This window comes from Malus domestica, chromosome 05, assembly GCF_042453785.1.
Source record: "Malus domestica chromosome 05, GDT2T_hap1".
Taxonomy (NCBI): Eukaryota; Viridiplantae; Streptophyta; class Magnoliopsida; order Rosales; family Rosaceae; genus Malus; species Malus domestica.
Genome location: NC_091665.1, coordinates 38,257,152 through 38,506,146, shown reverse-complemented (window position 1 = coordinate 38,506,146; position 248,995 = coordinate 38,257,152). Strand labels below are relative to the sequence as shown.

At 36.6% G+C, this 248,995-nt stretch overlaps 12 protein-coding genes, 9 long non-coding RNA genes and 3 pseudogenes across 39 annotated transcripts; 16 read left to right on the top strand and 8 right to left on the bottom strand.

Annotated features, from left to right (window-relative positions):
- Positions 1-9,959: 9,959 nt before the first annotated feature.
- Positions 9,960-12,542, top strand: LOC103446068 (patatin-like protein 6). The gene is made up of 2 exons (XM_029103001.2): positions 9,960-11,234; positions 11,926-12,542. Exons 1-2 carry the CDS (start codon positions 10,284-10,286, stop codon positions 12,304-12,306), a joined length of 1,332 nt encoding a protein of 443 aa, XP_028958834.1. The 5' UTR covers positions 9,960-10,283; the 3' UTR covers positions 12,307-12,542.
- A 1,167-nt stretch (positions 12,543-13,709) lies between these two features.
- On the top strand, positions 13,710-58,449 carry LOC103427118 (probable LRR receptor-like serine/threonine-protein kinase At1g56130). Its single transcript, XM_070821395.1, has 27 exons — positions 13,710-13,975; positions 14,405-14,468; positions 49,470-49,638; positions 49,955-50,141; positions 50,296-50,367; positions 50,492-50,563; positions 50,793-50,864; positions 50,991-51,062; positions 51,180-51,251; positions 51,357-51,428; positions 51,519-51,590; positions 51,674-51,748; positions 51,855-51,926; positions 52,008-52,079; positions 52,263-52,328; positions 52,684-52,746; positions 52,935-52,979; positions 53,085-53,146; positions 53,383-53,768; positions 54,785-54,980; positions 55,080-55,244; positions 55,366-55,484; positions 55,624-55,834; positions 55,946-56,177; positions 56,326-56,476; positions 56,566-56,993; positions 58,285-58,449. The coding sequence occupies exons 1-27, from the start codon at positions 13,926-13,928 to the stop codon at positions 58,304-58,306; spliced, it is 3,339 nt and encodes a 1,112-aa protein (XP_070677496.1). The 5' UTR covers positions 13,710-13,925; the 3' UTR covers positions 58,307-58,449.
- Positions 16,742-17,565, top strand: LOC114825256 (uncharacterized). Its single transcript, XR_003773905.2, has 3 exons — positions 16,742-16,974; positions 17,277-17,337; positions 17,439-17,565. It is a non-coding gene; the product is annotated as an uncharacterized lncRNA (long non-coding RNA).
- On the bottom strand, positions 18,207-23,596 carry LOC139195783 (uncharacterized). The gene is made up of 5 exons (XR_011580751.1): positions 20,565-23,596; positions 20,322-20,481; positions 20,148-20,216; positions 19,391-19,449; positions 18,207-18,448 (listed from the first exon to the last, which is right to left on the bottom strand). It is a non-coding gene; the product is annotated as an uncharacterized lncRNA (long non-coding RNA).
- Positions 23,871-27,107, bottom strand: LOC114822625 (uncharacterized). Its single transcript, XR_011580752.1, has 5 exons — positions 26,890-27,107; positions 26,647-26,806; positions 26,473-26,541; positions 25,716-25,774; positions 23,871-24,773 (listed from the first exon to the last, which is right to left on the bottom strand). It is a non-coding gene; the product is annotated as an uncharacterized lncRNA (long non-coding RNA).
- Positions 58,450-63,710: 5,261 nt separating the features above from the next.
- Positions 63,711-127,853, top strand: LOC103450662 (uncharacterized). Of its 3 annotated transcripts, none has more exons than XM_070821398.1 (5): positions 63,711-63,809; positions 93,595-93,675; positions 96,467-96,556; positions 126,776-126,829; positions 127,371-127,853. In XM_070821398.1, exons 1-5 carry the CDS (start codon positions 63,753-63,755, stop codon positions 127,632-127,634), a joined length of 546 nt encoding a protein of 181 aa, XP_070677499.1. In that variant the 5' UTR covers positions 63,711-63,752; the 3' UTR covers positions 127,635-127,853. The 3 variants fall into 3 exon arrangements, with proteins under 3 accessions (XP_070677499.1, XP_070677498.1, XP_070677497.1); XM_070821397.1 differs by lacking the exon at positions 63,711-63,809 and adding an exon at positions 92,954-93,158; XM_070821396.1 differs by lacking the exons at positions 63,711-63,809; positions 93,595-93,675; positions 96,467-96,556 and adding exons at positions 124,685-124,945; positions 125,377-125,457; positions 126,532-126,621.
- On the top strand, positions 79,445-86,408 carry LOC103451191 (probable LRR receptor-like serine/threonine-protein kinase At1g56130; annotated as a pseudogene).
- LOC103418758 (uncharacterized) lies at positions 90,389-91,448 on the bottom strand. Its single transcript, XR_526820.4, has 3 exons — positions 91,250-91,448; positions 91,131-91,151; positions 90,389-90,719 (listed from the first exon to the last, which is right to left on the bottom strand). It is a non-coding gene; the product is annotated as an uncharacterized lncRNA (long non-coding RNA).
- LOC103435213 (probable LRR receptor-like serine/threonine-protein kinase At1g56130) lies at positions 110,596-121,331 on the top strand (annotated as a pseudogene). Its single transcript, XR_011580750.1, has 25 exons — positions 110,596-110,768; positions 113,590-113,763; positions 114,107-114,293; positions 114,440-114,511; positions 114,636-114,707; positions 114,944-115,015; positions 115,142-115,213; positions 115,330-115,401; positions 115,507-115,578; positions 115,669-115,740; positions 115,824-115,895; positions 116,000-116,071; positions 116,166-116,237; positions 116,421-116,486; positions 116,689-116,752; positions 116,939-116,983; positions 117,090-117,151; positions 117,388-117,773; positions 118,976-119,171; positions 119,272-119,439; positions 119,561-119,679; positions 119,823-120,033; positions 120,135-120,366; positions 120,515-120,665; positions 120,755-121,331. The product of XR_011580750.1 is annotated as a probable LRR receptor-like serine/threonine-protein kinase At1g56130 (transcript).
- A 19-nt stretch (positions 127,854-127,872) lies between the features above and the next one.
- Positions 127,873-129,590, bottom strand: LOC103435215 (uncharacterized). The gene is made up of 2 exons (XM_008373605.4): positions 129,321-129,590; positions 127,873-128,587 (listed from the first exon to the last, which is right to left on the bottom strand). The coding sequence occupies exon 2, from the start codon at positions 128,512-128,514 to the stop codon at positions 128,032-128,034; it is 483 nt and encodes a 160-aa protein (XP_008371827.2). The 5' UTR covers positions 128,515-128,587; positions 129,321-129,590; the 3' UTR covers positions 127,873-128,031.
- Positions 129,591-130,963: 1,373 nt separating this feature from the next.
- On the top strand, positions 130,964-146,834 carry LOC103424618 (probable LRR receptor-like serine/threonine-protein kinase At1g56130). Of its 2 annotated transcripts, none has more exons than XM_029102993.2 (25): positions 130,964-131,128; positions 134,396-134,565; positions 134,894-135,080; positions 135,222-135,293; positions 135,613-135,684; positions 135,928-135,999; positions 136,125-136,196; positions 141,608-141,679; positions 141,785-141,856; positions 141,948-142,019; positions 142,104-142,175; positions 142,288-142,359; positions 142,453-142,524; positions 142,709-142,774; positions 142,925-142,987; positions 143,177-143,221; positions 143,326-143,384; positions 143,853-144,238; positions 144,371-144,566; positions 144,666-144,830; positions 144,951-145,069; positions 145,211-145,421; positions 145,533-145,764; positions 145,916-146,066; positions 146,155-146,834. In XM_029102993.2, exons 2-25 carry the CDS (start codon positions 134,454-134,456, stop codon positions 146,584-146,586), a joined length of 3,144 nt encoding a protein of 1,047 aa, XP_028958826.1. In that variant the 5' UTR covers positions 130,964-131,128; positions 134,396-134,453; the 3' UTR covers positions 146,587-146,834. The 2 variants fall into 2 exon arrangements, with proteins under 2 accessions (XP_028958826.1, XP_028958825.1); XM_029102992.2 differs by having other exon boundaries at positions 134,392-134,565.
- Positions 146,835-147,657: 823 nt separating this feature from the next.
- Positions 147,658-148,132, top strand: LOC103435217 (uncharacterized). Its single transcript, XM_008373607.4, has one exon. The coding sequence runs from the start codon at positions 147,789-147,791 to the stop codon at positions 148,002-148,004; it is 216 nt and encodes a 71-aa protein (XP_008371829.1). The 5' UTR covers positions 147,658-147,788; the 3' UTR covers positions 148,005-148,132.
- Positions 148,133-150,697: 2,565 nt separating this feature from the next.
- On the top strand, positions 150,698-151,568 carry LOC108173458 (uncharacterized). The gene is made up of 2 exons (XR_001790091.3): positions 150,698-150,837; positions 151,413-151,568. It is a non-coding gene; the product is annotated as an uncharacterized lncRNA (long non-coding RNA).
- Positions 151,569-155,995: 4,427 nt separating this feature from the next.
- LOC103435245 (uncharacterized) lies at positions 155,996-160,279 on the bottom strand. Of its 4 annotated transcripts, none has more exons than XM_070821402.1 (4): positions 160,053-160,279; positions 159,875-159,965; positions 159,151-159,213; positions 155,996-156,084 (listed from the first exon to the last, which is right to left on the bottom strand). In XM_070821402.1, the coding sequence occupies exons 1-4, from the start codon at positions 160,248-160,250 to the stop codon at positions 156,059-156,061; spliced, it is 378 nt and encodes a 125-aa protein (XP_070677503.1). In that variant the 5' UTR covers positions 160,251-160,279; the 3' UTR covers positions 155,996-156,058. The 4 variants fall into 4 exon arrangements, with proteins under 4 accessions (XP_070677503.1, XP_070677502.1, XP_070677501.1 ...); XM_070821401.1 differs by lacking the exon at positions 155,996-156,084 and adding an exon at positions 157,360-157,930; XM_070821400.1 differs by lacking the exon at positions 155,996-156,084 and adding an exon at positions 157,360-157,567.
- A 729-nt stretch (positions 160,280-161,008) lies between these two features.
- Positions 161,009-162,368, top strand: LOC108174865 (uncharacterized). Its single transcript, XR_001791694.3, has 2 exons — positions 161,009-161,370; positions 161,946-162,368. It is a non-coding gene; the product is annotated as an uncharacterized lncRNA (long non-coding RNA).
- Positions 162,369-163,312: 944 nt separating this feature from the next.
- LOC103435220 (uncharacterized) lies at positions 163,313-171,615 on the top strand. 4 transcript variants are annotated; one of them, XR_003773651.2, is made up of 7 exons: positions 163,313-163,513; positions 167,727-167,819; positions 168,632-168,693; positions 168,840-168,982; positions 170,891-170,935; positions 171,159-171,244; positions 171,366-171,615. It is a non-coding gene; the product is annotated as an uncharacterized lncRNA (long non-coding RNA). The 4 variants fall into 4 exon arrangements; XR_003773650.2 differs by lacking the exon at positions 163,313-163,513 and adding an exon at positions 167,175-167,436; XR_003773645.2 differs by lacking the exon at positions 163,313-163,513 and adding an exon at positions 167,178-167,436 and having other exon boundaries at positions 170,891-170,949.
- A 1,417-nt stretch (positions 171,616-173,032) lies between these two features.
- Positions 173,033-176,563, top strand: LOC139195782 (uncharacterized). The gene is made up of 4 exons (XR_011580749.1): positions 173,033-175,564; positions 175,657-175,944; positions 176,034-176,111; positions 176,259-176,563. It is a non-coding gene; the product is annotated as an uncharacterized lncRNA (long non-coding RNA).
- A 7,920-nt stretch (positions 176,564-184,483) lies between these two features.
- Positions 184,484-188,025, top strand: LOC108170918 (uncharacterized). Of its 6 annotated transcripts, none has more exons than XR_011580745.1 (10): positions 184,484-184,679; positions 184,843-184,905; positions 185,387-185,449; positions 185,660-186,278; positions 186,414-186,497; positions 186,931-186,998; positions 187,180-187,257; positions 187,372-187,436; positions 187,544-187,610; positions 187,899-188,025. It is a non-coding gene; the product is annotated as an uncharacterized lncRNA (long non-coding RNA). The 6 variants fall into 6 exon arrangements; XR_011580746.1 differs by having other exon boundaries at positions 187,544-187,596; positions 187,899-188,000; XR_011580747.1 differs by lacking the exon at positions 187,899-188,025 and having other exon boundaries at positions 187,185-187,257; positions 187,544-187,887.
- A 5,071-nt stretch (positions 188,026-193,096) lies between these two features.
- Positions 193,097-201,694, top strand: LOC103423608 (vacuolar sorting protein 3-like). Of its 3 annotated transcripts, none has more exons than XR_003773635.2 (15): positions 193,097-193,308; positions 193,788-194,966; positions 195,083-195,358; positions 195,907-196,103; positions 196,233-196,374; positions 197,213-197,485; positions 197,627-197,699; positions 198,181-198,229; positions 198,786-199,074; positions 199,289-199,344; positions 199,505-199,577; positions 199,741-199,852; positions 200,061-200,150; positions 200,367-200,537; positions 200,986-201,694. XR_003773635.2 is itself a non-coding variant. In XM_029102986.2 (15 exons), exons 2-15 carry the CDS (start codon positions 193,836-193,838, stop codon positions 201,076-201,078), a joined length of 3,021 nt encoding a protein of 1,006 aa, XP_028958819.1. In that variant the 5' UTR covers positions 193,097-193,308; positions 193,788-193,835; the 3' UTR covers positions 201,079-201,694. The 3 variants fall into 3 exon arrangements, 2 of the variants coding, with proteins under 2 accessions (XP_028958819.1, XP_028958821.1); XM_029102986.2 differs by having other exon boundaries at positions 199,505-199,573; XM_029102988.2 differs by lacking the exon at positions 195,083-195,358 and having other exon boundaries at positions 199,505-199,573.
- A 158-nt stretch (positions 201,695-201,852) lies between these two features.
- On the top strand, positions 201,853-203,026 carry LOC103423489 (photosystem I reaction center subunit III, chloroplastic-like). Its single transcript, XM_008361573.4, has one exon. The coding sequence runs from the start codon at positions 202,251-202,253 to the stop codon at positions 202,938-202,940; it is 690 nt and encodes a 229-aa protein (XP_008359795.2). The 5' UTR covers positions 201,853-202,250; the 3' UTR covers positions 202,941-203,026.
- Positions 203,027-203,805: 779 nt separating this feature from the next.
- LOC103423488 (LOB domain-containing protein 4-like) lies at positions 203,806-205,905 on the bottom strand. The gene is made up of 2 exons (XM_008361572.3): positions 205,491-205,905; positions 203,806-204,830 (listed from the first exon to the last, which is right to left on the bottom strand). The coding sequence occupies exons 1-2, from the start codon at positions 205,671-205,673 to the stop codon at positions 204,486-204,488; spliced, it is 528 nt and encodes a 175-aa protein (XP_008359794.2). The 5' UTR covers positions 205,674-205,905; the 3' UTR covers positions 203,806-204,485.
- Positions 205,906-229,164: 23,259 nt separating this feature from the next.
- LOC103423487 (uncharacterized) lies at positions 229,165-232,357 on the bottom strand. Of its 2 annotated transcripts, none has more exons than XM_008361570.4 (4): positions 232,111-232,357; positions 231,816-231,918; positions 230,256-230,427; positions 229,165-229,474 (listed from the first exon to the last, which is right to left on the bottom strand). In XM_008361570.4, exons 1-4 carry the CDS (start codon positions 232,180-232,182, stop codon positions 229,411-229,413), a joined length of 411 nt encoding a protein of 136 aa, XP_008359792.2. In that variant the 5' UTR covers positions 232,183-232,357; the 3' UTR covers positions 229,165-229,410. The 2 variants fall into 2 exon arrangements, with proteins under 2 accessions (XP_008359792.2, XP_008359793.2); XM_008361571.4 differs by having other exon boundaries at positions 229,165-229,471; positions 232,111-232,327.
- A 721-nt stretch (positions 232,358-233,078) lies between these two features.
- Positions 233,079-239,363, top strand: LOC103423607 (uncharacterized; annotated as a pseudogene).
- A 5,641-nt stretch (positions 239,364-245,004) lies between these two features.
- On the bottom strand, positions 245,005-246,554 carry LOC103423486 (transcription factor JUNGBRUNNEN 1-like). Its single transcript, XM_008361569.3, has 3 exons — positions 246,298-246,554; positions 245,814-246,103; positions 245,005-245,548 (listed from the first exon to the last, which is right to left on the bottom strand). Exons 1-3 carry the CDS (start codon positions 246,512-246,514, stop codon positions 245,153-245,155), a joined length of 903 nt encoding a protein of 300 aa, XP_008359791.2. The 5' UTR covers positions 246,515-246,554; the 3' UTR covers positions 245,005-245,152.
- Between the last annotated feature and the right edge of the window lie 2,441 nt (positions 246,555-248,995).

Here is a 248,995-nt window from a genome sequence, read left to right as displayed (position 1 = left end):
TGAAAATGGTGGTGATGCCATCATGTGTATATATGTGTGTCATGTGGAGCTCGCGGAAGGGGAGGGTGCAGCGAGGGAGAATGAGATAACTATGAGATAGAGAGAGATAGCTTTGAGAAAGAGAGAGAAGAGTGTTGACTCGAGGTGAAGAGAAGAGACAGTGAGTTTAGGGTGGTGCCACGTGGCAAACTGAAAGAGAAAGAGAATCTAAAAGGGAGGGTCTGGATTTGTTAAGGATAGGGGACTAAATTGCAACATTTCATAAATGTTTAAGGACAAAAAAAATGAAATTACCCAAAGTTTTGGGGGTGGGGTTTCACAGTGGTTCTGTATGGGATCCCAAACCAAACAATAATATGTTGAAATTCAATCACATATCCTAATCAAGATTCCAATCCAAAAGCAACATAATACAACTCACACTGACACACAAAAATCAAATCCAAATTTAAACTACCACAATTCCAATTGAAACTAATAAATAATGGACAGCCCAAATCGTTTCTAAACAATTCAATGGTGGCGATTAATTCTAACTATAATTAAAAAATATATATTAATATATAATTTTGGTTCGGTTCGGGATTCCCAAGAAATTGAATAAGCAGTCTCCAATCCCATACCAAATGGTTCAATATCGGTTCAGGATTCCGTTCCGAAATTTCAAGAATCTCGGTTTTGGACTTTTTCAGTTTAGGATCAGGATTTTTTCGATTTGGTTTGGAATTTTTGGAATTTTTTCCAGCCCTATGTAGAACAGATGATTGAAAGGATAGAAAAACAGTTGAACAGACAAAATGTTGGTAACAAGGTTCAAGCATTGCATATTTGGGCTCTGGTGTCCAATTTGGACATGTAACTTGTCGTTTCAAAGAGAAACCTGCAATTTTCTCTAATGGAAGGGAATTTTTGGCCCAAAACAAGATTTTAAGATTTAAGGACCTTTTTAGTATTTTGTTATTTGTTTAACTTGTTTCCTAACTGTAATGCTAGATAATTTAGGGTTAAGAGGTACTATGAGAACAAGTCCACCCCAAGGGGTAGGCCGGCTCAAAGCATAAATAATGGACGGGCACCCCCCAAAAATTCTCCACCGCAGCCTAATAGGCTGGCACCTAGCCCAAGTTAGGCCATAGGCCGGCCCAAAATGTACTGAGCAATTAGCTGGCCTCTGTGACATCAAGCTGGTGTCAGCATGACGTCACAGCTCCCTGAATTTTTTTTTGCGTCAGGCACGCGTTCCTAACAAGAAAAAGGTTGTGGGGCTCGTCGTTGCAGTCACGACAAAGGGGGCGGGGTAGACGCCACGTGGCTCGTTCTAGGCCATTGGATTTCCAACGGCTAGTTTTTTGGACTGTTGGATTTCCAACAGTAACAAAATTTTGAAAATAATATCCAACGGCTAGTGACGTGGCGATTTGTGGGCCATCTGATCCAGAGGTCAATAGTCCACGATTTTAGACCCAAAAAAAGGCACAACGGTCAGGATTCGTACCGTTGGCCACATGTCAACATATGGACTGTTGGATTTGAATCTTTTTCAAATCCAATGGTCCAGATTAATTAACTTAATTAAAATTAATAAAAATTATTAAAAATACAGAATTTTTTTTAAAAACATTTATAAATTTTTTTAAAAACATTTATAATTTTTTTTCTATAAATACCTAACCATCATCTTCCACAAAATAGTACTTTCAGATAATGACATGTGGCATGACAAGATTGGTTAAAAATCCTAATTAAAACTACATTTTATTTATTTATTATTTTATAAAAAATTAATAATATTTTAAATGAGCTGGATGCCTGTGCATTTTGTAAGGTGAAGATCGTTTATGCTAGTGCATTTTTTAGACTTTGTGACAACATATTTTTTAGGGGTGGATATGCTTTTGGCTAATTATTGTTCATTGGGTCTTATCACTGCTCAATGAGTGGATTAAATGGCTGGGTGCTGGCGCATTTTTTTAGGGGTGGAGTTACTCTAAGCAACCTCATGGTGATAGGGTTGTATTTTGTTTTTCATTCAATAATAAACTTTGAAACTTTTCTCAAGTTTTGATGAATTTTAGTTTGCTAATAGATTCTAACTTTGAAACTTTTCGTATCTGTCATGTGCGCTGATTCGCCTCTGTAGCAACGACAAGTGCTGAATCGACTCCATCATTCAATCTTAAACTGGGAAACCCAATTGAGATTGAGGGGGATGTTGAATTTATCATTCCAGCTCAACAATAGTTAGTTAAACAGTTGAGCATGTGGCTGCGTTGTTATAATTGTTATCGAATTAGTTAGTTAAATAGCTTAGGATGCAAGCTAGTCATGATGGCTATATAAATTGTATTCTCATAGTTGTAAAAATTAATTCAGTATCAATGTAATCAATCACTCCCTCTCTCTCTCTCTCTCTCTCTCTCTCTGCATTTCTTCGATCAATACATGCTCTTTTTGCATTTCTGTGTTTTTCTGCATTTCTGTTAATAAAGGGTACCGTGATCCAAAAAGTGTTTGAACTCTCTCAATAAGACAATCTAATATCCGATTATGAGAATACACTCTAACTAATGCACTAAGATTTCACATTATATAGGCATTATCATGCCTAACTAATATGCATTGTTATGAGAAAGTAATATGTGCAATTTTTTCCAACGGTGGGTTAAGGAGTGGGTTGGTGGTTTGAAAGAGGTGTACAGGGCTTAGGAAGTTGTGGTGGGTTGCACAAGTCCAGGGCAGTTATCTGCAATCTGCATCAAAAATCAAAGAAGAAAGTTTGGTCCCATCCAAATCACCAAACGAAGCCTTAAGTTAATTGATCAGCATACTGTCGGCTAGGAACCCCATACCAATTACCATACGTATTCCCCAGTGGTGTCCCTGCATATATCAAGTAGCTATGCATGCACTGCATGCAGCCATTGGTAATTTGGTAGACCCCAAACCCTGCCCCTTCGCTCACAAACAGGATCCCAATTCTCTCTTCTTCTTTCGTATTTCTTTTCTTTATTTCCAAACAAAAGAAAGCGTTACTCAATACAATCACTGAAGCAAATATCACCCACATTCGCCGAAACGCAAACACTGCTGCTCATCGCCTTGCAAAAGTCGGCCTATCTCTGATGCAAAGTTGTGAATGGATCGGTTCTCCACCTAGTATCATAATATTGGAAATTTGAGTCGTTTGAGTAGAAATTTCTTTGTCCCACATTGGCCATTCCCAAAAGTTTTCATCACTTTATAAGGTTTTGTCCTTTATAAAAAGTAATTGGAGTAATAGGCATTGGAGAATAAAATTGGGCTCACCCTTGGGGTTGGGCTTTGGGGTACACTAATTAATTGGTAATTAATATATAATTAATTTCAAATTTAATTAACTTAATTTTTATGAAAATACTCATCCTTGCGAACAGGATTAATCCCTCTATATATACAAACATTTAAAGTACAGAAAAACATAAATCTCCTTATAAATCCATAGCATTTTCCGGTGCTGGAATTCTAACTTGATCTTTGAATCTTGGTGAAGCAGATGTCCGTAGAACTACAAGCACTGAGTAGGGACGAAATTTCTGTTTCAAGGACATTGCAGTACACAAGCCTCGATCATCAATTTTTCTGTTTAAATTTATTTCGTTGTTCATACTCTATTCAATAATTTTTATATTTGCATTTATTGTTTATTATCATATATATAATTAAATCACAGATTATTGACATATATCCAACACATAACTGATATTATTGTTGAGGACTGCATGTAGTTCTATGTTTAGAGGTGGATCAACCTTTGTAATGCAGTTAATGATGAAATGAAATCTACTATAGTATTTTTTTTTTTTTTTAAATACAATTCTCTGTCATAGACGTATCAAATTCTTGGACGGGTTTTCAGAATAGAAATATACAAATTTCAGTAGCTTGTGACATGTTTTTGGACCTCTCCAAAGGTCCAAAACCAGCATCATACATATTTTACATTATTATCCTAATTAATAATTAAACCCAACTTTATGTAATCTATGCTTCAAGATTATCATACCATTATGTCATAATAGTACAACAATTAAACTAATTAAAATATTTAACCTCTGCTTCAAGATTATTCCACACCATCCACACCCTCCACACACTATCAGACAAATTGGACTATTTAAAATCATAAAACCCACATTGAAATCAAGCAGCGTTATTTAACTAACCCAAAATGATTAAAGTTGTAATTAAACACATGATTATGACACCAACAATCTCTTGTCGGGTGGCAATAAAGAAAAAGTCGGTCTTAAACAAATGATTAAAGTTGTAAGTAAATGAAAGTAGAGAAAAATATTGATCTAGCAAAGGGGACAAGGAAAAAAAATGCGTGGTGAACAACGTTCATCAAGACGTTTTTTTCTGATCGATTTCTTGGCCGAAATCTACTTCTACCAACCGGTTGATATGGCGGTGTCCCCACTTGGCTGGGCACAAAATATCGGCTGCGGATTTCGTTTGCAGTTTTTGCTGGGACAACCAATGGTAACTTAGGATGTTTATAATGTTTTATGCTCCATTCCAATTTTGGGCGTCGGTGGTGAGTAGTGTTGGTTGAGGAAGCCGTCACGAAAGTGAAGCATGTCAATAGATCCGCAGGGAAATAAATATGGGCCTCAATAAATCGCAAACCAGGCGGGTACCCTTTCAATTTTGTTGGCATGCATGACCATATGGTATCAAGGGACAATGAACTTGGAAAACTTGAACATAAAAAAAAAGGAAAAATAACGTGGAAGACTTAACAAAATTGGAATTGTTCTTTTACCGTGTAATCCATTTACAGGTTCTGTTGTGTGAGTATAATTAGATCAAATTTGTAAATTGTACAATTTTATGCGTTTGTAGATGTGTGCTGAAAAACTTTTATGTGTCTAGCTATATTTTTGCGCTAAAGTTTGTTTGTTATTATGGAGGCGTGATAAATAAGTTTGTGAAACTTAGTATCGAAACACATGTTTTCTTGTAAAAGATGGCGTTTCATAAAATGAAAGCTTGAGCAACCAAAACCTTCATACTTTTTTAGTAAAGGGTATACTACATTGAAGGATTCGAGAAATTAAGAGAAAACAACTCAATACATCAAATGACGTCATCTGTCACTAAATTAACGCAAATCAGATGTCACTTATTAAAGAGTCTTTCCCTTACTAGTCAAGTGGTAAGGTGCGACATTTTTTTATGAAGAAAACATACTTCAGAAAGTAGTTCAAGTTGCTTAGTGGATTAGAGTAAGAAACTGAAAATCTTGTTGGTTCAAATACAGTTCGCCAAATAATATGCCGATAATGAATATTACTAGATAAAAGAAATAGACACAATAAAATCTTAAAACCATCTCATGGGAGTTTTATTTTCTTCATTTTCTTTATTCCTTCCTTTGAAGGAAGGGGTTAGAATGAAATGCCTAGCTCTAGGAATCTTCATTTTGTTGTAAAATGTGAATTAGTCATGGTTAGATATATACCATGCTATATATAATAATAAAAAAGGGAACATCACTCATATTAAAATGGAGAAGACAAAAGTTTCTATCACATAAAGAAGAATAAAACGTTGGGACCTATCTTGCGGGAACTCGTGCACAATTATAATAACAAAAGAAAAAAGAACACTGTGTCGGCAGTTTGAATCAAAGAAGAGGGATTAGACTATTAGAAGCATCTTGGAGAAGAACCAACCATTGGTGCTGAACAAAACATATAGAAACTTTAATTAGGTCAAAAGAAAGCTGGTTCTAACTTCTAACCAATTGGTGGGATCATCACTTAATTAGCTAATTTATATTATCATCACTTAATTAATTTTTTTTTTTATGATTGGAGGTCCTTCCCTCCTCTCTATCTTGTTGACAACTTGACATCACATATAGGTATAGTCAAATGTGCCAACACCAAAATTATTGGGGTATTGAAGGAATCGAGATCTTCTCCGAATTATTTCTATTCAAATCTGCCGGATCGATCAATCTATCAATCAATTTCTTGTCCTAATGAAGCAGCTGCAGCCACAGATATTGAAGCATTTGACAATTTATTGGACAATGTCAATGAGGGTAAACGGTACGTACGTGTGACGCTTGATATATATAGACGATTAATCATGGGAGATTTCAATGAGGAGGGTGCTACTTGTTGCCTATTCACAAGTCCCAAGAAATTTCCGTACACAACTCAGCTGCAGGTTTGGGTTCGGGACCCGCCGGGACAACTGTAATTGGCAAGATGAACGCCATGCTGGCTACTATCTCATGACAATTGAATGTATCCAAATCTAAAGAGATACGCTCACTTATTGTGACGACTGCTCATGGATAGCTCAAATTAAAATTTTACGAGTATGTTTCATAATTCATTGAGTAGTCAATTTCATGCCTCAATCAACACTGTTCAACGGCGGATCTAGAAATTTGTTGAATGATTTTTATCTGATCTTATTAACCCGTATGTTGATCCACCGTCATTCGTAATGAATTACAATCATATTTGTCAAATTTCAATATAAGTACTAGAGCATGTATTAGAATGTTTGTCAGCATCGAGTGACACAGTATATGTGAACTCACAAACTTTGTCTGACAACATAATATATATCTCATAGTCATAGTTATCAGCCTAGCAAGAGGCCATTCGAGGCATGCATGAGAGATCTGTGAGATTTCTGGCAGAAAATGTCGGTCCATCCGTACATGCAGATCGAAGCTGGTGAAGAAAGAAAAAGAAATTAAATAATCATACGAACACACACATGTTATTAGGGCCTACAAGGATTTTCAGTTTCCATGGCTTATAACGATCACAAGATTTCACAGCCGGATAGTAATACTACTCTTGTGGGAGAGACTAGAGAGAGAGATGAAATTATGAATTAACTGGTGTACCTACGTACGTAGTACTTGATAAGTCAGGGGCTCCACTCGATATGGCTGTCTATCTATATTTATTTAAGTGGAAATTTGGATACTAGGAGACGATGACATTCACAAATCAAAATTTCAATGTGGATCGACCTGTCTGCAGCCAAAAACAAATATCTTTTGATTTACATTGGTGTGATCTATGGAAAAAGAAAAAAAGGGAAATGCTTTAGGGAATCATGAATTTGATGCATCTTTCCTACAAACGATGGACTCTTCACTAAAATCAAATAAGAATGTTTACATCATAAGCTAAAGTATTGAACAATCTTTCGTCCCTAATTACATAACAATGACGATGACCTCTTTGTTAGAGACACATCTAAAACAACCGAAAATGTACAACTCCATTGAACTTATATGGAGTGTAAAGAAACCCTAAACTCTAAACTTCAAAAGGTATCGTTGACCCTAAAAATTACAAAACCTACGTGGTGTGAAAGCTAAGTAAGTATGAGTTAACTAAGTCAGTTTTGTGAATGTGGGCGTGCCAACTTGCAACCAAACTCGGTTGGGCAAGTAGAATACATGTGGTGGTGGTGTCAAATGGGCTACTAACTTATGCACTGAAGCGATTATGACCGAGGAAATAACATGTCTCGGCCTTGGGTTATAAAACCTAAAAACAAGGTTACTATATCACTGGGAATTTCAATAACTGGGTTGGCTTTCACTATGCCAAACAAGGAGTAACTGGGTAACACCTCTCTTCCACGAAGCTGATGAGATGACCTATTGAGACGAGACAATTCTTTGTCCCCCGAGACTTTGATAGATAACCAAAACCAACTAGAAGCAATGTTCAACTAGTGCTGACAGGAGAATTAGGATAGTTATGGTTGTGAGAAGGGTTTCGCGCGTTTTGAGTTGTTTCTTGAGTTCAAGGGGCTCTCTATGTTGCAAATCCCCTTGTATTTATAGGGATAAATTATGTGCTGGTCAAGTCTAACGAATGACATAGTTCTTAATATATTCTGATTCTTGATGAGCATATTCTTTGAATATACACGGAATTATTCTCAATTGAAACTCTATCGCTACCAAGTATCGTCGTCTTCGACTAGAACTCTAAACCTAGGTTGATTCAACCTTTATCCGGAGACCATTTATGATCCTAAATATTTCTCTCATCCAATAGCATGGAATATATGGGCCGAGTGCGTTCAAAATCGAGTCCAAACAGGTATATTTGAAACTTTGAAGTCCATGGCGGTGAAGATCGAAATTTGAAAGAAACATGGCGCTTAGAATAGTAATGGTTACTGGCTACTATTTCCATAAGTAAAGGGGATAATGAGAAAGAAAGGGGATGAAGTTGAAGTTCCAATAAAGCAGTATTAATTTATCATCGGAAGTAGCTGAGTTATATCCCTCTAGTACTTCTCATCCCTTCCATAAACTGAACCCAGGATCTTCTATTTTCTGCTCTATCTGCCAGAGAGGTAAGATAGCAAGGTACTACGGACATTTTGGTATACATGGCATTATGATAGGATTGTTTTTCGGAGCAATTTTTTATCTTCTATTCCCCACTATTATTATTCAAACTTTTAAATTGCAGTAAAAGTAAAGATTTTACTGCAAAATAACACTTTTTAAAAGGAAATAATAACACTTTCTATTTCATAACTAACATACAATGAACACACAAAAAGATAAGAAAAATGAACGTTAGAAATGAACTATTATTTGAAGTCTGCTTACAATTCAGGAATTTTATAATTTTTTTCTCACCCAAACAAAAAGTACTATGAAGTTAAAAAAATGTGAAAATTACTAGCCATTATTCATCGAGAATGATTTTCACGACACGGACATCTTTATATCAATGGCACAAAAATATGTGTAAGTTTTTTTGTTCACATGATGTGTATTATTGACGTGAGACATCAAAATAATAATGTAACCGTATTATGTAAGTTAATTTTTCTCTCTTAAGAGTTAATCTATATTACTCATAGAGTGTCCTTTGAGTCAATAATTGAGAATAATTACCACTCAAAAATGCCAAAACCCTAAAGAATATTTTCTAGGGACACTTTGGATGCGGTCCCTAACTATCAATATTCTTTGACTAAAACCTTGTTGGTTTTCAATTTTTGATCGAAGTCCCTGAAATTAATGTGATAATTTATTTCTATGTAGGTTACTATACTTTTTAAATTAAAAGTTGAAATTTATAGTTGTTTATATTAATGCTATTTTAAATAAAAAAAATCCATAATTTGTGGATTAAAAATTGTTAAAATATAAATTATACTCTCCAATATATAAACATGGGTACATTCATCAAAATTAACCACAAAATGATTGTACCAAAATATGGGTACATTCTTCAAAATCACACAAAAAATAATGGAAATTAGGCTTAATAACATTAGTAAATTTCTTCGCTTTGAACTTGAATAGATTAGAAAAAACAAGAATAAGAGTGTACCCATAAAATTAGGCTTAATAACATTAATAACATTATCAAATCAAGAAAAAGAGTGTACCCATATAAGGTTAAAAATGGATTAGAAAAAAATTGATATATTTAATAATGGGTACATTTTAAGATTAAAAAAATTGAAAAATTACATGAATGGGTACATATAAGATTAAAAAAATTGAAAACCATTTTATAAAAAAAAATTAAGGGGTACAAACTTATTCTAATTATTATTTTTTATTTTAAAAATGTTTTGAATTGAAAATTAGTTAGGAGTTTAGTAAAGGTGTGAGTAGTAAAATTCTAAATCAATTATTAATTTTTATTTTAAAAACTATGTAACTAACATGTAAATTCATTATTACATTAATGCTAGGAACTTTGATCAAAATCTGAAAACTAATAAGGTTTCAGTCAATGAACATTAATAACTAATGACCGGATACTAATTTTTCCTATTCTCTACCCTCCAAACGTATTCAAAGTTTTTAAACAATTGTGGCGGTTTCGGAGCACCCTCCGTCCAACATACAGCTGCTGCATCTTTTCTTTCTCTTTTTTTCTCAATTAAAAAGTTCACTTGGTCGTATGGTAGCTAGGTACCTAAGAATGTTCCAAGATGGTCACAGAAAACATTCGACTCGATATTAAAAATATCACCCTCTCACTCCCACACATCCACAAATTCCCACACGTACCTCTTCAAATCCCACCACGCACCTATATAAACCCTCCCTACTCCCCTACCCATCTTCACCATCATCCACAACAAAACAAGTCTAATATTCTCGAAAAGCACTTACCACTCTAGCCAGTACTTTTCTTAGAAGCTATAAGCCAAAATCCTTACCTATATTTTCAGTACGAACGCTGGTCTTTTTTGGCATTAAATCTACAAAAATGGCGGCTCCCATGCTCAACGTTGACACAAACTTGCTCGACGTCGACAAGCTCTCCTACGAAATCTTCTCCGTTCTCGAGAACAACTTCCTCTTCGGAAACCCACCAAAACCAAAAGCCTTCGACCCCAACTCCGCCGATCTCTCCACTCCTCTCCACCACATGCATTCTAGCAAACAGTTTACCGGAAAAGTCAGAATTCTCACCATCGACGCCGCCGGAGCCACTGATGGCATCCTTGCCGCCAATGCTCTCTCCCACCTCGAGTCCTCTCTCCGCCGGAAATCCGGCAACCCCAACGCCGCCATCTCCGACTTCTTCGACGTCGTTTCCGGGTCAGGTGCCGGCGGCATCCTCGCCGCCCTCCTCTTCACTCGAGGTTTAAAGGAAGGGTCGACCCGACCCATGTTCACCGCCAAAGAAGCCCTCGACTTCCTTATCGAGAACCGCCGCAAGATCTTCAAACCATCTCCGGATGGGGTTCTCCGGCGGGTTTTCCGGCCGTCGATGGCTGAGAAGGAGAGGGAGAAACTCTTTCGGAAGACGTTCGGGGAGCAGCTGACTCTCAGGGACACGCTTAAGTCGGTGCTGATCCCCTGCTACGACATGTCGTCCTGCGCGCCGTTTTTGTTTTCGCGGGCGGACGCGGTGGAGATGGACGGCTACGATTTTAAGATGATGGACGTGTGCGCTGCCACGTCGGCTCAACCGGCCGTTGAGGTGAGGTCGGTGGACGGGAGAACAAAGCTCATGGCCGTTGATGGTAGTATCGCTATGAACAATCCGACGGCTGCAGCTATTACGCACGTGCTAAATAATAAGCAGGAATTTCCGTTCTGTAACGACGTTGAGGATCTCTTGGTCGTGTCTCTCGGAAATGGAGAGTCCGAGTTTGGAAATTTGTCGCCTTCTGGTTGCCTCAGAATCGCCGGTGAAGGAGCTTCAGACTTGGTAAGAATTCTGATTTTTTTTTTTTACTTTTAATTTGCATTGTAAATATGTTACCTATGATTTCATTTCGGATAATACTTGTGTTTTCCTTATTGGGAAACTTACTTATCCCTACATACAATTTACGTATCTTCATCCTACGAACATCATAATAAAAATAGGTTACTCTCTTTATTATTATCTAGAGATTATATCTGCAAAAAAATATTGTACGGACATAATAACTTTGAGTAGATTAAATTGTTAATTCATAAGAATAAAATCAGTAGAGATTAAACTCATACCAGAATGTATAAAAACACAAGTATTTTTTGTCATTGTGATAAAACGCCATTTGTAAAAGTGAAAGTTTTTCAATACAAGAAGCTTGACTTGTAGTCTTAACACTTTGCATGGTAAATTATTAGGGTTTTCTAAAGAACAAAATAATAATATGGTAAATGCTAGTTGTACCATGTGTACGGTGGTTGGGTGGCATGATAAAGTGCCACCTAATTATTGATAAAATATTTTTTTGTTTGTTAAAATAAACAGAGAGGCTCTCTTGTCCATTTGTGCGATATTTTTAATTTGGTGGTTAAAATCTTTTGGGTAAAATATTCTTAAAGCATATTTGGTGCTTAATTAATTTCAATTCTCTTTATGATTATGTAACCTAACTAATCATTATTTTTCTTTTTCTTAATTAAAGGTTGATCAAGCCGTTTCAATGGCTTTTGGACAATCCCGAGCAACCAATTATGTTCGCGTGCAAGCCAACGGCATCATATCTAAAATGCATGGAGGCCCCCAAAACTCCAACGGCAAAAATAAGAACAAGATAGACATGTTGGCCTTGACAGAGGAAATGTTGTCACAGAAAAATGTGGAGTCCATATTATTCCAAGGTAAAAAAATGGTGAAATGCACAAATGTGGAGAAGCTAGAAATGTTTTCCGGGGAGCTGATTAAGGAGCAAGAGAGGAGAAAAACTTGTATTCTTCCAACCGTGGCGTTGAAGCAGACTTCTTCGTTATCACCCAGCAGAACATCGTCTGCCACAACCTTATCTATGTCGTCGTCATGTAATTAGGGCTTGAGTTATGTACGTAATATATGTTAAGCATTCACAGCCGCTCATGATGTATATATAAGATTAAGTGTCTGAATCTGAGCTGAGCTGAGCTGAGTTGCTAATGAGTTGAACATTTTGATATTTTTTTTGTATGCTTATTTGCTAGATAATTATGTAATTACGTTTTATGATAGAAGGATGTTTGCAGTGTGTATAGTATGGAGATAAGAAGAACGGATTTTTTATAGTTTGTATGTTTGATTCTGCAGGAGCCAATTTATATAATACACATTTAATTAATTATTTGCAGTTGTACTTTAGCTTTGGCTTTTGGTAGTGGGTGTGTTGAGGGGATTAACTTAATTTAAATTTAAGGGCTTTTTTGGTCAATAAATTGAGCCTTATGGGCCAGTTGCATAATGATGAAGAAAAAGCAAAATTTTTGTTTATCACCTTAACTTTTATTCAAATTTCAATTTGTTACCTCAGGAACAAAAACAAACTCGAAATAGAGTGTTACATTTTCTCCTTTTGGATTCAAATAGGCGCTTTCCTTCCTAAAAGATTAGCAACAATTGAAATGATTTGGAGGACCCCCTAAAGTCAAAAGGAGAAAAATGTTGCGTATTTAAGGTTGATCGTGAAAGGGCTGAAACAACCTTATATAAGAGGGGAGTATTTTTTCTCACCACCATTTAGTGTGGTGTATGCTCACCACCCTATTTATCATCATTAGATGAGTTTGAATTTCGAGATTCGTGTAGTAGATAAACACAAATCTCGAAATTCAAACTCATCTAATGGTGATAAATAAGGTGGTGAGCATAGACCACACTAAATGGTGGTGAGCAAAAATGCACTCATATAAGAGGTATGTGCAAGGTAGGTGATTCAATGTAAATGAGTATTTTCGTTTGGTGGAGATTTTGAATGAATTCATGGTAGGGGCAAACTAAAACAAAACATTTATTTATTTATTTTTTTATTTTTTGAGTTTGGTACTGTCTTTCAGGTAACAAATTGAAACTTGGATAATAGTTAAGGTGGCAAATAAAAAAAATCTCTCGCTGTTTTCTTTAAACTAAGTTACTTTGCCTTGCCAATCAGTACTTCACTTGTAAGTAAAATACTGATTGGCAAGGCAATTCGTTACCAAATTAAGATGACCATTGTGTGGTTTAGCCAAACTCTCCCTCCCCTTAATGTAAAATATATCGTTATACTAAAAAAAAAAAAATCATCATATGTTTTTCGGATTGGGCTGAGTTTTCTGGTTCCCCGTTTAATTTGCCCTAGTATTTTGGGCCTCTTACTTGTAGTAGCCCTTTAGAGTTTGGGCTTATTATGTAATTACCTTTTTCAACAAAATAAAAAGTAGTAAAATAAAGAAACTAGAATCTTTGTTTTGAAAAATCAAAACCAAATGTGGACGGATTGGATTTGAACAAGAGAACAGTACGACCACTCCAATTCTAAAAAGGAAACCGAACTAGGTCGGTTCGTTTGGTCGCCGACATTACTGTCGATGTAAATTCTAGTTCCACGAAAACTGGAAACCGCAAGACCTAAAACTACATAAAATTCAAAAGAACCGAGAGTTTACAGAAGAAGGCGGCAAGCTGCAATGTCAACTGCGGATGGCGATGTCTCAGAAAGCCTATCAGATATCGACGACTCCGAGTCCGAGGTATGCAGATAATGCGGGCATTGCTTTCATATTCTTTTTTTCAATTTTCTGAATTGTTTTCGTCGAATGGTGTCTGCCCATTATCCTTAAGTTGATAAATTTAAGGATGGTGCCCAAAATATTCGATGATAATAAGAATTAATTTTGCATGCTACGTTGTTGGACTTTTATTTCATAGTTATTGTGAAAAGTTCCGTTCTTGGTTCATGACGGTCGACCACATTTTCCATGTCTGATAATTAAGGGGGGAAAATTTAATGAAAGATAAAAGCAGAGATCCTGAAAGTTACACCCACCTGCCCATCAGCGAACACTTCCATCATAGCCCACTCGGTAGTCCGTATCGTGATTTGGATTCGTATGTGATTGTTGCTTCTATTTTTCGTTTGTGAATTTCGATATGGAAGAACTCATGCTTCTGTTTTTTAGGTTGCTGGGTACCTTAACAGCAAGGAGGCGGCACGGAAAAGAAAAGAAAAAGAGTGAGCAACAAGTGAATAAAAATGAAAACAACTGTGAGAGAGAGAGAGAGAAGAGTGTTGTTTTGTAGTTTGTCATCTGTGATAAGAGGAGGAAGGGGGTGTTTGTGGGAAGTGAAGGTGTGATAATAGCCTACCGGAAGGGTAAGAACTGGAATAAAAGAAGGAAAATAAAGAGGTTTTGGAAGGTTGGGAGAGAGTTGAAAAGAAAGTGGTGAGAGCACTGAGAGGGAGTCGGTTAATGAGATAAAAAAAAGTGAGTTAGTGTGGGTAGAAGGGTTTTGAATCGGGATATTTTAGATGCGGTCCTTAATCCTTAATATTTTTTTATTAAAACTTTAATTGTATTTAAAATTTGATCAAGGTCCCTTGACTTTGTACACCTCATTATATTACTATTAATATTTATATTTTTATAGTTTTGACATTAATTGCTTGATATTTTATGAGATTTATAATCCTATAAATTTAAAATCTCTCATTATAATACTATTAGAAACGGTTATAATAAAAAAATTCAAACATTTTGACTGAATAAATGGATAAAAACTATTTAAAAATAAGAAATAATAAATGGTAAAAGAATGTATCCATAGTGTTAAAAAAATTGGTACATTTCACATATAACAAAGTGGTACACTAATAAAGAAGAATTGGTACATTAGAAATAAATTAGGGTACAGATAAAAGATTAAAAATTATGAATACAAATGAATTTTAAAAAATATAGGCGCTAAAAGAAATTAATACATGGATACAAAATAAAACTAAAAAGAAAATACAACAAATTTAAAAAAAAATGTTGCAAATTAAAAGTGGGTACAAACTAAAAATATAAGTATATGATACAAAGTTTAGGCATAAAACATAACCATACCATATGTAATTTTTCTATCATTGATTAAATATACAATGTCACATGACGGTATACACATGGGTACAAACATAAATAAAATTTTTAAAAATATGGGCACAAAAAGAAACTAATATATGGGTACAAATTAAAAATGAAAAGAAAATTGGTACAAATTAAAAAATATTTGCAAATTAAAAATAGGTACAAACTAAAAATAAAAATATATGATAAAAAATTTAGCCATAAATATAAATATACTAATTGTAACATTTTTTACATTAAAGGAATATATTTAAAAATAAAAATATTTTATTATTCAAATAATTAATGATGTTATTAATACCCAAGGACCTTAATCAAAAATTGAAAATAAATAGGATTTTAATCAATAAAGTAACAAAAAGAAGGATGTGAACCTAATTTTCCATTTTGAATCTGATCCACACTAAAAATAAAGAACATGAAAGGAGAAATACACGAAAGAGTTAAAATTGGAATAATGAAATTTTAAGGAGAACATCATGATGGTAAGATAATTTTTTACCTACTTCGCTTTAATTCTTACTCTTATCATTTTATTTGACGTGAATGATGCTTTGTGTGTTTGGATTGCTAAATGAATTATTATTTTACACTTTACATTTGCATGATTATAGCATGAGATATTGGCTTTGATATGTTGCTTCACATGTGCATAAGCATTCATGCAAAGCAAGACAAAGAGTTGAAAGATCTCATCTATAAATATCCAAGCTACTAGGTTCCCTCCAAAGACATATAATGCATATCTGATATCTCATCTAAAACATACATGCTCAAATACATCTCTACATGCTCATGCAACTCATGCATGGAACTACACGCGATTTGATTCTCCCTCTTTGACGAGGAAATATGTAGGCGATCATTTTTTAATTTAGTTACATCCTCCAAGCAATTCTCCTATTTATCGGTGTTCAAGAGATTCCAACAATTATTCGTATATCAACGGTTGTGCTCGAATTTGATTCCAACAGTAGGAATAGTAATGTGTTTCTACAATGTAAAATGTAATGCATGCCGTTTGTGTTTACCGCATGGTTTTGTTTACCAAAAAAATCCACATGGTTTTCAGATTGGGCTGAGTTTTTCTAGTTTCCTGGTTAATTTTCCCTACTATTTTGGGCCTAGCACTGTAGATTTTGGACTGTTATTCTGGAATTATCTTTTTTTCATTAAAATAAAAGAAAAATTAAAGAAAATAGCTTCATAATTTTGAATTTTAACCAAAAATCACCTACTAACTTTATTTAATGGTTTGGACAAACCCAACATTAAATCAGCCCAATTAAAACTGGCCCTAACAATGAGTTTCCGATTTTACCCTGCAACACCATCTTCCGTTTATTTAATCTGTTTCACTTGAGATGAAATAAAAGAAACTTTTGTACGGTTTCTACAAGTTTCTACAGATCTCATTTCATTTTCTCTATGCTATTTTCTCAATTTATAATTTTGATCTGATCGTCTACAATGAAGATGACCCCACCCTTGTGATCCATGAGGAAGTCAAGGCCAAGAAGAGTTCGAGAAGTTCGGAACACTCCCGACCAGTCTTCCACTGATAACTAGAAGTTTGAGCGAGTTCTGGCAATCATCAGAGATAGCTTAAAGATGGACTCGAGGTACCTGTAAATTTGGTTTTGAATTTGTGAAAAAGTATGGATTTGTTTTTCTCTATTTATTTTCTGCATATTTGGGGACTTCTAGGTGTGATTATGTTGACTATTTCTGGGCTTTTGCAATATTTTACTCATATCTTTTTCAAGTGATTTTTTAAGAATATGAAATGATTAAGTGTTTGGAGTTTTCTGGTTGCTTTTGATTTGTAGAACTTTTATTGTTTAAATTAATAAATGAATTATTTTTTAAATGTAAAGATTTGTTGGTTTGCAGTAGAATTGAACATTTGAATCTGTTTTCACAGCTTGCTGCAAGAGAAGATAAATATGCAAGTCAAATTTGCAATCAAGAACGATGTCACCGAAGTACCATTTTTCTTCATGAAACTTAAGCATTCAATTTTTATTTTGTTTTATATTTTGATTTGGCCTATGATGCACTGTCATTGTCCTCTTGATTCCTGCAGCTGATTGATATCTCAACAATATTTGTTGTGGATGGTTGCGTAGCACGAATTGCTGCCAAGCTAGAGTCAATGGAACTCTGCGCTAGTGTAAAAGGCAGGCATATTCTTTGCACTTTTCCCAAAGGATATTGATTTTGTTGTCCTTGTACGAAAGAAATCAATACTCAAGGTTCATACACATTTGATCTTGAATTTGTATATGCAGGAGTGAATATTGTATGATCAAGGTTTTTAATTTTCCTAGTTAAAAAAATAGTTATAAAACTCGTGTTTAGTCTTCAGAAATACTCAGTTTTTAGTTTCAGATATAGTTTAGTATTTGTGCTCAGTTTCAGAAATAGTGCAGTATCTGTGTTTAGTTTCGGAAATAGTTAGTGATCAATTTAAGAAATAATGATAGTACCAGTATTCAGTTTAAAAAATAGTGATAGTACTCATAGTCAATATTTAGAAATAGTAAGTGTTTAGTTTCAAAAACAGTGTAATACTCGTGTTTAGTTTAAAAATAGTTAGTGATCAGTTTAAAAAAAATGAAGTGTTATTGGCACTTCAAAATTCTCATTTTACATTTCTCACATATGTATTTTTCTTTCCTAATATAAAAAGTTTGGAGTATAGAATGAGATTTTTAGAGTGCTAATAACAATTTCCTTAAAAAATAATGATAGTATCATTACTTATAAATAGTGATAGTACCCGTGTTCAGTCTCATAAATAGTGAATGTTTAGTTTTAGAAATAGTGTAGTAGCTGTGTTTAGTTTCATAAATAGGTAGAAATTAGTTTCATAACTACTATAGTAACCATGTTCATTTTTTATAATAATGACACACCCCGTCCCGAAGGAGGGCATGCTGGCCGTCACGTGAGAGTGACGTAACCATTTGCACAGTACGGAAGCTTTAAGATACAATTTAAATTGATACACCCGAAGGTGAGTCCTAATTTTGTCCAATCTGTCAGAACACCGTCGAATTCCTCGTAGTCACCACACCTTTGTGATTCCTGAACCTGGAGGGGCGCAAAACCAAAATTGAGTGGGTCAGTAAAACAATTCTTTTCCAAATCCAAACATTTCTCAAAACGTTGTAACCCCTCTCCGTAAAACCTGTATACTTTCCCAGAAATGTAAAATATAAATATACATATATATTCTCAAAACTTCATTTTTACTATCTCAACATTATCTCTTTATCAATCATGCCATGCCATGTCATCTCAACATTTCTCATATTAATTATGCCATGCCACATCATCTCAACAGTAATAAGGTATGAATGCATCAACATAATCATATCAGGTGCAAGAAAGTAATCAACCGTAGGCCCTCTAATAGCCCTATACGGTTGAACCTAAAGCTCAAAATCTATCATTATCACTCTACCGGAGTCACCTCTGTGACCCGTCCGGCCTTCTGCACACAAGTTACGCTCTAGTGCTTCTCATAAATCATCTGTGCACATAATCTAAGGTCACCCACCAGCCGGAATCTCACTAACACTCTCGCGACTGGTCTGTCGTACCCACTCCGCGTGGACTGTACGACTAGCATCTACTTGGATCCAAGGCGAGCGTGCGATGCGGTGAATACTATAAGCACTAAACCATGGTGCAGGATTTGAGCTCAATATATATCATCATCATCATAACAGTAATTAAATACTCATCTGTGCGTCCACCGCACCATTTCATACATATGCATCATAAATCAATTCTTACCTGTGCGTCCACCGCACCAATTCATACATATGCATCATATATTAATTCATGCATGACATTTCAACTCACATTTCTATATACTTTTCATATCAATTCTATGCATGGTATTTCACTTCCCGTTTTTCCACATAACTCATATGCATTTCATTTTAAACATAATTTCATGCATTTTCAATTTCTGGGAAAACGTTAAGTATATATATATATATACGGAAAACAAAACTGCCCACTCACCTGGAGTTCGCCCTACAACTCCCTAGCACAATACGCCAAGGCGTCATGACGATCGGCGCCTAAAACAATAATCAATTCCAACCTCAGAATTCATATCGATAGAATATATAACTTATATAAAATACGTCACTACGTAGATTGATCCGGAAGATCCACCCCTCAGATTTTAAATCCATAACTTCCAGAGGTCCACATTATACCTCTAGGACAACATCCTAAAATTTCATTACCATCCAACGGTCGGATCTCCGTCAATTTCCAAAACTAAGTGACGGTTAACATTTTATATTATGGACTTACAATTCCAATTCCGGAAGATCCGTAACTCGGATTCCCAATCCGTAAGTTCCAATAATCCTCAAATATTACGTATTACAACGTATCAAAGTTTGGTGACGATCCAACGGTCGGATCATCAATTCACATTTTCACCTAAATGTGAAAACTATAAAACGTTATTTGAACACCTAACCAACAATCTTCAATAACTTTCTCATACGGTGTTCAATTTAGGTATATGAATATACCACAGTGATCTACTCGACGTCACGGACGTCGACATATTTTTAAAATAATTTTATTTTTATTTTTTATTTTTACTGTAGCACCTTCTTCTTCCTTGGGTCGCCGGACTGGTTTTTCCGGCGGCCGTTTTCTGGGCAGTTTTTCAAATTGCCATAACTTTGTCATTTCTCAACGAAATCAAGTGATTCAAAAACGAAAGTTGTAGCCCTTGAAGAGACAAAGAGAATGGTACCTTTCCCAACACCTAGTTAGCCGTAGTTTGGCCGGAAACTGCCTCGAAAGCCTCGGAGGTCGCCGGAAACTGGGTATTTTTCAAATGAGTATAACTTCTTCAATACTCAACGAAATTGAGTGAAACAAAAAGGAAAGTTGTAGTACTTGACGAGACGAAGAGATTGATACCTACCTCGACGCCTAACTCGCCGGGGATTCGTCGGAAAATGCCTCGAAAGCTCCGGCCAAACTTTGAACTTATCGATCTCCGTGTTCTTACGTCCAAAAACTTCCAACGAAGCACTCCGAGCTTCCTTGGAACCTCACTAAGCTCACTGTGAGCTTGGATTGTCCTAAAACAAAGTCAATTCGAAGATCATGAACAGTGCACTTTCACGGGGAGTTTAGAATCTAGGTTTTCCGAAGTAAAACTTACCTGAAATTGGTGTCTACGTGATCGTGGAGTCTCCAGGAGTTCGATGGTGGTCTTAACTCCGTCGTTGGTGGAAGTTTAAGGTTGTTTTGTGGTTGGTTTGTTCGAACGGAGAAGAAGAGTGACAGAGAGAGAGAGATTCGTGAGGGAGGAGAGAGAGAGACAGTATGCAGAAAATAGGGAGAGGATTGAGGGGTGTGGGGATCCCACGTGTCCAACTCAATCCAAATTGTTAAATTTTCGCCCCTTAGTCCCGTTTAAGGGCATTTTCGTCTTTTCATGTCCTCGGAATTAAAATTCCGGGACGGGCTGTGACAATCTTCCCTCCTTATAGAATTTCGTCCCCGAAATTCCAGCAACCAACTAAATCAACCATACTCCAACAATAGCTTCGGGTAAATCTTTCTCATCCGATTCTCTTTCTCCCACATACTTTTCTACTGAATGATTTCCTTCACAAAGCTTTTACTACTTACTCTGTCTTAATTCTCAGGACCTTCTTTTTCCAATCCAAAGTCGTCCTTGATTCCTTATCAAGTCGAATCCAATTTAATTCTCAATAGTTACACCAGAATCTCATGTGACGAATCTGCCACCTAGTGACAACGCATCGAATCATAAAATATGTTTTGCACCTTAACCAATTCTGAGGGCATCACAAGCTTGTAAGCAACTTCACCAACTTTTCGATAATCACTTAAGTCCGATTAACTTAGGATTTAACTTACCTTCTTTCTCTACCTTGGTTAATTCTTAAATTTCTTCGTCAAGCATTTAAGTTTCAAGTACGACCTTACCAAACAGGCCTAACTTGAAATTTAACAAGTATAACTTCTTCTCGATCTTCCATTCTTAATTTTTCTTCCGTTGGTTTTCAATCCACAAGATGATACTCTTGGCAAACGTGCCAGACATTAATCTTACTGTAGTCTTCTCACCAAGTGCTTCAGTTAGAACAAACTTTACGATCACCCTGATCGTACAATCATGTTCATTAAGCAATACAATTCACTTTCGCTGCCTCATATCAAAATCCTTCCAAGTAATGGATATTGAAGACTTTTTGGATTAGTAAAAATCTTGCATTCTTACCAAATATAATGCCTTCATAACTTCACAGCAAGAATGGTAATCATGATTTCTAAGTCACCCGTAGGGTAATTCATCTTATGAGATTCCATTTATCGTGAAACGTATGCAATCACCCTAACATTTGCATCAACATGCATCCAATACCATTCAAGAAACATCACTAAAAATTTATGATTACCACTATTCTCTGGGAATACCAAAATACGTGCATGAGTGAGGAAATACTTCAGTTGTTGAATCCTTTGCTCACAATTTCCTTCCCACTCATACATAACCTCTTTTCTCAACAGTCTCGTCAATGACAAAGCAATGACTGAAAAATCTTTCACAACCATCCAAGATAGCCTGGTAAGCTAAGAAATTCTGAATCTCAATTACAGCTCGTGGTTGTTCCAATTTCTCAATTTCTGCTATCTTTTAAGGATTCACTTGAATACCTTAAGAATATATAACAAATCTCAGAATGCCACCTGATTCGTCTAACTTTAGCATTTGCTACTTAGCATACAACCAACGTTCTCTCAATCTTTGGTTCACCGACTTAATACGTTTACATGCTCTGCTCTGGCTCAGAATATGCCAGAATATCTTCAATAAAAATGATATCAATCTATCAAGGCATTATTGGAATACTTCATCCATCAACTCATAAAACAGCATGAGTATCCACATAGCATCACCAAACTTCATAAGGACCATAACAAGTCCAGAAAACCATCTTATGATCAACGTCACTTATAATATTCAATTGGTAGTAACCAGATCTCAATTCAATCTTTGAATCTTCGCAATTACTTCTGAGCTGGTTAAATAAACATCAGTACATTACCATGGATAACGGTTCTTAATCGTTACCCGACTCCATTGTCTATAATCAATGAACAATCTCTAAGTCCATTTTCTTCCTCACCAACAAACTGGGGCTCCTCAAAAATGTTGTACTAGGTTGAATGAAACTTTTATCAACCAATTCTTTCAACTGAATTTCCAATTCCCTTAACTCATCCTGAACCAATCTTTAACATAGATTTATACCTGGCAACAAATCAATAGTGAACCTCATATCTCTGCCTGAAGGCAATCCAGGTATACTTTCAGGGAAGACATCAAGAAAAGTCTAACCCCTTTTTGACATTATTCACACTACTCCAAACAACATCATTTAGCACCACACGAGCTAATATTTTTGACAGCCTTTCGAAAACAATCTCTTTGCTCTCACAGCATAAATAACGGCCTGACTCAATCCACTTTGCATACTTACAAAAGTAATCTCTGGTCATCCAGATCGATGGAAAGTACTGGTTTCCCTTAACATTCCGTCTTGTCACAATTATAACCAACCAATCTAATGGAAATAATTTAACCGACACAATACATACTCTATTACTACTAAGCATTCTGAATAAGTACAATACTAACATAAAATAATCTACCGGTTTGCTTGCTTAACGAATCCACGAATGAGTTATTAATATTACGGTCTGCAGCCCGCAATACTGATAAATCATCGTTGTCTCGATAAGTAGGCAACCACTCTCAAAGATATAACATTACTATTTTGTTACTCAATGCAAAATACATACACTCGTCTCAACTACATTTATTTACTACTCTCTAGGTAATAACATACATAATAAGAAATATATCAGCCGAAGTCAACTAGAATGACCAATACGGCTGATTCAACTCTTATCTCAATAATACGTCGGCCGGATCCACTCCGCGTGGTCGGTACGGCCGAGCCTATAACTCACCAATTTCTCATGTGTCAATCGAATCCACTTCTCATGGTCTGTACGGCTGAACATATAACTCATCAAATCTCTCTGTACTCACGGTCAATCCGACCAAACTACTAAATCCATAACTCTGCTGAATCAACACTATGATGTCATAGAAACTGTTGGGTACAACTGATTCTAGGGACGATTCACAATTCTGTGTCCCCTCTGTTCACATAAACACATTCATTAATTTCATACCCAAAGTGTTAATTTTGTACCTGCTGCACAAAGTACATTTCCTTTACTCGAGACACCTTGTCTCAAATATCTGGGATTACCAGTATATCCATCACTTTTACTCTGACCAGCGACATTAAAACCTCAGCTGGAAGAATTAACTCTAGCTTCACTTCTTTCGAAGCTCTGAATCTTTCTATCTCCTTGATATGACGAATCATTAACTTTATCGTCTTCTTTTAATTCCCATTCATTTCTTATTCTTCTTTATTCTCGTTGATCATGTTCTCAGAGTCCTCAAGACTCAACAGCATCTCGTATATTCCTGGTAAGAAGTATAATGGATAGTGGTCACCCAAAATACCACTTCCCTTTTTGCCACCCAGCTTAAAACAACATAACACCTCCACCAATAACAACAATATCTGGATGGAACAAGGCAAGTCTGAAAACTTTCTATAATATCCCTCGATCATCACCTTCCTTGTCTCATATTTGTAAACTCTTGTTTACTACCATCGATAAATGCCGGAGGGATAAACTTTTCCTTAAACAAGTCCTTAAACAATTTTAAATCGGCTGTTCCTCCGGTGACAACAATTAATACTCCTGCTTCCATCAGGATACACGTTCATAACTCAAACCAGGTAGTCATCTCGACCCCTTGTCAGAAGGAAGATTCCTTTGACTTGCATAATCCGAAACATCTTTTCCAAATGGTTAAACCGTTACTTCGCTCCCTCAGGTTCATCATTTCTCTTAAGTGATTCAAATTCAACTCATAACCCATCTTAAAATGTCCCTTTTTATAATAGACTGAATCACCATAATAATAGTTTCCCCTAAACCGTTATATTAGGGAGACTAAATTCCTCTAACTAAGTGGCTTGCTACGAGGCGGTGTAGTTCTGACAGAATTCACTAGAACTTCTCAAAATGTCCAAGATTGCAACCATGCTCTGATACCAACTGACACACCCCGTCCCGAAGGAGGGCATGCTGGCCGTCACGTGAGAGTGACGTAACCATTTGCACAGTACGGAAGCTTTAAGATACAATTTAAATTGATACACCCGAAGGTGAGTCCTAATTTTGTCCAATCTGTCAGAACACCGTCGAATTCCTCGTAGTCACCACACCTTTGTGATTCCTGAACCTGGAGGGGCGCAAAACCAAAATTGAGTGGGTCAGTAAAACAATTCTTTTCCAAATCCAAACATTTCTCAAAACGTTGTAACCCCTCTCCGTAAAACCTGTATACTTTCCCAGAAATGTAAAATATAAATATACATATATATTCTCAAAACTTCATTTTTACTATCTCAACATTATCTCTTTATCAATCATGCCATGCCATGTCATCTCAACATTTCTCATATTAATTATGCCATGCCACATCATCTCAACAGTAATAAGGTATGAATGCATCAACATAATCATATCAGGTGCAAGAAAGTAATCAACCGTAGGCCCTCTAATAGCCCTATACGGTTGAACCTAAAGCTCAAAATCTATCATTATCACTCTACCGGAGTCACCTCTGTGACCCGTCCGGCCTTCTGCACACAAGTTACGCTCTAGTGCTTCTCATAAATCATCTGTGCACATAATCTAAGGTCACCCACCAGCCGGAATCTCACTAACACTCTCGCGACTGGTCTGTCGTACCCACTCCGCGTGGACTGTACGACTAGCATCTACTTGGATCCAAGGCGAGCGTGCGATGCGGTGAATACTATAAGCACTAAACCATGGTGCAGGATTTGAGCTCAATATATATCATCATCATCATAACAGTAATTAAATACTCATCTGTGCGTCCACCGCACCATTTCATACATATGCATCATAAATCAATTCTTACCTGTGCGTCCACCGCACCAATTCATACATATGCATCATATATTAATTCATGCATGACATTTCAACTCACATTTCTATATACTTTTCATATCAATTCTATGCATGGTATTTCACTTCCCGTTTTTCCACATAACTCATATGCATTTCATTTTAAACATAATTTCATGCATTTTCAATTTCTGGGAAAACGTTAAGTATATATATATATATACGGAAAACAAAACTGCCCACTCACCTGGAGTTCGCCCTACAACTCCCTAGCACAATACGCCAAGGCGTCATGACGATCGGCGCCTAAAACAATAATCAATTCCAACCTCAGAATTCATATCGATAGAATATATAACTTATATAAAATACGTCACTACGTAGATTGATCCGGAAGATCCACCCCTCAGATTTTAAATCCATAACTTCCAGAGGTCCACATTATACCTCTAGGACAACATCCTAAAATTTCATTACCATCCAACGGTCGGATCTCCGTCAATTTCCAAAACTAAGTGACGGTTAACATTTTATATTATGGACTTACAATTCCAATTCCGGAAGATCCGTAACTCGGATTCCCAATCCGTAAGTTCCAATAATCCTCAAATATTACGTATTACAACGTATCAAAGTTTGGTGACGATCCAACGGTCGGATCATCAATTCACATTTTCACCTAAATGTGAAAACTATAAAACGTTATTTGAACACCTAACCAACAATCTTCAATAACTTTCTCATACGGTGTTCAATTTAGGTATATGAATATACCACAGTGATCTACTCGACGTCACGGACGTCGACATATTTTTAAAATAATTTTATTTTTATTTTTTATTTTTACTGTAGCACCTTCTTCTTCCTTGGGTCGCCGGACTGGTTTTTCCGGCGGCCGTTTTCTGGGCAGTTTTTCAAATTGCCATAACTTTGTCATTTCTCAACGAAATCAAGTGATTCAAAAACGAAAGTTGTAGCCCTTGAAGAGACAAAGAGAATGGTACCTTTCCCAACACCTAGTTAGCCGTAGTTTGGCCGGAAACTGCCTCGAAAGCCTCGGAGGTCGCCGGAAACTGGGTATTTTTCAAATGAGTATAACTTCTTCAATACTCAACGAAATTGAGTGAAACAAAAAGGAAAGTTGTAGTACTTGACGAGACGAAGAGATTGATACCTACCTCGACGCCTAACTCGCCGGGGATTCGTCGGAAAATGCCTCGAAAGCTCCGGCCAAACTTTGAACTTATCGATCTCCGTGTTCTTACGTCCAAAAACTTCCAACGAAGCACTCCGAGCTTCCTTGGAACCTCACTAAGCTCACTGTGAGCTTGGATTGTCCTAAAACAAAGTCAATTCGAAGATCATGAACAGTGCACTTTCACGGGGAGTTTAGAATCTAGGTTTTCCGAAGTAAAACTTACCTGAAATTGGTGTCTACGTGATCGTGGAGTCTCCAGGAGTTCGATGGTGGTCTTAACTCCGTCGTTGGTGGAAGTTTAAGGTTGTTTTGTGGTTGGTTTGTTCGAACGGAGAAGAAGAGTGACAGAGAGAGAGAGATTCGTGAGGGAGGAGAGAGAGAGACAGTATGCAGAAAATAGGGAGAGGATTGAGGGGTGTGGGGATCCCACGTGTCCAACTCAATCCAAATTGTTAAATTTTCGCCCCTTAGTCCCGTTTAAGGGCATTTTCGTCTTTTCATGTCCTCGGAATTAAAATTCCGGGACGGGCTGTGACAAATAATCAGTTTAAAAATAGTGAGTGAGAGAGAGAGAGAGTGTGTGTGTGTGTGTTTAAGAAATAGTGAGTATTTAACTTATAAATAGCTTATATGAAATTTATAGTAATCTTACTTTGATTCTATAAATATTTCAATAAGCATTTAACACCATTTTGATTTTGAATCTTCCTCAGTCCAAATCCTACTTAATTCAATTCCCTTAATTTCTTATTAATTTATAAATTAGTAAATAAGCAATCATTCTTTCTCATTTTAGTTCCTCTATTTTCCTTGAAAGTTGAGACCAATCGAGATTTAATCAATTCAATTTTAATTATATATGATTGATGTTTTGCAAGAGGGAGCCTTCACAAAGGTTGGTTAGGAGAAGTCTCAGCAGTCGGTAGAGCCCCAGAAAGAGAAGGCACCGGAGGGGGATCATTCGGAGCGTCAGTACTGGACAGAACCCTAGAAGGAGGAGGCATCAGAGGTTGATCATTTGGAGCCTCATTACGCGGTACAGCCCCAGAAGACGAAGGCAATAAATGCCTTTGGAACAAACCCACAAATCTCTGATGATCAAGTAAAACCTGACCATCAGATTCCTTCATCTGGTCAAGCTTCCTCTTCATGTTTGTAGCATAGTCATGTGCGAGCCGGTGCAACTGTTTATTCTCATGCTTGAGCCCTCTAATCTCCTGTTTAAGACTCATCACTTCAGCCGCCAATGATTCAACTTGGCGGGTTCGAGCAAATAGGCGCTGGGCCATATTAGACACAGAACCTGCACACTGAACACTGAGAGCCAAAGAATCCTTAACAGCTAACTCATCAGACCGTTTGGAAAGTAGTATGTTATCTTTGGGAGTGAGAAGGTTCCTGGCCACCACCGCAGCGATCATATCATTCTTCATCACGGAATCCCCAACGGTAAGAGGACCAGTAGGGGAGACGAAGGATGGGCGCCATATGTTGTCTGGAGAAGGCGGGGCTGCCTCTTCAACAAGGTTCAAGTCAAAACGACGGTCGGAGGGGCCAGACATTTTCAAAGGTGTTGAAGAGGGAAGAGGTCGGACAAATCAAGATCTTAGAATTGCAAGAATGGAGCTTCTACTGGTGGAGATTCAAGTGTGCTTTGGAACTTAATGTCAGCCCCTATAAAAATCTGCACTCGACGGAGCTTCAGAAATCGAAGAGGCGCCTGCTCAGAAATCGAAGAGGCGTTTGCTTTCTCAAAAGCTGGGCTGCTTAAAGATCACGAAGGCCGATCTCAGAAATCGAAGAGGCGCTTGCTTTCTCAAAAACTGGGCTGCTCAGAGACCACGAGGGCCGATCTCAGCAATCGAAGGGGCACCTACTTTCCTACTTTTCCAGCCTTGTCAGCACCTGTCACACGCACACTCAGCTATGCGGAAATTATGGGTATTCTGTCGAAGACTTCTGGTGAAGTAGAAAGCACATGAGTCTTACTGTTGAATCACTCACTTCCCACACGCAAAAGTAGTTCATGGGTACCATAGATAACTTTGCCAAAGTTCTCTGCCAAAGTTGAGCACGTGAAGCTTGCAGCTCCCACTACATCGCTCTGACCAAGAAGGGTAAAAGAATAGCAAAGAAACAGCACTAACAAAGTTTAGACACATAAATTTTGAAGGTCTATCTACCATATTATTACCCACAAGGGTAAAGGAACAGTACCACTACTGGATAATTGGAAAGTCCCTGTGTGTCAACCTCTGTGCTTCGTGGCAAGGTAGACTAGCAAACATGCCCAACCTTTACTCACATTCGAGAAAACACTCCCAACAAGATTGCTTGCTCCAAAATCGAAGAAGCACCGTCCTCCGAATCTCGAGAGCCAGACTCCCAACATGACTATTTTCTCAAAAATCGAAGAGAGGGTAAAGGAATAGTACCATTGCTCTCCGAATCTCGAGAGCCAAACCCCAACATGATTGCTTTCTCAAAAATCGAAGAGACATCGTCTCCAAATCTCGAGAGCCAACATCAGCTTTCCAGATACCACAGACCACTTTTTCAAAGTGCTCTGACAGAGTTAAAACATGTGAAGCTGGCAGCTCCCACTACCGTGCTATGACCAAGCAGGGTAAAGGAATAGCATTACTACTGTTGTTAAGGAGACTCCTATATATGTCGACCTCCACCCCCAACGGACAGGCAGACTTGCAAAAATGCTCAACCCTTCCTCATATTTGAGAGGGCACTCCCAACGAAGCCTTTCGAAATATTCAGCTTTCTTTCCCCCCGATAATACCTCTGCAAACAAGCTATACTAGAGCAAGAATATCTCATATCATCAGGGTTAAAAGCAAGAGTATCCCATATCATGCTTTTTCCCTGTCTTTTCCTTTGGCCTTGTTCTTACCTGCAAGACAAGGAGAAAGAGAGCAATCAGTCAGCACTTGGAATCAAGCTTCCAGCCAGGAACTGACTGCCTGGAACTTACTTACTTGGCATTGCTCTCGAGTACTCATCTTCAACATCTTATGCTTCCAGGGAAGATACCGCATATGCCTGAGGCACAGATAGGGCAAGTGAGAAGGATACAAGGAAGCATGTAGAGCCAAGCGTAACAGCACACGTGCCGATACATCCATTACTCTGTCAAAGCAAAAGTATCCCACATCAGCAGGGTCGAACGTACTCTAGATTTGATGGACTTGTTTTGACCCTCAAATTCTTCAGTCGACCTTATACTCTGGAGGAAACCAGAAAACCCTCCAGCTCAGTTCAAGAATAAGCCTGTGGAAAGTTACTTCTTAAAAAGCAAAAGTATCCCATATCATCTCCTCTCATTTTTCTTCTCTTTATCCTTCATGCTGCCTGCAAGATAGGGAGAATGTGAACAATCAACCGGAGCTCTGATTGCTTACCTTGTCTGTCACCTCTTTCAGCAGATCCCCTAGCTTGGCGACTTGGGGGGCTCCTACTACATGGTTTGTATCGCGTTTGACCAAGCCTGAAACTACAAGTAAGCTTCAAGTGAAATTGATACATTACCTTGTGCATCTCCACCAGTTAAAGATACCACCCTTGGATGGAGGAAGAGTACTTCCAGAGAAGATGTCACATCTACCTATGAGACAGATAAGGCAAGTCAAGACGATACCACACTCCGATACTTAGAAGTTTCGTGATTACGAGATCATTCTCCCACAATATTTCCTAATGTCATTTGTACTAAATCATTCACCTGTACTCACTAAAGGAGAGCTTGAACCTATGTACTTGTGTAAACCCTTCACAATTAATGAGAACTCCTCTATTCCGTGGACGTAGCCAATCTGGGTGAACCACGTACATCTTGTGTTTGTTTTCCTATCTCTATCCATTTATATACTTATCCACACTAATGACCGGAGCAATTTAACGAAGATCACAAAAAGCGATCGTTTTCGCTACCTAGGATCTATCGTGCAAGAGAACGGAGAATTAGATGGAGATCTCAACCATAGAATACAAGCTGGATGGATGAAGTGTAAGAGTGCATCCGGCGTGTTGTGTGACCGTCGTAGGCCACTGAAGCTCAAGGGAAAATTTTATAGGACGGCAATAAGGCCAGCGCTGTTGTATGGCACAGAATGTTGGGCGATGAAGCATCAACACGTACACAAAATGGGTGTGGCGAAGATGAGGATGCTTCGTGGGATGTGTGGGCACACGAGAAAGGATAAGATTGGGAATGAGGATATCTGAGGTAAAGTAGGAGTAGTCGAAACTGAAGGAAAGATGAGAGAAAATCGGTTCCGGTGATTTGGACATGTGCAAAGAAGGCCTACTGATGCTCCGGTTCGAAGATGTGACTACAGGACAGAGGTTTAGGGCCGAAGGGGTAGATGAAGACCTAGGAAAACTTTGGAAGAGACTCTAAGAAAAGACTTAAGAGTACTTGGACCTAACGGAGAACATGACACAAAACCGAGCGCAATGACGTTCTAGGATTCATATAGCCGACCTCACTTAGTGGGAAAATATTTTGTTGTTGTTGTTGTTGTTGATGTTTTGCAAGTAAAAGAATTTATGGATATGACAAACAAATGAGGAAGATGTTGACTGGGCTCTAAATTTAATTAGTAAAAGATAGCATATTGAATGAGGAAGGAAGGAAGAACTTCTCACATCACATCACATGCATTCAAACCAAAAGCAGACACTAAAGAGACGAGATACAGAGGGAAGCAATTTGTGCCGTGCTAAAAAATTCCTGACAAACCTGAGGTACACGCCATACACTTTTCTCTCTCGGTTTCGATTTCGTTTTCGGGTTGTGTCGGAAATCGGGTTAAATGAAAGCATGTTTGAGTAAGAAGAAAAAAATGAGTGAAGTTGCTATTGCTTTCTATGGTGTGGAGAAATTTTTAATTGTGACGGGAATACAAGTGGTACACCACGTATTTTAATAGGAATTGTGAGAAATTTTATTTTTTAAGTTACTAATTTTTTAGTACACATATCCTACAATTTGTATAATGACATATGATGTAACACTTCGTGACCCAATTACACTAAAAATTCTCTCATATGATGTGTTTGAGAAATGGGAAAGATTGGTGCACTTTAAATTTAATATGCTATTTTGTGGTGGATATACTTACACATATATATGCCTAATTATAGTGCTAATAAATTAATAACAACCGAGTAATAATTGGGGATGAAGGTTCGAATTTTTAAGATTACAGAAGGCGGTGGGGCATGTGACACGTCTTATTGGCTGGGAAAAGAGAGTTAGGGGCTAAAACTCATGGACAAGCAGACACAGACACAACCAGACTAATATTTAATGGGAGTGTGGCCCCGACAAACCTTCACTCAGTTCAAACCTGGGAAAATTCAATTTTCTGATGGAATTGGACTGACGGAGTGGAGTTTCTGTCAGGGGTATTGGTTAGAATAAAAATTTTTGGTTTTGCATGTGGGCTTATTTCCTACCTATGAGGCTTTAATTTTAGTTTTTGTTAATTTGTATTTTTTCCTGTTTATTAAATTGCAAGTTTTTTATATTAAAGAAGATCATATGATGTTTTTTTTGTTAAAATAAACTTAGTTCAAACTCTTTTCATAAACTCTTTTTTTTTTAATGGTTATGTCTAAAACTGGACACATGTACTATTTCTGAAACTAAAAATGGATACTGCACTATTTCTTAAACAAACTATTTCTGAAACTAAATACGGATACTACAATATTTTTTAAAATAAATACTGACTATTTTTTAAAACTAAACACGGATACTATCACTATTTCTTAAACTGAGTACTAGTACTATCACTGTTTCTTAAACTGAACACCGACTATTTCTTAAACTGACTATTTATGAAACTGACACGGGTACTACACTATTTGTTAAACTCACTATTTATGAAACTGACATGGGTACTACACTATTTTTTAAACTGATTGACTATTTATGAAACTAACATAGATACTACACTATTTATTAAACTGATTGAAATTGCCTTTGTCACAGCCCGTCCCGGAGGTACCTTTGACGGGAACGTGAAATGATTGAATTGCCCTTAACGGGCACTAAGGTGTGTGTGTGATATGTTTTAGATATTCATATTTTTCCTAAACTATTGGAAATATTATTTAAGTTAGATAAGAATATTGAAAGGTTGGATTGTTGTTTGGTTAGGGAATTAGAAATGGATGGTGTGGATTGACTTTGGACCCCTACACCTTCACATTTCCTTCTCTTTATCCCGTGGCTCTCTCTCTCTCCTCCATCCCGACTCCCTCTCTCTCTCTACACACCCAAACGTACGGCCACACCCAAAAATCTCCAAAACTCGACGGATCGAGGCAACCAAGGTATGTATCTTCATCCTTGAGATGTGAGTCGTTTGGTACTAGTTTTAGGAAGTGAAACATTCAGAATCACGTGAAACCCGAACCTTCATTTTTGGTCACTGTTCATGCGAACGTAAAATGTTGTGTTTCAGGGAATTCTAAGCTTGTAGTGAGCTTCGTGAGGTCCCAAGGAAGCTCGGAGTGCTCCGTTGGAAGGATTTGGACGTCGGGATCACGAGGGTTAAGTTTGGCCAGTTTTGCTTGGATTTTTCCGGTGAGATTTAATTGTTTTTGAAGCTTAAAAGTAGTATATTGTGATTCTACATGTTGAGGGCTTTAAATTGATATATTATACGAAGAAAATGGTTGAGAAACGAAGGAGAACGAAACATTTGAAAATTCCCCAGTTTTCCTGCCACTGGAAAAACCAGTCTGGCGAACTCGCGAGGAAGAAGGTGCGCGTGGGCGCGCGTGGACCCGTGCCTTCCTTGGCGCATGGGAGCACGTGCTACAGTAAAAAATTATTTTAAAAATTTGTCGACGTCCGTGACGTCGAGTAGGTCAATGTGGTATATTCATATACCCAAATTGAGCACCGTATGAGAAGTTATTAAGGATTGTTGGTTAGGTGTTTAAATAACGTTTTATAGTTTTTGCATTTAGGTGAAAATGTGAATTGACGATCCGACCGTTGGATCATCACCAAACTTTGATACATTGTAATACGTAATATTTGAGGATTATAGGAACTTACGGATTGGGAATCCGATTTACGGATCTTCCGGAATTGAAGTTGTAAGTTCATAAAATAGAATGTAAACCGTCACTTAGTTTTGTTAATTGACGGAGATCCGACTGTTGGATGGTGATGAAATTTTAGGACGTTGTCCTAGAGATATATTGTGGACCTCTGGAAGTTATGGATTTAAAATCTGAGTGGCAGATCTTCCGGATCGATCTACGTAGTGACGTATTTTATATAAGTTATATATTCTATCGATATGAATTCTGAGGTTGGATTTGATTACTGTTCTAGGCGGCGATCGTCATGACGCCTTGATGTGTGGTGCTAGGGAGTTGTTGGACGAACTCCAGGTGAGTGGGCAGTTTTGATTTCGTATTACCTATATACAGTTATTTTTCCCAGAAAATACGTTTTTATGAAAGTTATGAATTTATTTGCCATGCATAAAATTATTGAGATATTTAGTTTGATTATTGATGCATATATATGTGAATTGACGCGGTGGACGCTCAGGTGAGTTTATTTATTATTCAGCTGAGTTATTTATATGAATTGCATTGAAAGTTCATAACCTGCACCTAGGTGATAGTGCTTATATTGTTATTCACCACACCGCACGCTCGTCTTGGATCCAAGTAGGTGGATGTCGTACAGACCATGTGAGGGTTCCGACATGCTAGTTGTACAGATCACTAGATGTGATTCCAACTAGTGGGTGACCTTAGTTATGCGCGCCGATGATTGATGAAAGAAGCACTAGAGCGTATTCATACACCTGTCATCGTACAAACTACTATATGTAGTTCCGAGTGACGTGCAGAGTTGAACCGTACAGGTCACCGAGGTGACTCCGGTTAGATTGGATGTTGAGCCTTAGAATCAGCCGTACATGACCATTGTAGGGTCTCTGGTTGATTTATTATTTCACCTGATTGTCATTGATGCATTTTGATTATATTTGGGCATGGCATATCATTTCTGAGATGTTATGATGATGGACATGAGCCGAGTCTTGATGTTGCGTATATATATATATTTATATACTATTTTTCTGGGAAAGTATACAGGTTTTACGGTGAGGGATTAGAATTGTTTTTGGCGAAAGATTTTTGAAAAAGCTTTGTTTTGCTGACCCACTCAATTTTGTTTTGCGCCCCTCCAGGTTCAAGTTAGCAGAGCTTTGGTGGCCACGAGGAACCCAACGGCGTTCTGACAGAATTCACAAAAGTAGGACTCACCCTCAGGGGTTTCCATTTAGTAATTGTATTTTAAAAGCTTCCGAACTGTGTAAATGGTTACGTCACTCTCACGTGACGGCCATCACACCCTCCTTCGGGACGGGGTGTGTCAGTTGGTATCAGAGCCTAGGTTGCAATTCTTGACATCTTGAGAAATTCCTAGTGTCTTCTGTCAGAACGATACTGCCTCGTAGCGAGCCACGTAGTTCGAATGAACCTAATTTCCCTGATATAGCAGTTTGGGGGGAAATTATTGCCATTATGATTCAGTCTATTATCTAAAGGAACCTTTGAGACTGGTTATAAGTTAAATTTGAATCCCTTTAAGGATATGAAGGACCTAAGGGAGCAGATTGATGGCTTAATCATTTGGGAAAAGGCGTTTCAGATTATGCAAGGTCAAGGGAATCTTCCTCCCGACAGGTGGGTCAAGATGACTACCTAGTTTTTGAGTGTTGAATCTGCATTCTGATGGAGATAGGGATGTTGTCCGATGATATCGGAAGGACAACTATTTGGAAGTTGTTTAAAGAATTGTTTAAGAAAAGTTCATTCCTCCGGCATATTGTGATGGTAGTAAGCAAGAATTTGCAAATGTGAGACAAAGAAAATGACGACGGATGAATATTATAGAAAGTTTACAGACTTGCCTTGTTTCCATTCGGATGTTGTTGTTAATCCGGTCGAGGTGTTATGTCGTTTTTAGCTGGATAATACGAAGAAGTAGCGTTCCTTGACGACCATTATCCAATTACTATTTACCAAGAATTTACGAGATGTTGTTGAAAATTGAGGACTCTGAGAGCATGATCAGCGAGAGTAAAGAAGAATAAGAAAAGAATGGTAATTAGAAGAAATACGATAAAGTTAAAGATCTGTCATATCAAGGACATCGAAATACTCAGAGCTTCAAAAGAAGTGAAGTTAGAACTAATTCTTCCAGCTTAGGTTTTAATGCCACTGGTCGGAGGTGAAGTGATAGATTTACTGGTGATCCCAGATCTTAAAGACAAGGTGACTCGAGTAAGGGAAATGTACCTTTGTGCCATAGGTACAATATTAGACACTTTGGAGAGTGTGGGAATCAGTGAATGTGTTCATGTGGACAGATGGGACATAGAGATATGAATGGTCCCTAGAATCAGTTATTACCCAGCAGTCTTCCCTGACACCACAATATCGATCCAGTAGGTTTATGGACTTAATAGTTTGGTCAGATGGGCCGTGAGTACAGGGATATCTAATGAGTTATAAGTCCAGCCGTGTAGGCCACAAGAGGTGGATCCGGCGAACATGTTATTTGGAAATTTGATGAGTAAGTTGTACAGGTCACTATAGTTGACTCCGACTTATGTGCTAGCATGGATGGTTGAGCTAGAGAATCAGCCGTACAGGTCATTCTAGCTGACTCCGGCTAATATATTTCTGATTATGGACGATGTTGCCAAAGAAAGTAATGTTGGAGCACGATCGAGGCGTATTTATGTACTTCTAAGGAAGAACAAGATGATAATAATACACCTTCAGGAATTGTTACTTACTTATCGAGACAACAGTGAGTTATTTGTATTGCGGGCTGCAGACCGTAACATTTATAACTTATTTGTTGGATTCGTTAAGCAAGTAAACAGGTAAGGCACTCTATGTTGATTTGGTTTATTCAGGATGCCTAACGATGGTGGAAGATATAGTTATGCCAATGAATCTTATTTCGTTGGACATCGAGGATTTGGATGTGAATTTAGGCACATATTAGCTACGTTATAATCATAACAAGATAGATTGCTACGGGAACCAGTTACCTTCCACCAATTTGGATGACTAGAGGTTACTTTTGTGGGTATGCAAAGTGGATTGAGTTAGACCGTTATTTATGCTGTGAGAGCAAAGAGATTGTTATCGAAAAGCTGCAAAGGATACTTAACTCATATGGTGCTAAATGATGTTGCTTCTAGTAGTTTGGGAGATGTAAAGGTGGTTAGACATTTTCTTGATGTTTTCCCTGAGGAATTACCTGGATTGCCGTTAGGCGGAGATATGGAGTTCACTACTGATTTGTCTCCAGGCACAAATTTTATGTTAAAGGTTGGTTCATGATGAGTTAAGGGAATTGAAAATTCGGTTATAGGAATTGGTTGACAAAGGTATCATTTAAAGTACATCACGTTGGGGGAGCACCAGTTTATTGGTGAGGAAGAAAATGGACATTAAGGCTATGTTTTAATTATAGGCAGTTGAATCGGGTAATGATCAAGAACTGTTATCCATTGTTGCGTATTGATGATTTGTTGATCAACTTAGAAGTCTGCGTATTTCCTAAGATCGACTTAAGGGCTGGTTGTTACCGATTGAAGAGTTAATGATAACGTTCCTAAAATTGTGTTCAGGACTCGTTACGGTCATTATGAGTTTTAGTGATGTTATTCGAATTGATGGATTCTTTTGTTGTTTTATGAGTTGATGGATGAAGTATTCCAGGAATGCATTGACAAGTTTGTTATTGTTTTCATTGACGATATTCTGGTATACTCTCAGCCTAGAGCAGAGCATGTTAGATATTTAAAGTTGATGTTACAAAGTTTGAGGGAACGTCGATTGTATGCTAAGTTTAGCAAATGCCAATGTTGGATGAACCAAGAAGCATTTATGAGATAAGTTATATTTGCTAAAGGTATTCAAGTGAATTTTTAAAAGGTAGCGGAAATTGAGAATTTGGAACAACCATGAACTGTGATTGAGATTCGAAGTTTTCTTAGTTTGGCAGGCTATCGTGGACGGTTCGTGAAAGATTTCCCAGTCATTGCTTTGCCACTGACGACATTGACGAGAACAGAGGTTAAGTTTGAGTGGATAATAATTGTGAGCAAAGGTTTCAACAGTTGAAGTATTTCCTCACTCATACACGTATTTTAGCACTCCCAGAAGATAACGGTAATTATGAGGTCTTTAGTGATACTTCTTTGGTTGGTCTTGGATAAGTGTTAATGCAGCAAGGTAGGGAGATTGCCTATGCTTCACGGCAATTGAAACTTTATGAAATGAATTACTATACTCACAATTTGGAGTTAATAGCTATCATCTTCACTTGGAAGTTTTGGAGACATTACTTTGATAGTGAAAAATGTAAGATTTTTATGAATCAAATGAGTCTCCAATGTCTGCTTACTCGAAGGTATTCTAATCTTAGGCAACGAAGGCAGATTGAGTTACTAAATAATTATGATTGCACGACCAGGGTGATCGTGAAATTGTTGCGACTGATGCACTTGGTAGGAAGGCTCCGGTGAGAATTAATGCTTTGTATGCTTGTTGTGTTTTCCCTTCTTGTGGATTTGGGACCCTGGAGTGAAACTTAAGGTAAAAGTTGAAAAGAAGCTTTATTGACTAATTTTCAGGTTAGACCAATTTTAGTTGATTGTATACTTGATGCCCAGAAATGCGACGAAGGAATTTAAGAATTGACCGAGGCAGAATTGGATGGTATGTTTATGCAAGAGAATGGGACATATGTGCCAAATTATGTGGAATTAAAGAAAGCAATTTTGACGATGTAAACTGTTAAGTTTTTTGGGTATGTTGGTTACTTGTAAGTTTTGGATAGCGTACAGGAAGCTTGGTTACCAAGTTATCTTATAGTACAACTTATCGCCCTCGAATAGATGGTTAATTAGAGAGCACTATCCAGACTTTGGAAGATATGCTAAGATCTTCAGTATTGCAGTTGGCGACGTTTAGATTATGCGGTTGGATTTGAGGGGAATTGCCTACATCTATAACGTTCGTTCGAGCATGGGTATGAAACCATTTGAGGCACTTTTTGGTAAAGATTGTAGTACACCTTTGTGTTGGTCAGAAGTTGTCAAAAGAGTTCTTGCGGGCCCTGAGGTTATGGATGAGTCTACTTGGAATGTTCGAGTGATTAATTTTAACTTGGAAAGCAGCCCAAGATCGCCAGAAAAGTTTAACAGACAGACATGCCACTGATCGAGTGTACAAGGTAAGTGATTGGGTATTTATGAAGTTATCATCGTGGCGAGGTGTTGTTCGATTTGGAAAGAAAGGTAAGCTGAGTCCTAGGTACACCGGACCTTATCAGATCACCGAGCGAGTTGGTGAAGATGTTTACAGGCTTGAATTACCGTCAGAGCTGTCCAGTGTACATAATGTGTTTCACGTTTCGGTGCTTCAACATTATGTTACAAATCCGTCGCATGTGATCCCTCTGCAACCCTTAGAGTTTAACCTAGATTTGTGTTACGAAGAGGAGCCGGTGACGATACTTGATTGGAAAGACAAGGTTCTAAGGAATAAGACAGTGAACTTGGTAAAAGTATTGTGGAGGAACCACTCCATGGAAAAAGCTACATGGGAGACAGAAGATCAAATGAGAGAGATGTACCCAAGGTTATTCTATGGGTATTAAATGGGTTATTTGGTTATGGGAATTTCGGGGACGAAATTCTATAAGGAGGGGAGATTGTCACAGCCCGTCCCGGAGGTACCTTTGACGGGAACGTGAAATGACTGAATTGCCCTTAACGGCACTAAGGTGTGTGTGTGATATGTTTTAGATATTCATATTTTTCCTAAACTATTGGAAATATTATTTAAGTTAGATAAGAATATTGAAAGGTTGGATTGTTGTTTGGTTAGGGAATTAGAAATGGATGGTGTGGATTGACTTTGGACCCCTACACCTTCACATTTCCTTCTCTCTATCCCGTGGCTCTCTCTCTCTCTCCTCCATCCCGACTCCCTCTCTCTCTCTACACACCCAAACGTACGGCCACACCCAAAAATCTCCAAAACTCGACGGATCGAGGCAACCAAGGTATGTATCTTCATCCTTGAGACGTGAGTCGTTTGGTACTAGTTTTAGGAAGTGAAACCTTCGGAATCACGTGAAACCCGAACCTTCATTTTTGGTCACTGTTCATGCGAACGTAAAATGTTGTGTTTCAGGGAATTCTAAGCTTGGAGTGAGCTTCGTGAGGTCCCAAGGAAGCTCGGAGTGCTTCGTTGGAAGGATTTAGACGTCGGGATCACGAGGGTTAAGTTTGGCCAGTTTTGCTTGAATTTTTCCGGTGAGATTTAATTGTTTTTGAAGCTTAAAAGTAGTATATTGTGATTCTACATGTTGAGGGCTTTAAATTGATATATTATACGAAGAAAATGGTTGAGAAACGAAGGAGAACGAAGCATTTGAAAATTCCCCAGTTTTCCTGCCACCGGAAAAACCAGTCTGGCGAACTCGCGAGGAAGAAGGTGCGCGTGGGCGCGCGTGGACCCGTGCCTTCCTTGGCGCATGGGAGCACGTGCTACAGTAAAAAATTATTTTAAAATTTTATCGACGTCCGTGACGTCGAGTAGGTCAATGTGGTATATTCATATACCCAAATTGAGCACCGTATGAGAAGTTATTAAGGATCGTTGGTTAGGTGTTTAAATAACGTTTTATAGTTTTTGCATTTAGGTGAAAATGTGAATTGACGATCCGACCGTTGGATCATCACCAAACTTTGATACGTTGTAATACGTAATATTTGAGGATTATAGGAACTTACGGATTGGGAATCCGATTTACGGATCTTTCGGAATTGAAGTTGTAAGTTCATAAAATAGAATGTAAACCGTCACTTAGTTTTGTTAATTGACGGAGATCCGACTGTTGGATGGTGATGAAATTTTAGGATGTTGTCCTAGAGATATATTGTGGACCTCTGGAAGTTATGGATTTAAAATCTGAGTGGCAGATCTTCCGGATCGATCTACGTAGTGACGTATTTTATATAAGTTATATATTCTATCGATATGAATGCTGAGGTTGGATTTGATTACTGTTCTAGGCGGCGATCGTCATGACGCCTTGATGTGTGGTGCTAGGGAGTTGTTGGACGAACTCCAGGTGAGTGGGCAGTTTTGATTTCGTATTACCTATATACAGTTATTTTTCCCAGAAAATACGTTTTTATGAAAGTTATGAATTTATTTGCCATGCATAAAATTATTGAGATATTTAGTTTGATTATTGATGCATATATATGTGAATTGACGCGGTGGACACTCAGGTGAGTTTATTTATTATTCAGCTGAGTTATTTATATGAATTGCATTGAAAGTTCATAACCTGCACCTAGGTGATAGTGCTTATATTGTTATTCACCACACCGCACGCTCGTCTTGGATCCAAGTAGATGGATGTCGTACAGACCATGTGAGGGTTCCAACATGCTAGTTGTACAGATCACTAGATGTGATTCCAACTAGTGGGTGACCTTAGTTATGCGCGCCGATGATTGATGAAAGAAGCACTAGAGCGTATTCATACACATGTCATCGTACAGACTACTATATGTAGTTCCGAGTGACGTGCAGAGTTGAACCGTACAGGTCACCGAGGTGACTCCGGTTAGATTGGATGTTGAGCCTTAGAATCAGCCGTACATGACCATTGTAGGGTCTCTGGTTGATTTATTATTTCACCTGATTGTCATTGATGCATTTTGATTATATTTGGGCATGGCATATCATTTCTGAGATGTTATGATGATGGACATGAGCCGAGTCTTGATGTTGCGTATATATATATGTTTATATACTATTTTTCTGGGAAAGTATACAGGTTTTACGGTGAGGGGTTAGAATTGTTTTTGGCGAAAGATTTTTGAAAAAGCTTTGTTTTGCTGACCCACTCAATTTTGTTTTGCGCCCCTCCAGGTTCAAGTTAGTAGAGCTTTGGTGGCCACGAGGAACCCAACGGCGTTCTGACAGAATTCACAAAAGTAGGACTCACCCTCGGGGGTTTCCATTTAGTAATTGTATTTTAAAAGCTTCCGAACTGTGTAAATGGTTACGTCACTCTCACGTGACGGCCAACACGCCCTCCTTCGGGACGGGGTGTGTCAGCCTTGCTCAAAAGAAGCCCATGAAGTTCATCAATGGTGGTGGAACCACGACGAAATTGGATTGCATTAATGAAATATTCATACTCAGAAGGCAAACCATGTAAAATCACAGAAATCAACTTAGAATCCTCGATTGGAGCTCCAACATTTGCAAGTGCATCTGCAATTTCTTCAATTTGTTGAAGATAGAGCGAAGTCGTAGAATCACCCTTTGTGATGCTACGAAGATGAGAATGAAGCTCGTGAATATACTATTACAATGCAGTTGCAAGTCGTGATTCCAATTTATACCATAGCTCACGGGCCGAATTGACTCCAACAGTGTACGGAATTAGAGCATCCAATAGGGTAGAATTAATCCAAATCAAGATATTCTGATCATTTTCAAACCAAGTAACATACTAAAGATTCAGAATAGAAGTTCGATTACCAGACGAGTCAAGAAGATATTTCGGCGGACCAGCCATCGTACCGTCAATGATTCCGATGAGATTGTACTGGCGAAATATAGGTGTGAACAGAGCATTCCAGGTGAGATAGTTCGTTGTTGTGAGCTTGATTGGAACCATAGATCCAATATCCTGGATCGTAATTGACGATGTTGCGGAGAAAATTGAAGAATTATGACAAGAATTCATCAGAGTTGGATGAAAGGGGGAAGCAGATTCAGAAGAAGGAGAACCAAGCATGGTGATTTCTAGGGTTTGAAGGTTCGAAATAGGGAGAAGCGGGAAGTGAAAGGAGAGGATCGAGTGTCTTAGGACTTAGGCGAGAGATACCATAATGAAGAAATTATTCTTTATTTCATCACACTAATAAAATTACACATTGATGTATATATACACTAGTGACTCACTAGCTTTAGCTAACTAGCTAATTACATTTTTATCCAACTAATCACTTACTAACTACAAACTACCATAACCATCTTATAACAACCTCTAATAAACTTAAATGTTGACAGTTTTACCCTCACTAAAGGGAACTTAGTTGCGCATCGGCTTGCTTGGTTGGGGATTACTAGTGCCCAAAAGGTAATGTGGTTTGAGGAGCCTCTGGATTTGATTCATGATATTTTTTTTGAGGAAGAATTGTAAGTTGTTTCGATTGTTAATTTGAGGATAGGTCTATTGTTGTGCGGGACACTCTTTTCCTTCAAACAGGTTAAAATCCCATGCAAGGTTTTTATCGAGACTCATTATGCACACTATCCTCAATTTGTATGAATTATGATTTGTTTAATGAATATCGTACCTTTGCTTCAAAATTCATTTTATCGTTGTATTTATACGCAAAATTATGAATGAAATATTATTCTTTTACCGGACAAACTTACAACATACATGAAATTTTAGCAATATTTTACACTAATTGTGAAAGTCCTGAGTTCGATACTTTGTAATCTGCGTGCTTACTTGAACGAGGCCACCGGTAGGTAGGGTACAATTTTCAATTAGCCTCTTTCAAGCCCGAAAGGGATGGATAATCATGGTTCGCCACTAGTTACCCATCTTTTTAGAAAGAAAAAAAAAACTAATCGAATAATGTGTCATGTGTTTTGTCAAACATAATAATGTGATTAGTTGTCACAATGACATCCTCGTTTAATGTCATATCAAAATCCATCTCCATAATTACAGTAATTGACCAGCAAGAATGTTAATCCATAAGTCAATCCCTTGATTTTTCAACTGGAAAAATATTAACAATCTAGGATCAAGAGACAAATATTTTGACACTATATTAGCTCTTGGATCTTTTTACATCTAATGGTCCCGAATGAAAGTTAAAACTAATATGACTCAAGATAAACTACTAAATGATGTGGCAATGACATGGAAATAAAGACTTTATTCAGTTAAAACATTTTAAGAAACAATATCAGGTTAGGGAAACGTAAACTTCCCAACCTCCATCTTCCTCTAAGCCCCTAAGCCATTGTTAACTAAGATGACAAGACTAAATCTACCATGTTGGATATATCAATCTTGATCGTTCCCTACGACCTAACCGACCATTTCATCATCTTCTTCTTTCTCTCTCCTCCCTTGAATCATCCTCAGTATCAATAGTGTATTTTCATGGGTTGTCTGCAGCTGCAGGTCATGGGAAGCAAGCATTACATAGTGGTTAAAGAAAAAGAGGGATTAAAAGATAGATTCAGAGAACTATTGCCTCATTATTAAAGAAGTCCTTTTTTTTTTCAATCAGTGAAGATGCCCTGATGATGCTTCTAAGCCCAGAAACAGAATCTTGATATCAGACTTTGATTGAGAAGAAAGCTTTTCAATGGCTTGTTAATTAACTTTCATCCAAGGCATTGTAGACCTCAAAAGAGATTCCATGTTTTTGTGTTATTAGGTCTCAAAGTCTGATAGTCTGTTTTCACGATTACAATTAGCTAGGGTTTTTTCCTTTTTAATTTTTTTAATTTTTAATTTTCCATATTTTAATTTTTTAAGTTTTCTTTTATTATTAATATTAGTTTTTTTTTTCTTTCAAATATCATTAATATTAGTTAAAATCCACATAAGCATCCATGCCATTTAATGAATAGATAAGATGACACACCCCGATCGAGATCAAGACATGCTGGCCGTCACGTGAGAGTGACGTAGCCAAGTGCACAATGCGGAAGCAATAATGATAAGAAATATATGAATAATTTAAAACCGAACTACTAGAGTGCACTACTAAATAGGAAGTGTTAGGAGTAAGATACAGACGTAAACACTCCTAATCAGAGTATAGAAAGTCTAGCTGCGGTCCAGTAGGACAAGTATTAGTTATATAGTACCATAAGATGCCCTACAAATATTTAGATATGTTAGAACCACCGAAGTCCTCAAAACCACGAACAGCAAGCTTACCTAGAACCTGGAGGGGCGCAAAACAGAAAACGTGAGTGGGCAAAAATAAATGTTTTACAAAACCATTTCATTTATCAACATATCTAACCCCTCGCAATAAAACATGTATAATTTTTTCCCAGAATCAAGATATAAGCATATACATAAATATATATGTAAATATATCACTTCAAATCATGCTTCACATAATCATAATTATATGTATGTCATGCTAAGATATAACAGAGTAAGCAGTTCATGTAAGGATAATTTCATAGAAATCTAACATGTTATCCGGAACCTCTGTGGTAGTCTGTATTGCTGAATTCATAGCTCAAAAGTCAATCTAGCCGGAGTCACTACAATGACCTATACGGCAATATACTGCACAAGAGTCGGAACCAAATGAAAAGGTATGTACGACAATAATGGGTGTAATATAATTATGCTTAATACTACTCTCACATAATAGCTGGGCGATAAATCACTAGTCACTTACGAGTCGGAACCATAAATAAGGTCTGTACGACAAGATTGTGCACCTAAATTGGATCCAATATGAGCATGTAGTGCGGGAGGTGACATAATAAACAGGCATGTGCCATATCTCTGGCTAATTCATAATCACCATAGGTGTAGTTTTATGAGCTTAACATTATTCAATCACATATCACATCATCGATGATTCACATAACTAAACATAACTTACTTGAGCTTACTTGAGCGTCTACAACACCACATTTATATATATAAAGCATTACATACCAATTCATATATGAATTATAAACTTATATGCATGGCATGTATGGCATACTAACATTTAAACACATATTTTTGGGAAAATATCTAGTATATAAATATATACTGAAAACCAAAAGCCCACTCACTGGTATGTCGAAGGGTCGTAGCCCCTGAGTCGCCCTTGGATACGTTCGTCCTTAAGATAAGTCTTACCTATATGTGAATTAACTATAAAAACGTTATTTTAGAGCATATAGACAAAACTAGCTAATAATTTCTCATACAATGCTCAATTTGGGTATATGAATATACCAACATGATCTACACAACTCCACGAACATCCCTATATTTTTAGAATATTTTTCTGACCTCTCACGCTCCTGCAAGGGTACAGCCCTACGCGCCCCCACTGGACATGCACACTAACGACGTCAGTCAACGCCTTCAGGAATATTCTGTTAAAACCTAACAGATTATGTTAAACTTAACCAACGCTATTGGAATATTCCGTCCGACTAACGGAATATTCTGTTTTCGTCTACCTGTGAACTCTAACGACTGTCGTTGTCGCTGGAAAACTGGGAAAACTTCTAACCTTCTATTCTCACTCATTTTTCAACCATTTTCTTCGAAATTTGAACCAAATGAAAGCTTAAAGTGAGAAGAATGACGTTATACATATTTGAAGCTTCAAAGATCACGAAATCATGTCGGGGAAGCTTCGAAATTCCGACCAAACTTGCAACTTATCGTTTCTCACGATCCAGACGTCCAAAATTTTCAAATGAACTACCCTGAGCCTCCTTAGGACCTCCTAAAGCTTCCTACAAGCTTGAAATCCCCTAAAAATTGAAGAATAAAAGTTGCATGAACAATGCATGGAAATTGGCTTTGTGGTTCTACGTGAAATCGAAGGTAGTCTTACCTAAATTTGGTACCTTTGAACTCGCGAGGACCTTAAGAACACAATGGTACCATTTTCTTCCTCGATCTGTGAGGTTTGAGAGGTCCTTGATGTTTGTCTGTACAAGAAGAAAGAGAGAGAGAGAGGGGGGAACAGGAAGGAGAGAGAGAAGGTAGGTGTGCGTGTGTGGTCCAAAAGCCACCAATCAAAACTAAGAAAAATCTTAGTTCTAATTGGGTCACCAATCCAAAACAATTTAACCCAATAATAACTCACACACATCATTTAACGTCCGAGGGCAATTCCATCGTTCCTCGTCATCGAGAATAAAGTAATACACATCTCCGGGACGGGCTGTGACATAAGAACCTTTGGATGTTATAAAATCTAAAGGCTACAAAGAAGTGTAAAATATTTGTAAAACGATTTGTCCCTTGATCTTATCCTATATATATATATATCTTCTTATATATAAAGCCAACAAGAGCCCATGAATAGTGTTTTTTAGTGTCACAAGCTTCACAAAAAATAATTGGACAAAAATGCCCCTCAAACAAAAAAAAGTCAAAAGCAACCCAACATAATGCATCAAATATAGCAGGGGTATTTTTGTCATTTTAATAGTATTTTTTTAATAATTAATTTTTGTACTTTTTTTAATAATTAGTACCTCACAATGAATTAGACAAAAATACCCCTCAAACAAAAAACTTCAAAAGCAACCCAAAATAACGCATCAATATGTAATTCAATTAGTTGTTCATTAAATATTATTTCCTCTATTTTTAAACACGTTCAAAACATCTTAAGAGGCGTGTAATGCCGGTTATAAAAAATGTCTTTCGCACGAGGATAATAATCTGATTCAATTAATTGTCTTTTTTTTTAACAAACGATATTATCTACACTAAGGGAGAGGGAGGTAGGCTTTGTGAGTTGTTTATTAAATATAATTTTCTCTATTTTGAATGTAAATTCAATTGAGACCAATTTTATTATGTGGATTCAGCTGCTTTAATTAGTTTACAAGGAGTTTTTTTCTAGCATGATCTAAAATTATTTATTTACTTCAAATGATGGTTAGTTTCAACACTAAAAGCAAGTCCACCGGAGGCCTAATGTGCCAGCACCCAGTCAAAAAACCAGGCTGGGGTTCAGTCAATCCACTCTAGCCCAGTAGATTGGCTGGCACCCAGCCTAAGCCAGTCCACAGACCGAGGCAAAATGTGCTAAGCTAGAGACCAGCCTACATGACGTCAGGCTAACGTCATGGTCATCAAATCGGTGAGATGAAAACGACCGCCTGAGCGTGCCCATTACCTCCGTCTCTCGGGGCAAGGTGTCAATTTCTTCCACAACCCAAAAACGCACAATTTGATACCAACAACAACAACAACAACAAATCCCAACACCCAAAACCCAAGATTTACATAATTTGTAGGAAAAATCACAGGGAAAAAAATAAAAAAGAAGAAAAAGGGATTGGAAGAAGAATATCGAAAAGGAAGGGCGTGAGAGAGAAAGAGAGAGCCTTAGCGAGAATGATTGGCCATGCAGTAGTTTGGAGCCAAATGATTCAAGTCGGGACCGAGGACGCGAAGATTCTCAATCTCAAAGATAACGACGGCGAAGACGACGAAATTGAAGAACAAGGATGCCGATATGGTGTGGGATTCCCAATCGATTTTGTGGCCAGAGGAGAAGGAATTGGGGTTGGATTGGGAGAGGGCTTGGCGGTGGAGGAGAAACCTGAAAAAACCAAACCCTACAAGGAAGCAGGAGGAATAGTTGATTTGATGATCGGATCGACAGAAATTAAAAATAAAAATATTATTTTTTATTATTTTATAAAATAATATTTTAATAAAATTGACTAGGCTATTTTTTTAGGAGTGGAGATGTCTTGGCCTATTACTATTCATTGAAGTCTATTACTGTTCAATGAATTGGATAAATGGGTTGAGTGCTGTTACAATGTCCTCAGGTGGACTTGCTCTAAAGCAGCACAATGTGTAATATTACAATATAAAATTCAACTATATGGCGTGCATGATGTCTAGTTTCAACACTAAAGCAGCACAATGTCCCTATTAATATACTATTCAACTAATGTGATCAAAGTCTTGGTCAACTAATATACTATTCAACTAATGTGATCAAAGTCTTGGTCAACTTCAGGTGGGAAATGAAAAAAGTGGTCCATTTGAGCAGGCAACTTGGACAAAATATATCATATATGTAGACATGGTCAATATATGACTAAAATTTAAAGATGCGTTTGTTGTACTGAATTATCTTAGATAGGATTAGTTTTAGGAATTAAGCTGGACTAGTTTAGTATAAACTAAGCGGAATTAATTTAATGAAGTGTTTGGTGCATTATCAGACTAATAAGTGGAACTCAATTATTATATTATTTAGTATATATCTATTGTTATTTTATGAGTACAGATCCTTTCCGAATCTATCACACCGGAGCCCGGAGATCAAGTGATCCCGACCCTCTAAATTTCATTCAACGGCTAAAAGAAGAGAAGCTTTTAAAAAGCACAAGAATTCCTGGCCGTTAGATGAAATTTCGAAGGTCGGAATCACTTGATCCTTGAGCTTCGGTGAGTTAGATCTGTTTCATTATTTTATTATTAATTTAATATATATATTAATTTTTTATTTTTGGATCAAAATATATTAATATTTTATTGTTACTTTCTTTTTCTAGTTTTTTCTGGAACCATCTTGCTGCTATAGCCTTCGTATATTTATCCGCCCGGAGTCTTGCTCTTCTTTTCTACCTGTTTTCTTCCTTTTTTTTTTTATTTCTTTCTCTGTACCACTGTCTTCCTCCTATTCATTTTTCTCCCGACTCACTTCAAATTACTCTAGCCTTCTTCTTTTTCTTCGAATTATGAAACGTTGTATTTATTTTGTTTCACCTGAAACGGCTTGGCGCGGGAGCTACGGGATAGCGGAGGGATCTGAAATCGTGGAGATTGTTTTTGGATTCTAAGTTCTTGAGGTCGAGATCGTTATCTTTGTTTTCTGGGTCTGATTTGAGTTCAATTGACGAAAATGGAGAAGTATTGGCCAGTCGGAATATAAGTGTGGCCGTTTAAGATCCCGCCGTCGAGGAGAGCAAGTTCTGCACATGTACAATATGAAGATGAAGTTGATGACGAGGATACTATTACTCTGCTTCCTCAGCTGCTTCTGGTTTCAGCTGTCCTTTGCTCAAAATGCTACCACTGATCCATCTGAAGGTTCTCTCCCTCTCTCCCCCTTACACATACGCACTTTGCCACATTTAAGTGTTTTTGACCAGGAACTGGGCTTTTTTCCCTCAACAAAATGACGTTTTAAGTGTTTTTCGACTATGAAATGAAGTTTCGAGGAACTTATTTGCAAAGCCTTTTTTCTTCCCACATACAAAACATCCAAATGAAGGGTAATTTTCCTTTGTAACAATGAATTTGTTCTCTCATTTGATTCGAAATAGTCTGGTAAGTGGTAACACAAGTCAAATTATGGTGTGATATACTCTAGTACACACAAGGACTGAATTAACTGAGAGTGCAGTGAGGGCGTTGAACTCAATATTTGAACAATGGGACACACAACCGGTGCCGGGGCTGTGGAATATCAGTGGAGAACCCTGCAGTGGATCTGCCATCAACGGCAACGACTTTGATAGCCCCGATAACAACCCAGCCATCGTTTGCGACTGTTCTTACAACAACAATGCTACATGCCACATCACCAAACTGTATGTTAAACTACTCTCTTTATGAACAAGATTTCTATGCCAATGCTGATTTTTCGCTAGCTGTAACTATATATATATATATATATTACTCAATAATTTGACTCTGCCACTCCATTTTATAAAGTTCTAAGTGTCCAATCTTTTTGCTTTCCAGGAGAGTGCAAGCTCTGTACAGACGAGGGGTGTTTCCAGAAGAACTTTTGGCTCTAAGATATCTCGCAGTTTTGTATGAATTTTTTCCAACTCCCTTCTCTGTTTTTGGTTCATCAAAATTATCAATTGGAAATTAACACTATGGTGATGTCATAAGATTAAGAGTTAATGATTACATTTCATTTCAATTTTTGTAGGAAAATCGATATGAATTATTTCAAAGGTCACCTACCGGCATTCATTGGCAAAATGTCTGCATTGATTGTATTGTAAGTCGTGGGAGAAAATTTGTTTAAGTACTCATACTTCTGATGACACTCGTCGCAATTTGTATACTTATTTTGAATTATCATAGTCTACAGATATGTTCTTTACCCCTTTTCTTTATTATTTACATCGTAATCTACACAAAACCATTATGTTTTTATTAAATAATGCAGTACTAGTTTCTTGTTATGTAATGGTGCTTATCTTTAGTTCAATGATATCTCCATTCAGGTCAATTGGCCACAATTCATTCTCTGGGCCCATCCCCAAGGAGATTGGAAACCTTAAGGAGCTAAATATGCTGTAAGCCATGAAAAATGAGAAAGCGTACAGTAAAATTTTGTGTCATAAACATTAGATACAGAACCTTCTATCACTCTTCAATAATTGCTTTCAAGTAATTGTTTGCCTGTTCAACATGACTTGCAGGGCCATCGGAACAAATAATTTTTCCGGAACACTCCCTCCAGAACTTGGTAATTTAGTCAAGCTACAGCAAATGTAAGTGGTTCGTTAAATCATCAAATTTGAATTACATGTTAGTTCCTTATGCATAAGAAAAAATTGCACCTTATCGTATAAAATGGGTATTAATCAGTTGCCTTATGATTTTCACAGTTACATGGACAGCTGTGGACTCAGTGGTGAAATTCCTTCAACATTTGCCAAGCTCACCAGTACGCAAGTCTTGTAAGAACGGCTCTTAAATTGTATTTTAGATTTGTTCATTTATCTAGTACTTTGAGATTGCTTTTCTTGGATGAGCTTATTATAAGTCAACTTTTTGAATTTTAGTTGGGTATCGGACAGTCCTTTCTCAGGAAAGATACCTGATTTCATAGGGAATTGGACACAACTCACTTCTTTGTAAGCTCAGAAAATTTTGATCTTATGCAGTTTATGAAAGCAGACCTGAGATGGATAATTTGTTCACAAGCTTCTTATATGTTTCTGTAGGCGATTTCAAGGGAACTCTTTCGAAGGCCCAATACCAACCAGCTTTTCTCAACTGACCTCATTGAAGTCTCTGTAAGTACAAATGTTTCATAAATTGTAATTCTCTCTCTTTCTCCGAAGACGGGATTTTAGTTATTTTGCATATAATGATGTAGGCAAATCAGTGATATATACCATGGGAGGAGCTCCTCTCTTGATTTCATAAAAAAAATGAAGAACTTGACTGATTTGTAAGTGAAGATTCTTGTTGATCCATATACTTTCATCCAACCTTTTCCTTTTGAATTTTGATATCTTACTCCATCTACTTTTTATCAAATTTTATGTGAATAACAGAAAACTACGAAACGCATTAATCACTGGTACCATCCCTTCTGATATTGGAGAATATCAAAGTCTTAAGATACTGTACGTACCAATAAACTTGAGTCCCAACGTTAGTTTTCTTTCATTCTGATTGCTCCTCTCAACTTATCTTTTGTGTTACAGGGATCTGAGTTTCAACAATTTGACAGGCCAACTCCCAAGTTCTTTGTTCAGCATGAGTTCTCTTACATCCTTGTAATCCCTGTCCTTATTATTATATTTTGCCTGCCTTATCATGCATAAGTTATCAAATCTTTAACATTCCCTACTTTGATTGAAGATCTGGACTAATCCTTCTAGATTTGTGCACATCTGACCTTTTTCTTGCTCATCTCTTTTTCTTTTCTGGGTGCCTTCTACGATAATCGAAATGGCCAGGTTTCTTGGAAACAATAGTCTGTCCGGACCTCTTCCAAGCCAAAAGAGCAATCGACTTCAGACTATGTAAGTCCTCGTTTCTTAAGGGGTGTGATATCCACACACCCCTTTTTACTTCTTCCACACCTTTTAAGTTTTATACTGTCGGATCGGATGAATTGAAGAAGAAGATCAACGGACATAAATTAACAAGGGGTGTGTGAGAAGTAAAAAGGGGTGTGTGGATATCACACCCCTTTCTTAAAAGTAGTCATGTAGAATGTACTGAGTCTACTGACACTGAAACCAGTACTTTGTACGTGTGTGTGCACGTGCATGTATGTATTTGTGCATTTTGTAAGCATTCTAATCCTTTATCTTACACAAGTTCTTATAACTTTCATGCATTTTGTGTCTTTTGAATCTATTTTGTTATTTGCAGAGACTTGTCTTACAATTTTTTATCAGGAAGCTTTCCCCAGTGGGTGACCACAATATCGCAACTGTACATTTCCTTTTATCTTTCCCCTTCATTTTACAGTTTAAATCCCCAGAATATGTTCAGACAAAAAATATGACTCTGATTTGTTCTCACAGTGCTACTTGCCTATTAAGTTTTGATCTTGTACATGGAATTTTCATTTGACCGAGATATATTTCTTCACATGTTGATTGATTAATGAATTTATGCAGGAACTTAGTGGTCAACAACTTCACATTTGACAAGTCAAACATAACGTGAGTTGAAGTTTCTGTTGCCGGTTTTTCGACAAGCAATACTATCACTACTCTTCCACTATATGTTCTATCTGGATAACTAATAATTGTTCTGTGTGTTTGCAGTACTCTTCCTGGATTGAATTGCCTCCAGAGAAATTTTCCATGCAATCGAGATACCCCACGATGTAATCTGCTTTTATGTCACCCAACAATTACTGTTTTAACGCAACCTCATGTTAGAGAAGGCATTGCTTCTCTAGTTATGTATGCATATGGATATAGATTGCAAGCATGTTCTCATAAGTTCAGTAATAAGCATAACTGGTCGGAAACATGTGACTGAAAAACATTACTATGAGTCTTCAATTTGAAGTTTCATTGCTAATCATGGGTAGATTCTGGTATTACATGAAACTTACAGATGCAAACTTCTCAATCAACTGTGGTGGACCGGAAATGAAGGGACGTGATGGCATATTGTATGATGCTGAAGACTCAGCTCTTGGTCCAGCAACATTCAATGTAACCAGTATAGAGAAATGGGCTGTCAGCAATGTCGGTATGTTTTCTGAAGGAGTGAACCGATCGTTTCTGGAAAATACCCCCGAACAAGTCACCGGAACAGATGTGACCCCGGAGCTCTTCCAGACTTCAAGATTGTCCCCAGGATCACTGAGATACTATGGCCTGGGTCTTGAGAATGGACCTTACACTGTAACATTGCACTTTGCAGAGACGGATTTTGAGAAGCGCATTCAGCAAACTTGGGAAAGTCTAGGACGGCGTGTATTTGATATCTATATTCAGGTAAGGCTGCTTATGGAAAAAAAAAAATCTAACTTATTTGAAGTAAGACTCGTTGGGCAGGTTTTCGATATTTTAAGCTAGCTTAACTAAAGACAATGATTTAGGGAAAAATTAGTATTTGGTCCCTAGTTAGTAATGTTTATTGATTGAGACCTTATTAGTTTTCAGATTTTAATTAAAGTTCCTAGCATTAATTTATTGATGAATTTGCATGTCAGTTACATAACTTTTCCAAATAAAAATTAATAATTGATTTAGGGTTTTAATACTCACACCCTTATTAAACTCCTAATTAATTTTCAATTCAAAACCTTTCCAAAATAAAAATTAAAAATTAAAATTAGAATAAGTTTGTACCCATTAATTTTTTAATCTTAAATGTACCCATTCATATATTTTTCAATTTTTTCTAATCTTAAATGTACTTATTCTTAATTATATCAATTTGTTATATATAAATGTACCATTTTTTAATATAAAAAATGTACCCCTTTTCATATAAAATCCATTAAATTTTCTTCTAATCCACTTTTTAAACTTATAAAGGGCACATTCTATTTTGTTGATTTGAAAATGTATCTATGTGTAGTTTAATGCAAGAAATTTAATATGTTAATAAGCCTAATATCATTTTATTTTATTTTTGAAAAATGTACCCATGTTTTGGTACAATAATTTTTTGTTTAGTTTTGATGAACCCATGCATGTATGTATGTGTACACACACACACAATATATTAGAGAGTATACTTTATCCTTTAATGTTTTTAATCCCATAAATTATGGTTTTCATTTAAAATCTCATTAATATAAACAACTACAAATATCAATTTTTAATTTAAAATATAATAACCTACGTAAAAATATATTATTACATTAATGTCAAAGACTTTAATAAAAAACTGAAAACTACCAAGGTTTTAGTCAGAGGACATTGGTAGTTAGGGACCGCATCCAAAGTCTCTCATGATTTAAAGGAGACTAGAAGTATTACCTAGCTCTTCATTTGGTTGCTAGGGTACCCGCAGGGAAGAGGACTTTGACATATCCAAGGAGGCACATGGGGTTAACGTAGGAATTAAGAAAATATTCAATGTTAGCGTGTCAGAGAATTATCTTGAAATTCATCTATTCTGGGCTGGTAAAGGGACTTGTTGCATACCTTTACCAGGTGATTACGGCCCACTAATAGCAGCCGTCCATGCTGCTTCAGGTATAATTGTGTTAACTATTAGAGATTTCCTATGAATGGTTTAAATGTATTTTTTTGTTGTTAATTGACACTGAAGAATGCGTCTGTTTTATCTCTCAGATTTTACACCAACAGTTTCTGGGCTTCCACCAACTACTCCAGGAAAGAAGAGCAGGACTGGGTTGATAGTTGGTATTGCAGTTCCTGTTGGAGTTGTGAGCTTGTTACTAATATTGGCGATTCTATATATGAGGAGGAAAACATCAGAAAAAGAGGACAACGAAGGTAAACGACCATATTATTAGTGGTATCCAATTCAGGTTCCTCTGCTCTGACATTAACACACACAAGTACGAATACTTTCACGAAAGTAGAACTTATGTCACACTGTTTCGTGAATGTGTAGATATTCTTGGATTAGGCCCTCGACCAAATACTTTCAGTTATGCTGAGTTGAGAGTTGCAACTGAAGATTTTAATCCTTCAAATAAGTTAGGAGAGGGAGGATATGGCCCTGTTTATAAGGTGAAATCCATATTACATCAGTATCATGTACTTGAAGTAATGACAATAGAAAGGGAGAGAGAGCGAGCAAGAGAAGAAAATAAAGCTTCTCTTTTCTTTCCTTTCATGTCACTAAATTGTGTTTCTGTGTACATTGTAGGGTACACTTTCTGATGGGAGAGTAGTGGCTGTGAAGCAACTTTCAGTAGCATCTCACCAAGGGCAGAGTCAATTTGTATCTGAAATTGCTACCATATCTGCTGTGCAACATAGGAATCTAGTGAAATTGTATGGATGCTGCATCGAAGGCAGCCAGCGCATTTTGGTTTATGAGTATCTTGAAAACAAGAGCCTTGATCAGGCACTTTTTGGTACAAACCTATCTACTTTTAGGTTGCATAGAAACAACATTGTCTGTAGTTTCAAGCACTCTAAAATTGTTAAGAAATGTTTTTGATTGGACGTGTTCACTAATATTTCAGGAACAAGTAACTTGCACCTTGACTGGCCTACTCGATTCAATATATTGTTAGGAACAGCAAGAGGACTTGCTTACCTTCATGAGGAGTCAAGGCCAAGGATTGTACATCGAGATGTCAAAGCGAGTAATATTTTGCTCGATGCAGAACTCTCCCCAAAAATATCAGATTTTGGACTGGCAAAGCTTTATGATGACAAAAAAACCCACATCAGCACCCGGGTTGCAGGGACAATGTAAGCCATCCTTTATTGTTTTTCCCGAGGATACATAGATTATGGCCACACACATTTATGCTTGCATGAAATTTTAACACACATGTTAATAATGCCTCTAATGATCTCAAGCAACATTGTGCAACCATTTGATTATCTTGCATTGCAGAGGCTATTTGGCACCAGAGTATGCATTGTTTGGACATTTGACAGAGAAGGCTGATGTGTTTGGTTTTGGAGTCGTTGTTTTGGAGATCCTCAGTGGGAGACCAAACTCTTACAATAACTTGGATCCAGAAAAGATTTATCTTCTTGAATGGGTAGGAATTGCATTCGCCTAGCTTCATTTAGGCATTGTTGTGAAAAACTTATTTATACTTTCCTTTGATCGTGGCATAATGTTTTTCAGGTATGGACTCTACATGAAAATGACCAAACTCTGGGGTTGGTGGATCCGAGATTGACAGAGTTTGATGAAACCGAAGCAACTAGATTGATAAGAGCAGCTCTCCTGTGCACGCAGGGATCACCGATGGCAAGGCCATCTATGTCACGCGTGGTTGCAATGCTCTCTGGAGACATTGACACAGGCACTGTCATGTCGAAACCAAGCTATTTGACAGATTATAATTTTAAAGATGTAACAACATTTTCAACAGGTAGATTTTTGGTGGAGGATGATACCTCATCAACTGCATCCAAGGATAGTAATGTTCGCCTCAACTATCAGCCGGGAGGCAGCAATGCAAGTGGTGCTGACACTCCCTGGATTGACCCTGCGCCTTCTCCTGTAAACGTCACTCAATCACTGCTCGCTGGCATTAGAAGAGAAGGAAGGTGATAAATATCAGGTCTACATGCTCCTTTTATCCCTTTGTGCACCCTTTCCTTTTATATAATACACATTTTAATAATTAATTGTAATTGTATTTTAGCTTTGGCTTTTGGTAGTGGGCAGGGGACTGGCTTGCCAGATTTGAATATATCTTAGCAAATGGATGTATATTCTACTTATTCATACAAAATGTTTATAGATATGTTCATGAACCACCACCATTGGATGGAGATCCCACCACTAAAATTTAAGAATATGTTCAGGAATTCATATAATTTAATAAGGCATTTTTGGGTCTATGATTTGAGCCTTGATGTTGATGGTCCAGTTGCAGACTAGGGAAGAAAAGGCAAATTTTTTATTTGTCACCTTAACTTTTATTTAAATTTCAATTTGTTACCTATTTTTTTAATAATTTATGAGGGGAGAATTCCGAACCAGGACATCTGTGTGGAAACTCAATAATCTATTCACTAGAATATTAAACCACATGCAATACAAAAACAAACTCAAAATTATAAGTATATTTGTTATAGAGTGTTAACTATTCAGGTCTAGCAACCATAACATTTTCTACTTTTGGATTCAAATATGGGCTTTCCTCCCAAAAAAATTAGGCAACAATTGAAATGATTTGGAGCCTAAGTTTTTAGGAGGGGAAAGTTCATGCTTGGAGTTAAAAGGTGAACAATGTCGTGTATGTTAAGGTTGATAGTGAAAGGACTAAAACAACTTTATACAAGAGGCATTTGCAAGTGTAATACTCCGTAATTTAAAAAGTGGGTATATATATAAGTGTCGAAGTACTTTTAATTTGTGTATTATGCTAAAGTTTGATATACCAAGTTCTTTTTTTCATTAGTTAACAAATACATATATGTTTCACTTTATTTGTAGATTGATTTGTTAGGCTTTGTATTTCTCATTTGCGTGCCACTAGCAACTAAATAGTGTGCTACTCTTTTGGTTTTAGTTTGAGGTGTGATTATAACCATGGGTTTTGGAGCTTTTAATTCACCATCCGGATATCCTACCAATTTGTAGAGTTACCATATGTTTTGTTCCAACCAGCTTACCATAAGATAAACTTTAACGTGGCCTTAGACATGCATCCAGACATGCATCCATCTTACATGATATTTTTTGTTCAGGATTAGCTCAACACATGTTGCTTTGTTATTGGAACACATATCATTATTAATGATTAGTTTAACACATGTTGTCTTGCTATTCGAACACATATTATGGCTAATAATTTGCACAATACTTGGTGTCTTTCTATTGGGACACTAGGGAGCTTTTATCCTCAAGTTAGATTGCACATGTTGTGAGAAGGAAGAACTCATATGATCCCTATAAAGGAAGGAGCAAGAACTAGAAGGACACGAGGAAAAAAAGGGAGAACACCACACCAACAAGAACACACTAGCAAAAGGAATGTTCTCTTTCTCAGACCATTCCTCTTTCATCATCCATTTCTTTTACCTTCTGTAAATGCTTTAAGTCATCTTTCATTGTATTTGTAAGTCTCTCATATCTAGTGAAATACAAATGAAAGCAAACCCCAGTGGATGTAGTCACTTTGACGAACGACTCCTATACTGTGTGTTTATGTGAATGTGTGTGTTATCAAGTTCTAGTGAAACACCATTATGCAACTCCATGAAGCACCACCAAATCTCCCTCTATTTTTCAATGAGAATCCGGAGAAAGAAATCACATACAAATCCCAAAAAATGCATAAGAGCTTACCCAACAAATCTCTACACCAAACTCATCATCATTTTCTTCTACTTATCAAGAGAAAGAATTTCAAGAACCAGAAATTCGTCATATCTGTTTTGCAGATCAAATTACCATTTTCTTTAGTTCAAATTAAAAAGCCTTCTTTAAGAAAGTTGTTCGTTAACTCGTTAAATACAACATATCCAAATATGAGATTCGAAACTACATTTTCTCTTACTCATATCAAAATACTTTCTTCATAGAAATTGTTCCTTATTCTCTCTACCTTAACATATCAAAGTCTCAGAACGATCTAACTGTCCATTCATTCCAGATAATCAAAATGCTATTACAGCCTTAAAAATCCGCAGAAAACCTTATAGTCATGTTTGGAGCTTAAAAATCCAACTTACTGTGATCAAACAAAAACATTTCCTTCACAAAAATTGTTCCTTATCATCTCTTCTATAATATCCAAAAAGCTCGACAACCTAATCTGTATGTTGGCCTATACATCAGTTTGAGCAGCTTATGTACGGTTGAGCAGGCCTTCTCAGCTAGCCTCTTTAGCCTACATCTCCATTTTATGTTGCTCACCAATTCTACTCTTGTTACATATGCAAATTTTCAGCTATATTAAAGGGTGGAAGAAAAGCATAAAAGAAGGAAAGAGAAAGAGAGGTGTCGAGGGAGTTGTGAGAGGCAAGGAAAAGAAAAAAAAAGAGTGAGAGCAACAAGTGAATAAAAATGAAAACAACTGAGAGAGAGAGAGAGAGAGAGAGAGGAGTTTGTGGGAAGAAGTGTTAGTATGTAAGTTGTTGTACTGATTAGTAAACATTACAAGATTGTTATGTGTGTCATGTCTCAGCTCATAGGCTGAGCTATTGTGTAAAATTGTGATGTGTTGATTAAGTCTCATAGGGCTTATCATTTGACAAGTGTCTTGATCTTAAGATAGGTTGTAATGGTTGGTTGAGATTGAATTGAGGTTATGATTCTCTCTCACTCATCTTTGTCGTCAGATATATGTCTCTTCGGGTTGTTATGCCCATAATGCAATACAATGATAGAAGTTGAAAGGCTATGCTCTGTGTGTGCTCTCTCTCTCTGATTTCATCTTCTAAATCTTACAATCTTTCTCTCAAATCCTGTTAGACTTAGTTATATTAGTTGTATTGCTGGATTCCAACATGGTATCAGAGCCCACGGTTGCGGGCCCGTGCAAGCCAACGAGCTTGTGTGTGCAAGCCAATGAGCTTGTCACCACCCGGAAGGAAACAAGTCTGAGCTCTTAATATAGAGATGACCGCTGAGTTCCATTGAAAACAAGTGGGCCCAACGTGAGCCGACCTCTGAGTTTCAATTACCGATGTGGATCTCCACGTGTGAACCACTAAATGAGGTTACACGTGAGGGGGAGTGTTAAAATTGTCCCACATCGGTGGGGTGAAGAAAACCAAAGGGGTTTAAATATTTGAAGGTGTTTGGTTCAGTTTGCTATTCTCTTATTCCAGGGAATCTAAGACACAAATTAGAAGAAACAAGTGTCATGGGTGTTTTCATTGGATATGGAACCTGTGAAAAGGGGTATAGAGTACTGAATCCCTTAACTCAAAAGGTCTTGTTGTCTAGAGATGTAATTTTTGATGAACATGGTAGATGGGATTGGGAGAAACACAAAGTCAAGGAAGTCTGTATTCCTTTATCTGCAATTGAGTCTTCAGAGGTGGATAAAATTGATGAGATGTCTGAATCTCATGAACAAGAAGGATCTGATGGGTCTCAAATTCAAGCTGGAAGTTCTACAGTTACTGCTATTGGTGAATCAAGTAGTTCACGGGTCTCTGCTCAGTATGATGATACTCCACTGAGGTATAGGAATTTGAGTGAGATCTATGAGAGATGTCACTTATGTATTGTTGAACCTGAATCCTTTGATGAAGTTGCACATGATGAAGCTTGGAAAAAGGCAATGAAGGATGAAATGAATATGATTGAAAAAAATCAGACATGGGAGTTGGTGAGAAGACCCTCAAATAAGCATGTGATTGGAGTGAAATGGGTGTATAAAACAAAGCTGAATTTGGATGGAACAGTTCAAAAGAACAAGGCTAGACTTGTTGCAAAAGGCTATGCACAAAAGCCTGGAATTGATTTTAATGAGACTTTTGCACCTGTTGCAAGATTAAACACAGTTAGAACTCTAATTGCACTGGCAGCAAAGAATAAATGGAAGTTATTTCAACTAGATGTGAAATCAGCTTTTCTGAATGGAGTATTAGAAGAGGAAGTATATGTTGAACAGCCAGATGGGTTTGTAGTGCAAGGAGAGGAAGAAAAGGTTTACAGATTACATAAAGCTTTGTATGGTCTAAAACAGGCACCTAGGGCCTGGTATGGTGAAATAGACTCATATCTTATGCTTTGTGGATTTAAGAAAAGTATCAGTGAGGCAACTCTGTACACCAAATACAAGGGAGACACAGAATTGATCATAGTATCCATCTATGTTGATGATATTATATATACTGGAAATTGTCAAGAGTTAATGGATGTTTTCAAAGCTGAGATGATGTCTAAGTATGAGATGACTGATCTTGGTCTCTTACACCATTTCCTTGGTATGGGGGTAATCCAAACTGAGGAGTGTATCTTCATTCATCAGAGAAATTATGCCTTATCTCTTCTGAAGAAGTTCGGACTACAGAATTGCAAATCAGTGAGTACTCCTTTGGTTCCAAGTGACAAACTGAGAAGAGAAGATGGAAGTGGAAATGCAGATGAAGCTCAGTATAGACAGATTGTAGGTAGTCTGTTGTATCTCACAGCAACTAGACCTGATATAATGTATGCTGCTTGTCTCTTAGCTCGGTTTATGCATTGTCCAACTAACAAGCACTATGGAACAGCAAAGAGAGTATTGAGATATGTTCAAGGAACCCTTGATTTTGGTTTGGAATACAAGAAAGGTGAAGGAACACTCTTAATGGGATACTGTGATAGTGACTGGAGTGGTTCAGAGGATGACATGAAAAGCACATCCGGGTATGCTTTTACTTTTGGAAATGGGATTTTCTCTTGGTCTTCAGTCAAGCAACAATGTGTTGCATTATCCACAGCCGAAGCAGAGTATATTAGTGCTTCTGAAGCAACAGCACAGGCTACTTGGTTGAGATTTGTCCTAGAGGATTTTGGTGAAATGCAAACGGTTGCAACACCAATGAATTGTGACAATACATCTGCCATAGCCATCACCAAGAATCCCATCTTTCATCAGAAGACCAAGCATATAAACCGAAGATATCACTTCATAAAGGAAGCATTACAGCAAGGAGTAATTGATTTGATTCACTGTCCTACAAAGGAGCAACTGGCAGATATCTTTACAAAAGCATTGGCAAGGGAGCAGTTCACTTACTTGAGAAATCTACTTGGAGTGAAATCAGTTCACAACTTAAAGGAGAGTGTTAGTATGTAAGTTGTTGTACTGATTAGTAAACATTACAAGATTGTTATGTGTGTCATGTCTCAGCTCATAGGCTGAGCTATTGTGTAAAATTGTGATGTGTTGATTAAGTCTCATAGGGCTTATCATTTGACAAGTGTCTTGATCTTAAGATAGGTTGTAATGGTTGGTTGAGATTGAATTGAGGTTATGATTCTCTCTCACTCATCTTTGTCGTCAGATATATGTCTCTTCGGGTTGTTATGCCCATAATGCAATACAATGATAGAAGTTGAAAGGCTATGCTCTGTGTGTGCTCTCTCTCTCTGATTTCATCTTCTAAATCTTACAATCTTTCTCTCAAATCCTGTTAGACTTAGTTATATTGCTGGATTCCAACAAGAAGGGGATGTTTGTGGGAAGTGAAGGTGTGAGAATAGCCCCTACCGGAAGGGAAAGAACTGGAAGAAAAGAAGGAAAATAAAGAGGTTTTGGAAGGTTGGGAGAGAGTTGAAAAGAAAGTGGTGAGAGGGAGTCGGTTAATGAGAAAAAAAATGTGGGTTGGTGTGGGTAAAGGGGTTTTGAAATAATGGAAGTTTGAGGACAACAAAATGCTAGGATAATCTTTTACCTACTTAGCTTTAATTCTTGCTGTTATCATTTTATTTAACGTGACTGACGCTTTATGTGTTTGGATTGCTGAATAAATTATTGTTTTACACTTTACATTTGCATGATTATAGCATGAGAATATTGGCTTTGATATGTTGCTTTATATATGCATAAGCATTTGACAAAGAGTTGAAAGATCTCATCTATAAATATCCAAGCTAGGGTTCCTTCCAAGGAGATATAACGCATATCTGATATCTCATCTAATGCATACATGCTCAAACACATCTCTACATGCTCATCCAACTCATGCATGGAATTACACGCAATTTGATTCTCCCTCTTTGACAAGGAGATATGTAGGCAATCATTTTTTAATTTAGTTACATCCCCCAAACAATTCTCCTATTTATCGGTGTTCAAGATATTCCAACGATTATTTGTATATCAACGATTGTGCGCGAATTTGGTCCCAACAGTAGGAATAGTAATGTGTTTCTACAATGTAAGATGTAATTCATGCCGTTTGTGTTTACCACACGGTTTTGTTTACCAAAAAAGAACCACATGATTTTTAGATTGGGCTGAGTATTTCTGGTTTCTTGATTAATTTTTCCTACTATTTTGGGGCTAGCCCTGTTGATTTTGGACTGTTAGTCTGTTATTACCTTTTTTTTCATTAAAAAAAAAAATTGAAACTAGAATCAAATCTAATGTCTAACATCTAACTTACACTTACTAACTCTATTGCTTGATTCAAAGAACCAAAACTGGTCTGATTTAATTTGATTTGAACAAAGAGAACAGCATGGTTGGGTTCCACCATTCCAATTCTAAAAGGGAAACTGAACTAGGTCGGTTCTTGTTTGTTCGCCGACATTCCTGTCGATTTAAATTCTAGTTCCACGAAAGCTGAATACCTAAAATTACATAAAATTCAAAAGAACCGAGAGTTTACAAAAGAAGGCGGCAAGCTGCAATGTCAACTGCGGATGGCGATGTCTCAGAAAGCCTCTCAGATATCGACGACTCCGAGGTATGCAGATAAAGCAGGCATTGCTTCTTATTATTTTTTTCAATTTTCTGAATTGTTTTCGTCGAATGGTGTCTGCCCGCCCATTCTCCATAAGTTGATGAATTTAAGGTAGGTGCTCAAATATTTCGATGATAATAACAATTTTTAGTTTGCATGCGACGTTGTTGGAATTTTATTTCATAGTTATTGTGAAAAGTTCAGTTCTTGGTTCATGACAATCGACCACATTTTCCATGTCTGATAATTAAGGGGATAAATTTAATCAAACACCTAAGCAGAGATCCTGAAGGTTACACCCACCTGCCCATCAGAGAACACTTCCATCATAGCCCACTCGGTAGCAGGGCCGGTCCAGAGATTTTTGAGGCCCGGGGCGACGTAAAAAAAAATGCCCTAATTTCATGTAAGAAAATTATTTATTTTCACACATAAGACATCGAAAAAATTATACTTAGAAAAACACTTCAAACTCAATAATTTAGAAACACAGAAAGACTAATTTATTTTGTATTGAGAGAGGGAAACAAAAAAACTGCGGGCTTACAAGTAAATAGATGATGAGTTTTGTTTTCCATTTGAACTTTGAATGTGTTTTTGAATAAATCGTGAGGTGTTTTTTTCTTATTTACTAAACTTGTCAATACTGGACTAAAAAATAATGATGTTTTCGAATCTTTAATTAATATGTATTATTAATGAATGGGTACTAAATTAAACATTTTGATGACACGTCATATAATTTGCAAATTTGGTCTACGTATTATTCTTTGTTGAAGATTAGACTTGAATTAAAACGAATATTTAAAAATAACAACCCACATAGCTACTAGATAGTAACTAAAAATAAATTACCAACCAAACAAAATTTTGTAAAAATTGAAAAGAATAAACATGCACATAGCATTTCGAACTTAGGACCACTTGTTAATTTTAAACAACAAAAATCATTGTTTCTAATTAAACTTTTTGATCCTTTAACCAAATTTTCTAAATTTATACTCTTATAAAAAAAATTTGTAAAAAAAGGAAAGTAAATAAGCACACATGGTGTTTTGAACCCAAGACCTCCTTATTATTTTCAAATGACAAACCACCACTTCTAGTTAAATTTATGTGTCTTTGAATCAAATTTTATAAATTTATACTCTTATAAAAACATATGTAAATACACCGCCCTAATAATTTTGGTGCCCCTAATTTTTTTGGGCCCTGGACGGTTGCCCCTCCTGCACTGGGCCTGGGCCGGCCCTGCTCGGTAGTCCGTATAGCGATTTGGATTCCCATGTGATTGTTGCTTCTATTTTTCGTTTGTGAATTTCGATATGGAAGAACTCATGCTTCTGTTTTTTAGGTTGCTGGGTACCTTAACAGCAAGGAGGTGGTGCGGTTTAAAAGATTCATTTGGGAAGTACTTAACAAGGACTACGATCAGGTAATGCCTATGCAAGTTTATAACTGAAATTTGCAACAAACCCTTTGTCTTCCAGACAATTAACTTGTTTTTAGTCCTAGTCTTTGAAACTATGGCTATTCTACGAAGAATACTTCTTTTCAGATCCTAGGCACATAAAACAACAAATTCTGAGTCCTTAAGCCCCACTAAATAGGCAATTTCAGTTATGATAGAGGACATGTCTTGGAACTGGTGTCTTGCTTTCACCTTTTATGCATTTCGTTGCAGTAAAATCATTCCTTTCAAAGTAGGACCTTCTAACCAAAACCTTGAATTTATTCATTATATTATGGGATATGGCTAGCTTAGCTATGTGGTTTATCCCAATATTTACTACATTTGAGTTTATCTTTGCATTTTTCTAGACTGTCATGTGTGCATTGTTCTCTAAAGTGTATGCTTGGAAGATTCATTCAGCTTATTCTGCATTCTTCGTCGTTTGTGCCTAAATTCTCAACTGTTATTGGAGTCTCACCTGCTTACAAATTAGTATTGGGTGATGGTTAACTTTTTTAATATTTTTAAATCTTATCTGCATGTGATTTATTTTTTAGTTTTTCCCTTTTGTTTTTCTGTCTTTGTTTTACTGCCAGCATTGAGCCTTACTTATCGATTTCTAATTTTCTACGTACAATGGATAAATTTGGCAGGGAAAGAGTAGAAAACGAGCCAGAAAAGCCAAGAAAGCTGCACCTGCAGAAAAAACCGCCAAACCCGCCGACAAGGAGTTGTCGACATCACACACAGCCAATTCTTCAGCTTCCCCTGCTTTAAGTAGACCTATTGAATATTATTGAATTCTTTAAACCCTAACAGCTGTAAAGCTGTGTTAGCTGTGTTTAGCTAGGGTTTAGTGAGCTGTGTTATTCCCTCTTCTGTGTAAAGCTTGTTAATAAGCTGTAAAGCATGTGTTAAGAGAGTGTGGAGGTCATCATACTCTCATGCTTGCTTAGCTGACTTGCTTAGCTGCCATTGTCCCCTACTCTCCTCTCTTTCCCGATTATTCCTCTATTTATGCTTAATCTTGTAAACTGTTTTGAGTCACTGAAATATACATTAAGGTTTTCTACATGGTATCAGAGCAGTGATCCCTCTTGGACCTGCTTCTGTGTTCTTCCGAAATCCTACCAAATTCAAACCAGTTAAAGCCATTATGGCAACATCATCAGAGAAAGTTTCAAAAAACGAAACTATGGATACCAACCCAATTCAACGTTTGAGCTCAGTGCTCCTAAACGAATTCAACTATCTGCCTTGGTCACGAGCTATTTCTCTCGCTCTTGGAGGACGTGGAAAGCTCCAGTTCATTCAAAAGGATGATATCATGCCCGAAACAACTTCACAAGATTATGCAGCATGGGTGTCCCAAGACCAACTTATCATGTCTTGGCTGTTGAATTCTATGGAACCAAAGATGGCTGAGATTTTCAGTTATTCAGTATCATCTCACCACCTTTGGATTTCTGTACGAGACATGTATGGAGATCTAAACAATGCTGCGCGAGTCTTCCAGCTGAAGAAAGATCTTACAGAATTACAACAGGGAAATCTCTCTTTTGTTCAACATCTTGGCAACTTGAAGGCCAAATGGAATGAATTGGATCTCTACAGACCTCATACCACGGACACAACCATTCTTTTAAAGCGTGCTGAAGAAGACAAAGTGTTCCAGTTGCTTGCCAGCATCGGACCAGAATATGAGGACCTTAAAAGTCATCTCCTGATGACACCTGAGCTTCCCACCTTCCAGATGGTCTGCAACGTTATTCAACGCGAAGAAATAAGGAAGAAGGTCATGAATGCAGTCGTTGTCGTTGGAGAATCAGATCCTAGGCCATCAGAAGCAAGAGCCTTCACCTCTTTCAGACCATACAAGGGAAAACGACCAGACTTAAAGTGTTCTCACTGTGTGAAAATAGGTCGTCCAGGCATTGGACACATAAAAGAAAAGTGCTGGATTCTTCATCCAGAACTTAAACCCAAGTTCAATGATGAGGGAAGAGCACCAAGAAACCAAATGAAGCCTGCCTACACTCCTCAAGGAAACCTTGTTTGCGACAATGTCTCAAAAAATGTGATGAACTCTTCTTCTAGTCCCATTACTCTCATAAATGAATTTGCTAACTTCTTGCAACAGAAACAAGGGACAACAAATCATGAAAATCCTGCAGCCATGCTCGGCAAGTTTGCTGGCTTCCTCGAACAGTCAAGCTCAGTGTCACAAAATGATGTGCCAGGTATTGTTGCAACTATTTCCACTGCATTGGATCTTAGTAGTAGCCGTGGTTTTTGGATAGTCGACTCAGGAGCTTCTGATCACATGACTAACGATGCATCTTTACTAAATGATTTTCAAAACTTCTCCACTCCTTCTTTTGTCTCCGTAGCTAATGGCACCAAAGTTAGTATAGTAGGCATAGGAAAACTCAAAATCTTCTCAAGTAAAAAGGAATCCCTTGTCATGCATGTCCCTTCCTTTCCTTTCAAGTTGCTGTCAGTAGGAAGAATAACACAATTGCTAAATTGTCTTGCAATTTTTTCCACTCACTGTGTGATTTTCCAGGACCGAGTTTCGAAGGAAACGATTGGTAAAGGTTTCTTCCTCAATGGACTGTACTATGTCAACTTCTCTTCAAGTTTTCCAAAAGGTTTCTACGTAAACTCAAACACAGTAAACAAGGAGCAGCTGTGGCACATGAGATTAGCTCATCCTTCTTCCCATGTTATGTCTTTTATTTTTCCTAGTTTCTGTAAAGAGATTTCAGATTGTGAAGTTTGTCAAAAATCTAAGTCCACCAGGTTACCCTTTCCCCATTCTCTCTCTAGAGCTACCAAAGTTTTTGAAATTGTCCATTCCGACATTTGGGGACCTGCAACCTTAGAGTCTTTTGATGGCTACAGATTCTTTATATCTTTCATTGATGATTTCTCTAGAACTACCTTTGTGTATTTACTTAAATTCAAGCACGAAGCTTTCCAGTGTTTCAAAAATTTTCATAACTTAGTTCAAAATCATTTTAACTCTAATATTGGCATCTTAAGGTCTGATAATGGCTCTGAGTATACTTCCAAAATCATGACAACTTACTTAAGTGAGCATGGAATCTTGCAACAAACTAGTTGTGTAGGAACACCACAACAAAATGGCATTTCAGAAAGGAAGAACCGAGATTTGCTTGAGAAAACACGATCACTAATGTTACAAGCAAACCTTCCAAAGAAGTTCTGGTCTCAAGCTATACAAACCGCTGCATACATCATAAATCGACTTCCTAGCAGAATCTTGAAGTTTAAATCTCCTTGTCAAATTCTCAAGGGGAGAGATATTGACATAAGTCATCTCCGTGTGTTTGGATGTGTGTGCTATGTGCATATTCAAACTATTCACCGAGATAAACTTGATCCAAGGGCTATCAAGTGTGCATTCGTAGGCTACTCAACTTCCCAAAAGGGATACAAATGCTATGATTCTAAAACCAGAAAGGTGTTTGTATCCAGGGATGTACGGTTTGATGAGACACACTTCTTCTTTCAGAAGCATGATGATGAACCTCAGGGGGAGCTCTCATATGAAGTGTTTCCCACTCCTCTCGTCCTTGATGATCCAAGACTGTCAACACCGCACAATGAAGCAATTGAGATAGAGCCAGCTCATGAAAATATAGAAGCAAATAATGAAGAAGTCCTCCACGAAAGGAGAGAGCCCCTTGAACAACCTACTCATCCACGAAGGAATCCTTCTCGAAACAGACAACCTCCAGCCAGGCTTGATGATTTTGAAATCTACATGCCTAGATATCCTATTGGACAAATGGTTCACCATAGCAAGACCTCCCCATCTCATGCAGCATTTGTCACTAAGTTATCTCAACACTCGGAGCCTCGATCCTTCGAAGAGGCAAACCAATCTCCTATATGGAGATGTGCTATGCTTGAGGAACTGAAGGCACTCGAAGAAACTAAAACTTGGAGCATTGTTTCTCTGCCAAAAGATCAACGTGTGGTTGGGGCAAGATGGATTTACAAGACAAAATTTAACTCAGATGGAACCATCCAGCGGCACAAGGCAAGGTTAGTTGCAAGGGGCTTCACGCAAACCTACGGGGTAGATTACAAAGAAACCTTTGCCCCGGTGGCAAAGATGAACACAGTTAGAGTTCTTCTTTCGGTGGCTATCAATTCACAATGGTCTCTACATCAAATGGATGTAAAAAACGCTTTTCTTCATGGAGAGTTGGAAGAAGAAGTGTACATGCGCCTACCACCTGGTCATGAACGAGAGAAGGAACAAGGAGTAGTATGCAAGCTTCACAAGGCCATTTACGGTCTCAAGCAATCTCCAAGGGCTTGGTACTCAAAACTAAGCTCTGTCCTTATGTCATCCGGTTTTAAACGAAGCAATGCAGATTCTTCAATGTTCACTAGGCTTGGCACACATGGAAGATTGGTGGTACTTGTTTATGTTGATGATCTCATTGTCACAGGAGATAATCCAGAAGAAATCAATGCTCTCAAAGCCACCTTACATTCAACATTCTCAATCAAAGATCTCGGCAGACTTAGATACTTTCTCGGAATCGAAATGGATCAATCTCCAACGGGGTTGTTTCTAAATCAACAAAAGTACGTTCTCGATCTTTTAGAAGAAGCCAATATGATGCACAGCAAACCTGCTAAAACACCTCTACCAACAAATTTCAAGCATGAAACCTCAGGCATCCAGCTTGAAAATGCATCGGAGTATCAAAGGTTGGTAGGAAAACTTATCTATTTGACTATAACTCGACCTGACATTGCTTATGCTGTTAGCTTTGTCAGCCAGTTCATGCATTCTCCCACATCTCATCATTTGCAACTTGTTAAAAGGATCCTTCGATACTTAAAAGGCTCAATGTCTACCGGGATTTTCATGCAAAACAACGGACACTTCACCATTGAAGGATACACAGACTCTGATTGGGCAGGCAACGTCCTTGATCGCAAGTCCACAACTGGTTACTGCACTCTTGTAGGTGGTAACCTCGTCACGTGGAAGAGCAAAAAGCAATCTGTTGTAGCTCGGTCCAGCGCAGAAGCTGAGTACCGTGCAATGGCATCTACTGCATGCGAACTAATTTGGCTAAAGAGTTTGCTGCATGATCTTGACATCATCTCTTCCAAGCCAATTCTCCTCCACTGTGATAATCAAGCAGCGATGCATATTGCTGCCAACCCCGTCTTTCATGAACGAACAAAGCATATCGAGGTTGACTGTCATTTCGTCCGCAACCAAGTCCAGTCCAAGCTGTTACAAACTGCATTTGTTCGCTCCAGTGATCAACTAGCCGATGTGTTCACCAAGCCCCTTCCTTCTTCTCAACTTGATCGTATTCTCTTCAAGCTTGGATCCAGAAAATCTCTCGATCCAGCTTGAGGGGGAGTATTGAATATTATTGAATTCTTTAAACCCTAACAGCTGTAAAGCTGTGTTAGCTGTGTTTAGCTAGGGTTTAGTGAGCTGTGTTATTCCCTCTTCTGTGTAAAGCTTGTTAATAAGCTGTAAAGCATGTGTTAAGAGAGTGTGGAGGTCATCATACTCTCATGCTTGCTTAGCTGACTTGCTTAGCTGCCATTGTCCCCTACTCTCCTCTCTTTCCCGATTATTCCTCTATTTATGCTTAATCTTGTAAACTGTTTTGAGTCACTGAAATATACATTAAGGTTTTCTACAAGACCTTCACCATTTTCTTCCACTTAACATCAGCATCTTGCTCGAGCTCGGGATACTTGAGATAGCTTAATATGTCATGCGGAAGCAGCGCGGCATCGCCAGGATCAATTTCATTGGCTGCAGCCAGTTGCTTTCGCTTGTACTCCGCTCTATAACCCCACCGGTTGGCAGGTTCCCAGCCCTCTGGCGCCATAGTTTTTCTCAAGGGCGACAAAACCTCCTTCCTCAGTCGGTCAATACAACAAACACTACCATCCCCTTCTCGGCGGCATGATTCTGGCGGGAAAACCTTCCTTGCAATGTTTTTGAACAGCATATGATGATCAGCGGTGGTAGGGAAAGAGGTAGCCGCTTGGGTAATCTCCAAGCAGTAATCATCATGATGGTCATGGTCATGACTCATGATCCTTGTGATGATGAAATTTTTCAATCTCAGACTTGAGACACTGGGCGAAAATATCCGAAACACAGTCGTGCAAGAAGCGGTAATCAGCGTTGCGCTCTTATCTCTGAGCCGCCTTGTTGGCCGTGTGGATCCCCTTTATCTTCCATACATTTATAAATTCATATATATGCTAATATATATATAGTACGTACTTATATCATATTTACTCATTTTTAAGCTTGTTAGAGAGGTGGAAACTAGGCTTGGGCACCAGGAATTTCCTACTTGGGCTCCAGCTCCAACGCGAGAAATCCTCTAAACAGAAGGGCATTTATTAAGATTTACTTGATTTGGAGAAATTCAATTCAAATACCTATACTTTCTTTTTTTTGGTAAAAAATACTTAAATTTACTTTGATTTAGCATACCTAAATTTTCCTTGACTTGATAGATATGGATTAAAACTTAAGTGTACAAAAAAAGGCACGCGGTGATCCACTGACCACAAAGAACTAGCATCATACAATTACAAGACGTAGGTCCAATAGTTAGAAGTGATGAGGCCAACTGGCTTAGTTTTATGTTTTGACTAGTTATTTTCGGTTTAAGTTGAGCTAGTCTTGCATGTATGTCTCTTGGATACAACTAGGTTTTTCTTCAATCAGTGTATTCTCGCACGTATCTTCGTATACGTAACGTTATCTTATCTATCTACCTATCTACGCGTGCAGGTTACTCAAGTGTTTAGATACCTTTTAAAATGAAAAAGGCTATAAAAAAGAATAAAAACGATATTTTTACAGTAAACTATAAAAAGAACTAAAATACTCTTGAAAGAAAGTATGAGGTTTGAATTCGGGATGTAGTGAAATGAAAGAAAGACCCTATATACTAGGGCAATCCACCACTTGGGAAGAGATTAAAATTGTATATGGTAAATTGAAATATTCATTTTCATAGTTCCTTACAGACAAGTACAAAATGTCCTTCACACCAAACATTATGCACATATTGAATATGGAAGTGAAAAAAATAGCCTAAATTTGTGTCCTCTATAGAATTGTGGCAACCATTTGTTGTTTGTGTACCAAACCCTTTATGACTAAACATAATTACAAAAATCATGTTGTAAGTATATAACTTTGCAAACTAAAGTTCGAAACGAAATGACGACTGAAAATATTATATTAATTCAAAGGATCCTTCATTTTAACAATTTTTTTCATAAATTACAAGTTGTTCACAAACTGGACATTTTAAAGTTAAATTTTGATTTCTTTCTTAAACGAGCCCACCTCCCAATTCGTCAACTTTGTCCATTGACTCGTTATCTTTTGATTACGAGATAATTTAATGCCATCCACATTATCAAATATCTTGTCGTTGAGAAAAATTCAAAAAGTTATTTTCAGAATTGACAGGAATAACACGTAAAATTATATATGTAAACGGTGTGAACCATGTATGTTAATGTTGAATTATAATCTTGGTTTGGTCAAGAGAAATGGTCCAGCCCAAAGCGAATGCATATTGAAAGTTGCAAAATTGTGTGGACATTAGGCAAAAGCCCAAGTCGATGTGCATTAACGTGTAAGACTATATATGTAACGGTGTGAATCATTCATGCTAATGTTGAATTATAATCCTGGTTTAGTCAAGAAAAATGATCCAGCCCAAAGCAAATGCATGTTGAAAGTTGTAAAATTGTGCGGACATTAGGCAAAGCCTAAGTAGATAAAATTGTTAATTGTTGAAAGAAAGAAATAAGTGGAAATCAAACCAACATCAAAAGAATAATGTTAACAAGATTAAATTTGTAGGCATATTTTAGAAATTAAAAAACATAGAAATTTATGATTGGTTTATTACTTAAGCATTGATAAAAATACTTATTCTTATTGATGATACATCATTTAATTTATAAAGTTTTCCTCTAAATTTAATTTCTTTAACATTACTCTCGTCAAAATACATAAACAAACTATTCATCCTTATAGAAAAGCGTCGTCTGCATTTTAAGAATAAACAAATTGCTGGTTTGGAGAATAAACAGACTGACATCGACGACCAATTATGCCCAGTGTTCTAAAACGCGGTCTAGGCGGCCGCCTAGGCGCTAGGCGGCGGTGCTCCACCACAATTAACTAGAAATCGTTCACTAAATCGGCAAGGACATTAAGCGATGTAAGACGGCCGCCTGGGCGGGCTAGGCGAGCTCGACGGACGCTAGGTGGTCTGCGCAGCCTGGAAAAGAAACTTTATTCGCAAGACTCACAACCTTCTTGTCTCCTCGAGTCTCGCCGTCTATCTCTCTATTTGCTAGAAGAAAAGTCGAATATCTGTGGTGGTGCAAGTTGGATATGAGACTCAAAGTTATGTAATTTACATGGAAACGTCTCATTGTAAGCTTCCTTCAACTGTTAAAATTTCGATTTTTCACTTCGGGTTTCATTTGGGAAGATGCAGGTTTTTGCTTTTATTTTTTATATTTAATTTCTGAATTTATTTTTGCAGGCATGGAGAAGGAGGAAGAGAGGATTCAAATTCAATGGTGGCATGTGCAGGACAATCACATCGTCTTGGATTCATCGCTTTGCGGTCTCCACTTCCAGAAAAGACATCTCTGGTTTTCAATTCAATGGTGGTTAACGGGTGAAACGGGTTGAAACAGATGATCCGTTAGCTTAACGAGTTGGATTCGGGTGACTTGTTAAGTTTAACGGATTGAGTTCGGATGACCCGTTAGCTTAATGAGTCGGGTTAAATCCGATCCAAACTCAATAAACCCGATCCGTTTACAAGTCAAGTTGTAATCATGAAAACCACCCCACTTGCGTGAGCTTTTGATATTTTTAAAAGTTATATATTATAAAGGGTCAGATGGTTTTATCATGAAAACCACCCACTTGTGTGGGTTTTTATATTTTAAAAGTTTGGGGTGTATATCTATATTATATGTATATAAATGTTAATTTAGATATTATTTTGTATTTTTTTCCCTAGGCAAGCATATTATATATGTACATAAAACATTCACATATGTATGTTCTTCTATAAGAAATAATATATTATTCAATAATTATTTACACCTGATATAGTAAGTTTAATTAATTTATATAAAATATAAGAAATTTACCTAAATCCGCCTAGACCGTCTAGGCGCTTGCCTAGCCGCTTAGGCGCTAGGCGCCATCCCACAACCTGACTAGCGTCTAACGTTTTTTAGAACTTTGATTATACCATTATATATATATATATATATATATATATATATGGGACCTGGATTGTTTGCCCTCCTCATTCCATACTATTCTTATTCTCTCATATTTTTGTGATCACTGTTAAGCCATGTTAGCATTTTATATTTTCATTGTTTTTTGTCTTATTATTTCTATAAAAAAAAATTAATATAAAATATTAACGTGGTTTATTATTTCTATAAAAAAATTAATATAAAATGTTAACGTGGCTTAACCGTGATCACAAAAATAGAAAATGATAGAAAGGCAAACAATCCAGGTCCATATGTATGTACACTACTCCCACGGTGCCACGGTGGGAATTATCCTCTTCATTCTCATTGGCTCTTAGTAGGAAAAAGAGAGAGGAGAGAGACGGGATGAATTTCAGAACTAGTGGGCGAAGCAGCCGCCATCTCTGATTCTCTGATCTCTTCCTTCCAGTTTTTTGATTGCTTCTGCTTCAGCTCCTCCCTTCTGCTTCAACAGCAGGTCGGCTCTCTCTCTCTCTCTCTCTCTCCATATGATATACACCTATAAAATACAGGAGATCAACTGCTAGCTAGCTGGCTCTCTCTTTTGAAATGTTAAAGTTCATCCTTAACTGTGATCAACAGATGCATTCGAAAGCAGTATATTTCCCAGTCCATTTGCTTGCTTAAAAAAAAAAAAAAATTGCTGTGGTTTGCCAATATCTAATAATTATTTGCATATTTTATATAAAGATTCATCTCAGTTTATTAACTTAAAATTTCGTAATTTTCAATATTTGATATATAAATATTTTTTTATTTCAGAGTCATACATCAAGTCTTAATTTTCAGATAATCTTATACATTCGTGAAGTTGTTTATGTCATCTGTTAACTGATAACGTTATGCTCATGTGAACAATGATCGAAGTGTCATTAAAGATCTACGTGAAAATTACAAAAAAATTAAAATTTAAAAAGAGATGTTTTGATATAGGTGCCTTATTTTTGAATTTTATATACTAAACATCTATGCCTTTTAGAGATTTGATTAAACTCTTGTTCTCATCATTTTGTTGCCACATATATTAGAATTAATCATTTTTTATACCAAAATTACATGACCTGCCACTACTCCATATTTCTTAATCTCACGCCAAAAAAGTGCACAGCGTATTGAACCAAACTTCCTATAATCAAGCATTTTGATTACCTTCTCCCCCTTTGGAGATAATTGTAAACAAAAAAACCCTAGTTAAATACAATTTATTTTCACAATACTTCCTACAATTTAGCAATGATTTCTACGATTTAATATTTTATTCCCAAAAGGGTTGAAAATATTTTTAAATCTCACGAAATCAAATGTACCAATATAATTTTTTATATCAATACATTAAGAGAAAATAGGACTAACAACAATATAAACGTACCAATAAATAAAGTGTATGAAATCAAACGTACCAAAATCAAAAGTAATGTACCAATATCAACAATATGTACCAAATCAAACGTACCAAAACTGCAAATAAACGTACCAATCAATGTTTTTTACAAATTAAAACGTACCTAACGGCAGTATACACATAATATGTTGTACCTAATAATAGTTTGTCAACAACTATAAGTAAAAATAAAAAAAATAAAAATAAAAAACAAAGAAAAATAGTTTGACAAAAAAAAGGGGAAAAATTACACAGTGCTTTGTTGGATCGCCAACCATTTGACAAAAATAGATAATATTAATGTTTGTAGAACAAAAAAATTATTTTGATCAAAAAATTATAATTGGAAAAAGGGATAATAGAGTTAATAACTAATACTCCACTAAATAAGGGGAAAAACGCATAAAAACATAAGAGGATAAATTTAGAAATTAATAATTAACATTTTATTTTAAGAAAATACAATAATGATATGTAATTTAATTTAACAGAAAATTGTGAGGTGTCTATTGGTCAAAGCACTTTAATCAAATTTTGAAAAGGCACAAATGTTTAGTCTAAAAGATATAAAAAAGTTGTAGGGGATTCTAATTTTCCCATTTAAAAAACTTAAAAAATTAATAAATTTAAGAAACATTAAAAAAAAAAAAAATAGAAAAAGGTGGGGATAGTTGCTTCCTCTCCCCCGTCCCTTTTTCACTCTTCTGCAATTAGTTCTTCTGCCGATCTGGGTGCGACGGAGGTGCAACTTTTGTGGTTCTGGCGGGTGGTCAGGCAGGCGCGAGCTTGCGACGGGTCGAGCAGCAACATGTGCGGGTCCTGGTGGTTCGGGGTTGGCTGGGTGGTTCAGGCAGAAAATAAATGGTTGGGATCTGGACTGGTGAGTCTGGCATGCCTTCGGCTTTGCCCAGCTCCACCGCGGCTTGGATTAAGGTAGAAGAGATGAAAATCTAATGAGTGGGATTTGGCCTTGGAGTGAAGAGATGAGCGGGATTTCTCTGCCTTCACCTTCGTTCCCAAATTTCTGCAATTTTTTTGAAGGGCAAAGGAAAACGCACGATGGAAATTGGATTTGGAAAAAGTAAAATGGGCAAACTCCATGGACAAAGAATTCTAATTCTTCGGAGCAAATCGGATCGATAGGCTTATCATCGGTCACGCTTTATTTTCCCTTTCAATTCCTCCGTTGGTGGCCGAATCGATCTCCGCCCACCCATTGCTAGTGGCAGCGAGACGAAGGGCGACGGTTACGAGGTCGCGAGGGCAAGGGTTGCTGGGTATATGAGATTTGAGGGAGAGAAGAGAAAGAAAGATACCAGCAGGCTGCATCATCGCTCAATTTTTTTTTTTCTTAGTTTTTTAATTTTTTAGTTTTTAATTTTTTTTAACATTCACGTGGACTTTAATGATGCGTAACATATTGTTGACATGACTTAACAATCAGTTTAACGGAAGTATGAAATTAGTAGGTATGATTTTAGGATAAAAAAAATTTAATATAACAAATATTAAAAATCATAAAACTTTATAATAATAAATTGAGATTAATCCCTTATATAATGTCTTATCCATGAATAAACTTATTGAACTTTTTTTTTTTACCAAAAAAAACTTATTGAACATTTTGGAAGACTCGTCAACTCTGACCGCAAGTTGATCCGCAAGTTGATCGCGTTGCATGTGCAACCTACGTGTCATACACCAAAGGCCACTTAGGCCTAACATGATTCTTTGGATTCTCGTGAGGTTCTTGAAGATATGTGAATTATATCTGTTTATCGTACGTTATATGATTAAATTTCGTCAAATGCTGTATGTATTTCATTTTAAATAAAAAATTAAAAATAATTTTTGACCACATGAAGTACGCTAAACAAACACGATTTATAGATCTCTGTGAGGATCCGGATTCCACTTAGGCAGTATATGTGTCTCCCTTGCCTTTCCCAACCAATGCGTATAACTGGTTGATAAAACCTGTCAATTTTATTTTATGCTAAGAGAGATGAACTTATTGATACGATTGCGAGGATGAGTATGAGTCTTTGATATGAACAGTATTTTTTTTTACCTAACATTGAAAAGGAGGAAATTAATGTACTAGACTAATTTGTGAATTATGACTTGATTGTAGTTTTAGTATGCAAATTAAAGATCTATTAGAGATAGTATTTAAGTTTGACATATGTTAAGCATTAGTCTATCGCGCTAAGAATTTTGGCCAAAATTCCGAGGAATACCTTTAAGAAGAGTAAATTAGAGAATTGCATGTATGCTCCTTTTAATAAAAATTCTCATAGAATTAGCGTCAATAACCAGTGTTTCATATTTTGTCGAATACATGTATAGCTATAATAAAATTTTAGATTATTGACTAAAGCTACAATTCAGGGCGAGCTTTGGTGCAATGCAAAATTTGCTTCTTTGTGACCGAAATGTTACAGGTTCGAGTCGTGAAAACAGTCTTTTTGCTTATAATGAACGTTCTTTTCCCATCCTTCCAAAGCAGGAATCCTTGTTTGCTTAGAGTCGCCCATTTTAGACCAAAGTTACAATTCAATTTTGTTATACATAATAATGTGATTAGTTTAAGATATTGTCATGATGACATCCTCGTTAGATGTCATATCAAAATCACCAACTAACAGGGAATTAATCCTTTGTTCTTTCGCTATGGATAAAAATCCCTCTCCATAATTAGTAGTGGACCGAGTCAGAATGTTGATCCGTAAGTCAATCCTTTGATATTTTCCACCAGAAAAGTATTAACAATCTAGAATTGTACATAAATCCCTTGATATTTTCAACCAGAAAAGTATTAACAATCTAGAATTGTACATAAATATTTCCACACTAAAGCAGCTCAATGTCTAATACGACAATATACAATTCAACTAATACGATCAAAGCCTTAGCCAACTCCAAGTGGGAAATTTAAAAAGGTGTTGGCCGCCATTGATCTACAACTTGGACAAAATTTAAGTATATACGCACACGTTGTCAATATATGACTAAAATCTTAGGCCTCGTTTGGGACACCGTATTAGACTCCGGATAGGATTAATAGTGCGAGACAGGTGTTTGGTGCAGTTTTGAATTAATTAGCCGGCCGATTATATATCCCGGGCCCACTTTTTAGTCCGGCTCACACCTGCTAAATAATACACTCCAAAAGCTAAGGATAATTTAACAGGTTCAAAACTCAAAAGCCCAGGAAAATTTAATCGCGTTGTCTCTTCACTCTCAAATAAATTTGTGCCTTCTCCGTTCTCTCCTCTATCCAGAACGAACTCCATATGTTGTTCTTGTTCTTCTTCTTCCTCTCAAATTCATATGTTATCCTTCATTCTTCTTCGTCCTTTTTTCCGCTCCCTTTCTCTGTTTGCTCTCTATTCCCTCTCTTATGAAATTGGCTGATTTGTCTATTTCTTACAAATTGATTTTGGTGCGGAGAATCCATTTGGGTCTTGGGAGATTAAGAAATAAGGAAATGGGTTCGGCAGAGAGAGTGAGATTTGATGTGCGGGGATGATGATGAAGAAAGGATAACACAACTATGAGAGAAACCTGGGTTTCTTTCCTTCCTTTTTTATGTTTTGTTTTTTAATTTTGTCGGTGCAATGAGGATTTTTTTCTTTGGTCCTTTTTTCCATTTTAACATTAGTTATTCGGTGATTTTTTTTTTTTAGAAATTTATTGTAATCCGATATATTATTCGATGTACAGATTTATCCGGGAAAGCACCAAATGCCCGACTAATTATTCAGTACTATCCGATGATTATTTATCCTATCCGACTGAAATAGTCAGTACAGTCTGAGCTGCCAAACGAGGCCTTATGGTCTTCTTTTTACATGCAAGATTCAGCCAGTCGGAATATAAGGGTTGGCCGTTTAGTTTCACGCCGTCGAGGAGAGCAAGTTCTGCACATTTACAATATGAAGATGAAGTTGATGATGAGGATACTATTACTCTGCTTCCTCAGCCGCTTCTGGTTTCAGCTGTCCTTTGCTAAAAATGCTACCACTGATCCATCTGAAGGTTCTCTCTCTCTCTCTCTCTCTCTCTCTCTCTCTCTCCCCCCCTACACACACACTTTGCCACATTTTCCTTTGTAATAATCAATTTGATCTCTCATTTGATTCGAGATAGTCTGGTAAGTGGTAACACAAGTCAAATTATGGTGTGATATAATCTAATACACACAAGGACTGAATTAACTGAGTGTGCAGTGAGGGCGTTGAACTCAATATTTGAACAATGGGACACACAAGCAGTGTCGGGACTGTGGAATACCAGTGGAGAACCCTGCAGTGGATCTGCCATCAACGGCACCGAATTTGAGATCCCCGATAACAACCCAGCCATCGCTTGCGACTGTACTTATGACAACGATACTACATGCCACATCACCAAACTGTATGTTAAACTACTCTCTCTTTATGAACAAGATTTCTATGCCAATGCTGATTTTTCGCTAGCTATACCTATATATATTAGTCAATAATTTGACTGTGCCACTCCATTTTATAAAGTTCTAAATGTTCAATCTTTTTGCTTTCCAGGAGAGTGCATGCTCTGTACAAACGAGGGGTGTTTCCAGAAGAATTTTTGGATCTAAGATATCTCGCAGTTTTGTATGAATTTTTTCCAATTCCCTTCTCTGTTTTTGGTTCATCAAAATTATCAATTGGAAATTAAAAATATAGTGATGTCGTAAGATTAAGGGTTAATGATTACATTTCGTTTCAATTTTTGTAGGAAAATTGATATGAATTATTTCAAAGGTCCCCTACCGGGATTCATTGGCAATATGTCTGCATTGATTATATTGTAAGTAGTGAGAGAAAATTTGTTTAAGTACTCATACTTCTGATGAGACTCGTCGCAATTTGTATACTTCATTTTGAATATCATAATCTACAGTTATGTTCTTTATATATTTTCTCTATTATGTACCCCGTAATCTACACAAAACCATTATGTTTTTATTGAATAATGCAGTCCTAGTTTCTTGTAATGTAATGGTGCTTATCTTTAGTTAACTGATATCTCCATTCAGGTCAATTGGCCACAATTCATTCTCTGGGCCCATCCCCAAGGAGCTTGGAAACCTTACGGAGCTAAATATGCTGTAAGCCATGAAAAATGAGAAAGCCTACAGTAAAATTTTGTGTCATAAACATTACATACAGAACCTTCTATCACTCTTCAATAATTGCTTTCAAGTAATTGTTTGCCTGTTCAACATGACTTGCAGGGCCATCGGATCAAATAATTTCTCCGGAACACTCCCTCCAGAACTTGGTAATTTAGTCAAGCTCCAGCAAATGTAAGTGGTTCGTTAAATCATCAAATTTGAATTACATGTTAGTTCCTTATGCATAAGCAAAAATTGCACCTTATTGTATAAATTGGGTATTAATCAGTTGCCTTAAGATTTTCACAGTTACATGGACAGCTGTGGACTCAGTGGTGAAATTCCTTCAACATTTGCCAAGCTCACCAGTATGCAAATCTTGTAAGAACGGCTCTTAAATCGTATTTTAGATTTGTTCGTTTATCTAGTACTATGAGATTGCTTTTCTTGGATGAGCTTATTATAAGTCAACTTTTTGAATTTTAGTTGGGCAACGGACAGTCTTTTCTCAGGAAAGATACCTGATTTCATAGGGAATTGGACACAACTCACTTCTTTGTAAGCCACATAAAATTTTGATCTTATGCAGTTTATGAAAGCAGACCTGAGATGGATAATTTGTTCACAAGCTTCTTATATGTTTCCGTAGGTGATTTCAAGGGAACTCTTTGGAAGGCCCAATACCAACCAGCTTTTCTCAGCTGACCTCATTGAACTCTCTGTAAGTACAAATGCTTCATAAATTGTAATTCTTTCTCTTTCTCCGAAGACGGGATTTCAGTTATTTTGCATATAATGATGTAGGCATATCAGTGATATATACGATGGGAGCTCCTCTCTTGATTTCATTAAAAAAATGAAGAACTTGACTGAATTGTAAGTGAAGATTCTTGTCGATCCATAATCCATATACTTTCATCCAACTTTTTCCTTTTTCCTTTTGATATCTTACTCCATCTACTTTTTATCAAATTTGATGTGAATAACAGAAAACTACGAAATGCATTAATCACTGGTACCATCCCATCTGATATTGGAGAATATCAAAGTCTACAGATACTGTACGTACCAGCGCATATAAGCTTGAGTCCCAACGAGGCCAATTAGTTTTCTTTCATTCTGATTGCTCCTCTCAACTTATCGTTGGTGTTGCAGGGATCTGAGTTTCAACAATTTGATAGGCCAACTCCCAAGTTCTTTGTTCACCTTGAGTTCTCTTACATCCTTGTAATCCCCATCCTTAGTATTATATTTTGCTTGCCTACATAAGTTATCAAATCTTTAACATTCCCTACTTTGATTGAAGATCTGGACTAATCCTTCTAGATTTTGTGCACATCTGACTTTTTTCTTGCTCATCTCTTTTTCTTTTCTGGGTGCCTTCTACTATAATCGAAATGGCCAGGTTTCTTGGAAACAATAGTCTGTCCGGACCTCTTCCGAGCCAAAAGAGCAATCGACTTCAAACTATGTAAGTCCTCATGTATTAAAAGTAGTCATATAGAATGTACTGAGTCTATTGACACTGAAACCAGTACTTTGTACGTGCGTCTGCACGTGCATGTATGTGTTTGTGCATTTTTTAAGCATTCTAATCCTTTATCTTACACAAGTTCTTATAACTTTCATGTATTTTGTGTCTTATGATTCTATTTTGTTATTTGCAGAGATTTGTCTTACAATTTTTTATCAGGTAGCTTTCCCCAGTGGGTGACCACAATATCGCAACTGTACATCACCTTTTATCTTTCACCTTCATTTTACAGTTTAAATCCCCAGAATATGTTGGGACAAAAAATATCACTGCGATTCGTTCTCACAGTGCTACTTGCCTATTAAGTTTTGAGAGTACATGGAATTTTCATTTGACAGAGATATATTTCTTCACATGTTGATTGATTAATGATTTTATGCAGGAACTTAGTGGTCAACAACTTCACATTTGACAAAAAAAACATAACGTGAGTTGAAGTTTCTGTTGCCGGTTTTTAGACAAGCAATACTATCACTACTCTTCCACTATATGTTTCTATCTGGATAACTAATAATTGTTCTCTGTGTTTGCATTACTCTTCCTGGATTGAATTGCCTCCAGAAAAAATTTCCATGCAATCGAAATGCCCCACGATGTAATCTGCTTTTATGTCACCCAACATTTACTGTTTTAACGCAACGTCATGTTAGAGGAGAAGGCATTGCTTCTCTGGTTATGTATACATATGGATATAGATTGCTTCTCTGGTCACAAATATGTGACTGAAAAACATTAGTACGAGTCTTCAATTTGAAGTTTCATCGCTAATCATGGGTAGATTCTGGTATTACATGAAACTTACAGATGCAAACTTCTCAATCAACTGTGGTGGACCGGAAATGAAGGGACGTGATGGCATATCGTATGAGGCCGAAGACTCAGCTCTTGGTCCAGCAACATTCAATGTAACCAGTACAGAGAAATGGGCTGTCAGCAATGTCGGTATGTTTTCTGACGGAGTGAACCGATCGTTTCTGGAAAATACCCTTGCACAAGTCACCGGAACAGATGTGACCCCAGAGCTTTTCCAGACTTCAAGATTGTCCCCAGGATCACTGAGATACTATGGCCTGGGTCTTGAGAATGGACCTTACACTGTAACATTGCACTTTGCAGAGACGGTTTTTGATAGGCGCATTCAGCAAACTTGGGAAAGTCTAGGACGGCGTGTATTTGACATCTATATTCAGGTATGGCTGCTTATGGAAAAAAAAAATCTATCTTATTTGAAGTAAAGACTCATTGGACAGGTTTTCGATAGTTTAAGCTACTTTAATAAAAAACAAAAAACTATCAAGGTTTCAGTCAAAAAACATTGGTAGTTATGGACTGCATCCAAAGTCTTCCATGATTTAAAGGAGACTAGAATTATGACCTAGCTCTTCATTTGGTTGCTAGGGTATCTGCAGGATGCAGGACTTTGACATATCCAAGGAGGCAGGTGGGGTTAACCTAGGAATTATGAAAAGATTCAATGTTAGCGTGTCAGAGAATTATCTTGAAATTCATCTGTTCTGGGCTGGTAAAGGGACTTGTTGCATACCCAATCAAGGTGATTACGGCTCACTAATAGCAGCTGTCCATGCTGCTTCAGGTATAATTTGTGTTAACTAGTAGAGATTTCTTGTGAATGGTTTAAATATATTTTTCTACTGTTAATCGACACTGAAGAATTCGTCTGTTTTATCACTCAGATTTTACACCAACAGTTTCCGGGCTTCCACCAACTACCCCAGGAAAGAAGAGCAGGACTGGGTTGATAGTTGGTATTGCAGTTCCTGTTGGAGTTGTGAGCTTGCTATTAATATTTGCGATTCTATATATGAGGAGGAAAAAATCAGAAAAAGAGGATGACGAAGGTAAACGACCATATTATTAGTGGTATCCAATTCAGGTTTCTCTGCTTTGACATTAACACACAGAAGTAGGAATGCTTTTACAAAAGTAAAACTTATGTCACACTGTTTCGTGAATGTGCAGATATTCTAGGATTAGGCCCTCGACCAAATACTTTTAGTTATTCTGAGTTGAGAGTTGCAACCGAAGATTTTAATCCTTCAAATAAGTTAGGAGAAGGAGGATATGGCCCTGTTTACAAGGTGAAATCCGTATTACATCAGTATCATGTACTTGAAGTAATGACGAGAAAGGGAAAGCGAGCGAGAGAAGAAAATAAAGCTTCTTTTTTCTTTCCTTTCATGTCACTAAATTGTGTTTCTGTGTACATTATAGGGTACACTTTCTGATGGGAGAGTAGTGGCTGTGAAGCAACTTTCAGTAGCATCTCACCAAGGGAAGAGTCAATTTGTATCAGAAATTTCTACCATATCTGCTGTGCAACATCGGAATCTAGTGAAATTGTATGGATGCTGCATTGAAGGCAGCCAACGCATTTTGGTTTATGAGTATCTTGAAAACAAGAGCCTTGATCAAGCACTTTTTGGTACAAACCTATCTACTTTTAGGTTGCATAGAAACAACATTGTCTGCAGTTTCAAGCACTCTAAAATTGTTAAGAAATGTTTTTGATTGGATGTGTTCACTAATATTTCAGGAACAAGTAACTTGCACCTTGACTGGCCGACTCGATTCAATATATTGTTGGGAACAGCAAGAGGACTTGCTTACCTTCATGAGGAGTCAAGGCCAAGGATTGTACATCGCGATGTCAAAGCGAGTAATATTTTGCTCGATGCAGAACTCTCCCAAAAAATATCAGATTTTGGACTGGCAAAGCTTTATGATGACGAGAAAACCCACATCAGCACCCGGGTTGCAGGGACAATGTTAGCCATCCTTTATTGTTTTTCTAGAGGATACATATATTATGGCCACACACATTTATACTTGCATGAAATTTGAACACATGTTAATAATGCCTCTAATGATCTCAAGCAACATTGTGCAACCATTTTATTATCTTGCATTGCAGAGGCTATTTGGCACCGGAGTATGCATTGTTTGGACATTTGACAGAGAAGGCCGATGTGTTTGGTTTTGGAGTCGTTGTTTTGGAGATCCTTAGCGGGAGACCAAACTCTTACAATAACTTGGATCCAAAAAAGATTTATCTTCTTGAATGGGTAGGAATTGCATCCCCCTAGCTTCATTTTGGAAGTGTTGTGAAAAACTTAATACTTTCCTTTGACCGTGGCATAATGTTTTTCAGGTATGGACTCTACATGAAAATGACCAAACTCTGGGGCTGGTGGATCCAAGATTGACAGAGTTTGATGAAACTGAAGCAACTAGATTGATAAGAGCAGCTCTCCTGTGCACGCAGGGATCACCGATGGCAAGGCCATCTATGTCACGCGTGGTTGCAATGCTCTCTGGAGACATTGACATAGGCACTATCATGTTGAAGCCAAGCTATTTGACAGATTATGATTTTAAAGATGTAACAACATTGCCAACAGGTAGATTTTTGGTGGAGGATGATACCCCATCAACTGCATCCAGGGATAGTAATGTTCGCCTCAACTATCAGCCAGGAGGCAGCAATGCAAGTGGTGCTAACACTTCCTGGATTGACCCTGCATCTTCTCCTGTAAACGTCACTCAATCACTGCTCGCTGGCATTAGAGGAAAAGGAAGGTGATAAATATTAGGAAATGATTTCTGCATGCTCCTTTTATCCCTTTGTGCACCCTTGTACTTGTTTTGGACCCTTTCCTTTTATATAACACATTTTAATAATTAATTATAATTATACTTTAGCTCTGGCTTTTGGTAGTGGGCAGGGGACTGGCATGCCAGATTTGAATATATCTTAGCAGATGGATGTATATTCTACTTATTCATACAAAAGGTTAATAGATATGTTCATGAACCACCACCACTGGATGAAGATCCCACCACTAAAATTTAAGAATGTGTTCAGGGAATTCAAATAATTTAATAAGGCCTTTTTGGGTCTATAAATTGGGATTTGGATCCTCTCCTGAGTAAGGGAGACGAATCCTCATGACCTAAAGACACGGACTGTTGAATTTTGATCAAACGGTTACAAATAGGAGGCCTTTCTAAAAGTTAAAATAATTGTAGTCGTTTGATCAAAATCTAACGGTCTGTGTATTTGGGTTAGGAGGCTCCGTCTCCTTTGCTCAAAAGAGGATCCAAATCCTATAAATTGAGCCTTGATGTTGATGGTCTAGTTGCAGAATAGAGAAGAAAAGGCAAATTTTTTATTTGTCACCTTAACTTTTATTCAAATTTCAATTTGTTACCTTTTTTTAAATAACTTATAAGGGGAGAATTCCGAAGCTGGGACACCTGGGTGGAAACTTAATAATATTGAACCATATGCAATACAAAAACAAATTCAAAATCAAAAGTATATTTGTTATAGAGTTACGATCTTTTCACGATTCAGGTCTAACATCCATAACATTTTCTACTTTTGGATCCAAATATGAGTTTTCCTCCCTAAAAAATTAGGCAACAATTGAAATGATTTGAAGCCTAAGTTTTTAGGAAGGGAAAGTTCATGTTTGGAGTTAAAAGGAGAACAATGTCGTGTATGTTAAGCTAGATCGTGAAAGGACTTAAACAAGTGTAATACTCTGTATTTTAAAAAGTGGATATATATATATATATATATATATATATAAGTGTCAAAGTACTTTTAATTTGTGTTTTGCGCTAAAGTTTGATTTACCAAGTTCTTTTTTTTCAATAGTTAACAAATACATATATGTTTCACTTTATTTGTAGATTGATTTGTTAGGCTTTGTATTTCTCATTTGCGTCCCACTAGCAACTAAATACTTTGCTACTCTTTTGGTTTTAGTTTGAGGTGTGATTATAACAATGGGTTTTGGAGCTTTTAATTCACCATCATCGATTCATCTGGATATCCTACCAATTTGTAGAGTTACCATATGTTTTGTTACAACAAGTTTACCATAAGATAAACTTTAACGTAAGTGGCCTTAGACATGCATCCATCTTACATGATATTTTTTTGTTCATGATTAGCTCAACACATGTTGTTTTGTTATTGGAACACATATCATTATTAATGATTAGTTTAACACAATTGTCTTGCTATTCGAACACATATTATGGCTAATAATGTGCACAATACTTGGTGTCTTTCTATTGGGACACTAGGGAGCTTTTATCCTCAAGTTAGATTGTACATGTTGTGAGAAGGAAGATCTCATATGATCCCTATAAAGGAAGGGGCAAGAACTAGAAGAAGGACATGAGGAAAAAAAGGGAGAACACCACACCAGCAAGAACACACTAGCAAAAAGAATGTTCTCTTTCTCAGACCATTCCTATTTCATCATCCATTTCTTTTACCTTATGTAAACGCTTTAAGTCATCTTTCATTGTATTTGTAAGTCTCTCATATATAGTGAAATACAAATGAAAGCAAACCCCAATGTATGTAGTCACTTTGCCGAACCACTCCAATACTGTGTGTTTATGTGAATGTGTTATCAAGTTCTAGTGAAACACCATTATCCAACTCCGTGAAGCACCACCAAATATCCCTCTATTTTTCAACGAGAATCCTGAGAAAGAAATCACATACAAATCCCAGAAAATGCATAAGAGCTTAACCAACAAATCTCTCTTCTTCTAGTTATCAAGAGAAAGAATTTCAAGAACCAGAAATTCGTCATATCTGTTTTGCAGATCAAATTACCATTTTCTATAGTTCAAATCAAAAAGCCGTCTTCAAGAAAGTTGTTTGTTAACTCGTTATATACAACATATCCAAATATGAGATCCATAGGAGCTGTATAACTGCAGAAACTCAGGTATAATCAGTGACTGCTCAGCACTCATCAATCAACCAGTCAGGCCTGTTGTGAGCTTCGAAACTACATTTTCTCTTGCTCATATCAAAAATACTTTCTTCATAGAAATTGTTCCTTATTCTCTCTATCTTAACATATCAAAGTCTCAGAAAGATCTAACTGTCCATTCATTCCAGATTATCAAAATACCATGACAGCCTTGAAAATCTGCAGAAAACCTTAGAGTCATGTTTGGAGCTTAAAAATCCAATTTACTGTGATCAAACAAAAACACTTCTTTCACAAAAATTGTTCCTTATCATCTCTTCTATAAAATATCCAAACATCTCGACAACCTAATCTGTATGTTGGCCTATACATCAGTTTGAGCAGCTTATATACGGTTGAGCTGGCCTTCTCAGCCAGCCTCTTTGGCCTACATCTCCATTTTATGTTGCTAACCAATTCTACTCCTGTTACAAATGCAAATTTTCAGCTATATTATAGAAGATAAGGGGTTGAAGAAAAGCATAAAAGAAGGAAAGAGAGAGAGGTGTCGAGGGAGTTGTGAGAGGCAAGGAAAAGAAAAGAAAAGAGTGTGAGCAACAAGTGAATAAAAATGAAAACAACTGAGAGAGAGAGAGAGAGAGAGAGAGAAGAGTGTTGTTTTGTAATTTGTCATCTGTGATTCTGTGATAAGAGAAAGAAGGGGGTGTTTGTGGGAAGTGAAGGTGTGAGAATTACATATGGGCAAATACCCATTGATTATGGGTAATCGCGGTTACCCGTCCATTTAAATTAAACGGTTATGGTTATAGGTAACCGTTTAGATAAATAAACGGTTATGGCCCGCGAAATTTAAATGGGCGGTTATGGGTATTAACCGCGGTTATAAACGGATAACCGTTTACCCATTTATTTTATATATGTAAAACTAACACAAACCATGTTTTAGATCTAATAATACTTAGCACCCAATAAATTAGTAAGGAATTCATCGGTCATTCTCTCAATAGCACTGCTACAGGAATGATGATTCTCATCATCAAGGAATTTGCCAAATTAATTTAAATTCCTTGCGGGTAACCGTGAAATTGACAGAAATACTTTGACATAAATATCTTCTAACCAATTTTTGTAACCCAATAATACTTAGCAAATATTATATTTACCTTCCTTGGTAACAGTTAAAAATATCGTCCATAAACTATTATTTTAATTATTGGAATGGTATAAGGACTTAAAAAATTAAAATATGGAAATGTATGATGAATGTACCTATAACGGTGTTTAATTGTCAAAAAAAAAAAATTATGACAATTTTTTTTTAATTTTCAAGTTGTTAAAAAATATGTAGATGGATGAAAAAGGAGTAATAGTAAAAAAAAAGGGGAAACTTGAAATCAGTCCAATTTTATAGCCCAACATTAGAATTAGTCCAATTTTTAGTTACTTTTGACTTAGCTCCAATGACTAGGATTCCATGTCAGCAATTTTTCTGATTAAGTTGATTTTTTTGCATTATTATTACTATTTTACCCTCCTATGACTTTTGCACGTTCTCCATATATTTCCCACGTTTTAAATTTTTATCAGAATTCAAATTCATTATTCAGTTCATCTTTCTTCCTGATTTCTTGATAACAATTAGTTGTACAGGTACATTACTTTTTCAAACGGTTTTAAACTACCTATCCTTGTAGAATATTATTTTTCAAGACACAATTAGTTGTACAGGTACATTACTTTTTCAAACGGTTTTAAACTACCTAACATGTAGGAAAATTACTGACAACCATGTTTTATCAACACTTTGAAAGTACCTATCCTTGTACAATTTGAAATGACACCAGACGAAGTATGTCCAGATAATGACAAAATAACATTATCTGAGATTACAAACAAATCTTATTGTGAAATCAATAAAGGAAAATATGAAGAATATCCCCTTTCACTGGAAATTGAAATTAAAAAACAGATATGACAAAGCATATCTCAGTTCACATAACATCCAAACTTATATAGCAGAAAATGAATTCGGATGGATTGGAGTCCCATCATTTATTAAATTGAAACACTTATATGAAACAAAAACTCAAATTTCGCATAACATCTTTATCCTACTCTTCCTTTTCCCAGCTACCATCTCCCTCATTTATGAATCTACAAAGGACATGTGCTCTCATATTCTTCATTGCCTCTGCCGAAGAGACACCTTCGACTAATTCTCCATCAGCTTTTTTTTGTGCAATATACATCACAGTAGCTCCACAGTCATAACTGTTTAACAAAAAAAAAAAAGGGTATGAACTATAGTACCTGTAATCTAGGTATCAAACACCACAAAAGTAAAAAGTCAAAGCAGCATACCAAAATACTAGAGAAACAAATTCAACCAATCATCATCCCACATTTCACATGCATAAGCAGCACCCTGTTTTTTGTATTCTGATCCAACTCAAACCCATTACTAATATGTAATTATAAACCCTCTTAACCCCCCTAATCGATTTCAAACTAGTGCAAGCCTTCACTAATGCGTCGTAAACACTGGCCACCAATTCATACTCGTCGTCAAACTCTAAAATCTCGAACAATTGAAGTGAAAAAAGAAAAGAAAAGAAATTTAGAGCAAAGATACGGTAGCACCTGTTATCAAATACTGATATTGAAATCGATGGAGTGTAATACCTGTTATCCAGGTAACGAACACTGCAAAAAACAAAGCCCAAATCACCAAATCAAAATATTCGAAAAAAAAAACCAGATTACGATGTACGAAGCTGAAATCTTCCGAGAAGATACACTACCTGTTCTCCAGGTATAATAGGAAACCCGAACCAGATAATCGCCTATTTTGTTTCCATCATATACTGGGAGAAAATTTATAGCTTTCATAGCTTCATACGGATTTAGGATTCAAAACCCGGTTTCCGCTGGATACGGACGCAAACAAATTTGAAAGATAGGAGGATAAGGATAAAGGGGACGTTTGATCTGCAAGAGTACTAATAAATGGGATCTTTTGAATAAACAATGAGTTTAACCTGCAAGACACCTAATAAACCATCTAATGGCAGTTGTTGTAATTTTGTTGGTAAATTATGTGCATTTTAATTGCTGACATGGATTATTGTTGTACTTACTAGCCCCCACTTATGCTTATGTAATACAAGTGGATTCCATTCAAAATAGGCTTATAAAATTGGACTCATATCAAAAGACCAAAAAAAAAAAAGATAAACGGGTTAAAAATGATAAATGGGTAAACGGGTATTAAATGATTACGGTTAAATGGGTATATGGTTATGGGTACGATTAACCGTTTATAAACGGTTATGGGTATGGGTATAATCGTTTAGGTAATTACCCAACGGGTAAACGGTTATGCGGGTATAAGTATAAACGGTTATGAGTAAATAACCGTTGCCCATCCCTAATGAGAATAGCCTACCGGAAGGGAAAGAACTGGAATAAAAGAAGGAACATAAAGAGGTTTTGGAAGGTTGGGAGAGAGTTGAAAAGAAAGGTGAGAGGGAGTCGGTTAATGGGGAAAAAAATGTGAGTAGGTGTGGGTAAAAGGGTTTTGAATCTGATCCACACTAAAAATAAAGAACATGGAAGGAGAAATATACGAAAGAGCTAAAATTGAAATAATGAAATTTTAAGGAGAACAATATGATGGTAAGATAATCTTTTACCTACTTAACTTTAATTCTTACTCTTATCATTTTATTTGACGTGAATGACGCTTTGTGTGTTTGGATTGCTAAATGAATTATTGTTTTACACCTTACATTTGCATGATTATAGCATGAGAATATTGGCTTTGATATGTTGCTTTACATGTGCATAAGCATTCATGCAAAGCAAGACAAAGAGTTGAAGGATCTCATCTCTAAATATCGAAGCTACTAGGATTCCATCCAAAGAGATATAACGCATATCTGTTATCTCATCTAAAGCATAAATGCTCAAATACATCTCTACATGCTCATGCAACTCATGCATGGACTATACACGATTTGATTCTCCCTCTTTGACGAGGAAATATGTAGGCAATCATTTTCGAATTTGGTTATATCCCTCAAACAATTCTCTTATTTATCGGTATTCAAGAGATTCCAATGATTATTCGTATATCAACGGTTGTGCTCGAATTTGGTTCCAACAATAGGAATAATAATGTGTTTCTACAATGTAAAATGTAATGCATGCCGTTTGTGTTTACCACATGGTTTGTTTACCAAAAAAATCCACATGGTTTTCAGATTGAGCTGAGCTTTTCTAGTTTCCTGGTTTATTTTCCATACTATTTTGGGCCTAGCACTGTAGATTTTGGACTGTTATTCTGTGATTACCTTTTTTTTCATTAAAATAAACAGTAAAAAAAAGAAACTAGATCCAAATCTAACATCTAACATACACCACTCAAAAAATAAGAACCAAAACTTGATTTGATTTGATTTGATTTGAGAACAGCATGGTTGGGTTCCACCATTCCAGTTCTAAAAGGGAAACCGAACTAGGTCGGTTCTTGTTTGGTCGCCGACATTACTGTCTATATAAATTCTAGTTCCATGAAAACTGGAAAACCCAAGACCTAAAATTACATAAAATTCAAAAGATCCGAGAGTTTACAAAAGAAGGAGGGAAGCTGCAATGTCAACTGCGGATGGCGATGTCTCAGAAAGCCTCTCAGATATCGACGACTCCGAGGTATGCAGATAAAGCAGGCATTGCTTTCTTATTATTTTTTTTTCAATTTTCTGAATTGTTTTCGTGGAATGGTGTCTGCCCGCCCATTCTCCATAAGTTGATAAATTTAAGGTTGGTGCCCAAAATATTCGATGATAATAAGAATTAATTTTGCATGCTACGTTGTTGGACTTTTATGTCATAGTTATTGTGAAAAGTTCCGTTCTTGGTTCATGACAGTCGACCACATTTTCCGTGTCTGATAATTAGGGGGGGGGGGATTTAATGAAAGATAAAAGCAGAGATCCTGAAGGATACACCCACCTCTCCATCAGAGAACACTTCCATCATAGCCTACTCGGTAGGCCGTATAGTGATTTGGATTCGTATGTGATTGTTGCTTCTATTTTTCGTTTGTGAATTTCGATATGGAAGAACTCATGCTTCTATTTTTTAGGTTGCTGGATACCTTAACAGCAAGGAGGCGGCACGGTTTAAAAGATTAATTTGGGAAGTACTTAACAAGAACTACGATCAGGTAATGCCTTTGCAAGTTTATATTTTGACATTTGTTTTCACAAGGATTTGGTGCAATGTTAGGCAATTTCGTAGTTTCTGTTTATTCGATGGTTTTGTTCTTATTTTTCGTCTTTTTTTTTCTATGGCCATGACTGTTCAGAGTGAACGATTGAGGGGATTTTGCACTTGATCATGACCGTACTGGTATACATTTTCCTTGTATGGGTTTCTGGTTTTCTTCCTTCCACTCTTTGCCTCTTCATTCTTCCTTTACTCTTTAGCTCAATGATTTTTTGGAAGTTCTTAACTCAATTCTCTCTTTCTAGAACTTTTGTGCTCTCCCTCTTTTCGTGCTTGATTCAAAAGCCCTAATCTTTGACCTTTTTTTTTCTTTCTGGTTTCTCAAACTTTTAGCCCCCAAATTCAAAAAGCATGCTGCTAACTGAAATTTGCAACAATCCCTTTGTCTTCCAGACATTTAACTTGTTTTTAGTCCTAATCTTTAAAACTATGGCTAATCTACGAAGAATACTTCTTTTAAGATCCTAAGCACGTAAAACAACAAATTTTGAATCCTTAAGCCCCATTAAATAGGCAATTTCAGTTATGATAGAGCACATTTCTTGGAACTGGTGTCTTGCTTGCACTTTTTATGCATTTCGTTGCAGTAAAATCATTCCTTTCAAAGTAGGACCTTCTAACCAAAACCTTGAATTTATTCATTGTATCACGGAATAGCCTTACCCTTCAGTATGGCTAGCTTAGCTATGTGGTTTATGAGAAATTTTTCCAGGTACCTGTCACATATGCTGACCTGGAATTCTACTAATAAGCATTTGACATCTGTATATTTTATTCTTTTATATTTAAAAATTGACAATTATTTTAAAATAAAGTCAAAATGACATCAGGGGCCCCCGAGCATGACGACGCCGAACCACTCGCACCCACCTCCATCACCGGTCGGTGATTTTTCTGGCATCATCATCCTTCTCTCTGTTCGACCTTCTCTTTCTTTCCTTTCCCTTCTCTCTTCCGCTCTTAACTCTACATGGAACCCAGAGATTGTCGGCGGCGACTCCAACTCAGATCTGTTGTCGCCAATCTCGATCTATCAGCCGGAGTTCGCCGACATTTTTTTTGTTCTTATTCTGGAGCAGGAAATAGAAGAAATACAAAGGGGAAGAGAGAGAGAAAGAAAGAGATAGGGAGAGAGGTGATGCGGAAGGGCAGGATGGGTGGACTGGTGAAGCCGTGGAGGGATAAAGGGATGGGATATGGGGATGGGCGATGGAAAAATGGGTACTTTCGATTTGCAGGAAAGCGTTGGAGCTCACCCCACAACTTCAATTTTTTTTAATTATTTAATTATTTTGTGAAATGTATATAAGGGTAAAATGGGTATTTTAGTGTCACTTGAGAAGTAGAAGGATAGGTGTCAGTTGCTTATTAGTAAGGGACTCCTAGTCAGCTTGTGTGACAGGTACTTAGAAAAATTTCTCGTGGTTCATCCCAATATTTACTTTATTTGAGTTTATCCTTGCATGTTTCCAAACTGTCATGCGTGCATTGTTCTCTAAAGTGTATGCTTGGAAGATTCATTCAGCTTATTCACCATTTTGTGCCTAAATTCTCAACTGTTATTGGTGTCACACCTGCTTACAAATTAGTATTTGGGTGATGGTTAACATTTTTAATAGGAGAAATTAGGTTCACATCCTTCTTTTTGTTACTCTATTGATTAAAATCTTATTCATTTTCAATTTTTGATCAAGGTCATTGGGTATTAATAACATTATTAATTATTTGAATAATAAAATATTTTTATTTTTAAATATATTCCTTTAGTGTTAAAAATGTTACAATTAGTATATTTATATTTATGGCTAAATTTTTTATCATATATTTTTATTTTTAGTTTGTGCCTATTTTTAATTTGTACAAAAATTTTTTCATTTTTAATTTGTACCCTATATTAGTTTCTTTTTGTGCCCATATTTTTAAAAATTTTATTTGTGTTTGTACCTATGTGTATACCGTCACGTGACATTGTATATTTAATCAATGATAGAAAAATTACATATGGTATATTTATGTTTTATGCCTAAACTTTGTATTATATATTTATATTTTTAGGTTGTACCCACTTTTAATTTGCAACATTTTTTTTAAATTTGTAGTATTTTCTTTTTAGTTTTATTTTGTACCCGTGTATTAATTTATTTTAGCGCCTATATTTTTTAAAAAGTCATTTGTACTCATAATTTTTTAATCTTTTATATGTACCCTAATTTATTTATAATGTACCCATTCTTCTTTATTAATGTACCACTTTGTTATATGTGAAATGTACCAATTTTTTTAACACTATGGATACATTCTTTTGCCATTTATTATTTATACATAGTTTTTATCTATTTATTCAATCAAAATGTTTGAATTTTTTTTATTATAACTGTTTATAATAGTATTATAATGAGGGATTTTAAATTTATAGGATTATAAATCTCATAAAATATCAAACAATTAATGTCAAAACTATAAAAATATAAATATTAATTGTAATATAATGAGGTGTACAAAGTCAAGGTACTTTGATCAAACTTTGAATACCATTAAGGTTTTAGTCAAAGAATGTTAAAGATTAAGGACCGCATCTAAAGTATCCATTTTTAATATTTTTTAATCTTATCTGCATTTGATTTATTATTTAGTTTTTCCCTTTTGTTTATCTGTCTTTGTTTTACTGCCAGCATTGAGCCTTACTTATCGATTTCTAATTTTCTACATACAATGGATAATTTTGGCAGAGAAAGAGCAGAAAACGAGCCAGAAAAGCCAAGAAAGCTCCACCTGCAGAAAAAACCGCCAAAGTTTCTACTGTGATAAATAACAAGGAGGTAAGGGAATTAGCTGATGGATATACTTCGTTTAAGTATTATTCCTCCAGCATGATGCAACTTATATCTTATCCAACAATTATTTACATGGCATTCTTTTTTCTTGCAGAGGCTGAGTTCAAAAATCGACTTTGATGCTTTGAAGAAATTAAATGAAAAGCTTGTAAGTATCTTTTTACTGGCTCGTCACCTATGATGCACGGATACTTCTGTTTGGTCCCGTATCCCGTATCCGATACTTGATCGGATACGATACTTGCCCGATACTCTCGGATACTCGTCCGACACGTATCCTGGTTGATGGACACGAATTTGACATAATGGATATGCGTATCCTACATTCAGGATACACGTATCCTGCTTTTAAAATACATTTACACTTTCAAAAAAAGGTAATGAGGAGGAGAAAATTAATAGGAGACATCTATAATTGAAAGTTGCTAAATACAAAGAGCTTCCCTCTAATTAAAACCATGAATACGATTCTCACACTTCTTCTACTGTATAAAGAGGATTAGATTTTGAACTTTCCTTCTCTAACAACTCAAAATGTACTTGAATTTGAATGATGAATTATGTTTTAAAATGTATATTTTTGTTGCTATATAGATTTTTATTTGCCGTATCCATAGCGTATCGTATCTTAATTTTTAGAGATTTTCCGTATCGCCGTGTCGTGTCGTATCGTATCGCCGTATCCGTATCCGTATCCATGCTTCATAGCTCGTCACTCAATTGAGGCAACAAAAGCCCCAAAGCCAAACCCGCCGACAAGGAGTTGTCGACATCACACACAGCCAACCAATTCTTCAGCTTCCCCTGCTTTAAGTAGACCTTCACCATTTTCTTCCACTTAACATCAGCATCTTGCTCGAGCTCGGGATACATGACATAGCTTAATATGTCATGCGGAAGCAGCGCGGCATCTCCAGGATCAATCTCATTTGCTGCAGCTAGTTGCTTTCGCTTGTACTCCGCTCTATAACCCCACCGGTTGGCAGGTTCCCAGCCCTCTGGCGTCATATTTTTGTTGGAGCAATATTAGAAAATATGAAAAATAGGAATATAATTCCAATGATAATAATCATAAAGAAATTCATAACATCAATTATATATGAGATTAATATAAACAACTAGAGTGAAAGTTAGAATAACTGACAAACTTGGAGATTGAGGCTTACATAAATGCAATGTTCTAAAGATAGAATTTCGTCCCTACTATTGTGCTTGTAGTTCGGTAGGCGTCAATCTTCCAAGATTCAACAATCTATAATTCGAAGTCAAAGCACTTCAATCTTCGGACTCTGGCGAACTTTATATATTCCGTACTCTCAAGACACGACTCGGAATTTGAGACACGAAGCATGAGAGAAAAAAATTGGGGAAACCCTATTTCTCAAGAGTAAAAATTAACTCTAATTTTCTATATATAATACCAATGATTTCATGGGTTTATATAGAATCCAACTTCTACTTATTAAAGAGATGTAACTTTTCATCTATAAATAGACATCACTTATCAAGGGAATATCAGTTAAACAACATAACATTTCTAAGAAATTGGTTAACACTATTTTTCATTCAATTATTAAAATTATATATTACAATATTTCATATTATAATATATAATTTCCAACAAGTTTTTCTCAAGGGCGACAAAACCTCCTTCCTCAGTCGGTCAATATAACAAACACTACCATCCCCTTCTCGGCGGCATGATTCTGGCGGGAAAACCTTCCTTGCAATGTTTTTGAACATCATATGATGATCAGCGGTGGTAGGCAAAGAGGTAGCCGCTTGGGTAATCTCCAAGTAGTAATCATCATGATGGTCATGGTCATGATCCTTGTGATGATGAAATTTTTCAATATCAGACTTGAGGCACTGGGCGAAAATATCTGAAACACAGTCGTGCAAGAAGCGGCAATCAGCGTCGCGCTCTTATCTCTGAGTCGCCTTGTTGGCTGTGTGGATCCCCTTCCTCCGAGGGATGGGCAATGGTTATGCGAACGGATAACCGCGGTTAATTTACCCATAACCGTTTATGCTCATATCCGCATAACCGTTTACCCGTTGGGTAATTGCCTAAACTGTTATACCCATACCCATAACCGCATACCCATTTAACCGTAACCGTTTAATACCCGTTTACCCATTTATCATTTTTAACCCGTTTATCTTTTTTTTTTACCATTACCCTTTTTCTACCCGTCTACATGTTTTTTAACAACTTGAAAATTAAAAAAAAAATTGTCATAATTTTTTTTTGACAATTAAACACCGTTATAGGTAGATTCATCATACATTTCCATATTTTAATTTTTAAGTCCTTATACAATTCCAATAATTGAAATAATAGTTTACGGACGATATTTTTAACTGTTACCAATGAAGGTAAATATAATATTTGCTAAGTATTATTGGGTTACAAAAATTGTTTAAAAGACATTTCTGTCAATTTCACGGTTATCCGCAAAGAATTTAAATTAATTTGGCCAATTCCTTGATGATGAGAATCATCATTCCTGTAGTAGTGTTATTGAGAGAAGGACCGATGAATTCCTTGCTAATTTATTGGGTGCTAAGTATTATTGGATCGAGAACATGGTTTGTGTTAGTTTTACATATATAAAATAAATGGGTAAATGGTTACCCGTTTATAACCGTGGTTAATACCCATAACCGCCCATTTAAATTTGGCGGGTAAACGGTTTTACCCATAACCGTTTATTTATCTAAACGGTTACCCATAACCGTAACCGTTTAATTGAAATGGACGGATAACCGCGGTTATCCATAACCAATAAGTATTTGCCCATCCTTCCTCCTCAACAACAATTCGCTTGCCTTTGACTTGGCGTCCTTTTCCTTTACCTTCACCATTCCGTTTGAATCCGGCTCCTCCCTCGTCCTCCCAGTAAATTTCAAGTGAGCTTCGCCCCGTAGAACCTGCGAGAGAATGCAGGGAAGGTCTAGGATATGTCCAAAGGAGCGGAAATTGGCACGAGATTGTAGGCAAGGGTTAGGTTTCCTCAATATATTCATATTATTTTTTTTTTGTCGAACAATATATTCATATGATTAGGTTTCCTCATAAAATATATATATATGATTAGGATTTTCGATTATATGCACCAATTCTTACACCGTCGATTTCTTCAGACTTTTGACCAAATAAAAAAAACAACGATCCTAATCATCTATTGTCTAGCAAATATTATGCACCGAAACATAATAAAATTTTCTACAAAATGTAATCTACCTATCATTTATAAAAATAATTCAAATTTTTTTTTTTATCTTCCATACATTTATAAATTCATATATATGCTAATATATATATATATATATATGTATATAGTACGTACTTATATCATGTTTACTAAATTCATATATATGCTAATATATATATATATATATGTATATAGTACGTACTTATATCATGTTTACTCATTTTTAAGCTTGTTAGAGAGGTGGAAACTAGGCTTGGGCACCAGGAATTTCCTACTTGGGCTCCAGCTCCAACGCGAGAAATCCTCTAAACAGAAGGGGCATTTATTAAGATTTACTTGATTTGGAGAAATTCAATTCAAATACCTATACTTACTTTCTCTTTTTTGGTGAAAAATACTTAAATTTACTTTGATTTAGCATACCTAAATTTTCCTTGACTTGATAGAGACGGATTAAAACTTGGATGTACAAAAAAAGGCACATTGCGGTGATCTACTGACCTCAAAGGACTAGCATCATACAATTACAAGTCGTAGGTCCAATAGTTAGACGTGATGAGGCCAACTAGCTTAGTTTTATGTTTTGACTAGTTATTTTCGGTTTAAGTTGAGCTAGTCTTGCATGTATGTCTCTTGGATACAACTAGGTTTTTCCTCAATCAGTGTATTCTCGCACGTATCTTCATATACGTAACGTTATCTTATCTATCTACCTATCTACGCGTGCAGGTTACTCAAGTATTTAGATACTTTTTAAAATGAAAAAGGCTATAAAAAAGAATAAAAACGATATTTTTACAGTAAACTATAAAAAGAACTAAAATACTCTTGAAAGAAAGTATGAGGTTTGAATTCGGGATGTAGTGAAATGAAAGAAAGACCCTATATACTAGGGCAATCCACCACTTGGGAAGAGATTAAAATTGTATATGGTAAATTGAAATATTCATTTTCATAGTTCCTTACAGACAAGTACAAAATGTCCTTCACACCAAACATTATGCACATATTGAATATGGAAGTGAAAAAAATAGCCTAAATTTGTGTCCTCTATAGAATTGTGGCAACCATTTGTTGTTTGTGTACCAAACCCTTTATGACTAAACATAATTACAAAAATCATGTTGTAAGTATATACCTTTGCAAACTAAAGTTCGAAACGAAATGACGACTGAAAATATTATATTAATTCAAAGGATCCTTCATTTTAACAATTTTTTTCATAAATTACAAGTTGTTCACAAACTGGACATTTTAAAGTTAAATTTTGATTTCTTTCTTAAACGAGCCCACCTCCCAATTCCTCAACTTTGTCCATTGACTCGTTATCTTTTGATTACGAGATAATTTAATGCCATCCACATTATCAAATATCTTGTCGTTGAGAAAAATTCAAAAAGTTATTTTTAGAATTGACAAGAATAACACGTAAGATTATATATGTAAACGGTGTGAACCATGTATGCTAATGTTGAATTATAATCTTGGTTTGGTCAAGAGAAGTGGTCCAGCCCAAAGCGAATGCATATTGAAAGTTGTAAAATTGTGTGGACATTAGGCAAAGCCTAAGTCGATGTGCATTAACTCGTAAGACTATATATGTAATGGTGTGAATCATTCATGCTAATGTTGAATTATAATCCTGGTTTGGTCAAGAAAAATCATCCAGCCCAAAGCAAATGCATGTTGAAAGTTGTAAAATTGTGCGGACATTAGGCAAAGCCTAAGTAGATAAAATTGTTAATTGTTGAAAGAAAGAAATCAGTGGAAATCAAACCAACATCAAAAGAATAATGTTAGCAAGACTAAATTTGTAGGTATGTTTTAGAAATTAAAGGACATAGAAATTTATGATTGGTTTATTACTTAAGCATTGATAAAAATGCTTATTCGTATTGATGACACATCATTTAATTTATAAATTATTCCTCTAAATTTAATTTCTTTAACATTACTCACGTCAAAATACATAAACAAACTTTTCGCCCTTATAGAAAAGCGTCGTTTGCATTTTAAGAATAAACAAATTGCTAGTTTGGAGAATAGACAGACTGACATCGACGACCAATTATGCCCAGTGTTCTAAAACGCGGTCTAGGCGGCCACCTAGGCTCTAGGCGGCGGTGCTCCACCACAATTAACTAGAAATCGTTCACTAAATCGGCAAGGACATTAAGCGATGTAAGACAGCCGCCTGGGTGGGCTAGGCGGGCTCGACGGACATTGTGCGGTCTGGGCAGCCTGGAAAAGAAACTTCAGTCGCAAGACTCACAACCTTCTTGTCTTCCCGAGTCTCGCCGTCTACCTCTCTGTTTGCTAGAAGAGAAGTCAAATATTTGTGGTGGTGCAAGTTGGATATGAGACTCAAAGTTATGTAATTTACATGGAAACGTCTCATTGTAAGCTTCCTTCAACTGTTAAAATTTCGATTTTTCACTTCGGGTTTCATTTGGGAAGATGCCAGTTTTTGTTTTTATTTTTTTATATTTAATTTCTGAATTTATTTTTGTAGGTATGGAGAAGGAGGAAGAGAGGATTCAAATTCAATGGTGGCATGTGCAAGACAATCACATCGTCTTGGATTCATCGCTTTGCGGTCTCCACTTCCAAAAAAGACATCTTTGGTTTTCAATTCAATGGTAGTTAACGGGTGAAACGGGTTAAAACAGGTGATTCATTAGTTTAATGAGTTGGATTCGGGTGACCTGTTAAGCTTAACGGGTTGGGTTCGGATGACCCGTTATGTTAGATTAAATATAGAAATATGGAGAATAATCCGAATAATGACTTTGAGGTACGACTTGAATCGTTTCCTTAAAGTGTTATTTGCCCCCACTCGAATGAGTTTGCTAAAGGGTTCTTGGCAAATCACTTCCAGGATACAACAAAGTATGAAATATTCGATTAGCAAAACCGAATTATATTCCCTTAGAAATAACTAGAAAGAAATTGTATGAATGTGATGATGAGAGAAAAGAGAACAAAGAAATTATGTAGATAACTAATTTCTGAATTAATGAATCTCTTCTACTAATATTACCAATATATATAGAGAGAATTGCACCTTTAGACATATCCTTTGGTTTTGGGTGTATCCTCTCATCATGAGATACAACTGAACATTGCAGCAATGTTTGTCTGATGCAAAAATGCATTCGGTTACACCACACCTTTTCGCCAAAACACAGAAAGGTGCAGCGTTTATTAACAAAGGGTGTGATTGTTGGGTCAATGACCCAATCCCATCATCTGTCAAACATTGCTGGTGCACTGCACCAATATATATATATATATATATATATATATATATAAAATATAATAATAATAATTTATATCTTTATTATTGAAATCTCTAACAATCCTTCCCAATTTCAATAATATATAATAAATGATATTACAATAATTCTCTCTTTATAATTATCACAAGCATACCGATATAATCATGCATACAATAAAGGTGTCTTTCGAATTAAACCTTTAATTAGTGTAAGTGATTCAAAGTTATAACGAATGCGATGGTGACCTAAGTTTAAACCACCTATTCTTATGTTAAAACCGGAATCACCACACACATGACTATGTCTTATTTCCTTAAAGAAATTTCTGAACCAATTAAGCACTATTATGGCCTTGTGCTTCATCCTGGTTTCATAAACATTTACAAGAGAAAACCCAACTCTTGGTAGAAGTGGCACCACTTCTTATGTTCATATAGGTGAGGTTCCTTCCCATGTCCCTGCTACTATAGACATAACTACAAATAACCTCATTAAAAGATAAAACTCATCCTCCTAAACGTAGCAGTCTTGCACTGATCATCCTGGAATGAGCTATATAATAATTTTCAGTGCTTTCACAACCACTTAACAATAACTTGTTATTACCCATTAAACTTTTAAACTAGTGATGTTCTAGACAAAGTCGGGTTACCATTATTGGTGGCTAATTTTCAGTAAAGGGTTTTAGCCCCATTCCACTAGATGTACTAACTACCAAAGCTCTTGAAAGTGTTTTTGTTAACGGATCCGCCAAGTTATTACTTGATTTAACATAAACAATATTAATAACTCCATCAGTTATTAATTGCTTGACATATTCATGTCTCAAGCTAATATGTCTAGACTTTCCATTGTATACCTTATTGTATGCTCTAGACAAAGTAGCTTCACTATCACAGTATAAATAAATGGATGGCATTGGTTGTGGCCACAACTCTATTTCCAATAACAAATTTCTAATCAATTCCGTTTCTTTACCTGATGCTGCTAATGCTATAAATTCAGATTCCATAGTTGAATGTGCTATACATGTTTGCTTCTTCGAAGCCCAAGAAATTGCTCCTCCGGCAATTGTAAAATTCCACCATATTTGCGCTATTGGTCTTATTGGCATATTCCTCACTTGCTTTTCTGTGTCTACAATCACGAATGTAATGACCTTTCTTTCCACAATGGTAACATACACCATTTGCATTCTTTTGATTGTTGTTGGAATTGGTCTTCTTAAACTTCCCTTTGTCAATTTTGACTTTGAAGTTCTTTTTATATTTGTTTCCTTCGACAATGTGAACTTTAGAGAAATCTTGATTTGCAAAATTCTTATCACGATTTCGAGTTTCCTCTTCAATTTGAATACCCTTTTGCAAATTCTCTAAACTAATATCTTCCACCATGTGTAGAAGTTTCTTTCTATAGTTATTCCATGTTTGGGGTAATTTTGCCATAATAGCCCCAACTATCATAGGATCCGGAATAACTATTTTAAGTTCATGAAGCTTTGAGACCAAGACCAATAATTCATGAACTTGGTCTAGGATGAGTTTGTTATCAAACTGTTGACCCTAGAAACTACCAAACCTACGTGGCGCGCATGCCGAGTAATCTATAAGCTAACTACGTCCTTCAGTGATTGCGGGGTGTGCCAACTCGTCGGCCGAGCTCGGCCGAGGAGTAAATTTATTGATGTTGCGTTGGGTGCGCGGCTGACTTCTGCGTCTTGCGATTGCGGCCTAGAAAGGAACGCGTCTCAGCCTCTTGGGCTCTCGAACCTGAAGACAAGGTTACTATTTTTACGAAGTTCAATATCAAATTCGGCTTTCAACGTGCCGAATGTAATCACTTGTAACACCTCACTTCGCCGAGAAGGCTGATGAGATGACCTCGACCAATAAGGATTCAGAAATCCTTCTCGACCGAGACTTGGATAGGTAATCAGTCGTTCTCGCCGCAGTGCTGTTGATGCCAACGGAAGATACTGCGAGACCGACTGATTCTACGGTGACAGAGCTATCTATGCCGACTTAAGATATCACCGGTTGCTTCCACAGTGCTGTTGATGCCAACGGAAGATGTGTCAGCGAAAAAGGAAAAAGAAAAATCACAAGTTGTGAGAATTTGCGCAGGGAAATTTTGTATTGATTTGCAGGGATCTCCTCAACGTTGCACATCCTCATGTATTTATAGCGTTGGATATCTGCTTGGCACTGCCTGATGGCGCCTGCAGAGTCCAACTATAACTCAAACTAATCTGCGGCATTGGCTTCATGCCTATCTTCAAAAGGTTGACTTTTCAAATCTTTAAAAAAACCTAAGCCATCACCCATCCAAAAAAAGCCTATCCGTCTGACAACTCATCAAACAACCTAACCTACTTAGGTTTTATTTTTATTTTTTATTCACCAATATCCAAAAACTCTTATTTTTCTTTTAGGTGATTATCAAATCCCACGTTGATGCAATTAGATTCTTGGCAAGATTCATGCATGCAAACCAACCCTCTGCCATTCCTTATCTCATCCGTAAGATGACGCCCATCATGACCATTTACCAGCCATGCCACGCGATAAGTCCTAACTCATACTGTGATGTTCTACTCCAAGATAAATATAAAAATAATTATTATGATAAAAATCATAATATTATCTTTTAATAATAACAACATTATCTTTACTTTTCCATCCAACGGTTGGGAGCTATGCTCACTCAACGGCCTCGATTGCACAAGCCGATGGTGTAAATTTGAGCCCAAACATTGTCCCCCAGTTTCCTTGAGCTTCAGCTCGTAAGCCGAATGGTTAAGGAAATTAATTGCTCGTAGCCAACAAAATTTTGTCGTATTGCTGAAACAAATTTTGTTTCTCGGCATTAAAATCACCTATGTTCTTCTGCCAATGTCATGACCTCCCTCTGCCAGTGTCGTGAACTACTCTAACTCTCGACTGCCGGGGTCGAGAAAACACTAGTATCGGTCAAAAATACTGGGGTCGAGAATAAATGGGGCCGAGACCGAGAAGAACTGAGGTCGATAAAAACTGCTACTGGAGCTCGGCCTGCCTATATATATATAAACCTGATTGCTTGATGTGATCTGTCAGCTGTGGAGTTGGCATATATATATATATACATATATATCTTTCCTTCTTGGTAATAGCACCCCGAAGCAAGCTGCCATGCATCTCCATCACATCTTTTCTTTTCTTTCTCTCTTTGTCAACCACTTTTGCCGAAAATATCTTCCATCATCAGGTTTAGGGTTTAGGCTTAAAGCCTGTCTTCAGTTTGAACCTTTCAAAGCCCCACTTATATATATAAATATCACAATTCGGCCAAAAGCATTCATTCGGCCAAAAGGTAGTTTTTTTTTTTTTTTTGATGTGATATATATATGCACGCAGCTTTTTCAAATGGTCGAGGCTGAGACCGAAGCCAAGACTCGGCCGACCCCTTTTTTTAAAGTAGGTACTCCTCGGCCAACTAATCTATATATATTTGAACTGCCTTTCTCGGCCAACCTTTCTTATACGCCTCGGCCAACTGATACATACATACTTGGATTGCTGCACTGTTGTTGCCCCCCTTATTTCTTATGCATCGGCTTAAGTAGCCAGATGATTAAGAAAATATTTTTTATTTTTATTTTTCTAAATGGAAATAAAAGTGGCCGAACCATATTCAGGAGGAGGCCAACGATGTTTTATTCCAAAACGAGATCTTGTAATAACAAAATTTTGAAATTGATTTCGCCCTAGGCCGAATAAAGAATTTTCTCCAAATATTTTTGACTTGGCGAAATATTTTTCATTTTCGGCCGCCGAATATGTTAGACAATTATTATGCCCCTCAGGCATAATTACGTTGTTAATTTTGGCTTTTAACCCAAATAACTTGGCCAAATGGAATTTCTCTATATCGGCATTATTGCCAATAATCATATCAATTGGCGTGGTTTCTTGGGCTAGACCAATGTCTAGGCCTTGTTTGTCATTGGAGCAATTTTCTGGCGAATCATTTTTTGAGTCGATTTGTGGCTCAGAAACTTTAACTTTTTCTTCTAGGCCTACCACACTTTCAGTCTCGACCGAAAAAATAGGTGGCCTAGGTTTTTCTTCTTGGCCGACCATATTTTCAGCCTCGACCAAAAAAATAGGTGGCCTTTGTTCTTCGGCCAAATTAACAATTTTCTTAGGCCGATGTCTGATTACGGCCGGAGCGAAAAATTGCCCCCCGGCCTTTGGGCCTAACCATTTTTCAAATGGAATTGATCTGTAATCAGAAACGTAAGGAAAATTTTCTTCATCTAGCCATGCATTAAATCGAGCCCTGTCTTCATTTACCCATTGCCCTTGCAGGGTAACAGGAGCTTTTATTTTCAACATGCAAGCGAATGACTTTTGCATCTCTCTATGGCCACGAAGAACTTTTTCTGCTTCCAAAGATTTTTTACATTCCTCATTATGTTTTTTCAATTCCTCCAGGAGCTCGTACAATCGGCTACGTTGAGCCAGATTGGAATCTTGATATATCATATGAACTTCGTAGTATTAGCACTGGGTCCCACTGAGCGTGCCAAAATGTTGACCCTAGAAACTACCAAACCTACGTGGCGCGCAGGCCGAGTAATCTATAAGCTAACTACGTCCTTCGGTGATTGCGGGGCGTGCCAACTCGTCGGTCGAGCTCGGCCGAGGAGTAAATTTGTTGATGTTGCGTTGGGTGCGCGGCTGACTTCTGCGTCTTGCGATTGCAGCCTAGAAAGGAACGCGTCTCAGCCTCTTGGGCTCTTGAACCTGAAGACAAGGTTACTATTTTTACGAAGTTCAATATCAAATTCGGCTTTTAACGTGCCGAATGTAATCACTTGTAACACCTCACTTCGCCGAGAAGGCTGATGAGATGACCTCGACCAATAAGGATTCAGAAATCCTTCTCGACCGAGACTTGGATAGGTAATCAGTCGTTCTCGCCGCAGTGTTGTTGATGCCAATGGAAGATACTGCGAGACCGACTGATTCTACGGTGACAGAGCTATCTATGCCGACTTAAGATATCACCGGTTGCTTCCACAGTGCTGTTGATGCCAACGGAAGATGTGTCAGCGAAAAAGGAAAAAGAAAAATCACAAGTTGTGAGAATTTGCGCAGGGAAATTTTGTATTGATTTGCAGGGGTCTCCTCAACGTTGCACATCCTCATGTATTTATAGCGTTGGATATCTGCTTGGCACCGCCTGATGGCGCCTGCAGAGTCCAACTATAACTCAAACTAATCTGCGGCATTGGCTTCATGCCTATCTTCAAAAGGTTGACTTTTCAAATCTTTAAAAAAACCTAAGCCATCACCCATCCAAAAAAAGCCTATCAGTCTGACAACTCATCAAACAACCTAACCTACTTAGGTTTTATTTTTATTTTTTATTCACCAATATCCAAAAACTCTTATTTTTCTTTTAGGTGATTATCAAATCCCACGTTGATGCAATTAGATTCTTGGCAAGATTCATGCATGCAAACCAACCCTCTGCCATTCCTTATCTCATCCGTAAGATGACGCCCATCATGACCATTTACCAGCCATGCCACGTGATAAGTCCTAACTCGTACTGTGATGTTCTACTCCAAGATAAATATAAAAATAATTATTATGATAAAAATCATAATATTATCTTTTAATAATAACAACATTATCTTTACTTTTCCATCCAACGGTTGGGAGCTATGCTCACTCAAAGGCCTCGATTGCACAAGCCGATGGTGTAAATTTGAGCCCAAACACAAACATAGTGAATTCATAATATTTGAACATTAAAAATTTATCGGTACCTCTTTTTTCCGTTGTGTACTTATGTTCAAGTGCTTCCCAAATTTCCTTTGGAGATTGAATGTGTGCATACATGTCATATAAACGATAAGATAATGTGCCCAAGATGTGTCCTCAACATACGAATTCATCTTCTTCACGCTTCTTTCGATAGGCAACTATATTGTCCGAGTCTTTGTCACTTGGTTCACGAATAGGCACTAATTTCGGGTCCAACACATATATGACATTTAGAACAGTAAGCATGAAACGCATCTTGTCCTTCCATCGGGTGAAATTTGATCCATCAAATTTGTCTAACTTGTAGACATCTTGATTGTTAATTTTCAAAGCCATGTTATCAGATTTGTTATCCATGATGAAAATAACACTTTAAGATTGTTAGATTAAATATAGAAATATGGAGAATAATCCGAATAATGACTTTGAGGTACGACTTGAATCGTTTCCTTAAAGTGTTATTTGCCCCCACTCGAATGAGTTTGCTAAAGGGTTCTTGGCAAATCACTTCCAGGATACAACAAAGTATGGAATATTCGATTAGCAAAACCGAATTATATTCCCTTAGAAATAACTAGAAAGAAATTGTATGAATGTGATGATGAGAGAAAAGAGAACAAAGAAATTATGTAGATAACTAATTTCTGAATTAATGAATCTTTTCTACTAATATTACCAATATATATAGAGAGAATTGCACCTTTAGACATATCCTTTGGTTTTGGGTGTATCCTCTCATCATGAGATACAACTGAACATTGCAACAATGTTTGTCTGATGCAAAAATGCATTCGGTTACATCACACCTTTTCGCCAAAACACAGAAAGGTGCAGCGTTTATTAACAAAGGGTGTGATTGTTGGGTCAATGATCCAATCCCATCATCTGTCAAACATTGCTGGTGCACTGCACCAATATATATATATATATATATATATATATATATATATAATAATAATTTATATCTTTATTATTAAAATCTCTAACACGTTATCCGTTTACAAGTCTAGTTGTAATCATGAAAACCACCTCACTTGCGTGAGCTTTTGATATTTTTAAAAGTTATATATTATAAAGGGTAAGATGGTTTTATCATGAAAACCACCTACTTGTGTGGGTTTTTATATTTTAAAAGTTTGGGGTGTATATCTATATTATATGTATATAAATGTTAATTTAGATAATATTTTGTTTTTTTTCCTAGGCAAGCATATTATATATGTACATAAAACATTCACATGTGTATGTTCTTCTATAAGAAATAACATATTATTCAATAATTATTTACACCTAATATAGTAAGTTTAATTAATTTATATAAAATATAAGAAATTTACCTAAATCCGCCTAGGCCGCTTACCTAGCAACCTAGGCGCTAGGCACCATCCCACAACCTGACTAGTGCCTAACGTTTTTTAGAACCTTGATTATGCCATTATATATATATGGGACCTTGATTGTTTGCCCTCCTCATTCCATATTATTCTTATTCTCTCCTATTTCTGTGATCACCATTAAGACATGTTAACATTTTATATTTTCATTTTTTTTGTCTTATTATTTCTATAAAAAAAAATTAATATAAAATATTGACGTGATTTATTATTTCTATAAAAAATTTAATATAAAATGTTAACATGTGATCACAGAAATAGAAAAGGATAGAAAGACAAACAATCCAGGTCCATATATGTACACTACTCCCACGGTGCCATGGTGGGAATTATCCTTTTCATTCTCATTGGCTCTTATTAGGAAAAAGAGAGAGGAGAGAGAGAGGGGATGAATTTCAGAACTAGTGGGCGAAGCAGCCGCCATCTCTGATCTCTTCCTTCCAGTTTTTTTATTGCTTCTGCTTCAGCTCCTCCTCCTGCTTCAACAGCAGGTCGGCTCTCTCTCTCTCTCTCTCCCTGTCTCTCCATATGATATACACCTATAAAATACAGGAGATCAACTGCTAGCTAGCTGGCTCTCTCTTTCGAAATGTTAAAGTTCATCCTTAACTGTGATCAACAGATGCATTCGAAAGCAGTATATTTCCCAGTCCATTTGCTTGCTTAAAAAAATAAATAAATAAAATTACTGTGGTTTGCCAATATCTAATAATTATTTGCATATTTTATATAAAGATTAATCTCAGTTTATTAACTTAAAATTTCGTAATTTTCAATATTTGGTACATAAATATTTTTTTTATTTCAAAGTCATACATCAAGTCTTAATTTTCAGATAGTCTTATATATTCGTTAAGTTGTCTGTTATGTCATCTGTTAACTGGTAACATTATGTTCATGTGAATAATGATTGAACGTCACACGCATCATTAAAGATCCACGTGAAAATTACAAAAAAAAACTAAAATTTAAAAAACTTAAAAAATTAATAAATTTAAGAAACATTAAAAAAATAAAAAAAAATAGAAAAAGGTGGGGATAGTTGCTTCCTCTCCCCCGTCCCTTTTTCACTCTTCTGCAATTAGTTCTTCTGCCGATCTGGGTGCGACGGGGATGCAATTTTGTGGTTCTGGCGGGTTGCAGCGGGTGGTCAGGCAGGCGCGAGCTTGCGACGGGTCGAGTGCGGGTCCTGGTGGTTCGGGGTTGGCTGGGTGGTTCAGGCAGAAAAGAAATGGTTGGGATCTGGACTGGTGAGTCTGGCATGCCTTCGGCTTTGCCCAGCTCCACCGCGGCTTGGATTAAGGTAGAAGAGATGAAAATCCAATGAGTGGGATTTGGCCTTGGAGTGAAGAGATGAGCGGGATTTCTCTGCCTTCACCTTCGTTCCCAAATTTCTGCATTTTTTTTTAAGGGCAAAGGAAAACGCACGATGGAAATTGGATTTGGAAAAAATAAAATGGGCAAACTCCATGGACAAAGAATTCTAATTCTTCGGAGCAAATCGGATCGATAGGCTTATCATCGGGCACGCTTTATTTTCCCTTTCAATTCCTCCGTTGGTGGCCGAATCGATCTCCGCCCACCCATTGCTAGTGGCAGCGAGATGAAGGGCGACGGTTACGAGGTCGCGAGGGCAAGGGTTGCTGGGGATATGAGATTTGAGGGAGAGAAGAGAAAGAAGGATAGCAGCAGGCTGCATCATCGCTCAATTTTTTTTATTTTCTTAAGTTTTTTAATTTTTTAGTTTTTAATTTTTTTTAATATTCACGTGGACCTTTAATGATGCGTAACGTATTGTTGATATGTGTGTCATGTTACCAATTAAAAGTTGACTTAACAATCAGTTTAACAGACGTGAGCTATGATTTTAGGATAAAAAAAATTTATATATCAAATATTAAAAATTATGAAACTTTATAATAATAAACTGAGATTAATCCCTTATATAATGTCTTATCCATGATTAAACTTATTGAACTTTTTTTTTACCAAAAAAATACTTATTGAACTTTTTGGAAGACTCGTCAACTCCCGCAAGTTGATCCGCAAGTTGATCGCGTTGCATGTGCAACCTACGTGTCATACACCAAAGGCCACTTAGGCCTAACATGATTCTTTGGATTCTCTTTTTGTGAGGTACTTGAAAAGCTGTGAATTATGTATGTTAATCGTACGTTATACGGTTAAATTGTGTCAAATGCTGTTTGCATTTTATTTTAAATAAAAAATAAAAAATAATTTTTGATCACATGAAGTACGTTAAACGAACACGATTTATAAATCTCTGTCAGGATCCGGATTCCACTTAGGCAGTATATGTGTCTCCCTTGCCTTTCCCAACCAATGCGTATAACTGGTTGATAAAACCTGTCAATTTTATTTTATGCTAAGAGAGATGAACTTATTGATACGATTGCGAGGATGAGTATGAGTCTTTGATATGAACAGTATAATTAATGTACTAGACTAATTTGTGAATTATGACTTGATTGTAGTTTTAGTTTGCAAATTAAAGATCTATTAGAGATAGTATTTAAGTTTGACCAATGTTAAGCATTAGTCTATCGCGCTAAGAATTTTGGCCAAAATTCCGAGGAATACCTTTAAGAAGAGTAAATTAGAGAATTGCATGTATGCTCCTTTTAATAAAAATTCTCATAGAATTAGCGTCAATAACCAGTGTTTCATATTTTGTCGAATACATGTATAGCTATAATGAATTTTTAGATTATTGACTAAAGCTACAATTCAGGGCGATCTTTGGCGCAATGCAAAATTTGCTTCTTTGTGACCGAAAGGTTACAAGTTCGAGTCGTGAAAACGATCTTTTTACTTATAATGGACGTTCTTTTCCCATCCTTCCAAGGCAGGAATCCTTGTTTGCTTAGAGCCGCCCATTTTAGACCAAAGTTACAATTCAATTTTGTCATACATAATAATGTGATTAGTTTAAGATATTGTCATGATGACATCCTCGTTAGATGTCATATCAAATAAAAATCCCTCTCCATTATTAGTAGTGGACGAGTCAGAATATTGATCCGTAAGTCAATCCCTTGATATTTTCAACCAGAAAAGTATTAACAATATAGAATTGTACATAAATATCTCCACACTAAAGCAGCTCAATGTCTAATACGACAATATACAATCCAACTACTACGATCAAAGCCTTAGCCAACTCCAAGTGGGAAATTTAAAAGGTGTTGGCCGCCATTTGATCTACAACTTGGACAAAATTTAAGTATATACGCACACGTTGTCAATATATGACTAAAATCTTATGGTCTTCTTTTTACATGCAAGATTCAGCCAGTCGGAATATAAGGGTTGGCCGTTTAGTTTCACGCCGTCGAGGAGAGCAAGTTCTGCACATTTACAATATGAAGATGAAGTTGATGATGAGGATACTATTACTATGCTTCCTCAGCTGCTTGTGTTTTCAGCTGTCCTTTGTTCAAAATGCTACCACTGACCCATCTGAAGGTTCTCTCTCTCTGTCTCTTTGTCTCTCTGTATCTCTCCCTCCCTACACACATACACAATTTGCCACATATAAGTGTTTTTGACCATGAACTGAGCTGTTTTCCCTCAACAAAATGACATTTAAGTGTTTTTCGACTATATGAAATGAAGTTTCTGAGGAAGTTATTTGCAAAACCATTTTTCTTCCCATATACAAAACTTCCAATTTAAGGGTAATTTTCCTTTGTTATAATCAGTTTGATCTCTCATTTGATTCGAGATAGTCTGGTAAGTGGTAACACAAGTCGAATCATGGTGTGATATAATATAATACACACAAGGACTGAATTAACTGAGGGTGCAGTGAGGGCGTTGAACTTAATATTTGAACAATGGGACACACAAGCAATGTCGGGGCTGTGGAATATCAGCGGAAAACCCTGCAGTGGATCTGCCATCGACGGCACCGACATTGATAGCCCCAATATCAACCCAGCCATCGTTTGCAACTGTTCTTACGACAACAATGCTACATGCCACATCACCAAACTGTATGTTAAACTACTCTCTCTTTATGAACAAGATTTCTCTGCCAATGCTGATTTTTCGCTAGCTATACCTATATCTATTAGTCAATAATTTGACTGTGCCACTCCATTTTATAAAGTTCTAAATGGTCAATCTTTTTGCTTTCCAGGAAAGTGCAAGCTCTGTACAAACGAGGGGTGTTTCACGAAGAACTTTTGGCTCTAAGATATCTCGCAGTTTTGTATGAATTTTTTCCAACTCCCTTCTCTGTTTTTGGTTCATCAAACTTATCAATTGGAAATTAAAAATATGGTGATGTCGTAAGATTAAGAGTTAATGATTACATTTCGTTTCAATTTTTGTAGGAAAATCGATAAGAATTATTTCAAAGGTTCCCTACCGGCATTCGTTGGCAATATGTCTGCATTGATTGAATTGTAAGTAGTGAGAGAAAATTTGTTTTAAGTATCATACTTCTGATGAGACTAGTCGCAATTTGTGTACTTCATTTTGAATATCATAATCTACAGTTATGTTCTTTACACCTTTTCTCTATAATTTGCACCGTAATCTATACAAACCATTATGTTTTTGTTGAATAATGCAGTACTAGTTTCTTAATGTAACGTACTGTAATGGTGCTTATCTTTAGTTAACTGATATCTCCATTCAGGCAAATTGGCCACAATTCATTCTCTGGGCCCATCCCCAAGGAGCTTGGAAACCTTAAGGAGCTAAGTATACTGTAAGCCATGAAAAATGAGAAAGCGTACAGTAACATTTTGTGTCGTAAACATTAGATACAGAACCTTCTGTCACTCTTCAATAATTGCTTTCAAGTAATTGTTTGCCTGTTCAACATGATTTGCAGGGGCTTCGGATCAAATAATTTCTCCGGAACACTCCCTCCAGAACTTGGTAATTTAGTCAAGCTCCAGCAAATGTAAGTGGTTCGTTAAATCATCAAATTTGAATTACATGTAGTTCCTTACGCATAAGCAAAAATTGCACATTATCGTATAAGATGGGTATTAATCAGTTGCCTTATGATTTTCACAGTTACATGGACAGCTGTGGAGTCAGTGGTGAAATTCCTTCAACATTTGCCAAGCTAACCAGTATGCAAATCTTGTAAGAACGGCTCTTAAATCGTATTTTAGATTTGTTCGTTTATCTAGTACTTTGAGATTGCTTTTCTTGGATGAGCTTATTATAAGTTAACTTTGTGAATTTTAGTTGGACATCAGACAGTCTTTTCTCAGGAAAGATTCCTGATTTCATAGGGAATTGGACACAACTCATTTCTTTGTAAGCACAAAAAATTTTGATCTTATGCAGTTTATGAAAGCAGACCTGAGATGGATAACTTGTTCACAAGCTTCTTATATGTTTCTGTAGGCGATTTCAAGGGAACTCTTTGGAAGGCCCAATACCAACCAGCTTTTCTCAACTGACCTCATTGAAATCTCTGTAAGTACAAATGCTTCATAAATTGTAATTCTTTCCCTTTCTCCGAAGACGGGATTTCAGTTATTTTGCATATAATGATGTAGGCATATCAATGATATATACGATGGGAGCTCCTCTCTTGATTTCATTAAAAATATGAAGAACTTGACTGAATTGTAAGTGAAGAATTCTTGTCGATCCATATACTTTCATCCAACGTTGTCCTTTTTCCTTTTGATATCTTACTCCATCTACTTTTTATCAAATTTGATGTGAACAGAAAACTACGAAACGCATTAATCACTGGTACCATCCCATCTGATATTGGAGAATATCAAAGTCTACAGATACTGTACGTACTAGTGCATATAAGCTTGAGTCCCAACGAGGCCAATTAGTTTTCTTTCGTTCTGATTGCTTCTCTCAACTTATCGTTGGTGTTGCAGGGATCTGAGTTTCAACAATTTGACAGGCCAACTCCCAAGTTCTTTGTTCACCATGAGTTCTCTTACATCCTTGTAATCCCCGTTCTTATTATTATATTTTGCTTGCCTCATCATACATAAGTTATCAAATCTTAACATTCCCTACTTTGATTGAAGATCTGGACTAATCCTTATAGATTTTATGCACATCTGACCTTTTTCTTGCTCATCTCTTTTTCTTTTCTGGGTGCCTTCTACTATAATCGAAATGGCCAGGTTTCTTGGAAATAATAGTCTGTCCGGACCTCTTCCGAGCCAAAAGAGCGATCGACTTCAGACTATGTAAGTCCTCGTTTCTTAAAAGTAGTCATATAGAATGTACAGAGTCTATTGACACTGAAACCAGTACTTTGTACCTGTGTGTGCACGTGCATGTATGTGTTTGTGCATTTTGTAAGCATTCTAATCCTTTATCTTACACAAGTTGAAGTTCTTATAACTTTCATGCATTTTGTGTCTTCTGATTCTATTTTGTTATTAGCAGAGATTTGTCTTACAATTTTTTTATCAGGAAGCTTTCCCCAGTGGGTGATCACAATATCGCAACTGTACGTCTCCTTTTATCTTTCACCTTCATTTTACAATTTAAATCCCTAGAATATGTTCGGACAAAAAATATCACTGTGATTCGTTCTCATAGTGCTACTTGCCTATTAAGTTTTGATCTTGTACATGGAATTTTCATTTGACAGAGATATTTCTTCACATGTTGATTGATTAATGATTTTATGCAGGAACTTAGTGGTCAACAACTTCACATTTGACGAAAAAAACAAAACGTGAGTTGAAGTTTCTGTTGCCGGTTTTTAGACAAGCAATACTATCACTACTCTTCCACTATATGCTTCTATCTGGATAACTAATAATTGTTCTCTGTGTTTGCAGTACTCTTCCTGGATTGAATTGCCTCCAGAGAAATTTTCCATGCAATCGAAATGCCCCACGATGTAATCTGCTTTTATGTCACCCAACATTTACTGTTTTAACTCAACGTCATGTTAGAGAAGGCATTGCTTCTCTAGTTATGTATACATATGGATATAGATTGCCAGCATGTTTTCATAAGTTCAGAAATAAGCATAACTGGTCAGAAATATGTGACTGAAAAACATTAGTATGAGTCTTCAATTTGAAGTTTCATCGCTAATCATGGGTAGATTCTGGTAATACATGAAACTTACAGATGCAAACTTCTCAATCAACTGTGGTGGACCGGAAATGAAGGGACGTGATGGCATATCGTATGAGGCCGAAGACTCAGCTCTTGGTCCAGCAACATTCAATGTAACCAGTATAGAGAATTGGGCTGTCAGCAATGTCGGTATGTTTTCTGACGGAGTGAACCGATCGTTTCTGGAAAATACCCTTGAGCAAGTCACCGGAACAGATGTGACCCCGGAGCTTTTCCAGACTTCAAGATTGTCCCCAGGATCACTGAGATACTATGGCCTGGGTCTTGAGAATGGACCTTACACTGTAACGTTGCACTTTGCAGAGACGGTTTTTGATAGGCGCATTGAGCAAACTTGGGCAAGTCTAGGACGACGTGTGTTTGATATCTATATTCAGGTAAGGCTGCTTATGGGAAAAGAAAAAAAAAATCTAACTTATTTGAAGTAAAGACTCATTGGGCAGGTTTTCGATATTATAAGCTACTTTAACTAAAGATACTAATTTAAGGAAAATTTAGTATGCGGTTCCTAGTTACTAATGTTTATTAACTAAGACCTTATTAATTTTTAGATTTTGATCGAAGTTACTAACATTAATTTATTAATGAATTTGCATGTTAGTTACATAACTTTTTAAAATAAAAATTAATAATTGATTTAGAGTTTTAATACTCACACCCTTATTACACTCCTAATTATTTTCAATTCAAAACATTTCCAAAATAAAAATAAAAAATAAAAAATAGAATAAGTCTGTACCCATTAATCTTTTATAAAAATATTTTTAATTTTTAATCTTAAATGTACCCATTCATATATTTTTCAATTTTTTATAATCTTAAATGTACCTATTCTTAAATATATCAATTTGTTATATATAAATGTACCATTTTTTAATATAAAAAATGTACCCCTTTTCATATAAAATCCATTCATTTTTTTTTAAAACCATTTTTTAAATTTATAAATGACGCATTCTATTTTGTTGATTTGAAAATGTATCCATGTGTAGTTTAATCGAAGAAATTTAATATGTTATTAAGCCTTTTTTTTTCTTCTGAAAAATGTACCCATTTTTTGGTTAGTTTTGATGAATGTACCCATGTATGTATGTATGTATGTATGTGTATATATATACACACACAATATATTAGAGAGTATACTTTATCCTTTAATGTTTTTAATCCCATAAATTATGGATTTTATTTTAAAATATCATTAATATAAACAACTACAAATATCAATTTAAGCCACTAGGAATAGCCTAGTAGTAATGGGGTGGGGTAGATTAAGTCCCAGGTTCAAGGCTTGGTGTGGGTGGGGTGGAATTTTAATTTAATTTAAAATATAATAACCTGCATAAGAAAAAAAACTACATAAAAATATATTATTACATTAATGTCAGGAATTTTAATTTAATTTAAAATATAATAACCTACATAAAAATATATTATTACATTAATGTCAGGAATTTTAATATAAAACTGAAAATCATCAAGATTTCAGTCAAATGACATTGGTAATTAGGGACCGCATTCAAAGTCTCTTATAATTTAAAGGAGACTAGAATTATTACCTAGCTCTTCATTTGGTTGCTAGGGTACCCGCAGGACGAGGGACTTTGAAATATCCAAGGAGGCTGGTGGGGTTAAAATAGGAATTATGGAAAGATTCAATGTTAGCGTGTCAGAGAATTATCTTGAAATTCATCTGTTCTGGGCTGGTAAGGGGACTTGTTGCATACCCGATTTTGGTGATTACGGCCCACTAATAGCAGCTGTCCATGCTGCTTCAGGTATAATTTGTGTTAACTAGTAGAGGTTTCCTATGAATGGTTTAAATGTATATTTCTGCTGTTAATTGACACTGAAGAATTCATCTGTTTTATCACTCAGATTTTACACCAACAGTTTCCGGGCTTCCACCAACTACTCGAGGAAAGAAAAGCAAGACTGGATTGATAGTTGGTATTGCAGTTCCTGTTGGAGTTGGGAGCTTGCTATTAATATTTGCGATTCTATATATGAGGAGGAAAAAATCAGAAAAAGAGGACGACGATGAAGGTAAACGACCATATTATTAGTGGTATCCAATTCAGGTTTCTCTGCTTTGACATTAACACACACAAGTAAGAATGCTTTCACGAAAGTAAAACTTATATCACACTGTTTCGTGAATGTGCAGATATTCTAGGATTAGGCCCTCGACCAAATACTTTCAGTTATGCTGAGTTGAGAGCTGCAACCGAAGATTTTAATCCTTCAAATAAGTTAGGAGAAGGAGGATATGGCCCTGTTTATAAGGTGAAATCCGTATTACATCAGTATCATGTACTTGAAGTAATGACAAGAGAAAGGGAGGGAGAGCGAGCGAGGGAGAGAAGAAAATAAAGCTTTTTTTTTCTTTCCTTTCATGTCACTAAATTGTGTTTCTGTGTACATTGTAGGGTACACTTTCTGATGGGAGAGTAGTGGCTGTGAAGCAACTTTCAGTAGCATCTCACCAAGGGAAGAGTCAATTTGTATCTGAAATTGCTACCATATCTGCTGTGCAACATCGAAATCTAGTGAAATTGTATGGATGCTGCATCGAAGGCAGCCACCGCATTTTGGTTTATGAGTATCTTGAAAACAAGAGCCTTGATCAAGCACTTTTTGGTACAAACCTATCTACTTTTAGGTTGCATTTGTCTACAGTTTCAAGCACTCTAAAATTGTTAAGAAATGTTTTTGATTGGATGTGTTCACTAATATTTCAGGAACAAGTAACTTGCACCTTGATTGGCCTACTCGATTCAATATATTGTTGGGAACAGCAAGAGGACTTGCTTACCTTCATGAGGAGTCAAGGCCAAGGATTGTACATCGAGATGTCAAAGCGAGTAATATTTTGCTCAATGCAGAACTCTCCCCAAAAATATCAGATTTTGGACTAGCAAAGCTTTATGATGACGAGAAAACCCACATCAGCACCCGGGTTGCAGGGACAATGTAAGCCATCCTTTATTGTTTTTCTAGAGGATACATACATTATGGCCACACACATTTATACTTGCATGAAATTTTAACACACATGTTAATAATGCCTCTAATGATCTCAAGCAACATTGTGCAACCATTTGATTATCTTGCATTGCAGAGGCTATTTGGCACCGGAGTATGCATTGTTTGGACATTTGACAGAGAAGGTCGATGTGTTTGGTTTTGGAGTCGTCGTTTTGGAGATCCTCAGCGGGAGACCAAACTCTTACAATAACTTGGATCCAAAAAAGATTTATCTTCTTGAATGGGTAGGAATTGCATCCCCCTAGCTTCATTTTGGCATTGTTGTGAAAAACTTATTTATACTTTCCTTTGACCGTGGCATAATGTTTTTCAGGTATGGACTCTACATGAAAACGACCAAACTCTGGGGCTGGTGGATCCAAGATTGACAGAGTTTGATGAAACTGAAGCAACTAGATTGATACGAGCAGCTCTCTTGTGCACGCAGGGATCACCGATGGCGAGGCCATCTATGTCACGCGTGGCTGCAATGCTCTCTGGAGACATTGACTTAGGCACTGTCATGTCGAAGCCAAGTTATTTGACAGATTATGATTTTAAAGATGTAATAACATTGTCAACAAATAGTTTTTTGGTGGGGGATGATACCCCATCAACTGCATCCAAGGATAGTAATGTTCGCCTCAACTATCAGCCGGGAGGCAGCAATGCAAGTGGTGCTAACACTCCCTGGATTGACCCTGCGCCTTCTCCTGTAAATGTCACTCAATCACTGCTCACTGGCATTAGAGTAGAAGGAAGGTGATAAATGTCGGGAAATGATTTCCGCATGCTCCTTTTATCGCTTTGTGCACCCTTGTACTTGTTTTGGACCCCTTCCTTTTATATAATACACATTTTAATAATTATAATTTAATAAGGCCTTTTTGGGTCTATAAATTGAGCCTTAATGTTGATGGTCCAGTTTCATAATAGAGAAGAAAAGGCAAATTTTGTATTTGTCACCTTAACTTTTATTCAAATTTCAATATGTTACCTTTTTTGAAATAATTTATGAGGGGAGAATCTCGAACCTGAGACACCTAGGTGGAAACTCAATGACTTATTTACTAGAATATTAAACCACATGCAATACAAAAACAAACTCAAAATTATAAGTATATTTGTTATAGAGTGTTACGATCTTTTCACTATGCAGGTCTAACATCCATAACATTTTCTACTTTTGGATCCAAATATGAGCTTTCCTCCCTAAAAAATTAGGCAACAATTGAAATGATTTGGAGCCTAAGTTTTTAGGAGGGGAAAGTTCATGCTTGGAGTTAAAAGAAGAACAATGTCGTATATGTTAAGCTTGATCGTGAAAGGACTAAAACAACTTTATATAAGAGGCATGTGCAAGTGTAATACTCCGTATTTTAAAAAGTGGGTATATATATAAAAGTGTCGAAGTACTTTTAATTTGTGTTTTATGCTAAAGTTTGATATACCAAGTTCTTTTTTTCATTAGTTAACAAATACCTATATGTTTCACTTTATTTGTAGATTGATTTGTTAGGCTTTGTATTTCTCATTTGCGTGCCACTAGCAATTAAATACTTTGCTACTCTTTTGGTTTTAGTTTGAGGTGTGATTATAACCATGGGTTTTGGAGGTTTTAATTCACCATCCGGATATCCTACCAATTTGTAGAGTTACCATATGTTTTGTTCCAACAAGCTCACCATAAGATAAACTTTAACGTGGCCTTAGACATGCATCCATCTTACATGATATTTTTTGTTCAGGATTAGCTAACACATTTTGCTTTGTTATTGGGACACATATCATTATTAATGATAAGTTTAACATATCATTATTAATGGTTAATAATTTGCACAATGTGTCTTTCTATTGGGACACTACGGAGCTTTTAACCTCAAGTTAGATTGTACACGTTGTGAGAAGGAAGATCTCATATGATCCCTATAAAGGAAGGAGCAAGAACTAGAAGAAGGACACGAGGAAAAAAAAGGGAGAACACCACACCAGCAAGAACACACTAGCAAAAAGAATGTTCTCTTTCTCAGACCATTCCTCTTTCGTCATCCATTTATTTTACCTTATGTAAACGTTTTAAGTCATCTTTCATTGTATTTGTAAGTCTCTCATATATAGTGAAATACAAATGAAAGCAAACCTCAATGGATGTAGTCACTTTGACGAACCACTCCTATACTGTGTGTTTATGTGAATGTTTGTGTTATCAAGTTCTAGTGAAACACCATTATCCAACTCTGTGAAGCACCACCAAATCTCCTTCTAGTTTTCAACGAGAATCCGGAGAAAGAAATCACATACAAATCCCAAAAAATGCATAAGAGCTTACCCAACAAATCTCTCCACCAAACTCATCATCATTTTCTTCTAGTTATCAAGAGAAAGAATTTCAAGAACCAGAAATTCGTCATATCTGTTTTGCAGATCAAATTACCATTTTCTATACTTCAAATCAAAAATCCGTCTTCAAGAAAGTTGTTCGTTAACTCGTTAAATACAACATATCCAAATATGAGATCCATAGGAGCTGTATAACTTCAGAAACTCAGGTATAATCAGTGACTGCTCAGCATTCGTCTGTCAACCCGTCAGGCCTGTTGTGAGCTTCGAAACTACATTTTCTCTTACTCATATCAAAATATTTTCTTCATAGAAATCGTTCCTTATTCTCTCTAACTTAACATATCAAAGTCTCAGAAAGATCTAACTGTCCATTCATTCCAGATTATCAAAATACTATACAGCCTTGAAAATCGGCGGAAAACCATACAGTCATGTTTGGAGCTTAAAAATCCAACTTACTGTGATCAAACAAAAACACTTCATTCACAAAAATTGTTCCTTATCATCTCTTCTATAAATTATCCAAGAAGCTCGACAACCTAATCTGTATGTTGGCCTATGCATCAGTTTGAACAGCTTATGTACGGTTGAGCTGGCCTTCTCAGCCAGCCTCTTTGGCCTACATCTCCATTTTATGTTGCTCACCAATTCTACTCCCGTTACATATGCAAATTTTCAGCTATATTAAAGAAGATAAGGGGTTGAAGAAAAGCATAAAAGAAGGAAAGAGAAGGAGAGGTGTCGAGGGAGTTGTGTGAGGCAAGGAAAAGAAAAGAAAAGAGTGTGAGCAACAAGTTAATAAAAATGAAAACAACTGAGAGAGAGAGAGAGAAGTGTTGTTTTGTAGTTTGTCATCTGTGACAAAGAGAAAGAAGGGGGTGTTTGTGGGAAGTGAAGGTGTGAGAATAGCCTACTGGAAGGGAAAGAACTGGAAGAAGAGAAGGAAAATAATGAGGTTTTGGAAGGTTGGGAGAGAGTTGAAAAGAAAGAAAGTGGTGAGAGGGAGTCGGTTAATGAGAAAAAAAAAGTGAGTTGGTGTGGGAAAAAGAGTTTTGAATCTGATCCACACTAAAAATAAAGAACAAGAACTAATGTATGGAGAAACATATACAAAAGAGTTCAAATTGAAATAATGAAATTTTAAGGAGAACAACATAATGGTAAGATGATCTTTTACCTACTTAGCTTTAATTATTGCTCATATCATTTTATTTGATGTGAATGACGCTTTAGGTGTTTGATTGCTAAATGAATTATTGTTTTATACTTTATATTTGCATGATTATAGCTCGAGAATATTGGCTTTGATATGTCGCTTTACATATGCATAAGCATTCATGCAAAGCAAGACAAAGAGTTGAAAGATATCATCTATAAATATTCAAGTTAGGATTCACTCCAAGGAGATATAACGTATATCTGATATCTCATCTAACGCATACATGCTCATACAACGCAGAACTGCTCGTGATTTGATTCTTCCTCTTTGACGAGGAGATATGTAGGCAATCATTTTCGAATTCAGTTATATACTCCAAACAATTCTTCTATTTATCGGTGTTCATGAGATTCCAACGATTATTCGTATACCAATGATTGTGCGCGAATTTGGTTCCAGCAGTAGGAATACGTTTCTACAATGTAAGATGTAATGCATGGCGTTTGTGCTTGCCACATGGTTTTGTTCACCCAAAAAAAAACCACATGGTTTTCAGATTGGGCTGAGTTTTTCTGGTTTCTTGATTAAATTCCCCTACTATTTTGGGCCTAGCCCTTTAGATTTTGGGCTTTTATTATCTTTTTCACTTACATTTTACTCATAAAAAGGATGTTTAAAAAAATAAAATTTCTGTATTGATCAACAGATCATGGCATCAAAATAAACAGTAAAAAATAGAAATCAAATTTAACATTTAACTTGTTAACGCGTTTAACTTAAAAAATCAGAACCAAATCTGGACTGATTTGATACTAAAAGGGAAACCGAACTAGGTCGGTTCTTGTTTGGTCGCCGACATTACTGTCGATATAAATTCAAGTTCCATGAATACTGGAAAACCCAAGACCTAAAATTACATAAAATTCAAAAGAACCCAGAGTTTACAAAAGAAGGCGGCAAGCTGCAATGTCAACTGCGGATGGCGATGTCTCAGAAAGCCTCTCAGATATCGACGACTCCGAGGTATGCTGATAAAGCAGGCATTGCTTTCTTATTATTTTTTTTCAATTTTCTGAATTGTTTTCGTCGAATGGTGTCTGCCCATTCTCCATAAGTTGATGAATTTAAGGTAGGTGCTCAAATATTTCGATGATAATAAGAATTTTTAGTTTGCATGCGACGTTGTTGGAATTTTATTTCATAGTTATTGTGAAAAGTTCAGTTCTTGGTTCATGACAATCGACCACATTTTCCATGTCTGATGATTAAGGGGATAAATTTAATCAAACACAAAGGCAGAGATCCTGAAAGTTACACCCACCTGCCCATCAGAGAACACTTCCATCATAGCCCACTTGGTAGTCCGTATAGCGATTTGGATTCGTATGTGATTGTTGCTTCTATTTTTCGTTTGTGAATTTCGATATGGAAGAACTCATGCTTCTGTTTTTTAGGTTGCTGGATACCTTAACAGCAAGGAGGCGGCACTGTTTAAAAGATTAATTTGGGAAGTACTTAACAAGGACTACGATCAGGTAATGCCTTTGCAAGTCTATAAGTTTTGACACATTTGTTTTCACAAGGATTTGGTGCAATGTTAGGCAATTTCGTAGTTTCTGTTTATTCGATGGTTTTGTTCTTATTTTTCGTCTATGTTTTTTTATGGCCACGACTGTTTAGAGTGAACAATTGAGGGGATTTTGCATTTGATCATGACCATACTAGTATACATTTTCCTTGTATGGGTTTCTGGTTTTCTTCCTTCCACTCTTTGCCTCTTCATTCTTCCTTTACTCGTTATCTCAGTGATTTTTTGGAAGTTCTTAACTCAACTCTCTCTTTCTAGAACTTTTGTACTCTCTCTCTTTTCGTACTTGATTCAAAAGCCCTAATCTTTGACCTGTTTTTTCTTTCTGGTTTCTCTAACTTTTAGCCCCCAAATTCAAAAAGCCTGCTGCTAACTGAAATTTGCAACAAACCCTTTGTCTTCCAGACAATTAACTTGTTTTTAGTCCTAGTCTTTGAAACTATGGCTAATCTACGAAGAATACTTCTTTTAAGATCCTAGGCACATAAAACAACAAATTCTGAGTCCTTAAGCCCCACTAAATAGGCAATTTCAGTTATGATAGAGGACATGTCTTGGAACTGGTGTCTTGCTTTCACTTTTTATGCATTTCGTTGCAGTAAAATCATTCCTTTCAAAGTAGGACCTTCTAACCAAAACCTTGAATTTATTCATTATATTATGGGATATGGCTAGCTTAGCTATGTGGTTTATCCCAATATTTACTTCATTTGAGTTTATCTTTGCATTTTTCTAGACTGTCATGTGTGCATTGTTCTCTAAAGTGTATGCTCGGAAGATTCATTCAGCTTATTCACCATTCTTCGTTGTTTGTGCCTAAATTCTCAACTGTTATTGGAGTCACACCTGCTTACAAATTAGTATTGGGTGATGGTTAACTTTTTTAATATTTTTTTATCTTATCTGCATGTGATTTATTTTTTAGTTTTTCCCTTTCGTTTATCTGTCTTTGTTTTACTGCCAGCATTGTGCCTTACTTATCGATTTCTAATTTTCTACATACAATGGATAAATTTGGCAGGGAAAGAGTAGAAAACGAGCCAGAAAAGCCAAGAAAGCTGCACCTGCAGAAAAAACCGCCAAAGTTTCTACTGTGATAAATAACAAGGACGTTAGGGAATTAGCTGATGGATATGCTTCGTTTAAGTATTATTCCTCCAGAGGTAAGGGAATTAGCTGATAAATAACAAGGAGGTAAGGGAATTAGCTGATGCAACTTATATCTTATCCAACAATTATTTACATGGCATTCTTTTTTCTTGCAGAGGCTGAGTTCAAAAATCGACTTTGATGCTTTGAAGAAATTAAATGAAAAGCTTGTAAGTATCTTTTCACCGGCTTATTTTAGAATCATTCTTGCTTCACTCATAGCTCTGCAATTTGCATATTATGTTGTCAAACATTATATGTCTCGTTGCCTGTGAACCTAATGCAGATTGCAAAAGACTAAAAAAAACCAAACAAACCTGGTAGACTAATAGTATGTCAAACTTTGACAGTCGTCACATGTTACTCGTTTATTTCTGGTCAGTCGGCAGACACCAATTTTTGTATGATGGAATAAAGGTCTATCGAAGTTGTACAAGCTATGGCAGGATAAAACCTAAATATGTGAAACCATGATCTTTATACAGGTTGTTTGCTAATCGAGCAGCTAATAGAAGACTTTAGGAAATAGGAAGTGTTATATCTCGTTATATGGTTAATAATTTTTTGGCCATATATAATAATTTTGCAATGTAATTCCTAGTTATGAATCCTAAGAGGTTTTAGAATGTCTGTTTTTACGAGCAACGGCCAGAACTTGTCAATGTATCCTGAATTTGCTTAATCTGACCTTTTTCTCCGTCTGTTTTTCAGGGACCTGGATTTGAAGAACGCAAAGAGTCTAATTGCGGCAGTGGTAAACAGCTGTCAAATCAGAAAAAGATTCATTTTGAAGTTAGTCCTGATGAGGAGCTCGAACATGAAAATACGTACAGTGAAGAGGCTGAAGCCGGAGAAGGCTATGACGATGATACACATGTTGCAAACGACGAATATAATGGATGCAATTATGATGAAGTATACAATTACGATGAGGGATATAATAACGACGATGGATATGATTTTGACGAATTGTGACTCAAATGGTCAATGTTGTTTTCTTGATTTCGGTTAACTTTTCGTGATTCAGTGAATGTTGTGATCGAATGGTTAACTGATTATCTGTTCTGTTTTTTGAGAATTTTTTATAAGCATTTACTGGTTCTTAACAATTGTATCAGTCTGAGGAATACAAATTTGAGCAATACAATTTTGAGGATTGGATCATGTTATTATCTAAAAGCTTAAGCAGTTAAATGTTCTGGTTTTCGACAACTTTTGGTGAAATATTGTATTGTTCTTAACTATTTGTATCAGTCACGGAGAATTTGACTGAGCATTGCTTGTATTACAATTCACTCCAGAAAAAATTATTCGATGTCGAAAAATCTTAACACTGACTGAACAGTATGCCTTGGTTCAATTTCCTAGCTGTTCAGAGTTTGCTAGAAACAGCAAGGTACTTGGTATGACGGCCCTGAGCAATAATCTTCCCAGTCTTCTTCTTCCTGATCTCAACACTGGCAACACCAACAGTCTTCCCAACACGTAACGTCCTGGACTCGACCTCAACTTCCTCGCCAGGATAAGCCGAATCCAAGTACGACACATTGATCTCCACCGAAACTCCGGAACTGAGAGCTCCAGAGGAGAGGATTGCAGCTGATCCTATCAAATCCACAAGGGTTGCTGTGGCTCCACCGTGCAAGAAATTGCCCCCGTTCACCAAACGCGGGGGTACTTTGAAGGAGCAAACAATGTGTCCGGGTTCAAGGAGATCGACGTTAATGCCTTTCAGGATGAAGGGCTCAAAGAACCTGTCGGGCAGACTATCCATGGCGATTGCCATTTCACCTTCTTTCTCCAAAAACTTCTTCACTATCTCCATGCTTGTTTCCTCGGCTCCTTCTTTCTTCATTTCAACTACCGCCTTCAATTCGTACTTCTGTTGCCGATTTGATGCCTACGAGAGTTTCTTTCGGAATTTTAATCTGCAAAAGGATTTTTTTTGGGTCTCAATCCCAACAAAAATAATAGTTCTTGATCAAAATTATGCAACTCTGGGAAAAAAACTTAAAAAGATCATAAGGGAACAAGTTATCCATATTCTACGGCATTACTAGAGCGAGGGCGAGCCTTAGCGCAACAGAAAGGTCGCTCCTTAGAGCCTTGTTGGCTTGGGGTCACCCTTTATGATATTACAGCATGAGAAGATCTCAATCATACCAAATTGAGAAATCAATTTACTAATAAGAAAAATTATACGATTCATTGTTATTTCAACCATTCCAATCCGATCCTAGAGACCAAACGAGGCCTTAGGTTCTAACCAAACACACAGAAATTCACAAATAGAAAGAGTTGGTGTATATGTTGCATTGCAATTTCTATCATTTTCCTTCCAAAGTTTCCCGGGAATCAAGCAGTACACCCTTAAATTACATCCATGGAGGGGGAAAAAAATGAGAACTTGAATACAAACAGATCAACCCAGAGACGGAAACATAAACCAAAATTTCACAAATATTTTCTGAGAACCAAAACACCCATATTCTTCACAAATTCAGGAGCAGTTTACACAAATTCCCATGTTATTCACAAATTCAGAAACAGACGCATAAATCAGGGATAATCTGATAAAAAAAATTAAAAAAAAAAGACGGAGAAACAGAGCTCTTAATTGAATTAATTAATTACAGAAAGCTATAACAGAGAGATCTGAACCTTGAGGGTTGTCAGCTGCGTCCTTTCCCTGAGTCAGTACTGCAGATATGCTCGCGAGTGAGACCGAAGATAGGCATGAGATGTGGAAGAGGGGTGTTTTGACCAATAAATGAAACAGCAAAGAGAGGTCAAAATTGAAGTTTGGCATACCAACTCATTCAATTGACAATAAAATTATTTAATTTTTTTTTATCTTTTAATTAAACACAATTACCAATACCTTAGGGAATTTCAATAGCTAGCAACTCACTCTTTCGCTATAGAGATTTCAATGTGCTCAAAATACGAAGCGAAACTTTATATATGTTATTTTATAATATGATTTTTTTTTATGTGTCTAAGTTGTAGTAATATTTTTTAACTTTAATTCAATTAGAATAATGGTCCTTAAATTAAAAATTTATTATCATTAATCTTTTAACTCATCAAAACGTACAGCTATGTTCCCTCAACTAAAAATTTATTACCCTTGGCCCCTCAACTTTAATCTAACTGGAAAAATGATCCCTCAACTTTAATCTAACTGGAAAAATGATCCCTTAACTTTAACTCAATTGGAACAATAATCCCTCAACTTTAACCCAATTGTAGCAATGATCATTCAAACATAACTCATTTTAACAAAATTCTAACGAAGTTGACGAAAAAATCATAGCTAGAAGTTTTGATGAGTTGAGGGATCTCAATTGTAACAATGATCCTTCCAACATAACTCATTTTGACAAAATTCTCACGAAGTTAACGAAAATGATCATAACTATACGTTTTGATGAGTTGCGGGACTAATGATAATGAATTTTTAGTTAATGGATTATTGCTCAAATTTGATTAAAGTTAATGAACCATAAGATGTTTAGCTTTAACGGATGCACATAAACAAAATGTATACCATGTCACGTATTCCGTTCATTTTTTACGAATTAGTAGAATCTCGACGAAATGAAGGAAAATTGAGTTAAAGGTGCAAAGTTACGATTTTTTTTTTAAAGAGAAACATGAAAGGCTAAATGAAATTAGCAGAATCTCAACAAAGTGAAGGAAAATTTGGATTAGAGGGCAGGAACTTGTTTAGGTTCTAAGGTTTAATAGCTTTTACATCTAGTTAAAAATATGAAAAAAAAAAGTTAATTACTTCATTTTTTTTTCCTTTTTAATAAATAATAACATTATTGAATTAAGTTGTTAATTGTTAGGAAAAAGAGAATTCATAGAGATCAAACCAATAATAAAATGCATAAATATCATATTACATTTCGTGTTTCTACATTTTAATTATTCTAGTTGTTGAATAAAGAAATTGCTGGTTTGAAGAATACAGAGACTGACATTGGCTAAAGACTAATCATGCCACTATATATAATTATATATACTACTCCCATGAGGCCATATACATTGGACAAGGATTGTCTGTTCTCTATTTCCGGTGTTTTCTTCGTGCTCTTTTATTTGTGTGGTCATAGTTAAGACACGTCAATATTTTATATTACTATTCATTTTTGTTTTATTATATTTATAAAAAAAATATAAAATATTGACGTGATTTAACCGTGATCACACAAAACAGGAAGATACGAAGAAAGCACCGGAAGTAGAGAGCAGACAATCCTTGTCCGTATATATTTTGGTTTATGTAAGTGGGAATTGTCCTTTTCATTCTCATACACACTCATACTAGGATAAAGAGAGAGGAGAGGGGATGAATTTTCAGAGCTAGTGGGCGAAGAAGCCACCATCTCTGATATCTTCCCACCAGTTTGCTGCTTGCTTCTGCTTCAGCTCCTCCATCTTCTGCTTCAACAGCAGGACGGGTATATCTCTCTCTCTCTCTCTCTCTTTCTCTCTCTCTTCATATGATATGCACATATAAAATACAGGAGATCAACCGCTAATCTTTCTCTTTCGAAATGTTAAAAGTTCATCCTCAACTGTAGCCAACAGATGCATTCAAAAGCAGTATATTTTCCTATCGTCATTTTGGCTGTGGTCCCTAATCAACCTAATTGTTAGGCTAAAATTTTATTTGTTTAAATAATTTGATCGAAATCTTAGCATCGTTTAAGAGATTTAATTCATGTCTTTATGTATTTAATGTTCCACAAATTATGAAATTTAAACAAATTTAAATAATATTTTTAAAATATACTTAAAATTTTTTTTTAGAGTAATATTGTTCTTCACAAAAATTATAGCAAAAAATAATGTACCCACATAATTATTAACATATTTTGAAAAATAACTCTTGATATATTTTAAAACATAAAATAAATACATATAATTAGCATGGGCACAAATATACCAAATGTAACGTTTAAAATAATTAATAACATTTATTAAAATTTAAGAATTTTGATTAAAAATTAAAAATTAATAAAATTTTAATTAATAAAGTAGGAAAAATAAATATAGGAACTTAATTTTTACATTTCCCTGTCTGTTTGCTTAGTTTAAAAAAATTTAAAACACTGCTGTTGTTTGGCAATATTTAATAATTCTTTATATATTTAATATATTATCCATGATCAAACTCATTTAACTTTATGGAAAACTCATCAACTTGGGCCGCAACTTGATCGTACTGCATGTGCAAGCTACGTGTTTTTACACCAATGTAACTTGGCAGAATATGTGTATTCCTTCCTTTTCCTACCCAATTTGTCTAATTGGTTAATAAAAACTATAAGTTTTATTTTACTATGTTTTAACAAAACACTTTTAGTACTGTTTACTTTAACAAAAAATGACATTTTTACTCTAAAAAAGTCACTTCTAGTACTATTCACTTACAACATCTTTTTGCCTTTTTGTCATTTTGATTAAAACTCAAAGTTTTCAAGTTCTTTTCATTAGTTTTTCTTTTATTTTATGCTAAGAGAGATAAATTTAAGATGATGCTATTCACATACTTATTTTTACTTTTTATACATTTTTCTTAATTTCTTATCTTCGGATAAAATGAATTAAAGAAAATAAATAGCAAAATAGCATTACCCTTTACTTATTGATACGATTGCGAGGATGAGTATGAGTCTTTGATAATTGATATGAACAGTATTTTCCCCAAACATTATAAAGGAGAAAATCACAGTATTGGTTGGTGAATTATGACTAAATTGTAATTTTAGTCTACAAATTAAGGATCTATTAAAAGTAGTTTATGAGTTCGATAAATGTGAAACATTAGTCCTTCACGCTAACTCTATAAGAATTTTTGGCCAAAATCCGAGGAGTACCTTTAAGAACAGTAAATTAGTGAATTGCCCATATGGTCCTTTTAATCAGAATCCTCAAGGAATTAGCGTCAATAACCAGTGTTCCATATTTTGTTTATAGATTAAAGCTACAATTGAAGGTGAATTTTGGCGTAATGGAAATGTTGTTCATTTGTGATCCAAAAAAATCACAAGTTTAAGTCCTAGAAATAATTTCTTTATAAAATTAGGATAATACTACATACGTTAGATGTTCTCTTCCAACTCTCATTAAAGCGTATAGTCCTATCGGTTTGAGCGGTCTTTTTGGACTAAAAGTATAATCCTATGATAGTTCATTGCATCAACTAAGTTATACATACTTTTAATTAAGTACATAATTAATGCCAATAAAATGATTAATTAAATACCGATTCCATTAAGGGTGTAATATCCATACACCCTTTTTTACTCCTCACATCTCTTTTAATTTTCGGCCGTCGGATCAGATGAAATAAAGAAGATTAACAGAAATAAAATTAACAAGAGGTGTGTGAGAAATAAAAATGAGTGTGTGGATAGCACACCCCTTCCATTATAACGTCAGTACAGCAATTCATCGCCTACCTCCTTTTGTTTTAAGAACAAGGCATCAGAATAATTAAGCCAAGGTGGGTGGGATGGTGATGGGTTCATACGTGGCAGTTTGACTTTCTGTCATCAATCAAAAACGGATTAGGACGGATGTAATTGTTCCGGAGATGATTCTAATCCATCCAGACATATCCTCTTTTGACTTTTCTGGCTGCATCATTCAATTCGGAAAAGGATCCCGGATTCTTCTTCTGGGGATCCGAAAGATATTACGATCATGTCTGTTAATCGTACATTATGCGGTCAGAAATTATTTAAAATTTAAAATTTAAAATTAAATATAAATAATATTTAACAAAAACTTATCGCACGAGGTACGATAAACAGATACAATCACAAGATCTTCCGCATTTTCAAGAAAATGATCCGGCAAATATCCTTTTCCATTCAACTCAACTTGCAGATATTTTCATCCCGATTGAATTTTCAATTCAGCCACAACTTTTGAAAATTCCACCAGAGATTTTTCTTTTCTTTTTTTTTTGAAAATCCCACCTTTGTTTTTCTTTGAAAAAATCCATGTCCACTTATCAAAAATTCATTTTATCGTTTTATTTATACGTAAAATTATGAATGAAATATTATTCTTTTACTGGACAAACTAACAACATACATGCAATTTTAGCAATATTTTAAGCTAATTGTGAAAATCCTGAGTTCGATACTTTGTAATGTGTGTACAATTTCTAATTAGCCTATTTCTAGCCCAAAAAAGGTGAATAATCGTGGTTTGTCATTAGTTGCCTATCTTTTTAGAAAGAAATAAAAAACTAATCAAATAGTGTGTCATGTGTTTTGTCAAACATAATAATGTGATTAGCTTAAGAATTGTCACAATGACATCCTCGGTTGATGTCATATCAAAATCACCAACTAACAAAGAATTAATCCTTTGTTCTTTCGCTATCCAGAAAAATCCCTCTCCATAATTACCAACTGAGCAAGAATGTAAATCCATAAGTCAATTCCTTGATTTTTCAACCACAAAAATATTAACAATCTAAAATTGTACATAAATATTTCAATACTAAAGCAGCTCAATGTGTAATATTACAGTATACAATTCAACTAATATGATCAAAGTCTTGGCCTACTCCAGGTGGGAAATTATTAAAGTGGCCGCCATTTGATCATGCAACTTGGACAAAATATATTATATATGTATATGTTGTCAATATATGACTAAAATCTAATGGTCTTCTTCTACTTACATGCGGTGCATGATTCAGCCAGTCGGAATGTAAGTGTTGGTCGTTTAAATTCACGCCGTCGAGGAGAGCAAGTTCTGCACATGTACAATATGAAGATGAAGTTGATGATGAGGATACTATTACTCTACTTCCTCAGCTACTTCTGGTTTCAGCTGTCATTTGCTCAAAATGCTACCACCGATCCATCTGAAGGTTCTCTCTCTCTCTCTCTCTCTCTCTCCCTACACACACACTTTGCCACATTTAAGTGTTTCTGACCAGGAACTGGGCTTTTTTTTCCCTCAACAAATTGACATTTTAAGTGTTTTTCGACTATATGAAACGAAGTTTCGAAGAAATTATTGTAAGGCCCTTTTTCATCCCATATACAAAACATCCAAAAATTAAGGGTAATTTTCCTTTGTAATAATCAATTTGATCTTTCGTTTGGTTCGAGATAGTCTGGTAAGTGGTAACACAAATCAAATTATGGTGTGATATAATCTAATACACACAAGGACTGAATTAACTGAGAGTGCAGTGAGGGCGTTGAACTCAATATTTGAACAATGGGACACACAAGCAGTGCCGGGGCTGTGGAATATCAGTGGAGAACCCTGCAGTGGATCTGCCATCAACGGCACCGACTTTGGGGACCCCAGTAACAACCCAGCCATCGTTTGCGACTGTTCTTACGACAACAATGCTACATGCCACATCACCAAACTGTATGTTAAACTACTCTTTATGAACAAGATTTCCATGCCACTGCTGATTTTTCACTTGCTACCTATATATTTTAACGTCATAATTTGACTGTGTCGCTCCATTTTATGTAGTTCTAAATGTTCAATCTTTTTGCTTTCCAGGAGAGTGTATGCTCTGAACAAACGAGGGGTGTTTCCAGAAGAATTTGTGGCTCTGAGATATCTCACATCTTTGTATGAATTTTTTCCAACTCCCTTCTCTGTTTTTGGTTCATCAAAATCATATATTGGATATCAAAAATTGTAGAATTATCGGAGAGACGAGCAAAAGGCTCACTTCCAACAACACAGATATTGTCCCTAACTTGGTACCACTTGCACAATCCGTTAAGTGTGAGGTTTATTCCAAAAGGTCTCGGTATTAGTTGGAATGAGATTTGGATATTTAAACTCTTCTTTCTTTATTTCTCTAGCTGATGTGAGATTTCAACAAAAATATGGTGATGTTATAAGATTAAGAGTTAACAATTATACTTCCTTTCAATTTTTGTAGGAAAATCGATCAGAATTATTTCACCGGTCCCCTACCAGCATTCATTGGCAATATGTCTGCATTGACTGAATTGTAAGTAGTGAGAGAACATTTCTTTAAGTACTCATACTTCTGATGAGACCCGTAGCAATTTGTATACTTCATTTTGAATATCATAATCTACAGTTATGTTCTTTACACCTTTTCGCTACTTTTTGTGCCGTAATCTACAAAAAATCATTATGCTTTTATTGAATAATGCAGTACTAGTTTCCTGTTATGTATGTAATTAAGTTTAATGATGCTTATCTTTCACTAACTGATATCTCCATTCAGGTCAGTTGGCATCAATTCATTCTCTGGACCCATCCCCAAGGAGCTTGGAAACCTTACGGAGCTAACTCTGCTGTAAGCCATAAAAATGAGAGAGCATACAATAAAATTTTGTGTCGTAAACATTAGATACAGAACCTTCTATCACTCTTCAATAATTGCTTTCAAGTAAGTGTTTGCCTATTCAACATGACTTGCAGGGGCATCGGATCAAATAATTTCTCCGGAACACTCCCTCCAGAACTTGGTAATTTAGTCAAGCTCGAGCAAATGTAAGTGCTTCGTTAAATCATCAAATTTGAATTACATGTTAATTCGTTACGGATGAGCAAAAATTGCACTTTATCGTATGAAATGGGTATTAATCATGTTGGTATATGGTCCAGCCCATGATCAATGTTCTAGATTATTCTAGTAAGCAAGAGAGATGGCTGGAGCATGCTAGACAATTCTAGCATGTTATTAAGTTGATGGAAGAAGCTAGAGAGTACTAGCTTCCTTGGTTGCAAATGGAAAGATCTAGAAGCCACACTTTTGTGGCTAGTCTAGATCTTTCTATGCTAGAGGTTTGAAGAATACACTAGAAACTAGTAGAATGCCAAACCCTCACCTATAAATATGGGTGTGATGTTGTAGTGAAACAACAAATCAAGAAAGAGTGAGTAGCAAAGGATTAAGTCCAAAGCTAGAGTTCCACTCCAAGAGTGAGAGTGAGAGTGTTCCACTACACATTGTGTGAGTGAAGTTTAGAGTGATAGAAAGTGTGTGTTATACTTTCTTGTATCCATCAAGCCTTGTCTTTGGCTTGGTAAGACTACTCTTGTTGTATTCATCTTTTTTCATATAGTGAAGATTCCTTGTTTGGTGGACGTAGGCATAAATTGCCGAACCACATAAATTCTTGGCGTCCATTTTCTACTTTACCTTGTGCATTCTCTATCTTGTAGTACCGACATTCCTAACAAGTGGTATCAGAGCCCGGTTGGCTCGTACTACGAGATGGAAGGAAGTGGCACTATGATCAAACTCACCAACTCCAATTGGGTAACATGGAAGCCAAGGATGGAGGACATTCTCTATTGCAAGGATTTGCATGAGCCAATTGAAGGAGATGCCGCTAAGCCCGAGAGCATGTCCGATGCCGAGTGGAAGAAGATGAATCGCAAGGCTATTGGCACAATTAGACAATGGGTGGATGATAGTGTTTTTCACCATGTGTCTAATGAAACCAATGCTCGCGAGTTTTGGACGAAGCTTGAGTCCTTGTTCGAGAAGAAGACCCCAGCCAAGAAAGCCTTCTTGATCAAAGAGCTCATCAATGTGAAGTACAAGGATGGTTTAAGTGTAGCAGAACACTTGAACAATTTCCAGAATATCATCAACCAGTTGGCTACTATGAAAATGACGATCGAGGACGAGCTACAAGCGCTCTTGTTACTTGGATCCTTGCCAGACAGTTGGGAGACCTTTGTGGTGAGTATAAGTAACTCTGCTTCTAATGGTGTTCTTACTCTTGATAATGTTAAAAATAGCATGCTCAATGAAGAAACAAGGAGAAAGACTTCTGGCACAGATAGCAGCCAAGTATTTGTCACAGAGAACCGCGGAAGAAGCAAAAGTAGAGGGCCTAGAGGTCATGGCAGGAGTCCTAGCCGATCCAAGTCAAAGTTCAGGGGTGCATGCCACCACTGTGGCAAAGAAGGCCATATGAAGAAAAATTGTCGAGTTTGGAAGAGAGAGCAAAGGGAAGGAAACAATCAGAAGAAAGATGATACTGGCAATACCACTGCTGTCATATGTGGTGATGTACCAGAAATATTGTCTGTTGGTGAATGTCTGCATATGGGCAACTCTGACAGAGACATTGAATGGATCTTTGACAATGGAGCTTCCTTCCATGCTACGTCCAAACGGGAGTTCTTCAGTACATACAAAGAAGGTGACTTTGGCATAGTGAAGATGGGGAATGAAAGCTATTCCAAAATTCTTGGAATTGGTGATATATGTCTAAGAACTAATCTCGGCTGCCAATTGATGTTGAAAGATGTGAGACATATTCCTGATATACGTCTCAATCTGATATCCATCGGTACCCTTGATCGACAAGGATATTATCACCATATTGGCGAAGGAAAATTGAAGCTTACTAAAGGCTTAATGGTGGTAGCAAGAGCACGACTTTGTTGTACGTTGTACCGGTCAAATGCCAAGGTTTTGAAAGGTGAGTTGAATGCTGTGGAGGACTCATCTCTAGACTTATGGCATAAGAGGCTAGGCCACATAAGCGAGAAAGGCCTACAAGTTTTGGCAAATAAGTCTCACATTCCCTTTACCGAAGGTACGTCGTTAAACTCTTGTGAGCATTGTTTATTCGGAAAACAAAGAAGAGTTAGTTTTTCTGTTCCATCTACAAAGAAAGGAAACTTGTTAGATCTTGTTTATTCAGATGTGTGTGGTCCCATGGAAGTCGAGTCACTTGGAAGAAATAAATATTTTGTTACTTATATTGATGATGCTTCACGAAGGGTGTGGGTGTATTTGTTGAAATCCAAAGACCAGGTGTTTCAGACATTCCAGGAGTTCCATGCCATGGTGGAGAGGGAAACTGGGAAACCTCTCAAGTGCCTTCGTAGCGACAACGGCGGCGAGTACACATCTCACCAGTTTAGAGAGTATTGTGTAAAACATGGCATACGTCATGAGAAGACAGTTCCTGGAACTCCACAACATAACGGTGTTGCTGAAAGAATGAACCGAACCATCATGGAGAAAGTCAGGTGTATGTTGAGGACTGCAAAGTTATCTAAGCAGTTCTGGGGTGAAGCTGTAAGGACAGCCTGCTATTTGATCAACCGATCTCCATCAGTACCATTAGGTCTTGATGTTCCAGAGAGAGTATGGACTGGTAATGATGTGTCTTACTCTCATCTGAAGGTGTTTGGCTGCAAAGCTTTTGTGCATGTGCCCAAAGAGCAGAGATCGAAGTTAGACTACAAAGCTACACCGTGCATCTTTCTTGGTTATGGCGGTGAAGATTTTGGTTACAGATTATGGGACCCATACCAGAAGAAGTTTATCCGAAGTAGAGACGTGGTCTTTTATGAAGAACAAACAATTGGGGATTCGGATAAAGAGGCACAACCAGATGGCGCAGTCAGAGGAGTTGATCCATTAGCTTCAGATGAAGAAAGTCACGATGACATCCCTGAAGCAACTGCCAATGAAGTGCCTGCAGAATCAGATAATGCTAATCAAGAGGAGCCTGATCAAGATGTGCCAGACCATGAGATTGCTGATCAGGGGGAGCCTAGTCAAGAAGAGCAGATTCAAGGAGAACCCAATCAGGGGGAGCCTCCAGCCCTACAAGAGAATGAAGATCAGGTCAGAAGATCCATCAGAAGTCGAAGACCGTCTACCAAGTATTCTTCATCAGAGTATATCATGTTGACTAATTATGGAGAGCCCGAAACATATGAGGAGGCCAGAGCTCATAACGACAGTGACAAATGGATGAAGGCAATGGAGTCGGAGATGGATTCCTTATCAAAGAATGATACCTATGAGCTGGTGGAGCTTCCAAAGGGCAGGAAAGCATTGAAAAACAAGTGGGTGTTCAAATTGAAAAGAGACGACAACATGACAAGGTACAAGGCTCGTTTGGTTGTCAAAGGTTTTGGTCAAAAGAAAGGAGTTGACTTTGATGAGATTTTCTCACCGGTGGTGAAGATGACTTCCATTCGAGTTATCCTTGGTATGGCAGCAAGCATAGATCTTGAGCTCGAGCAGTTAGATGTTAAAACTGCATTTCTCCACGGCAATTTAGAAGAGGAGATATACATGGAGCAACCCAAAGGCTTTGAAGTCAAAGGTAAAGAAAATTTGGTGTGCAAGCTCAAGAAAAGTTTATATGGTCTTAAGCAGGCTCCGAGACAGTGGAATAAGAAGTTCAACTCATTCATGGTGAGTAATGGGTACAAGAGAACTCATGCTGACTCTTGTGTCTATATCAAACAATTTTCTGGAGGTAAATTCATCATTTTGTTGCTTTATGTTGATGACATGTTGATTGTCGGTCAAGATGCTTTTATGATTAAAAAGCTCAAAGAAGAGTTATCTAAGTCCTTTGACATGAAGGACTTAGGGCCAGCCAAGCAGATTTTGGGCATGGAGATAATTCGTGACAGAAAATCCAAGAAGTTGTGGCTGTCACAAGAAAAGTATGTTGAACGGGTGCTTGAAAGGTTCAACATGAAAACAGCCAAATCGGTAAGCTCACCTTTAGCCAATCATATCAAGTTGAGCAAAGAGTCGTGTCCAAAAACATATGAAGAAAATGAGAAAATGGCAGTTGTTCCCTACTCTTCAGCAGTAGGAAGTATCATGTATGCAATGGTGTGCACACGGCCAGATATTGCTCATGCAGTAGGTGTGGTGAGCAGGTTTCTCTCTAATCCAGGGAAGGACCACTGGGAAGCTGTTAAGTGGATTCTCAGATATTTGAAGGGGACTTTTAAGATGTGCTTGTGCTTTGGCGGTTCCAAACCAATCTTGGAAGGATTTACAAATGCTGACATGGGAGGTGACCTGGATGGTAGAAAATCTACGTCTGGGTACTTGTTTACTTTTGCAGGGGGAGTCGTGTCTTGGCAATCCAAGTTACAAAAGTGCATTGCTTTGTCTACAACCGAGGCTGAATACATAGCCGCTACAGAAGCATGCAAGGAGTTGTTGTGGCTGAAGCGGTTTCTCCAAGAGTTGGGTTTGAAACAAAGTGATTATGGCGTTTATTGTGATAGTCAGAGTGCTCTGGATTTGAGCAAAAACACTGCATACCATTCACGCACCAAGCACATTGATATTCGTTATCACTGGATTAGAGATGCTATCGAGAACAAGATGCTACAGCTGAAGAAGATTCATACCGATAATAATTCTTCAGACATGTTGACAAAGGTGGTCACAAAATCAAAGTTGGAATTCTGCATTAAGGCTGCTGGGATGGACTCCAGGTAACTTGCAGTCATGATCGGAATTCCTTCCTCATGGACTGGAGGGGGAGATTGTTGGTATATGGTCCAGCCCATGATCAATGTTCTAGATTATTCTAGTAAGCAAGAGAGATGGCTGGAGCATGCTAGACAATTCTAGCATGTTATTAAGTTGATGGAAGAAGCTAGAGAGTACTAGCTTCCTTGGTTGCAAATGGAAAGATCTAGAAGCCACACTTTTGTGGCTAGTCTAGATCTTTCTATGCTAGAGGTTTGAAGAATACACTAGAAACTAGTAGAATGCCAAACCCTCACCTATAAATATGGGTGTGATGTTGTAGTGAAACAACAAATCAAGAAAGAGTGAGTAGCAAAGGATCAAGTCCAAAGCTAGAGTTCCACTCCAAGAGTGAGAGTGAGAGTGTTCCACTACACATTGTGTGAGTGAAGTTTAGAGTGATAGAAAGTGTGTGTTATACTTTCTTGTATCCATCAAGCCTTGTCTTTGGCTTGGTAAGACTACTCTTGTTGTATTCATCTTTTTTCATATAGTGAAGATTCCTTGTTTGGTGGACGTAGGCATAAATTGCCGAACCACATAAATTCTTGGCGTCCATTTTCTACTTTACCTTGTGCATTCTCTATCTTGTAGTACCGACATTCCTAACAAATCAGTTGCCTTATGATTTTCACAGTTACATGGACAGCTGTGGACTCAGTGGTGAAATTCCTTCAACATTCGCCAAGCTCACCAACATGCAAACCCTGTAAGAACGGCTCTTAAATCGTATTTTAGATTTGTTCGTTTATCTAGTACTTTGATATTGCTTTTCTTGGATGAGCTTATTATAAGTCAACTTTTTGAATTTTAGTTGGGCATCGGACAGTCTTTTCTCAGGAAAGACACCTGATTTCATAGGGAATTGGACACAACTCACTTCTTTGTAAGCCACATAAAATTTTGATCTTATGCAGTTTATGAAAGCAGACCTGAGATGGATACTTAGTTGACAAGCTTCTTATATGTTTCTGTAGGCGATTTCAAGGGAACTCTTTCGAAGGCCCAATACCAACCAGCTTTTCTCAGCTGACCTCATTGACCTCTCTGTAAGTACAAATGTTTCATAAATTGTAATTCTCTCTCTTTCTCCGAAGACAGGATTTCAGTTTATTTTGCATATAATGATGTAGGCGAATCAGTGATATATACAATGGGAGCTCCTCTCTTGATTTCATAAAAAATCTGAAAAGCTTGACTGAATTGTAAGTGAAGATTCTCATCGATCAAGATACTTTCATCTAACTTCTTTTTCCTTTTGAAATGTGATATCTTACTCCATCTACTTTTATCAAATTTTATGTTTTTGGAGTATAGAAAACTGCGAAACGCATTAATCACTGGTACCATCCCATCTGATATTGGAGAATATCAAAGTCTACAGACACTGTACGTACCAGCAAATATAAGCTTGAGTCCCAACGAGACCAATTAGTTTTCTTGCATTCTGATTCCTCCTCTCAACTTATCGTTGGTGTGCAGGGATCTGAGTTTCAACAATTTGACAGGCCAACTCCCAAGTTCTTTGTTCAACTTGAGTTCTCTTACATCCTTGTAATCCCCATCTTTATTATTATCTTTTTCTTGCCTTATCATACATAAGTTATCAAATCTTTAACATTCCCTACTTTGATTGAATATCTGGACTAATCCTTCTAGATTTTGTGCACATCTGACCTTTTGTTTGTTCATCTCTTTTTCTTTTCTGGGTGCCTTCTGCTATAATCGAAATGGCCAGGTTTCTTGGAAACAATAGTCTGTCCGGACCTCTTCCAAGCCAAAAGAGCAATCAACTTGAGACTATGTAAGTCCTCATTTCTTAAAGTAGTCATATAGAATGCACGGTGCATGTGTGTGTTTGTGTATAATTGTAAGCATTCTAATCCTATCTTACACAAGTTCTTAATAACTTTCATGCATTTTGTGCCTTCTGATTCTATTTTGTTATTTGCAGAGATTTGTCTTACAATTTTTTATCAGGAAGCTTTCCCCAGTGGGTGACCACAATATCGCAACTGTACGTGTCCTTTTATCTTTCACCTTCATTTTACAGTTTAAATCAACAGAATATGTTCGGACAAAAAATTATCGTTGAGATTCGTTTTCACAGTGCTACTTGCCTACTAATTTTTGATCTTGTACATGGAATTTTCATTTGATAAAGATATATTTCTTCATATGGTGATTGATTAATGATTTTATGCAGGAACTTAGTGGTCAACAACTTCACATTTGACAGTTCAAACATAACGTGAGTTGAAGTTTCTCTTACTTGTTTTTAGACAAGCAATACTATCACTACTCTTCCACTACATGTTTCTATTTGGATAACTAATAATTGTTCTGTGTTTGCAGTCTTCCTGGATTGGATTGCCTCCAGAGAAATTTTCCATGCAATCGAAATGCCCCACGATGTAATCTGCTTTTATGTCACCCAACATTTACTGTTTTAACTCAACGTCATGTTAGAGAAGGCATTGCTTCTCTAGTTATGTATACATATGGATATAGATTGCCAGCATGTTTTCATAAGTTCAGAAATAAGCATAACTGGTCAGAAATATGTGACTGAAAAACATTAGTATGAGTCTTCAATTTGAAGTTTCATCGCTAATCATGGGTAGATTCTGGTAATACATGAAACTTACAGATGCAAACTTCTCAATCATTTACTATTTTAACGCATCGTCATGTTAGAGGAAAAGGCATTGCTTCTCTAGTTATGTATACATATGGATATAGATTGCAAGCATGTTTTCATCAGTTCAGTAATACGCATAACTGGTTAGAAATATGTGACTGATGAACATTAGCATGAGTCTTCAATTTGACGTTTCATCGCTAATCATGGCTGGCTTCTGGTATTACATGAAACTTTACAGATGCAAACTTCTCAATCAACTGTGGTGGAAAACAAATGACGGGAAGTGATGGCATATTGTATGAGACTGAAGACTCAGCTCTTGGCGCAGCAACATTCAATGTAACTAGTACAGAGAAATGGGCTGTCAGCAATGCCGGTTTGTTTTCTGACAGAAAGGACCCGTCGTTTCTGGAAAATACCCTTGCACAAGTCACCGGAACGGATGTGACCCCGGAGCTTTTCCAGACTTCAAGAGTGTCCCCAGGATCACTGAGATACTATGGCCTGAGCCTTGAGAATGGGCCTTACACTGTAACATTGCACTTTGCAGAGACGGTTTATGAAAGTCGCACTTCGCAAAAATGGCAAAGTCTAGGACGGCGTGTATTTGATATCTATATTCAGGTAAGGCTGCTTATAGAATAAAAATTCTGACTTATTTGAAGTAAACACTCATTGGACAGGTTTTCTATGTTTTAAGCTACAATGATTTAAAGGAGACTAGAATTATCACCTACCTGTTCATTTGGTTGCTAGGGTACCCGCATGACGAAGGACTTGGACATATCGTCGGCGGCAGGTGGTGTTAACCGAGCAATTGTGAGAAAATTTAATGTTAACGTGTCAGAGAATTATCTTGAAATTCATCTGTTCTGGGCTGGTAAAGGGACTTGTTGCATACCCGAACAAGGTGATTACGGCCCGCTAATAGCAGCTGTCCATGCTGCTTCAGGTATAATATGTGTTACTTATAGAGATTTCCTATGATTGGTTTAAATGTATTTTTCTGCTATTAATTGACACTGAAGAATTCATCTGTTTTATTACTCAGATTTTACACCAACAGTTGCCGGGCTTCCACCAACTACTCCAGGAAAGAAGAGCAAGACTGGGTTGATAGTCGGTATTGCAGTTCCTATTGGAGTTGTGAGCTTGCTATTAATATTTGCAATTCTATATATGAGGAGGAAAAAATCAGAAAAAGAAGACGATGAAGGTAAACGACCATATCATTATTGGTACCCAATTCAGGTTTTGCTGCCCTAATATTAACACACAGAAGTAAGAATGCTTTCACGAAAGTAAAACTTATGTCAACTGTTTCATGAATGTGCAGATATTCTAGGATTAGGCCCCCGACCATATACTTTCAGTTATGCTGAATTGAGAACCGCAACTGAAGATTTTAATACTTCAAATAAGCTAGGAGAGGGAGGATATGGCCCTGTTTATAAGGTGAAATCCGTATTACATCAATATCATGTACTTGAAGTAATGACAAGAGAAAGGGAGAAAGAGCGAGCAAGCGAGAGGAAAATATAGCTCCTTTTTTCTTTCCTTTCATGTCACTAAATTGTGTTTATGTGTACATTGTAGGGTGCACTTTCTGATGGGAGAATAGTGGCTGTGAAGCAACTTTCAGTAGCATCTCACCAAGGAAAGAGTCAATTTGTATCTGAAATTGCTACCATATCTGCAGTGCAACATCGGAATCTAGTGAAATTGTATGGATGCTGCATCGAAGGCAGCCAGCGCATTTTGGTTTATGAGTATCTTGAAAACAAGAGCCTTGATCAGGCACTTTTTGGTACAAACCTATCTACTTTTAGGTTACATAGAAACAACATTTTCTGTAGTTTCAAGCACTCTAAAATTACTTAAAAATGTTTTTGATTAGATGTGTTCACAAATATTTCAGGGACAAGTAACTTGCACCTTGACTGGCCTACTCGATTCAATATATTGTTGGGAACAGCAAGAGGACTTGCTTACCTTCACGAGGAGTCAAGGCCAAGGATTGTACATCGAGATGTTAAGGCCAGTAATATTTTGCTCGATGCAGAACTCTCCCCAAAAATATCAGATTTTGGATTGGCAAAGCTTTATGATGACGAGAAAACCCACATCAGCACCCGGGTTGCAGGGACAATGTAAGCCATCCTTTATTGTTTTTCCATAGGTTACATATATTATAGCCACACACATTTATACTTGCATGAAATTTTAATACACATCATGTTAATAATGCTACTAATGATCTCAAGAAACATTGTGCAACCATATTATTATCTTGCATTGCAGAGGCTATTTGGCACCAGAATATGCAATGCGTGGACATTTGACAGAGAAGGCTGATGTGTTTGGTTTTGGAGTCGTTGCTTTGGAGATCCTCAGCGGGAGACCAAACTCTGACAATAACTTAGATCCAGAAAAGATTTATCTTCTTGAATGGGTAGGAATTGCATTCCCCTGCTTTATTTTGGCATTGTTGTGAAAAACTTATTCACCCTTTCCTTGGACAATGGCATAATGTTTTTCAGGCATGGACTCTACATGAAAACGACCAAATTCTGGGGCTGGTGGATTCAAGATTGACAGAGTTTGACGAAACTGAAGCGACTAGAGTGATAAGAGCAGCTCTCCTGTGCACGCAGGCATCACCGATGACGAGGCCATCTATGTCACGCATGGTGGCAATGCTCTCTGGAGATATTGACATAGGCACTGTCATGTCGAAGCCGAGCTATTTGACAGATTATGATTTTAAAGATGTAACGACATTGTCAACAGGTAGCTTTTTGATGGAGGATGATACCCCATCAACTGCATCCAAGTACAGTAATGTTCGTCTCAACTATCAGCCCGAAGGCAACAGTGCAAGTGGTGCTAACACCCCCGAGGTTGACCTTGCGCCTTCTCCTGTAAACGTCACTCAATCACTGCTCACTGGAATTATAGGAGAAGGAAGGTGATAAATAATGAGAAATAATTTCCACACGCTCCTTTTATCCCTTTGTGCACCCTGTACTTGGGTCTTTTCTGCCTTTAAGGTTTTGGCTATGATGATGTATATCTAAAATAAGATACGATTTTATAGATATTTGAGTCAAACTTAGATGTCAATTTTGTGTTAGTATGTTGTAGTGTAAATCTCCTCTTTTAATCAGGAGGAAAAAAATGGATGTTTCTTTTTTTATAGTTGGTGCTATTCACACTCTCATTTTAACTTCTCACACTTTTTTTTGGTAATTTTGTCTTTTGGTCTTTTTAAATTCATTCAATCCGACGGCTAGAAATTAAGAAGAGTGGGTGGAGGTAAAAATAGATGTGAATAGCACCACCATTTTCTATCTGATAGCCAAGTGTATAATAAAACATAAGCAACCTTGGTAGGTGCCTATAAACAAAAGCTACGAGTTGGCTCTTGATGAGTTATTGTCAATTGTTGATTGATTACGGTGTCTCCCTAATGTGACTCTTTGGTAGGGTTTTTGCATAAGCCAACTCTTTTAAATAAGGGATTGTTAATTGTTGATTGGTTAGTGTCATCTGAGGAGGATCTTTGGTAAAACTGCTATGTAAGTGTCATTTTTCTCACACGAGTGGTCTCAACGGTGGGGCCGGATAAAACCAAAATGCAGGGAAGTTCATGCTCACCAAAGCAGATCTCAGTTAAAAAATAACCTCGGATCAATCAAAGATTCCAAAGCAAGATCAAGCCGTCTAAGGCTATGGTGGTCGTCTACTTGTCTTTGTGCCCTTTTTCTTTTCATTGGGAAGCATATTCGTGCGTGAAACTGCCGGTGCCAGATCACTTGAGGCAACAAAGTCCAGGCCCCACATTTTATTCGTTTCTATTGTCCCCACGAAAAGTGACCGTTAGAATTTGAACGTTATAAGCCTACCGTTTTCTAGTCCCACATTTTTAATTCTTGTCACTCACTTTGCTCTTCTGGACAGAATCAGAAACCTCCAGATCATCATACTTCACTCTACAAAGTACCAATTACAAATAGACACACACACACATACACATACATAGCAGCATACACACACACACACACACATATATATATATATAATACTCCCTCCTAATCTCATCAGAACTCAAACAAAGAAGGAGAGCTTTGGAGAAGTGAAAGTAGTAGCAGAAACTAGAAGAAGAAAGGGAGACATGGGTATGGTGGTGGTGATCTCTCTGCCTTTTATTTTGTTCACCATACTTCTGGGTTTCGGGTGCTACTTCTTCGGGAGAGCGAGGGGGCGAAGGGATGCTATTGCCACGGCTCAGGTTTACGGGGCGCCTGCTCCTCCACCAGGAGCTAATAACACCCTCCCTTCATCTCCTCCACCGCATCCTTTCAAACACGACAACTCTGCCAATGTTTAAAACCAACAAATTATGTGTGGGTTTTGTTTTTGTTGTTTCATATTTATTTTGGTGTGAATTCTGAGCCATGTATATTTGTTGTAAACTTGAATCTTACTGAATGGTGGAAATACATTATTTGTTGTAAACTTGAATTCTAAGCATATTGGTGTGATGAATTTATTAGCAGGATCTTGGAATTGAAAACTTCTCAGAAAAAAAAAAATTGATAGTACTAGAAGCACAACAGAAAAATCAGTTCCACAACCAAAGTTATAAGTATTTGTTTGGAATCTGGAAGTTCCAAAAACTAAGCAACTCACTCAGCAACCAAACTAATTAGTCTGATGACTTAAATAGATGATTATATAGATAATTATAGCGTTTAACCGCTCAGTCCACCATTAAAAATATGGGAAACAATGGATAATAAAAAGACCTTCAGAAGCAAGAGATGACAATTAATCTGCAGGATAAAAAAAAACCTTGGAAGCAAGATAACAATGGAGGAGAGAGGATAACAAAAAATATGAAAGCTTAAGGCCTACCAGAGTTTGATAGGCTGGGGCAGATACAGCATTCACACCAGTGATAGTCTGGAGAGGAACTTTTACGACCCAAGAAATATATAGATGAACACATTCCCACCAGTGATTTGTGTGCGAGTCAGTCAGTCAGTTGACTACTGCCAGAGTTTGATAGGCTGGGGCAGATACAGCAGCTTCCATAACATGGTTGGGGCCGATGTCACCATCATTTTCGAAGAAGACCTCGAGCAGCTTGTACGAGAAGCCACTCAACAACGTCACCCCTGGTTCTGGTTCTCTACAATGCCCAGCCGAATACTCAGGTTTGATCATATTCCAAATGACTAGGTGTGGCACCACTTCTCCATACCCCTTCTCCTTATACTTGTTCCATATTTCCTTGTAATTAGTCTCCCCCCAGAAGCTGAAGTTGCTGCCTGTCAAGAAGTGTTTGTATGTGGTCAAGGCTAGCACCTTCTTGACCATCTTATCTGGCTTCAAATTCGCATTCACTGCCTCTTCTAGAATCACATCGAACACCTTCCCGAAATCAGCCGTCCAGTCCTGGCTTTTGATCAAAGTATGCATAAATTTGGCCCTCGAATTAAGATCCTCGCCTTGTATCGAATGCAGCCGGGGGTTTTTGCTGTAGGCGACCACCTTTCCTTTCCACGGCTCATCACTCAATTGAGGCAAAAAAAAGCCCTAAAGCCAAACCCGCCGACAAGGTGGTGTCGACATCACACACAGCCAACCAATTCTTCAGCTTCCCCTGCTTTGAGTAGACCTCCACTATTTTCTTCCACTTAACATCAGCCTCTTGCTCGAGCTCAGGATACTTGATATAGCTTAACATGTCATGCGGAATCGTCGGGATCAATCTCATCGGCAGCAGCCACTTGCTCTCGCTTGAACGCCGCTCTATAGCCCCTCCGGTTGGCAGGTTCCCAGCCCTTGGCGCCATAGTTTTTTCTCAAGGGCTGCAAAACCTCCTTCCTCAGTCGGTCAATACAACAAACACTACCATCCCGTTCTCAGCGCCATGATTCTGGCGGGAAAACCTTCCTTGCAATGTTTTCGAACAGCATATGATGATCAGCGGTGGTAGGCAAAGAGGTAGCCGCCTGGGTAATCTCCAAGCAGTAATCATCATGATGGTCATGGTCATGATCCTTGTGATGATGAAATTTTTCAATATCAGACTCGATGCACTGGGCGAAAATATCCGAAACACGGTCGTGCAAGAAGCGGCAATCAGCGTCGCGCTCGTATCTCTATGCCGCCTTGTTGGCCTTATTTTTTTATTTATTTTCTTCATTTGATCCGATTGCCAAACATAAAGTGTGAAAAGTAAAATTAAGTGTGATAATAACATCATTCTTGAAAGAGTAATACTAAGAAGACTAAAATTTCAAATTAAACGATGTGTCACCAATAAGAAATGAGTTTGTTTATCAAAATTTAAGTAATAATTTAATCATTAATTTCCATATCATTTAATTTACAAAATTTAGTCTACAAAGTATTACTCCTCTTGAAAAATCACTAGAAATGAGTCTTAATTACATTGACATCTATTAGTGTTATTTAACATTTTTTTCCCGAAAAACAAAAGATGTAACAATTTTTTGGTCACATGCATTGTGACATACTGACATGTAACATTTCCCCCCATTCTTAATCCGTTCCTTATTTACAAGGTGGAGTATGAAGATGGTAGAAAAAACTTAACTAGTGATATATATGTTTCAAATTTGTGAAAGAAAAATATTACGTTAAAAATTAATAGAAAACTTCGTTTTAATCCCTAAATAAGATTAATTTTTCAATAATACCGTATTGAAGATTAAAAACTAAAAATAGTCATTTGACTCGTGTCCAAGTCAAATTATACAATTCATGTCATGTTTAATTATTTTTCTACAAATTTATTATATTTATTTTTGGTTTTCCTGTATTGCCATTAGGCATAGATAAATGTTTAAACGTTTTGGAGCTAAAGGCTCCTCCAGTCTCTCTGCATTCGGTTACGATTCAGCTCTCCATCTCCAGACTCATTGAAGTATTTTTCCCTTTTTCTCTGTCGATGACGATGTTCACGCTTCCTTTCTATATTAATCTCGAAAATTAGTTTCCCTTTATTGGTTGGATTGTCTCATTATCAATTTATAGTAATCATCCTGATTTTCAGAATTTTCTTATATAAACTCTTGGGTCCAAAATCAAGGTGAAGCAGTTGTTGTGTTATTGACTGGTGATCCATGCATACTAGATTATTTTTCGTTCGGGTTTTCAGCACCAATTCCGACCAATCCATCCATTACGGGGTAAATTCTGTAAACTGTAAAATGTTTTTCTTTATTTGTGATTCAAAGTACCCATTACTTTTAAGAGGGAATATTTCTCTCAAATGTTTCAATTTAACTTTTTTTCAAATGGTTGAAGCATGGTTTTACATTTGATCAAATTTGTGCTTGGGTTTACGTGATCATTACACAATGCATATAATGTGTTTGATGAAATGCTCAAGTGAATTTTTTTTAAATGATCCCGCACATGCCAACGGTGGCATAGTTTTACTAATCTGTGCATTAGTGAGGGTTTTGATGGCACTTTGTACCAAATTTTATAGTATATCATAACATCATTTTTACTAAACTGTGCACAACCCCTTGCCTGTATGTCCCTGGTGCACCAAGTTCTGCAGTATAATTTTACTAGAGAAGGCATTGTGATAGGTGATGCATAATTATCTTGTGTGAACAAACTGTGTAACCATGCATTCATACATCTTGTTTGCTTTCAATTGTTTGTTTAGGAGATTTGACCATTTTGTCTCATTCTTAGGTGCACATGTTTGGTTCATTGTACTCACTTTCTTTGATGTTTTATTTATTTGTAGGAGAAATGGAATTGGCTATCATTGCCTCCTTCAGGTAGGCCAAAAATGGCAGCAATATATGCAGCTGTTATCACCAAACGCTTACCACCTATATCAAAGCAATTAAGATCCTTATTGTATGTCTCTAATATATCAATAACATCATAGTCGTTCTTCCGTGCATCAAATGTCACAATGCCTTCTCTTTATGTCCTAAACAAGCCCCAAAATGGTGTCCTCTCCATAAGTTCTAGGTGGATAGGTTTGATATGATTTTGAAATTTTTGGTAGGCTTCTGCAAAGGTCCCCATGTTAGACTTATATTGTAGGAATGAATATTCACTCCTCTTTCGTTCCGTAATTCTTGTAACTCATGGATTCATACAAGATGGAAACTCATCAGAGTTTACAAAATGATTGAAACGCATCAGGTATTACAACAAGATGGATTAAATAAGTCCTCAGGTGGATTGAAACATAATTAGTACAAACGGTACCAGCTTTTTCATACCGAATCTTTCGGACCTACACTATAAACGTAATTAATTGAAAGTGTGACCAAATTGATCGTACCGAATCAAACGGACCTAAACATCATAACATAAGTAATTGAATTCACAACCTAATTGACCGTACTGAATCAATTGGACCTAAACTACAAAACGCACCTAACTGACCATACCAAATTGATGGGACCTAAATGACCGTACCAAATCGACCGAACCTAAATGACTACAAAAATTACAAAAAAAAGATGGCACTTCACAGCCAGCAAAGACTTTAGGCCATATCCTCATTCCCTTCCCAACTAAGATGCACATACACTATTTTTCAATGAGCCTTCATCCCTCTGCTTCACATCCTATTCTACTCGCAGATTTGCAATGTTCCAATCTCATTTTTCTTTACGTTGTTCTCAAATGCATTTTTTTTTATTATTATTATTTTTTTATATAGATTTGGATTCAATTAAAAATGAGTCCAGAGATAAATGAAAAGAACAATTTTGTATGCAGGGAAAATGACCGTAACGAAACTATATAGTGTACCTAAGTGACCATATCGAATGAAGAGGACCGAATTGACCGTATCAAATGAAGAGGACCTAATTGACCGTACCGAATGAATAGAACCTAATTGACCGTACCTAATGGAGAGGACCTAATTGACTGTACATAATGGATAGAACCTAATTGACCGTACCTAAATGAAAAGAGAACCAACATGTACAAAAACCTCCACATAGGCTTTTCAACAAACACAGGGTGTGCATTGCAAATGTAAATTCTTGCTAAAACCATGAATCTTTTCGGACCAATACATACAAACCATACCAACAAGCTATACAAGTATCAACTAGTGTGTTGGTTATGAGAGCTAAACACGTTCTCCTCACCATATAGCTTATGATTAAGACAAACCATACCAACTGCTGTGTTGATTAAGACAAAATATATATATATATATATATATATATATATACACACACACACAGTAGCTTAGAAGTGATTTGTGGGTTCCAACAATGGCAGCGAATCTAGGAAGCCGAAGAATTGTAGCTTCAAATGGGGATTTTTGTGGAGCATGGATTCAGACAGTAACAATACTATTTGTGAGAGTAGACATCCTGTTTGAAAATTTGAAAATTTTCATTGATTATAGGTGCAATTCAAGCCTACTTTAATGTCACTCTCTCTCTAATTGACTGTTACGTTTTTGAAACAACAAAATTGAGGTTACAATTCAAACAATTAAGATGGCAGGCAGGTAAATAGTGGTAAAATGTTTGGTATTATTATAGGTGACATGTCATAGTGCATTGAAATAAAGGATATTTTTTAGATACTAAAAACCTCTTAGGTTATATTCTAAAAATCATCTTTGATAAGTCATTATCTATAAAAACCCGAAGGACTCACTTTCAAACCAATCAATAAGTATATTATAAAATATGATTCAAATTAATAGTTTCTCTAACATTACTTTTTAGAATAGCTCACATCTAACACAATTCGAAACTTGCATATGCTCAACCTGTATACGATTGACGTGATTAAAACACACAAAACATTATTCACCTAATATCATATCATTAAAAGAACATAGAAAAGAAATAAAAAGAGAATATTATACTAATATAATTTCATATCGCATATCATATTGAATTCGTTAAACAAGTGTGCTCCTCTTCCATTCCATGGAATGGGAAGGTCTCACAGAGACACAAAGACGATGACGTAAACATTTAGACTCTATTAGCTACGCTCCTATGATGATGATTAGGACTGAGGACTCAACCTAACCAACAATTATTTAATGAAAACTGAAATGAGAAGACACTATTGACTAAACTCGGACATGACTCGCTGGAAAGAAACATAGACTCACTGCAAAGTATTGTAGTTCCATATAACGCTGGCCACGCAGAGATCAAATCTTATGCACCCAAAATAGGTGTGGCCTCTCTGTGGCATCAATAAGTATTTGACACATATTAAATTCATGCCAACAAAATTAAGAAAAGTTAAGATATTGAATACGTGTCAGAGACTTATTGGGGCCACAGAGAGGCTACACCCATTTTGGGTGCAGAATATTTGGTTTCGGCCAGGCACGCCTTCATTCTTTACTTTTTAATCTTGATTTCAGCCACTGTCACCACTTCCAAACCATTTTTTGTTGCCAAGGTATCAATTTTGGAAAGTTTCCCCCTGTTGAACCATTTGCTCACCACCACAAATCTCCCATACCAAGGCCAATCCTTCCATTTGCCTTTCTGGATTTTCTTCTCCCTGAGCTCCTTGGGGGACATGAACAACTCCTTGTCTTCAGCTGGTTGGTATTCTTTTTGAAGCGGCGGTGGTCCTTTGGGGTGGTTAGGGGACATGAACAACTCATTGTCAATTTTGGAAAGGACCACCACCACTTCAAAAAGAATACCAGCCAGCTGAGGACAAGGAGTTTTTCATGTGCCCAAGGAAGAAAATCCGGGAAGGCAACTGGAAGGATTGGCCTTGGTATGGGAGATTTGTGGTGGTGAGCAAATGGATCAATGGGGGGAAACTTTCCAAAATTGATACCTTGGCAACAAAAAATGGTTTGGAAGTGGTGCCAGTGGCTGAATTCAAGATCATAAAGTAAAGAATGAAGGCGTGCGTGGCCGGCATTATATGGAACTACAATAATTTGCAGTGAGTCTGTGTTTCTGTCACATCCCACCAAAATTGATACCTTGGCAACAAAAAATGGTTTGGAAGTGGTGTCAGTGGCTAAAATCAAGATTAAAAAGTAAAGAATAAAGGCATGCGTGGCCGGCGTTATACCATCATGAGATTGCTCTCGTCTGAACTCGCTTAACTTTAGAGTTCCGATGGAACCCGAAGCCAGTGAGCTCCCAAAATGCCTCGTGCTATATGGAGGTGGGCATGTACATATAAAACACATCACCCCCTCTGTTGATCGATGTGGGATGTTACAGCAAGTCATGTCCAGTTGAGTCAGTAGTGTCATCTCATTTCAGTTTTCAATAAATAATTGTTGGTTAGGTTGAGTCCTCAGTCCTAATCATCATCATCATCATACTAGCGTAGCTAATAGAGTCTAGAGGTTTATGTCGTCGTCTTTGTGTCTCAATCATACCCTTCCAATTCCATGGAATGGAGGAGCAGCACACTTGTTTAACGAATTCAATATGAATGTGATATGAAATTATATTAGTATATAATATTCTATTTTTATTTCTTTTCTATGTTCTTTTAATGATATGATATTAGGTGAATAATGTTTTCAATGTGATCGGAACATGATAGGTACATCACGTGTTATTATACCAATAAAGGGTTATGTGTTAAAAAATCAATAACTTAAAAAATAAAATTTCCTATCAATTTTATAAAAACCTACGTTATACTATCCGTATTCTCGTTATAATGAAAAAAAATTCCATGATGAGGGAGACAAGGAGTGTGGTCCCAACTCCCAGGTCGAAGGTGTTCAAAAGTAATATATTTTCTTGACTATAGGGATCTCAGGTACTGAATGTTTTGATTTATGTGCGAGCAAAAGTTGAGACGTGGATTTGGTCAAAAAGTTGAAATGGCATGGTGTATGTGATATATAATAGGGTAAACTAGAAAAAATGCCCGCGCGATGCTGCAGGGCTTGAATGCATCATCTTCAACTGCATTGTACAATTAACAGGATGAAACGAAACGTTTTGGTTCCCTAATATATAGAAGAAACAGAAGTAACATATAGTTCACAGAAAGAAAGAAAGCAATTGACAAAAAAAACATATAAAATGGCTAACAACATTCGACTAAGAATTAGGAACACTTGGTTAAAGCAAAATCACATATGACACCAATGCACCCTTGAACAATAATAGAATGGTTGAGACTAAGTTAAAACCAACAAAAACAAAGAAACCAATGAACTTGTGAAGTATCAAAAGATCATAGAGATAACGAAGAATGAAAACAAAGCAGGTAGCAAACGAATGATATAAGCTGATAAAACCAAACAATCAACTGAAACATGATAAATCTGCATTAACTCAACCAGAAAGCACGAGGAAACAATGTATGTTAGTTTAGGTGACATACCAAAGCCTTGATTCAAATGCAATAGGTGCGGATCCCTTGATGAAAGGCAACAAGAAGAGCAGATCACAACATTGTAATAAGACTTTGATCTAAACTACAACAAATCAGTGAGATTGAGAGTTAGAATTTGAAGCGCAAACAAATTGATACAGGAAAAGTAACTCAATTTGCAACAGTGCAATGGACTCTAACTGGGACAGTTCAATGGACTTAATGTGCGACAAATTTACATTTAACGAAAGAAAAGCTGCTAACAATGGGAATGCATCTTCTGTCACCATATTAATTTAAAGGCCTAAAGTGAGGATGATGTATCATAGTCGGTTTTGAATTAGTACAGGGGTTAGAGTGTGAGAACGTTGGTTTTAGAATCACATCGAACACCTTCCCGAAATCAGCCGTCCAGTCCTGGCTTTTGATCAAAGTCTGCATAAATTTGGCCCTCGAATTAAGATCCTTGCCTTGTATCGAATGCAGCCGGGGGTTTTTGTTGTAGGCGACCACCTTTCCTTTCCACGACTCATCACTCAATTGAGGCAAAAAAAGCCCTAAAGCCAAACCCGCCGACAAGGTGGTGTCGACATCACACACAGCCAACCAATTCTTCAGCTTCCCCTGCTTTGAGTAGACCTCCACTATTTTCTTCCACTTAACATCAGCCTCTTGCTCGAGCTCAGGATTGTCATGCGGAATCGTCGGGATCGATCTCATCGGCAGCAGCCACTTGCTCTCGCTTGAACGCCGCTCTATAGCCCCTCCGGTTGGCAGGTTCCCAACCCTTGGCGCCATAGTTTTTTCTCAAGGGCTGCAAAACCTCCTTCCTCAGTTGGTCAATAATACAGACACTACCATCCCCTTCTCAGCAACATGATTCTGGCAGGAAAACCTTCCTTGCAATGTTTTCGAACAGCATATGATGATCAGTGGTGGTAGGCAAAGAGGTAGCCGCTTGGGTAATCTCCAAGCAGTAAGCATCATGATGGTCATGGTCATGATCCTTGTGATGATGAATTTTTTCAATATCAGACTTGAGGCACTGGGCGAAAATATCCGAAACACAGTCGTGCAAGAAGCGGCAATCAGCGTCACGCTCGTGTCTCTAAGCCGCCTTGTTGGCCTTATTTTTTTATTTATTTTATTCATTTGATCCGATTGCCAAACATAAAGTGTGAAAAGTAAAATTAAGTGTGATAATAACATCATTCTTGAAAGAGAAATACTAAGAAGACTAAAATTTTAAACTAAATGATGTGTCACAAATAAGATGACACGCCCCGATCCCGATATCCTCGGGATATCAGGATGGTCACGTGCTGGCCGACACCCGAGGGTGACGAAAGCCATTTATTGAGTGCAATTGTTGAAAATCAAGGATAGATGAAACTTATAAATGTAAAAGAATAAGGAATATGCATTTAAAGAACGTGTTCAGAGCACACATTTAATCTAGAACATTAAAAGAATTAATGTAAAAATTGACTGAACATAGAAGTGGGTCCTACACCGAGAGGACTCGAAAATACCAATGCGGAAGTGCCTGGATGCCGGGATTGTACGCCTCGATTCTAAGTCCTGAAGGGGGCGCAAAACAAACATGGGTGGACCAAGTTGATATATATATATAATAAAACAGTTATCAACGTACAAACCCCCAGGTTTTATGAAAACACATATATAATGTTAAATATAGGTTTTCCGAAACCTAGCATGCCGTGCAATGTCTCAAATCATAACTCATATATAATAATCACTAGTGAATTGTCCGATAACCCCCAGGCCCCATGCCGGCTTCCTGTCTCTGAGTAGACATTTAGAGGAAAATACACTTCAGGCCCCATGCTGGCTCCCCGTCCTTGTGCTAAATAGCCAGAGGAAACACACTTCAGGCCCTATGCCAACACCAAACCGTCGCCCGGGACGGACCGTAATCTATCCCTACGTCCCGTAGCAGAAAGGACCACTAGGTAAGTACAAAACCATTGAACATAGGGTAAACTGTCGGTTTACCCCCTAAACTTTCACCTCACTTTCGATTTCCCCCCTGAACTTTTCTATTGGAAAATTAAGGACTCAAACTAATTTTTTTAGCCAATTTGCCCCCTACCGTTAGTTTTTCATATATTCCATCCATATTTCCGTTAAGTGAGACCATGTGCATAACATGTGAGGATAGTTAAGTCATTTCAATTTTAAAATGATTAAAAACTGAAAATAAATAATAATAATAATTTTCCCTCTATTTTTTCCCGCTAATTCCTATCCTCAATTTTAATTTTCCCTCTCATTCCTATGCATGAGAAATAACATATGGTGTTATTGTCTTCATAAGTAGCTAAGTTAATCTTTCTTTTGAAGCATGTACTACCATTTTTATTTTCTCTAACAAATTAATAATTTGACAAATGTTCATGGTGTTATTGTCTCTAAAGCAGTGCATTAATATAAGAAACATGTCCATAAAAAAGACTAGGGTTTCTTATATTAATGCACTGCTTTGGAGACAATAGCACCATTAGCATTTGTCAAATTATTAATTTGTTAAAGAAAATAAAAATGGTAGACAATAACACCATATGTCATTTCTCATGCATAGGAATGAGAGGGAAAAATAAAATCGAGGATAGGAATTAGCAGGAAAAAATAGAGGGAAGGTTTTGCTTTTTTTATTATTTTCAGTTTTTTAATCATTTTTAAGAGTGAAATAACTTAACTACCCTCACATGTTGTGCACATGGTCTCACTTAACGGAAATATGGATGGAATATATGAAAACTAACGGTAGGGGGCAAATTGGCTAAAAAAATTAGTTTGAGTCCTTAATTTTCCAATGGAAAAGTTCAGGGGGGAAATCGAAAGTGAGGTGAAAGTTCAGGGGGTAAACCGACAGTTTATTCTTGAACATATATATATTGAAAAACAACTTCATAGTATAAAGTCATCCATCATCTATACTATAAAGAGGTGTTCGAAACATGTTCTAAATATCATATTGTCATCCATCAGATATTCTATAAGAACACGGGTTATAGGAAAAATAGTAATAATTTAAGGTAGCCTCAGTAAGCATGTTATCTCATAAAACATAATCATCAAATCATGCTTTTCATGTATGCATTTCTACAATAAAACATGCATTTTAGAAGGGGTCCACTCACCGTACACCGATGGTGCAAAGCTATACCACGAGGAAATAACGGAATCACCGTTAATAATTGCACCTATTCACATAAGGAAATATCTTTAGTCAAACTTTATTCAAATGATTGAATTTGGGAAAACGGACTTCAGAAACGGATTTAGGACGTCGAAATTAGCCTAGGAAATGTCCTGGACGAAACCTCGAAAAGTCAACTCAAAAAGTCAACGTTAATCGTTGACCGGTCAAAGTCAAAGACCGTTAACCGAGTCAACGGTCAGAGGTCAAAGGTAGACTGGGCTTGGATTGGGTTGGGCCGAAAGGCCTTAAGGTTTTGGGTAAGGGTTAAAAGATTAATGGGTTTTAGGAAAGGGCTCAAGCCCCTTAACAGAAAATGGCCCAAAAGGCCCTAAATTCCTAAAACAGAAAATAAAATAAATAAAAACCTTAAAAGGTTTTTGGGTTTGGCTAATGGGCTTCAGCCCTAAACATAAACGGCCCGACGACCTTTTCCTATAACAGAAATTAACTAAAACAATTAAAAGAAAATTTGGGCTAGGACTTGGGCTGGCCTCACCACACGGGCCTAAGGCCCGCTTGTCCCTGAAACTGGCCTGGAAGGCCATGGCGTCAACGGAGCACCACCACCGGAGCTTCATAGCTCCGGCCGACTACCACACACACTCCTAGACCCCGATTTAGGTACCAAAACGAAGAGCAAGACGAAGGGAGTGTTTTTATACCTTCCTTTCGTCGTGGAACGGCCGGAGATGGCCGTAAATACCCCCGAGGTCGCCGGAGTTGGGTGTGCTTACACCCGGCTTCGATTTCGTCCTATAACCTCCAAAAATCACACAATAAACTCAATTAAAACTCAACCCACAATATTCTTGGACGAAATAAGGGAGATTTGAGGCTTACCTCACCGGGAAAATAGGAACTCGCCGGAGTTCCTTTCCGGGTTTTCTGGGGTTGCAGCACGGGACAGAGGGGGAGAAGGACGAGATGGCGACGATGAGGGGTCTTCCTCGCGCAAGGGAGATGGGTGCGTGCGTACGTTCGCGGTTGAGAAAAGAGATGCGGGAGCTGAGAGAGGTCCGAGAGAAGGGAGAGAGACATGACAGACAGAAAAAGAAGAAGAAGAAGAAGGAAGCGGGGGTTCACGGGGGGACAGAGAGAAAAGAAAGAGAAATTGTTTGGGGGCTGCCACGTGGCAGATTTAGAAAGAAAAGGGATCCAATGCTTTGGATCCTGATTTGGTAGATCAAAAAGGATGAAATTGATATATTTAAAACATTTTGGGGGTAATTACAACATATATTTTTATAATTAGGGGGCGGGTGTTACATAAGAAATGAGATTGTTTATCAAAATTTAAGTAATAATTTAATCATTAATTTCAATATCATTTAATTTACAAAATTTAGTCTACAAAGCATTACTCCTCTTGAAAAGTCACTAGAAATGAGTCTTAATTACATTGACATCTATTAGTGTTAGTTAACATTTTTTTTTTCCGAAAAACAAAAGATGTAACAATTTTTTGGTCACAAGCATTGTGACATACTGACATGTAACATTTCCCTCCATTCTTAATCCGTTCCTTATTTACAAGTTGGAGTATGAAGATGGTAGAAAAAACTTAACTAGTGATATATATGTTTCAAATTTGTGAAAGAAAAATATTACATTAAAAATTAATAGAAAACTTTGTTTTAATCCCTAAATAAGATTAACTTTTCAATAATACCGTATTGAAGATTAAAAACTAAAAATAATCGTTTGACTCGTGTCCACGTCAAATTATACAATTCATGTCATGTTTAATTATTTTTCTACAAATTTGTTATATTTATTTTTGGTTTTCCTGTATTGCCATTAGGTATAGATAAATGTTTAAACGTTTTGGAGCTAAAGGTTCCTCCGGTCTCTCTGCATTTGGTTACTATTTAGCTCTCCATCTCCAGACTCATTGAAGTTTTTCCCTTTTTCTCTGTCAACGACGATGTTCACGCTTCTTTTCTATATTAATCCCGAAAATCAATTTCCTTTTATGGTTGGATTGTCTCATTATCAATTTATAGTAATCATCCTGATTTTCAGAATTTTCTTATATAAACTCTTGGGTCCAAAATCAAGGTGAAGCAGTTGTTGTGTTATTGACTGGTGATCCGTGCATACTAGGTTATTTTTCGTTCGGGTTTTCAGCACCAATTCCGACCAATCCATCCATTACGGGGTAAATTCTGTAAACTGTAAAATGTTTTTCTTTATTTGTGATTCAAAGTACCCATTACTTTTAAGAGGGAATATTTCTCTCAAATGTTTCAATTTAACTTTTTTCAAATAGTTGAAGCATGGTTTACATTTGATCAAATTTGTGTTTGGGTTTACGTGATCATTACACAATGCATATAATGTGTTTGATGAAATGCTCAAGTGAATTCTTTTTAAATGATCCTGCACATGCCAACTTGGGGGCATAGTTTTACTAATCTGTGCATTAGTGGGAGTTTTGATGGCACTTTGTACCAAATTTTATAGTATATCATAACATCATTTTTACTAAACTGTGCACAACCCCTTGCCTGTATGTCCCAGGTGCACCAAGTTCTGTAGTATAATTTTACTACAGAAGGCATTGTGACAGGTGATGCATAATTATCTTGTGTGAACAAACTGTGTAACTATGCATTCGTACATCTTGTTTGCTTTCAATTGTTTGTTTGGGATATTTGACCATTTTGTCTCATTCTTAGGTGCACACGTTTAGTTCATTGTACTCACTTTCTTTGATGTTTTATTTGTTTGTAGGAGAAATGGAATTGGGTATCATTGCCTCCTTCAGGTAGTCCAAAAAATGGCAGCAATATCTGCAGCTGTTATCGCCATACAATTACCACCAATGTCAAAGCAATTAAGATCCTTATTGTACGTCTCTAGTATATCAATAACATCATAGTCGTTCTTCCATGCATCACTTGTCGCAATGCCTTCTCTGTATGTCCTGAATAAGCCCCAAAATGGTGTCCTCTCCATAAGTTCTAGGTGGATAGGTTTGATATGATTTTGAAATTTTTGGTAGGCTTCTACAAAGGTCCCCATGTTAGACTTGTATCGTGGGAATGAATATTCACTCCTCTTTCGTTCCATAATTCCTGTAACCTGTGGATTCATATAAGATGGAAACTCATCAGGGTTTAAAAAATGATTGAAATGCATCATGTATTACAACAAGATGGTCCTCGGTGGATTGAAACATAATTAGTACAAATGGTACCAGCTTTTTCATACCTTGAATCTTTCAGACCTACACTATAAACGTAATTAATTGAAAGTGTGCCCAAATTGATCGTACCGAATCAAAATGACCTAAACATCATAACATAAGTAATTGAATTTACAACCTAATTGACCGTACCAAATCGATCGGACCTAAATGGCTGTACAAAAATTACCATAAAAAAAAAGATGGCACTTCACAGCCAGCAAAGACTTTAGGCCATATCCTCATTCCCTTCCCAACTAAGATGCACATACACTATTTTTCAATGAGCTTTCATCCTCTGCTTCACATCCTATTCTACTTGCAAATTTGCAATGTTCCAATCTCATTTTTCTTTACGCTTTTCTCAAATGCATTCATTTTTTTTTTATTGATTTGGATTCAATGATTGAAAAATGAGTCCAGAGATAAATGAAAAGAACAATTTTGTAGGCAGTGAAAATGACCGTAACAAAACTATATAGTGTACTTTAGTGACCGTACCGAATGGAAATGACCTAATTGACCGTATCAAATAGAGGGGACCTAATTGACCATACCTAATAGAGAGGATTTAGTCAAACTCAAATTTGAGAAGATTTTAAAAAACTTTAAAATCTTAGTGTAGTCAACTAAAAGATTTTAAAGGATTTTAAAATCCATGCAAATCTAGATGTATTCTATTGAGATTTTATTAGAGATTTTAAAATCCATCCAAATCTAAGTGTATTAAAAAAACATTTAGGGTCTGTTTGGTATTGGATTTGAGTCTAAAGTTTTTAACTCAAAAACAATTTTTAAGTTTTAAGGTAAAAGAATCTGTTTGGTAGGCCCATTTTGCAAAACTGGACTCCAAAAAATTAAAAACAGCCAATTATAATTTGAAAACAACAAAAGCCAGGTTTAGAGTTTTTGTTTTCACGAATTTCGCGACTCGCGATGGAGGTCTGAGACCTGCGCTGCACAGACCACGCCTTGCGCCTCACCAACGACGAACGACCAAGAGATTCCGGGCAATAGGGTGAAGGTTCCCGTGAATAGATTTAAGCCTCGAATCTCTGAGTGCTTGATTGGGGACAAAACTGGGCCATTCTCTTCACTGCAAGAAACGATCAAGGTAATGGGTCTGTCTCTTACTGTTTTGTTTGGTTCCTTGGAAAATGGAGGAAATGATGGGAAAGTTGATTTATGTGTTTTGTTTGTTGGGTTGTGAGAAATTGAGTATATCTATATAATTGGTATGATTCATTTGTGTACTGTGTGTATATATTAACCTAACTGAGCTCAATCGAGCTCATAGCTTGGTAATTAATCTGAAAACTCTTCTGTTTATGTTTTCTGATGTGCCCATGAGGATTGATTTGTGAACTGAATTTGTTGTGATGTGGGTTTTCTCCGATTTGGGATATTTCAGTCATACTGTCATTTTTGTGGACTGAATTTGTTGTCAAGTCTAACTGAGAACACTGTAAATTAATTTGCAAATATCAGTAACACTACGATTTACTTGAGCTCCTCTCTCCACCTTCCCTTCCTCCAGCTCCTTCTTCCAAAAGGAGCATAGGCAAAGCTATGCCTCTAGGAACTATCTAGTGTCTAATGTGAATTCTTTAACCAGTTCCCCACTGTAGTTCAATCCGTCGGGGATATGTATATGTACTGCTACTTGCAGATTTTTAAGTCATGTAAATACATTTTTTCACAATTTGTCAAACGCATTCTCCACATCATCTGTTAACTCTCAGTTCCCATGCATTGACAACTCTCGAATGCTAGAATAACGGAAACAGTATTGATTACTATCGGGTTCTTAATCTCATGACAGTACGGTTAGTGATTTCTCGTCGTGACCCTTCCCTCACAGATGGATGGTCATGAGTGACATCGCACAATCTTACTCATTGCCCCGACTGATATTACAATTTGGGATTTTTGTAACAACGAGTTGCAAAAGAAATATCCTTAATCCTCTGCTATCTACCTTTACCTTTCCCCTGAATTAGTAAGAGACATCAACTATCTAACTTATACAAACTTGCTGAGCTAACTCTTACTAGTAATGTGTTCTGAGAATCATACCTTCTGCTTTGTCTAATATAATCTTCAAAAATTCCCAACTAATTACATGTAAGCTAGTAACGATCAAGTTAAAGACATAGTTGAAGGAGTTAGAACTCTCCGGTAACGATCACAAATTTCATTCGATGAGTGCTCTGGAAATTTTGAGAGAAACTGTTAGAATTCTCCGGTACAATTTGTGGCGTTTTTTGGCGATTGCCTTGTTGCTAATCTGCCCGGTTTCCGCCCTGCTTTTGTCGAATTTGGTAGTTGATCAGTCACTTGTAAAGAGACTAACCATTAGGATGTTGTTAATTGCAAAGTCCAATGGACTCCCTTTGAGGGATTTTATCAGTCACTCTTGCTAGAAGTTTGCTGAGATGGCTATTTCATGTACGATGCGCTTTCCCTTGTACATCACATTGTTGTTGTCAAAAGTTGCAGTGGTTTACTCTGTGTATTGTAGTTATTCCCTCAAGAAGTTTGATGCATCACAGTATTACTTGGTTATGCGCAAGATATGGAGACGGGTTGTTTCAACTTATGTGTGGATGTGTATGGTGGTTGCTAGTTGCATCGTCTTGTTTTTTGTTCTTCTTCTTGCTGTGTGCAATGCATGTTCGATAGTAGGGTTGTCGCCAAATTATATTGTGTATGCTGCAATGGTGGTTGCGCTTGCCTTCTCTGTTGTTTTTGCCAATGCTGTTATTATTTGCAACATTGCTATTGTTATTAATGCTGAAAAGTAATATGATGTCCTTGCATTTCTTACCATGAAAATTACTTGGTTGGCTTATATTGATGACAACTAATTGAAACGTAGTCTGGTTGAGTGGTGCCTGAACTCTTCTTTAGGCCATTTTTACTTCTGTAAAAGAAACTGGAACACTGGAGTAATATGACAGTCATTTCTCATAGGAAAAGACTCAATGTGGCTTGATTACGTCAATAACAATTAGTCTCAAAGTTTATCGGTTTTCTAGAATGTTTTAATGTAATATTTATTATCTAAGACTTGAAGTTTAATTTGATTATCGAGCATATATGTGTTGTATTAGCACATGGATATCAAAATAGTATGTTTAAGGTTTAATTTCATATGTTTTGTATATCTTAAAACATATACATAATTGAAAAAAAAAAAAAAAAACTGCTTTCAAGAGTTAAACCAAACAAATTTTCAAATTTTTAGATTCAAAAATAGTTTTTAAGTTTAATGCCAAACAAGTTTTTGAAACCTAAAAAAAACTGTTTCTAAGAGATGATCTTGAAAATTAGTTTTAAGAACAATTCAAGTTTTTGAGTAGGATACCAAACAAGCCCTAAGATTTTGTAGGATTTCAATAATATTATGTTTGGATGAGGGAAATAAACTTGGAATTTTGATAAAAGTCAAAATTTATAAATTGACATGCATCAATTTCCTTGTTTAGATTCATAAACATAGAAATTTAGAATTTCCATGTGAAAAAAATAGGAATTTGGGACTTTCAATTCCCAAGTTCAAATTTCATGTAAATAGGTGTTATTTCCCAATTTTTAAGATTGAGAGTTTAAAAATAACAAATTCCGTATTCAATTCCATTATTCTTTTAGGTTAACCAAACAAGAAAATTTACAAATTCTAGAAAATAAAATCTCGTCATTTTAATTTCTGTTATTTTAAAATTCCTTAGTAATCTTAAATTTCTTCATCCAAATATAGTGTAAGTGGTAGATTTTGTAGGATTTAAGAGCAAGAAGTATATATAATCAAGATAAAAAAGAATCTGACCTCACTCCTTAGGATTTCAAATCTTAGGATTTCAATTCTCTGAGGATTTAAAGACGGCATATATATATAGCTTTACTATTATATGAACTAATTGTAGTGCGAAACGTCTAATAATAATGATATCATGGGTTCGGTGTTCCTCCAAATGTTGCCTGAATTGCTGATGAAACAGATTTTGACGAGGAGGCTTATGAGGATGATTTTTCAAAGGTTGCTGCAATTGCCGGCAAACTAGAACATCTGCTAAATAAAAAATCGAATGAACAAAAGGCTAGTCGTTGAGGAGGGTTGTTGGTGGCGTTGCAATGCTCAATTGAGAGAGTGTAAAAGGGGACACGAAATTGTGAGGGATAAAGTGGCTATCAAGTACAGTAGAGCAAGGAAAAAGATTTTTTTTTTAATAAAATAACTTATATGAAAATCCACTAAAATTCATCAAAATCCACAAACCAAATTAATTCAAATTCTTTAAAATCCATATGGATTTTGTAGGAGTCTTAAATCTTCCTAAATCCTATCAAATCCATCACTTTTAAAAATTCTTCTAAATCATATATTGACTACACCCCCTAATTAACCGTATCTAATAGAAATGACCTAATTAACCGTACCGAATAAATAGAACCTAATTGACCGTACCTAATAAAGAGGACCTAATTGACGTACGAATGAATATAACTTAATTGACTGTACCTAAATGAAAAGAGAACCAACATGCACAAAAACCTCCGCATAGGCCTTTCAACATAAATATAAATTATTTCTCTATACTAAACCTCAAACGCCCGAGTACTGTTCAAGGACAGTGGAGTGGCGAAAATACCCTCCGTTTGGTTTGCTTACAGCCGTGTTTGCCTTTCTTGAACAGTAAAAAGTCGGTTTTACCCTCCTTTGCCACATTTTTGTCGTCCCTGATTTCAGAGGGGGTATACCACAGCCTCTATCTCTTCTAGTCTTCTTTTCGTTTCTGTGTCGCAAACCTATTGTTTCTCTCATTCATACCTCTCCTTGCCTCGCTCTCTGATCTCGAGTTCTCTGTGTGTTTCCGTTTTTTTCCAGAAAATGATTAACTCAGTGAAGTTTGTTTAGATCGTTTTGTGGGGAGCTGCAGCTAAAACTGCTATCTCGCTGAAAAATAGTCGATTTCGTCTAGATTTGCAGAAAATTTGGAGCCCATAAGGGATCGCGCTTCCTGCTGCCGTTTTGGTGTGGGTAATTTTGTGCTTTGAATGTTATGTGCTCAGGATTGATTTCAAACTTCCAATTCAATTTTTTCAAAATTTTAATTTATTTTCAATTTATTTGTTCTTAGCAATCTATCCGTTAGGGTTGCGGAGACCGATACGAACGAAGGCTTTTTGTTATATTAAACTACAAAGATTCTGCATTTCCTTTTGTTTTAGTGAAATTTGAGAGAATGGGAGCGGATTATAGGGTGAGATTTTGGGTTTTGAAGTTGAGATTTCTGTTTTTTTTTTTTTTTTGTTTGTTTTGGCAGCGGTTGAATCTGCGGGTACCGGATAAGGCACCTGCGAAAGGTGGTTCGAGCTTCAATCAGCTTCTGGGGTTTAAAGGACCTTCAAAGAAAACTGTATGTCGTTGTTCTTTATATGAGTTTTAGTGCCTTCTCTTTGTGTGTGTTGGCGTGTATGCATAAATTTGGTTTTCTTCGTATGACCCTTGAAGCTTTATTTTGTTGAACCGAACTCAGGAAAGAACTTCATTTTGTTTGTTGGTAACTTGGTAGTGGTTGGAAAATCTTTTACATGCATTTGTGTCTAAGAAGCAGATGAATGCTTAGCATTTAAATCCTGAAAAGAAAAAATAAAAAAATAAAGTAGTAGGTGTTTTTGCAATAGTTGGTACTTTACACAACGGCATTTTGTTCACTGCAATTATGGGATCTGATTAGTAAAGTGGATGGTCTGATTTTTGAGTTTTAGTTAATATGCTTTTTCTAAACACCCCCCCACATATACACACATGTCTATCAGTGACTAAAAATAGTAGCAAAGACAGATCAATTAGGAAAGATGATGATATTAACATGCAACCCTTGATTTTACATGACTTTAACTGAAAGAAGATCATATTCTTATAAGATGAGAAATCGTCTCACTTCAATTCGTCCTAACTGCCACCCAGCTCTTTAGGAAGATGTTTATTGTGGTGCCTAGCTACACTAATAATTGATAACCCAACAAAATTAAAGATGAAAACTGTTGGTACCTGTGGGCAAAGGGTTAATCCACCAGTCTCTTCCTAATTTGAACCAAACATGGTATTCACAGCATCCAAACTTGAAAGATCTAGCTTGCCTTTTTTTGTTGCGTTTTGGCGATTTTGTTTTTGGGTTCGGGTTCTGGGTGATGGTGGTTAATTTGGTTTTGTTTTTGGTTTCAGGAGATTCAGTTTTTCCGGTTTCTCACGTTTGTTTGCAGTGTGTGAAGGCCTCTGTATTTAAGGTGAGCAGTTTTGAAATTCTATGCTTTTGATTGGACTTGCAGCCTGAGATGTGATTTTAAAGCTGAAATTTCCAAGCTTTTTCATTAATCTTAAATCAGATTAGTTAATTATGATTAAATTAAATTTTTTTCTTTCTGTTATGTAGTTCAAATAGCTAAAGTTGAGAAAAAACGATTGGAGTTTAAAGTCTTGCATATTTGAAAGTTGAATGTGAGCCTTTGAAGGGCTTTGTAAATGTGTTCTCAGTTGTACGGCATTTCATGCAGCAGACCTTGATAGCAATTTTGGGTGAGTCTTCATCCCAGTGCATGTAACTTTGTTTTGATTTGTTCGTCTTCTTTTGCATTTTTTGTGAATTTTTTTGGAAACCCAACTAATTCGGAATTTAAATTTATGTTGATCTTCTTTTGTATTTGTGTGGAATTATTTGGAAGCCCAAATAATTCAGGATTCAAATTTATGTGTAAATTGATTAGTGTGGGTATGTCTAGGAAAGAAAGAGCACTAATCCAGTTTTGTGATCAGCTTGATTTAGCGGTTTCATTCACTGACGGGTATGGATAGTGTGTGAACAGAGATTAAGCTATGTGGTGGGCAGAAATGAAAGTATGTCTCCTTCGTGGTTGTCTTTTTTGGAATCCTATTGTTTCAATCAGTTGTGGTTTTTCAATTGTGATTAGTTGGATTTAGAGGTTTTGCTTCACCGAGGGGTATGGATAGTATCCGGACAGACATTAAGCTTTGTGGTAGGCAGAAATGAAAGTGTCTCCTTCGGGGTTCTCTTTTTTGGAACCCCGTTGTTTTAATATGTTATGGTTTTTCAATGTTGTTGTGTTTTGCCTTTGTTAATGCTTTGTTCTAAATTCAAAATTTTCTTTTTTTTTGTTTTATGTTTAAGCAATCTCCAGTTTAAATCTTTTATGGTAAGGTGAAAGAAAATGAAATGAGCTTTGTTTAGTTGATGCAAAAGTCAAAGTAAAAACTAAATTGTGATGTGATCATTTTGAGAGTGTTTGTTTTCCTGAGTTTTTTTTTTTCTTTTCCTTCTATGTTTTTCTTTTTTCCAACCCTTTGCGTCCACCTTTGATATGCAAGAGATGAGCCAAGTTTGTACGTTTTTGGAAAAAATAAATTGTTTTTATGTTGTATTACACTGGTTGATCTTTTGTAGCATACTTTTTCAGTTTTATTAGTTTTATTCTTACTCATATATTTCCTAAAATTTTGACTATGTGACTCTTAACTGTATATTTCAACTTATACTTTATTTACTCTTCTTTTGCAACATACTTTTTCACATATTTACTCTTCGGTATACAGACTGGGCAATTTGCGTATACAACACTGTGACCGATGATAGTTTATTATAAAGTATGGTGTTCTGACACTGTCTTCCAACCACTTTCGTAAATTTTTTGTTTCACCTAAGTATTAATTGGCTTTAGTCTTTCTTTTGTCTTAACTATCAATGCACACACTTACACCCAAATAAATATTTTTTGATACACTGTAAGGCCACTTTAACCTTTGAGTTATAGCTGCAGTGTTTCTTACCATTGCTTCATTATCAGCTAAAAACTTGACCATCTGTTATGTGTATGTGTTTGCTCTTTCATGTAAATATGATAAAAAAAAAATTAGTGTTGAGCTGCGACATAGTTGTATTATAAGCATTTTCGTCATTCAAGGGAGTCAAGACTTGTGATTCTTTGCACTACAATTTAGTCATGTTAGGCTTTTATTAGCATTGAGCCAAAACGATTTGGTGATGTAGGTTTTGCAACTTATCATGTCAGACTAGTAATTTTTCCATTAATTTCTCATATTGATCCATGTTATACTATATTGAATGATAAAATGTTAACAGTAGTATTAAATTATCAGTAGTTTTAAACTAACATGATCTTACCCCATTTCGAAAGCAAATTAAAGAAATAATGATGGACATGCATGTTAAAAATATTATGAATTTAAAGAGGTGAAACCCAACTCACAACTGCTACCTATTTAGTTGAACACAATTTTCCTCTGCTTGGTTGATGAGAAAATGTTGGGAAACAAAGGAGCACAATTTGAGTGCTATTGTTTTGATGGATGCTTATTTTGACGAGCTTATTAAGTCTTGGATAATTTATGAATTTAAGATCTTCAATTTTAGTATTTAAAGAGTAATATGTGTTTTTTGTTTTTGTGCAGCGGTTAAAGAAGGGTGCGGGGAAACTTTAGAAAATATTAAGGAAGGTGAATTGATCATGGTATTTAAATTTTAACAATTCAATTTCTTAAAATTGGGTAAATGCTGGCATTTAATAGTATTTTGAAGATGGATTTTTGACTTTGAGTTTTGACTCTTTATTTTGCTTTTTTTTTTATTCAGTCTTTGGCAAGCCATAATACACGATAAACAAAATAAAGGGGTTTTAGTAAATATTGATTTTGTAAAATTCTTTATTTAAATTTCTAGGTTATGATGAATTCTCATTTAGAGTTGGTGACAACGAATTGACTCACCACCAACTTTAGATCAAGATTCAAGCATGCCTTAAATCCGTAAGTCATGTTTTCATTCTATTTTGTTGATTTTGTCATCACAATTTATTAGAAAGTTGGGATATCGGTTAATTTTAGACTTGGATTTTAACCTTTTATTTGTATTTTTGGAAAATTGCAGAAAGCTTGCATTAAGACAAACCTCACCAACCGCTGTGTTGATTAAGACAAAAGAAAATTATAAACAGTAGCTTAGAAGTTATTTGTGGGTTCGGACGAAGGCAGCGAATTGAGGAAGCCGAAGAATTGTAGCTTCAAACAGATTTTCGTGGAGCATGGGTCCAGACGGTAACAATACTGTTTGTCATAGTAGACAACCCGTTTGAAAATTTTCATTGATTACAGGTTCAATTCAAGCCTACTTTAACGTCGCTCTCTCTCTCATTACTTTTTAGAATAGCTCACATCTAACACAATTCGATACTTGCATATGCACAACACGTAGACGATTAATGTGATTAAAACACATAAAACATTATTCACCTAATATCATATCATTAAAAGAGAATAGAAAAGAAATAAAAAGAGAATATAGACTAACATAATTTCATATCACATTCATTTTGAGTTTGTTCAACAAGTGTTCTCCTCTTCCATTCCATGGATTGGAAATGTCTCACAAAGACACAAAGATGACGACATAAACCTCTAGACTCTATTAGCTACGCTCCTATGATGATGATGATTAGGATTGAGGACTCAACCTAACCAACAATTATTTAATGAAAATCAAAATGAGAAGACACTATTGACTCAACTCGGACATGACTCGCTGGAAAGAAACACAAACTCACTGCAAATTATTGTAGTTACATATAACGCCAGCCACTCACGCCTTCATTCTTTACTTTTTAATCTTGATTTCAGCCATTGGCACCACTTCCAAACCATTTTTTGTTGACAATGTATCAATTGTGGAAACTTTCCCCCATTGATCCATTTGCTTACCACCACAAATCTCTCATACCAAGGCCAATCCTTCCATTTGCCTTCCTGGATTTTCTTTTCCTTGAGCTCCTTGGGGGACATGAACAACTCCTTGTCTTCAGCTGGACATGAACAACCCTTGTGTTGATCGGTACTTCCACTACGCCAAGGGACAAGACGCCATGTCGATCGTGGAATTTCGCAAAACTCGAAGCAAGTGCTTCCCTCAGCCTGGTCGCACAATCCTCTAACCACCCTCAAACTTATCTGCAACTTAATAGACAGACGCAACGGCGGTGTTGTTCATGTCTAAAGGACCACCGTCGCTTCAAAAAGATTACCGGCCAGCTGAAGACCATGAGTTTTTCATGTCCCTAGGGAGCTCTGGTAGGAGAAAATCCGGAAGGTAAATGGAAGGATTGACCTTGGTATGGGAGATTTGTGGTGGTGAGCAAATGGATCAATGGGGGAAACTTTCCAAAATTGATACCTTGGCAACAAAAAATGGTTTGGAAGTGGTGAAAGTGGCTGAAATCCAGATTAAAAAGTAAAGAATGAAGGCGTGCGTGGCCGGCGTTATATGGAACTACAATAATTTGCAATGAGTCTGTTTGAGTCCGAGTTGTGTCAGTAGTGTCTTCTCATTTCAGTTTTCATTAAATAATTGTTGGTTAGGTTGAGTCCTCAATCGTAATCATCATCATAGTAGCGTAGCTAATAGTCTAAAGGTTTATGTCGTTGTCTGTGTGAGACCTTCCAATTCCATGGAAGAGGAGCACACTTGTTTAACGAATTCAATATGAATGCGATATGAAATTATATTAGTATATAATATTCTCTTTTCTATGTTCTTTTAATGATATGATATTAGATGAATAATGTTTTTTGATCGTAATCATCAACGCATTGAGCATGTGCAAGTTTCGAGTTGTGTTAGATGTGAGCTATTCTAAAAAGTAATGTTAGAGAAGCCATTAATTTAAATCATATTTTATAACTACTTATTTATTGGTCTGAAAGTGAGCCCTTCATTTAATTTAATGTAATATTTTTCTTTCACAAATTTGAAACATATATATATCACTAGTTAAGTTTTTTCTACCATCTTCATACTCCACCTTGTAAATAAGGAACGGATTAAGAATAGAGGGAAATGTTACATGTCATAATGCATGTGACTAAAAAATTGTTACATCTTTTGTTTTTCGGAAAAAAAATGTTACATATCATAACACTAATAGATGTCGATGTAATTAAGTCATAATGCATGTGACTAAAAAATTGTTACATCTTTTGTTTTTCGGAAAAAAAATGTTACATATCATAACACTAATAGATGTCGATGTAATTAAGGCTCATTTCTAGTGATTTTTCAAGGGGAAAATTAAATTTTGTAAACTAAATGTCATAGAAATTGATGATTGGATTATTACTTAAACGTTGATAAATATGTTTATTTTCTATTGGTGACACATCATTTAGTTTGCAAATTTAGTCTTCTTAGCATTACTCTTTCAAGAGTGGTGCTATCCACATACATAATTTAACTTTTCATGGTTTATATTCGACCATCAGATCAAACGACGAAAATCAATAAAAAAATACGTGAGACGTAAAATGAGTGTGAATAACACTACTCAATTTCCAATTCCACAATAAAAAATTTATTATTAAGGGATACCTCTGTGGGCCCGTTTTGCCAAAAGTGGAAAGAAAAACCTTTTAGGCCTTGTTTGGCAGCTTGAATTGTATTAACTAACACTACTCAATTTCCAATTCCACAATAAAAATTTTATTATTAAGGGATACATCCGTGGGCCCGTTTTGCCAAAAGTGGAAAGAAAAACCTTTTAGGCCTTGTTTGGCAGCTTGAATTGTATTAACTATTTCTATCAGATAGAATAAATAGTCATTGGATAGTATTGACTAAATTAGTCGAGTGTTTGATGCAGTATCGGACTAATGACTGTATTATTTATAGTGTGTTTGATATTATACTGGATAGGAGAAATTCAAAATATTAATATTTTAAAGATAAAAATTGATGATTAATGGGAAAAAATGTACACATTCACGACCATCAAATGGGTCAAATAAAAAAAAGAACAAAATCTTCCTTTATATAAATCAAACTTAAAAAAAAAAATTTAAAAATTGAAATCATCTCTTTTGTTCCTCATATCTCTTTGCCGCACCCCCCTAAACTCCCTCTCTTCTTCTTCCCCGACTATAGAAGAATTTCAAATAATTGTTCCTTAGATCTCTTCGTCACACCCCCCAAACTCCTTCCCTCTCTCTCCTTTCTTCTTCTTCCCTGACTGCAAAAGAATCCCAAATTGAAATCATCTCTCTGCCGCACCACGTTTCTTTGCAAGACCCAGTTGCAGGGGAGGACGGCGAGTAGGTGATGAGGAAGGCCACAAGGAGAGGACAACGAGGAAGGCAACGAGGACTAGGAGAGCAAAGATGGCGAGAGAAAGCGACGGCGACAAAAAGCAATGGCAAGAGAAGGCAACGAGGAGGACGACAATGGTGATAGAAGGTGACGGGGAGGACGACGACACCGAGAGAAGAAGAGAGAGAGAGGGCCGAGTTCGCCAGAGAGGAGGGCAAAACAGATTAATAATCCAAGCCTTTTGGTTGGTTTTATTAAGCAGACGTATACCATGTTAAATAAGCAGGCTGATTAATCGGCGCTTATTTAATATGAGTGAACGCCAAACACCCGAGTTCGTATAACTAGTCCTATCTGATCCTTTATCCGATCTGCCAAACAGGGCCTTAAGGTGGTGATTGGTGAGCAAACTGGAGTTTTCAACATGATGGGCAGAGATTTTTCAGTGTAACCGGAATACGGGGTTGTACACCACATGTTACTATACAATGATAGGTTATGTGTGTTAAAAACTTAAAAACTTAAAAAATAAAATTTCTCATTACTTCCATAAAAACACGTAATGTACCATCCTTATTTTCGTCACAATAAAAAAAAAAATTCCATGATGAGGGAAATGAGGAGTGTGGTCCCAACTGGTGTTCAAAAGTAATATATTTTCCTGACCATAGGGGATCTCAGGTATTGAATGTGTTGATTTATCTGCAAGCAAAAGTTGAGACGATGGATTTGATCAAAAAGTTGAAATGGCATGGTGTATGTTTGAGATATACTAAAACTCAAACCAAAAGCTACTGTTCATTAACAGTAGAGTGACGAAAATGCCCTTCAATATGTCTCTCTCGATATTGATTAACTACTTTCAACCTTTTGTCCATTTTCTCGATATATCTCTCTCGCAGAAGGTTGTTGCCGATAAAGGAACAAAAAGATACACCCCTTCAGTCGTCTCAATTACAACCCTCAGGACTTTTAGTTGGGTGAAAAGGGTTTTGATCGTAAGCCTTTCATCCGTCGAAGTACGGCCAGTTCTCACTATGTTTTTCATTGGCTGCAATCTTGGATAACAGTAAGCGTTTTTCGCTTGCAGATGAGGCCATTTTCTTGGTTCCAAAGAACAAACACACAAAGCTCTATAGCTGGAGGGGGAATGATAATATTATTACTGGAAGCCTGGAACGACTGTAGTGATTTTTTTTTTTTCAAGCAATGAAGTGTGAGGCAAAGGGTAAGGCAGCTGTGGAATTTATAGGCAGTGGAAGATTCGTGGCTGCCATTCAGTGATGATGTAGGTAAAAAGTTGATTTTCTATTTTTACTGCCTATAGCTACTGCTAATGCTTAAGCCAAGAAGTATGGGGCTGACATTTCAAGAAAAGGTATATAGAGCTTCTTTTTTACTGTAAATACCCTTTTGGAATTGATTCAATACAAGTGTAGCAATATAGAACCTTGTGTTGTTTTGCAGTTATCTATGAACAGCAGCAGGAGTTGTTACCGCAACACGAAACCTAGCTTTTGCCTATCCGCTGACATCTATCTGAAGGTTTGTGTACTGTCTTATGTGGAATTGGGATGGTATAACTTTGAATATTTATCATACATGATGATAGGGAATGTGATTTATCTAGAAAATATAAAATGATCGGTTGTAATTTTGGGTGTATGATTTGCTTCTGTTTTTTCGTTTCAGAACACGTTGCTCTTCGTTTTTTTGGAATTTTGTTTTTGTTGGAGAAAAAGCTCAAAGGAAAAAACCGAAATTATTTATCTTGAGCATAAAGGGCTTCGAAAGCGGCACACAAAAGCCCCTAAAAACGAAGACAAATAGATGGGAAGAATTAGAATTCATTTTGATTAAAGAAAGTGAAATTAACCTTGCTGTATTATACTTCTTGGTTGTTTTGATGAAGTTGGGAATAAAGGGCATAATAATTCGATTTGGTTTCCCTCTGTACATTCTGTGTTTCTAATGGAAATTTAGAACCTTTTCTTTTCTGTTTCTAAATTTTTATGCTTTATGGGTTTTTTAATGGCGGTTTTGAGGAAAAGCATAACAAAGAAGAGTACTACCGCAACGATGTGAGTGTCCTCTATCCTTAATATGGTCAAATGTAATATGGTCAAATGGGGGTGCAAATGAGATTGGGTTACGCTTTTGGGTTTAACACGCTCACTCTCTTTGCGTTTGGGTTCCATTTATGTTCTTTTTTTGTTCTCTATTTCAGTTTTCCTCTGGATGTAACCCATCTTTTTTATTTTGCTCAATCATCTTTAACTGTTATCGGTATATCATGAGGCCTAAAGCAAACTGAGAAATTGAAAAACTTTTGAATGCTCAAAGCTTGCCCGTCTGTCTAATGCGCTCATAAAAAAGTCTCATTGCCACGAGGGGAGTATATAAGACTGATGAGGGTCAAATATCCATATATAAAACTATAAAAGGAGTGTGTATCCAATTATTTGGAATCTTAAGAAAGAACAATAATTTACTATTATGAAAGGTTTTAACAGTTAGTTTTGAGCCGTGATCCTGATTGGTAGTTTTAAACAAGCAACATATTCTCTTTATCAGAACAATGATTGAGATAATATTGTTTAAATCATTATCTCCTTATCACTAAATATTTTAGTGCAATACCAATAATTTCACTGCTAATGAGAACCTTACCTGGGATTTTCTTTTGTGTTGTCACTTTTGATTTTACTGATTGATGTATTTCTTGAAAGCGGTGATGTAATCATAAGCAAAGGTCGAGTTCTTTAGTTCATTGCAAGTCGACCCATTGCCAGGTATCTCTCTCTCTCTCTCTCTCTCTCTCAAGATATTACCAATTAGGTGTATTTATACTCTTATTGGATGTGAATTTTAATTAATGATGTAACTACATGATAACCTATGCATCGTTTGGAGTTTAAATATAACACTTAAATAGTGGGCAAATGTAAATGTGAAAGTGATAAACTATAACCTCATCCTTCATTTATTTTAGAGATCACTCAAGTTGTGAAGAAATGTAACTGCTATTTTATGAAGATTATTAGCACTTCATGTACAATTGTATTGCATAATTTTTGTGAAGAATCTATTTATCAGCAGAATGTGCTTTAAAGAAAAAACAGTTTGTAAAGTAGGAGAAACAACCTGGTGCCACTGTGTAAGATTCTAGGGACTGCTGAATTGGAATACTCAGAGAAACGATATGCATAGGGATCACTAATAATGTTTTTTTTTGTGTGTGTATGTGTCTCATATGTTGAAGGCACCCTAATATTAGCAGTCAGAATGGAGCAATTTGTCTGGATATTTTTTAAAGACCAATTGAACCCAACTCTGACATTTAACTGCAGAGATTCCAAGGATTCTAAGGATTCCAAGAGCTTTATTCACCCAATTTCACCTCTTCATGTAAAAATTCTTTCAAAAAACTCAAAACATCTTTCAGAGTAAATAACATTAACCTTCTTTAACAATCTCTCATAGCTTTGAAACATTTTGTTTTTTTATATGGTTACTAACCCCGCAGCAACGCGTGGGCCATATTTCTAGTAATATCTGTAACTCAAACAAAAACTCTCACCCTCCCGTACTCCGTCCTCAAACGTTGACTATTCATTACGTCATTTTGAGAGCTGGTGACATGTTTTCTCGACGTTCATCGCCCCTCGCTTTCTCGCCCTCGAATCTTACTCATTCAAGCTGAGCCATGTCATCAGTGATTGACTAATGTTATGTGTTCATCACCATGAGAGGGGAAACCACAGGAGCATGTTGAATGCTTCCTTTCAATCAATATACCAAATTACAAAACAAAATTCTGACAGGAAGATTAATAACAATTAATGTGTAAATAAAACAAGTTTTACCTGTCCAATTAGTAATTTTAACAAGTCTCTAACAAGTTATTTGTTAGTAACTTGACATGATTAATTCTAATATTGACCCTTTCACATCCTAATTTATTTTCATTTTTATTTGACTTGACATTTATAAGTACTGGGAAAAAAAACAAAAGATGAGATTTTAGAAATATTACGAATCCAACACGATTAATTTGTTCTAAAATGAAAAATATGAAAGCTTAAGGCCTACCGATGGTCTGGAGAGGAACTTTTACGACCCAAGAAATATATAGATGAACACATTCACACGAGTGATTTGTGTGCGAGTCAGTCAGTCGACTACTGCCAGAGTTTGATAGGCTGGGGCAGATACAGCAGCTTCCATGACATGGTTGGGGCCGATGTCACCATCATTTTCGAAGAAGGACTCGAGCAGCTTGTACGAGAAGCCACTCAACAACGTCACCCCTGGTTCTGGTTCTCTACAATGCCCAGCCGAATACTCAGGTTTGATCATATTCCAAAAGACTAGGTGTGGCACCACTTCTCCATACCCCTTCTCCTTATACTTGTTCCGTATTTCCTCGTAATTAGTCTCCCCCCAGAAGCTGAAGTTGCTGCCTGTCAAGAAATGTTTGTATGTGGTCAAGGCAAGCACCTTCTTGACCATCTTATCTGGCTTCAAATTCCGTTCACTGCCTCTTCTAGAATCACATCGAACAACTTCCCGAAATCAGCCGTCCAGTCCTGGCTTTTGATCAAAGTCTGTATAAATTTGGCCCTCGAATTAAGATCCTTGCCTTGCATTGAATGCAGCCGAGGGTTTTTGCTGTGAGTGACCACCTTTCCTTTCCACGGCTCGTCACTCAATTGAGGCAACAAAAGCCCTAAAGCCAAACCCGCCGACAAGGTGTTGTCGACATCACACACAGCCAATCAATTCTTCAGCTTCCCCTGCTTTGAGTAGACCTCCACCATTTTCTTCCACTTAACATCAGCCTCTTGCTCGAGCTCGGGATACTTGATGTAGCTTAATATGTCATGCGGAAGCAGCACAGCATCGTCGGGATCAATCTCATTGGCAGCAACCACTTGCTCTTTGATAGGGAATTTACTACACGCAAACGTGCTAAAAACTCCTATAATACTTGCAAGAATGACAAGGATATTGTAGTATAAACAGATCTCACAAGGTCGTTCTCCACAAGAATTATTAAATAATTCAAAACAAATTCAAATTCCAATTAATTATTATAAAGCAGAAAGTTGAGATGATTGATTTTTTAACCTACTTAAATTAAAACGAATTTAATTAATAAAAATAAAACAATCTGCAAGATTAAAGCTAAGAGAAAGAAAACAGTTTTGGAGAAATCAAATTAAGAAAGCACTAGGGATCCGCCGTCGCCTTACCAATCCTATATAGTTCTTCCAATTACTTATGACTTATACATGCATATTTTGAAAGTTAAGTTTTCCTAATATATGCCTACTTGGACCCCCAACATAAAGCGTATATCAAACATGCAATCCGTCTGTGGTATTCAGATCAAATCTAAACATGCATGACTCATTAAGTTCTGTGAAACCTTTTGAAAAACCATATAACCCTCAAGACGTGATATTCATCCTAAGTGAACTTGCACATATTAATCACAAGAAGCCTTCGTCAATTTCAGGGATCGACCTCCAACCAAAATTGCATCAAATTACTTTTCTAAACATCCTAATGGTGATCAAACATCAAGATAATTAGATAGTTTCAAACACGGTGATTAATAACTCGAAAACCTGCATGCATATAATCATAAGCAAATTGAAGAGAAACTACATATTCTTGCTAAGGCTCGTGGCCTCACCCTAGCAAAAGGAATTAGTTATGCATACTCATAATAAAAATCATAAAGTTCTTCATTAAAATAATAAAAGATCGAAAACACCTAGAATGGAAAAAGTCTGAAAATCTCTACGCTTGGCCAATTTCCTCTTTTCAAGAACGCAGGGAGAAGAAGAAGTTCCAAGTATGTAGCCGGCTAAGCTTATTTAACCTAGTTAAATCCTCCTAATAAAAGGTCTTCCAATCCAACTAGGAAACTAAATAACTAAAATAAAATAAGAAACATAAACCTAAATTAAATGGTAAAATTCGCCCAAAATCTGAACAACCACGTTTTGAACCCTTAAGCTGCTCCAAAGCTGGCCCAATTTAGCTGAATTTAAGATTTGGAATATTCTGAATACTATTCCAGAAGGCCACGAACCCATCAGAAGTCGTTTTGGGCTCCAAAAACGCAATTTAAGCCCAGAAACGTCATTTTCCAGCATTGCGCACTGTTTCTTCATTCTGTTACCAGAAAATAAGCGCTTGGTAGAAAAATCCCAAATTTTGACACGAGCACGCCAAGAGACACACGAACGTCCTCCAATTTGAATCACTCCAAAATTCGTTCATTTGATCACATTTTGCTCCAGAGGAAGTCGAATGTCCTATATTGAAAATATAAATCAAAGTATCAAAATTCTATCAAAATAATCACCAAATCATACTAAAAATAAGGTAAAATATATAATATGAAATTGACTCATCACTCTTGGCCACTCTATAACCCCATCGGTTGGCAGGTTCCCAGCCCCTTGGCGCCATAGTTTTTATCAAGGGCGACAAAACCTCCTTCCTCAGTCGGTCAATACAACGAACACTACCATCCCCTTCTCGGCGGCATGATTCTGGCGGGAAAACCTTCCTTGCAACATGTTTTCGAACAGCATATGATGATCAGCGGTGGTAGGGAAAGAGGTAGCCGCTTGGGTAATCTCCAAGCAGTAATCATCATGATGGTCATGGTCATGATCCTTGTGATGATGAAATTTTTCAATATCAGACTTGAGGCACTGGGCGAAAATATCCAAAACACAGTCGTGCAAGAAGCGGTAATCAGCGTCACGCTCGTATCTCTGAGCCGCCTTATTGGCCGTGTGGATCGCCTTCCTCCTCAACAAGTGTTGTAAAATTAAATACCAAATTTCCATATTGCTTTGTGGTCCAGTTAGCTAGTGTTCTAAACTTGTAAACTTACTCGGATTTGGCCGGAACATGGACATTCAACTTGGCAAATGCATGATGCATGCCATGCTTGATTTCAGACAAGGCCCCTGCTATATATGCTACCACGGTTTCAGGAGTAGCAACGTTTACATCATCATTCTTGCGTTATATATTAACTGTAAAACAATGCAATGCTAAACACAAATTATGTACACGACAACGTTTTGGCTTCAAACTTGGGACGCAAATTAGTAACTGGTAATTTATTTATGTGTGTCGACTGTCGGCGACGTTTCAATTAGAGTGGAAGCTGGAGTAGAAAGTTAAGTTTCAAATCACCCTGCAGAAATTGATATTTGGCTGAAGGAGTTGGGCTGGATTGGCAAGTGGGAGTGAAGAAACTGCAGTTACAGTTATATGCATACAAGTACGTAGTCCGGTCTTCCTTCGTTTCTACCTTTGGGCTCTATCAAAGAATTGCACGAAGGCCGAAAGCCCAATCGCCGCCTTCCTTTTCTTTTCTTTCTTTTGAGAAGAAATAATAGCGTCTAATATCCTTCTTCTCGTGAAAGATCATAAAAACAAAACCACGTGTCGTTCATCCTAGAATATAATATGATAGAAAATTTGATATGAAATTTAATCATTAATGTTGCATCCTAAAAGTATTGATAAGATTGATTTTTAAATATTTCTTAATGGTCGTTTGCTAACTGTTAACGCTCAAAATTAAAAAGGCTAACAAAGATTGAATGGATCAAAGTGTTGGTCCTTAATGGACTTAGGTTTTGCAACTAAATAGGATGTAACGATGCACACAATGAAATATCCTGAAGGCAAACTAAATGTTGATCAATTATCTCTCATCATCTCATGTTACTTCAATTTTTTAAGACAGAAGATATCATGATATCAAATATGAAACTTAACCAGTAATGTTTCATCTTATATATAGCTTCATGCATGGATACATCATACATGCACTGTTTTGTTCTTACTTAATCAGTAATTTTTCAATACTTCGATAACCCTTTTGTTTTTACTATTAAAAATGAAAATAAGAAAACGAAATAGTTATCAAACGATCCCTAACTAAAAATTTCACATAGTGTATCTTATATATAGCTTCATGCATGGATATATGCACTGTTTTGTGCAAATGATCATTTATAAATTAAATAGATAATAAACAAAAAATTTCCATTTAATTTGTTGGTCTCGGGCACGACCATGTTCTCCGTTTCTCTGCTATATAGGTACCTGCACAATTACAAGCAGCAGTTACCATTGTACGTTGACCTTCTCACTAAGAAAAAAGAGAGCACTGCTTGCTTTGCCGGTTGATTTCCATTAACCCTTACTTACACCCTTGATAGGGACCCGGTCGGCCCATTTTGAGATTATTACATGATCATAACATATATATACATTTGTTAATCTTAAAAATTACCAAGCTTATTTGGCACGTGAGTCCAACAATTAATAAGCTAATTACGTTATTCGGTGAATGCAGGCGTGTCGATCGCGACCGAGCTCGGCCAGCGAGTAAAATTGATGTGGTGGTGGTGTTGAATGCGGTGTTGACTTCTGTATCCGAGTGATCACGACAAATGAAGTAACTCGTCTCGGACTTGGGTTCTAGAGCCTAAAGACAAGGCTGTTAATCAATGCGAAGTTCAGAATCTTCTGCACCAAGTTCGGATGCATCAACTATATTTGTGAAAATATAAGTGCGCCAAATTGATGTCAAACTATAAGACACATACTGTAAATGTTGTTCGACCGTTAGAATGCCAAACTCTGAAATGCACTTGGAAATATCTAATCATATAAAGGTTTGGCTTTCAATGTGCCGAACACTAAGTATTTTTTTTTTTTTTTTTTGAAAGGAAACACTAAGTAATTTGGTAACACCTTACTTCGCAGATAAGCTAGTGAGATGACCTATTTCGGTAAGAAATCCAAAGGTTACTTGTTGACAAAGACTTGGATAGGTAACCAAATTTGAAGCAGTATTATTACTCCAAATTGGACGTGCTCATCAGCCGTCTGATTCTACTGCTCCCGTGCTATTAATCTAAACTGAAAATTTCGCCGGTTGTCAACACAGTGTTGTTAATCCAAACTGAAGATATGTTGACAAAGTTAGGAGAGTTAGTGAGGCTCGTGTAGAGCGAGAGTTTGCGTAGGACGTTTGTGTTGAGTTTTAGGTCATTTGCATGTCGTATAACTGCTTATATTTATAAGATGAATTCCATGCAGATCACTCTCTCGAAACAGAGTCCTACTTGGACTTTAACTCCTCGGGCTCACCTACTCCAATCTCTTATCAGATAAGCCTAATCCACGTTCATCCTTTGGCCACTTATATTAGAACTAGGACTATGAAGCCAATCTTCTTTTAGCATTTGATTCATTCCTAATCTGATCAGCCATGAGCCTTGATTCTTAGAATATTTCAAATTTTATCAAAACTCATCTTGATCCTTAACGATTTTAATTTCACTAGGACTCGACCGAATCCGTCTTGGGCAAGATATCTGAATGCCACTTGGCTTGAAGGTATGCCACTGGGCCTAGAATTAAGCCTTATTACAAATTATCCACCTTCGACCCAAACCCAATATTTTAAAGCCCAAACAACATGTTTGTGATCATTACAAAAAAAAAAATCTCATGAAGCACAAACGAGCTAGTAAAGGAAATTATATGAATGACACACTTTATATTCCTACTTGGATGTTGGATTAGTGCCACTGATAATCATGTTAATCGTCTATGCATTAGGTTTTATATTCGTGCAGAATTCAAATCGTGTTAACTTTGTCGCGTTAGGTTACGTATAATTTGTTATTTAAAAACGTAAATTAAACAAATATCTTTACTAATAATTAAACAAATTACTCTCTTCTAAAACCCGGTGGTTGACTACTGTTCACTAACAATGCGTCGCCGGTTTTGTCCCTCATTTTATTCATGGTTTTTGGGTTTTAGTGGGATTGTACAGTGAATTGGCTATTCTGTCCTTGGTCATGTGTGGTGTCTTCCACTTTTTTTTTTCCTCTTCTATTTTCCACTTTTTCTCTTCCTCTTCTATTTTCTCTCTGCCGTTCCGTTTCTCTCAGTTTTCCCGTCTGTCTTTTGATTTCGATTTCGATCGGATCTTCTCGAAGGTGTTTGGCGTTTTTTTCCCCTGTTTTGCGCGAACAAATCGCTTCCATTTAGGTATGTTGATTCATGTGTTGGTTTATTTTCTGTTTGGTTAGGAAGAAAATTTTATGATTGATTGTTGTGAATTTGGGCTATTCAGCTTTTTTGCCCAGCATTTTCTTTGTTTTTTCGCGTTCTCCGTCTGGTTGTTATCTCTGATTTTGCATTTTGGATGCAGGAAACATTCTTCTTCCAGTTTTAGGGTTGTATTCTGTCAGTTTCCAAGCTTTTTCTCCGTCAGGTATATAATTTATCTCTTTTTTTTATAACATATAATTTATCTCTTTGGTGTTATTTTTTTATGTTTGTACTTCGATTTTTTCCTCAAACTTAAAAAAAAAAAAAGAAAAAAAAAAGAAGGAATACTGATGATTAATTTTTGGGTTTTGCTTTGCATGTTTCGGTTTTTTTTACTGTGGGTGAGGAATTTTTTATTTTGGTGTTTTAATTAAATTGCTAAACATTTCTCAGCAATACAAATGGATGATCATGATTAATTTTTGAGTTTAATTTAGCTGTTTCGGTTTTTACTGTTGGTGTTTTATTATTTTTTTGGCCAAATTTTTATATTTGGGTCGTTTCTGGTTCAATTTTTTTGCGCAAAAATTCTAAAAAGGAGAAGTGCTAATGGTTAATTTTTGGTGTTTTCTTTGTTTGTTTGTTAGTTTTTTTTATTTAGGTCCTTTTTCGTTTGTTTCTCTAATTTCGTTATTTTGTTGCAGGAAATATTCGGCTTCCAATTTTAGGGTTTTATTGCACGATCTTGCAAACCTTTTCCGGATTAGGTATATAATTTATGTTTTTGTTGTTATTTTTTTTATTTCGGAAAGTTTTTAGATTAGGGTTTAACACTGGTTCAATATTTTGCATGAAAATTCAAAAAGGAGAAATGTTGATGGTTAATTTTTCTCCGATACTTGATTTTCTTTGTTTGTTTCTACTGATCTTTTGTTTCTTGGGCTGATTGCAATTCTTTTTCGTTATTTTTGGTGCAGATATCAAGAGGATTTGTGAAGTCCCTATTATGGGTGGGCATAAAAACCGTCAAACCGTAAAACCGCATCGAACCATATAAAAAAAAAAAAACAGAAAAGAACCGTATGAAAAAAAAAACAGAAAAGAATCGAGTTGACCGGAAAAGTGAACTTTGAATCAAAAACTGAACTAAACCGTTCAAATCGATTATGGTTCTGGTTTCGAATGAACAAGAACCAACCGAACCGTTTTATTAATAATAAATAAATAAATTATATACATACACACATGTCATGGTATAATAAGTAGGTTAAAAAAATAGTTTCATCAAATTGCAAAGTAGTGGATCATCCCAATTAGGGCTCACTCACCTCACCCTCACCTCACTCACGGCCTCACATTCCCATTCCTCCATTTCACACAGCCGACCCCTCTTCCTTGTCGACATTCTCCGTTGATTTATTCGTTAATGGAGAGAGAGAGAGAGAGAGAGAGAGAGAGAGAGAGATTCTTGTAACAAAAAAACCCATTTATCCATTTCATTAGCCGCTCCTTTTGCAATCAAACCAAAAACACTTCTCCAAGGAAGGGGAAGCTGCTTTCTGCTGATTTCAACTCTCAGTTACTGTCTCTTCAGAGGTAAAAATTTTCTCTCTCTCTCTCTCTCTCTCTCTCTCTAAAATCCACTGTATTTCTTTGGCTCTTTTTTCTTGGTGAGAATTGGAGTTTACGAGTTGGGTTGATATCTCTCACTTAATGGTTGGATTGTTTCAGGTTTTTGATACCTAAATTAAGCTTTGGTTCGCCCACAACTCAAACTCCCGCAGCGCAGACTTGTTGTGGACTCGGTTTCCAGAGGTAAAACTCCATTTTCTTCTCCACCTGTTTCAAGATATCTTAGGAGCAACCTCTAATTTTTGTTATAATTGTTAATCAGATCTGTTGTACTCTCTAATCCCAATAAAATAAATGAAGTTAGTATTTGTTCATGTGCGAGATGTGGAATTGTTTTGGGATTATAAGAATTGATAGGTTTTTAAGTGTTGGGTTGTTTTGTTTCAGATTATTTTGGAGTATCTCTCTCTTTAAACTTGCATATAAATAATTTAGTAATTAATTTTACTAATTTGTTTCTTTGATGGATCTAATGCTTGTAATTTGTAATTCAAAAACACTTGAATGGTCACTGGTGTTGGATTTGTTGCTATTTTGTTTAGTGATTTGTATCTTGTTATGCAATTTTTTGACCCGGGTATCTGAGATATTTTTTGTGTGGGTTATTTGATGACAGTCAGGTCATTTGGAGGCTCCCTGTACTGAGTTGTGTGACTTCTCAACTGATCTTTCTTCATTTGCTATGTGAGTGTTATTCTTTTGTTTTATTGTTAGAATCTGCACTAAGTTTTGTATTCGGGTTTTACATGGCTTTGCTTATGTGGATTTCAAATTGATGTTGCTTGTGGATCAGTTTGTGGATCAATTTCAATATGTATGTGAATGATAAACTCTGTGTTGAATTTGGGTTTTGTTTTTTGTCTAGTTTAGGGATGACGGACCAAACCCTTGAATGCATGATGATTTGGTGTTCAAATAATTTGGTATTCGGAACCGTAAACCGGTAAGAATCGAATCGGAATTGGTTTAGACAGAACCGTACGGTTCTAGTAATAAATTTAAGCGAAACTGTATCGAACCGAACCGTTGATATTTTAAGGTTCCGGGTCTGGTTTAGGGGTGGAACCGCATTGAACCGCATTGAACCGCACCGTGCCCACCCCTAGTCACTGTGATTTAATGGTAAGTTTCCTTGAACAGATTTGACAATTTGGGATCGTTTGGGGTGTTTTGATTAAAAAAAATGGCTAACAGTGAATTGATTGTATTTTAATTTTTATTCAATTCAGGTACTCATGTTCAATTTTTGGATTTGATTTGAAGGAATTTCTTAAGAAGAAAGGTTAGGGTTTCTTGGTGAGTTCTTTGAGATATGGAGAAAATTTTCATTATGACGGGAACACGAGTAGTACACTACGTGTTTTTATGTAAGTGGTGAGAAATTTTATTTTTTAAGTTATTAACTTTTTAACACATATATCTCATCATTTATATAATAACACGTGGTATACCACACAGTGTACCAGTCACACTAAAAAATCTCTCTGAGATATGGATCTGGGTGGTTTTCTTTTGTTTAAATCTGGGGCTTTTGTAGCTTGCGACTTGTAAATGAATCAAATTTTTTTTTTTTTATGATTTCAGGAGATTTAATTTTTTTTAATATTGATTTTCCTCATCGGAACGACTTCAAGACCATTATCATTAGCTAAGCCCTTGATAGTAACGTCCAGTCACTCCATTTGCCTTCCCGGATTTTCTTCTCCCTCAGCTCCTTAGGGGACATGAACAACTCCTTGTTTTCAGCTGGCTGATACTCTTTTTGAAGCGACGGTGGTCCTTGAGGGTAGTGGCGGCGAGCCTCGGCCTCCTCCGCAGCTTGTCGAGAGTCAATGTTCCTAGGGAGATGGTAAACCATTCCCTTCAGGTGCTACGGTTTCGAGACATAGGCGTAACCGTGTTGATGTTGGCCGTTCAGCTGCTCCAAGCTACTGTATAGTGAATACAGAGACTTTAGATGCTTGACATCTATGCAAGAGGAGTTTTTCAAAGCATTGCCACACTCCATGATAGTTTTCGATAGTTTAGCTTGAGGAACATGTTTAAAAAAGACCTTCGTAAGAAACATTGTGGATCAAAGATGAAGGAATGAGTAGAATTTGAAATTGGAGGGAAGTGTTACATGTCACAATTAGTTCAAATTCTACTCATTCCTTCATCTTTGATCCACCATGTTTTTTACGAGGGTCTTTTTTAAACATGTTCCTCAAGCTGAACTATCGAAAACCATCATGGAGCGTGGCAATGCTTTGAAAAACTTATCTCGCACAGATGCCAAGCATCTCAAGTCTCTGTATTCATTATACAGTAGCTTGCGCAGTTGAACGGGCAACACCAACACGGTTACGCCTACGTCTCAGAACCGCAACACCTGAAGGGAATGGTTTACCATCTCCCTAGGAATATTGTCGCTCGGCAAGCTGTGGAGGAAGCCGAGGCTTGCCGCCACTGCCTCAAGGACCACCACCGCTTCAAAAAGAGTACAAGTCAGCTAAAGACAAGGAATTGTTCATGTCCCCCAAGGAGCTGAGGGAGAAGAAAATCCGGGAAGGCAAATGGAGTGACTGGCCATGGTATGGGAGTTTGTGGTGGTGAGCAAGTGGCTTGATCCCGGAAGAGAGCCACTATCAAGGGCTTGGTTGATGATAATGGTCTTGAAGTCGTTCCGGTGAGGAAAATCAATATTAAAAAGTGAAGAACGAAGGCGTGCATGGTATATGGAACTACAATAATTTGCAGTGAGCTGTGTTTCTTTCCAGCGAGTCATTTCTTTTGAGTCAGTATTGTCTTCAAATCTCAGTTTTCATTAAATAATTGTTGGTTAGGTTGAGTCCTCAGTCCTAATCATCATAGGAGCGTAGCTAATAGAGTGTAGAGGTTTATGTCGTCGGCTTTGTGTCTCTATGAGACCTTCCAATTCCATGGAAGAGGAGCACACTTGTTTAACAAATGCGATATGAAATTGTATTAGTATAATATTCTCTATTTATTTCTTTTCTATGTTCTTTTAATGATATGATATTAGGTGAATAATATTTTCTGTGTTTTAATCACGTTAATCGTCTACGCGTTAAACATGTGCAAGTTCGAATTGTGTTAGATGTGAGCTATTCTAAAAAGTAATGTTAGAGATACCATTAATTTAAATCATATTTTATAACTACTTATTGATTGGTTTGAAAGCGAACCCTTCATTTAATTTAATGTAATATTTTTCTTTCACAAATTTGAAACATATATATCACTAGTTAGGTTTTTTCTACCATCTTCATACTCCACCTTGTAAATAAGGAACCGATTAAGAATGGAGGGAAATGTTATATGTCAGTATGTCACAATGCATGTGACCAAAAAATTGTTACATCTTTTGTTTATTATTGGGGGATACATCCGTGGGCCCGTTTAGCCAAAAGTGGAAAGGAAAACCTTTTAAGGTGGTGAGGGAGACGAGGAGTGTGGTCCCAACTCCCAGGTCGAAGGTGTTCAAAAGTAATATATTTTCCTGACCATAGGGGTCTCAGGTATTGTGAATGTTTTGATTTATGTGCAAGCAAAAGTTGAGACGATGGATTTGATCAAAAAGTTGGATATATAATACCTGTAACGTCGACTACTCATTCCTTCGTTTTGAGAGTTGGTGACATGTTTTTTCAACGTTCATCGCCCCTCATTTTCTCGGCTTCTATCGTCCTTTTTTAATGTCTTTACAAAATAGAAATTGGGGTTTCTGGCCTTTTGGTTCCAGGGATGGGCCTTATGTTCATCGGGTTTCCCCAATTTGTTTCGGCTTGTTTGCATTACTTTGCGTTGGCCCTGTACCTGTATTATCCTTTTCTTTTAAGTCATGGCCTATTTGCAGCGGTTGTGGGATTCCACATTGTGTTGGAGGGAACCGGATCCTTCAAAACTGAGTCTAATAATTGTAGCTGTTGGATCAAATTTCAATGGTCCGGATTCATGGCCGTCCCTGAGGGTAGCCGGGGTAGGCGGTCGCCTAGGGCCCCTAAGTCTGGGGGGCCCCATATTTTCTTATACATCTTGTATATAAAATATAAATAAAGAAAACGTAAGAAATATCACAAGTATTTCGTTGGAGCAGTGGAAACGGTTCCACTCCATTTTCATTGGGGTGGGCATTTCAAAACACCTTGTAGGCATTAGATTTTGCTTTTTTCAAATCTATGAAATTAATGGTCCCAATCGGCCAAATCCATTTTTTTTTCCTTTTGCTTTTCAAAGTAACCTCCAAAAACAAACCCAAAAAAAAAAATCATAGAAAGGGTGAGATTTACTCCATATCTATATCTATACATATAAATGGAGCATCCCAAAATAGTGAAACATTTAAAATATCACTAGCCTCTTTGCACACACTAACGTTTGATTCACTAGTGTGTGTTGATTTGTTTGTTAAACTAGGTTATTCTAAAATTTGATTTGCTAGTGTGTGTTGATTTTAGAAAGAACACAAGAGAACCACTTGACGTTGTTGAATTATTATATTCGTCAATCAAGTTTTATTGTTTTTTACTCTCATGAATCAACAGTCTTGATCATCAAGTTTTATTACTCTTCACACTCAATCTTAGACTCTTGACTGCAAACACTTAGTGCATTTGCGTCTAAAGACATGTGACATGTAATATTAAGTAAAATTAGTATATTTTTTTTTCTTTTGATATTAATTTTTAATGATATTCGATAAAGAAATAAATTTTTTATGTAATTAGCAAATTCTTTTTACTACATACCAATATATAAAGAGTCGGAGGTTTGCGAACTTTAGGGGCCCACTTTGAAGACTCGCCTAGGGCCTCCAAATTCTTAGGGCCGGCCCTGCCCGGTTCATTGATTAGTGGGCTCAGTTTTGAAGGATCCGAAGGGGATCCGGTTCCATGTTGGAGAGACTGCACTTACGGGGAGGAGTGTTGGAGTATGCTTTGCTTGTTGAAGAACATTCACATATGAAGACTAGAAAGAGTCCCTAACCCAATGAGTAGTTTATGCGATTTACTACTAGCTATCCAACTAATTTATAATTTCCTTCCAATATCATACTTTTGTTTACTTTTTCGTCAATTTCTCTATTATCTGTATACGTGGTCGTTGCGGGACTCACTCCATCACCCAGCTGCATACATCCAAGCTGAGCCATGTCATCAGTGATTGACTATTGTTATGTGTTCATCCCCATGAGAGGGAAAAACCACGGGAACGTCTTGAATGCTTCCTTTCAATCAATATACCAAATTACAAAACAAAATTCTAACAACAAGATTAATAATAATTAATGTGTAAACAAAACAAGTTTTACTTGTCTAATTAGTAATTTTCATTAGTCGCTAACAGGTTATTTGTTAGTAACTTGACATGATATGAGATTAAAGGGGTGCACCGACCGCAACTCAATCATATGCAGTGTTTGAAATTTTTGGTCGATATTTTCGTAAAATATCAAAAAAATCAGAGAAAGATACAAAAAGACCTCATATTGAAGAAGCTCTTAAGTTTCGGCTAATTTCGATAGATTTTGTCGGTATTTCCTACGTATCGGTTAAATATTAGAGAAACTCTTTATATTTTGTCCAAACCAGTGTTTGATAAGTTTCATTTTAAATTTCCACGTTTTTAGCAAATTTCCATCATTTCTATCGAAGACAATCAATACTGATATTGATACATTTATCGATATTTCCACAAATTTTAATACTAAAAAATTCAATCAACAATACGATGAAAGAAAAAGGAAATTGGATGGTGCTATTTACACACTTATTTTACTATTCATACACGCTTGTCAATTTGAAACTGTCAAATTAAATAAATTGATGAAAATTAATGGACAAAAAATAACAAAGATCTGTAAAAAGTAAAAGAAAATGTGCACCCTTGAAATTAACACCACCACCACTTCCCAACATTAATCTCATATATTGGACTTTAAAACCACTGGCGGATCCATATAGGAACCCGAGACCCTTTGGAAGCTCGAAGAAACACTTGTGATCGACCTTCGGGACCCTACAACAATTTGGGCAGGTGCAGTGGAGAGGCTTGTTGCCTCCATGGATGTGCAGGAAGCAGTGCTTGTAACAAAGAAGAAGAAGAGGTTTTTAATTTTTGTTTTAAAAGACCTAGCCAAAACGGCAACGTTTTTTAGCCAGGTCATTATACAAAAATTTAAAAATTAAAGTATCTTTGTTTTCTCTATAGAGTTCGTCTTTTCCAGTATCCCCAAATTACATTTAAGAACTCCTAGCCCCAATATATCGTCACAACCTTCCAACTTTAAACCCAAGTTACCCTATTCCCTACCACCATTTGCCGTTCTATCGCAATTTGCTGCCTAATTTTATTTCTTCCAAATTCATATAAGTTTTTTAATCCTAGACTCTAATCCCAACTCCCAATTAATAATATATATGTTACATTAACAAATTTTATCTTTGTAGAGTCATTAATTGCGTTATGTTGTTGAGGAGAATTTGTTGGTTTTATTACCTTTGAGATTAATCTTGATTTATTTAATAAACCAAATTTAATAGAAAATGATGATATGGAACCAAATTAATCTAATATTTTTTTTTAAAACTTTTATGTTGAGACTCTCCGATCTTGAAACCGCCACTGCTTAAAACAAAAACCATTTCTCTAAAAATAAAATGAGAGAGAACAAAGGGTGGTGGAGGAGATATAACCTATAGAAAATGACGTTAAAGAAAATAAAAAATAAGAACATTACAACTTTGACGTTTGGTGAGCGAGGAGTTAATAAAAAATGAGGTTTAATCCCTGATCGTTCGTTCTATTGTGAACGGTGAGAATTAAGGGATCCCCGAGGGTCCGCATGGATTGTGTCCGAATAGGATCTAAACCTTAGGTGAAAGAATCGGACTTGCGAACAGTTTTGGCATTTCCCCACCACCAGAGGAGCTTCGGCAAGCTCCGCCTTGCTCCGTCGACTTCCTGCGATCTCCGTCATCTAGTATCTCAAGTATGAATATTCTCTTAAATTATCGTCTTTTTTGCTATTTTCTTTTAAATTCAGTTCGACCTACACAAAATGATTAATTAGAGTGTGGAAATAGAAGAAAATTGGACACTTTTTCGCGGATTTGGGTCTTTTAAGTTGACGGAAATTGGGGTTGGGGGGGGGGGGGATGCCATTAGTTTTGGTGTTGATATTTTAGTGATTGACAAAGTGAGAAATTTTGTTTCTTATTCTAATGCATGAAAGCTTGAATTTGTGCTGCAATTGAATTGGTCTTGTGGATTATCACTATGTAGAAAATATGTTGAACAATGCTGACATTTCGATAATCGGGTTGTTGTTTACCCGTGCAATCAAGCGATTTTCGACTTGGGGTTGCTGTAATAGCTCTAGTAATAGTCTACTTAAGTTTTTGTGCTATATAGCTCGATGGATTATAGTGCTGAGCATTGTAATTAGTTTTGAGTTACGTGCAATTTCAGGGTGTATGATCTTGTAATATTCATTGTCGAGAATTAGCCCTTTGATACATGGCTGAGCCCGAACCTAGAGGTCGCACTGTCCTTGAGCCACTGTCATTGTTCAACCTCTCTGACCACTCTCGTGCACGAGTTACATCCCTTGCTATCTCCACGCTCTCCGACTCCCAATGTCTAATTTACCTTGGTACTCAGTTTGGAACCTTAGTTTTATTCTCTGTAAATCCTAATGATCAATCCCCATCTGATCCTTCCAACAACCCTTCAATCCCACAAAACATTTCGTTTTTGCAAAAGGTTTTGGTTGGCAATACCTCAGTGGAGTCTATCCAAGTATTTGGTGAGATTAAGAAGCTTTTGGTACTTTTAGACGGGTTTCTGTTTTTGGTTGATTCGCTTCTGTTACACCCCTTGAAGAGATTGAGTTTCTTGAGAGGAATTTCTGTCATCACAAGGAGGTTGCGAAGCAGTGAATCAGAATGCTCGAATTTGTCAGGTCTTAGTAATTCATCAGAGTATACAAGCACAAGTCAGCGGCTTTTGCAAAAGTGGGGAAGTGGGATCAGAGCAAATGGCTTGAAAATGAAAGAAACTGCGCAGCAGCGTTTAGGCCATCATGTTTTCTCTGTTGTTATTGGTAAAAGATTGGTATTGGTAGAGCTTGTTTTGAGCAACAGAGTAGGTAAAAGTGACCAAGACATTGATGATGGGTCTTTTGTAATTCTCAAGGAAATTCAGTGTATCGATGAGGTTATGACCATGGTATGGCTCAATGATTCAATAATTGTCAGTACGGTTAATGGATATAGTTTGTTTTCATGTGTTACCGGACAAAGTGGTGTAATATTTTCGCTGCCGGATGCTTGTAGTCTGCCACGGCTTAAATTGTTGTGTAAAGAATGGAATGTGCTTTTGTTGGTGGACAATGTTGGTATCATAGCTAATGCACATGGGCAGCCAGTTGGTGGTAGCTTGGTGTTCCATAGTGACCTGGATTCTATTGGGGAGATATCTTCATATGTGGTTATTGCAAGGGATGGAAAGCTGGAGTTGTATCATAAGAAAACAGGCAGATGTATTCAGATGATCACTTTTGGTGGTGAAGAGGTAGGAGGGCCTTGCATTGTTGCAGATGAGGAAGATGGAAGTGGAAAACTTCTTGTTGTTGCAACCCCCACCAAGGTATGGAAAAATATCGATCCAATGGTTATTTTTACTCTCTTTAGCTTCATTTCAGAATACAGACATGAACAAAACAAAGATTTTTATTTGTTGCCCTCCATGTTGCAAATTTATAGATTGTTTGCTATCGGAAATTACCCTCTGAAGAACAAATTAAAGATCTATTGAGAAAAAAGAACTTCAAGGAGGCCATCTCCTTGGTGGAGGACCTTGAGTGTGAGGGTGAACTATCGAAGGATATGCTCTCATTTGTTCATGCTCAAGTGGGGTTTCTCTTACTTTTTGACTTGCATTTTGAGGAAGCAGTGAATCACTTTCTGCAGTCTGAGACAATGCAGCCTTCTGAAGTATTTCCATTCATAATGAGAGATCCAAATCGATGGTCACTATTGGTATGGGATTTTTTGCTTGTAATCAGGGTATTCAGATCACATATAATATCATCCTATATAAATAAGACTCACATATGTTGTCTCTACCTTAATTAAAAACGAGAGGAGTGTTTTCTTTAAAAGATAATTGCACATCAAAATGTGTAAGAAATCAGGACATGCAGTGTGATACTCATTAGAATATCGAGGCTAATATTCTTGCTGTATTTTGTTGGGGATGTTAGATTACTAAGAAAAAAAGTACATAGACACTGTGTAGTTCAAGAAAGATCACATAATGATATTCAATATATCATTTTATGTAACAATCAACACAACATTGTGAATGCGAACAATTGTGAAAGAACTATCTTGTGCTTTTGTAGTAGTCATAAAAAACACACATCCAAAAGAAATTCCATCTGAAAACAAATTTAATTTTGGCCTGCATTTATGATGCATTTAGCACGAACATAAGTACTTCTATTATCAGCTTGCTTATTTCCATGCGTTAGTGCTGCTAAGCCATCTGAATTTTGTAATCATACTATTTGAACTCGCATTTTTAGGTTCCTAGAAACCGTTATTGGGGTTTGCATCCGCCCCCTGCACCCCTGGAAGATGTTGTAGATGACGGGTTGATGGCAATTCAAAGAGCAATCTTTCTTAGGAAAGCAGGTGTAGAAACTGTGGTAGATGATACATTTCTCCTGAACCCTCCAAGCAGGGATAAATTGTTGGAGTCTGCCATCAAATCAATTACTAGGTGACTACATCACTTCTGGTTACTTATTAAATGTTATTATCTTGATTTCTGTTGGTTCTTTTTATTTAATTTCGCAACTAACTTGTACTTGGATTATAATAAGGTTTTCAATGTACATTCTTGCTACAGGTATTTGGAGGTGTCTTGTGAGAAAGAGTTGACTCCATCAGTGAAGGAGGGAGTTGAGACCCTATTAATGTACCTCTACAGAGCTTTGAATAATGTTTATGACATGGAGAAGCTGGCATCATCAATGAATTCTTGCGTTGTGGTATGTTTTCTTGTTTCTTTATTGTTTGCCTCTCTCATATATACATTTTACCATGCCGAAGCATTTGTGCTTTTACAACTTTCCTAAATCAGGAGTACCTGTTTCCATCCTGCAGTATTTCTAGTCTTCTTGCTGTTATAATTCCTAAATTTGAATGGTTCATGTTGTAATTGAATACTTAGAATAAAAAAACAAAAAACAAGATTATATATGATCCAGTGCCCAAAATTTTGGTTTTTGTTTAGGTTAAGTACCAATGGAAATGGATGAAAAAGTTATCAGATGGTGTCTTGAGAAAAGCTTGAAAATATCAAGTACATTAACTATTAATAAAACTGTACACAAAAAAAGTTGTGTTCTCATTGTAGACCCTATTTATCCATTTGATTCCAACTACTCTAGGACTAGGATATACTCTTTAATCATTTATACCAGAATATGAATCGGAGAAAGTGATATAGTGATTGTTTGGATAAGAAAAGGGGATTGATGGTTAGTGTAGTTGAATAAAATGCTAAGAGAAATCCAACAGAAATTTCCCTCAATTTGCACCACAATAAAGTTGCAATTTTGGGTCGAAATACCATTAGATTTAATCTCTGAAAGATGGTTTTGGGATTTTAACCAACTAGAAAGGGCACACCATAGGATGGTAGAAATTGTGAGTACCATGCAACATGTCCTTGATTTGAAGACATTATATTATATTTGGTTTTGGAATCAAGAGAATATACTTTATAGGCCTCAAGACAATGCACTGTCCCATGCATTGCAAAACAGAGGCTATTGTCTGGAGCCTGCTTGAAGGATGACTGTAGAACTTGCATGGGCGGTGCAGGAAGAGTTGGAAACTTTGTTAGATGACTCTGGGCATTTACGAACGCTTGCCTTCCTATATGCAAGTAAAGGAATTAGCTCAAAGGCTCTTGGTATCTGGCGCATCTTGGCAAGAAATTATTCCTCTGGCCTTTGGAAAGACCCCATGTTGGAGAATGGCTCACAGGATGGTGGTACAAGTATCATCTCTGGTAAGGAGACTGCTGCAGCTGAGGCATCAAAGCTTCTTGAGGAGTCATCTGATCCAGCGCTTGTTCTACAACATCTTGGATGGGTACGTGTTAATATCTGCAGGGTTGTTCCTATTTTATCTTGGATGGTTTATCTTGTTTTATTTTTTCAAGTTTTTTGAGAAATCTTACAGTTTGTGCTTCGCAAGTCCAATGTTTAATTAGGAGATGGTTGGTATTGTTAGGTTGCAGATATCAACCAGGTTTTTGCAGTTCAGGTTTTGACATCAGAGAAAAGAACTAATCAACTTCCACCAGGTGGGTCCTTGATTCCCAGTGAATTTTGGTTGATGTGTGTTTTTTTTGTTACCATTTGCATCCCAGTCTTCTTAGTTAAGCAAACCTTAAGTTCCTACATGTGTAGAAAATGACGTCTTTTGTTTAGGAAAGAATCTCAGTATTAATAATTCTGGAGGGAAAATTTGAAAGTATTCAATTGACCTAAAAGGCACCAAAGCACAAGGGAAGTATCCAGTTGTAAGGTGAGTGATGTATAAGAAGTGTGCACCTTAATGTCTGTGCCATCGGTCAACTATGCCAGAATGTGTCCATTTGGAAAATCTCTCTGAAGTGGGCATCAAAACAATTCAAAACTTTATTTTGTTATCAGCTTTTTGTCCTTTGTTTGTTTTAAAAAAAATAGTAGCCTTTTATATTAATGTATTATGCTGCTAACAAATGGTTATCAATAATGCTTAAAACAGTTTTAATTTATTTGAGAAATTCTCTTTTACTGCAGATGAAGTTATTGCAGCTATTGATCCAAAGAAGGTAGAGATTTTTCAAAGGTATGTCAATTACATAGACCACAGTACAGCCTCCCATGTTCATTGTATTTAACCACCTGTATCATATAATTGTTTCGCTTTTGGAGATTTCTAAGTAAAATGTACACATCTGTAATTAAAAGAAGTCCATTTTCTTTGGCTTACATTATCTCAATATTACTACATTGGGTGGTTGTTTTGTGGGAGTCTGATAATCCTCATCCATTCTAACCGCATATGGGTTCAAGTTGACTGTCTTGATCTGAATATGGTTTTGCAATCTTAAAAAATATGACGACATTTTTTCAATTATAATTACCATTATAACAGTACAATACTACAATGCAACCATGCTAAACTACCTAGTGTTTTTGTTAAAGTGCTATTCTTTGTATCTTACTGTTCCAGGGTGCCTTTTGTTTTGTCGAATGCATTTGCCATATTAATTTTTCCTTGATTGCCTTTACTGTGATATGTACTTATTACTTATCAGAAAGAAAAACAAATGTTTCTTCCTTATTTGATGTGATGTGACCTTCACTGCATATACTTGAGTTTTAACTCTTTATTTACACAGGTATCTTCAGTGGTTGATTGAAGATCAAGAATACAGTGACAGTCAGTTCCACACGTTATATGCTCTCTCACTTGCCAAGTCAGCAATTGAAGCTTTTCAAGCAGAAATTGCCTCCCAAAACCTTGATCCTCGAAGAATACAAGAGACAAACATTTCAGATAATAGAATAAGTTTTATCTTTCAAAGTCCTGTTCGGGAAAGACTGCAGATATTTTTGGAGTCTTCAGACTTGTATGACCCAGAGGAGGTTCTTGACTTGATCGAGGGATCAGAATTGTGGTCAGAGAAGGTCTGTCGTAACCCTTTATGGACCTTGTCTTGAATTCTGCTTTGAACCTGGCTATCTGAATATACTGATTATTTACTCTGAGCCATTTAAGTTTATTTTATTAGCTGTTGGGCCAATCATGGATGGCAGTTGATAATTTTGTAGTGCCAAAATGACCGGTCTTGGTTGTTTGATGCTGCAACTGCTCATCTCTGATTCTTAATTTATTCAACAGGCTATTCTTTACAAGAAACTAGGGCAAGAGGCATTGGTGCTCCAAATTTTAGCATTGTAAGTTTCATTTTGGTTTCAAAAATATCCACAATAATAACATTAATTACCACTTCAGCTGGGTATCATTTTAAATATCAGTAGCATCCGCACTTTGAAACAATAATTATTCCATGTGCAAACTTCAGCATGTGTGAACTAGTATACAATGGCTTTTCAGGAAGCTGGAAAACAGTGAAGCTGCTGACAAATATTGTGCTGAGATTGGGAGACCAGATGTCTATATGCAGTTGGTTCTCTCTCTCTCTCTCTCTCTCTCTCTCTCTCTCTCTCTCTCTCGCTCTCCACATGTGACAAGCACACAAAAACACCTATAGACACTTGTAAGTAAATCTCTGATGTATCTAAAATTGCCTCTTGATTATTTTCCATTTGTTTTTTTCTTTGAGAACTCAGGTTACTTGATATGTATTTGGATCCACAAGATGGTAAGGAGCCTATGTTTAAAGCTGCTGTTCGCCTACTCCACAATCACGGGGAATCATTGGATCCTCTGCAAGTTTTAGAGGTATCAGTCTCTGTCTCTGTCTCTGTCTCTCTCTCACACACACAACTTTTTGGGATATGGTGGGTACCAGAGAAAAATCGAAGTTCACACAAATGCACACTTTTGTTGAGTTACTTGTGTGCTAAAAGCACATTTCTATTGCTGGGGACCCTGCCAAGTATTTGATGTTTGTCATGTTCTGTGCAAAAAATCTGGTTTGATGTTGCAGAGATTGTCGCCAGATATGCCTCTTCAACTTGCCTGTGAGACTATATTAAGAATGTTGAGAGCTCGACTTCATCATCACCGTCAAGGACGGGTAAGTTTCGTTTGTGTTTGAGATTTTGTCATTTTGGCTTAAGATTGTGAAATTTTTTCATTCTTTCATTGGTTTTCTTTTTTTTTGTGGGTATTGAGCTATGTTCTCCATATCATAAGGAAACTAGTGAATCTGTTTTTTTCTGAAGTTTCTTGCATGTAGCCATATTTTGTGCTTTTCATTTCTTATTGAGCCGATACATTAATTGCTTTTCAGATTGTGCACAATCTGTCCCGTGCCATAGATACTGATGCAAGTTTAGCAATACTGGAGGAAAAGTCAAGGCATGTGCAGATCAATGATGAAAGCCTTTGTGATTCTTGTCATGCACGCCTTGGAACTAAACTTTTTGCTATGTACCCAGATGACACCATAGTCTGTTACAAGGTTGGTAACACTGGCCTTTCATAACACACTGAGGATAATTTCTTTTTTAATTTCGATAGTCCCATCTTTCATAAAAAATAAGAACGCCTAACAAGATAGCCCCCACTCTTTTTTTTATTATATATTTTCGATTTTCCTTTAACAGAAAAATCTGGTACTGTACTATTTCTAAGTTGCTCGTCTGGTTCGCTGTTGAGACACAGGAAAATACATGCATTTGTGGGAGAATGAACAATTGTTTTAATTAATAAACATTATGACAATGGCTTGATACCGATAAGAAAGGAAAATAAAGGCGAACTGGCATGGTGACCTGCTACATGCAACAAGATTATACAACCTTCCAGTTTAAATTTCTTGAGCGGATCTATTTCTAATGGCACTCTATATTAATTGTTCATGGCTAGTAATAAGGTTTTTTTCTATATTAACATCCTTTCTTGTGCAGTGTTTCCGTCGTCAGGGTGAGTCTACATCGGTAACTGGTCGCAACTTTAAGCAAGATGTCCTAGTGAAACCGGGTTGGCTTGTGACCAGGTAATCCAAAATGGTGAAGCAATGATGAAATTGAAGACTGGGGCTGGTCCGTCTTTGAGTCCATTCTCTACGGCTATTCTTTGAGGCTCAGGATCAGGTTTCATAGCAACTCAAGTCATCACGAAGTACAGTGCAGAAGCTCGGGGGTGAAAGATTCTGCAATCGTCCTGTTAGACCGAGGCCCCAATTTTTGTAGCTTAGTATTCGGTAAGGGACGTTCCAGCCATTATGATCTTCACGTGGAGTACGTGTTTCTTAGAATCATCTTCACGACCACCTTTATGATAGGGAAAAACTTCAAGCATGAATCATCATTACCATGATCGTCTGTGACCTGATGAAGCTCGAGGAACACGTAGTTTAGAAGTTTGAGATCCGGCAAATCCATTCCTGCTCGGAATCAGGAATAATACTGTGAGTTTGCATGACATGGGTTGAAATGACCAAGAGTTCGTCATACATACAGGAGGGATCAGGATTCTGCTTGTGAGTTCAATACGGTGTTGTGATAAAAAAATGTTGTTACATTCAGGAGATCTTGACGAATTTGTAAATTGTGGTAAAAAATGTTGTTACATTCAAGAAATTTTGATAAAAAAAAAGGGATGCTATTATTACTACTTACGAAGGGAATTTCCAAGTTAAGTTGGAAGTTGTTTTATGATGTTACAGGCGTTTATTAGACGAGCGGTTCACTTTAGGGTTTGGTTAGATGACTTCGCTTTTTAAAAATGTGGCAAATATTTAGTAAATGTATGACGTCACTTCTACCATATCTTTGGTTGCAAAAGAGAATCTATTTTGAATTGAGTTTTTTGCCTTTTAAATATGCTTGTAAAACAATGGGATCAAGTTGATGGAAAGCGCACAAAACCTACAAAATTTAAGGGAGACTCTCATTATCTGGATATGATTTTTAGACTAGGATAGATTGATAGAAAATCTGAATCAACCCACAACCAAACAATCTCCAACCAATTACAATCATCCACCTCAGCCTCCTTACTCCCCCCACCTTATCCCCTCTCCCTCTTCTCTCCTCCACCACCAGTCTCTTCCTCCAAGATTCTAAAAACCTGCCCTCCACACTCTTTCCCTTCCAAGATCTCCTCCTTCCTCTCTGCTCCTCCTCACAACCCCCATAACCCTAAAAAAACAGAGAGGAAAGAAAGAACCATGTCTCTCACAATCCCCACAAACCTCTCAAAACCTATGTTTCAGCTGAAACTGAGCTCCCCAATGGCCACAAAGCTGCCAAGAACCGTGGTCTTCTGCTCAGCCTCCCAAAACCCTAACCCTACCCCAGAGAAAATATCCACTGCATCGCCCATGCAGGCGTTCTCCACTGCACTCGCACTCTCCTCCATCCTCATTGGCTCAGCCCCCATGCCTGCAGTTGCTGACATCTCGGGACTCACCCCATGCAAAGACTCCAAGCAGTTCGCCAAGCGTGAGAAGCAGCAGATCAAAAAGCTCGAGTCCTCACTGAAGCTGTATGCACCCGACAGTGCACCAGCCCTAGCCATCAAGGCCACCATAGAGAAGACTCAGAGGAGGTTTTCCAACTATGGCAAGCAGGGTTTGCTTTGTGGGTCCGATGGGCTCCCCCATTTGATTGTCAGCGGTGACCAGAGGCACTGGGGTGAGTTTATCACGCCTGGTATTTTGTTCCTGTACATTGCTGGGTGGATCGGGTGGGTTGGGAGGAGCTACTTGATTGCCATTAGGGATGACAAGAAGCCGACGCAGAAGGAGATCATCATTGACGTACCCTTGGCTACTAGCTTGGTTTTCAGAGGCTTCAGCTGGCCTGTGGCTGCTTACAGAGAGTTAGTGAATGGTGAACTTATTGCCAAGGACGTTTGAGCTTCTTTTTCTTGTTTGTTTTTAATTTCTTTGTATAATTTGTAAAATTACTTGAAATTATATGTACCAAATGCTTGTGTTTGAAACTGATCCCACGTAACATTTCTTTTTCTATTTGTGCTATACCTAAGCATAGTTTAATTACCGTCATATGGTAGTAAGGTACTCATTTGTCATTTGAAAATACTTGGGAACCGTATCAAATAGCAGTTTGGCGTGTGTGTATAAGCTGTTCTTTTTGTTATTTTAGTGAGTTGCTTTGCAAACATGTTAGACTGTAATTTGTAGGTAAGTAGGAATGACTTACATGAAAATTTGTAGATCAATTGTGCAAATGACAGAGAGATGAACATACTGCAACAAGGTGATGTCATTTGGCCTCAAGAATGCGGAGGTTACCTACCAAAGATTGGTGAACGAAATCTTCAAGAACTTTTTTGGTACAAAATCTTTAACCAAAGACTTTAAACATAGTAATTTTCTTTGTTTAGGTAATTGTCACAGTTAGTTCGTGACACTTGTTAGTCAAGCATATTGTGTGTAGAGTAGACAATTCATAATTATTTCGACAAAAAAAGACAATTCATAATTAATCCTCCCTGTATTCAACGGCTATGGTTATATCTTATATGCATGCGGTCAATTGAAGAACTCTTTTGATAAAACTCTTCAAGAAAAAAAGACTTATGACATAGTAATTTCATTCTTTAGGTATCTGTCTATCACGCATATTATGTGTTAAAAATCCATAAAAAAAAAAATTAAAAAAAAATTCTTCATATATCAAACGGTTGTGGTAATATGCAAATAAAAGAGTCGTTTCCAAAACAGAAAAGCAGCAAATGATCAAATATTTACACAAAAATAAGAGGAAAATAACTTTTTTTTTTAATAATATTTCATACATTTACTGCTCCATAATCTGCAAATCCTACTACAATCCTCTTCCCAATTTTGTTTCCAAACTACCAATTTGTTTAGTGGATTCACACATCCAAAGTCATCAAGTCGCTTGGAGCAAATATAAAAAGTCCCACAAGACTATATGATTACCCAATGTACATATCGATAAGTTAAACTAATATTTACAATCCAGTTACTAATGGAAAACCCTTCTCAAACTGAAGCGGGCGAATCGCCTTGGTCACTGTCATTGTCACCGTCACCGCTTGAACTGTTGTAACCGTCCTTAGGTTTACCCCCGATGTACATTAAGGACTATATTATAAGTGCTAAAGCAAATATTAGGCATGATGACCAAAGCTAATTACTCTCTAGATTATAGTAGAGTAGACTTCAGTAATTAATTAGGAAGCATTTTTGCTCACCACCATAAACTATGACGTATGCTCACCATACACCTAATTAATTGACATGTGTCATTTCACTTAATCTTGGTTAATTTTTTTCAAAATTGAAAAACTAACATTTAATGTGAAAGTTAACTAGAGTTAAGTGAAATGACACGTGTCAATTAATTAGATGTATGGTGAGCATACACCATAGTTTATCGTGGTGAGCAAAAATGTTTTCAATTAATTAAGCTTAGCATGACCACATGGACTCTCCCATTCCCAAGCTGGTATGGTCCACCATCATATCCATGTCGAAAATGGGTCGAGCCTGAGAGCCCATGAACTTAGATGAGGGTGACCTACTATTACTCGGGCTAGCCGGACTTAACCCATGGTTCGAGAATGATGCGGTCTGACGCACTTTGAGGTGCACCACCTCTGCCTGAGCCACAGCCAGTTGGGTTTGAAGCACATCAATTTGTTGTTGTAAAGACGAAATTGCCCCAACGCACCCATAAACTGGGTCTCGCACCCTGGCATTTGCTTCATACACCATGCTACTAACTGCATCTCCTCTCTGGTGCTCTGGCAGCTCCTGCAATTGTCACAATTAAACATGGTCTTTTAACTTTTGACCACAAAAGCAAGTTGGCAGTGGTTACGGTGAAAACTTACATCATAATTGACAATTTTTCAAATTAATCACTGTGAGTGATTGACTTGAAATATTGTACAACTGAGTAAGTTAGTCTCCTAAAGTGGCTTCTAAACTAGTAACCCTAGTCCCGAATGAGAGGCCAAAGGTCCTACAAGACATGTTTTGGCTTGATGTAATGATCACTACCACTCTATGATCTTTGTAGAACAAATATGCGTCACCAGCCATGCTTATTCATTTGGCTGAACAAAATATATGGTCCCAAATCAAGTTATGACACTTTATTGGTTGCCTGCCTCTATCTATGACTATGAAGCATCATGTCCTACAAAAAAGAATTGAAATGTAAAAAAGGGTAGAAGATATATAGTGATTTTTACATTTGTTTTTTCTTTTCATTTTGTACTTTTCTTGTTGTTTTCTATTTCTTGATTCTATTTCGATTTAGGGCTAATTATATTTTATACCTTCAAGGTTTAAAGTGATTTTTAAAATGAATGGGTCATGTGGTTTTAATTTTCTTGAATTGCACCCTAAAGTTTTAAAACTATATTAATTTACACTGTTTGTCTAACGAATTATACAAATCTTCATTACCTGCAACATCTTGTTCACATTGCTGGCACCAAACACTTTGTGAACATTAGCAAACTTTTGGGGCTCATCCGCAGGAAAATAGGGAGCGAACACACAATCCTGAGCACACCTTCTTCTGAGAAGCTTGCATGCTGCACAGGGCGAGGGTGCACCTTGTTTCCTGCTGCTGCCATTCTCCTTCATGCTTGCCACGTGTCTGATCTTCGTTGGACAAACGCAGCCCCCAACAGTATGCAGTAACCCTAGTTTTGTAGGGTAACACAATTTTGCCTTGAAATAGAAGGACAAAGGCCTATCTTATGAGTGTGAAGTAGAAGCTGATGACAGACAAAACAAAGAGGTAGCTAATTTAGTTGAAGAAGAAAAAAAGCAGAGAGCAGAGAATGAAGACTGAAATAGGAAAAGGATGAGGGATGTGAAGTGGGGAGGTGGTGGGCATTTATATAAGAAGAATAGGCAGAATTGCATCTGGGGTGGGGGGTCCCACTTGAAGACCCTAAAGATTTTTGGTCGATATAAAACTTCAATCCTGACATGACTAATTATTTGGCGCCATTTTAAACTTGTTGTTTTTCTCATCTAGATAACATAATATAACATGCATGTGCTTAATTTTGTAATGTACACCAATGCAATTAGTAATCAGGGCAACTCAAAGCTTTTCATGCTGTTTTAGGTCCTGCAGTTCTGTAAAAGCTAAAATCTATTGATGTGAACATTGATCGACTAGTTTTTATTATAGTTTCAGAAAAGTATGCGTTTAGAGACACAAATTTGGCGTTAGTACTATGATTGGTCATTTTTGGATGACTCTTATTTTTTGAGATTATCAGGAATTTCCTACTTCGCAAGACTAAGCAAAGATAACATATTGAAAGGATTGAACTTATCAAACGAGACCTATTCAACTACAGAAATTTCTTCTGGTTCGCTACTTAGATTATTGGATTTGTCTAATTCGTGTTGTGGCTTGAAATAAACATGGGTTTGGATTGTGAGAGAGATTCATAAATTACAACGGAGATTCTTTACGGATCCTTATTCTACAAAAGTTAAATTTCAACTTCGAAGGAGTTTTAATTTGTAATTTTGGAGTTTTGATTGTATCCTCATGATATATCAATAAATAGAAAAACGAATTTACAATAATTATCGGGGGATAGTGCCATTCACATACTCATTTTTACTTTCTACACATCTTTATTAATTTTTGGTCATTGGTCTTATTCAATTCATTCGATCCAGCAACCGAAAATTAAAAAAGGTATGTAATAAGTAAAAATAAGTGTATGAATAATATTACCCTTTACCGAGTTGGTGTTCTGATTCGGTTGGTACTGTTGAGGTCTACCATATGTCAATATATGGGCACTACTCACTTTTATTTATTTTTTTACACTAGAAGAAATTGGACCCTTAACCTATAAGAGGCCTCTAGATTAAGATTTACGTACCAACCCTCTTACTCTAATCTTAAGAATAACACATAATATATAGGGATACATATACATATATATATATATATATATTTGTATGAGTATTGAGTACTATTAGATAGACTAATTTTTTAGTTTATATTTGTGAATTATGTGATGTGCCACCAATACGAAATAAACACGTTAATCAACACTTAAATAATAATCTAATCATCAAAAACCACCTTATATAGTTTACAAAATATAGTTTAAATCGACAATCTCCTTAGCATTACCCATATATACACACACTTGAAATATTATAGTTGAGGATCCAATGAATGTACAGGAGCATCCATATGCCTTGCATGTCACACTTTTCCACTTCTAACTTTATGTGTAGAACGATGGAGCCTTGCATGTCACACTTTTCCACTTCTAACTTTATGTGTAGAACGATGGAGCAGCAAAACCAAAATCCAGATCATGAGTGTGAACCTGTGGACTTCTGAACTTGGAATACAATGCTGTGCCACTTATGAAGAAAAAAAAATCTTATTATTTTCACAGAAGACATATTAGAATATTAGGACTTTCTGGGGATTAATAGTAGATTTGCATGCATAAGCAAGATCCAGTATTCCAAAGTCTTTTTTTTTTATATGGAAAATAGAGATGGTCTTTTAAAGCTATAAAGAAGAGAAATTTCTAGGCACTCTGCTCTAAAAAGTTGGAAGGTGGCAGACACTTTGGTCCAATTTCTAAAAAAAAATAAAAAAAATTAGCAAAAAACCAGTTAGTGGAGAGATTATTTAGTATATCGAAAACACGGCATACATCAATGTTATAATATAAATGGTTGAATACTTAAAATTAAAAATTTCAACCACTTGTATTATGACATTTGATATATAAAACCGTGTTACCGACATACTGAAAATATCTTCCAATTAGTGGTCTCTAATTACAACAAAGTAGAACTGATTCTTTGGCATGCACTTCATATGTGTTAATTTTTCTACTTAGGTGGTGTGAGCATTTGTTAATTTCCAATGTGCAGGGGATAATTTAGATATCAAATTTACTGCTTCTGAGTATACAATTCGGCCCATGTATGTAGCTCAGTCATTGTCTTTAAGAAAAGGAAAAAGAAAAGGAGGCAGATTGTCTGCTCTCCTGTTTGGATGTCATTCTCATCCCTTTCTATTTTGTGCGGTTATGGTTAAGTCACGTCAACATTTTATATTAATTTTTTAATAGAGATAATAAGACAAAAGGTAATAAGAATATAAAATGTTGACGTGGCTTAACCGTGACCGCGCAAATATGAGGGGATGGAAAGGGCACTCAAATAGGAGGGCAGACAATCTGCTTCCAAAAGAAAAAGTATATTGGCCTCTAAAACGAGTATTTTTTTTCTTCAGACATAATAATTAAGTCCAAAACAAAGAATCTAATCCATATTTTTGGAGTCTTTGATAAGTTTTGCTTTCGTTTAATTATCAAAAGGTGGCCGCTTAGTATATGATCTAGTGGTATTCTTCTTCAATGTAAGTGAACATTTTTTGGTTTGAATATCATGAATGACAAGTTCGATACTAATTTATTCTCACATCCTGACCTTAATGTATCGTTATAAAACAAATTTATTAAAATAGAGAGAGGTTATAAATAAATAGGGCCATATATATGGAAAATTAACACACAAGAAAACTACGTAATTCTTCAAGAATTTCCTAACCTACTAGTCTTTTGCCACACGCCTTGAACCCCTTCTCCCTTTGTATATAGAAATTATATATTTACACCAAAGAATATTTGAAAATCCCAATTTTAGTTACAAATAATCATGGGGTTTTTTATTAACACCCCACATATTGTTGAATACACCCCACATAAAAATTTATTGTTAAGTGGCTTATATACCTAATATAAAATGACCATTTAGGCCTAATAAAATTTTAAAAAGGAAAATTATTTTCTAAATACACCCCAAGTTAATTTAGACGTGTATTCTAAGATTGTTTTTTTTCAAGATCTCAAAGTCACTCACCTCCTTCATTGTATAACAAAAACCCTAACCACTAGAAGCACAAAACGTTAATGCAAAAAGATTATTTTTCATCCTCGTTCTGCATATCTGATAAGAGAAATTTTGGAATTGGAAAGAAAAAAAGGAAATTGGTTAGTTTAACACCAGCAATACATTTTTTTACTTTGCAGGTGCAACCTAGAAGAACAAACTGATATAACACCGAATAGATGTGCATGTGAATTCATATATATTCGAATAGAGAAGGAACCATACAATGTTATCAAAGAAAAGATTGGCGGAAGGTATGGCTATTTAACCCCACCGAATAACAATGTTATAAATTGAATAGAGAATAGGGGAAATTTTTTGTTTCATACTTGATTCTAGTTCCTTCGCTTGTTCATTGCCTTCTATTCGTTGTGAAGAAAACAAGTTTATAGAACTTATGAAGAGTTTGATGTGGGATTTGAGTAGAGCGTGTGGGGGTGGGAGGGGTAGCATTGAAAAACACTTGAGCTGTATTAAAATAAATTTTGATTTAAAAAGTACATGTGGGATGTATTAAGTATGTGAGGTTAGTAAACAAAACATGGGGTGTGAATAAAACAATCCATAATCATTTATATACTAAATTAACTGAGATGCTGTTTTTTTAACCTATGTGATTTTTTTGTTTTTGTCAAACAATAGATTTGTTAGATTAGGGAGCCGACGGGATTCGAACCCAAGTCGTGATGGAATGGCAACACTCCTCTCCATCATTGTGAATTTGTGATAGAGGGTCACTTGCATCTATGTGAACTTTTGGAGTAACAAGTAATTGCCGTTGACTTGTGGCAGGGAGATCAAAGTGCACCCACTCCTGATTTCTAATGGGATGCAATATGATTAGCAACTAGAAAACTTTGACATGTTTGAATTAGTTAAAATCATGGCACTAATCGTACCTGAGAAGTTATATTGTAAATCATATTGAATCATGAGGAGAAATGACCCTGCAGAAAATTTTCATGCTCGTAATATAGTATATATTGTCTTGAATCTATGTGGTCATCCAAATTTTAAATATTGAGTGGTCCATGAATTTTTCTTAAGGAAATAGATATAGACTATACTGAGTGTAAAATTCATGGAAAGATTGTGTTACATCCATGCCTATTGCATGTGATATGATTAACGTAATTAATCAAATTGAAATTAAATTAACCAGACGTACTGATTTAAATGAACACAAAATGAAATGTGCATGAAGGAGTATGATGCATTATGTATACAAATTACGTTATTAGGCGTAGTGTAACTTATTTTTGTTGGTTAATTAGGTTTCGGTTAGGTACATTCAAAGTTCGACAACTATTTCTAAGTCCAAATTTAGTCCATATGTCTAGTACGTTGTATATTAATCTTCATTTCTTTTGTCAGTTTTGAGGTTAGGTGCTGCATATTGGAAATTTAGACAATTTCCAACGTCCAAATAGGGTCCATGAGCAGGGCTAGCTAGTGTTAACTTTTGAACATTTTATAAAGTATTAATGGTTGTTGAATTATTTGGAAAACTCCCTAATAGGGGTTTTGAAAACATAAATTTCCAACTTTAAATTTTAGCAAAGTAAATAAGTGTCTTTTCTCAAATTTGAAGACATTGAGGCTAGTCCGGATGAGAGACTTTAAAATTCGAAATAATTTAGGCAAATTGAGAAAGAAATAGACTACAAAATGTCAAATAGAGGGAATTATAAATGCACTTGATGTTAGATAGAGGGGATTATTAAAGTATGTCAGAGATATTTGTAAATCAATACTTGGAATGAGTCATTAATAAACCTCTCATTGCCTTGTAAATATTATGCCGTGCATTAGGTTTAATTGATTACAAACGGTCACCCTTAGAAACTTGAGAGAAACTCTCAATTTTTAATTGAATAAGATGTTAAGGTTATCAAATTACAACCTTAAAATTTAATTAATAGTCTAAGGCAAATCCTAGTTGCGAAAGAAAAATAAATTGGGAAATTTCAAAAATTCCAAAAGTAATTTTAAAACTTAAAAATAGTTTTAACCTATTCATCAACGTGGTATTAACGGCAAAATCCACATTAAACTTGGCAACGTAGCGATTTGGAATCATCTTGTTTCTTTTCAGGAAAGGTGATTTCAACCATAAAAAGACACCTAGAACTCAAAATATGCTATCTACCGCAGAATTACCATTCACTTCGAAATACATTATTCACCATCCCCACATACATGCCTTTAAGCTTGCAATTCGTTTACCCAAAACATACGAGAGTTTTGAAAACATTGATATCACTAACCTTCCACTGGCCGTATACGACCACCACCGCTAGCACCATATATATACCATCACCATCACCATCACCCTCAACACACTACGTTGTCACCAGTTTACCACCACCACCACCACCACCACCATCCCATAATATCACCAACCCTACCGTCACACTACTTGTCTTTCTTACTCCGATTAATTGATACCTTTTGTAGGGATTAAATTGAACTTCATTATGTCCCATTATAATATGCAACTTGATAGATAATTAAACAAAATATTACAAATTATAGATATTTAAATCTCATATTTTTTTTTTCATTTCTTTAGTCTTCTTAAATTTCGTTATTCAAATGCAAAATGAGGCTACATGAATCTATCATCTTTTATCCAAATTATGATAGCATGCAAAAAATCATGTTAATTACATATAAGCCATCATTTCATTTGTGTTTGACATTTGACAAATTACGTTATTCAAATTGGTGCTCTCGGATACAAATCTTAGAGAGGTTTTTAGGTGGAGGAGGCATGACATTCGTACGTCTCCTCATAGTAAGGCTTAACGACATGCTAATTAGTAAGGGAGAAATGCTAAAGAGAGTTTCTCAAAAGTATGACTCTCTATAGACTTTTTGTCACCTCATACTTTTAGCACAATAGTTTATAAGGGAAAATTAGAGCTTGTTTGGTATCCTATTTGAAAAATTTTATAATTTTTCAAAACATTTCTTAAGAATTTTTCTTGAAATCAATTTTCTTTAAGACTCAGAAACTTGTTTGGTATGCGATTTAAAATTTTTAAATCTTACAACTTAAATTGGACAAAGAGATCCAAAAAGAGGGGGTCGAGAAAGAAAGAGGAGAGAGGAGAAAAGAAAGTAAGAGATGATTGGAGGAAAGAGAAAGAAGTGAGAGGATAAGAGGAGATAGAGAGGAAGAGGAGTGAGAGAAAGAATCGAGAGAATGAAAAAGAGCAGATTGGAAGAGAGACAAAAAAGGTAAAAAGAAAAAGAGAGAAGGGGGAGAGAGATAGATTTGGAGTGAGAGTGAAGGAGGGAGAAAAAATAAAGGAGTGAGTTTAAGTTTAAAAACTCTAAAAACTCACTTTTTGTTGCAGTCCTATTAGATTAGGAATGTGATTATGTAAATTCTAGTATATATTGGAATATCTCTTATATTCCTATTAGGAGTAGATTACCTATTAGATGTTGTAATCCTAAGGGGAAATGTTATTACCTATCGTACTACTATAAATAAAGGCATAATGGGATGGAATAGAACACACCCCACAATTACACATCTCTCTTTCTCTCTACCTATTGCCGCACCCTTCTCTCTAAGGCCTTCATAATTGTTCAGTAAATTATGCCTACAACACGTTATTAGCACGCTCTTGACGCTGTGCTAAAGATAGTTTATTCTTCAATTAGAGGAGTATTACGTTTTAATCATTCTTTTTATGATTAATTTATTTATTTTGTTGAATTGATTTACATGCTATTGATTCAATTTAATTTTTTCTGTGTTGAACGTGATACAACGCATTGGAGATGCAATTCCGACTTTATGAGAATGATCTTCTACAAGTTTAAAGGCTTTTGTTGTTTTCTGTCAATCAGGTACGCTTAAAATAAAGTAAGATATTTGAAACGACCATAAAGCATGAAAACATTCCCCATGATGCATGAACCCCCCTATGTTTATATTTTCCCTCCGATATATATTGTATATGTTTATATATTTGTTTCATGCATTACGCATATATGCTATGTGGAATTGTGAGTCAAAGAATTGAAATAAATTAGAAGCACTTAGGGTTTCAACCCTAAATTTTGAAAAAAAAATATCGGGATTTCATCGCGGTTGAGCAGCGACACTGTGCCACATTGTTGAGCTGGCTAGGACGACGTCGTTCCGCCACCTTAGACCTTCTCACAGAAGCCCCGCAGGCTTGTTGTCTTTGAGCATGCAACCAGGCATCGGCCTGGGTTCGGTTTTGAACATGGCCCGAAGCCATAAGTCCAAACAGGAAGGCATATTAAGGCCCTGCCCTAGCACTTAGCCCACAATGCCAGCAGCCATGCTGCTGGGCTCTGTTCTATTCGCTCGACCCGGCTTGCAGCAAGCTTTGCTTGTTGAGCCTTTGCCCCGCGCTCACCCTGGCCCGCAACCTGAGTGCCCAGACGCCAGCCCAGATGGTTGGTCTTAGTTCCCCACGGCCCAAAATGATCCTAGCCTTTGGCTAGGCTTCCCGCACCACACCCGAGGCCCAAATACCCTTAGGGCCTTGCCTTATTAACAAAAACCAATTTTGGGCAATATATTTTCGAATCCTAATGCTATTTTAAGCATTCCCAATAATTTTAATCTGAATGTTATTATTATTTTTGCTTCTACAATCGACCTCGTTTGGTCCCGATTTATTGAATTAATTAAAAGTGACATGCATTCCATTAATCTGATAATGAATCCAAAATTATTGACCTGAAGATCACTTTTTGACATTAATGATTCAATATTTTATTTCTTTTCTTTGAATCGTTGACATACTTTCGTAGTCCCGAAGCACTCACACTTGAGTTCCTCAAGCAACCCAAATCCATTACACTTAGTTGTATATTACATTATGTGTTCTTGCAGGAACCTCTCTTTTATGAACTAAACGTTCATAAACTAAATTGAATTTGTAGTTTCAAATTTAGTGCCTTTGAAACCCGAAGTTTTCATAAAACAATACACCCATAAAAACCATACGTTTTTCATGAAAACCATGTCTTAGAACTCAAATGTTCTAACTTTGATGCTTATGGATGATTCATTCCCATAGCACCAATCACAATCTTGTTCCCTCCAATTTAGTGGATTGTCGAACCGTCACAAGTTCGATTTTCCTGATTTGGACGTTTCTAATAGAAACCATTTTATGTGGGGTACAAAAAGTGAATCTCCCCTTGACTATTAAGAAACTAACAAACCATTGAAGCCAACAATGGCATGGAAGAGCTGAATAAGCCTCCACTATGATCTTCATTTGAAGACTTATGTTCAAAGCATTACAAATGGAAGTACCTCCCGAACGAGGGTTTCATGGCTTTTTGGCTTGTTCCTATGGACTGTCTAATCATGAAAGACATTGCCTGAAGCACACCATGATTACCTCCATGAATGAGTACAATTTTGCAGTTTATAAATCTGATCGAATTTTGACTAGATAATACTTTTCTCGTTCTTCCATGTTTCAAACTCACCCCTGAAGCAGTAGTGTAGAAAGCGGAAGTTTACCAAATTTTTGGATCTGATTACTACCACAAATGTGAAAGAAAGGTATGGACCCAGTTCGGCTGGAGTCTACTGAATAGCTCGACCCAGTTCGGTCAAAGCCTATCGAATGGTAATGCACTGCTTTGGCAGGGATACACTGAATGGCATATTCTCTCACAATCTAATTTCGAGTTTGTTTTTACAATATATGGTAGAATCAGGGCCTGCCAAGGTGCAGCATTATGCCTGAAGCGTGACCCTTGGCACCTAAGACCTAAAACTTCAAGAATAAGGGATAGTATTCCCGAACCTCAACCCTGCATCATCTACTTATGCATCGATGGAATAAATCATTGGTTATGCACCTGTTCGTGCCCTTACCAATGTTGTTGAGGAGTACCATTCTAGTAGTCAATATGTGAGAATAATTTTGCTCCACCAAACATCGTTGGAAGAGCAGAATTTTGACATGGATGGCCTTGTTGGCCGAATCCCCTTAGTAAACCATTTACTTTGTGAACATTTTTCCATGTTCTTGGATTCAAGTTTGGTGTATGTTTTACTTATGGATAATCTTGTTTTACTTATGGATAATCTTATTGATATTGTCCTCGAATATGAGTTAATTGAATCATGTTTCTTAATACATGTGACCGATTCAATTAAACACGTGATTAGGTAGGAATGTGGGAAAGTTAGTTGCTTGGATGAATGCGTACTACGCATACTAACTTTACATCTAAATCGCATCTCTAACAACGACTTCAGGTCTATCCAACCTGATTAAAAGCATTTGGCACGCTCCTCGTTGTATGAATGGTACTACATCACCATTTAAGGGACCTTAAATTCTCCCTGACGTTAAGTGTTTAAGAATATTCGAGATGACAATGATCATAAATGAAACCATTGAAGAAAATAGAGTGAAATATCTTTGCACCACCTCCAAAAATGAACTTGAAGCTTTGATTTGGGGCCAATGGGTTGTCTCCCAACTGGGAACACACCACATGTGGTCGGCCTGGAGCTAGGTGATTGAGCAGTTTACTTGTTTTGGCACGACCATTTGGGACACTTAGGTCGAACAATGATGCTACAACGCATCTCCTTACCCGAAGTAAGGATCTTGTGCCTACAAGCACACTTTGTCAAGCATGCTCATTAGGGAAATTGATTTCTATATCATTCCTTGCAAAGATACGACACGACTATTTTTTCACAGTGGATTCAAGGGAATATATGTGGACTAATCTAACCAAAATGTGGACCATATAAATACTTATGGTTTTGGTTGATAAATCGATAAACTGGTCACATGTTTGTTTACAAACATTACTGCTAAACCTCATGGCCGATTAAGGGTTCACCACCCTACTTATCCTTTAAGGTCTGAGAGACTGGATAATGCCAGAGAGTTTATATCGACAGTTTTCGATAAAGTATTGCATGTATTTTGAGTTTATAATTGAACATTGAATTCCCATGTTCACCCCAAATAGCCTCGCCTAGCGATCATAAAGTGCAATTTAAATGATCGCCTGAATTTTGGTAAATGTACCAAGTTTTGGATTTCTGCCTAGGGCTATGCAATCCTTGTATGTAGTTATGTTGGTCTGCCTTGAGGCCCATTGCCACCCAACTTATATGACGTTACAGTTGGTTACTGGGTACGAACCTGACGATTTTCGTATTTACGCATTTGGGTGTGCATTCCATATGCCAAGTTGTGCCGCCGCAACGTACCACCATGGGTCCTCAAAAGAAGGATGTGTATCTTTTGTCGACCATGATTCTCCTTCACACTAGCTCTCTTTGAGCCCTTGCATGTGAACTCTTTACCACTTATTTGCGGGTTGTCACTTTCATGAGACAGTTTTCCCACCATTAGGGGGAGATAAGAACGTCATCGTTCCTATAGAACGGCGTGAAGTTGCTTGGACGTTGCCCACTATGTCTCATCTCGATCCTCATACCGCACAAGTGTGATAAGCAAATGCGATGAATTATAGTTTTCAGAATGTTGCTTCAGACATATTCCTCTAATTTAGCTAAAGTGACAAGATCATATACCAGCTGCAAACATGCCTGCAAGGATAGACGTATTTAACGGACGTTGAGTCAACATCCCTGAAGGGTGTGCCGCCCCTGTTGAGCGGTTTGGACACCCATATTGGACGATCCGGTACACTGGCGGATAGCCAATCAATCTGTCTTGGCTTGGAGCACGAAAGATCATTCAATTCGTAGGATTCACTTCCCTAGAAAAGGAAGATACGACACAACAATGAATCTAAACTCGATCGCTGTCTCAAATCATTTCCATCTCATGAGATTATTCCGGATTTCTCCCGAGACTTAATGTTCTTGGTCTAGTGTACTAGTTTGGATGAGCTAAATGGAATTGAAATAAGATTATCATCGATGATGTTTTCACTTATATGGTAGCAACTGACATAAATGAAAAGCGACAATTCTGTTGATTAAGTGACAACGTAGAATTGATTGGATAACTGAAATTACAATCCAGGTCAAATTCCTTACCAAAGTGTGTTTGGACCTGTTGTCCCTACACTGCCTAAGATAACCCTGTTGTGTTACAAGTGGGAAATGAAGTGTATTGAGATGAATGAAATAGTGCGATAATGCATGCCTTACGGTGCAAGGTTTCTCTTAAACGTCCTGTGATTGATAGTAGCATGATGAAATGTGGTTAGTGTTTTCTCCATGGGGATATAGATACGGAGATTTACATGAAAGTTCCTGAAGAATTACATGGATTGGTTTAAATAGTTCCAAAACCATGGAACACCCTCTTAACTTGCTTGAGACGTTCACTTACAATCCGACGGATGTGGTATACCTGTCTAAGTGATTATTTGATCAGTCAGGGATGAATTATGCCCTTGCGTGTTAAACTATAAAGTCTTATTCTGAATTGCTAGAGTTACAGTTTATGTCGTTGACACGAATCTCACTAAGACTCCAGAAGAGCTTGAGAAAACTGCATCGCACCTGAAGATGGAATTTGAGATGAAGGATCTTAGGAAAACTCGTTTATGCCTTGACCTGAAGTTCAAGCGTTGTTCTGACGATATTTTGGTTTACCAGTCGAACTACATCTCGAATGTGTTACCTTTGAGTATACCTTTGATCGTCCATACGTTATATGCAAATAAGACCCTTGAAGAGGTTATGGAATCCGAAATTCCTTATCTAAAGTTCAACTTTGCGCTTCATTGTACTTAGCTCATTGTATTTAGACAGGACATCTCATTCGCTGTTGATCTTGGTAAAGATGCAGCACTGCGCCTACACGCAACCACTGAATTGGTATTAAAGATGTACCCTGAAGGTACTACATGGGCAAATCCCAACGCATCTTAGCCGATCCAACCCCTTGATCCTCGAAATGATGTTTGCCTTGTTTGTTATGCTGACACATGTTACTTATTAAACCTGCACAAGGCAAAATCCCCAAATGGTTATGTCTTTACCGTTAGGGATATCGCAATATCTTGGAGGTCCATGATATAACCTTAGTTGTGACATATTTGAATTGTTCCAAGACTCACCTTACTTCATTATTCCACAAGTGAGACATGGTTAGGAGGTCTTGTTGAGAATATTTGAAGTACTTGCTGTGTTTTCATCCATCGTTGAGTCCCAACGACGATCCATGAAGATTATACTGCATGTTTCAACTCGACCAGGTCATGATACATCAACGAAGTCAACACCAAGACATATTGCGTCCACATCTACATCAGCAAAGCATCAAGAAATTGAAGTCATGCAAGCTGATCCCAGACAACCTTGCCTACCTCTACACGACGTCACTGCCGAAGTCAACCTTCCAGAAGCTTGTCTGAGGAATTGGTATGCCTAACTATTCATATACAATGCTTGTAGTTCTCATTTGGAAGTTATGTCAAACTCAGGGGGAGTATCCAGAAGTGTACTTACTTGATCTTAATGTACTTTTTTCCCTATGATTAGGAGCATTTTTCCCACTAGGTTTTTGCTACCTAACTAGCTTTTAACGAGGCACCAATCCTGGGCTGATCATACCCTTGTGAGCTCTTCTACTTGCGTCCAAAAGATGTATAGTTTTGAATTAATGCAACTTCTTACTTTTCTCCTTAGTATGTGGCTTTTCTCCCATTTTGGGTTTTACCATAGCGAGGTTTTGTGAGTTTTACTTTTTATGCATTTTTCCGCTGATTTGACACTCACATTCACTTATTGTGCCGACGACTTCATCAACTGTACTTGCTTCATCACTGAAGACCTGATGCGCCATTTACTTGAGTATTTACACACTCAATGGGGAGTGTTCCAGTCCTATTAGATTAGGAATGTGATTGTGTAAATCCTAGTATATCTTGGAATATCTCTTATATTTCTATTAGGAGTAGATTACCTATTAAATGTTGTAATCCTAAAGGGAAAGGTTTTTGCCTATCCTACTACTATAAATAAAGGCACAATGGGGTGGAATAGAACACACCCCACAATTACACATCTCTCTTTCTCTCTACCTATTACCGCACCCTTCTCTCTAAGGCCTTCATAATTGTTCAGTAAATTATGTCTACAACACTTTTTGTGTTTTTAGATAATAGACTATATTTTTTAGTTAGTCTTGAGTTCAGTTTTTGAAAATAGTCATACCAAACAAATTTTTAAGGCCTAAAACTTGAAAATTGTTTTTGAGTTTAAAAAGTTAGATTTAAATAGAATACCAAACAGGCTCTTAGATTCACATCATTCTTTTTGTTACTCCATTGATTAAAATCTTATTCATTTTCAATTTTTGATCAAGGTCCTTGGATATTAATAACATCATTAATTATTTGAATAATAAAATATATTTATTTTTAAATATATTCCTTTAATGTTAAAAATGTTACAATTAGTATACTTATATTTATGACTAAATTTTTTATCATATATTTTTATTTTTAGTTTGTACCTATTTTTAATTTGCAAATATTTTTTAATTTGTACCAATTTTCTTTTATTTTTAATTTGTACCCATATATTAGTTTTTTTTGTGCCCATATTTTTAAAAATTTTATCTGTGTTTGTACTCATGTGTATACCGTCACGTGACATTGTATATTTAATTAATGATAGAAAAATTACATATGGTATATTTATGTTTTATGCCTAAACTTTGTATCATATATTTATATTCTTAGTTTGTACCCACTTTTAATTTGCAACATTTTTTTTTAATTTGTAGTATTTTCTTTTTAGTTTTATTTTGTACCCATGTATTAATTTCTTTTAGCGCCTATATTTTAAAAAATTCATTTGTATTCATAATTTTTAATCTTTTATCTGTACCCTAATCTATTTCTAATGTACCCATTCTTCTTTATTAATGTACCACTTTGTTATATGTGAAATGTACCAATTTTTTTAACACTATGGATACATTCTTTTGCCATTTATTATTTCTTATTTTTACATAGTTTTTATCCATTTATTCAATCAAAATGTTTGAATTTTTTTTTATTGTAACCGTTTCTAATAGTATTATAATGAGGGATTTTAAATTTATAGGATTATAAATCACATAAAATATCAAACAATTAATGTCAAAACTATAAAAATATAAATATTAATAGTAATATAATGAGGTGTACAAAGTCAAGAGACCTTGATTAAACTTTGAATACTATTAAGATTTTGATCAAAGAATGCTAAGGATTAAAGACCGCATCCAAAATATCCCATTTTATAATGCTGTTATGAGAATTGACAAACTGTAAAGTGATAGAGAGTCGACGAAGAGTTCACTTTGTGAGGTTCTGTTTGGCATTTCTCTTTTTAAGGTTTGATAAAGTAAAGCGTGGCATTCGTCTCCTATAGAAGTGCGGCGGCTGGCGATAGCGTATGCACACCAGCACATGCACATGTCTGCATGAGAACTGGTACTATATATAACGAGACCAACTTCCAACACTACATCAAGTCAACTTATTCGTTTAAAACAAGTGGTATAGTGGACCATAGTAATAGTTATAAACTTATAGGAGGACATAGATATATATCTAGGACTCGAGATATGTACCCTTAATTGAGAACTGTCGGCACAGCCTCCCCTTCAATTCTCCTCGTCCCACCTCACTTCCTCTCCTTGTACATTTTCTACTTTATCTTTCTCTATCTACAAAGAAGTCAACAGAAAATATTAACCTAATTTAATCGTGACCGTTCATATAGAAGAGGAAAGAAGAGGAGAGAAAAAAAAAAAAAAAAAAGAGGAAAGAGAATCCTAATCCTTATTTAGGATCCCTCCCTCTCATTTTGTTGTATTTTATTTTCCTCAGTTCAGTCCACCCATCAGCAATCCCCTAAGACCATCTCCAATGGTTGCGCTAAAAGCCAAATATTTTATCCCGAAAAATTTAGCTTTTAGTCTAGAAACAGTTTTTCTGCTCCAACCGTTCTGACCTAAAATTTTAGCCCGGGATTATTAAAGAATGTACTTAGGCTATTTTTTTTGTTAAATTAATTTTTTTTAAATAAATATGTAGACTAACGTAAATTAATTTTATGAATATTTTAATCTAAAAAAATTTAAATTCCGATAAATATTGAAAAATCACTAAATTTTCCACAAAGCAAGCCTTCAACTTTCACCAATCTTTCAACCCTGGGTGAATTTTGGGTGAATTTGAGTTAAATAATTTTTTTTAATTATTTTAGCCGTTGGATTTAAATTTGGGCTATTGGATCTTTTTTTTACCGTTAGATTTGATTATATTCGATCTCAATTGTTGGATTCAATAATATATAGATATAAAAACAAAAAAAAATGAATCTAGGCCACTGGATTAACCAACTGCCTGTAGATCGTGACCATTGGATGGAACTAACCGTTGGACGTGCTATGGAACGTGGCCGACAGGCCACGTGGGCGGGGCCCTCGTTGTCTGAGGTGTCGTGTGTCACGCGAGTTGGGCGAGTGGGTGGGCTGCGTTTGGCACACAAACGCCCATTTTCACTCAGTTCGGTGGAGCCCACTCCGATTTCTGGGCTAAATTTTTTGGGGAATCTGGCCTTGGTTTAGCATTTAGCATTTAGCCCAAATTTTCCCCTTGGGTTGGATTGGGTTTGGGGGGAAATTTTGGGGGGTAATTTGGCTTTTAGCCCACAATTGGAGTTTGTTTAACAAATCAAGAAAATAGAAAGTTAGGAATGTCGAATGTGCAGAAGAGAAAATTGAAAAAAAAAATGGTAAACTAAGGAGAAAAAGAAAAGAAATGAAGGATGTTGGGAGAGATGCAGGAGAGAAACACAAAATAAAAGCAAAAAAAAAATTAAAAACTAAATATTATTTGAAGTTGTTCAGTTGCAATCATTTTGCTTTTTGCCGTCTTCCTTATTTTACCTCACCATTCCTCATCCCTCCTTTCTCACACATACTTTCTTTATATTTCTCAGACACAAAATGAAAACCGAAAACTAATGTAAATTTTGAGCTCAAGCCATTTCCTAGATTAAAAGGACAGGAAAAAAAAGTGGCATATTGCAAAGCCTTAAAAATCACACACGAAGCTTATAGTTCTAAGAGGTTTTTTTTTTTTTTTTTTGTCAAGTTAATTTAAAAAAAGGAGAACAATTAGTGGCAACCTACGGTTATCCATCCGTTTTGGGTCCATAGAGGCTATGAGAAATTTCACCCTGCCCGTGGCTACATTCACGTAGACTCACCAGCACAGAGCATTGAATCTGAGACCTCCCACATTTTTTTTGTTTATTGGAGAGCCGCAGTCTGCGCTTTTACCACTGGACCACTTGCTATGGTTGTAATTATAAAAGTATTTAATTATACATCACTTATAAATAAATAAATAAATAAAATCACATATTAATCCTAAAAAAAAAAAAGAAGGATGCCATTGATTTTGGATACGACATAATTAAAAAAAAAATTAAGATAGCTAATTATTACTTCTCATTCCCATACCAAGTTAACATGCTCTAATTGTTTAGGAATAATTTTACTTTTAGGTACACCGAAATCAATTCCACCAACAAATGCAAAAGGGATTATTTTATATACTCAGAAAATTGCAAAGAATTGGATGGAGGATGCAAATTGTATGGTCCCAGAAGCTAACTCATAATGGAGAGATTTTTCACTGTTATCAAAACACGGACGCTAAGCCACGTTATTTTACAATTGGAGGAAAATTTTCTTTTTCAAATATTCTTCCAATTGTATAATGACACGTGACATACTGCCATGTGTTCTTATCAGATTAAGACTCTTTTTCCTCCAAATTCCTCACCCCTTCAATCATTTTTTATTTGAAGGATCACGATTAAGTCACATCAACGTGTGATGTTGACTTCTTTGTAGAGAAAGAAAGACAAATGAAAGTGAAAAAAGAAGAGTGGAGGGGAGGAAATTTAAAAGGCAGAGAATCAGGATAGTGTTAGGGAGACCAAATTTTTAAACTAAATTTGCAAACCAAATGATTTGGTTGTTAATGATTGAATTATTACTTAGGCGTTGATTAATGCGTTTATTTCTTATTGATGATACATTATGTAATTTAAAATTTTAACCTCCCTAGCATTACCCCAAAGAATCCTACTCTACTCCAATCACATTGAAAAATCCCTGCTCATAATGAGGTGCTCAATGGCAGGATCTTAGAGTTTATGGCTTTAATAATTGTTTCTCGGTCAACTTAGGGTTAGGGGTCTACTGGCAGTTGGTCCATGATTATGTTTCAACACTGATTAGAGCTCCACTACCCTAATGTACTGGTAAAGGTTAAAGAAAACTAGGTCAAGTGGTCGTTGAAATTTGTGGCAAGAGCTACACTATTCTAAATCGAGTAAATAATTATTTGATAATTTTACCAGTAATATTCTACATTAATTTACTAAAGAGAGATATTTGAACACATAATACAATAGGTTGAAAGAGAAGACTTTAACCACCAAGACAATCCACTACTTATTAATTGTTGAATAAATGATAGCATACTTGACCAACGCAAATCATTATCTATAAAAAATAATCGCCTAGTTGTAATAAATTGGTTTTGAATTGCTTCTTAAGGACTAATTAACCTTTTTTTTTCCTTGCGCATATATACTTTCTTTTGTTTCTAAATTTTTCGGCGCATATAGACTTTGAAAATCCAAGTGATGATAAGTATGGTCCTCGTCTCTACGCTCTACTCCATAATTAGGGATGGCCAAAAGAAAAGTCTTGAACTGACTGGTTTTTCAACAGATAACGAATTAACCCTATTTACCTTTTGACTTCGAATCAAATGAAAAGGTTAATAAAATTAAGATGAATTAATTAACTACCCTTCTTTAGCCATGTATGCTCCTAGTCATAAATTAAGTTTCCCTTCCAATGAAGTGTGTGTATGTAAGAGCTTCTTTTGCATTTTTGGTCAATATGTAACAGTTTATTACACTACTTTGCAAGATATGATTACTTGATATTTTATACACAAGGTAGTACGTAGGTATAAAAAGTTGTTATTAGCACTCCAAATTCATAAAAAACGCACGAATTTTTTTATATGAATATCAAAATCCCCAAGTCTATGAATATACACACTTTAACAAAAACTTACTGACCATAAATTACCCATACATAATTGTGATCGCTGATCAATATATGGGTATATATGGGTGATAACCACTAGTTTTGTTACAGTCCAGCGGGAGACCCTTACTAGTAGGGGAGTCCATATATAAGTATATAACGTATTATGTAAGGTATATATACATACTACATACATAAAAAGTATTAAGCATCTGATCTGAATATGGCCATGAGAACCGAAAAAAATTCCAATGGCAGGTGAGTTCGGTTAATTAATCATTTGGCTCGTGGAGACTTAATAACCAACCAGCCCTTTAGGACAACACAATTAGGTGGTGTTGGTCAAGATGATGAAAATATATCAAGATGATCTACAGTGATGGAGTGACAGCCACTGTGGTCAACCTCCATATTTCATTTGAGCACCATTCATGCACATTCGAGGTCCTTAATTGAAAGGAAAAGGGAAGCCGGCCCTTTGGGTTGGTAGAGAAAAGGAGGGAATTAGAAACAAGAGTTTCAAATTTAGATACCCAAGTAATAAAGGATGTATTTTCAAAGCACAAGGGTCCCAAACTTGGTACAAATTATCAACTTTCTATCCCCAAAACACCTTCCACTATGTTGGCTTCATGCTTAATTTCAACCCTAAAGTCCCAATACAAATCCAATGTAGAGGGAACATAAGCATAGCACATGTGTTTTTTTTGTCTTACAAATGTGTAAATAGTTAATTTGTCTTCATCTAATGTCTAAGAATTCAAAACTCAAAAGTCTATTTCTCATGGCTAGCTATTGGGTAACTGGTTCATGCACAAATTAGTGTTTGACCTTCTAACATATCTATGTGTGTATATATAACGGTATCCAAACCCTAGAAATTCTAACATGCATGAGACAACGTATAGTTGATGTAACATCATCCAAGTTTCTTTAAACAAAAGTTATTGTGTATATTGAGCATTGAGAAAATTTTAGCTAATCTCAGGGACTAAAATAAGGAGTTGTGCCAATTTTAAAATCATTTTAACTATAAAGTTAATTGTAAATTAAGCGGTGCAATTAACTAGTCCTATATATTCTTAACTAAATCTTTTCATAACCTATAGAATCGTATATACGGTAATGGTATAATAGTGATGTGATATAATTGCATTTTTTTTAGCTTTAGAGTATTTAACAGTTAATTAAAAGTAAATTATAGTGAAGTAATGTCACCAAGATTTTCTCTTGATTGGAAATGCAAGATCCTGCCTGGAGCTGACATGCATGAACAAAATCAAGGATTGCTGCAATGACACTGACCCTTTCATCAAATATTTCTTTAAGTATAATTATATTTCTTTTCTTTGGAAATTATGACATTGACATTGAAAGAACTTCATCCTAGCCATTCATCCAAAGTCGTTTTGAATTTATATAATAATTGTAAAAAAACGAAAAACAAAAGCTGGAAACCCTCTCATAGCTAACTTCTTTAGTTCAGACATCCCATGTTTAGTGATCACATGGTGGGAATATTTTTAATTGGAAGATGTAAACATCATCGAGAGCGAGTGCCTTGATGCTTAAGCAAATCTTTTGCGTCTAATAATGCCCATTATCCACTAATAACAAGTGATTAGCTGGGGGACCATTTGTTAATTTAATCGAACCGACACCAATATATATACAAACAATCTTTAGGATTAAGATGCGATAAGATTCTCATACATGTTTCTTGTTGACAAGTGCTTTTGTTCCTTTAAACATCTCCTTGACAAACATTCTCCTCCATGTAACACCAAATTATTATGGTCCGTGTAGAAATATAAAATATCTCGATTACTGGAAACACATCATGTGTATAAATTACTATTGAATATGATTATTTTGTCCTTGACGATATACACAAATCATTAGTCGAAGTCTAACAGGCTAATGGACCCTATTCTCTACGAAGGCCCACAATCAACATGCCCATGGGCCCAATTCCTCATCAATAGTCCAAGTCGATCGTCATGCGACCTAAGCAGATTATTCTAATATGTAATTGGTTTAGTTATTATTAAGGGTACAAATGTAATACAGTTAGTAATATAGTTAGGTAGTTAGTATTTAGTTAAAGTAGTTAGGATTTCTTTATAAATAGTATGTGTAACCTTCATTTCAGTAAGTCAGTACAAAACCTATTTCTCTCTAAACTCTTTCTCTAAAGATTTTTTAGAGAAAGAGTTTAGAGAGAAATAGGTTTTGTACTGACTTACTGAAATGAAGGTTACACATACTATTTATAAAGAAATCCTAACTACTTTAACCAAATACTAACTACCTAACTATATTACTAACTGTATTACATTTGTACCCTTAATAGTTATCAGTCTCTTAGCAGAACAAGACTTTTCGATGCATATTCCAGGAATCTCAAAGAAATATGCCTTGACCAATGTGGAGATTAGCCTGATTAGGTAACACTCTGCTAACAAGATCAACGAACCTGGATGCTAGGACTAACTCCTCAGTCCTCTATAAATAGTCAAGGTCAACCACTTTATTTCTATAATCTAGAACTCTCACCATACTCTTATTACTTCTTATAGTCTTTTTGACTAAGGCATCAAATGCTCTTTGGCTAACACCAAACTGGTGTTAGTATAACTCTGTTTGTCTCTTTTCTTTATTTGTGTAAGTTTTCGATTCAATCTAAGGCAGAAATTTTCTCCCACAATCCATTTTCAAGGTTGGCCTATTTGTGGCTGGGACTGAGACGCTGCCTAGACTCCTATGAGGGGCAGCAGTGGGGAATTTTCCACAATGGGTTAAAGCATAACAAAGCGTGGAGGTAGAAGGCCTACGGGTCGTGAACTTCTTTTCTAGGAAAATAAGCAATGACGATATATGGGGAATAAGTATCGGCTAACTCTGAGCCAGCACCGGTGGTAATACAGAAGATGCAAGCGTTATCAGGAATGATTAGGTGTAAAGCTTATGTAGGTGGCTTTTTAAGTTCGCCGTCTAATTTGAGGCTCAACTCTGGACAAACGGTGGAAACTACCAAGCTAGAGTTCAGTAGGGGCAAAAGGAATTTTCGGTGGAATGGTGAAATGTGTAGAGATTGGAAAGAACACCAATGGCGAAAGCACTCTAATGGGCTGACACTGACATTGATAGACAAAAGCTACAGGAGCAAATGAGATTCGATACCCAAGGTTTAAGATGAAAGGGAAATAAGATCTTGATCTGAATGTCGTCTGTTAACCGACTTTTTGGAAATTCTTTTTCTGATAATTGAATTGTCTTTTAGTCCTCTCTTATGAACTTTAAGGTGTGTGAAGTTTTATTTTTAATTCAAGTAGGGTGATAGAAACTCCATTTAACTTAAGTTGATCTAGGCCAGAAGCAGACCTATGTTAGCAGTTGCATAACCCTTAATGCTTCATCTATCAAATAAAAAACAAAATTTAACATACGTATCCATTATCCTGAGCGGATTAGCGGGAATCAAATCCGTATCTTCTCCTTGGCAAAGAGAAACTTTCCCATTTGACTATATCAGCATTATATATAATTATTATGGGGCAGTTTGATAACTAGGTTAATTTGATGACATGATATGACAGTTTTATACTAATTTTCTTCTATTAGCATGGTCACTTAGTAAATATCTTAAACATTGAAAAACGTTAGCGGTTAAGCGCTCCCGTATAAGTGTATAGATTCAAAGGATTGTACGGTGCACGTGCAAGTGGATGCAATAAGCCGATACGTGGCTAGAGCATTTGAAAGAGAAAAATAAATAATTTGGGTCGTGAGGGGGACAAGTATGAATATCTTTAATCATTAATTTGGTCTTAATCATACTTTATGAACTACAACTTTAATATTATGCTCTTACATTGGAGGTTAGAAAACCAAGCATGGGAGATATCTTGGTCATGGCATGATGAGTTTGACTTTTGGAGAAATTTCCGTTTGCTCAGTGGACCTAGCTATTCTGCTTCCAAAAAGAAATTCCACAATTAAGGCTCTCCATGGATGATGATCCAGTATTTGAAGCAAAGTATATACGCATATTTAATTAGAAAATGTTTTGGGAATAATATACTAAGAGATAACTTCGCTAATTTTGGTCATACTACAGGTGCGGAGGTTTAAATATGAATAAATGAAGATGGCAAATATATACTAAGAGATAAATCCGCTAATCTTGTTCAAACTACATGTGCGGAGATTCAAACTTGAATGAAGAGACGAAAACATTCACCTACATAATGTTGTTTAATTACATTGTCTGTTTGATGCATGCTTAGAACTTGAATGGGGAGGCAAACGGGATTTTGAGAAAAGATTGGAAATAAAATTTGGCTACATGGGGGGCCCAAAGACCCTTTCTTGCCATGCGGTGCCTAGAACAAACAAACAAAGAAAGCAAAGCATGGCCAACAAAAAAATCATGCTCTCGTCACACCAGCATAACAAGATAGAGTGGAGAAATGACTTAACACAAATTCAAAATGCTGTTTGATTTATTAAGTTATTGCCTTCAACATCACCTCCCTTCTTTTGTCCCCCTAGGGTTACCAATGAGCCAAGCTCCATCATGGGGTTTAAAGTCATCAAGCCATGCAGAAAAGGTTAACTGGAATGGACTAACATGCCCTCCCTCCCTCTCTCTCTCTCTCTCTCTCTCTCTCACACACACACACACCCCCACCCACCATACATAAAAGGAGGGATAAGAGCCAATGACCCCTTTACTGATTCAGATTGATGACGTGATGAGAGAGATAGAGATAGAGATAGAAATAGAGGGACATTACAACAGTTACAAGGGGGAATCTCTCCCTCAACTTCCATTATCGATGGTAGAGACAAACCATGAGTTCCCTCATGGGGTTTCAGTTCATTGGTCCATACGCGCGCTTGCAGCACAAAAAGCCTCTCCAACACACGCACGCAGACACACCAGACATACCTAAAAAGGGGAGGGATAAGAGTATAGGATCGCATTAAGAGACTTAATAAAACATTAGAATTTATCTCGAGTTCAATAAATAATAACTATTCTTGAAAAAATTAAATGGCAAGTGCAACAGGACTAAAGTTATAAGAAGCCTTGCTTTGATATTTCCAAAATTATGTAAGATCAGTACAAAATTTCAAGTAATTTAGACCTTGGCCTTCATACACATATAAAATAGAACAAAAAGAGATGAATTCCGCTCCTGTATGATCTGTTCGAGTCCAACTACACATTTAGAACCTGTTTCCGAAAGTGGGGCACTGGAAACTCACTCGTGTTATAAACACGTGACTATTCTTCTCTGCCTCTGCGATTCCTGATCTCATAATTTACTGGCTTCAGTTTTCTGTTTCTTTTGATTTCGTGTAGTTTCTTTGTGCGGTCTTCTGGTACAGAGAAAAATGTAACTGAAGTTAATCAACTAGTGGTAGGGAGCTAAAAGCATAAAATTAACACCTGATGCATATGTACAATACATGATTGACCTTTCAAAACCATTGCAAATCTTTTTGGCAGGTAAAAAACTTCCGGTAAAAAAAAAAACCAACATCATGCTCATGCTTATGCTGAATCCGGTAAGGATTAGTATTTAAAGGATGATGGGGTTTGGGAGAGAGGGGACATCAAAAGGAAATTATGAAACACCAAGGTTATCCATGGGGGGAAATTTGGCGTCCTGTTTCACCACTCATTGCCAGCTAAAAAACAATATCAATTCAGTTTGAAAAGAGTATTAAACGTTGGAGCCACCACATGCATTCTGAAACTTGGTAAAAATCGACCCTCAAAAAAATTTCATATGATAAACTTTATGAGAATTCCCGTGGTTCCACAAACTTGAGAAAGTAAGTATAAATCAGTATCAACAGCATATAAATACTACCAGCACAGAACCAAGACTCAATAGTGTTTCCTGCGGCATATTGTTGTCTGCATTACTAGACATACAATAATACCAAAGGCATGAAAAAAAAACAGAACCACAAGTGAATAAAAAGTCTAAGAAAAAAAAGCGATCAGCCATTCTCACCCACATAAACATGTCCATGTACGTTTACATATGCTTTTAGTCATTTGCATATACACACACATACACATATTACAACTCACAAACATCATATTGTTACCAAAAAAGAAGCAATATTGACCCTTGTTGTCTGAACTAACCTTTTTATTGGACCCTTTCTCGAATCAATACCAATACAGGCCATTATCTCTTCAAGACTCATAATATCACCAAGGTTATGTTTTAATAGATTGCAACTTCCCATAAATGCAGCAGATTCTGGCGGTGCCAAGTCCTTTACCTTATCTTTGACGCATTCCATCAGAACAAATGCTGCACAAATCCTCAGTGATGAAATGAATACAGTCACAAAATTGTGCGCTTCTAAATATAAAAACTCAAATACAAAAAGTTCTATTACTAGTTATCTAGTAGCTTGAAGCTTGATCTTTACCAAGAGGTAACATTAAAAGGCATCCAAAACATGTAGGAGGGATATTGGTTTCAGGATAATGAGGCCTGATCAAATCCCAAACCAGAAACACCCATGCAAACCAAACACTATCCCGAATGTGATATGTAATGGAGGTATGCAACCAAACCTTCCCAAACAAAACAAGCAAAGCCACACCAAATAAAGCAAGAATTTGCTCTTTCCTTCTGCTAATTTCAGTATTTCAAAAACAGAAAAAGATCATAAGGAGGATTATTCGAAAAGAAGGAAAGGCAAATCCGAGTTGCACATCCAAAGCACAAGTCCAAGAAAATAAAGCTAGCAGCCACAACTACATGAAACTGTATGAAAGTCAAGCCTAATTGACAGCCCTAGAAAATTATTCTCAAGTATATTCTGAACTGTATGAAAGTCAAGCCCCTTATTGTGCACTTGTTTATTGATATGAAAAAAGCCGCAGATTTGAGCTTGGATTTCATTTGATCTTCACTTGGTTGTTAAAAGAAAAGGCACAAGTAGCCCTTTTCTTCTTTCTTAAGCTGAGGCCAACATACTTGTTTACTGTGTCTTTTCTTGAGTCCAGCCTCCGTGCAAGGCAATTACAATATATAATCTACAGATCTTTTCCAAGTGAAAAACCTGAGGAGAAACCACCAGGGTTTACTTTAATTACGAAGTTGAGAAACAAGTATAAATAGCTTATTTTGCCTCTCACATTATTCTCAGGAACGCAGTAACAAGCCACACATAGTTTCCAGCAAAGAATGTCACCAATTAACAGAAAACACATTTCTCACTATTGAAATTGGAAATCCATAATAAACCAGTGAGCTATAATTTAAGTGACAACTACTGCAGAAAAGACGAGCAAAAGTTCTACCCCTCAATCCGATACCCTTATTGTCAATACCACAAATCCCCTCATAAGTAAACAGAATTGTCAGTTAAAGCATCAACTTTTGGCTTTCATTGTTGAAAACATAACCCAGCCTCAATCCATCCATCCAAGGATCATATAAGAACGCTCATCATAAGCTTCGGCTTCTGATGCAGATGCTAATCACAATTTTTAACCGTATCACTCATATACCAAACCCTTAACACGCAATCAAAAGTTGGAACACAAAGTTTCGAACTTTATGCACAATGCAATCAATGAGGTATTTTACTTTCTTTATTGCTCGAATCAAGAGCTCAATTCGAAATTCGACAACCAAGCAAAACAAAAAACATCGAAACAGATAAAGCTACCGCCTATCGGACATACCAAGAGCTCGAAGCACCTTGAGATCAAACTTTTGAGCAAGTTCATCGCACCCAATCATCCTTGCACGATGAAGAACAATCCTTTTTATGCTAATCAACATGTCCTGCCATAAAATTGTGTGTTTAATTCCAATTTTTCGACCCCATTAACCATAAAGCTCTAATCTTTAACGTCAACTTGTCTACTTTTCTATGTACAATTTGATATGAACAATGAAAATTAACAAACGAATTCATAACTTTAATTTACCAAAAAAATAATAAATCGAGAAATTAAGTATGTAAATAATACTTACAAGTTCGGACTCAGAGAGCGAGCAGAGCCAGCTCACATCGTCAACCCTGTTCTGCCCTAATATCCCTTCCATCGTCAACACGAACTGATTTTATTTACCGGCACTGCCGAGCCTCCGCAGAGCAGACGTTTGGGGAGTTGGCACACACGGTGGGAGTTTTCTGAACCCTTTTTTCTTCAGTGCAATTTACGGAAAACCCCCCGAAGGTTTTAGAAATAACACTGACATCCTTGAGGTTTCAGTTAGTTTCATAAAACTCTGTTTCGTTGAAGTCATCATGAATTTTGAATGAGGATCGGATCCTCTTCGGATCCTCTTTATGAGGATTCCGGAGATCTTTCAATCACATTCGTTTATCATATATCGTGAGTTCAAAAATAATTGTAAATATTTTTATTTAAAATTAAATATATATAGTATTTGATGAAAATTAACCGCACAATGTACGATGAATGGATATAATTGAAGGATTATCGGGATCCTCACAAAGAGAATCCAAAGAGGATCCTCATTCATGAATTTTTACCGGACAAATTTAACCCCAAAGATTAAGCTTACACCACATTAACCTCTCATTCATACCCCTTAAGTATATTTGTGTTTTCTCAAATAAAAATAAGGTTGTAGACAACACTGCCCTTTATTTGGAGGACGATTATCTTCCCTCCTAATCTCTTTCTTCTCATACTTGAGCAGTTACGGTTTAGTCAAGTCAACATTTTATATTAATTTTTTTTATAGAGACAGTAAAACAAAAAATAATGTGTGGAAAGAGAAGAGAGAACAAGATATAAATACGAGGGAAGAAAACCATACTCATTTTTATTTTAGACACCATTTGGTTTGGTTTCTTTTGGTTCAACGATTTTTATACCCAGCCCTACTAGCTACAGGGAGGTTCGGAAAATGACGTCAATATAGTTTTGTATAAAACCCAATACCGAAAGCCCATGTAAAAGAAAAGAAAATGTTTTATTTACGTTGCTTTTGCAATACAACAATAAAAACTAATTTTCGACCAAAAACCCTGCTCTCTCAACACACTCGATTTCCAGAATTCCTTCCAAAAATACGACTCAAGAATCTCATTGTTAGCTCTATAATTCAAACTTCGTATTGAAAATGTGAGCTCCAGTTTATTTTCTGTTTGGTTCCCGGGAAAATTTCACTTCGGCGGTTTCTAACGCACCGCAAGGTTGTTCAATTTTCAGGTCGAGGATTTGCGTCAAGAATTTGCCCAAGCATGTGAAGGAGGACCGACTCCGGGAGTTTTTCTCCGCGAAAGGAGAGATTACGGACGCGAAGCTGATGCGGACGAAGGAGGGAGGGGAAGAGCCGGCAGTTCGCGTTCATCGGGTTCCGGACGGAGAGGGAAGCTCAGGAGGCCACGAAATACTACTACGACAGGTCGTTTTTAGATAAGTGTAGGATTAGCTGTGAGATTGCGAGGAAGGTTGGGGATCCGGAGATTCCCCGGCCGTGGAGCCGGCATTCGAAGAAGAAGGAGGGGGAAGGGGGTGGAGGCGAGGAGAAGAGGAAGAAGGAGGAGCGCGGGGGCGGGGGCGGGAGTCTTGAGGTGGAAGATGAGAGTGGTGATGTTAAGCTTCACGAGTTTTTGGAGGTGATGCAGCCGAGGGCAAAGTCGAAATTGTGGGCGAACAGCGCGGTGGTGGCTCCCGTGGCTGAGAAAATTGGGAAAAACAAAAAGGAAAGTGAGGAGAAATCAGGAGCTGAGAAAATTGGAAAAACCAAGAAGGAAAGTGAGCAGAAATCAGTTCTGGTGGATATGGAGGAAGAAGAGAAAGGTGCTAAGAAGAATGATAAACGCAATGTAGCAAAGGACGATGTTGTTTCGGATATGGATTACTCAAGAGCAGAGTGAAGACTGAATGGTCGGATTCCGAAAGCAGTGAAGAAGATGATAATGAGGAGGAGGAGGAGGAGAAAGAGTTTTGAAAAGTCAATGAAAAGGAGCAAATTAAAGTTCATGAAGAAGAGGATGGAGAGAAGGGGCATTCTGAGGATGCTAATGGCCAAGTAATTGACGAGTGCAATCCGTCATCCACTTCGAAAGATGAGAATGAAGAAGCGTTTGAGAGTGGTCGTCTTTTTGTTCGTAATCTTCCATTTACAGCAACTGAGGAGGAGCTGGAAGAGGCTTTTAGCAAATTTGGAGATGCACAGGTCCATCTTGTTATTGATAAAGAGACCAATCGGTCGAAGGGGTTCGCTTATGTTCTTTACAAGCTTCCTAATGTGCAGAAAGGTACTCTTTTTTTGCTCCAAAGCTCACATGGTGCAATAACTTAATGATTTCATCCATGACAAGTATCATGCTATGTAAAACTGTAAAACTTGCACTTCTTCAAGTTTCCTACCATGCCTTGATATAGCCAAGGCCCAACTTTTTCCAAGTTTTGAGCCCTAAGAAATTCAAAAGAAGTAGAATTTTGCTTAAAAACTGTTTCAATTGCCGGTTTATCTAGGTTAATTTTTTTACATTCAAGTCTCTTACATTGGTTATGGTGTTTGAGCGAGGGCATGACGTTCTGTTTTGCTAATTCACGTATGTTTTCTTAATAAAAAAAACATTGTTGATTTGTCTTTCCTCTCTTTTGGTGAAGGGCATTAGAAGCATTAGATGGTTCCAAGGAAGATTGTTGCATGTCATGCCAGCAAAACAAAAGAATCCAACTGAGAAGCTAGGATAAGTAGTTATCCTAAATTGCCCGGTTATCTCAACGTCACTTTAGGGAATTTTATTGTGACTACTCTTTTATTGGGTTTTGTCTCTGCGGTTGAATTTGGCATTGCTTACCCTATAGGGCTGATGATTCAGCAAGCCAAGCTTCAAAACCTCTCAAGAAACAAAGGGAGGATAAGAGGAAAGCATCTGAAGCTAGTGGCGATACAAGGGCATGGAACAGTTTGTTTGTGCACCCTGATACGGTATGGTAAACACAGTTTCAAACTGACACTATAGTAATATGCACACATTTTCCAGAAAGAGATGGTATATGAACATGTTTTGGTTTTGACATTGTTCAACCACCCTCCATACTTCTCATCATTTTTAAAACTTTTCTCTAGCACATGTAAAACCTTGATTGTTTGTTTTTGTCTTGTTTTGACACTGGTAGGAATAGCATCAACTTTTACTGCCATGCTTTATTGAGTTACTTTCTAATTTTTGTTTGATGATGCTTCATTTCTAATTTTTACATCATATTAAATAGGTCATTGAGAACATAGCTCGGAAGTATGGTGTGAGCAAAGGTGATTTGCTTGACCGAGAAGCTGATGATCTCGCTGTACGGATTGCTTTGGGAGAAACTCAAGTGATTGCAGAGACCAAAAAGTCTCTTACAAATGCTGGTATAAATGTAGAATCCTTAGAGAATTTTGCTGCTGGGAAAACTGATGGTGTTAAAAGAAGCAACCATGTTATACTGGTGAAGAACTTGCCATACGGTTCTACTGATGGTGAACTGGCAAAGATGTTTGGGAAATTTGGGAATTTGGAAAAAGTTGTTCTCCCGCCGATGAAGACATTGGCCTTGGTATGTATTCTTGTGTTCTTCTATCAAAGACTTTTTCTTATTTTTATTTAGTTTACAGCAGATGTGCATTTGCTAGGTTGATGTTAAAAACATGTTTACAGTGTTTTCATCTTGTATTTAGTTTCTAGTAAAATATATTCTGGAAATCATGTTTCTGACTGCTAATTAAAAGGCAGTTAGACTTTCTACCTTTCACATTTCAGTTCAGACATCATTGTGATGATGAACACTTGACCTTGCCAATCATAATTTCATCGATTGTTTTGTCAACGGTTTGTTCATTTCTTGCCCTACCTCCTGATATAAAATTGGCATTCTAATCAAGGTATTGAACCTTTTTTATGTTTTCTAATATGGTGAGTTTTATTTAAGAAAAGAGGGATGAGGGAGATACCAAAAAAAAAAAAAAAAATGTTTTTGATAGGTATATCAATTTTTAAGTGACCCTACAGTAGATCAGTCGGTATGAAGTTGTTCACTGATTTGGAGAGTGGAGTTTTTGACTTGTAGTCTGATAGTATCTGGTAGTTTACCGTAGCTGGAACAAAGTTTGACCATGATCATTCAGACTAAGGCAATGAAAGGGTGGAAGTGACACAGTTCTCTGAGTCATTAAGATTTTTTGATGAGTAGAAAAGAGTAGTTTTGTAATGTTTTATGAAATTGGACACTTTGCTTTTGGTTTTTTAATTAGTTGAGTTTTTCAAATCCTCTTTGACACTTGGTTAATCATGCCTCATTATGTACTTTTATTCTCCCAATCTTTTGATACTACAGGGAGGAAGAAACTTCTAGATTACTATATTAGTCTACTATGATGCTGTGTTGTTAAAGAGTGATTCTCTACTAATTATTTTCTTGAATTATCATTCTTCAGGTTGTTTTTCTTGAACCTGCTGACGCTCGAGCAGCTTTTAAAGGTACAAGCGCTACAAGTGTTGAAAAATCTTGTATGTAGGTTCCAGCTTTCATGTTTGTATTCTCTGTGTGGGGGTGGGGGCTACTTATATTCTCCTAGTTTAGAAACGAGCTGGTTTTTATTTGCTTCCTTGGGGTCAAATACAAGATACATAGTATAAAAGAGTGTAAAGTAGATACCTATTCACTTCAATGGCTTACTTATTTTTGCTTCTGGTCTCTTTTCCGTTGGCTCAGTGACAGAATGAATTCTCAACAAATGTAGGCCCAGAACTATACCTCATGTCAATTGAAAAGTACCCTTGATTCGACTTGGTATCTTTATGCATAAGTATATGGGTTTTTCCTGTAGGATATCTGTTGAGGCATATTATTAGTTGCAATAAAAATCTTTTTGTTACTCAGTTATGTCAGAGAATAAATATTCTTTTCCCCATGTACAATGAATCAATGATACAGGGATGGTCCTTTATATTTGGAATGGGCTCCTGGTAATGTTCTTAGTCCAAGTTCAACAACTGAGAGCATTGAAAAGAACAATGCTGTTGTTGGTGAGCATGATGTCAAAAGGGTTATGTTAGAGCAGTATGTGGGAGGAATCGCTGATGTGGATGCGGATCCGGATAGAGTTGAGGTTGGTGTTTGCATGCTTTTCTTTTTTCCATTAGTTTTATTTTTTTCTTCCTCATTTGTCTACACAACTATTCATATGACAAACAAACTTGGTGTGCCCACATCTTTACTTCCTAAATGCAGTTCAAGAAAGTATACTCACAATCCTTTGCACACAACTTTTTGATGTTTAGACACGATTAGGACAATTAGTATTGCAAGGAGAATACCACTTTTAGCTGGGATCCAACTGACCATACTTGATTATGGAGACACTAAATCCTTTTAAGTGTTAATCGATGCTAGTTTATAATGCTGCCTTAGTTAATGGCTGGTGTAACCATCCCTTGAGCGTTTATATACATGTATTGTGTATTGTGTATATATGGTTTGTGTTACCTTGTTATTTGTTCAATTGATCTGGTTGGGCAACTACTTTTGCAATAGGTAACTCTTTTTTATTTAATTATTCAGTTTCATTATCTAACAGAACCCATGCAAAGCATTGTTCATGTAACTGTTACAAGACAAAACTCTAGTTTGGTGATGAGAAATTCTGCAATTTATCTTGCGTTTAACTGTCATTTCCAGTTCAATTTTGACGAAACTTAGTTGATTATTCTGTTATAAGTTAAAGCTGGTAACCTTTGAAGGTTTCCTTTAGATAGCTTTACATTTATGCTGCCGTTTCTTGTCTACAAATTTGACTCCTCACTTACCCTTTTGTCTTGCCAATATAATAATTTCTGTCTTTGTTGTGTAACATTCTCCCATCACAATCTCTATATGTCAAGAACCTGAGCTTTAAGACATCAGACAAGAGTTTGAAAAAGCATTTTAGTGAAAAAGTGAAGGAGGGAAAATTATTAAGTGTCAAGGTAATAATCAGCTGCCTAGAAGCCGTACTTTTATTTGCTTGCTGTATTTCTCATCCATATCATCTTCCTGTATGTGCAGGTAAAGAAACACTTGAAGAACGGGAAGAGCATTTCAATGGGTTTTGGTTTTCTGGAGTTTGATTCTGTGGAGACAGCTAAAATGTTTGCCGGGATTTACAGGTGAAGCCAGAATCTGGTCAAAATTATTTGCATTCAGTATGCAATTGTGAAGTTCATTGCAACTAATATTTTACCATTTTCGAGGGAACTATTTTGGACGTGCACGCTCTTATTTTGCAACTTTGTCATGCCAAGAAGGATGAAGTGCCAAAGAAAGTTGACTAGGATAAAAGTTCTACAAAACTACTTGTGAAAAATGTAGCTTTTGAGGCCACAGAGAAAGAACTGAGACAACTATTTAGTCCATTTGGCCAGGTAAACTACTGACCTTCGATGAGGTACTAGATTCCGGATCCTCTAATATTTTTGTGCAGATTTTGTACATTTCACACCTTGTTTGATTCTACTATAATTCATAAACAATAAATTTTAGAGAACAGATATGTTATCCCGTGAACCCTAAGGCGATGTTTTAGCCATCACCGTGGACGCAGCAAGCATGTCCTTGCCCCCTACGGCCCCTATGGCAATATGGTGTTCATAGGATGATAGACAACCTGACTTAGTACACCCATGTATTGTTATTCTGTAATTGACTTTAATTTCTCCTTATATGGCAGATTAAAAGTTTATGGTTGCCAATGAAATTTGGACAGCATAGAGGATTTGCATTTGTGGGGTTCATCACAAAGCAAGAGGCCGAAAATGCCCTTGAAGCGCTTTTGAGCACCCATTTTACGGTCGGCATCTGGTAAGGCATTGAAACTTATTTAGACATGTGAGTTCTCTTTTGTAAAGTAGAAATCAGCCTATAAATGACTGCTTGCTATGAACTCCAGGTTCTAGAGAGAGCGAAGGAAGAACTACGAGCGCGAACAGCTGCTCAGTTTGCAGATGAGCAAAATGGTGTTTCCAGGAAGAGGAAGCACATGGCCACCTCGGACGAAGGCAAATTCAAGTTTGAAAGACTCGATTAAGATTTCAGGTTGGTGTGTACCATGTGTTAGACGATGATCGAGTTGCAGCTTTCATTCGTTATAGGTTGAAATTAGTTTTAGTTTTGTTAGGCTAGCCCCAGTTTTGCTTTGATGGGAGCTGGGTGATTACAGTTTTGTTATCATACATGTTTTATGTAAATTAACACATGCTACTTTGATTGCATAAATGTTTGGCCATTCACCACGCCAAAGATGAACACCCGTAATTAACGATCCAGTTGCGGAACAATTTACGTTGGGAAAATCCGCTTTTAGGGTTCCGGAATCGTATGTTGCCTCCGCTTCTGTTTGTCAGTCGACTGGCACCAGAAGAAGAAGAAAGAAACATACTAGATGCTCGAGGTACTTCTTCGCGTCTTCGTAGTGACTCTAGGCTTTCTCAAACTTGAGGCATCATGGACATGCACTTTGATTATTACGTAAATTGGGGATCAACACTAGTTTCGGAGACCAAATAGAATTTGATCAATACTGCTTATTTCTTAATATCTGTAGTGTTTATTTGAAAGTATTTTTAAAATAACTGAAATCGGTTTTAGAAAAGATGTTTTTGGGTTCCAAAATCACTTGAAGTGTTTTCTGCAAGAAGCATATAACTTGTGCTTTTCTCAAGAAGCACTTTAATTGTCTTTTCATGATTTATTTGTATTTTTATTAAGAATTGGTTCCAAAGATATTGAGTAAATTGTAGCAATGGTCATTTAACTTTAACTCAATTGGAGCAATGGTCCTTCAACTAAAAATCCATTACCATTAGTCCTTCAACTCATCAAAACGTGCAGCATAACATTTTTTGACAAAATTTTGAAGAAATTGATGAAAAGGACTATAGCTACACATTTTGATAAGTTGAGGGACCAATGGTAATGGATTTTTAGTTGAGGGAACATTGCTCCAATTTGATTAAAGTTCAGGGACCATTGCTACAATTTACTCAAAGATATTTTCACTAAAAATACTTTCAGTTATTTTGAAAAAAAAATCCAAACGAGCTCGTATTCATAATTCTTATATGGTCCCATATATAAGTTGATCAGGGTCCCTGTCCATTTATGGAATTTCTTTGGGTAAAGTACAAAAAACTATCTCAACTATTGGTCTCACGACACTTTCATACCTCATCTTTTTAAAATGACAATGTCATACCTCATCTTACAAATTTGTGCCAATGTCATACCTCCGTCAGTTTTTCTGTTAGTTTTTTTTGTAAAGTGCTGACGTGGCTAGATACGGGCCACTCACTAATCCAACTGGATTAAAATATAATTAAATATTTTTTTTAATAATTAAAATTTTAAAAAATTAAAAAAATTATATTAAATCTCTCTCTCTCTCCTCTCTCTCTCTCTCTCTCCTCCCTCTATCTCGCCTATCTCTCTTCTCTGCATCCCCAAAACCCTTTCCCACTCGACTCCCCCTTCCCCTTCCCACTCGTCCCCCCCAACCTTCCTCCACCACCTTCTTTCTCCCATCTCTCTCTCTCGCATCTCCTTCTCCTCTCCACCATAGTCTATTTCCTCCCCACTTCTCTCTCTCGCCGTGCCTAGAACCCCCCAAACCCACCTGGATTTTTTCATCCGCCCTCCTTTCTCGGATCTACCTGCAAGCTCCGACCCACTTCTTTTTCCCACTCCATTGCCCACTGCCGATCCGCCGTCGTTGCCGTCTCCGAAGCTGTCAAGGAGAAAGGGAGAGAGGGAAAGCTGTCAAGGTCGGGGCCGACAAGGTTGTCGTCTTCCCCTAACCCAAACCCATATCCCACCCCAAACCAACCACTCCCATTCCCACCAGGTGCCTATCTTCTCTTCCTCCGCCGCTCTATCTATTTCTAACCTACAAGCATGCATAAAAAACAAAGCACCCACCAATTTCATTTCCTTTCTCCCACATTTTCCGAGCAACCAAACAAAGCAAAACCATTCAATTTTTCCCAGAAAAAAAAACCCAATTTGTATTCCTAAAAGACTCGGCAATGGTGGTGGGTGTGGGATTGCTGCTGCGTTTTGCTGGGCTTGAAGATGGTGCTGGGCTGCGGGAGCAAAGGGAGGTGGCAGAGGCGGTCCTCAACTTCTGCAAACCCAACGACGAAGTCGATTACTTGGTAATCGTGGGGCAACAAGGCTGTCAAGGATTCACAGAAGTATTCGAACCCATATGGGTAGTTTGGTAAGGAAAGGGAGGAGATCAATGGAAGAAGTGGGTAACCGAAGAGGGGCGAGGTTGGTGTGCTGGAGATCGGCGACTTCGATGTCGTCAGTTAGAATGAGGAAGAAGGTGATGGTCGTTGGTGGATGGAGTCGACAATGAAGATGAGAGAAGGGAGGGTGAGTGAGAGTTGCAGATGAGAGAAATGTGGGTGGGGTTGCAGATGAGAGAAGGGAGAAAGGGGGTGGATCGGATTTGGGGAAGATGGGAGGGGGAAAGGGGATGGGTCCCCATGTAAAAAAATATTAAATGATTTTAATTTTTTAGTTTTTAATATTTTATTAATTTATTTAAGCCACATCACTATTTAAGCTAGGCCACGTCAACACTTAACAGAGAAACTAACAGAAAAACTGACGGATGTATGACATTGACACAAATTCGTAAGATGAGGTATGACATTGTCATTTTAAAAAGATGAGGTATGAAAGTGTCATGAGACTAATAGTTGAGGTAGTTTTTTGTACTTTACCCAATTTCTTTTATGAAGACAAAATTTATTAAAGTTTAAACCCTCTAGTACAACCGTTTCTCATACAATTAAAATTAAAGGCCATCATAGCCGAAATCGAAAGACAATAATCCCAAAAATAAGGGTTGGCAACTGTGAAGCCCATATGAGCTAATGCGTCCGTCGTGAAATTAGCCAGGCAGAGAATGATGTTTGGATGCCCCTTGGCATCTTAAACCTATCATAAAGGATGTCAAATAGTTGGTTTCTGGACTTTTTAGCATATCAATTGGAAACATATTTATAAGAAGACGAATTTTTTAATATTTTGAATGTTTTAACTCCTGGTATCCCTTTGGCATGCTGACCAAGTTTTACTAAGTATAATCCGGTTGTTAATTAGAGACAATGTTATGGCATTTTCGTGATAAATGGAGCCTTTTGGACTATGGCTGGTGGAGACTCAAAGCATAATTAAGCACTAATATACTAATTTTTAAGTTTTCTTTCCTCCCACGTAAGCACTAGCTAACTAGTAATTGATTAACCACCAAGGGGTGACCCTGTGGTTGAGACTAATTCCAGACCCGTATTCAACACGGTACGTTTTGAGTTCGATTTCTGGAGTTGATGAATCACACTATTGTGCCTATGGTGAGGGTGGAATGCTCATGTGAGTCTTTTTGTCTCCATAAGGGTGGACTGTCGTATCGAAGTCACCAACTGGTCCTATTTTTAAAAAATAAAAAACTGGTAATTGATTAATTTTTTAGGTTATTTGATATGGTTACTACGTGGTACGTACTAAGTAACTTGAAATTTGTCAAGGCCCTAGTAATAATTATTTGTCTATATTTACGGTTAACTTATGTCTAAATCAAGAAGGTTTCTTCCTCGTTTCTAGGTGATGATCCGCTTCCTGAGCATTAATACCAGGTCCAAGAACAACCCAGATCGATCACATAAACTTGTCAACTACTTGGTTTCGTGTCAAATTCCATAAAAAAACCAAAACTTAAAAGAAGGAAACTTGAATACTGCAATCACAATACAAACACAATGGCTGATGATCATGCCAAGGCTGGATGTGAGCGTGTGTTTAAGCGATTTGATTACAATGGCGATGGCAAGATTTCATTGACTGAGCTCGCTGATGCACTCAAAGCACTTGGCTCTTCTTCGCCGGAAGAAGTCCGTCAGAGAATGGAGGAGATCGACAAGGATCGCGATGGGTTCATTTCACTCGAGGAGCTGTTCGATTTCCAACATGCCAACCCTGATTTGATGAAGGAAGTCGTCAAGCAACTGTAACAAAAGAAGCCTTATAAATTGTATCATGTTTACTGACCACATCTCTCACAAAAGTTTAATGCATACAAATTGGTCTTGAAAGCATGGTGAGAAAACGTGGTGAGTAAGAATATGACATATAGCGCTACTCAATTTTATTTTTTTATTATTATTTTATATAAATTGATTCAAACTTTAAATATATATTAAATATATATGACCTTACTCACAATGGTGAGAGTTTGTACTCTAATCATTCTAGAAGTTCAATTACATATCTATAAGGCCTTTTGGGTTTCATTCATATGCCAGCTTCTAGCTTTCATGTGCTTATTAGTCATAAATTTTTCTTTGTGACCTCTACCATTGCATTATGTTGCCAATTCATTCACATAACACGTGTTTATTTTTATAATATTATAGCCCGAGTCTATAAATTCAACTTTGTTGTCCACTAATATTAAGAAACTTTTGACTGTGATCATCACTTGTGTTACTAATCTACGTGTTATAAAATAATTAATGTTTTACGGACATAAGATGAGCATAATAATAATATTACATGATAGTGACGGTTATAACACGTGATTAATAACACTATGTTACAACACATTTTCAATTGTGTGTGATGTCTCTTCCTTTCACTTTTTAATTTCCAAATACCATTTTTAATGAAATATATCAAAGTAAATATGTCACGATTTAGCAGCTATTGATGAATAAATGCAATAGCCTATGTTGCTTTTGGCCACTACAGATTGACATTTCATCTGGCTAGAACGAAGTTAGTCAAACTAATTGAAGATAGTGATCGAGTTATGCTACAAATCCAAACAATTCGTCAAATAATAGATGGTGAGTTATCCCATTCTAGAATTGCTGCTCCCCCTACATCCCAAATCATTACAAAAGCCAAAAATACACAGAAACATTGACTTCAACATTTTAACTAGGATTTTTATCACAAATGGTCCATGAAATTGACGCTTACCATTAAGATGATTCTTAAAATTGAAAATCAATCAATGTAGTCCCTAAAAATAGGTGTTGCAAATCAATGTAGTGTTTCCGTTATAATTCTGTTAAAAATTCTATTAAGTGTTGATGTGGCACATAAATGGGCCTACAAGATTTACGGGTTTTTATCACAAATGGTCCCTGAAATTGACTTACACCATCAAGATGGTTCCTGAGATTGACCTACATTTTCAAGATGGTCCCTAAACCTATTTGTAATTTTTTAAATTTAATTAGACTTTGTGATCCATTTATGTATCACATTAGCATATACTAGAATTTTTTACAGAATTGTGACGGAATGACTATATTGATTTGGGACACTTACTTGTGTGACTACATTTATCAATTTTCAATTTCAGTGACCATTTTGATGGCGCGAGGCAATTTCAGGGACCATTTTGATGTCACAAATCAATTTTAAGGACTATTTGTGAGAAAAAATGACTTATGAGACTATTTATGTGCCACATTAGTACTCAACGGAATTTTTAACAGAATTGTGATGGAAGGACCACATTGATTTGAGACACCTATTTTCAAGGACTACATTGATTGATTTTCAATTTCAATGACCATTTATGATAAAAACCTTTTAATAATTATTTGTGCCTGTGAGTTTTCATCTCTTCAAGAATAGGAGGTTAGGGTGGCTTATTTTGCCCTACTACAACTTGTTTTTAAAAATTAAATGATATAAACGTAAAAGAAAGGAATTGTACTAATATAGGATGATGCTATCCACACATCTCTTTTAACTATACACACCTCTCTCAATTTTCGATCGTTGAATTGAGTGAATTAAAGAGGGTAAAAATGACATAAATTAACAGAAATGTGTAAAATGTAAAAATGAACGTGTGGATAGTACCGTTCATAATATGTTATTCATGTAGATCATCAACATCCAAGGGTAAAAAAGAGTCCCGCATGCTATGTGGGTGTGTAATCCCCCTAACTATGACAAAGGTTAGAGAACTTAATTTCCGCTAGCTACATATAACTGTATAGCAGTGACGGATTAAGAACACAGTCAACCATTGGTCTGAGCTCATCCCAGTTTCCATTCGATGTTAACATCTCTTCATTTGGAGTATTCGGAAAGCTTATGCACGAGTTTGGATTGTTTACGTCGTCATTTAAGCTCAGCCGGCCTAGGGAGAATTGGTTCCCTTCATACGTATGAACATTATTGAAAAGAGGACTCCTCTCAGATTGATCGTTAGCAGCCAAAGCACCAAAAGTTGCATCTGACTCAGAACTGCATGTTTTAGAACTTGAGCCAGCCACACTTTGCTTGGGATTCAAGGTTGTCATACGCCAATTTGATGTATACTTTCCACACGAAGTATGATCTCGCTTCAAAATCCGGCAAAGTGTCCAAACTTCCTGCAGTCATATGAAAGAATTAATCAACGGGCTCACACTTTTTCAATATATATTTATATATATTGATCGTAGTATTTTCTCAACTAGATAATCTAACATGTTATATTGTTAAACCATCTAGACTATTAATTATGTCGTTCAATGTGCGATCCAAATTCAGAGTTAGTGGAGTACGTAATATGTCGAATATTGAGTAACAAACGTACAACTAAGAGAATTTAATTAATAGTACTGCAACTCGTTATTTAAGATGAATTAATCTTACAGCTTCTTGAGTACTGTTCTTGATAGAAGTATCAGTGTTTGAACTAGCTGGAAGACGAAACTCGTGCATCATCCAATCAGTTTTGGTACCTTTTCCGGCACTTCCTCTGTAGTAGACTAAGGATTTCTTCAAGCCAATGCAATTGTGAAAGTCTCCAACCGAATATACAGGCTTGTCAATGCCAGTAGCTTTCCAAAACCCAGATTTTGTAACCCTATTAGGTCTTATGCTATTTCTGTATTTCCTTCCCCTTCTGCAAAAGAAGTACCACTCCTTGTCCCCACTCGCTTCTGCATTTCAACAAATGGAGAAAAAAACTTGAGTAAACACAAAAAATAATATTCAATTTCACTACACGTATGGACCGATCAATTCTATCCATGCTTTACTCACAAGTGTATCTACATAAAATCATGAGCATGCATATACGTCGGGAACAATATGTAGTAGTTAGAAATTGAAGGGATGGATCGGAGGAGCTTACTTGGAAGATCCCAAGGGTCATATTTGTAAATATCAACATGCTTGATTAGGTCAAGACGAATAGGTTTGTTCTCCACCTTCCTCCGAAGGTAAAACCTCACTAGCTCTTCATCAGTAGGGTGAAAGCGATACCCAGGAAGCATATTTGCATCTTGATCCTTATAAATCATGTTATTTGAATCACTAGCACTCATCATCTTCTGATCGACCTCCTCCATTTTTCTCTTTAGCTTCTTTCTCTTGGGGTTTTCTGATGATCCATTTATATTTGAGGATTTAAAGAAAAGCTTTTAAGTGTGAGAAGGGTGATTTGGTCAAAAGTCGTTTGCATTGACTGACAGTTATATTGACATTGTCACTTTTGGGTGGAGGGCATAGGGTTGAGAGGCTTGGGAGTTGAGAGAGATCATGTTATGGAAAGATTTTCAGTGAGTATTTGGAGAGATTTTTTAATGTGATCGTCACACGAGATAGTATATTACGTATCTCTATATAAATGGTGTGATATGTGTGTTAAAAGGTTAATAACTTAAAAATTAAAATTTTTCATCACTTATATAAAAACACTTGATGTACCATTCGTGTTTCCGTCACAACTAAAAATTTCTTATGTATTTGAGGATTTAAAGAAAAGCTTTTAAGTGTGAAAAGAGTGATTTGGTCAATAGTCGTTTGCATTGACGGACAGTTTATTGACATTGTCACTTTTGGGTAAAGGGCAAAGGGTTGAGAGAGATCATGTTATGAAAAGATTTTTTTAGTATCAGAAATAAGACACATTACATCAAATGTAATAACACAATTAATTAAAAAATTGGAAAAAAATGTAACCAATTGTATTATGACTATCAAATCGTATTTATGACACATGAAATTTTTTTTTCCATCTTGTCAGATGTTTGACCAAGCTACAGAATTATAAAAAAAAAATATGTGACGTACTGGCTCTGAAAATGTTTGCTAAATTAATGGAATATGGCCCATAGAGGAACAAGTTTGACCAAATTTACAATTCCTAAGCTCTAATCTAATTTTCATTCAGAGGAAAGAAACATGTAGCCGAAATAACCCACTCAGAATGCCAAACAAATTGGTGCAACTCTGTCAACCTCAAACCTGTGTTTTTCACTTTTTCTTCCCAAGTGAGAATATAAAACTGGTTCTCGGTTACTTTGTCAAATATTCAGCATGCTATATATCAAGCAAAACTGTATGATAATAAATAGGCATGTAGTTGAAGTTTGACCAAATTTATAATGGAATATGGCCCATAGAGGAACAAGTTTGACCAAATTTACAATTCCTAAGCTCGAATCTATTTTTCATTCAGAGGAAAGAAAGCATGTAGCCGAAATAACCCACTCAGAATGCCAAACAAATTGGTGCAACCATGTAAACCTCAAACCTGTGCTTTTCACTTTTTCTTCCCAAGTGAGAATGTAAAACTGGTTTTCAGTTACTATGTCAAATATTCAGCATGCTATATACATATCATGCAGTAATGTCTCAGCATTTGGAAAACTATATGATAATAAATAGGACAAAAGACGTTAATACATGATGTTAATGATTTGATATGTGTGTATTTAAACTATTTCAAAATGTGGTTCAACGATTAGAATTGTTTAGCTTTTAAATTCTCTTTTAAAATTAATTCATGCAAAAATCGTCTTCGGTGTCGGCATTTTCATTTCTCACTTTTAGAGTCTTATGCAGTTTTTTTTTTTCGAACTATTATTGGCATTTATGTCATTATGCCACTCTAAAAAAGAAAAAAGAATAAAAACAACGAGTGTAAATGTTATGTATATTTGTACGTGAAATATGATTCCCCTTGAAGGAATTATTTTGTGAAAACATGTTCATTTGAGCAACATCATATAGCATGCAATTAACAATTAAAGGCGGAATCATGCTTACATGCACTCAAATACAAAACATTTACCCATGAAATTCAAAGCCTAGTAGATTGGTGAACCAATAATCAACTCAAAAACAAAGTGAGTTGAAATTAATACCTTTGTAGATTCCTCTTTGCATAAGCAAAGGCTAATCACCCAAAGAGATAGGGGCCTTCATTCCTTGCTTCTTAGATCCATGGATTTGGATGGAAGAATAGGTTCTCCAAGTTCCCAAAATTGAGAACCTCTAATTCTCGACACCAAGGTTCGATTGTAGAAGAAATGAGTGACCTTGGAGTAGTAGGATTGCTAGATGTACCCTCCAAGGTGTTGGCCTATTTAGAGAGAAAATAGAGAGACAATTCTCACCAATTTTCCCCCAAAATAAACCCTTAATATTTCCTTAATGAATTTTAGTTATAAAGTCATTTATATAGTCACTTCTTTAAGTGACCTAAACAACCAAAACCCTAATTCATTTCATCATGGCTGGCCATTTAGGGATGTTTGGGCTTTTGGGCTTTAATGAATCTTCATTCATTAAATTGTCATACAACTTAAGTTAATGGGCTTGACGTTCGAAGCCCATTGGGCCTTAAGGTCCAAAACTATCCCGAAGTCTTTAACGAACTTTTTCGTTTGATTAATTAACATATTAATTGATCCTTGCCATAATTAAATGATTAAACCATTTAATCATTCTTACTCATTTCCGTTTAATCTCCAATCTCCACCTTTCACGGTGTGCGATCCATTAGGTTCCTTTTAGCGAGGTAGTGGGCGATTAAAACCATTTTA

What these genes read in the sequence shown, in the direction of transcription:
- LOC103435217 (XM_008373607.4), top strand. Translation starts at nt 147,789, where the DNA reads ATGGGTATGGTGGTGGTGATCTCTCTGCCTTTTATTTTGTTCACCATA.
- LOC103450662 (XM_070821398.1), top strand. Translation starts at nt 63,753, where the DNA reads ATGTCAACTGCGGATGGCGATGTCTCAGAAAGCCTCTCAGATATCGAC. An exon ending in TTAACAAGAACTACGATCAG is followed by an intron (nt 93,676 to 96,466) that starts GTAATGCCTTTG and finishes TAATTTTGGCAG; the next exon opens with AGAAAGAGCAGAAAACGAGC. An exon ending in CTGTGATAAATAACAAGGAG is followed by an intron (nt 96,557 to 126,775) that starts GTAAGGGAATTA and finishes TTTTTCTTGCAG; the next exon opens with AGGCTGAGTTCAAAAATCGA.
- LOC103424618 (XM_029102993.2), top strand. Translation starts at nt 134,454, where the DNA reads ATGTACAATATGAAGATGAAGTTGATGATGAGGATACTATTACTCTAC. An exon ending in TACCACCGATCCATCTGAAG is followed by an intron (nt 134,566 to 134,893) that starts GTTCTCTCTCTC and finishes CTGAGAGTGCAG; the next exon opens with TGAGGGCGTTGAACTCAATA. An exon ending in GTGACCACAATATCGCAACT is followed by an intron (nt 142,988 to 143,176) that starts GTACGTGTCCTT and finishes GATTTTATGCAG; the next exon opens with GAACTTAGTGGTCAACAACT.
- LOC103423486 (XM_008361569.3), bottom strand. Translation starts at nt 246,514, where the DNA reads ATGGAGGAGGTCGATCAGAAGATGATGAGTGCTAGTGATTCAAATAAC. An exon ending in TGACCCTTGGGATCTTCCAA is followed by an intron (nt 246,104 to 246,297) that starts GTAAGCTCCTCC and finishes GTTGAAATGCAG; the next exon opens with AAGCGAGTGGGGACAAGGAG. An exon ending in AGAACAGTACTCAAGAAGCT is followed by an intron (nt 245,549 to 245,813) that starts GTAAGATTAATT and finishes ATATGACTGCAG; the next exon opens with GAAGTTTGGACACTTTGCCG.
- LOC103423487 (XM_008361570.4), bottom strand. Translation starts at nt 232,182, where the DNA reads ATGGAAGGGATATTAGGGCAGAACAGGGTTGACGATGTGAGCTGGCTC. An exon ending in CGCTCTCTGAGTCCGAACTT is followed by an intron (nt 231,919 to 232,110) that starts GTAAGTATTATT and finishes ATTTTATGGCAG; the next exon opens with GACATGTTGATTAGCATAAA. An exon ending in CAAGGTGCTTCGAGCTCTTG is followed by an intron (nt 230,428 to 231,815) that starts GTATGTCCGATA and finishes GGATTTGTGCAG; the next exon opens with CATTTGTTCTGATGGAATGC.
- LOC103423488 (XM_008361572.3), bottom strand. Translation starts at nt 205,673, where the DNA reads ATGAAGGAGAATGGCAGCAGCAGGAAACAAGGTGCACCCTCGCCCTGT. An exon ending in ATGTGAACAAGATGTTGCAG is followed by an intron (nt 204,831 to 205,490) that starts GTAATGAAGATT and finishes TGACAATTGCAG; the next exon opens with GAGCTGCCAGAGCACCAGAG.
- LOC103423608 (XM_029102986.2), top strand. Translation starts at nt 193,836, where the DNA reads ATGGCTGAGCCCGAACCTAGAGGTCGCACTGTCCTTGAGCCACTGTCA. An exon ending in CAAATCGATGGTCACTATTG is followed by an intron (nt 195,359 to 195,906) that starts GTATGGGATTTT and finishes TCGCATTTTTAG; the next exon opens with GTTCCTAGAAACCGTTATTG. An exon ending in AGACCAGATGTCTATATGCA is followed by an intron (nt 199,574 to 199,740) that starts GTTGGTTCTCTC and finishes TTGAGAACTCAG; the next exon opens with GTTACTTGATATGTATTTGG.
- LOC103423489 (XM_008361573.4), top strand. Translation starts at nt 202,251, where the DNA reads ATGTCTCTCACAATCCCCACAAACCTCTCAAAACCTATGTTTCAGCTG.
- LOC103435245 (XM_070821399.1), bottom strand. Translation starts at nt 160,250, where the DNA reads ATGTCTCTCTCCCTTCTCTCGGACCTCTCTCAGCTCCCGCATCTCTTT. An exon ending in GTTCCTATTTTCCCGGTGAG is followed by an intron (nt 159,966 to 160,052) that starts GTAAGCCTCAAA and finishes TGGAGGTTATAG; the next exon opens with GACGAAATCGAAGCCGGGTG. An exon ending in CGTTCCACGACGAAAGGAAG is followed by an intron (nt 159,214 to 159,874) that starts GTATAAAAACAC and finishes TTATGTGAATAG; the next exon opens with GTGCAATTATTAACGGTGAT.
- LOC103435215 (XM_008373605.4), bottom strand. Translation starts at nt 128,514, where the DNA reads ATGAAGAAAGAAGGAGCCGAGGAAACAAGCATGGAGATAGTGAAGAAG.
- LOC103446068 (XM_029103001.2), top strand. Translation starts at nt 10,284, where the DNA reads ATGGCGGCTCCCATGCTCAACGTTGACACAAACTTGCTCGACGTCGAC. An exon ending in GTGAAGGAGCTTCAGACTTG is followed by an intron (nt 11,235 to 11,925) that starts GTAAGAATTCTG and finishes TCTTAATTAAAG; the next exon opens with GTTGATCAAGCCGTTTCAAT.
- LOC103427118 (XM_070821395.1), top strand. Translation starts at nt 13,926, where the DNA reads ATGGCGATGTCTCAGAAAGCCTATCAGATATCGACGACTCCGAGTCCG. An exon ending in CTTAAGGAGCTAAATATGCT is followed by an intron (nt 50,865 to 50,990) that starts GTAAGCCATGAA and finishes CATGACTTGCAG; the next exon opens with GGCCATCGGAACAAATAATT. An exon ending in AGAAAAAGAGGACAACGAAG is followed by an intron (nt 55,245 to 55,365) that starts GTAAACGACCAT and finishes GTGAATGTGTAG; the next exon opens with ATATTCTTGGATTAGGCCCT.